Below are 244,808 nucleotides of genomic sequence, written 5' to 3'. Positions count from 1 at the left end.
TGTGCTCTGCAGAGGCAGGATCATCCCTGGTTCCTTCATAGCAAAGTTTTGTGAGAAGAGCCTCCCAGGACATTGACCTGTTTGTTCTCGGCCTGGTTTATTGAAGCATGTGGCCCACTCTGACCACTAGATCAAGCACTTTCCCTGATGCCCTGGAGTCTGCAGCTGGAGGAAGATTTGCTGGGAGATATTGATGGCGGATATATAGTGCTGAAATCCATGGGGTCACAAAGAGTCGAACGTGACTGAGCGACTGAACTGACTGATTGGTGGCAGATTTCCTATAGAACATTAGTACCAAAGGTGAGGGATGCATGCCTGTGCCAACCTTTCCTCAGTTCAGTTCAGTTCAGTCGCTCAGTCGTGTCTGACTCTTTGCGACCCCATGAATAGCAGCATGCCAGGCCTCCCTGTCCATCACCATCTCCCAGAGTTCACTCAGACTCACGTCCATCGAGTCGTTGATGCCATCCAGCCGTCTCATCCTCTGTCGTCCCCTTCTCCTCCTGCCCCCAATCCCTCCCAGCATGAGAGTCTTTTCCAATGAGTCAACTCTTCGCATGAGGTGGCCAAAGTACTGGAGTCTCAGCTTTAGCATCATTCCTTCCCAAGAACACCCAGGGCTGATCTCCTTCAGAATGAACTGGTTGGATCTCCTTGCAGTCCAAGGGACTCTCAAGAGTCTTAACTACCAATCTCCTAGAGCAGTAAAGACATTCAAGTTCCTTTAAGGTCCATCAGAGAATATGGGTGCTAGAGAAGACCTGCAAATCTTCCTCTCAGTAAAGTGTTGGGGCCACAGAACACTGAGAAAGTGGCCCAACATCACTTACTAATCTGTGAATTCACTAGTTTCTAAAATCACCTGTGTCAGGCTCCTGGGGAAGTTTCTTTCTTGCCTATGATGTTTGTTACAGGGCTTCTTGAGCTGCAGGAAGGGCTCAGTAGACAAGTAGGGACCCCTTGAGCCCTAAGTCGGGCCCAACTACCCCCTGAATGGGCATTGGTGTTTTTTGTTTTTGGCTGTGCCAGGTCTTAGTTGTTGCACATGGGATTTTCAATCTTCACTGTGGCATGTGGGATCTAGTTTCCTGATCAGGGACTGAACCCGTGCCCACTGCATTGGGAACTCGGAGCATTAGCCACCAGACCACCATGGAAGTCCCGTGGGCATTGGTCTTTGTCTAACCAGCTGAAGGATGCTTGGGAAGCCAGAGCGCTCCATTTTACCTGAGAGCTCAGACCTCTCTGAGCCTCCATTTCTTACGGTCACAGTATCTTGTAGGCACTCCTGAGAGTCAACACAAAGTCCGCTCCCAGAAAGATCTTTCCTGCCCACCTCCAGCGCCTCACTCTCACAGCTCCTCATCCTTTGCCTTTGTGCAGACACCTGAAACCATTGTCTATTAGCATCTTTCCCATTTACTGAACTTAAAAGTGCATGAATTCATGTTTTCCATTCTTCTGATAAAAAGAAAGTATTTTTTTGGACCTGTGGTCTCTGAATGAACTGTATCTGGAGGTCACCAGTTTTTAAATTTGAAAAGATTGCTCGGCAAAGTCAGTGACCTCACAGTAGGGTTCGGGTGGGATACGTGGCCAGGCTGACTACCGGAGGGTCAGTTCCCAGGCACTCCTAGAGTAGATTTCTCATTCATGGGGGAGGCAGGGAAGATGGGGTTTCTGCTGTCTGATGAGTCCAGGTTAGTCAGAGTTACAGATACATAACAGAGCTAAAAATCCTAAAAATGTATATTTACCCTCCCTGTCCAGAGGGTAGAGCTGAGGCCCTGAGAGGGCGCATGGGTAAGTGAGGCGTATGAGGACAAAAACATAACTGCAGTCTCCAAGGCCCAGCACTGCCCATGCTCCCGCCCTGTGTCTAGAAGTTTTTCCAGCCTGGAGTCACTCCTGAGGAACCAGCCCTGTGGATCATCTTCTCCATCACTTGGGATTGCCAAAACAAACCTCACTCATCGCAAATAATCAAAAGAAACACAGTTGCTTTTGATGATTCACCAATGAGACCATGTCTCGTTTACTTTAACGAGCCTAAGTAAATTACTAATTCGTCTCAGACACCGGATTGAAGACGACAGTGGTCTCAGGGCATTTGGGATCAGCCGTGACATGGCAGCTCTTTTTTGAAGATCCTCATTCATGCCATTAGTCTCCTTGACCGATTCAGTTATAACCAACTGTTGTTTTCCTGAAATGTAACACGAGTTGCTCTCATCCAGTCATTCGTTCAGGGTCTATTATATTGAGCATCTACACCGTGACTGCCTCCTCTCAGGCCCAGCCCACCGACTCAGTCTACCCGGCAAACTATCTTCAACTCCAGCCATGTGTCTCCCCTCCCAGGACCCTTGGCACCCCCTCCCACAGGGCTGTAGACACCATTTTCCAGATGGCGACAGGGCTGTTGACATCCCATCGTTGGGTGGTCTTTTTGCTGGCTCTCCCACTGGACTGTGAACTTCATGAGGGCAGCAGGCACATTTGCATGCTTGTTCCTCTTGGTGTCCCATGCTTGTTACAGCACAGAACAAACGTGTTATCCTCATCCAAACAATGCTTGTCGGTGGGGGGTTGGGGGGGGTGAGGGGTAGGGGGTGGTGGGGATAAGTCTGAAGGTATCTCATTTTGGAAACCAAAGCTCCTGTGTTCAGGTTCCATCTGTGGGAAACATAAATCGCTCCTGGCCCATCTTGCCTTCCACACACTGAGGTTGGCCTGGGGCTCACAGCTAGAGCTTCTCTTTGACTCCATCTCTCAGACTTCTCAGCTCAGAAAGCACCTCTCCTGAAGATGATGTTTCACTCATTTTGAAGGCTCAGGACGGGATGACTCTTGGGAAGAAGGGCCTTCAGTGGTCATCCTAGGGACGATTCCAGCTTCCTGCTTGGGTAACTCGAAAACCTGGGCCAGGGACTTCTGAGTGGTCCAGTGGTTAAGAATTTGCCTTCCAATGCAGAGGGTGTGGGTTCGATCCCTGGTCAGGGACCTAAGATCCCACATGGCTCACGGCCAGAAAGTCAAAACATAAAACAGAAGCAATATTGTGACAGGTTCAATAAAGACTTTAAAGATGGTCCATATTAAAAAAAAAAAGTCTTTAAAAACTCCTGGCCCCACACCGTAGCGGTGCGCAAGTGGGCCGGACGGGTGGCCGAATTTTCCGAGAAATAACTTCACCAAGATGTCCAGTGATCGGCAGAGGTCCGATGATGAGAGCCCCAGCACCAGCAGTGGTAGTTCAGATGCAGACCAGCGAGACCCAGCTGCTCCAGAGCCTGAAGAACAAGAAGAAAGAAAACCTTCTGCCACCCAGCAGAAGAAAAACACCAAACTCTCTAGCAAAACCACTGCTAAATTATCCACTAGTGCTAAAAGAACTCAGAAGGAGCTAGCTGAAATAACCCTTGATCCTCCTCCTAACTGCAGTGCTGGGCCTAAAGGAGATAACGTTTATGGAGATCGACTATACTTGGTCCACCAGGTTCTGTATATGAAGGTGGTGTGTTTTTTCTGGATATCACATTTTCATCCGATTATCCATTTAAGCCACCAAAGGTTGCTTTCCGCACCAGAATCTATCACTGCAACGTCAATAGTCAGGGGATCATCTGCCTGGACATCCTTAAAGACAACTGGAGTCCTGCTTTGACTATTTCAAAGGTTTTGCTGTCAATTTGTTCTCTTTTGACAGACTGCAACCCTGCGGATCCTCTGGTTGGAAGCATAGCCACTCAGTATTTGACCAACAGAGCAGAACATGACAGGATAGCCAGACAGTGGACCAGGCGATACGCCACATAATTCACATAATTTGTATGCAGTGTGAAGGAGCAGAAGGCGTCTTCCCACTGTGCTGCAGATCTTTATAGCCTTTACAATACGGACTTCTGTGTATATGTTATACTGATTCTACTCTCTGCTTTTATCCTTTGGAGACTGGGAGACTCCCCAAAAAAGGTAAATGCTATCAAGAGCAGAACTTTGTAGCTGTAGATTAGTTCTGTTTAAAACGCCTACTTGCAAGTCTTGCTTCTTTGGGATATCAAAATGTATTTTGTGATGTACTAAGGATACTGGTCCTGAAGTCTACCAAAGATTATAGTGCATTTTAGCCTAATTCATTATCTGTATGAAGTTATAAAAGTAGCCGTAGATGATTAGGAATTATGTCTTTTATATTAAACCCATATCTATTTCTGAGTATGTGGTTCATGCTGTTGTGAAAAATGTTTTACCTTTTACCTTTTGTCAGTTTGTAATGAGAGGATTTCCTTTTACCCTTTGTAGCTCAGCGAGCACCTGATTATCATCTCAAACACAATAAACATGCTCCTGAAGGCATAAAAAAATAAAATAAAAACTCCTGGACCAGTGGTAAAGAACCTGCTGGCCAATGCAGGAGACGTAAGAGATGAGGATTCCATCCCTGGGTCAGGAAGATCCCCTGAAGAAGGAAAGGCAACCTATTCCAGCATTCTTGCCTGGAAAATCCCATGGACAGAGGAGCCTGGCGGGCTACAGTTCACAGGGTCACAAAGAGTCAGACACGACTGAAGCAACTTATCGCACAATCTAGCTTGAGCAGATGTGTGCATGTTGGGGGGCTGAAGGGGATCTTGGGTACTCATCCAGCAGAGGGCAACTTCTTAATGCCTGTTCGCACTGGAAGAGGAGCATCCAGGACCAAAGCTGGAGCAGGCATGCCTTTCTGAAGGAGCCTGGAGCCAAGTCCTGCCATCCCAGGCTACCTGAGTGTTCCCGTTTAACAGGATTTTAATTCTCCCACTCCTTTCTTTTTTCTTTTAACGTCTTTATTGAATTTGTTACAATATTGCTTCTGTTTTTTGGCAGCAAGGCTTGTGGGAATCTTGGCTCCCCAGCCAGGGATCAAACCCACATCTCTGCTGCTGGAAGGTAAAACCTTAACCATTGGACCACTAGGCAAGTTGCCCCACTTCATTAATTTAAGAAGACTAAGCCAGGTGCAGACCAGCCTAGCCTGCAGTCCTGGAGAGAGTGCTCATCTTTGGGGAGCCTATGCCTTTTCCCAGGAGCCTCTAGACCTTTGGGAAAAGATGCTCCACCCTGCTCCTGCCTAGGAAAGCCCAACCTCCACAGCCATCCCAGTCTAGCCATCAGGTCCCAGTGTGGGGCAGCTGTTCACGTCGCCTGGAAAAGGGACTTCCTGGTTACTGCTCCCAGTTGGCTGTTTCACATCTGTCTTGGACATCCTGACAGCCAACCCTCTGTGGGGAACACATTTCTACAAAGCTGGCAGGTCTGGGCCTCGGAATCCATGAGTAGACACTCTAGGGGGCTCAGGAAGTTTAAAGACTGCCATTCCCCTACACACAACGCTCTACCATGCTGAGCAGCCAGAGGTGATGTGTCTAAAGAAGGAAGGATAGAGAAGTTATCAGGAAAGTCAGGAAGATTTTGCACAGGAACAATCTGAGAACAAAAAAATCACTCCTGGGGATTAGAAAAATTATCTCAAAATTTAAAAAAATTAATTAGAGGTAGCAAAAACCCAGAGGGGTTTCCCAGGTAGCACAGTGGTAAAGAATCTGCCAGTCAATGCAGGAGACTCTAGAGACTTGAGTTTAATCCCTGGGTCAGGAAGGTCCTCTGGAAAAGGAAATGGCAACCGACTCCAGCATTCTTGCTTGGAGAATCCCGTGGACAGAGGAGCCTGGCGGTTTACAGTCCACGGGGTGCAGAGTCGGACGGGACTGAGCTACTGAGCAACAACAACAACAAACAGAAAAGACACTGATCTAGAACTCGGTCGGCACGCTTTTCTGCAAGGGCCAGATAGTAAATGTTTTTGGCTTTTTTGCAGACCATTTGGTTTTTGTCATAGCTATTTCTCTCGGCCATCACAGCCTGAAGGCAGCCGTCAAGAATCCCTGGCCCAATGGATGTGACTGTGTTCCAATAAACCTGAAACTGATTGGTGTCATCTGGGGGGAGCTCCAAAGAGGTTGGTACTGTTAGGTGAGTAGAACAGGGAAAAGGAGTCCAAAACGGCAGCGGCTACAGACAGGGAAGGGAAAAGCCCTCGAAAATGAAACAAAAGAAGGTTCGAGGACCGGAGTGAGGACCTCAGGTAAAACAAACAACACTCCTGGCTGGCCCAATTTACACAGGACAGGCCCAGGGAGAGATACACATATAAATAGAGGAGCCAGAGCCAGCTCTCTCTCTCTCCCGCACGCTGGGGCGCTCTTCTCCTCGTGTCTTTAGATCGACCTACCCTCACGCCTCAAAGATGGATTTTCCTGCTATTTTCTAAATAAAATAGAGCTGTAACACTGAGCTGTAACACTGATTTGTCTAAGAGCTATAACACGGTCTATCCAAGACCCGAGAGCTGTGACTCGCCGAGGGGGCTTTAATGTCCGTCACTCCAAATCTTTGTTGTGACGAGACAAAGAATCAAGGCACATACACTCGCGTGACAGTACCATGGTCCTTTATGTCTCAGTGAAGAAAAGAATTCAGGGAAAGCAAAGTAATAGATAAGAAGTGATTTATTAGAATAGGATGCTTGTGAGGCTTACAAGTGTGGGTGTGGGAGGGGGATTGCACCCTGAGAACTTAAGTGAGAAATGGAGTATTCCTGCCATATCAGTAAACAAAGATATTGGTGAAAATGTTATTCACTTAATTGTGTCTTACTCTTTGTGACCCCATGGACTGGAGCCCACCAGGCTCCTCTGTCCAAGGGATTCTCCAGGCAAGAATACTGGGGTGGGTAGCCGTTTCCTTCTCCAGGGGATCCTGCTAACCCAGGGATTGAACATGGGTCTCCTGCATTGCAGGCAGATTCTTTGCCATCTGAGCCACCATTTCTTCCAAGGATGTCAGGGTAATCAGCAAGTTTGACCCTCCAAAGGTGAATTTCTGGGGCCTGAGGGTACCCAGGAAGGAGAACAATACCTGTAATCTTGCAGCCTCTGGGCTACAGCCACTCCTTAAAGTGAGCACTGAGGAACTCAGGATGTGAAAAAACACAGGATACTGGCTGCAGGTAGCTAAGATACATATGAAAGGAATGATTTCAGTGAGCCCGCCCAAACTCTTGCAACTTCCCATACATAGAAAAATGCTAAATTTCTTAACTTAGGTTTTTTGTGGCTCAGTTGCTGAGTCATGTCTGACTCTTCAACCCCATGGGCTGCAGCAGGCCAGGTTTCCCTGTCCTACACTATGTCCCAGAGTTTGCTCAAACTGATGTCCATTGAGTGAGTGATGCCATCCTTCTTGCATGCTAAGTTGCTTACTCAGGTCCAACTCTTTGTGGCCCCAAGGGCTGTAGCCCGCCAGACTCCTCTGTCCGTGGGATTCTCCAGGCAAGAATATGGGAGTGGGTTGCCAAGTCCTTCTCCAGGCTATCTTCCCAAACCAGGGATTGAACCAGCATCTCTTAGGTCTCCTGCACTGGCCGGCAGGAGCTGGCCACTAGCGCTACCTGGGAAGCCCTGCTATCCGTTTGGTTTGCTTTAATTCACAAAATTACTTTTGAGGTTCAGACTACCTTCCCTTTGTTGCAAAACATCTATATAACCTGGCTCCTCCCCTTGCCTCCTCAGAGCAATTCTCTTGGGGTTACTTGAGATGCTGTCTTCCGGTCTTGAAGTCCTAAAAATTCCCACCAAATAAAACTGTCAACTTTTAGGTTGTGCTTTTTTTTTTTAGTCGACACTGGGCTACAGTTTTATAATCAAAGGAAAAGTGGGGAGGGGGAGAATGTCTTTGTCTCTCTTGAGTAGGGGTCATGCTTCTGTCATCGGCTTCTCCCCCAGGGTGGGCAAGGGAGTTTTCCTGTCCCTATGTGGTCAGAGAATGTCCTAGTGGTCATTGACTTACTGGGCAGGACGCGGAACTCATTCCACCATTGTTTTATTGTTTGGGGGCACATCTCATGTTTCTGTTACATGGTTTTGTTGCTAAGCAAGCCAGCTTGGTTTTGTGGTTAAGCAAACCTGCTTTCTTGAGTGATCGTTAACTTACAGGATCTTCCTTTTTTTTTTTTTTCTATTTACAACCTCCTAGTGGGATTAACTGTTTATGCACCTACTTTATCCCTTTACTCTGTCACTATCAATATGTTACAAAAAACAGGTGGTAGGCAGGAGTGGCAGGAGGGATTGGGCCTGAAACCCAAGGACCTAAAAGACCAGATGAAAAAATTACTTGGAGAAGCAGAGTAAAAAATAGTAAGAAATAGAAATGATCATCAACAAGATAAAACACAAAAATGATGGATTCAAGAGATCTAAATTCTGAAAAAATAGGAGTTCCAAATGGGATAGAAGGAGGAGAAGCCATAATTGAGGACAAAATTGAGTTTTTAAGTTAAAAGAGCTAGTCAGAAGACTGGAGACTTTCCCCTAAGATCAAACAAGGCCAAGTTATTGACTTTCACTGCTGCTTTTCAAGATTGTACTGGAGGTAATTAAGCAAGAACTAAAAGGCATTCGATTGGAAAGAAAGAAGTAAAACGATCTCTATTTGCAGATGACATAATCCCATGTTTAAGAAATCCTAAGTAATCCACTGGAAAACTGTTAAAACTAATACATGAGCTCACTACAGTTCCAGGATGTTATTGCTGTTTAGTCGCTAAGTCATGTCTCACTCTTTTGTGACCCCCTGGACTGAAGCCCACCAGGATCCCCTGTCCATGGGATTTCCCAGGCAAGAATATGGGAGTGGGCTGCCATTGCCCTCTCTGGGGATCTTCCTGACCTTGGGATGGATTCGCATCTCCTGTATTGGCGGGCAGATTCTTTACCACTGAGCCATTAGCGAAGCTCCCGGTTACAGGATACAAGTGCATTATTCAAAACATCAATTGTATTTCTATAAACTTGCTATGAACAATGTGAAAATGAAATTAAGAAAAGTTCTTTTTACAATAACATGAAAAAGAATAAAATACGACTTAGGAATGAATTTGACAAAAGAAGTGTTAGGAATACACTGAAAACTGAAAATATCACTGGAAGAAATTGAAAAAGACTCAAATAAATGGGAAAACACTGATTCACAGGCTAGAAGACTTGATATTGTGACAGAGGCAAGAGTCTGCAGACTGATTGCAAAGTTGATGCAATCCCTGTCAAAATCTCTTCTTTCAGAAATTAGCTAGCTGATCTTAAAATTCACTTGGAAATGCAAAGGACCCAGAACAGCCAAAACAATCTTGAAAAAGAACAAAGCTGGAGGACACGTATTTCCTGACTTCAAAATTTATTTAAAAGTTTTGGTAATTGAAACGATGTGATACTGGCATGGATATATATACCTATGGAACTGAATTGAGAATCCAGACATAAACCCTTGTACTTATGTTCGACTGATTGTTCTCAAGGGCTCCAAGATGACTCAGTGAAGGAAAAAACAGTCTTCAATAAATGGTGCTGGAACAACTAGACATCCACACACGAATGAATGAAGTTTGGACTCTTTACATCACACACAGAAATACCTTAAAACGAATCACAGTCCTAAACATAGGGACTAAAACTATAAAACCCTTAGAAGAAACATGTGTGAATCTTCACTACTTCTGGTTATCAGGTAAGAGATAGACAGGCTCCAGGTTGGACATTTACAATCAGCCGCTATTCTGTTTGCACTTCCTGAGACAAGAGATGGGGGGCTTCAGTTGAGGAATTTATAGTCAGCATCCTGTTTGCTCTAGGAAATGGAAGTAACAACAGAAACAGGGTAAATAGCCAGTCTGTCTCTTGTATACATCTCAAATAAATAACCACGGTAGGGCAAAGAAGGGTACTGTCTGAGTAAAGGCTTAAGGGATCTCCACTTCCCCCTTTTTAGGATAAGGGAGACACTGCACATGTCCAGAAAGGCTCTTTCATGTCAAAAGTCAGAGGATAATTCCAGGCCATAATGAGTCTTGCTCCTCCCAGAAGCCTCCACTTCAAGACCCATTTGGCTAAGGGGTGTGTGCACACCTCAAAGGAGCGTCCTGATACAAATTAACTGGGGGTGAGGGGTGGGTACAAAGCAAGATGATTGGTCTGAAGGAAGACAAAGACGCGGAAAGCTGCCCGCTTATAAAGGATTTAAACTTCTCAAAGGCTCAACGCTCTCTTGGAGCTCGCCCATGCGCCGTTCCGCATGTAATTTTCTTTTCAATAAACTTGTTAGTCTACTCTTTGCCTTCTGCCTTGTCGCCTGAATTCATTCTTGACGAGGCTGGCAAGGACTAGGGACTCCAGCGCAAACTGCTGGCCCCTGTGGTCCAGTGGTTAGGACTCCTGGTCTGAGAAACGAAGACCTTGCTTCTAGCTGCCACTCGCCGTTACTTGCTGCAAGCCGCCCTTAACTTCTACACACGTCAGAAATCAGTTAGGCAAAGGTTCCCTAGACATGATCCCAAAGGCACAAACAACCGAAGGAAAAAATAGGTAAATTTAACTTCATCGACATTAAAAATTTTTGTTGCAAGTAATACCATTAGAGTGAAAAAACACCGCACAGAATGGAGAAAAATATTTGCTAACATATGTGTGAAAAGAGCCTTGTATCCAGAATATACCACGAACTCTTACAACTCAATAATAAAAATATAAATAAGCCAATTAAAAAGTGGGCAGTGGATCTGAAAATCTATTTCTCCATAGAAGATACAGAAATGGCCAAAAAGAAGATGAAAAGATGGTCAACCTCATTAGCTATCGGAGAAATGCAAATCAAAACTGCAATGAGACACCACTTTATATCCACTAGGGTGGCTATAAATTTAAAATTTTAATTAAAAATGCAAATAAGTTATGTTAAAGAGGCAGAGAAATTGGAACTCTGATAATTTGGATGGAATTATAAAATGCTGCAGTGAAAGTGAAAGGTGCTCAATTGTGCCCAACTTTTTGTGACCCCATGGTCTATACAGTCCATGGAATTCTCTAGGCCAGAATACTGGAGTGGGTAGCCATTCCCTTCTCCAGGGGATCTTCCCAACCTAGGAATCGAACCCAGGTCTCCCATATTGCAGGCGGATTCTTTATCAGCTGAGCCACAAACACTTTGGAAAACAGATTGGCAGTTCTTCAAACTGTTCAAAAGAGTTATAACATAATCCAGTAATATATATGCCCAAGTGAAATGAAAATGTATGTCCACGCAGAAACGTGTACCCAAATGTTAATAGAAGTATTATTCATAATAACCTCAAAGTGGAAACAACACAAATTTTCACCACTTGATGAGTGGACATACAAAATAAGGTCTATCTATACAACGGAATATTAGTTGCCAAAAAAAAGGAATGCAGTAATGATGCTTCTCAGATGGTGCTAGAGGTGAGGAATCACAGGTTTGATCCCTGGGTCAGGAAGATCCCCTGGAGGAGGTAATGCCAACCCACTCCAGTATTCTTGCCTGAAAACTCCCATGGACAGAGGAGCCTGGAAGGCTACAGTCTATGGTGTTGCAAAGAGTTGGTCATGACTGAGTGACTGAACACACACACCATGACACACGCCACCACTCTGATGAAACTTGAAAAAGGCTGAGTGAAAGAAACGAGTCACAGCGACCACCGCGTATTGTATGATTCCCTTTAACGGAAATGTCTGGAAAAGGTAAACCCAGAGACCTGAAGTAGTTTAAGTGGTTGCCAATAACAGGGAAGAAACAGGGAATAACTATCTGTTATGAACTGAACTGTATTCCCTCAAAATTCATGTGCTGAAACCATTTGCCTGGTAGATACCCCAGAATGTATTTAGGGATAGGACTTTTAAAGAGGTATAATTAAGTTAAAATTGTTAGAGCAGGCAGGTAGCTAGGTCTGAGCAGAAATGGGGCCAGGGGCCAGGTAGCAGGAAATCACGCATCTTGTTAACAGTAGGGGTCCACGGGCAGACAAAGCAAAGCAGGAACCTCCAGCCTGACAGTAAACCGCAAGTTTTGGGTGATAAGGGTCTGGGTAGCAGACAAAGAAAAGTGGGGAAAGGCGGGAATCCTCTGCTTACGCATGTAACCTTTTGCTCATTATGTTCTCATTATAATACAAAATTAGCCATACAGGTAAGAAACACTCATCGCGCATCAACACCATGACACTTGGAATCTAAGCTAAATAAGGACAAAAATCCCTTCTCCCCTCAGGAAACTGGAGCGGGGAATACAATCCCTAAAGCCCTCCTCCCCCAGAGAATACTCCAACCCTTCATCTGTATGTCCCTCATAACAGGCTTCCCAGAGACCCAGGGCAGCAGCTCCTCACCTGTCTACCTGCTTTCCCTCTGAGACCGTATCTTTACTTAAATAAACTCTCACTATACTTTCTTAATCTCCTTGCTTCATCTCCCAGTTCTTTTCGACAAAGCAAGAACCTTAAATTCACTGGTGAAAAAAATGAGGCCATTAGTATGGGCCATAATCTAATCTGAGCTTCTCAGATGGCTCAGTGGTAAAGAGACATGCAGGAGATGAAGGTTCCATCCCTGGGTTGGGAAGAACCCCTGGAGGAGGACATGGTAACTCACTCCGGGATTCTTGCCTGGACAATCCCATGGACAGAGGAGCCTGGCGGGCCACAGTCCACAGTGTCGCGGAGAGTCAGACACGTGAGTGTGCATGCGTGTTGCCTGATGTGGTAATCTAATCTGACTGGTGTCCTTCTAAAAAGAAGAGACAGCCGGAATGGAAGAGAGACTCTTTGAGGACACCTTGAGAAGGCAGCCATCTGCAAGCTCCAGGAAGAAGCCTCAGAAGAAAACAAACCGGCTGGCACCTGATTCTTGGACTTCCAGCCCCCAGAACAGTGAGGAAATAAATGTGTGTGGTTTAAGCCACCTGTCTGTGATATCTTGTTATGGCAGTCCTAGTAAACGAATGCACTGCCAATGGGCATGGGGTTTCTTGTGGTATGAAGAAAATGTTGTGAAATTATATACCGATGGTTGCACAACTCTGAATATACTAAAAGCCATTGACAGGCATTCCTTCAATGGGTGGATGCTAAGGAATGTGAGTGATATCTCAGTAAAACTGTTTGAAAAGAAGAGAGCTCACAAATCATGTCTTATGGACTTATGGAGAAAGACAGCCACCCAGTTACAAGCTGGGAGTAATGGCCTTTTTTCCTCTCCCACATGGATCATATCCTTGGACAGGATGGGGGCTTAGGCCTGCACTTCTCTTTTTTCAGAGAGCTGTAAACTTCTAGTTTCTTTCATTTCTTTTTACATTTTTATTTACTTGGCTGCACCAGGTCTTAGTTCCAGCCTTGGGGATCCAGTTCCCTGACCAGGGATCTGTCAACTACAAATTGGGACTTTCCAAGAGCATTTGCTGCGAAAATGCAGCACTCAATATGCCAGCAAATTTGGAAAGCTCAGCAGTGGCCACAGGACTGGAAAAGGTCAGTTTTCATTCCACTCACTAAGAAAGGCAATGCCAAAGAATGCTCAAACTACCACACAATGGGACTCATCTCACATGCTAGCAAAGTAACGCTCAAAATTCTCCAAGCTAGTCTTCAACAGTACGTGAACCATAAACTTCCAGATGTTCAAGCTGGATTTAGAAAAGGCAGAGGAACCAGAGATCAAATTGCCAACATCTATTGTATCATCGAAAAAGCAAGAGAGTTCCAGAAAAACATCTACTTCTGCTTTATTGACTATGCCAAAGCCTTTGGCTGTGTAGATCACAACTGTAGAAAACTATTAAAGAGGTGGAAATACCAGACCACCTGATCTGCCTCCTGAGAAATCTGTATGGAGGTCAAGAAGCAACAGTTAGAACTGGACGTGGAACAACACACTGGTTCCAAATAGGGAAAGGAGTACATCAGGGCTGTATATTGTCACCCTACTTATTTAACTTATATGCAGAGTACATCATGAGAAACGCTGGGCTGGATGAAGCTCAAGCTGGAATCAACATTGCTGGGAGAAATATCAATAACCTCAGATATGCAGATGACACCACCCTTATGGCAGAAAGTGAAGAACTAAAGAGCCTCTTGATGAAAATGAAAGAGGAGAGTGAAAAAGTTGGCTTAAAACTCAACATTCAGAAAACGAAGATCATGGCATCTGGTCCCATCACTTCATAACAAATAGATGGGGAAACAGTGGAAACAGTGACAGTCTTTACTTTGGGGGGCTCCAAAATCACTGCAGATGGTGACTGCAGCCATGAAATTAAAAGACGCTTACTCCTTGGAAGAAAAGTTATGACCAACCTAGATAGCATATTCAAAAGCAGAGACATTACTTTGCCGACTAAGGTCTGTCTAGTCAAGGCTATGGTTTTCCAGTAGTCATATATGGATGTGAGAGTTGGACTATAAAGAAAGCTGAGCGCCGAAGAATTGATGCTTTTGAACTGTGGTGTTGGAGAAGACTCTTGAGAGTCCCTTGGACTGCAAGAAGATCCAACCAGTCCATCCTTAAGGAGATCAGTCCTGGGTGTTCATTGGAATGACTGATGCTGAGGCTGAAACTCCAATAGTTTGGCCACCTCATGCGAAGTGTTGACTCGTTGGAAAAGACCCTGATGATGGGAAAGATTGAAGGCGGGAGAAGGGGACGACAGAGGTTGAGATGGTTGGATGGCATCGCTGATTGAATGGACATGAGTTTGAGTAAACTCCGGGAGTTGGTGGTGGACAGGGAAGCCTGATGTGCTGCAGTCCATGGGATCACAAAGAGTTGGACACGACTGAGCCGACTGAATTGAACTGAACTGAACAACACCAACAAGGGCGTTTGCCACCTGCCTCTGCAGAGGCTGAACCCTGTGCTGCTGCAGCTGCTGACCCTCAACACCCCCGAGGGAAATTCAAGGTGGAGAATGAGGCACTGTGTGCTCCAGGGAAACTGGTGGAACAGGTCTGTAGACAATGAGACATTTTCAGAAACTGGTTTCATGATCCCCAATCCCTTCATCTCTTCATATCTAGGAAATCACTAAAATTCCTTCATGGTGACATCAGCTCTTCGTGACTAGCAGGAAACCTTTCGTAAAGTAAGCATTTGATCACACTGAATTCCTCCTCTTCTGAAATCTTATATATTGACCTTCCTCCCACTACCTCTTTGGAGCAGTCTCTCAGAGCTATCTGAGGTGCTGTCTCCTGGGCTGTGGTCTTCATTTTGCCCCAAACAAAACTCAACTCGCAGCTCTCACATTGTGCATCTTTTCAATCAGTGGATCGAACCAGAGCCCCCCTGCACTGGGAGCTTGGAGTCTTAGCCATTGGACCACCAGGGAAGTCTCTGTAAACTTCTAATTTCAAACTCAGGTGAGAAGATAAGTAACCTGTTTAATTCTTTCATTAACACAGTACACTAGTTTCCTATTGCTGCCATGCAAATTACCCCAGATTTGCTGGCTTAAAGCAATGTTTGTGTGTTCTCTTCCTGTTCTGGAGGTCAGAAGTCTCGCACGGCCTCCCTGGGATAAAATCACACAGGGCTCCTCCCAGACGTTCCAGGAGAGTCTGCCCTTGTCTTTTCCAGCTTCCGTGGGACACCCACACTCTTTGGGTCGTGTTACCTTAGGAAGGGCCAAGTAACCAAGGGCAGGTCTTCCTCACAGGGCATCACGCTGGCCTTGCTCCGCAGTCACCTCCCTCGCCTCCTTTCCCTCCTTCCCTCTCTCATAATTAGCGGCCTTTGTGAATATATTGGGCCCCTAATTGCATGAATAAACCACGAAACTCACCCTATTTCAAGGTCAGCTGATCAGCAATCGTAATCCTACCTGCAGCCTTCATTTCCCTTTGCCTTAGAACCTACATATTCGTGGGTTCCTGGGATCAGGACTGGACATTTTAGGGTGGGGTGGAGGGTGTGTTCTGCACAGAAGAAATCTGCCTTTCCTCCCAGGAAGCTGAAAGACTCCTGGAATTATCCTTGTGTTCCTTGGAGTTGAGAAATTTCACCAGAGTACAATGAAAGCCTAAATGACCATTAAAAATATGAGAAAAATTTAGCTTGGAAATGTAAAGATATTCTTCTGGATAACTTTTAGCTGAAAGAAGAGATTAGTATTAAAACTACAAATTAATAAGAAATTAATGAAAATGAGAAAACATCTTAGAAACACTTATGAGCTACAACAATAGCAAACCTTAAATTTTTTTATCATTTAACAAGAAAAATGTATAAATGATGAAGTATTCAACTTAAAACACAAGAAAATAAATTTTAAAAATTATAAGAAGGGACTCATTTAGGGTAAAAGCTGAAAAGAATGAATTAGAAAACAAAAACCACTGAAAAAGTAAAATCTGCTTCCAGAAGAAAGAAAAGGGAAAACCCATAAAACCCCAGAAATTAAAGAGGAGAAAATAAAAGTATACTAAGAATGAGAAAGGACTTATAATCATACCTGGTAAATGGGAATAAAATAATTATATGAAGATACTATTGCAATTTGAATTCAATAAATTTGGAGAGCTATGTGAAGTGGATGTTGTTTATTTATTTATTTTTTAGAAAACACAACCCAATAGAAAGGCTGCTACTAAGAGAACTTCAATTGGACCGAACCCTAAAATCAAATTGATAGCAGGGGTGCCTGGATGGTGAGCACTGGGGGAGGCCAGCCACCTGCAGGATGGAGAAGTGTCAGACCCCATGCCTGTGAGTGGCTGACTGGCTCCTGGCCAGACAGCAGATGGACAGTCAGCCCCAGACAGGGCTGCCACTACTTACCACGTCTGGCCCTGGGCAGGCCCCTGCCCTCACTGGGCCTGGGTGTCCTCCAGAGGTGGATCCTGGAGTATAGACTTAGAAGACCCACGTGGAGGTGGGAGGGTGGGGGGCTGTTTTGGGGAGTGGGGAGGTGGAAGACGGAATGGACTCAGGATTAAAGGGTTTGTGGTCACCTCCACCCCTCTGACTGCACCATTCACAGCAGCTGCATTCTCAGCCTTATTACAGGGCGGATTTTCCTGTAAGGTTTTATCTGCAGGAAGCTGTTGCCGACACAATCGTTGGACATCAGATGATTCCCCAACCCCCAAAGCGCTGTCAGCTCTGATCTTTCCCTAGCACTCACCTGCCAAAGTTCATGGGTTTGCTTTGAAAACTTTCCGGTCTCTTAGACTTTTAAAGATGTTTGTAAGTCCCCCCATGGTGATGGGGGCTTCTCTGGTGGCTCACGGGTAAAGAATCTGCCTGTCAATGCAGGAGATACGGGTTTGATCCCTGAGTCAGGAAAATCCCCTGGAGAAGGGAATGGCAACCCATTCCAGTATTCTTGCCTGGGAAACCCCATGGACAGCGAGGAGCATGGTGGGCTACAGTCCATGAGGTTGCAAAAGTCATCAGACAGGATTCAGCAACTAAACAACAACAGCAACAAATGGAGATGGTTGTATGTTCTTTCTTTCACAGAACTGCTGCTTAATTTGGAACATGATTTAAATTTGCTTTCCTCAAATGACCTAGAACTAGGTAGGCTAGCATGCGGAGCTGATGGGCTGGTAAGGCGGGTACACTGTCTCCATCCATGCCCGCCTGCCTTTCTCCTCTGAGAAGGACGAGCTTCAGAGCCTTTTGGTAAAAATAGTTTTGTGTGGCTTCCGCCAGGAAGACGCTTGGAAAAGAAGAGAAGATTCATTTGCTAAAAAAGAAAAAGCCTCCCAGATTGTTACTGTCATTTTGGAATTCATCTTTGCAAAACCTACCAGGGGACATAAAGATGTTCCTGCCCTCTAATTCAACAATTCCACTTTCTGGACATTTGCCTTGAAGTAAATCTAAAAGGAAAACCCAGCAGATGAGGCTGTTCTCTGCAGTGTGGTTTGTGACAGTGACACCCTGGAAGCAGGAATAGATTCAGGGTTAAGGGCAAAGGTTTAGGAATTGAATACAAGTCCAAATGCTCACCTGCCCATTCATTCGGGTATTCCCCCTAACACTTTCTGATACTCTGTCCACACACAGGACTGTGCTAAGTGCTGGAGAAGGAAGAATGCGTGGATGCACAGTGCTTATGTCTCAGGCTGAAGGGCTACAGGCAGGTAGATTAAGGAAACCTACACTTACAGTGCAACATGATAAGGGAAGTACAATGTGGGGAAGAACACACGAGAGAGACTAGACGTCAGACTAGGCACTCAGGGAAGGCTTCCTGGAGGAGGTGGCTTTTTGGCTGAGTTATGAAAGTCATGGTGGTTGGCCAGGAAAAGTGGGAGGAAGAGTGTGGGGACAGACACCACCTTTAAAAACTAGTGAAACCTGGGTGGTGACAGGGAGAACGCTGGGGTGTGGGGACAGGGAGCGAAAGCAGTTAGAGGTGGTGTTGGAGAGGAGCCCAGAACCCCCTGAGTAGGTTCTGCGAAGAACACGAAGGAGAGCTGCTGAAGGGGTTCAAGCAAGAGAGTTAGGTATTCAGAAAGCTCACTCTGACTACCGTGTGGAGAAAGGCCAGTGTGGCTGCAGCTGGGCCAGCACAGAGGCAGCACGGATGAGAGCCTGCAGGGCTGCAGCTGATGGCTCCTTCCGCCCTGGAGACTCAGAATGGCTGAGTGTGGACTCTGAAGCTTTGTGGTTCAGATCGCAAACTATGCACTGTTCAGCTCTGGAAAGTTAACTAACCCCTCTGAGTTTTATTTTCCTCCTTGTAAAACGGGGCTTCCCTGGTGGCTCAGCTGGTAAAGAATCCGCCTGCAATGCGGGAGATCTGGGTTCGATCCCTGGGTTGGGAAGATCCCCTGGAGAAGGGAAAGGCTACCCACTCCAGTGTTCTGGCCTGGAGAATTCCATGGACAGTATAGTCTATGGGGTCGCAAAGAGTTGGACACAACTGAGCAACATTCACTTTCACTTTCGTTGTAAAAGGAGGACTGTCATGTAAAGAAGTCCCCTCCTCGGGTGGTGAGAGAGTTGAAGGAGTGGAGACATGGGTAAGTGCTCTCTAAGGGAAGCTGTTGGAGTTGTGACTATTATCGGCGGCTTGTTGATGCAGGCAGTGAGTCTAAAAGAGGGGTGGAGAGATTTCCCTGGTGGTCCAGTGGTTAAGACTTCACCTTCCAATGCAGGGTGTATGGGTTCGACCTCTGGTCAGGAACTGAGATCCCACATGCCTCCTAGCCAAGAAACAGAAACAGGGTTGTAACAAATCCCACAATGTCTTTAAAAATGGTCCACATCAAAAAGCCTTTAAAAAGAAAACCCAGAAGAGGGGTGGAAGTGGATGCCCACTGCTGGCTTGGGCAGCTGGGAGGATGCAGCACTGGGTTTGGGGAGAGAAGAGGATGAACTGATGTGGGACAAGCAATCGAGGTGCTGGTAGGCTCGATGGACATCCAGGTATGAGACTAAGGAAGCTGACTCGAGGATGGTTACTCGGAGGGCTTATTGGAGCCAAAGAGGTGACTGAGACCGCAGGAGCCGAGGAGACAGCCAGGGTAGGGGGAGCGGGAAGTGAAGAGGGCAGAGCACCCAGAGTTGAGGAACAGACCAGGTAGGTGGTCCTCCAATGGGAAAGGCTGAAGCCTGCTTCACTGCTGATGGAAGGAGCCTTCAGCAACATTGTGGACAGATGCCCTCTGTGAATGTGGTCTTCGTTATTTTTTTCTTATCATCATCATTGCGATCGTTGGGGTGAGAGTGGGAAGGACAGAGAAAAGGGACAAAGTAGGTGATCCAACGGTTAATCCCACTTGGGGATCGCAAGTAGAAAAAATATGGGAGAATCTGAAAGTTAATGATTGCTTAAGGAAGCAGATTTGCTTAACCACAAAACCAAGCAGGCCTGCTTAGTAACAAAACCAGGCAGCAGAAGCGTGGGATGTGCCCCCAACAGTAAAACAAGGGAGGCTTGAGACCCGCATCCTGCCCAGTGAGCTCAGTAAGTTAATGACCCCTAGGCAGTGCTCTCTGCACACATAAAAAGCAATAGTTTATGGAAAGTAAAGACCCTCGGTGTACTGAGACCTAAAATAATATTTCGATGGTCATGACACTACATGCTTGACAATGTGGGGACAAGGAAACTCCTCTGCCCAGCCTGGAGGAGGAGCTCATGATGGACGCTTGATTGCCACCCAAGAACGAGGAAAAAAGCGGTCTTTTTCCCCGCCCCACTTTTCCTTCGATTAATGAAACAGTAGCCCAGTAATTTCCCAGGGTGTGGCACTCTTGCCCACCTGCTTGTAAGCTTCACCTGTGTCTGATTCTAATGAACCATTTCTTATCTTTGACCTTGCCTCTCTCTGAGTTCTTTCTGCACTGAGACATAAGGGACTATGGTACCAGAGCTCTTTGGAGCAACCAAAATGACACCTAGTGGTTTCAAGAGGATTTGAACTAAGAGTGACATCAATCATCAGTTCAGTTCAGTTCAGTTCAGTCGCTCAGTCATGTCCAACTCTTTGCGACCCCATGAATTGCAGCACGCCAGGCCTCCCTGTCCATCACCAACTCCTGGAGTTCACTCAAACTCACATCCATTGAGTCAGTGATGCCATCCAGCCATCTCATCCTCTGTCATCCCCTTCTCCTCCTGTCCGCAATCCCTCCCAACATCAGAGTCTTTTCCAATGAGTCAACTCTTCACATGAGGTGGCCAAAGTACTGGAGTTTCAGCTTTAGCATCATTCCTTCCAAAGAACACCCAGGACCGATCTCCTTCAGAATGGACTGGTTGGATCTCCTTGCAGTCCAAGGGACTCTCAAGAGTCCTCTCCAACACCACAGTTCAAAAGCGTCAATTCTGAAGCCTGTTTATATGCAGCAGATCAGAGTTATTTATAATGAAGTTATAATGACAGGAGCTAATGCTTATAAAGTTACATGTAAAAAGCAATATAAAGCATTGTCTATGCAATATGCTAACTACAGAAGCACATCCCAAAATGTACTCCTAAGGAAAAAAAAATGCAGGAAGGAAATGCACTGAGAAATAACAGTGCTATTTCTGGGTGGGAGGGATGTGGCAGGGCTTCCTTCTGAGTTTGCTATGAAGAGTATGTATTAGTTTCATCATGACAAAGTACAATCAACTTTACTCTATAAAAAGAAGCAAACTAAGGTGGCTTCATGTCGGAGGTGGGGTGCTATTCCTGCCAGGTGACCTTGGGCAGATCCCTGTTCCCCCAGAGCTCTGGTCTCTACATCTACAGCAAGACAGGGCTGAACAAAATAGCACCCTCCCCATCGTTTGCCCTGGAGACCGCCTTGAAGACTCATCCCAGGAAGGAAAGGCAGTGACTGTGGTCAGATAGCCCTGGGGGACTTTGTGCACTCAGAGGGATCTCCCCAACATGGCCTCGAGCCTCAGGTTCTCATTCTGCCGCTCTACTCTCCTCTCAAAGGCCACCTTCCTGAGCGCCCTGGCTCCATCTCTGTGGACCTGTCCTGACTGTGGCCAGCTGTCTGGCTCCACAAGACCAAGAACTGTGCTATTCTCTCTTTTTTTATGATTATATGATCATATTTGTTTGTGAAATCCAAACACAAAATAAACTAAAAAAAAAAAAATCATGCATCATGCTTGTGGTTACCAAAGGCAGAGAACTGGCAGGAGGAAACACAGGGTTCGGGTTAGCGAAAAGTACAAATGTCCAGTTATAAGATGGGCATGCTCAGTTGCTAAGATGTGTCTGATTCTTTGTGACGCCATAGACTGTAGCCTACCAGGCTCCTCTGTCCATGGAATTCTCCAGGCAAAAATACTGGAGTGGGTAGCTATTCCCTTCTCCAGGGACGATCTGTGGTATCCTTTGGCATCTGTGGTCCTACTATAGTGCCTGGCTCACAGAGGGGATGGTACTTACTGTGTGGTTGGATGAATGGATGGATAAACGGATACAATAGTCCCTCCAGACTGCACATCAATGTATTAATATTAAAACTCTCAGAAGACCCACACTAAAAGCCTCCTCAAACCTGTTAAATTCATTGACTCCCAAGCCCAGGGTTCATTAAAACCCTGTAAATCTATGTTCCATGGAACACGCTTGGGGAAATACTCCCCCAAAGTGCCCCCTCCCGAGCTTCCCTGCAGCCCAACTGTTCAAATAAACAGCCCTGCCGTTGCGGTTGGCAGGAGTACCTCGGGGGAGGTAAGGGTGCCGCAGCTTTGTGGATTCCCCCACGCTGGACTCCAGAGCCCCCCTCAGCTGTCCTGAGCCTGCCAGGTCCTCCCCTCCTCTGCTTCCAGCCGACGTCTGAGCCCGCGAGCTGCCTCAGCCTGGAAAGGAGACGCACAGGAGTGAACAGGCCAGAACAAGGAAAAAGCCTTCCCCTCAGCGTCTGAGTTTCTGAAGGTGGTTTCACACCGGTCCAGTGCCAAGGATGACTGAAGGTGAGGATGGTGCAACCTCAGGCGCTCCGGAGGCAAGAAACACAGGGACGCTGTCTGGTTTCTGCCACAGTTAGTTTCAAATCCAGACGATGAGCTGATGCTGTGGTTTTAAACCTCCGTCACTTCTGACGCCTGCCACTTCTGTGTGAATCAGAGTAAAACAGACCACAGGAGAAGAGAGCTCCATGCAGTGTGCTGGGTGTGGACGGGGGGTGGGCAGCGCGCTGACTTTGACTGTCATAGCCTCTTCTCCTTGTTGGTCGTCGTGGCTCTAAGGATCCCGGGGTTACCTAAGGGATATAGAAGCCCATTTGGGGAAGTGGATCTCAGAAATGCCACAGGCTGTGTCACAGCAGGGAGCCAAGCAATTCCCTAGCTCAGGCCTGGTAAGGAGGGAGAAATTACCCCTCAAAGTTATAAGCCGAAATATTCTAACCAAATTCGTTTCCAGTGTCTGCTATTTTGCCCCTCGCATCGCTATGGCAACTTGACTATTAAAAGGCTTGTTCTTGTCCAAAGGCTTGTTCCATTGCACCCTAGCGTCTCTAGTTACCGATTCTGTGCGTCAGCGAGGCTGGCTGCTGTAGATGGAAGCAGGACAGAGTCTAAAGGAAGCGGCTGGGAACACGTGAAAGCAGAAAAGCCCTTGTGTGCTTTGTCCCTGCCAGTCAGCATATGGCCTTGAAGCCCTTCCTAGCAGAAACGGGGATGGAGAACCATGTGGCCTCTGAGTCCCCCCCTCCTTTTTTTTGCCTGTGCCGGGTCTTCATTGCTGCGCACAGGCTTTCTCTAGGTGGGGTGTGTGGGGCTCTCCTTGCGCTGGCTTCTCTTGTTGCGGCGCGTGGACTCTCGGACATGCAGACTCTAGTAGTTCAAGCTTTAGCAGTTGTGGCTTATGGGCTTAGCTGCTCACGGCATGTGGGATCTTCCTGGATCAGAGACTGAACCTGTGTCCATTGCATCCGCAGGTAGATTATTGCATTCAGCAGGATCTCTCATTGCGGCTCATGGACTCTTGTTGTGGCACAAGGCTTAGCTGCTCCACAGCATGTGGGATATTTTCTTTTTTTGGCCACGTCATGGGGCATGTGGAACTTCCCTGACCGGGGATTGAACCCAAGTCTCCTGCATTGGAAGCACAATGTCTTAACCACTGGACCACCAAGGAAGTCCCAGGTGGATTCTTCACCTCTGCACCACCAGAGAAGTCTGGAGTTTCCTTTTTTCTTGGCTACTTTAAGCTCCTGGGTGATGAACCTTCTCCCACAGCATTTCCCCAGATGGAATATTCATGGCCAATAATCAGCGTATTGGGAGTACAGGTACCTAACGCTCACATTTGGGAACTGCTGATGTAAACAGGTTTGATATGAGTTTCCTGATGCCTCCTGTCCCCATAGACCACACACTGTACTTAGCACATGGTGTTTCCCAACTTATCCGGAAACCCTCTCTTGCTACTCCTTTAACGGTGCTCTGCGGAGCGCAGGCCTGAGAACTGGGAGTTCAGTCTTGGCTCTGCCACCAGCTCACAGAGTGCCGTGGGCATCACCTCTAACTTTCTGGCCCTTGGGCTCTTCCTTTTGGAAGATGGGCAAGGTTGTGCCCAGAGGAAGTGGAATGATGGGAACTCGGCTGCCCTGCTGGTACGGCCACCAAGGAGTGAGGCTGGGCGAGATCCAGTGAAGCTGAGCAGGTGTGAGCCTGCATGTGTGCACCTGTACACGTGTGTCTGGGTGCCTGCTTGCCAGCGGAGTCCTGGGGGAGGAGCCGAGACCCCGTGGACCTGCGTTCTCAAGGAGCTGCTGGGCCAGGGGCAGAGTTTACAAAGGAGGTCCCCGAGAGACCTCTCAGCCTCCCATACCCACGTGAAGGGTGTGCAAGAGTCAGAAATTCCAATTCTTATAAAGGATTTGTAAGGAGAATTTCTTTGGGGGAAGGTTGAGCTGTTGATTCCAACCTCCTTTCTCCCAAGAGGGAAGGGTAGGCGTGGTTTCTATTGAGAGCCCAGTGTGCTCCCTGGAGTTTGCAGGCTTAGTGGCTGAAAAATTGAAAGGCGACAGGGTGGCACTCGGCAGACGCCAGAGGCAGCCGTGCGGCGAGGGCATAGCTGCCATCTGTAGGCGTCAGGGTGTCAGGAGCGGGACCATAGTGAGACAGGGCTGGGTCATCTCAGGTCCTGTCCACAGGGCTGTCTGCAGGGCAGTGGACTTCCACAGAGAGAGGACATGAGGTGGGCTTCCCTGCGCTCAGGGCTACGGGAGACAGCAGCTACCAACAGAACGCCTTTCCCCAGGTCAAGGGGCCCATACTAGGGGTGAGAGGACATGGCAGTGAAGGACTCCCCAAGAACCTCTGAAAGCTCCCTGGGAAGGGTCAGCGAAACACCTGCCCACAGAGTGAGAACCAGCACTGTAGGATAAGAATTTCCTTTCTTGTGGAAGGATATCCCATGTTCTTAGATTGGAAGAATTAATATTGCCAAAATTAATATTGCCATACTATCAAAAGCCATCTACAGATTTAATGTCAGTTCAGTTCAGTCGCTCAGCGTCTGACCTTTTGTGACTCCATGGATTGCAGCATGTCAGGCTGCCCTGCCCATCACCAACCCCCAGAGCCTACGCAAACTCACGACCATCACATCGGTGATGCCATCCAACCATCTCATACTCTGTCGTCCCCTTCTCCTCTCCCCTTCAGTCTTTTCCAGCATCAGGGTCTTTGCCAATGAGTTGGTACTTCGCATCAGTTGGCCAAAGTATTGGAGTTTCAGCTTCAGCCTCAGTCCTTCCAATGAATGTTCAGGACTGATCTCCTTTAGGATGGACTGGTTGGATCTCCTTGCAGTCCAAGGGACTCTCAAGAGTCTTCTCCAACACCACAGTTCAAAAGCATCAGTTCTTTGGCGCTCAGCTTTCTTTGTAGTCCAACTCTCACATCCATACATGACCACTGGAAAAACCATAGCCTTGACTAGACGGGCCTTTCACAGATTTAATGTGATTCCTATCAAATCGTGCATGAATTTTCACAGAACTGAACTAATAATCCTAAAATTTACATGGAGACACAAAGGCCCCATAATTGCCAAAGCAATCTAAAGACAAAAGAACAAAGCTGTGGCATAACCCTCTCAGACTTCAGACAGTACTAGAAAGCTATGGTAATCAAAACAGGGCTTCTCTGGTGGTCCAATGGTTAGGAATCTGCTTTGCAATGCAGGGGACACCAGTTCAACCCCTGGTCCAGGAAGATCCTGCATGCTGGGGGGTAGCTGAGTCTGAGAGCCACAACTACTGAGCCTGCCCTCCCTAGAGCCTGGGATCGGCGACAGAGTTGGTGGGGGGGCTGTTGCAGTGAGAAGAGAGTGGCCCCCGCTCACTGAAATTGGGGAGAGTCCACGCTGAGCAGTGAAGACCCAGCACAGTGAAAAAAAATTTTTAATAGTAAAAAAAAAAAAATACTGTGGTATTGAGAGGGTAACAGGCAGGAAGTCCAGGGGTCTCCAAACAGAGGAAATAGCCTGCAAGTGTCAGACATTCTTATCTCTCTTAAGCGGCAGGAGGAAACAAACTAGTGATATTTTTTCCTTCTCTATACAAATTTGAAAGGAGGTTTCTCTTAAAATACTGTGTTGCCATAATGACACCTGCTTTCACCTGAAGTTAACTATTCTCAAACCTAGAGATAACCAATGCCTTTTTCTTATGGAAATGTTTGTCTTAAGCTATGCTAATGTCTATGCATTTACCCCAAACTCTGTCTTCAAGTTGGTTCCACCTCTTAGCTCAGAACCTGCTTGACAAACCAGTATGTTATACTCAGATATTGTTCCCCTAATCTATGTAAATGAAACTATCTGTATGGTGATCTGCCCTTCTTCAAGATTCAAGTTAACCATTTCACAGCCCAGGATGAACCATTTGGTGCCAAGAATCCCAGGGACGGGGGAGCCTGGTGGGCTACTGTCTTTGGGGTCGCACAGAGTTGGACACGACTAAAGCGACTTAGCAGCAGCAGCAGCAGTGACTATATAACATCCAGCTGAAGACTAGCAAGGGGGTACTCTTTCTGCCCCCTTCTGATGTCTATGTCAGAAGCTTTCTCTATCTCCTTTATACTTTAATAAAACTTTATTACACAAAAGCTCTGAGCGATCAAGCCTCGTCTCTGGCCCCGGATTGAATTCTTCTCCTTCGGGGCCAAGAATCCTGGCGTCGTGATTCAACAACAACCTTTCAGTATGAGTGCAAAAACGGACATAAAAGTCAATGGAATGGAATAGAGAGACTAGAGATAAACCCACATACTTATGGTCAATTAATCTTCAACAAAGGAGGCAAGAATATACAATGGAGAAAAGAATCTTTTCAGCAATGAAGTTAAAACACTTCCTTATATCACGCACACAAAATAAGCTCAAAATGGCTTAAATACTTAAATATAACACACGACCATAAAACTCCTAGAAGAGAACATAGGCAGAACATTCTTTGACATAAATCATCCCAATGTTTTCTTAGGTCAGTCTACCAAAGTAAAAGAAATAAAAGGAAAAATAAACAAATGGGACCTAATCAAACTCATAAGCTTTTGCACATCAAAGGAAACCATTAACAAAATGAAAAGATGGGAGAAAATATTTGCAAATGATGCAACTGACCAGGGCTTAATTTCCAAGATATATAAACAGTTCATATGACTCCATGTTTTAAAGACAAACAACACAATCAAAAAATGAGCAGAACACCTAAATAGACATTTCTCCAAAAAAGACATACAGATGGCCGACAGACATATGAAAAGATGCTCAACATTGCTAATTATTAGAGAAATGCAAATCAAGATTACAATGAGGTATCTATCTTACACTGGTCAGAATGGCCATCATCAAAAAAAAAAATCTATAAACAATAAATGCTGGACAGGGTGTGGAGGAACAGGAACCCTCACTCCAGTATTCTTGAAGAAGGTATTCATAGGGCCTGGACTCCACCTTAGGCCTGTTCATGCTGATCATGCTCAGCCACCTTTCCAACGGACTCTGAACTCTGTGTTCAGTGCCTATGAAAACAACAACAGAAGGATAAGGCCCCCTCCAGACAGGGGAACCTTGAAGGTCGTATCTAGGTTACTCATCGCCTAAGAGAAAACTAATCACCCCTTCCTCCAGACAGGCCAAAAATTTTTCTGTATCAATCGTAGTATAACCTCGGGTTTATTGATTATTGGCTAATTGTTTGACTGTTTGAGCGCATGAGCACATAGCACGTGAATTATGGGGTTACTGGGATTGTATTTTCCTTGGTTTATGTAAGTCTCAAGGAATTTGGAGTGGTGGGTTCAGACACGTACACACTGGGTATAAAAGATTTTCACAAATGCTAGTCGGGGTCCTTGGCTAAGAGGAGACTCTGCCTTGGGCCCGCCGGTGTAATAAACGGCACTCCACTATCTGCATTGTCCTTCTGAGTGAGTTTGTCTCCCAGAACGCGTGGCTACAACATTCTTGCCTGAAGAATCCCATGGACAGAGGAGCCTGGTGGGCTACAGTCCATGGGGTCTCGAGAGTTGGACACGACTGAGCGACTAAACCACCACCACCACCTACACTGTTGGTGGGAGTGTAAACTGGCGCAACCACTATGGTGAACAGTATGGATGCTCCTTAGAAAACTAAAAATATAGTTACTATATGATTCAGCAATCTCATTCCTGTGCATATATCTAGAAAAGATGAAAATTCTAATTGGAAAAGACATATGTACCCCAGTGTTCATAGTGGCACTATTTATAATAGCTAAGAGCTTCCCTGGTGGCTCAGAGGATAAAGCGTCTGCCTGCAATGCAGGAGACCCCGGTTCAATTCCTGGGTTGGGAAGATCCCCACTCCAGATTCTTGCCTGGAGAATTCCATGGACAGAGGAGCCTGATGGGCTACAGTCCACAGGGTCGCAAAGAGTTGGACATGACTGAGCTACTTTACTTACTTACCTAAGACTAGACAACAACAGCAAGACATAGAAGCAGCCTCAGTGTCCGTCAGCAGACAAATGGAGAAGTAAGGTGTGGTGTAAACACAGTGGAGTATCGTGGCGTGCACATGCTCAGTCGTGTCTGACTCTCTGACTCCGTGGACTGAAGCCTGCTAGGCTCCTCTGTCCATGGAATTTTCCAGGCAAGAAATACTAGAGTATTGCCATTCCCTTCTCCAGGGGATATTCCTGACCCAGGGATGGAACCTGTGTCTCCTTTTTCTGTTTTTGAATCTGCATCTCTTGCGTCTCCTGCTTTGGCAGGAGGATTCTTTACCACTTGCACCACCTGGGAAGTCAACGGAATATTACCCAGCCATAAAAAGAATGAAGTAATGCCGTTTGCAACAACATGGATGGATCTAGGCATTATCATATTAAGCGCAGTGGGTCAGACAGAAGAAAGACATACATGATTTAACTCATTTGTGGAATCTAAAAAAAAAAAAGGATACAAATGAACTCACAAAACAGAAACAGACTCACAGACATAGAAAATAATCCTATGTTTACCACAAGGGAAGGAGGAGCGGGGAAGGGATAAATTAGGAGTTTGGGATTAGCAGATACGAACTGCTGCATATAAAACAGATAGACAACAAGGTTCTGCTGTACAGCATGGGAACTATATTCAATATCGTGAAATAACTTGTAATGGAACAGAATCTGCATATATATATATATATAACTGAATCATTTTTCTATATACCTGAAACTAACACAACTAACACAACAGTGTAAATAAACAGTACTTAAAAAAAAAAAAAGAATTTCCTTTCTCTTTCCCCATACTCCTAGCCTAAGGAGGTCAGACAGGAACTGGTGAGCTGGGGAAGACAAAGGTGAGCTCTGCTTTCTGCCACCAAGTGGCGTATCTCTAGCCGGTGGGGTAGGGCTGGGAGGGTTTACACTTAAATCTCTTTTCAAGTTTTTTTTTTAAGTTTTGTTGGTTGCCTTTTCAGGGAGAAATGGTGGCTCAGACAGTAAAGGGTCTGTCTGCAGTGCGGGAGACCTGGGTTCGATCCCTGGGTTGGGAAGATCCCCTGGAAAAGGAAATGGTTACCTTTTCAGTCTTCATCTTATGGGTGTTATGCACCTACTTTGGTTCGAAGCGGAAATAACCAAATTTGTTGTTTACTTCCCCATAACTTTGTGCTCAGGCAAAATCCCTGTCCATGAGCTCACCCCTCCCTTAGGCTTCCCCAGAACAGAGTGCCCATCTGATCGAAGGTAGGCAGCAGAAAGTCTGTATGCCGCCCCCCTCTTCCCCATCCCCACGGCCTGGCCCCAGCGTGGTCTGAGCTCAAGTCCCATTTTTATTGAAATGTGTAGAGGAGCATGGAGGAGACACATTGAAACGGCTGGGACCCCGGGGTGGGCAGGGTGGGGGGCGGTGGATTGAACCTCTGCCAGGAAGGCTCACCTTGAGCAGGGCTGGTTTCTCAGTCTCCTCGTTGGTTCTGGTCCTGACTGCCAGCCAAGGAGGGCAAGATCCAGACTGGGTGACCCAGGAGGGAAGCATCCTGAGGGGGTCTGGGACAGGGAGAGAGGAGGGGACAGCTGAGCATTCCTCCCAGGGGTGGATGGAGTGGGAGGGGAGGAGGGGCAAAGGTGCTGACAGTCTCAGGGTCAGAGAAGGGTCAGGAACTAAGCATATGTGCAGGCTTGAGTCCCTACCCACACTTTCAGGGGAGGGGGCATGCAAGGTCCCTGTATGCCCCGGGCATACATATGGCTCTCTTGCATCCCCAGTGCTTGGCATTGAGACCTGGGGCTGGTCTGACACCTGGAGAAATCTGCATATGGACCGGGTGTTAGACACTGGGGAGGCGTCGCTATCAAGCCTGTCCTCTGTGATGAGGTCTTGGTGGTTACACAGAGTGTCCTCATCAGAAAAGCAACCTGAAGGATTTCTGGGTGAAACGACACAGTGGCTTGGACTTACTTCCGTTCATTTATTTTTGGCTGCACTGGGTCTTGGCTGCTGCAGGCAGGCTTTCTCTAATTGCGGGCAGCAGAAGCTCCTCTCTAGTTGTGGTGCCCGGGCTCCTCCTTGCAGTGGCTTCTGTTGTTGCAGGCCATGGTCTCCAGAGCGCGGGCTTAGTAGTTGGGAGGCACAGGCTAAGTTGTCCTGCTACGTATGGGATCTTCCCCCACCAGGGATCGAACGTGTGTTCCCTGCATCGCAAGGAGGACTCTTAAACCACGGGAGCACAAAGGAAGCCCCTTGGATTTATTTTTAATGTGCTCCAGTCCCCCCTCCCCATCCACAATCAGGGCAGATAGTAGAAATGAGGGTTTCAGGATATCAATTATTTTTGAAGCTGGGTGAGAGGTTCTCTTTACTTCTGTGCATGTTTGACATTTTCTATTTAAAAAGTTGAAAACTAGTATGAAGACCCATTGGGAAAGACCCTGATCCTGGGACAGATCGCAGGCAAGAGGAGAAGGGGGCCAACAGAGGATGAGATGATGGTTGGATGGCATCATTGACTCAATGGACAGGAGTCTGAGCAAACTCAGGGAGGTAGTTAAAGGACAGGAAAGCCTGGAATGCTGCGGGTCATGGATTTGCAAAGAGTCGGACATGACTTGGCAACTGAATAACTATGAAGAGTAGCCTGGAGTCAGTTTCTCCTTTGTAAGAGGCACACACTTTTCTGCTCACTTTCACCAAAAAGCTGCCTCCCAGATTCTGCACTGGACGGACTCCCTCTGAAGAAGCCAGGGGGTCTCCACAAATTATTTCTTCTGTGCGCTCTTCTGCGTCAAAGACCAGATGATGGTGTGTTAGTCAGCCAGTCGTGTCCAGCTCTTTGCAACTCCATGGACTGTAGCTCGCCAGCCTTCTCTGTCCATGGAATTTTCCAGGCAAGAAAATACTGGAGTTGGTTGTCATTTCCTTCTCCAGGGGATTTTCTCAACCCAAGGACTGAACTCCTGCATTGCAGGCAGATTCTTTACTATCTCAGCCACCAGGGTAGTCCGTTTCCAAATTACAGAAAAAATGACCAATAGGGCAAAACGCTCAACGTCTGGAAGTGCAAGTAAAATGCAAAAAGGGGTGGTGGGGGGAGGCGTGAGAAGATTCCTAAGGGGGCTTTCCAGTGAACCACAGACCGCCCCTCCCGCCCTGCTGTTAGGGTGTACTCGCCCAGTGGAAACCACAGATGTAAGCTCATGGATGCCGGGATCTGCTGAACTTCCCCACCACTGGCTCCAGCTGGCCCTGGAGGCCCCCGAGCCCACACTTTCACCCCTGACCTCGTGCCCTCTCTCATCCATCTGCCGATGCTCTCCTCGCATGTTTTGATGTGTTTTGATCCCCTGCCCAGCAGCACTCTGCACACAGATGCTGGAAAGCTGTTTGCTTAACAAGTAAAGAGCCCACAGTGGCTCCAGAGCAAGCACCGAGAGTCAAGCCACCCAGCCACTGAACCATCCTTAGCCCTCAGTGCCGATCTGGTTTCTGCTGCACCCGAGCCCTCTGCTGGCTTTTCTCCTTCCTCTCTGATCACTCGTGTTTTACCCGCCCTCAAAGTCATCCGAGCCCCGCTGGCTGGGTTGAAGGACCACCCCCAACCCCTACTCCTTGCCCTGGTTTCCCAGCATCTGCAGATTCAGCCACACCCAGATTCAGCCACTGCTGGCCTCCCGCGGAGAGTGTCACTCACAGTGCGCTCTCCATCCAGACTTGCGTCCTGCACCTGCTGGCCGGACGCCTGCCCCCACTACACCTGGATGTCTCGGAGGGCTCCTGACTTCACCCAACCGCCCCAGGACCCTCATCATCCTCTTTCAAGCTCGCAGTGTTCCCCATCTTAGTTGACGGCACTGACATCTGCCCAGAGGACAGTCAGGGGCCTGGGCCTCACCCACCACCCCCACCCCGTCCATCACCAGGCCCCCTGCTGACGTCACCCCAGAAACCTCTCTTGACAATCCATTTGCCTCCCCCCTGTTCACTGCCTGCACCCTAGTCCACGCCACCGTCACTTCACTAAGTTAGAGTCTCAGCCCCTCACCTGTCAGTCTCTGCAGTCAGACTGAGAGCTGATGTGGCCACAGGCCACTGGGAGGAACGCATCTGGCTGTGCTCCTGGGGCCTCCTGTTCCAGCAGAACCCTGGGGTCCTAGGCCTGTCTGCCTGAGAGGTGGTGAGCGGTGGCACACGACTACTGCTCAATACATTAATGAATACCTGCAAGGCTAATACTGGGCATTATACTGGGCATTTTGTTTAAAATGCAGGCAAGTATGAAGGTGGCAGTAACAGTCCAGATACATGACTTTTCCATTACTGAGCTTCGAAAACAGTGGCCATATGTAGAAATACAAGGAGATCTTAGAACTTCTAAGTCAATAATGGGCTCCTTTCCCTTCTCTGATCTGGCTATTCCTCAATTATTAATTTAAAAATCATTATTTTTGCCAGTATATACATAACCAAGTGAACTAACAACTGGATGTGACAATTAAGCTGAACTCTTTCCATTTTTTATTTTTGGCTGCACTGGGTCTTTGTTGCTGTGAGCGTGCTTTCTCTGGTTGCGGCGAGTGGAGGGCTATTCTTCATTGCGGTGCTAGGACTTCTCACCTCGGTGGCTTCTCTTGTTGCAGAGCAAGGGCTCTAGAGCATGCTGGATCAGCAGTCATGGTGCACAGGCTTAGTCACCCTGAGGCGTGTGGGATCTCCCCAGACCAGGGATCGAACACGTGCCCCCTGCGTGGGCAGGCGGATTCTTAACCACTGGACTACTAGGGAAAGTCCTAAACTGAGTTCTTGAGAGTTATCTAATCTGATGAAAGCTGACACACCATATGCAAACTATAGTTTTATTTGCAAGTGACCCAGGTGAGAAAAAAAAAATCTGGATATGACATAATATAGTGTGAATCATATCTAATTTTAAATATTTTAATTTATATACTTTCACGATTATAGGTTCAATAAGAAATTCACTTTTCAGGTTTTATTTCATTATAGAATATATTTGATAAGGATACATACAAACAGAATCATCTTTAATACATATTGTTTACTGGTGCCTGGCACTTCCGCAGCAGGCTGGAGATGTAATAAAAAATGCTTCCCAATGTTCAGCTTCACCAGCCACTCTAAACAACCAGTGCTATAGAGTCGACGGTTCAATTTGTGTACTTGCCTAGAACAAGTAAAAATCTTAATAGTCGCCTTTAAGTCTGTTTATTACTCTTCTATTTTAAAATCTGAGATACATTCCCCAATGTAAACAATAGATTTCAATCTGTCACACAATCGAAATGGATAAGGCCTTCTTGACAACGTAAGCCACCTATTGCGTTACCCATCGGAGCGCAGTCTTAGTTCATAGTGTAACAGGCTGTCCACGCACAGAAGACAGGAAGAGAAGCTGCCTTCAGAACCTGGTGGAGCCTTCCAGACTTCTCCCGGCCACGGGTGTATGGTACGCTAGAGAGAGACCTTTGTGACTTGGTCTACTTGGTCTTAAAATACAAATATACAATGTCCATAAGCATTAAAATAGTAAAGCCTAGCCTGACGTATTTATTATGAATTGCTAAAGTCCTATACAATACCATATCATGCCAATTAATATACAGAGGAAGGTGGCCAACTGTCTCCACCACTCACCCGGGCCTGTGAATGGGGGACAGAGGGGATGAGACTGGTGTAGCGTTAAGCGGCTGACTGCATGTGGTTAGGCAGACAGTCCAGGGACTCCGAAAGGCCTGGCTGGGTACCCTGCTGCAATAGTTAAGTTAATCTGAGGCAGAATTTGCTTGACACGAGAAGAACCCGACCCCTTTTCTCACCAGTCTCCCAGAGGGACGACTGAAAGAAACCTTAGAAAATGTCAACCAAATAAAGTCTTATTTGCATTTCCTGATTCAGTTGCGCAGATCAGTTATCCATTCTCTTCTCCATCGATTTATCCTTTTAGGACCAATTAATCAACAGTGATCACGATTCAGTACCTCGTTATCATAAATATGTGACTTAGCAAGCTCGATGGCGAGACACTAAAGCCTATATACAATCTTTGAAGAAGGCATTCTGTGACTGTTTTTGAAGAGTTCATAGAAAAGTTACGAAGGATACGCCAGTCACTTCTCAATGTCACTGTAATGTAAACCGTGGCATCTTTTTTATATTAAATGTTTCATATATTGTACAACGAAAGAGAGACCTGAACGGCTGACCCGCTGTGACGCTCACCGATCCGCTAAGCTAAGGTAACCGGGAAAGGGCGTGGTTTTCCTGAGGTTTGTGAGGACGTTGCAAACAAAGCAGAAATCACAGTGACCGAGCGAGAGGCGAGTCTGTGCCCCCGGCCGTTCTGTGTCCCCCGGTGCTTGCCGGGGCTACACGACCCGCCACTGCATGATGCTCGTGTCTTTGCCGCCGGTGGAGATGAGGTGGCTGTCGTCGCAGAGGAAATCGACGTTGGTGACGTGACTGCTGTGCCCACTGTACACGTGGCTGGGAGCCTGGGAGGAAAGACATGGAGGGCAGTGAATGCTAAGCCCGGGAGGAGGGTCAGAATACATCGAGAGGCCGGTCTTGGGGGGCGGGGACGGACGTGGGCAAGGAGAAGTTCAGCCCCAGAGGCTGCTGCGCCAGGCACCCCAGAGGAGCGGGGACTGGTTGCCGGGGTGGAGGGTGGAGGGGAGGGGTCTCCCGGAAGGAGAGGTCAGGTCTGGGGAGGACGAGGAGGAGCGGTCGAGGCACTGGCTCAGCTCAGCAGGGTCAGAGTAGAGGGAGCCGTGGTGGAGGGCAGAGGGGTGAGGCCCAGGAAGTGCAGAGAGGGAGGAGCCAGAACCGCGCTGGGGACAGGCTTCTTTGCGGAGGGCAGTTGGCTGATGTCACCGCTGCCTGGTTTGTGCCTGGTGCTGTCACCCGCGATGCCATTCTGTTCAACTACCAGCTGCCCGGTGTAGGGGAGTGCACCCTGTCGGGGCGATCAGAGAGGGAGACTCTACCCGGAACTGTGAGCAGGGGTAGGAGAACAGGTGCACTTTGCCAAAGTCATCGCCGGTCGACAGGAGTTTTTTCTCGTGGGCCCGAGAGGCGGCGTTGATGTCGGTTCCATCCGAGCCTTCTGGCCACACTCCTAAAAGAAAGACCCCAGACAGCACTGGAAACACGAGGGCCACACTGAGTGGGGACTGGCCACCGGACTCCCATGAGGACAGAAACGTCCCGGATTTAGAAACCAGGTCCAAGGGACACTTTGTCTTGGCTCCCAGCCTCGGTGATCATTTCCCTGCAGGCCACCCCTGGAAATCCCCATGGCAAAGCCTGTTCTGCTGAACGAGAGCTGCAGTAATAGTCCTCCTGGGCTTCCACCTCTCTGGGGCCCCTTCTTGATGCCACAGCAGAAAGTGGGGCAGAATCCCTGGTTCTGGACGCAGTGCCTTTCCTTTATCCCCAAAGCCTCTGATGGGAAGCTGACTAGTCCTTAGCCTGCAGTCTCATAACTTTTCTTTTGGGGGCAACTCTTTACATATGAGAGTCTCTCCAAACAACTTTTAACTTCTGAGACTGCCTGTGCCTTTCAGGTGTTCCATGGTGTCAGCCCTTCACGGCTGCTGCCTGCCTGGTGGCACTGGGCAGGTGGGGGGTCGTCTGGGGTCTCCCGATCATGGCTCCAGAAAACCCTATTAGTCCCAATAACTTTGGATATGAGAGAGTAGCACACACATGGCTTTCTCAACAGGAAGTCTGGAGTAAACCCAGGGCATTCTAACATTTAACACCAAAAGATGGTGAAACGCCAGCTATAAGGGAACTTGTGGAATTCTGACCGACTTACTGACTTATGGTCCTACATTTTTCTTTTTAATTCTACTAAACGGTGGCAATTTGTTTTAGATCATTTATGAATATACTCCTAATTTAAACTTTGGAGGAGGTAAAAAAATCAGTTTAAGGGTCAAAAAAACACAATCACTCTAACAACTGACAAATAAACTGATTGGGTGCCATCTGGTTCATTGGGCTTCCCAGGTGGGGCTGGTGGTAAAGAGCCCACCTGCCAGTGCAGGAGACATAAGAACTGTAGGCTGGATCCCTGGCTTGGGAAGATCCTCTGGAGAAGGGCATGGTAACCCACTCTAGTATTCTTTCCTGGAGAATCCCCACGGACAGAAGAGTCTGGCGGGCTACAGTCCACGGGGTCATAGAGAGTCAGACATGACTGAACGGACTGAGCACCCAGGTACATCTGGCTCATTGATCTCAGAAGTCTGATACAGCCGCGTATATGAGGATTCTACAGAATTCTCTCAGGACCCATTGTGTGCAAGAGAAAAGGGCTCTGGTTCTTCTTGCCTGGCCATAGCTGGACAAGCCTGGCCCTTCCCCAGGGCGGCAGGGAGCGTGTCCTGAGTCCCGTGGGGTCCACGCAGCAGCAGAGCAGTGTGAAGCCAACCAAGAAATTCCTTCACTATTGGAAAGTCATTCGCAAAGTAGACACATTTTACGTTGGGACAGAATGAAAGGTGCAGAAACCTTACCGAAGACGTGGAACCCCAGCGTGCAGGTGTACGTGGCCCACTCGATGTCTCTCGTGGTCTCCACACTCACGACTTGCTTACAGGCAGAAGGAACCCCTGGAAGGGCAGACGCAGGTCTGGTGACATCTGGGCCAAAGTCCCCCTCCTCCCCGGGCAAGGCTGGGCCCCCAGAGCCAGGCCCCATCGGCTACAGAGCCCTCTGGGAGAGGGACACCGTCCACCTCCCAGTCCCCTGGGGACCGTGCTCACAGCCTAAGCCCCAAGGCCTCGGAGGGGACCCATCTTTCATTTCTTCCATTTCTGCTCGTCTCCTTCTCTGGGTCTGTTCCCCTGTCTGGCTTCTTTTCTTTGATCACCTCTGGTTCTGAGACCTCTGTCTGCTCACTGTCCCCCTGGACACAACTCTGCCCCCTTCTGTCAGGCTCCCCAGCCTTCTCCCAACACAGGCTTGGGGACAGGCATACGCCTGTGCACACACATGCACAAACACACACATGCGTGCAACCACACACACAATCCTTTCAGCTCCAAGTTATGAAAGCTGATGGAAACCGGTCATAACAAGTACCTGAGACCTCACAGGTGATTCGTGTGTTCCGCAGCTAAACCCTCGCTGGAGGAGTTGATCAGTGAGACCATGCTCATACTATGACCAACTCTCATAGACCATGTCTGAGAAGATTCTAGACCCACAGCCCGTCCCTGGAAACCATACCCCACTTCTGCCCTGCATCGGGCAGGGCCACCTGCCCCCCCAAGGGAGACCCCTTTCCTCCTCTCTCTCAACAGGGGGGTGCCCACCTCCCCACCCACTGGCTCTTGATGTCTGTGCCCTGGTATCAGAGCCGACATGTCCTTGTCTCCGGAACAGGAAGAGCTGGAACATGCTGTGGGCCACCTGGGACCCCCGTGCTCAGCACATGGCAGGTGCCTGGTGGATGGCAGGGGCACCAGTGCACGGCATACAGCCTGCACCGCCCATCACTCGCACGTGGCCTGGGCCTGCCCAGGCTCTGACTTGGCCGGGAGAGGCGGGGGGAGAAGGAGCAGGGGCCCCGGGGGCTGCTGTCCACTCAGCAGGGCAGACCTCATGGTGTCAGCTGGGAAGGGTGATGCCTTCACAGGGCTCTCGCCCTCTCACTGGCACAGCTCTGACCCCTCTTTCTGCCTCTCCCTGCAGGGCCGGGCCTTCCCTCTTTGGGGCCTGACCCCCAAGTATCTCAGTGCCAAGCAGGGGGTTGTCCAGCCTGTCTCCTCTGCTGAGCAGAGGAGGAATTGAGGCCGAGAAACGTGGGCAGGTGGTGGGTTTCTGCAGGAGGCCCCATTTGGAATCAGAGTGGAGCTCCAGGAGGTGTGCACCCAGGCCAGGCCTGGGGAGCCACTCACAGTAGAGGATTTCGTAATCTCCGGAATTCGACACGAGGAACTGTGAGTTGACAGACCAGTCCAGGTGGGTGATGAAGCTGGAATGACCCTGGGAGAGGGAAAACGGTGAGCCTCACTCGCCTCACAGATTCCCACCCACGCCGACCGGACGTGTCGAATGACCACAGAGACCCCCGAGGAGTGACCCGCGTGCTCACCGAGCACTTGCCGACACGAGTGTACTTCCTCCCGTTGTCACTGACTCCATATATGTAGATGCAGTTGTCGTGGGAGCCTATGGCTAAGAAATTCCCATCTGCAAGGAAAGGCAAGGTTACGCTTCATTCGTTAAGAATAACCGTTTTAGCAGTGGCAAAGGATAATGCTAATGGCCATCACAGATGTAGAAAAAATAGCCACGAATTATTTCAAAGAGACAACATTGCTTTTGAATGAACCCGATACCCCTGGTGATGGTAATTCAGTCTTAGCCAAGTATTTCCCAGGACTGAAATCACTTTTTCCGAGAGTGTCCACAGAGCTGAATGTCCTGCGGATTACAGAGCAAGAGTGCTTCCTGAAGCACAGGCATAAGTGTTGAGGCTTAGAAACAACGTCCTACCTGGTTGGTTAGTCACTCAGTTGTGTCCGACTCTTTGCGACCCCATGGACTGTAGCCTGCCAGGCCTCTCTGTCCATGAGATTTCTCAGGCACGAACTCTGGAGTGGGTTGCCATTTCCTTCTCCAGGAGATCTTCATGGACCAGGGATCAAACCCGCATCTCCTGCATTGCAGGCAAATTCTTTATCACTGAGCCACCTGGGAAGCCGCTTACGGCACCCATTCGCCATGAGCATTTCCAGCACACATGTTGTCAGAAAGACTCAGGAACCAACCTGAAGTGGCCAATAATGGATAAATTGTTTCACCTATCATAACCATCACAGATTGAAACATACCAAAAACACTTAATAACACTTATGTTACACACTTAATAACACTTCGGTTCATAATGACACTGAAGCTACCGCCACTAACAACAACTGATCATTGTTAAAGCGAACAGAGAACAAACTCATTATCCTGAAACTGCTAAATAAAGTGAAAGAAACCAAGTGTCTTTCTTGACTTCCTATGTGAACTCTGCCATATATCTCGGTCATGCTAACAAAACAGTATACTGTTTAGGTAACAAAGAGGTATTAATATTACGGATGAAGAGAAGTCACTCTTCACAGACGTATTATATCTGACAAATGAAGAAAGGCTAAAATAGGAAAAGCAATCATCAGCCTCTGTTTAGGGATCAAGTGTTGTGCAGCGATGGCCCTAAAAGCACAGAAAGCGAGATGAGCAGGCTCCTGAGTCTCGGGTAGGAGGAAAAGACCGGATGCACTGAGCCGGAAGAGGGTCTGGATTCCAACTGACTTTACAGGAAATATGGGGACAGATGGACGTGTGGGGACGGGGGACGTGTGAGGCCAGACAGAGGTGTGAGGACAGAGGGCTGTGTGAAGCACAGAGATGCACTCAGCAAAACCCAGGGTGCGGAAATGGCTCCGGGAAAAATGAGCTTCTTCAACACATAAACCACAAGCGAGGATGGCGTGTGTGTCAGAGAGAGAGACAGAGAGACAGAGAGACAGAGAGAGAGTCACAGAGAGGAGGAGGGAGGCAGCACGTATGGATTAAAAAGACTTATAAGTACAAAAGGGACTTCCCCGGTGGCTCAGACAGTAAAGAATCCACCTGAAATGCAGGAGACCTGGGTTTGATCCCTGGGCCGGGAAGATCCCCTGGAGGAGGGCATAGCAACCCACTCCAGTGTTCTTGCCTGGAGAATCCCATGGACAGAGGAGCCTGGTGGGCTACAGTCCATAGGGCTGCAAAGAGTCGGATGCAACTGAGCGACTAACACGAGTACAAATTGGACATATGATGACTTCCCCGAGGTCCAGTGGCTGGGACTCTGTGCTTTCACTGCCAAGGACCTGGGTTCATTATCCGGCCAGGGAGCTAAGACCCCATGAGCTGCTTGGCACAGCCAAAAAAAAAAAGCCCTGCCACAATTGACATATGATCAATGTTCTCAGCATTACTGATAACAGCCAGAACACAGAAACAATTCCATTGTTCTCTGTTAAATGGACAAAGCAAACACGCTACACGCTAAAACGGGATACTATCTATACGTCAAAAGGGGATAAACTACTGATACATATACAGTAACATGAATAATCTCACAAACGATTCTAAGTAAAAGAAGCCAGATGCAATGGGCTACGTGCTGTAGGACTCCACTGATAGGAAATGCCCAGAAAAGGCAATTTATAGACACAGAACAGCAAATCCATGGTTGCCTAGAGCTGGGACTGGGAGTGGAGATGAGTTACTAATGGGCAGGAAAGGACCTTTTGGGGGTGATGGAAAGGTTCTAAAACTAGATGGTGGTGATGGCTACACTGCTCTACAGATTTACTAAGAATCACCGATTGTACATTCATAAATGGTAAACTATTGTATGTAAATTATACCTTAAAGCTGTTAAAAGTTCTCATCTTTTTTGATTTCTCTCTCTCCATATATATACAGTTCTCTCTCTCCATATAAAGATATATATATATTTGACTCCACCATGCGTCTTGTGGAATCTCACTCCTCTGACCAGGCACAGGGAGCACAGGGTCCTGACCACTTCCCCACCAGGGAAGTCCCCAGATCCCTCTATATGTTAACAGGAACAGAGGAAAGGATAAGACCTCTGGGACCGGGCTTCAAACAACATGGGAGGGGCCAGTGGGTGGAGCTATGGGTGAATAAAGGGCTAAACGCTGAAGATGGGGAATAGGTATATGGAACTCACTACGCTCTTCTAGTTTTGTCAATGCTTGAAAATTTTCCACAACAGAGTTAAAACCAAAAAACAAAACACCCAGGCAACCTGCTCCAAAAGCATCTGTCAAGAAGGCCTGAGTGGGGATGTCCCTGGCGGTCCAGTGGTTGCCAGTCTGCCTGCCAATGTGGGGACCTGGGTTCGATCCCTGGTCAGGGAACTAAGATCCCACACACCACGGGGGTAACTAAGCCTGTGCGCTCTCACTAGAGAGAAGTCTGTGTGCCTCAGTGAAAGATCCTGATTACCGCAGCTGGACCTGATGCAGACAAATAAATAAATACTAAAAAAACCACGGGTGCACGAGAAGCTGTTATAAATGTTAACACAGGTTCTTCTTGACATGCAGAAACAGATAAAACCACACAAGCACAGTGCTCCAAAGAAGGGAGGGGGAGAGGCCCCAGGTGTCACAATTACATACAGGTGCGCTGTAAATTTCACTCTGGAGGGGGCTTGTGAATGTTTTTCTTTAGAGACATCTATGCAGGGCTTTATCTCTTGGAGTTTTACAGTGAACGGTCCGTATTCTAACCTGGTGAGTAACGCATCACGGAGAGCTGTTCATTTCCATCCGTGTGGACGGTGACCAGGTCTTTCGTTTCTGTGTCAAACACAAACCACCTGCGTAAACATGAGGAAAAGTACAAATCAGTTGCTTAGTGAGAATGTGAAGTCAGACTCTGACAGTCACAGCCAGGCTATTAAAAACGATTAAGAGCTTAAAAATGCTCTGTATTTGCTTAACAAGAATGCTTATTCCCAGCTTCCGTGTAAAGAAAATTTCCTGCATGTGAACATTTCCGAAAGAAAGAAGCAGCTGACTGGCTATCATGGGAAAGAATCTAGCTACTGACGTCATGGCAGGGCTCCTCAATGTTAGAGTTTTTTCATTTACATATGAAAGCAGAGAAAACCCTGGGCAGGGAAGATGGACCAGCATCTAACCCCGGGCCTGTGGCCAGAGCAAGCGGCAAGGGGGCCACTGTATGAGCTTACCGAGAGATCTGGCCCGGGGCAGGCAGAAAGGGTCCAGCAGGCTGGGGCCAGGACAACCTCAGGGCTGACGCAAGCAGAGCTGGGTCAGCCTCTGACCTGCGAAGCTGGTGTGCAACCAGCAGGTGAAAGAAATGACTCAGAGGATGGCAGAAGGGTGAGTAGAGGACTGGTCTTTGAATTAAGTTTCTCTGGGCTCAGTTTCCTCAACTGTAAGGTAAGGGCCCAGAATGGCTTTGCAGGCTCAGGATCCAACCAGTCAAATTATAACTGGACTTGGAAGTGCTCCGAATCCTCTAATTAGGACACGGTGCTTGGTCAGGATGTGAAACGGTGCAGACTGAACTCTCCTGCCCATACGTTCTCAGGTGGCGGCAGGAGTGTTTTCAGGGGTGAAAAGGAACAAGGACACCCTGCTGCTGCCGTTGCAAACTTTGATGCCATCCATTCATCAGCGTGCCCACCGAGCCAGTGTCGCTATCCACTCCGGGCTCTAATCAGTACCACTCAATGGGGCTGGGAGGCCCCTGACACCTGGATTTGGCTTCTCAGCTTTGCTTCTTTGCGCCTTTCTGTGTTAGTGCTAGTTGCTCAGTCGTGCTCGACTCTGCAACACCATTAACTGTAGCCCTACAGGCTCCTGTCTGTGGGATTTTCCAGGCAAGAATACGGGAGTGGGTTGCTATTTTCTTCTCCACATGTATCTTTAATGTGCTATTTAACCTGAACACAGGTCAGAATATAAGCAGCAGAGAGACTGTAGGGACTAGCTACGCCTCTAAACACCATGTTAAGCTTCCCCATTGAGAGCCAAGCGCAGGACCAGGACTAGAGGTGGGGGAAGCATGAACGGAGGGGAGGGATGCGGAGATGTGCGTCCATCTCTCTTTCACCCACAGGACGCTGTCTGTGATTTTGACCGTCTGGCCTCGTTCCATGCTCTGTCCTGCCACAGAGTCAGCATGCAGCTGATGACGATAACTGGCTGGCGGCCATTCATCAGAGCTTGCTTGAGTCAGAAGCTTCAGTGGTCTCTGAAGAGAGGTCAGAGGAGTGTGCGTGTGCGTGTGTGTGCATGTATGTGTGTGTGTGCATGTATGTGTGTGTGTGCATGTATGTGGGCATGCACGCGTGTGTGGCTTTGCAGAATTCATGAAGGATTCTGTTGGATAGGTGCTCAACTCTCAAAATGTTGCCACCTATGACTTATGAGTGGCAACTCTTTCTTTATACACATGCTACAGTCCTAACAACATAATCTAAGTGGTATGCTCGCTTCTGAAGCAGGTACAATGTACGCTGTACAATATTATGTAAGTTACAAGTACACAATATAGTGATTCACAATTTGTAAAGCTTATACCCCATTTATCATTATTATAAGATATCGACTATGCTCCCCGTGCTGTATAACACATCCCTGTAGCGACTTTATACTGAACAGTTCCTACTCTTACTCCCCAGGCCCTGGGTGCCCCCTGCCCACTTTCCTGTCCACAAGCGGCACACTCTTTGGAGAGCAGGAAGCACTAATAGTACGTGAATCAAGCTACAGTAAGTGTAGACAGCATCACAGACAATATAGAAGCACAATCAAACCTTACAGAACAATGACAATGATAACCACCAAAGCTGCCTGCCAGGCAACCCCAGGAGGCGCTTCATATTCTATCTCCCTTAATCATACGTGTTTGGCAAGGCACATATACTGCCACCATTCACAGAGGAAGAAACAAACATAGAGGTCACGTAACTGGCTCAAAGACACACTGCAGTAGGTGGTGAAGCTGGGATTCAGGCACAGATCTGCCGCCCGGCCTATCGGAGGCATTCGGCAAGTGAGGGTTAGCTGAGTCAAACACGAGGCTCAGGGACTGGGCAGTTTTTAAAATTTTGAAAGGTAGCAGGAAAAAGCATCATAAAACCCTCAATGTTTTGACACCAAGGAGCCCCACAACCGTCTGCTCATGGGGGTGGGGCCTCCTCCAGGAGATGGGACCACAGCCAACTTTAGGTTTTCCCAAGGTCCGAAAAGGGAAGGACCACTGTCTCAGGTTTCACTTCCGAGTTCTGACGTTAATTCCTAGGCAGTCATTAGATGTTGAGTGAGGCAGCCAAGGGCTACCCTGACCAGTCGTTGGGGAAACACAGACAACAAGCCTCTTTCCCGTGAACTCTGAAAGCACACGCCACATCGACATGCACTTACCTCCCAGTCAGTGTTCCGACTGCAACCACAGACCCTGAAGGATGAAAACCAGAAGACTGAGCTGGATCCTAAAATGTTGTAAAGGAAGTATAAATTGATGGCCAGACACAGCGTGATTACATAAATACACACACAAGCACAGCTCTAATCCCTAGGGCCACGTGGCCCCATTAAAAAAAACACCTCTTTTTTTCTTTTTCTTCAGAGAGGAAAATGCTTCCCTACTTTAATGGAGGTCATGTCTCAAAAATAATACAATTTTATCTTTTTATAATTTTTCTTTCTGTCTTAAGTTTTTTTAAAAAAATTTTTGACTGCATCTCGTGCCAAGAGGTATCTCAGTTCCCTGACCAGGGATTGAACCCATGTCCTTTGCAGTGGAAGCGTGGAGTTCCACGCACTGGACTACTAGGAAAGTCTCTCTCATTCTATCTTCAAAGTAGAAAGTGAAAGTCGCTCAGTCATGTCTGACTCTTTGCGACTCCATGGACTATACAGTCCATAAAATTCTCCAGGCCAGAATACTGGAGTGGGTAGCCTTTCCCCTCTTCAGGGGATCTTCCCAACCTGGGGATTGAACCCAGGTCTCCTGCACTGCAGATGAATTCTTTACCAGCTAAGCCACCAGGGAAGCCCAAGAACACTGGAGTGGGTAGTCTATCCCTTCTCCGGTGGACCTTCCCGACCCGAACTAGGGAATCGAACTGGGGTCTCCTGCAGGACAGGCGGTTTCTTTACCAACTGAGCTGTGAGGGAAGTCCGTTCTATCTCATATCCTTTCATATCTACAGTAATCAGATGACAGACCAAAAACACAGGCTCTTCCTCAAGTCTTGGAAGTCCCTTTGGTTGAGCCCCCATGCTGAATGGGAAGCTTTGCTCCATCTGTCTGGAAATATGACCCCTGCACCCAAGGCCAGCACCGGATGAGCGCCTCCCAGTGGGTGCAGGGCACCTGGCAACCCTCGAGGGCTCTCGAGATGAGCGAGGCACATGCCAGACGTGGCGCCAGGACACGCGCGGGTTCATTACTAACAAGGTGGAGCAAGGCTGATGGGAAAGATAAAGCACAACGGAGAGGGAGCACTAGGTGACGCCAGACGGGGAGCTGGGCTGCAGCGTCCTGGCGCTGTGGGCCCTTGACTCGGGCCTTCTGATACAGGAAGAAGTGCCGCTGGTGGAGGCGGACGTGGACACACCAGTATTTATTTGGATGGGGTCTTAGGGGACAAGAATACGATCAAGGACATAGAAGCAACACAGTTTGGAGCAGAGTGCTAGAGAAGACTTGAGAGCCCCTTCGACTGCAAGGAGATCAAACCAGTCAATCTTAAAGGAAATTAGTGCTGAGTAGTCATTGGAAGGACTGATGGTAAAGCTGAGGCTCCAATCCTTTGGCCACCTGATGGGAAGAGCCGACTCATTGGTAAAGACCCTGATGCTGCGTAAGATTGAGGGCAGAAGGAGAAGGGGGTGACAGAGGATGAGATAATTGGATGGCACCACCGACTCTATGGACATGAATTTGAGCAAACTCCGGGAGATAGTGAAGGACAGGGAAGCCTAGCAAGGTGCAGTACGTGGGGTCGCAGAGACCTGGACGTGACTTCGAAACTGAACAACAACAATAAGAGAGAGTCACTGGTGTCTCAATGCAGGACCTACAGGGTAGGGAATGGGAAACGATATGGACGATGCTAGTAAAGTGGGCTGCATGGCCAGGTCAAGCTCTGTGATCACCAGGAAAGACACCGTGGGACAGACTCTTTCCTTTCACTGGAAAGAGTGATGTGATTGAATCTGTGTTTTAGGTGACTTGGTAGGAGTACTCAGGATGAACTGAAAAAAGAGATTAATCACGGGAAGACCAAGAAAGCAGTAACCCTGGACGTGGAAATGGAGGCACTGAGATGCCACCGGATAAACTGGAAGAAAAAGAGAAAGAGAGACAGGAAGGAAACTGCAGGGACTGATTATATTGTGTGCTAAGTCACTTCAGTCACGTCCAACTTCTTGTGACCCCCATGGACTACAGCCGCCCAGGCTCCTCTGGCTATGGGATTCTCCAGGCAAGAATACTCCAGTGGACTGCCAATCCCTTCTCCAGGGGATCTTCCTGACCCAGGGATCGAACCCACATCTCTTATATCTCCTGCACTGCAGGTGGGGTTCTTTACCACTAGCACCACCTGGGAAGCTGGATTACATTCCTGCCATGCTTTTCCGAAGTGGGAGCGGTGATGAAGCTTGGGGCCTCCACAGACAGAAATCACGTGCACTGGAGGCTTTACTGTGCAGCTCATTTGAGGCTCGTGACGTTTTGAGAGGAAGATACTTGAGTGCGTCTGCCCAGTCACACGGCCAGTGAGCGATGGAGCTAGGGCTTAAGATCTTCTTGGTGTTCGGTTTAGCACCCATGCTGTGATGCCAGGCTGGGTGGGTTGACAGTCTGGTGCTGGAGTAGCTGGCAAGGCTCTCAGCCGGGCTGCCATGTGGACCGAGGCTGCAGGGAAGGTCGCTCTCCCAGACCACTGTTGCGGATTCCTGGTTGCCAGCTGTGCACCAACCCCTCTGGTGCCAGAGTCACCTCCCCACGGCCCATCATCCCAGTGTTCAACATCCCCAGTGACCAGTCACCTGCATTCACTTGCAGATTTCCTCCAAAACCGAAGGGCTGAAACATGGACCCAGCACACAAAGTGCCGGCGACTCCAAGGGTGTCGAGAGGACTCGTGGCGGGGTCTGCAGAGGGGCTGCCCCTCACCCAGGCTGTCATGTGTCATGAATGGTGCAAGCAACACGGGAGGTGCTTTGAATCACTACAGATGCAGCAGAAGACCCTGGCGTCAGGTGTGAACCGAGCAGGGTATAAACACTGATCTTGCCAAGCCATCTGACTTCTCTGAGCGCCAATCTCCTAATCACCAAAATCAAGGTTAAAAACTTCACTTTGCAAGGCTGCTGTCAGGATGAGCAGTAACACATTGCAAGGCTCAGTATGCAAACAGTGCTCAATAAATGCTGACACTGCTGCCTGGCATGTAGGGAGAGGATCCTTCAGCACTCTGATGTACGATCGGAGTTCCTTTTGCAAACTCAGTTACGTGCTGACTTTAAACTTGACCTGTACCATCAAACTCAAAGTGCAGAGATAAACTGGATGCTGTTAGAACAGCCAATCCATTCCCATCAAAGAGGTGTTCTGTAAATAGAATACAGGCTCCTAACAAGGGTTCCTCAGCTTTTCAGCCAGAAGAGACTACACTCAGGAATCCCAACAACCAATCACAAAGGCATACGTGCTGTCTGAAAAAGCACTGGTAAACTTCAGAAATACATGAATGAGACCCCTTGAGGTGGTGTTTAAAGCAATGTGATTTGAAGGCGATAAATTAAGTGACACTTTCTTTGGGACAAATTTATATCACCATTAATCTCATGCAAAAAAAAAATAATAAACCAATGTGTTGCAGATGAATTTTTATAAGAAAGATGGACTAGGACATGCAGGCCTACCTCTATAACTTTGTCCCAGATGGGCCGGTGGTCAACAGCGTCCCACAGGGTGGCATGCCTGTCGTGCCCACAGGTCAAGAACTGAGGTTTGGAGGCATGGATGGCCAGGCCCCAGAGCTCATCAGTGTGACCCTGCAAAGAACCAAGACAGACGGACGCCCCTGAAACATCACCACCAGCACGCGGGGGCCCCACAGAGCACCACGGCTCACCACAGGCTCTGAAACTGTTCCCATCCACTTCTCTTCCTCCCACTGAACCTGAGGAAGGGGATGTTAATATAAAACACAGGAAGAATCTCCTCTTTGTAATGCCGTCTTATGAAAGTGAAGGTGTTAGTTGCTCAGTCGTATCCGACTCTCTGTGACCCCGTGAACTGTATAGCCTGCCAGGCTCCTCTGTCCATGGGATTCTCCAGGTAAGAATACTGGAGTGGGTTACCATTCCCTTCCCCAAGGGATCCTCCCAACCCAGGGATTGAACCTGGGTCTCCTGTACTGCAGGCAGATTCTTGGCCATCTGAGCCACCAGGGAGGCCCTGACTTATATTCTACAACATGAAGATGCTTGATGCCTACCTGAGTGATGGGTGTGAAGTCCCCCGACAGCGTCCCCTGCAGAACAAAGTTTCTGGTCGTGCCTATCAATATCACATCGCCTTTTCCTTCGGCCACTGTCCGTATGGGGCCAAACTGTTCTGGAATCTGCATGGAAAAGATTTCAGGTGTCAGTTAATTACTAGTTCAAGACATGTGTTTACTTATCATGATAACAGCTCCTATCATAATGACACACACACACACACACACACACGTAACAAGGAGACAAAGTACTTGAGTGAATGATCCAAACCCCAAATCTTATGTTTAAACTCCAAACATTTTATATACCTTAAAAGAATGAGCAAGAGTAAGGTTATTAAAAAAAAAAAAAAAAGGAACAGCTGGGTGTTCTGTGGTGACTTAGATGGGTGGGATGGGGATGGAGGGGTGGCAGGGAGGTCCAAGAGGAGGCGGCCGTATGTATAGGTGAAGCTGAGTCACTTTGTTATACAGCAGAAAATAACACAATGCTGTAAAGAATTATACTCCAACTGGAAAAAAAAAAAAAACCCTACAATGAGGCACTTTTTTTCTGGACAAAATAAAAAAATAAAAAAGACTACTGGGTACTTTACTCTTTACTTGTTATGACTTCTGATAGCAGAAACAGGTAAAATTTAAGGAGTAAGGAATATGTAACACGCTGTAATAAGAGTTCTTAAAAATTTATTGTAACTTGCAACGGTAAATCCTTTGGCAATTTTATTTGGTTTTGAAATCCACTGCTCATGCTGGTATACATGTGATTAAGTGTTAATAAAAATGATTTCAAAATACATCATTCAAGGACAATTTGCTATGATAAAATAAGCAGAGTTTCTTGTACTTTTTCAAAGGAACAAAAATCACAGCCTGGGTCGACTCCAGGCACTGTGGTTCTGGGATGGTAAAGAGTGGCCTGTTCTCATACAAACTTTTTACAAGTAGGTTAGCATAGATCTGAGAAAAGATGATAACAATCCATGCTGATAAAGAATTATAAATACTTAAAAATGGTGAGTATCTTCCATAATACTAGATGAGGCTTTGGATTATTTCTTAGGATTCCAATGCTACTTAGGTTCAAAAAAATGCTGGTCAAATATTATTATAAAAAATGCTACCACAATTAAAGTCTCCATGAAAAGAAAGTGATTTCCAAAACTCACTTCCTTCTTTATGAAGAGCAGTAATCAGCAAAACAAAATTCTCACACTGTCAGAGCAAGTGTGATGATGTCATTTTGCTGTGGGCATCTGAATTAGAAAGCTGTGGTTTTTCCAGTAGTCATGTGCGGATGTGAGAGTTGGACCATGAGAAAGGCTGAGAGCCGAAGAAATGATGCTTTTGAACTGTGGTGCTGGAGGAGACTCTTGAGAGTCCCTTGGACTGCGAGGAGATCCAACCAGTCCATCCTACAGGAAGTCAACCCTGGATATCCACTGAAGGACTGATGCTGAAGCTCCAATACTTTGGCCACCTGATACCAAGAGCTGACTCACTAGAAAAGACTCTGATGCTGGAAAGATTGAGGGCAGGAGGAGAAGCGTGTGATGGAGGATAACACGGTTGGATGGCATCATCAACTCAGTGGATATGAATTTGAGCAAACTCCGGGAGATCGTGAAGGACAGAGGAGCCTGCATGCTGCAGTCCATGGGGTTGCAAAGAGCTTAGCAATTAAGCAACAATAAACTTCTACAAGGTGACCACACTGTGCTAGAGGGGAAGGCCCTCAACCTTCAGACTGACGCCAACCTCGATTTCTGTCTGCTCATAATTTCCCAGGGCCTGGGAAGGAATTTCCCAGCGTGTAGAAGGAATATTGAATTTCTTGCCTCCGCCTCCTATTAGAGTCCAGGGTTGCTAATTAGGTAATAAGGAGGTGAAAGAAATGCCAAAAGAAGTCAGAGCTCTAGAGACAGTGTTGGTGTTCAGTCACATTCAAAGCAGATACTCAGAAAATTAGTTCCAAGTGATGATGTCTCCAAAGCAACATGCTGGCAATTACAGGGAAAAGACAATAAATATTTTAAGGATTAATCAAAACGTGGACGACACTCCCTTATAAGATTGGTTCTATGATAATACTCTAGACGTGGAATGTGACCACCTCACGTTTTATAAATCGAATTCCATTTTAGTAAACTGCCTTCATGATTTTATATAAGATGTTACCCCATTTAGTAAAATTTTATCAGAACAGTTTTCAAAATGGTAAGCAAAAGATTTCGAACTCATAAGGAAACTGGTTGACATCACAGTTTAAGGTTTAAAACGAGTGTCGGCAGTGTGACGTGCTGTCTCACCTCAGTTTTATGAAGCTTCTGGTAATTTCCATCCCAAGAAATGAGCTTGCGGTCCTTCCCTCCTCCTGACACAAGCGTGCCATCCCTTAACATACAAAGTGCGAAAATACCGCCCTCGTGGGCTCCTTGAACCGCGTAGCTTATTCGATTCGTACCTAAACACAACGAGAAAACCACACTTAGTTGTCCAAGGGCTCACCTCTGCCCATCTCATTTTTTTGTTTTGAAATGAGATATTATCAGTTAGAACATCAATGCAGTGTGACTCTATAAAGGATTCAATTTCTACATGTTCTCAGAGCACTAGACAAACATGAGACAAACGTGGAGAGAGGAATTGCTACCCACTCCAGTGTTCCTGCCTGGAGAATTCCACGGACAGAGGAGCCTGGTGGGCTACAGTCCACGGGGCTGCAAAGAGTCGGACACGACTAAGCGGCTAACACAGACAGACATGACTGGGTTACTTTCTAATCAAAGAACTCAGGGCGAGGTGGAGGGGAGGATGAACTGGGAGCCTGGAGTCAGCAGATGTAAACGATCACATATTGGATGGATACAGTTCTACTGTAGAGGGGCAGGGAACTGTATTCAATATCCGCTGACAAACCATGACGGAAAAGAATATGAAAAAGAATACACAGGGCTTCCCTGGTGGCTCAGTGGTAAAGAATTCGATAAAGAATTCGCCTGTCAATGCAGGGGACACGGGTTTGATCCCTGGTCCTGGAAGATCCCACGTGCCTCAGAGCAACGAAGCCTGTGCACCCACAACCACTGAAGCCTGGGTGCCTAGACCCTGTGCTCCGCAACAAGAGAAGCGACCGCAGCACAGGAACAGTAGCTCCCGCTCACCCCAGCTAGAGAATGAAGACTCAGCACGGCCAGAAAAATAATAAAAAGAGGACATATATATATATACACATACATATGTACAACTGAATCTCCTTGCTATATGGCAGAAATTAACAGCATTGTAAACCAACCATACTTCATTAAAATAAATTAAGAAATAATAAAGGAAAACATGCCAAGATGAAGCATATAGTGTGCTGGGTGTCCCTGGACAAGTGGCCTGATTGCTCTGCCTCAGTTTCCTCCTTTGTGTCATGGGGCTGCTGCTTTTCCACGGCACCGCTTTCAGGGTGCAATGAACCCGTGTGTGTACAGAGCCCGTGGCGTTCAGAGTAGCAGCGGTACTACCAAGGTCACCGTGTTAACCCGACATTACCCCGGGTGCTCTGCTTCTGCCTTCACCCCACAACCTAAACACTGAGACCCTGGAGTACAGAGATGGTGCATTTGCTCTATTTTCCTGGCATGTGGTAACACTCATAACTCGACTCAACGTGTTTTTGAGTAAGGAGTCCTTCCTATCACACTGTTTGCCCACTGATGCCCACCTGACTCATCTGTATGCCCAGTGCCCGGCACACGGCTTCGGGCTCACAGTCAACACTCAGTCAACGTCTGCCAAGTGCCGTGTGGACCAGAGGAGTTAAATGCTGTAGAGCTAAATAGTCTTTGATGATTTCATCATTACGAGCTGTTATCAGAGCTCCCCATAAAGTGATTAATTCCATTACAACGTCTTGGGCTTAAAGAACCTTTTGAAACAACAGAAGCCAGCAGCTTACTAGTCTCACTTTTCTCTGTCCTAGTTTTTTTGATTCCAAGTCACACACACACACGTATGTAGGTACCTATGTCCCTTGGAATCAAATAGTAAACTTGGAAATGATATTAACAGACAATGCTTATGGGATTTGGCTTCTTAGAACATTTCCCACAAGAGTCTGCTTGAGGGGCATTGCTTGTTACCTTTTCCCCATACCAGGATGTTGCCACTTGAATCTCCGGTGATGGTGTCACCGTTCTCAGAAAAAGTCACGCAGAGGACGAACTTTGGCTTTTCTTGCTTCTGCAGGATGTTTAAAAAAGAATATATATATATATATATATATACGTAAAATCAAGATATCCTTCTGTTTGTTTTAATAACATTGAGACTCACAGGCACCCCAAGCTGGATGGTGTCAGCTGTCGCTACCACACTGCGTGCCCTTACTTTTCATCCACCATGATGTAAGTTACGCCCTGAGATTATCTGGTCTAAAATATCTGGTACTTACACGGCTGCAGGCAGTTAGAGGAGGGGAGGCTGCTGGAGTGGCTAAGGGGCTGTGTTGCCATGATTACAGTCTGGCCCCGGGATAAAGCAGTCCTCCAACTCAGCCTCTGGGCCCGTAGGGCATCAGGTGCCATGTCGGTGCTCTCATGAGGCCTCAGATGCTGGGCTAAACAGCACCAAGGTTGCCATCACCCTCGGCAGACTTGCACTGCAGTCTCCTGGTCAGCTTCTTCGTTGCTCTTTACAATCAGCAGACCACAGTGAGGGCCATAGCCCTTGGGCACCCTTTCCTGGCTCTTCTCCCTGTATTGGTCCTTCCTTATCAGCATCACCAATGTTATCCATGAGGGGCTCCCCAACTCTATCAGGGATCTCCAGGAATAGTCTTTATCATGACACCCCCACTTTGCCAATTAAATTCTAAGGCTGTGACGCCTCAGAGCTTCCTTAAATGCCAGGGGATCACAAGCACCACTGGTGAAAAATAAAATGAGATGCAATTTCACCTTACCTCAAATAATCCTTGCTTCTTAATAAGGGAGCTTCCTTCTAGCGTCCAGAAGTAGAGGTGGGACTTTCCACAGGTTACGATTATATTGGTGTCGGTGGGGTGGAAATCCGCGGCAAATACAGCTTCGTTCGAACACTTTGCACAAAACAGGAGAATCAGATGTCTCAGATCTCTTGAGACACTTAAGGAAATAAATAAAATCTGAACCACAAATAAGTGACTCATCAGGGTGAACACCAGGCCTCTTGATACTCTCCCCCCCTGAATTCACCTTCTCTAGACACCCCTCCCTGTCTGTTTCCCCCACTGAGCCCTGCGGACAGGACCACTGAGCCTCCTTCTGCACGGGGACTCTCGGGACCTGCATGGAGTGGGCACACAGCCGTGCTCTGGCTGAAGGAGAGGCTGGGACTTAAGAAGTGCAAGCCTCATCCTCATCGAGTGATGGGAAGGGCCCTGGAACCTGGGTCACATTCAGCTCCCCCACTCTGGGCCCGCTTTGGCTGCCATTTGCCTGGTTCTGATCCCCAGGACTCTGCTGGTGGCTTGGTGACCGAGCCTGGCGTCCAGAAGGGGAGCTGGTTCTTTGGCTATCACTTCGCCACCTTCATCCTGCTATCGGTTTTCACGACTTGCACCCTGTTCCCATGAATCTGACCCTGACTGCTCCTTCTCCTTGATAATCCAGTTACACATTCCTAAACCGAGACTGTAACTTGCTCTGATCACTTCCAACCTAAAGACACAGCAAGAACAGAAATACTTGAGCAAAACATAGAAGGCACAGCTATAGCATAAAAACAGGTATGCTCATGCCTTGCTAGAATACCGTCTGCATCCCACACATACAAGAGAGAGAGCTATGTCAGCCAGTAATCCACTGGAGCTCGTAATGTCAGGTAGCTCAGGCGACCCAATGGTAGTTCTATGGTTAGGTCAGTAAGGTGTTCTAAGGCTAATGGATGCCAGGGTGAGAAATCTGAAGTCATTTCTATAAAAATAGACCCAATCATGGTTTTAACAGGAGGAAAGCATGAGAGAGTTTAAGGAAACTTCACTGACATGTTGGGAAGTTCAATGGGCCCCTCTGCAGGAAAAGCCCCACTGGGAGGACCAAGATCTCGCTCCCCCTTCCTGAGTCCACTCAGCTCTGGACAAGCTTCCCTGATCCCCAGGTCCGTGCCTGGCCCTCCGCCTGGGCAGCGGGCACATCTCACTTGTCACCACCCCACCAGTACTTCCTTAACACGTGCGTGAAAGGGGACCTCGGTATTTGTGGATGATGGAAAGAACAGAGCAAGTAAGTGAGGGAGAAAGTGACCACCGGAGTGATGGAGCGAATTAGAAGGGTGGTGGCTGTAAAGGGCGGTGGACGCGAAATCCTTACAGACGCTGTGAAGAAGCAGGAAGCCCACCAGGCCTTGGGAATAAGGGGAAAGGGGCGGGGCCCAAGGGCTTCTAGAGAAGGGGTCCTGCAGGGGGCTGCGGCGGCGACAGAGCCCACGGATCAGGGGAGACAGTTCCACGCGGGAAGCGGACACGGTGGCCCCGCAGCAGGCGTGCTCACAGACCTTGACGTCCGCCAGCCTCTCTTCCTTCTGCCAGTCCCACACGGACAGCACGTGGTCGTTGGAATCGTCCACCGCACAGAGGTTGCTGCCTCCATTCTAGGAAAAAAGGAGGTATTCACAGGAAGACCACACTTGAGAATAAACCAGACTGAGCGTGGTTATAAAGGAACGTAGTTTTACTTTTAATCACGAGTCTGCTACATCTTTATTAAAGTGTATTTACCCATCACTGTGGAGACATGCTTAGGACTTGGGCAGACAGATGGTGGGGACAGGGGAATGTGGGGGTTAACAGGCACAGGAGCAGGAGGGAGCAGTCTGGGGGGACTTCAGTACCGCTTCCGTTAGACCTAGCCTCCCAGGGGCTGCAGAGCTCTTGCACTGGAGGAGACAAGTGTCTGCAGCTCCGGGGCACAGGGCACAGGGCTGGTTATCGTAAGGTTGTATGAGGGCACAGGTGCTGGGGGTGAGGCGCAAGGCATACTGATGTGAACACGTACGTGTTTCTGACTGGCTGAACTAGTGCTTCAAAGGGCGGTTCATCCTGGGAAAGCCTGGGGACCACGAGGCCCCTCCATCCCCTGCTTATGGCCAGGCACTGGGTGGGGATGGCACAGACAGGCAGGGGAAATTCAAGGTCAGGGGAAGCAAGACTGCTCTGTGAGCCTGAGACAGTGCGGCCGCAGGGCCTCTTCTCATCACCATGGAAACGTCTGACTGGGAGCGTGTGGGACCAAGCATGTGCTCCCTCTGACTGAGGGGGCCTGGCAAGCAGGAGGTTTCAGAGTTCAGATCTGGACACACACCTGGGCAGGTACGGGCATGTTAACCTCTCCCTCTTCAACCTTGAGCTGAGTCTCTCCCCCCTGTGTGGACAAAGTTGCAAGACCCACAGGGTTCACACTTACAGATTTTGAGAATGCGATACAGGTGACGGCCCGGTCGAAAAACCCGATTCCAATGACATGCAGCGTATTCAACGTCACGGAATCCCAGATGCGCACATGTGGGGGTAACTGCTGCTTCGGAAGAAAATGCTGGGTCACTCATCGTGCTGGGTCTACAAATTTACCTTTGTATTGACGCTACTTCTACTTTGCCAAAAGTCTTTTTTTTTAATGCTATTTCCCCCCAGGTCTCTGTTTTATCCTTTTATTTTGTAAGGCTTTATTTCAAATCAGTTTGACATTTACATGCAAATTATTAAAGTAATTTTTTTTTTTTTTTTTGGCTATACCACACGGCCTGTGGGATCTTAGTTCCCTGACCAGGGATTGAACCCATGCTCCCTGCATTGGAGGTACAGTCTTAACCATGGGGCCACCAAGGAAGTCCCAAAAGTGTTTTTTTTTTAAATGCACTTAAGACTCTGTGTTTTTACAATACATAAAATGTTCCCAATATCTCACAATAAACTGGAAAATTCTGAAAGAGATGGGAATACCAGACCACCTGACCTGCCTCTTGAGAAGTCTGTATGCAGGTCAGGAAGCAACAGTTAGAACTGGACATGGAACAACACACTGGTTCCAAAATAGGGAAAGGAGTATGTCGGGGCTGTATATTGTCACCCTGCTTATTTAACTTCTATGCAGAGTAAACCATGAGAAATGCTGGGCTGGATGAAGCACAAGCTGGAATCAAGATTGCCAGGAGAAATATCAATAACCTCAAATATGCAGATGACACCACCCTTATGGCAGAAAGTGAAGAACTAAAGAGCCTCTTGATGAAAGTGAAAGTGGAGAGTGAAAAAGTTGGCTTAGAGATCAACATTCAGAAAACGAAGATCATGGCATCCGGTCCCATCACTTCATGGCAAATAGATGGGGAAACAGTGAAAACAGTGGCTGACTTTATTTTTCTGAGCTCCAAAATCACTGCAGATGGTGATTGCAGCCATGAAATTAAGAGACGCTTACTCCTTGGAAGGAAAGTTATGACCAACCTAGATAGCGTATTAAAAAGCAGACTTTACTTTGTCAATAAAGGTCTGTCTAGTCAAGACTATAGTTTTTCCAGTAGTCATGTATGGATGTAAGAGTTGGACTATAAAGAAAGCTGAGTGCCAAATAATTGATGCTTTTGAACTGTGGTGTTGGAGAAGACTCTTGAGAGTCCCTTGGACTGCAAAGAGATCCAACCAGTCCATCCTAAAGGAAAATCAGTCCTGGGTGTTCATCGGAAGGACCGATGTTGAAGCCGAAACTCCAATATTTTGGCTACCTGATGCGAAGAGCTGACTCATTTGAAAAGACCCTGATGTTGGGAAAGATTGAGGGCAGGAGGAGAAGGGGATGACAGAGGATGAGATGGTTAGATGGTATCACCGACTCAATGGACATGAGTTTGGGTAAGCTCTGGGAGTTGGTGATGGACAGGGAGGCCTGGCGCGCTGAGGTTCATGGGGTCATAAACAGTCGGACACAACTGAGCGACTGACCTGAACTGAACTGAATATCTTCAGGAGGTCATGGCTCCTGTGGCCAATTTAACTGTAGGGGAGGTCTACCAAGTTTTAGGGGCTTCTCTGGTGGCTCAGATGGTAAAGAATCTGCCTGCAATGCAGGAGACCCAGGTTGGATACTTGGGTGGGGAAGATCCCCTGGAGAAGGGAATGGCAACCCACTCCAGTATTCTTGCCTGGAGAATTCCATGGACAGAGGAGGCTGGCAGGCTACAGTCCATGGGGCCACAGAGTCAGACACAAATGAACAACTAATACCAAGTTTCAAACTTCCAACAGTCGATTCTTGATAACTGTCCCACAGGAACTGATATTCCCATTTATATATCTAAAGCATCTGAATTTTAAAACTGAAAAATGACAAAGAAAATGGAGTCTCATGTAAGGGTTATTCTTTTAACGTTTGTATTGCCACTAAGGGGTAAGCATGTTTAAATTCATCATGATGACTACCACCAGTGGTATTAAGAACCTCACATTCTTGGGCCCCACAGGAAATTGATAATACACAAATACAAACTTAGAATGGTTATGATTAGTTCAAAACTTTCTCAGCTATGATAATTTTCCTCTTCCTTAATAGAAGAAAGCATCACAGAATCACCAGCAGATTTATCAAGAAAAGGACTAGCTTTGTACAACGGACAGCGGAACTGGGTTCTAGTCTGGATTTGTCTCTAAGCAGCTGGATGTTCGCAGACAGTCACTTGGCCTCTCTGGACTTCACTTGTAAATGGACAGGAATAGCTCAGCTATTCAGAGGGCTCTAAGGTTCCATCTAGTCAAGGCTATGGTTTTTCCAGTAGTCATGTATGGATGTGAGAGTTGGACTGTGAAGAAGGCTGAGCGCCAAAGAATTGATGCTTTTGAACTGTGGTATTGGAGAAGACTCCTGAGAGTCCCTTGGACTGCAAGGAGATCCAACCAGTCCATTCTGAAGGAGATCAGCCCTGGGTGTTCTTGGGAAGGAATGATGCTAAAGCTGAAACTCCAGTACTTCGGCCACCTCATGCGAAGAGTTGACTCATTGGAAAAGACTCTGATGCTGGGAGGGATTGGGGGCAGGAGAAGAAGGGGACGACAGAGGATGAGATGGCTGGATGGCATCATTGACTCGATGGACGCGAGTCTGAGTGAACTCCGGGAGTTGGTGATGGACAAGGAGGCCTGGCGTGCTGCGATTCATGGGGTCACAAAGAGTCGGACATGACTGAGCGACTGAACTGAACTGAACTGAAGGTTCTGATTCCATTTCAAGGCCAGAAACTGAAATACACAGTTCATCCACTAGAGGGAGGAACAAAGGATTTACTACTGATCTCGAATAACTTTTAAAGGTCATTTAGCATTAAAAAAAAAAAAGAAGACGACTCTTCCCTGTGTGCTTACAGAATAGCAGTCTGATTTCCATTGTTCCTGTTACCTCCTTTCAAGTGTAGGATTTTAATGGAAAATAGCATAAATATTTAAATTTTGATGTTATTAAAATACTTTCTGGAAAATGGTAGCACTCATGATAAAAATGGAAATACTTAACGTAATTAGTTTCAGATTATACATTGTGCATTGATAGACTATACAGAAACAGACATCAGAAAAGTTACTAGATGTTTTGGATAAAACATAACAATGACCACAGATTGCGGTAAATAAGTGGAAGCCAGTTTTGAATTGCTGTATTTGCCAAATTATACTAGCTCCTTCTCTGATTCCTTAAAATAAAAACTGAAGTCTTTGCTCATACAATTTTGCAAAAATCCTTCCAGCAGCCCTTGTGGATGACATATAGACACAAACTCCATGTATTAAAGTCATGATAACAAGGGACTCATTCACTGAAGAGGCAAAATGCCCCACAGTCAAATGATTATTTTTCAGGATTCTAACTTAACATGTTAATGTTTATCACATGAGTAAATAAGTATCGGAAGAATTAATGAATTCTTAGGCAAGAACAATGCTATTTAAAAATTAGCTGAACTGAACATGAGCTCAAGGGTTTTTTAATTTTAAGGTCAGTGTAAGAATTTTCATTTGCAATAAAAATTCAAATTGAGGGATTCAATTCAAATTTGAGCTTCCCAGGTGGTGGTGCTAGTGGTAAAGAGCCCACCTGGCAATGCAGGAGATGTAGGAGACATGGGTTCGATCTCTGGGTGGGGAAGATCTCCTGGAGGAGGGAATGGCCACCCACTCCAGTATTCCTGCCTGGAGAATCCCACGGACAGAGGATCCTGGTGGGCTACAGTCCGTGGGGTTGCAGAGTTGGACACGACTGAAGCAACTGGGCATGCACAATCACAGACATTATATCTAAGCAGGCTTATTCATCAGCAAAATATTTGCAAAACAATCATTTTGTGTTACCAGTCCATTACAAAAACATGAAAAGACCACTCACTTTTCCATCCTTGGATGTGCCTGCAACTTGTCCTGTGGCTATTGTGACCCTATCGGGGTGAACTGCAAGGCTAAAAAGAGATCTTCATAAAACATCTGTTCTTAGATAAGTCCCAACTCAAGTTTTCATAGTTTCATTTACCTATATTAATAATGTGTCTATGTTGATTAAACGTTCAGACTGTGAAAAAAAAAACCAAAACCCAAACAAACCAAACAAAGAAAACACAAAACATCTACTCTTTTAAAGGTAAGCTTCACTTTTCCCTTGCTCAAATATACTCTGGTCAAAAATTTAAATGTGAGAAATATACAGTGTCCGACTTCTTACACACTCTTGATAAATTCTCTGAGCTTCCAAAGACCTTAGACAATTGGTACATATTTCATTTCATCTTCATTTCTTTATCTATAGGGAACTACCAAACTCAAGGGAAAAGCATTGTGATTGGGAAATACCACTTCAATCTCAGAACTGCTTAATTAGTGTACGGTCATTATTAAGAAGTCATTTTGAGTCCATCAAACAGCAAAGACATCACCTTTTTTTCAACAGGATTTTTATAACTGATCAGGGACTTAGGACAAATAGAAATAACATAAACCCATCTACTCATCCACCCATCTTTCCAAGATATAAAATCACTACCAAAGGTATAAATGAATTATAGGAATAGCAGACCCAGCCAGAAACAAGAGGCAAAACATTTTTATTAAAAACTGCACACCCGAATTAGAAGCCATTAGCACGAGAAGACCTCCAGATAGGGGAGCTATTTGTTTACGTAACACGGCTGTTTAAGACAATGTGTCACGAGAATAGAAAACCAAAGAATGGGTCTTAGGGCACCAGGGAGCCAGAAGACAGGCCAGAGCACAAACAAGAGCTGTTCTCAAAGAACCCGTTTTCTCAGCTCTCTCTGCTTCTCTGTAGTTCTATCCATCATGGAACCCTTTCTGCCAATACCCTTCGCACAAGCACAGGCATTGGTTTGGAGGACTCACCACTTCACGTCGTCATTATGGCCCGCGTAATGCCTCTGAAGCTGCTCCTCCACGTTGTACAGCACAACCACCGACGCGATGAAATAGACAGTCTCGCCCGTCGGGAGCAAGTACAGGTTATTACGGCAGTCTCGACCCCTGTACCCGTAGCTTCGTGTACGTCAAGATAAAACTTGCCTTCTTTTAGGAGCTAACAAAACATCAGCTTTCTTCAGCTGGCACAGGGACTACATTTCTATGTGACTGTTACCATAAATTTCACTAATTTAAAGAAGACTAAATTTGAAATAATCTGTGCCAAATATTCAATACATTGGACCCCCTCAATAGGCAGGCAATAAAGTTGCAAATGGTAATTGATGTAGTGGTAATTGCTGATATTTTTTTTAACAATACAAAGGTGTGGGTTTTTTGAAAGTATGTATTATAATATGACCTGGTAGCTCAGCTGGTAAAGAATTTGCCTGCAATGAGGGAGACCCCAGTTTGATTTCTGGGTCAGGAAGATCCGCTGGAGAAGGGATAAGCCACCCATTACAGTATTCTTGGGCTTCCCTGGTGGCTCAGCTGGTAAAGAATCTGCCTGCGATGCGGGGGACCTGGGTTCGACTCAGCTTGATGAAACATGGTGATTTGCTGTTCTCCTGCTAACAGGAAGTGGATCAGACGCTTGTGTAATAACTAGGAAGTGAACTCCTCAATCTGGCGTATCAGTCACGGATCCAGGAAATCCGTGGCCAGGGCCTACACTGCTTTGCTGAGCTGCTGAAATCTTACATGGATGCGTTTTCCTCACACCTAGGTGGGGTTTAAGTTTTTCCCAAGCTGGTCTCCTGAAAGGCCGGTGAGCATAACATTCTGTTAGAGGTACTATCCTGACTGTAGAATCAAAGACACCTGAAGGGTGACTAGACACTAATTCCCCAAGAATGCTGGGCTACTCTGCTCATGTTTTTCTCTTTCCTTTCTGCTGCCTCTCTTGCGTACCATTTATTCTAGTCACCCTACTACTTGCTGAGACCTGCTGGACCATGACCACAGTCTAGAATGCGTCCACTTGCCGTCTTGAATCTAACTTTTAAAGCCAAGGGCTTGCTTCTGGAACTAGAATTGAAAGGAAGAACAGGGCCACTGAGTCTTGTCACCTTCGAACTCTCCACGTTATCATCATCCTGAGGCACACACCTGCTACAGGGGACCTGAAACTGCCGTCACGCTGGAGCGGAAGGAGAGAGGCTCAGCCTGGTTCTAGAATCATGGCTGGGAGATTACTTGAATCCTATTATGGTCAGTGGCTTCTGTAGCTTGTTTGGAAAACGAAACATATCTGACGGTGTCATGTGCGTGCAGGCGTTCCCAGTTGTGTCCGACTCTTTGCAACCACGTGGACTGCAGCCCACCAGGCTCCTCTGCCTGTGGGATTTTCCAGGCAACAATACTGGAGAGGGTTGCCATTTCCTACTCCAGTGGATCATCCTGACCCAGAGATCAAACCCAACTCTCTGGCGTCTCCTGCATTGGCAGGTGGATTCTTAAGCACTCAGTTCAGTTCAGTTCAGTCGCTCACTTCTGTTTGACTCCTTGCGACTAGCAGGAGCTCACCCAAACTCATGTGCATTGAGTTGGTGATGCCATCCAGCCATCTCATCCTCTGTTGTCCCCTCCTCCTCCTGCCCCCAATCCCTCCCAGCATCAAGGTCTTTTCCAATGAGTCAGACACTCTTCGCATGAGGTGGCCAAAGTATTAGAGTTTCAGCTTCAGCATCAGTCCTTCCAATGAACATCCAGGACTGATCTCCTTTAGGATGGACTGGTTGGATCTCCTTGCAGTCCAAGGGACTCTCAAGAGTCTTCTCCAACACCACAGTTCAAAAGCATCAATTCTTCGGTGCTCAGCTTTCTTCACAGTCCAACTCTCACATCCATACATGACCACAGGAAAAAACATAGCCTTGACTAGACAGACCTTAGTCGGCAAAGTAATGTCTCTGCTTTTTAATTTGCTATCTAGGTTGGTCATAACTCTCCTTCCAAGGAGTAAGCGTCTTTTAATTTCATGGCTGCAGTCACCATCTGCAGTGATTTTGGAGCCCCCAAAAATAAAGTCTGACACTGTTTCCACTCTTTCCCCATCTATTCCCCATGGAGTGATGGGACCAGATGACATGATCTTCGTTTTCTGAATGTTGAGCTTTAAGCCAACTTTTTCACTCTCCTCTTTCACTTTCATCGTGAGGCTTTTAGTTCTTCTTCACTTTCTGCCATAAGGGTGGTGTCATCTGCATATCTGAGGTTACTGATATTTCTCCCGGAAATCTTGATTCCAGCTTGTGTTTCTTCCAGTCCAGCATTTCTCATGATGTACTCCGCATAGAAGTTAAATAAGCAGGGTGACAATATACAGCCTTGATGTACTCCTTTTCCTATTTGGAACCAGTGTGCTGTTCCATGTCCAGTTCTAACTGTTGCTTCCTAACCTGCATACAGGTTTCTCAAGAGGCAGGTCAGGTGGTCTGGTATTCCCATCTCTTTCAGAATCTTCCACAGTTTATTGTGATCCACATAGTCAAAGGCTTTAGCATAGTCAATAAAACAGAAATAGGTGTTTTTCTGGATCTCTCTTGCTTTTTTGATGATCCAGCGGATGTTGGCAACTTGATCTCTGGTTCCTCTGCCTTTTCTAAAAACCAGCTTGAACATCTGGAAGTTCATGGTTCATGTATTGCTGAAGCCCGGCTTGGAGAATTTTGAGCATTACTTTACTAGCATGTGAGATGAGTGCAACTGTGTGGTAGTTTGAGCATTCTTTCGCATTGCCTTTCTTTGGGATGGGAATGAAAACGGACCTTTTCCAGTCCTGTGGCCACTGCTGAGTTTTCCAAATTTGCTGGCATATTGAGTGCAGCACTTTCACAGCATCACCTTTTAGGATTCAAAATAGCTCAACTGGAATTTCATCACCTCCACTAGCTTTGTTCGTAATGATGCTTTCTAAGGCCCACTTGACTTCACATTCCAGGATGTTTGGCTCTAGATGAGTGATCACACCATCGTGATTATCTGGGTCGTGAAAATCTTTTTTGTACAGTTCTTCTGTGTATTCTTGCCACCTCTTCTTAATATCTTCTGCTTCTGTTAGGTCATTACCATTTCAGTCCTTTATTGAGCCCATCTTTGCATGAAATGTTCCCTTGGTATCTAATTTTCTTTGTATCTAATTTTCTGTTCTTGGTATCTAATTTTCTGTTGTTTTCCTCTATTTCTTTGCATTGCTTGCTGAGGAAGGCTTTCTTTTCTCTCCCTGCTATTCTTTGGAACTCTGCATTCAGATGCTTATATCTTTCCTTTTTGCTTCTCTTCTTTTCACAGCTATTTGTAAGGCCTCCTCAGATAGCCATTTTGCTTTTTTGCATTTCTTTTCCATGGGAATGGTCTTTACCACTAGCACCACCTGGAAAACCCTCTGACTATGTTAAGTGGCTATATTGTTTCAAATACTAAGCAGTATGAGGTTATAAATCCTATTCTAAGAGAAAAAAGTTGAGTTTTGACATTCTTTATATTTTAAAGTATTTAAAAAGAAAATCTGCAGATACTGGTAAATGACTTTCATGTCTAAGTTATAAACCAATTCTGAGTTTACTGCTTATTGTAAACTGGCAGCTATGTATTTCACTTAAAACATTTTTTTTTACATTATAAAAAATACCTGTAAAAGGTGTGAACAGTATACATGTATATATGAAGTTACCTGGTTGTCTAGTGGTTAGGTCTCTGGGCTCTCACTGCCATGGCAAGTGAAAGTATTAGTCGTCACTTGTGTCTGACTGCGACCCCATGGACTGCAGCCTTCCAGGCTCCTCTGTCCATAAAATTCTCTGGCAAAGAATATTGGAGTGAGTTGCCATTCCCCTCTCCAGGGGATCTTCCCGACTCAGGGATGGAACCCAGGTCTTCTGCATTGCCGGCAGAATCTTTACCATCTGACCCACCAGGGAAGCTCATGTATCTATATATCAATCAATATAAGGTAATAAATTTAGGTCCTCCTTGTTCTAACCATCCACAGCTTCTCAGGGATAATAACCTGTTAAGACTTTAGCATATATGCTTCCAACGCTTGAAAACTATTTCCGAGCGAAACACCACGTGAACTTGGACGTGAAAACTCACCATTTATCTGCTGCAAATCCCACTGGTTCCCACCTTTTAAAATATGAGTTGGGAGCAGGTTGAACAACTGTGTCTTGAATACTGTTTCAGATTTGATTTAACCAATTCAAACAATCAGTGACCTAAAGAAGAATGGGGTCCCTTTTCATGTGCCAATACAGATGGCAAAATGGGTGCAGGTAGGTGAACACTTGGCGGCATCTGAATCCGAAAAAAAAAAAAAATTGTTTTGAGAAATTTAGGTACAGAAATAATTGCAAGAAATTTCCAAGGAATATGACTTTATAACTTCAAACAGTAATTCTTCTAACTGAAATAACAATAGCTTCAGTTTAAACCAACTTCATGTCATTTGTTGCGAGGGTTTGGCATTAAACTGGTATTCAATAATAGCTGTTTGAAGGTGAAGAAAGGATTCTTGTTCTTTGTCTTAAAGTCTTCATGGACTGGATGGTGGCCTCTGTGGGTTTCTAAAGTAAAACAAAATAGTAAAAAACCAAACCAAAACAAAACAAAACACTTCACCTTCTTTCACAGGCTCTATTTCTTGATTTCTTGTCCTTCTTTTATTCCCTCCTTGGTACTCCATTCACTTTCCCAAGCCTCATATTATGAAGATTCTAGCAGCTTTATTTCAAGAACGCTAGTCATGTGGCTGACTCAGGTTTCTGTGGCCTGGATTTTGTGAGAGCGTTTTCCTTTTTCCCAGTGGTATTATGTTGATGCTACGTGTCCATTTAACTGAAGCCATACATTGTATTGTATTCCTTTCATTTAGTACTGAGTCCATACTCATGTTCAATTAGTCACTGTTTCTTTCTTTTTTTTTTTTTTTTGCCTTTTTAAATTGATGTATAGTTGATAGTGTTCTTGCCTGGAGAATCCCAGGGATGGTGGAGCCTGGTGGGCTGCCGTCTATGGGGTCGCACAGAGTCGGACACGACTGAAGCGACTTAGCAGCAGCATAGTTGATTTACAATGTTAAGATCCCACCCTGTGGCACGTGGGATCTTAGTTCCTCAGTCACAGATTGAACCCATACCCCCTGCATTGGAAGGCAAAGTCTTAACCCCTGGACTACCAGCAAAGTCCCTAGTCACTGTTAGCTTGAAGTTAAGATTCCCAAGGTTGGCCAAAGCCCTGCTTGGTTGAGGTGGAATGCTAGTCCTTCCTTCCAGGGAGTCCCTCTTTCTTTCTTTGGGTTTAAAAACTTTTTGCTGTCATGGTTTAGTTTTATGGGTTTCTACAACTTAATTTCAATAAACGCACTCATCAACTGATGACTTCAGGTCAGACTTAATGAATAAAGGATACACCCATTCCAGCTTCAGTCTCTTGGTTGGCAGTTCTACTTTTGCTTCCAAATTGTAAGAATCCACTTGATCTTTGGGCATGTACATGGTAACAGGGCGTCCACGAAGAAACATTTTTACATATCCTTCTTCTACGAAGAGAACAAACACGTCAGTAAGACACCTTGGTGCCTAGGGTACCTGAAAAAAAGTTATATTTTCTCCATCCTTTCAATGCAAAAGTAGAAACGTTGCCCTTTGTGTCATTTCTGGTTAAAATCCTAGGGAAAACTAACTAAAACACAAACAGTTTGAAACAAAAATGTTCACCTTGTTTGCCTTTGACATTCTGCTTACTTAAATAATGTGAGAAATTATAATAGGCAGAAAATAATTAGATTCCAATAATTATTTTCCATGAGAGATTTTAGTGCCTATAGGTTCTTTATTATCAGGAGGGGGAAAATGCCACCCCAAAAAATTACAACTAACACAAGAAATCCACTTAAATTTTTTTTTTTATTGAGTTCAATGGATATACAATTGCAGTATCAAAATTCATAAAATATCTTTCAGTATTTAAATTGGTTTGTTATAGTGCAATGTAAAAATGTGTCTTTATGTATCTTTCACACTGGATAATTCAAGTGTAAAGGGCACGAAACCGGCAGAAGTACATGCTGGGATGCATGCAAAAAGGAAAATGCTCAAAGAAAAGCTAGAAATAGAAAAAAAAAAGAACAAAAGACCCATTAGAGAGAGAAGCTGGGGAATAAACCTCTCTAGAACAAACATTTTTATAACAAAATCACTTCTGAATCTTTAATAAATTATAGGGATGAAAGTAAAATCCACTAATACATCAACAAGGGGCCACTCCTGAACTTTAAACAAAAACAAACAATATAGGATTTTCTGGCTACAGTTTTCAAGATATAATAAGGCCAAAGAAAATGTCTTGTGAGCTCTTGATGAATTCTGTTTGGATTCAGAACTCACTGCATTCTGATGCTTCACTGCAGATCAAAGGACTGGGCCCCTTAGTGGCGTTTAAATTGGGCAGTTGGGGCTGTACCATAACTCAACAGAAAAATTATGCCCAGAGAGGAAACCGCTAAGGAAGTCATAAAATAATTATAATGTTGTAAGTACCACATTCACGAATTAGTTTTGTAAGCCTTATTCCTGAGGATTTTCAGATAAAGCCACATGCGATATTGCCTAAAAACTGAGAGGCCACTGCACTTTTACGGTGTGCGTGCAATTCAGGTCTTAGATGCATGCATGTGACACGCTCTCCACTCTGCATATTAAATCTGACTTTTAAGTAAAAATCAACATGTGTTCACTCTTGCACAGTGTGCCAGCTGCCGTGTTCTGTGATGCTCCTGTGACAGTGCTCCTCACTAGGCTCCATCCTCCCCAGTTCCACTGGGAGGAGCCCATCTGAGGCCCCCAGGGCTGCAGGCTTTTGTACGGACCCCCCCCTACTCTGGTCATCGTAGCTACCAAACCCATGAAGGCCCACACTGGATTCAGGATCCTTCTGCTCACCTACCTGCTGGACCCAGCGCTCTAAATGCCCTGCCCCCTCTTCCCGTATATGACATCACTGGCCACAACTGCCCCCCACCCGGGGGTCCTTCTCTGTCTCTGCCACCTACACACCCACCCGCTCTGTGCACCTACCCATGCTCGCCTCACCCGGCCCCTTCCCTTCCTTCATCCCTCAACCAAATCTCAGCTCTTCAGACGGTGTGGCCATCACAGCTGAAGACCCTAAAAACACTCAGTAGATCAATGGAAGAGGGACAAAGAGGGGCGGGTGTGATGGCTTAAATGACAAGTGATTCCATGAATTCTCTTTGTAAGAGGGGAATCACGGAGTGCAGATTCAGAATAAAGGGAATATAATGTCACCCTGCAGCACATATCAAAAGCCTTGTACAGGTGTATGCAATTCATATAGATGGAATATCTACTTGAGTATATCATTACGTGCTGGAGAAGTCCTTATGACAGATTTACTTAATGGGCAAATCTACGTCACTGGACCGAGAAGAAAAGCTCTGGAGTTAGCCTTGGCACTGTTCTGGACAGCTAAGTCAGACCTCCTACATCTTAAAAAAAAAAACAAAAAACCAACAAAACGCAGCGAGGGAAAGCAATCTTTGCTTGCTTGTTCTTTTTTTCAGGCATGTTAGGATAACAGCACACAACCCCCAAACCCAGAGGTGCCAGAGGGAGCGGCCAGCAGCAGTGCAGGTTCCAGAAACGGGGCATCCAGGGCTCGCCCTATAGCTCTCTTGACATTCATACAGATTTTAAAAAGAGTTCTTGTCATCAGCCAATCATCACCGGAGGTCTAGTTTTTAGCTCCTCAGTCAGACCCGCCCAAGTAAATGCTCAGGACTGCTTTGAACGTCCAATAACCCCATGTGGTTTGCATCACAAAGCATTTTCATACAAGGAGGGTAGCTGGTGGCCTGTATGAAAAGAGTTTCTGCAGCCTGGGGCGCAGCTTTGCTCAGAGAGCTATGAGGTTTCAGAAATGCCGCCTACCTTTGCAGTGTGTCACCCGGCGTTTCCCTTGGGATTTCGGAGACAGAGACAGAAGTGCTGGGTAAAGAGATGAGGGGGCACTGCAAGAGTGACTGGCCTGCCTGCAGGGGGCGCTCTTGAGCCCCACAGGCCCAGAGGTTCCCCCACCCCCACCGCTAGAAAAACCTGGACACATTTCAGGGGTTCTGACAAGTGCACACCAGACCTACTCTGCAGGCTGAGGGCGATTACATTTTCAGTGAGTAATTTCATGCTTCCTGAAAATGAAATGAATATTGAAGCACATGCGCATAAATAGGAAAGTCTGACTTTCATGTTTCGATGCTGAACTTAAGGGGGGGAAAAAACTTGGAAAATTAAATGAGTTCATTTAGCTCATGGCACAAAATCTTGTCAAAGATTTTGCATTTTAAGTATGCTTTCAAATAAGCTTACTATTCTAAAAATAGCAGTTCCCTTATTATAACACGTGTTAGAAAAGATACATGGAAAGATATATATGGACTATTAGTTGGCAGTTTAGGAAATCACAGGCAGAAAAAGAAGTCGATTTTAGATAAAGTCGTAACTGGATACATCAGAGACTTTCCCTTTCAAGAGAAACGCAAATGCTGGTGATGGGAGAGCCCCCATTAGTAAGGAAGGGGCGAGGAAGGCAACAGGATGTTTTAACCGAGAAATTTCATGTAACGGCATGTCACTCTTTCTCCTCATGGATGTCTCTTGAATCCGTTTTAAATGTGGGCAAATGAAGGGTTTAGTCTTTATGACCCTTTTTCTGGGTGGTCTCTGAGTGATGTGAGTCACCAGACCCCCATGTACAGGCTGATAGTGAGCACTCAGCCCCCAGCCCCCTGACACAGACCCCGGTGTTCCGCCCATCCCAGCTGCCCCTGAACAACCGCTTCTTACTGCCCCTCAAGTATCACAGAGAGTAAGGGGCGCCCGCGCTGACATTCAGCCAGCCTTACCTGCGCTGAAGACCGGCTCCTTGGGTTTGCTGTGGAGACAAAACCAAAATAGGTTTTATTTCTTTCTAAATTTATGTTTAATTGGAGGAAAACTGCTTTTATAGCATTGTGTCGGTTTCTGCCATACAACAATGCAAATCAGCTTCCGATATGGACCATTTTTAAAGCCTTTATTGAATCTGCTACAATATTGCTTCTGTTTTATGCTTTGGTTTCCCCGCCCGGAGGCATGTGGGATTTGAGCTCTCTGACCAGGGGTAGAACCCACATTCCCTGTACTGGAAGACGAAGTCTAAACCATCAGACCACCAGGGAAGTCCCCCAAAACAGCTCTGAAAGGGAAGCATGGGCTGGTGGTTAGTCACAGAAGACCCCTCACCCACTAGCCGCACTAGTTCGTCACACAGATGCTGAATGAAGAACATATGTTACAAAGAAACACAAAGCCGTGTAACTGCGAAGAGGAACAGTGTAAACAAACATGCTTAAAACCAAGCGCCAGGGATGACAATCCCAACTTTATCACCAAAGCTGTGCTTTTTATGAGAGCAAAGAAAGGTTTGGAGAAGGAAAACACGTGGTTGATCAAGATGGAAACAGCCCTGCCTAAGTGCATAGAAAGTTTCTCTTCCCCACGTGTTTCTGGCAGATTATTTGAAGACCTGACTTAAAACTAGCAAACTCCTGTCTCAGGGGCTTTGGCGAGAGAACTTTAGTACCAGGCTCCCGAAAGGGGAGGAACTAAAGAACCTCTTGATGAGGGTGAAGGAAGAGAGTGAAAGAGCTGGCTTAAAACTAAATGTTAAAAAACTAAGATCATGCCATCAGGCCCCATTACTTTATGGCAAACAGAAAGAAAAGGTGGAACTAGGGACAAATTTCCTCTTCTTGGGCCCAAAAATCACTGCGGATGGTGGCTGCGGCAGTGAAATCAGAGGACAACTGCTTCTTGGCAGGAAAGCTATGACAAACCTAGACTGTGCTGAAAAGCAGAGACACTGCTCTGCCGCCAAAAGTCTGCACAGTCAAGGCTGTGGTCTTCCCAGTGGTCACGTATGGTTGTGAGAGCTGGACTATAAAGAAGGCAGAACGCCAAAGAATTGATGCCTTCGAACTGTGGTGCTGGCAAAGACTCCTGAAAGACCCTTGGACAGTGCGGAGATCAAACCAGTCACTCTTAAGGGAGATCAACCCTGAATACTCGCTGGGAGAACTGATGCTGAATCTGAAGCTCCAGTATTTTGGTCATCTGATGCAAACAGCCGACTCACTGGAAAAGTCCCTGATGCTGGCAAAGATTGAGGGCAGAAGGAGAAGAGGGCATCAGAGGATGAGATGGCTGGATGGCACCACCGATGCAATGGACATGGACTTGGGCAAACTCTGGGAGATGGTGAGGGACAGGGAGGCCTGGCGTGCTGCACTCCATGAGGTCACAGAGTTGGACATGACTGGGTGCCTGAACAACTCCCAGGAGGATGGCTCCTGGGGGGAAGACGAGGGGGCGGGGGAAAGGAGGGAAGAGCAAGGACTGCTGGGGTATGGCCACATCCTGGGACATGGGGGGACCCCACTGTCTCAACCAGGCTGGGACCCCATGACTACACCTGGGAAACCAGATGCCCGCCCTGTTCAAGGGCACACTACGGATGGGCTGAGGTCACCCCTAGGGGCGAGCTTCCCACAAGACGGCCTGCCCCGGGGGTCCCCTCACCAAGTGCAGGAGGGCACGGTCCTCCCCGTGACAACCGGACAGCTGCCCGTGGGAAGACTGCCGCCTCGTGCCAGACAGGGGAGGGGACCCCCAAGGACGGCAGGAAGTGAATCCCGTTCAAACACAGAGCCAGCCCTTGAACCCAAGTCTGCAAGACTCCAATGTCCACGCCGTCTTCCATGGTACCTACCGCCCTTTCCTGCCCCCGGCTTCCCAGAATGCCTCCCACTTTAACATACAGAACAAGACACAGTAAATAAATGAAATCCACCCCAAAGACTTTGGGATTCCCTTGTAGCTCAGTTGGTAAAGAGTCTGCCTGCAATGCAGGAGACTAAGGTTTGAGTCCTGGGTTGGGAAGATCCCCTGGAGGAGGAAATGGCAACCCACTCCAGTATTCTTACCTGGGAAATCAAATGGACAGAGGAACCTGGTGGGCTATAGTCCATGGGATCGCAAAGAGTAAGACATGACTGAAGCGACCAAAACCACACCCACCCAGGGTGGGCTGGGAGGACCACGACCCTGCAGAGGCACCTACATTTTCCGAGTCCGCAAAATGAAAAATGCAAACCAGAGCAGATATTATCCCCATGTCACTTTTCTCCTTCACTTTGAACTTGGGATACGCTGAGAAACACTGCCAGTGAAAACTGCCCTTAATCCCATGATGTAACAGATGGTAGTATTTATTAATGGCCTTGATTTTCAGTTGATATTATGCCGTATATATGGGAAACTCTTTGCTGATGCTTTGAAAGGGGTTCGATGTGTTTCAAGGAGGTGGATCTGCTATGGGGCAAGATTTCTGAACAACAGCCACTGGTCACTGAAACAGTACTCTGTGGGTCCAGCACACCTTTAACACAAAGCCTGCCTTCCACGGGCCCTGAAGGCCCTAAACAACCTCTATGGACCCCGACGTTTTTCCGATCCCATCTCTCTCTCCCCTCAGTCATGGAGTTCCAGACGCTCTGTTCTCGCTGTCCTGTGACTGGGTCAGCACCTCCTGAGCCAGGCGTGGACCCCAGCTTCCTGCCCCCTGGACGCTGCTCCCTCCCCCCTAGGGACAGTACACGGCGTGTGCTCAGATTCGTGTGCTCAGATTCACCCTGTCCTGTTCCTCACACCCTGCCCACGCGTGCCTGCTAAGTCGCTTCAGTCATGTCTTGACTTTGTGACCCCATGGACTGTAGCCTGTCAGGCTCCTCTGTCCACAGGATTCTTCAGGCAAGAATACTGGGGTGGGTTGCCACTTCCTCCTTCAGGGGATCTTCTCGACCCAGGGGTCAAACCCGGGTCTCTTCCGTCTCCTGCGCTGGCAGGCGGGTCCTTTACCACGACTACCACCTGGGAAGCCCAGATATATCTTCATTATTGTGTCTCTCCCCATCAGGAGGGAAGCCCAGAAGGGCAGGGATCGCTGTCCACAGCTGTGACCCAGGGCCTGTAACAGCCTTCAGCTGCTGACTGGGAGCTGGTAGGGTCTGGAGCCCTCCCTGCCTCTGACTTGGCTGGCCCTGTGGATCTGCGTCTGGCCGGGTGGGCTGGGGGCGGGGGTGTCTCAGCGGCCCTGGCCCCCGCTGCCCCCCACTCACTGAAGTAGCTGGTGCTGTCCCGTGCATCATGCTTCCCGCCATCCTCCCAGCTGGTGCTCAGCCTTCACCCCGCCCCGCCCCGCCAGGGCCCCTCTCAGGGTCCTTGTCCCTCCTTCAGGGCCGCTGAACAGCACGGGGTTCCCATGAAAGGCAGAGTGTGGAGCATCCTTCAGCAACTACCGTGCCTGGGCTCTGAGAGGGGGGCTTCGGGACTCTGTCCTACTCCCTGGCTGTGTGGGAAGAACGTGTGTACCTGTGTGTGTGCGCGTGTGTGAGCACGCGTGCATGAAGGTTCACCTTGAGCTTGGGGCTCCCGAGAGTCCACCCATGCCGGTCCACACCCGGCCTCGCAGGATTCTAGAAGCTTTCAGCTCCTTTCCTCCTCTTCCTCCCATTCCTCCTCTTCCTGCAGCTCTGCAAAGATTTCAGCAGTGGTCACAGTCCCTCCTAAGAGGGGCCTGTCACTTTTGGGGTCGGAGTTCACTGCATCACTTAGTGGCCGTGGCTCTATGGTGGGCTTACCTGGCTTGTTCTTGTTATCGGAGGCAGTGACACTCTTGTGATTTTTTTTTTTTTAAGTGGAAGAACAAGTCTTAACTCCAAATTTTATATCTCATTAGATTCAAGGCAGGGCAAGGACACAAGAGGAAAAGCTAAAACAGATCACTACAAAGCACATCCGCTAGTGAGGGAAGCTAGGCAGGGAATTAGGAGACAGGAAAGCTGTTTTTTTTTCCATCATGACTTTGATCACAGAAGTATAAAGATGCCGAGTCTGTGAGACAGATATAAGCAACCCAGAACCTTCCAAAGAGATAGGAAAGAGCAATTACGGATTATGTTTCTCTTAGAGAACATTCATAGGGGAATGTGAACTCCAAATGTAGGGAGGCTAGTGGAATTCTGATGCTGAAGCACCATAAGATGGATAAAAGATCTCTGTTAAAAGATCAGAAAAAGGCAGCCTGAGTGTTATCAGCTGAAGGTCACTGAGAAGTATCAGGTACTGAACTGCTCTTAGTTCTTCAAATCCTGCTCTAAACGATGGGCTACCCTTTGGGTACCAGGCTTCCCTGGTGGCTCAGATGGTAAAGAATCTGCCTGCAATGCAAGAGACCCTGCTTGGATCCCTAGGAAGATCTCCTGGAGGAGGAAATAGCAACCCCCTCCAGTATTCTTGCCTGGAGAATTCCATGGACAGAGGAGCCTGGCAGGGTACAGTTCATAGAATCACAAAGAGTCGGACACGACTGAGTGACTGATACAAAGTGTATTTAGGAAACATACTATTGCCATGTTTCATTATTTTAGAAAGTTAAATTTCTATAGAAAAATATATTATTACTATATTTACTTTAGAATCCATGATCCCTACCAACACACCCCACTCCTGAAAGACAAGAGGCCAGGGAAAGGGCCTATTCCAATCACGAGTGCTTGTCTTATGAATACAAAGCTATAAAAGGACAATGAATCTTCCCAACCGCAGACAGAAGGGAAAACCCACAGAACAGATGATGACAGTGATCCGAAGTTAAAGACACTGTTGCCCCAGTCAATATCAGCTCACGGGAGCCTGAACTCAGCATCAGTAAAGCTGAGAGTGAGCTCCTCAGTAGAGCTTCAGACCCAGCACGCTGGAAACACGCCTGGGCTGTGAACCCACCTGGACCAAGAGACGATCGCCTCTCAAGATGTTGTGTGGTCTGTCTCCAGTCACCCACTCCTCAGTGGGAGCTCCAGGGAAAACTGAAGTGGGTGACTTCACACAGGGCCTGGTCCCCAGCGGTGGCGTGGGGAGGGGGAGGGGAGCAGAGTGGTGCTCCCTGCATGCCCATGCAAGTCCGGAGTCAGCACTGATGGAGGTGCAGGACGGAAGTGCGCCCACGGGAGCGGAAGGATCTCCTTCCCGGCAGGCAGACCCTCACCTCTAGGCTGGTCCGGCATTCGGCGGCCGGGGCCAGTGTCTCCTAAACGAACAGTGCTGCCATCCGATGCGGCTGTTTTTTTTGGGCAGGAAGGCGATCTGCTGAAAAAGCTTGGCTTGGCTGTACTCTCCCTAGGGCGGGACAGTTCAGGAGAATTCTCTGAAGGACTCCTCCTCGTATAAGCAGTACCGAGGGGTCAGGGAGGGTAGTGAGGTCGCCTGGAGCCTTCCCCAGACCAGTAGCTGGATCTGGAGGCGGCGAGAGGAAGCCAGGCAGTGGACACAAAGAAAAGCTCCCACTGGAAGCTGCGAGTTCACACCCATGAAGCGGCTATAACCGCCCAGGGCCAAGTCAGGTGGCACCAAATCCCCAGAAATGTTCCGTGTGGACTCTGGGCGCCAAGGCTGTCACAAGCGGCCATTTCCCCCTTCATCTGCTATAATTCAGATGCTGCACTGCGGGCTGGGTGTGTGTCAGGGGAGGAGAGTCCTGCCAAGAATCCCTTCAGACTCGGATGCAATGAATATCCCCCAAACGCTTGCCCTGTGGTGGGATCTGCACTTAGCATGTTTGTGAAAGTGAAAGTGTTAGTCGCTCAGTTCTCTCCGACTCTTTGCGACCCCACCAGGCTCCTCTGCCCATGGGATTCTCCAGGCAAGTATACTGGAGTGGGCTGCCATTTCCTTCTCCAGGGGATCTTCCCCACTCAGGGACTGAAGCCAGGTCTCCTGCATTGGCAAGCGAATTCTTTTCCATCGGAGCCACCAGGGAAACCCCAGCACCTTCGTACCTGTTACTAATTTACCCCGAAGTCCTGAGAGCAGGTCTCTGCCCCACGGGTGGCCTGTGTAACAGCGCGCTCTGGGAGACGGGGATTCGGGAGACCCGAAACAGGCCAGACGCTTCTGAGAAGACACGCTTGCTGCAGAAAATGATTAAGAAGGCCTGATCAAGGAGGACACTGTTCCGAAGTCAAGCTTTTTTTTTCCCCTGAAACTTACTCATCTATAAAAATGGTACCTCCCAGCACACGATACCATGACTGCTGAAAACGATTTCACTTGATGGAATATAATCCTTGTTGGAAGTCAAAATACTCTACTATGTAAATGATAATTCTTTTATAAACTGCCCTAAGTAAGCAGCTTTTAATACAAGTAGGATCATTCAGGAACGATAGATTTAAAATATTTAGAAGTCACTACTGGGGTCAAAAACTACTGCTTCACAGACATCTCCAACCAATACTTCAGTTTAACACGGCAGAAGGGGCAGAGATTTTGAAGTCAGCTGGATTCGTGTTTTATTTGGGCAAATCACTTCACCTCTACAAACTTTAGATTCTTTCATCTATAAAACAGAACCAAAACCACTGTGAGGCACAGGGTATCGCAGGATCAAATATAATATGTAACAAAATACCTAACATGTGGTTATTAATTAATATCTTCCCTCTTCCTCCTAGTTTCACTGACAATAACCTACATGTATTTTTGAGCTCCTCACCTAACAGCCTCAAAACTGAAACGAAATAAAGAATATCAGTGCTTATATATTTTAACATTTGTTAAAAAGTAAATGACCCCTTGGCTTAAAGACTGAAACAATCTTTTCATTAAAAAAAAAATTTCATTTAAGTCACCTCATTTCCAGTATAAACCTTTTAGAATCCAAATGTAGTGTTAAAATCATCCACCAATAGGTGGTGCTATTTGCATAGTTCTTAAATGATCATAGTTTTAACAATTAAGTATATGGGTAACATTTTTTCATTCATTCAGTGAATGTTTGTTGAGCACTTACAGTGTGCCAGACCTGTGCAAAGTGCTAGGAATACAAAGAAGAAAAAAAAAATGACCCAGCTCTTTAATGCCCTCCTGAAGCTTCAAGGTATAGCGAGGGGGAGGGTGTAGGTGATATCCCTGGCAGGTGGGGAGGGAGTTACAAAGTTAATGTGTGTGTTAGTTGCTGAGTTTCGTCTAACTCTTTGCCACCCCAAGGACTGTGGCCCACCAGGTTCCTGCATCCATGGGATTTCCCAGGCAAGAATACTGGAGTGAGTTGCCATTTCCTTCGCCAGGGGATCTTCCTCACCCAGGTATCGAACCCACATCTCCCGCACTGTAGGTGGATTCTTTACCATGTGAGGCACCAGGGAAGCCCATAAAGTTAATGGGCAGGAACAAGGCAATCTGGAGGGCGGCTAACTCAGACCGGAGCTCTCAGGCAGGCTTCCCAGGGAAGGGCACGCGGAGTCGGGTCTTGCAGGATTGGCTGCAGCTCTCCTCTCCCTGACACACAGGCGCCACTTCGGACGAGGGGAGCCTCCGGGCAGTCAGCAATAGAAGCTGTCACTCATCGAGCTGTGCATTTGTTTGGTTTGGGGCTTTTTGATTTTATAATAATAAGATTTTTCTACACATGCCGTCTTCTTACTTAGATTTGCATTACTTTAATGAAGACGGAGTTTGAACATCTTTTCCTTAATTAATTGGCTATGTGTACTTCTTTCTCAGCGAACTGCCTCTGCTCATACCTTTTACCTACTTTGCTATTGAGTTGACTGTCCTTTGCCTCCCCGGTGTGGGTAGCGACCTTTGGAAATGGAGGACATTGACCCTTTTCAGCTGCGGGTATCAATTGTGTCTGTTGAGTCTTCACGGGCTGCTCCCTTCCACTTCCTGCCATGCCTCATGCTGTGTCCCGCATACAGCAGGGGCTCAGTGAGTCAAGCGGTGCTGGGAAAGTGACTGAATAAGGTAGCAGAATTTCTGTGAGGTCTCTTAATGGAAGTTGGAGAATTCCGGAATGTCCTGAAGAAGAGAGGCACTCAGGATTGAGGACTGGGGTGAGCAAAGCTGTGCAAACATCAGCCCAAACGCCAGAACGGAGAAGTGGTGGCTATCAGCTACGGAGTCCCAGTGTTGGCGAGCCCCATGCCAAGGATGCTACTGACATGCACCATCCTGTTTACCTCTTGCAGCAGCCCTGGGGCGTAGGTAGGGGCTAGTTTGCACTGGTGCTGAGAGGAACCTCAGTGAGATTAAGTTAATTAGTTCACAGTCCCAGAGCAAAAGTGGCAGAGCTGGGATTAAAACTTGGATATGGCCATGACGTTCCTTAAGCCTAAATTCTTCCTGTTATATTGGCTGGGGTAAAAAAAGATACATTCACCAAATACTTATTGGGTACCTACTAGGGCTTCTCAGTGGCATTAGTGGTAAAGACCCCTCCCGCCAGCGAAGAAGACGTTAAGTGATGTGGGCTTGATCCCTGGGTAGAGAAGATCCCCTGGAGAAGGAAATGGTACTCCACACCAGTATTCATGCCTGGAAAATTCCATGGGCAGAGGAGCCTGGTGAGCTACAGTCCATGGAGCCACAAAGAGTCAGACACAACTAAGCGATCGAGCACCTACTGTGTGCCGGGCATTGTTCCAGATGTCGGGCTGGTCTGACTGGACTAGAAAAGTCTTCCTGATTCCCAAATGTCCAATTAAAGTGCGTTCATCTAGGTAAATGATGGTCCTCATCCGAGAAAATATTGTAAGAGTATATTTCCTGACACAAAGGCATGCTTACACGGCAAATGAGAAAGAGGGTTACAAAATGTATGTAGAAGAATATAATTTATGTAAAAATTATACACTACACAACACCCTAGAAATAAAGTCTGGATGGAAACACAATGAAATGGTAGCTACGAGTCCTCTGACTGCCATGATTATAGAGGGTTTTCCTTTCCTCTTTTTTTGTATATTTGGATATCCCAAAACACAGGTTACCTTGTGTAATAATAAATTGCTTCACAAAGGAAAATAAATCCTGCTGGGGAAGCGGGAGTCAGCGTTGGCAGATGTGGATATCAGGGCACAAGAGAGGGTGAGCAGCCAGTGGATGAAGGACTTGAACCCAGGCCGAAGATTAAGATTTAGATCCCACCATCAGTGATGCTCAAGGAAAACCAAAGCAAGGCTGAGCCTTAAGGACCTCTGATAGACTTCATTTTCTTGGGCTCCAAAATCAGTGCAGACAGTGACTGCAGCCATGAAATTAAAAGATGCTTGTTCACTGGAAGAAAAGCTATGACAAACCTGGACAGTGAATTAAAAAGCAGAGACGTCACTTTGCTGACAAACATCCATCTAGTCAAAGCTATAGCTTTTCCAGTAGTCATGTATGGATGTGATAGTTGGACCATAAAGAAAGTTGAATGCCGAGGAACTGATGCTTTAGAATCGTGGTGTAGGAGAAGACTCTTGAGAGTCCCTTGAACAGGAAGATCAAAACAGTCAATCCTAAAGGAAATCAATCCTGAATATTCATTGGAAGGACTGATGCTGAAGTTGAAGCTCCAATACTTTGGCCACCTGATGCAAAGAGCCAACTCGTTGGAGGACACAATGATGCTAGGAAAGACTGAGGGCAGGGAGAGAAGGGGTGCCAGAGGATGAGATGGTTGGATGGCATCACCGACTCGATGGACATGAGTTTGAGCAAGCTCTGGAAGACGGTGAAGGACAGGGAAGCCTGGCGTGCTGCAATCCATGGGGTCACACAGAGTTGGACACGACTGAGTGATTGAACAACAACAAGGACCTCCAGGTGTCATCCAAAAAGACTGTCTCCGCTAGTATGGAGAAAAGGGGACCCTCCTACACTGTCAGTGGGAATGTGAACTGTGAGCCACTACGGAGAACAGCATGGAGGTTCCTTAAAGAACTAAAGGAGAGCTATTATATGACCCAGCAGTCCCCTCCTGGGCATATATTTGGACAGAAGTGTAATTCAAAAGGATAACGTACCCCCATATTCACAGCAGCACTATTCACAACAGCCAAGACATGGAAGCAACCTAAATGTCCATCAGCAGATGAATGGCCAAAGAAGGCGTGCCCGTGCATGTGTGCACACGATGGAATACTACTCGGTCATGAAAAAGAAAGAAATCACGCCATGTGCAGCAGTATGGATGGACCTAGAGATGATCACACTAAGTGAAGGAAGGCAGACAAAGACAAATGATGTCACTTATATGTGGAAGCTAAAATATGATACAAATTGAACTTATCCATGAAAGAGAAACAGACTCACAGACATACAGAACAGACTTGTGGCTGCCAAGGGGCAGAGGGCAGGGGAGGGATAGACTGGGAGTTTGCAATCAGCAGATACAAACTATTAAACATAGAGTGGATAACCAACAAGGACCTACTGTATAGCATGGGGATTATATTCAAAAGTAATGAATCCTGTAATAAACCATAATGGAAAAGAATAGATGCATTATTACACTTATGTATTTGTTGCTGTTGTTCCTTCACTAAGTCATGTCTGCCCCTTTGTGACCCCATGGACTGCAGCATGCCAGGCTCCCCTGTCCTCCACTATCTCCAGGAGTTTGCTCAAGTTAATGTCCATTGAGTCAGTGATGCTCTCTCTCTCATCTTCTGCCACCCCCTTGTTCTTTTGTCTTCAGTCTTTCCCAGCACCAGGGTCTTTTCCACTGAGTTGGCTCTTCCCATCAGGTGGCCAAAGCAATGGAGCTTTGGCTTCACCAACAGTCCTTCCAAAGGATATTCAGAGTTGATTTCCCTTAGGATTGACTGGTTTGACTTCCTTGCTGGCCAAGGGACGCGCAAGAGTCTTCTCCAGGACCACAGTTTGCAAGCATCAATTCTTCAGCAGCCAGCTTTCTTTATGGTCCAACTCTCACATCCATGCATTACTACTGGAAAAACCATAAAGCTTTGACTATACGGATGTTTGGCGGCAAAGTGATGTCTCCGCTTTTTAAAACACTAGCTTTCCTTCCAAGGAACAAGGGCCTTTTAATTTCGTGGCTGCAGTCACTGCGCACAGTGAGTTTGGAGCCCAAGAAAATAACATCTGTCACTGTTTCCACTTTTTTTATTTGCCATGAAGTGATGGAACTGGATGCCATGATCTTACTCTTTTTTTTAAATGTTGAATTTCAAGCCAGATTTTTCACTTTCCTCTTTCACGCTCATCTAGAGGCTCTTTAGTTCGTCTTCATTTTCTGCCATTAGAGTGGGCATCGTCTACATATATGTATAACTGAATTGGTTTGCTGTGCAGTGGAAACTAACACAACATCGTAAATCAACTATACTTCAGTAAAAAGAAAAGGAGCCTTCCTCATTGGAGGCTGAAGTTTCAAGAAGGATGGAGCTGAGTGTCCCGCTCACAGTTCTGGACCTCGCAGCCTGGACAAAGCAGCCAGCTGCGCAACACTAAAGGGCGTCCAAAGGCAAGTCTTCATGTGGTGGGCATCTTCACAGTTTTGAAGCTTTTTTCATATTTGTTGACTCCAAAGATGGGCAGTTTTGTGTGTTACAACAAGGTTCCCAGCAGATGGCTGTCACATTTCTTACTTGAACAAAATCAGCTCACACTGCAACAACTTTTTGATACAAACCAAGCGTTTTGCTTACAAAGTTGATATATCTTATTCCCTTCAAAATGACAATGGGGGAACTAGTTGGATAACTGAAACATTTTATCAATCTGGCAACATCAACTGTACATTCTAAATGGTAGCTGTTTTTCTGATATGAAACACTTAATCAAAACCCCTTTCTTGGATTAGGCTACTGGCTACATTAGATAGTACAGGTTGTTTATCAGAATGTTACTACCAAGTCCCTATTTAAATTTAATAAGTACCTCATGATGACACAAATCACTATATAGATAATTCTTAATATTCACAATTTACCATCAATAATACATGAGGTAAATATTACATTGCTGTATATTGCTCTTGTTCTTATGAAAATTATGTCAGTGCAAAGTTTAATAAGTGCTGTTAAAATTCTGTGGCTCATTGCAAGGAAAATATTTTAAAATGTTAACTATTCTAAGATAAAAGTCTCAAGTGTCACAAGAGAGACTGTTGACTCCCGTGACCGTTTCCAGAGAAAATGAGATACATGAGCAAGAGGACTGACACTACGAGGAAGAACAGTTGCTTTGAACATAAAACATGATGATTATTCAATAAATTAATGTATCTTAGAAAATGTAAATGTTTAGGACCTCAAAACACTATTACTTTATGTTTGACAGTAAGATCTATACAATTGATAGGAAATGGCTTTATATTTGTTGTGATTGTTATTACAGAGACACAAAAACGCGGAAAGGGGCCTCTTTCGCATTTTCGCGAAAGTGCCAGATGTGCTAAGGCAGCGTTGCATTTGGTGTGTAGCAGTTGTGAGCTTTACAGCAAAAGGTTTGGGGCTGATACAAGTCCAAGCACTGCCTGGTGTGAATGACTTGCTTCTTCAATGAGTCAGGACAGACCCGAAGTCACAGCTGCAAGGTCACCCTCACTCACTCATGTTCTGACAAGCTTTCCTGGGGGTCTCAGTGCCTGAACACCAGTTCGTTCTGATGGGACATTAACAACCGTGAGAATATATGGTCAGTCCTCTGTATCTGCATCCAAGGAATCGAACACAAGCATGAGAGTCCGTGGTCGGCTGAATCTGTGGATGCAGAGCCACCAGCTGGAGGACTTGAGCATCCACGGAGTCTGGGATGGGAGTGGGGGTGGGGTCCCGGAACCAACAGCCCTTGGACACCCTGGGGCGACTGTATAATACTTTGTGTCTCCCCAGCCAATTAGAATCTGCCAAAATCCAGGTTGTACTCATAAGAGTGTCCAGTGGATCTAAGTTAGTATGTGTTAGACCGAATAAAGGCTAACGACTTCAGACGTCATCCACCACCTTCATCTTACAATTGAGGAAACTCAAGGTCAGAATTTTGGAAAGCCTCATGAACTATATTTTCTCCTAACAGGTCTTGATTTATAACAGCTGCCATTACTGAGTGCCAAGTGCTATGCTGGGTGTTTTCTTACCAGTTAGCTCTCTGACAAGATTCAAGGGCATTAAGATATAAAATCCTTCATTCACAGAGGGGGAAAAGCTGAGGCTCAGAGAAGTGAAGTGGCCAAGTTTGTTTATAAACCCACATCTTTCTTCTACTCCAGAACCTGTGTCCTTTCCATTACATCTTGCTATGTATAGTAACCTCACATAGACAATGGGTTAAAAGGTAAGACTGTGGACAAATATTTGTGTGTGATGTGGAAGAGGTCGTGCTGTCTTAGACTACTGAGGACCATAACGTTTAAAAGTGGAATTGCACCTTTCCATCCCTTTCTTTGGCTGCTTTAAGCCCTGGAGACTGGGCATTGATCCATTAGACTCCAGCTCTGGTTTGGTACAAGCTGCAGGCAACTCAAGAGAGGGGCTCTTGATGGGGAATGGAACGGAAGGATGAAGGGAAGTGGGCAGGCAGTGACGGATGCACCGGCTTGACCTTCACCTCTATTGCTTCTAGCTGCTTCTTCCTTCTGAGTTACCGCTACCATCATTTCCATGGGTCCCTAAAGGCGTCTGCCAGTACCAGCAATGACCCACAGAAGGCAGGAACTTTCTCTCTGAAACTCCTTAGGTGCAACTCAACCAGTTCAGCACTACACATGGTGTTGCTGTTGTTGAGTTGCTAAGTTGTGTCTGACTCTTTTATAGCACACCTGTCCTTCACTGTCTCCCAGAGTTTGCTCAGATTCATGTCCATTCAGCCAGTGAGGCTCTCTAACCATCTCATCCTCTGCTGTCCCCTTCTCCTCCTGCCCTCAATCTTTCCCAGCATCAGGGTCTTTTCCAATGAGTCGGCCCTTTGAATCAGCTGGCCAGTGTATTGGAGCTTCAGCTTGAACATCAGTCCTTCCAGTGAATATTTAGGGTTGATTTCCTTTACGACTCACTGGTTGGATCTCCTTTGCAGTCCAAGTGACTTTCAAGAGTCCAGCACTACATGGGTCTCAACTATTCTTGGGATCTAACAAGACAAAGAACTTATGTTTAAATGGCCATGTTCAGTTGCCTGAATTATTTTTAGAAAATGATTAGTAAATTTTCCCAGTCCTTCATTTCCAAATCAAAATTTCCTGGCATTAAAAAAAAAAAAAAAACAACAAACACCCTTTGTAAATATCTTTCATGGAAATATTTACCCAGCACACTGAGCAAAGACATAGGACTTAAAAGATACAACAGATCTGGAGTTTGCACAATGCAGACTCTTTCTGGAAATTCTTAATACAAATCAGATGTGCAGAGAAGGAGCCAAGTTTTTAAGAACTGCCTAGATCTCGACATCTCAGGTCAACTTCCAGGCTTACCCTAAATTCAGAGACGCCTAAAGGCCACCCTGCATCTCCCATGTACCCATGCTCTGCTGCTGTTGTAACCACTTGGCCTTATTTCCAAGGTATTATCACCCAATTAGCATAAGCTTCTGATAAGAAGTCCTAATAGTCTAAACTAGACAACAGCCCCATGTCAGTGGTTTTGAGACTGTTAACTGGCTGTGGATTTGACCTGCGAGAGACGTGAGAGGTGCTTGCGATCTCTGTATACAAAGCGTATCTTTTAGGAATAAAACCAAAAGAGAGCTTAAGCCTCTTTTACAAGACTGAATCAGAGTGGACTTACAAACCTGGAACTTTTACAGCCCGTGGGTTGGAGTCCACCACTTTATGACTAAGCCCTCTCCTTACATGAACATTTGGAAAAAAGACAACAAAACATGGTTAGCCTGTGAAGCTGAAATTCCTTCCTAAGCTTTGCTCAACAGAGAATAAAATTTAAAGCCCGATGTTTAAAAAGAGAGAATAAAGTATGTTGAGTAGATATTTACAGAGAAACTGTCCTCATATACACAATATATTCTTAGACGTAAAACAAGCTGTTAAAATGCCCCAAATTAGCTCTCACTAATAAAATGTTACTATTAATTTAACAGGGAGTTATCATAATCCATTATAAAACAACCTCAAAGAAAAAGACTGATGAAACCAGAAAGAAAGTGGTTCCTATTCCTGGTGTTAGCTCGATATTAAAATAATTTCTGACAAATCATGAGATTACAACTTTTTACCCAGTATTTAGAAAATACTGTTGACAAACTTAAGCCACTGAAGTTAACTTTAAAATGGCAGCTGAGAGGGACTTTCCTGGTGGTCCAGTGGGTAAGAATCTACTTTCCAATGCAGGGGACATGGGTTCGATCCCTGGTTCAATGCAGGGGACACAAGTTTAATGCCACTAGGCAGCTAAGCCTGCATGCTGCGACGGCTGAGCCCTTGTGCCCTAGAGACTGTGTTCCACAACTAGAGAAAGCCCGTGCACAGCAATGAAGACCCAGTGCAGCCAAAAAAAAGGAAAAAACAAGGCAGCTGAGAGTATTAGAAATATAAAGTGTCCCACACTTTATCAACTCAGAAGCTTCCCAAATTCCATGGAGCTGGTACTAAGCAAGTTCTCAAGAAGGCCTTCTGCATGCATAGGGAGTCGAAGTCACAGTTTTCCACCTGGCTGGTAACGGGGGTGAGCTGTGACCAGGAGCTATCAGCCGAGCCCACAGTGAGCCCGGAGAAGGCGCAGGCGCCACGAGGGCTCCTCGCTTATATGCACGCCAGGGGCCTTCGGATGCGCTGCTGGGGAAGGGAGCTCACACGACATCAGAAGGGCAGGAACCGGCGGGAAGACGCCCCTTACCTTTCACTGTTCTTTTTGCCACTCGAAGAACTGCTGGTGGATCCCGTGCGGTTCCGGTTTCCTTTGGAATCCCCATAGCTTTCCCTTCGACCGCCAGGAGACACCCGTTCGGAAGAGCTGGTCCTCTTGATGGTACTGAAAGTGTGAAGGAAATGACAGTGAGGAGACAGAGAAATCCTTCCCGGAGTGGTTTTGTCCTGCTGCTGAATACAGAAACATATACACAGAACATCCTATTTCCATGTGGATATTTAAAAGATAGCCTGGTTCTAAATTCCTTACTACAGAGATCAAAAATTTTTTCAGAATGTCACTTGAGATCTATGCTTCTACTCGTTGCCTTCGTAACAGTGAAGTTCCAGGTCACTGGGGAAGTTGAAAGTGCCAACTCCAATAATACCATGAGTATTAGCACCATGAATATCCATGGTACCCATGAATACGACGGCCTTAGTGGGAGGTGACCCCGCCCTTATGTAGGCTTCAGTCTAGACCAGTGGTGCTCAACCAGGGGTGACTCTGCCCCCCAGGGACACTTTGGCTTGTCACAGCTGGGGGAGCAGGGAGAGCTGCTCCATCTAATGGGTGAACGCCAGGGATCTAATGGGTGTACCAGCAGCCACTGCTACAGCTAAGTCACTTCAGTCGTGTCTGACTCTGAGACCCCGTGGACTGCAGCCTGCCAGGCTCCTCTGTCTATGGGATTCTCCAGGCAAGAATACTAACCCACTTAGAGAGAGTTGCCGTGCCCTCCTCCAGCGGATCTTCCCGACCCAGGGACTGAACGCATGTCCCTTGCGTTGGCAGGTGGGCTACCTCTAGTGCCACCTGGGAAGCCCCAAATACCCTTCTACAGCCCAGGAGAGCACTATGACAAAGATGGTCCAGACCCAAAGGTCAGCAGCGCTGCTACTGCAGAACTCTGGTCTAAAGGCACACGCGGAACAAACACAATCCACTCTCTGTGGGGTTGCCTCGTTTAGAGGGGGTCCCACGCAAGTGCTTACTTCCTTCTGTGTAACCAGAGGGCCTAGAGTAGTTGGAAGACTGCTGCGGGATGTCTAGGGAAGACTTCCTGAAGACTGTGAATTTCTGGGAGAGAGAAAATCAGTGCCTTGGATATGCTGCAGTTATGTAATAGGCAGGAGCCTGTCCTGGGAAAAGGGACACCCCCTGCACAGGAACCCACAGGGGTGAGGGGCCAGTTAGCCAGGGCCGGGGCTGTAGCTTGATGGTCTGCTCTTGGAGCCTGGTTGTGTGCTACAGACAACTTGTAAAGTTTTTTTTTAATCTTCATCATTAGGTCATGTGTTTCCTGAGGTCTCATCTCATTTATCATTCTTGTATTCTTTGCAGAGTCTAGTAGAGAAGCTTGATAAATGTTTATTACATGAAAGGATGAAATAAATGAAACAATACATGGGAGTGTCACACGGACAAAGGGTCACAGGGAGATGCCATCATTTAGCACCTGCTCCATGAGAAAAAAGGAGAAGGGTGAATGGAGGTGCTGCTCCCTGGCAGGACTGCGTGTGGGGGGGTCTGGTGTGGATGTAGACAGTCAAGGTGTGGTGGGCGAGAACCTAAGTCTGCAGCCCAGGAGGGGGCTCAGGACGCCAATGTCAGCGCGGGTTACTGAACCACGGACGCAGAGGGGATCTGCATGCCGGGGAGGAGAGGGGATGAAAATGAGAACCTTTGCCTCCTGGGAAAGAGAAACGAGGTGGATGAGGTGGGCTGAAGAACTGCCTTGGGAATCTCAGGAGGCAGAGAAACCTGGAGATACCAGAGAAGCAAGAACCCAGGGAGGATGCTAAGGAGCTGGGGCTGCGGGTAGAGGAGGGAAGCTCGATGGTGGAGCCTCAGAGGCTCCGGTGAGCACACAGTCAGGAGAGGGTGCACAGGACCGAAGTTCCATCAGGAGGAGGCAGGAGCCCAGGAGCCCGAGACAGTGAGGCTGCTGCCGCTGGGCTGGACGTGCCCTCCTTTCTCACAGGGAAATAGCACAGGACGTGCAAGAGCTTTGCACACGGGATGCCCCTGCTGTCTTCCCTTCATTCCCTTTTCCTTCTCATCTCTGCCCTCCTTCCAGCCAATTTCAGTCCTTCTTTCTCTGTCATGTCCAACCAGTCAGTAAAGAAGCTCTTAGCATGTTTTTTTAAAAACCGAAGGGTGTATTGGTTTTTTTAAAAAAAATCTCGTTCTCTGAGTGAGCGACATAAATGAGATGAGCACAATCGCAAAGACTGGAAGACACTTTCTGCGTAGGCTCTTCGGTCACCGAGGGAACTCTGAATTGACAGCACCGGGATCTCACGGCTGGGATCCTCACGGCTGGGATCCACACGGCTGTGCCTTAAGAGCAAAATGTGAATTTTTGGAACACTCAACTTGAGGACAAGGAAATTACAGCTCTTGGGAGAGCATTACACTTCTGAAATTTAGGACTGAAGTCTAAAAATTACAGAAGGCTTTGTGCTAAAGTTCAAGATCTTCCAGTGACGATAAACCCCAAGCTCAGTTCACGTCTCGAGAGTGTTCTCTGCTGAGCATCTGACATGAGGCTCTCAGGCACCGTGCCTTGGCAGCTGGCAGCCTCCAGCGTCACCTCTGAGGCGTCCTTGTGGGAGTTCAGGGCAAGTTCATGGCTATTTGAAAGCTTGTATAAAGCACCCTTAAAGAGCTGAAACACCGTGACTGTTAATCAATGATAGCAAATGTTAGCCGATTTGCTAATAATTAGCACTCAACCTAGCTCCTGGAAGAGTTAAGAGGGGAGATCAATGATGAAACCGTGGGCAGCAACAGTTCACATCTATGAAGAGTTTTGCATTTCATACGCATCATTGAATTTAAACCTCAAACCCCCAGTGACTGTGTCATCACTCCTATTCTACAGACTTTATTTTCCTGGGCTCCAAGATCACTGCAGACAGTGACTGCAGCCATGAAATTAAAAAATGCTTGCTCCTTGGAAGAAAAGCTACGACACACCTAGACAGCATATTAAAAAGCAGAGACATCGCTTTGCCACCAAACATCCGTATAGTCAAAGCTATGGTTTTTTCAGTTGTCATGTATGGACGTGAGAGCTGGACCATAAGGAAGGGTGAATGCCGAAGAATTGATGCTTTGAACTGTGGCGTTGGAGAAGACTCTTGAGAATCCCTCGGACTACAAAGAGATCAGATGAGTCAATCCTAAAGGAAATCAAACCTGAATATTCATCGGAAGGACTGATGCTGAAGTTGAAGCTCCAATATTTTGGCCATCTGATGCTAAGAGCTGACTTACTGGAAAGACCCTGATGCTGGGAAAGACTGAGGGCAGGAAGAGAAGAGGGCAACAGAGGATGAGATGGTTGGATGGCATCATTGACTCAATGAATATGAGTTTGAGCAGACTCTGGGAGCCAGAGAAGGACAGGGAAGCCTGGTGTGCTGCAGTTCTTGGAGGTGCAAAGAGTCAGGTGTGACCGAGCTGGTGAACAACAGCAACAACAGATGGGGGGATAGCTTCAGGGTATAAAGTCAAACGGCTGAGGTCACTTGACCCCTAGCTCTCTACTGAATCTCTTAGTTAACAACACCTAGGCAACTCTCTGATGATCCAGCAGTTAGGGCCCGGAGTTTTCACTGCCAACGGCCCAGGTTCAATCTCTGTGCAGAGAATTAAGATCCTATAAGCCACATGGCGAGGCCAAAAATAAACAGGGACCAGCTGCACGTTATAAAACACTGAACACATGAGTTTTGAGGACCTGTTGAACAGGGGTGCTGAGTGTCTAAAAATCCAATAAAGGTTGGCAGGGAGTAGATGCATGTATACGTATGGCTGAGTTCCTTTGCTGTCCACTCGAAACTACTACAGCACCGTTCACTGGCTGTATTACAATATAAAATAACAAGTTTAAAAAAATCCACCAAAGGTCAGTAAGTAATAACAGCCACGTGATTTGAGACTTGAGCAATGGCAGGCATCAGGTAAGACCCTGCCACACTAGAAGGCAGGTGAAACTAGCAAGCGGCATCAGCGAGGGCTACATTGGGAATCTAAGTGCCCCTCACCTGGCCGTTGGTCTGTTCAGTGTGTAAGCATTGAGAAGGCTCACAGGCCTGTTTAATCTGTGTATGAGAGGCATGGGAACAAAGCAGAACAAGCATGAGCGTGGCGATAAAAGCATGGAAAATTATTTCGGTAAACGCCAATAAATTACAGAGTACGCTGCGCATTGAAACAGGAAGAACATTTCGGTCTGCATATATGGACTTGGGTATAATCCATCACAACCCTTTCAAGATATTTGTTATTTGCACATTTGCATTAACATGTTAATCTTTTTTTTTTTTTAAATCTACTATTGTTGTATACTCAAGAACAAGAAATTTCCTTTTGAGAGCCAAGGGCTCTTATGAATTAAAGAGGACTTACTAGGATTCAAAGCCAAGGACAGAAAATAGAGCTTGAAGACAAGACGCTTGCAGGAACAAGGGCGGTCAGAAGGAGTTAATACTGTATACATTCTGTGAGGAGCCTCCTGCAATCACCAGTGGGGAGTAACCAAAGAAGTTATGTTCCCTCAGGACAGCAAGGGAAAAACCATGCTCTTTATTTTCAAAGTGGTAGAAGTTCTAGCTTGGGAGACAATGTATAATCACACATTTTTTAGTGCTTAAGGCAAGTATGTCTGGTGTAGAAATGCACTAATAATACCATCATTTCTTCTTTTCCCTCCTGCTCTCGACCCCCACTCCCAAACTCCACACTTTCTAAGTTCTGAAAACGTAATCGTGCTTCACACTACACTGCAGTTGCATTCAATGGCTTTTGCTGACTTAAACTAAATTTCAGATGTAAAACTGAATCTCTGCAAATGGAGAGCGGAGGAAAGTGGCCATCTTTTTTCTCAAGGTTAGACAGTAAGTAACTCTGAGTGTAATAAGCTACCATGACTGCTGTCTTTCTTTCATTATGTGATCTGGAACCAAGAATTGGCTTTCCAAAATCTTGGGGAAAAGACCCCAAACTTTTACAATTGAGAAAAAAAAATACGAATCTTAAGGGGAAGCTTGTACGCGTGACCAGAGATTTTCTAATGAGGTCATCTGTCATGACAGCTGGAGTGATTAACACTAGATTAGAAGAATTATCTACTTGACAATTGCAGGCAGGAAATGGCAACCACTCCAGTACTCTTGTCTGGAGAATCCCTCTGACAGAGGAGCCTGGTGGGCTTCAGTCCATGGGGTCACAGAGAGCTGGACACGACTGAGCACACGCTCGACAAACACTTGGAATCAGCTTATACTGGGAGCTGTGCTGAGCACTGGCGAGTCAACAGGGACCAGAACTAACCTGGCTTTTGTCCTGCAAGGGTGAGGTAACTGCGACAGACTGAGGTCACACATTTCAATAATTAAGCAAGGCTTAATTGTAACAACAACAAAAAGGTATTTTCTAAGAAGGCTGGTGGTCTTAGATAATTTGACACATGAAAATAAGTTTTTTTTTTTCTTTTCTATCACATGAAGTCAACTATCTGAGGCTAGGGGGCTTCCCTGGAGGCTCAGATGGTAAAGGATCCACCTGCAATGCAGGAGACCTGAGTTTGATCCCTGGGTTGGGAAGATCCCCTGGAGAAGGGAATGGTTACCCGCTCCAGTATTCTTGTCTGTAAAATTCCATGGACAGAGGAAGCCAGAGGGCTACAGTCCATAGGGTCTCAAAGAGTCAGACAAGACTGGGCGACTAACATTTCACAACCTGAGCCCAGAGTGGGGAACCGCACCCTTTCTGATAAGAGGGTAGGTGCCAATTCATCTTCCTCTGTTTAACAGCAAAATACTCCCATCTCTAATCTTGTTGCAGAGATCAGACTCAGAATATGAATTAACATATACATCTCAGCGGATCTCAACGATAAATATATTAGAAAAACGAAACAACAACCCGAAGCAGATTTAAATCCTTAGGCACCTGGCGCTGACTTCGGGGCTTTCACAAACACTGTATTGCTAATGAGTGCAGCTATTTTTCCAAAGGACTGTCAGCTGTTTGTTTGGAAACCATGGATATTTACCATACTATCTTCCAATTGGAGCGGAGCATTTTAAAAATAATGCTCTCTTTTTGCGCCAGTTTTGTTCTTTTGATCTCTCTTCTCACAGCTCTGCCCTATTGTAAAGCTCTACTTAGGGGTGGAAAGAATGAGTGATTGTCTCCGTTTTGAGCCAGTGGGAATGTTATTCTATTGTCAGCTTCAGCATCCCCACTGAGCAAGGTATGACCTACAACGTCTTCCCGGATTCTCTGCCTTTTCTTCTTTGACTAATGGAAACAAAGCTTTTCCCAAGGATTCCAAATCAAGCCCCCAATCGAAGTCTTAATTGGCAACACAAAGCACAACCCCTAGGTGCTGGACAATTTCCAAAGGGGATTTTGTTCTTTCGGTACTAGGCTGAAAAAAACCCGAAAAAAGGAAACAAACATATACCCATCCAGACGCCACAGATGCCCCAGTTCCTTTAATTTAGAACTCTGATTACAGAAAAATTCTAACACAATTGTACATATATTTTAAATGGCTTGGAGGTTGTTTTACTCCTAACAGTCAGAATGCCCAGCTTGCTTCTATTTTCAAAACTCTCTCTCCTCAGGAGAGATCTATAGGAACTTTATCACAGAGTAACTGTTAACACGCCACTGTTTGGATTTCCAACTTCCAGATGGATGAGAATTCACATCCACGGAAGCCCATATAAGGCAAAGAAACAAAATAACTGAATCACTACACCCTATGCTGAAAACCAAGAGTCTCAGACAATCTAGAAAACTGCGTATTTCTAGTTGACTGCTAACAGCTTATCAAATGACTATGACTGATCATTTTGTAAACTGAAAAGTCTACAGAGGACTAAGAATATTTGTAGGAGGAAGGTCATTGTCTAAATGCTGATATACAGGGATTTCCCAGTGGTCCAGTGGTTAAGACTTCACCTTCCAGCGCAGGAGTGCAGGTTCAGTCCCCGGTCTGGGAACTACGATCCCACATGTCTCATGGCCAAAAAGCCAGGACACAAACAACACAAGCAATGTTGTAACAAGTTCAATACAGACTTAAAACTGGCTGATTAAAAAAAAAATCTTTCCAAAGTGCTAATACGCACACATATATAAAGCATGCATGCTTAGTTGCTCAGTTGTGGCTCAGTGATCCTTTGGACAGTAGCCCATCAGGCTCCTCTGTCCATGGGATTTCCCAGGTAAGAATACTGGAGCAAGTAGTCATTTCCTTCTCCAGGGGATCTTCCTGATCCAGGAATCGAACCTGAGTCTCCTGTGTCTCCTGCATTGCTGGTAGATTCTTTACCCGCTGAGCCACTGGGGCAGCCCGTATCAAATATGATGGTTACTAATTATCCTCCCTTCCTTCCTTCCTTCCAAGACAATATTGCTGAGGATGAGCTCTGTCCCTGAGCGCCTTCATACCTGGACGAGCAGAGGACCCAGGCCTCTCTCACAGCACAGGCCTGGGTCCTGACCTGGGGGTTCAGGGCCTGCAGCCCCTTATCCATGGGCAGGTCTGTCTCTCAGAGATCAAGCTGCCGGCATCTCTGCTCAGCCACCCTCACCCCTGCCTGCTGCTCCTGTCAGCACTCCTGGGGCTTCTCAGAACATCACCGTTTCTAACGAGCATCATCCACACAAGGGCACACAAGAGGGATGGTTTCCAAAGAATAATTATACGGAGCACTTTTTTTTACAAGGAGATGCAAGCGCTGACCTGGAAATCTTTGCAAGAACCAGCCTATCACAGTGAAAAGAGCGTGAGCTCTGGCGCCAGACAGACCTGGGTTTGAGCCCATGTTCTCTCCACTCACTTGATCCCAGACAAGTTACTTCACTTCTCTGAGCCTCAGTTTACCCATTGGCAAAACAGGGATATTAATATGTCCCTTGGAAGGCTGTTTTGAGGATTAGTGATAATGGCATTAAAAGCTTGGTGCTTTGTAGGCTTTTATTATACTATTGTCAAAAATGATTTCTGCCATCATCACTGATTTAAAGAGGGGCTGGAACTACACTGTGGCTCTTTGTCTCCGTGGAAACGTAGACAGCATATTAAAAAGGAGAGACATCACTTTGCTGACTTTGACCACAGTCAAAGCTATGGCTTTTCTAGTAGTCATGTATGGATGTGAGAGGTGGATCATAGAGAAAGTGAGCAAAGAACTGATGCTTTCAAACTGTGATGCTGGAGAAGACTCTTGAGCATCCCTTGGACTGCAAGGGGATCGCACCAGTCAATCCTAAAGGAAATCAACTCTGAATATTTATTGGAAGGACTGATCCTGAAGCTGAAGCTCTAATACTTTGGCCAGCTGATGCGAAGAGCCAACTCACTGAAAAATACCCTGATGCTGGGAAAGATTAAGGGCAAGAGAAGAAGGGGATGACAGAGGATGAGATGGTGGGGTGGTATTACTGACTCAATGGACATGGGTTTGAGCAAATTCCGGAAGATAGTGGAAGACAGAGAAGCCTGATGTGCTGCAGTCCATGGGGTTGCAAAGAGTTGGACATGACTGAGTGACTGAACAAAAACAAATCAATTAGATTCTGCAGCAGAGCACTAGTTACTCTGGATCAAACGTGGAGGCTTCTACAAAAACAAAGTGCAGGAATACTTGACATAAGCTCTCAGGAAATGAACTGAAAGCTAGAAATTCTATCTGCATTTCAAATTTTACTTTTATCATGTTTTGCTCCAAAAAAATTTTTTATCTTACTTAAACTTCAAATACATAAAGAGATATCAATTATAAAAGTGAATTTTCAAGAATAAAGACAAAGAAGCTCATTTTTCATTAACTATTAGCTACCTTAAAAAGTCAACCTTGAAATTAAACAACCCACTCTTAAACAGCCAATGGGTTAAAGAAGAAATTACAAGAGAATTTACAAAATATCTGGAGACAAATGAAAACAAACAAAAAAGATTCCAAAACGCTGGGATGCAGAGAGCAGTACTAACAGAGAAATTTATAGCTATGAAAACACAGAAAGATCTCAAATCAACAAATTAACTTTATTTCTACTTCTCAAAGAAGTAGGAAAAAACAACAATAAATAAAACCAAAAGTTAGCAGAGGGAAAGTAAAAATAAAGATTGTAGCAGAGAGAAACAAAATAGAGAAAAGAAAAATAGAAAAAAATCAAGGAACCAAGAGTTGATTTTTTGAAAGACCAATAAAAGTGCTAACTCCTCCATTAAACTAGAAAAAAAAAGAGAAGACTGAAATAACTAAAATTAGAAACAAAAGAGAATATTACAACTGATGTCACAGAAATGAAAAGGATTATGAGATTACTATAAATAAGCAATGCCTTCAAACCGTGGTGCTGGAGAAGACTCTTGAGAGTCCCTTGGACGGCAAGGAGATCAAACTAGTCAATCCTAAAGGAAATCAACCCTGAATATTCATTAGAAGGACTGATGCTGAAGCTGAAGCTCTAATACCTTGGCCAATACTTTTTTCTGATGTGAAGAGCTGACTCATTGGAAAAGACCCTGATGCTGGGAAAGACTGAAAGCAGGAGAGGAAGGCGGCAGAAAATGAGATGGTGGGATGGTATTACCAGTGCAACGGACATGAGTTTGAGCAAACTCCAAGAGACAGCAAAGGACAGGGAATCCTGGCGTGCTGCAGTTCAGGGGGTGGAAAGAGTAGGACCCGAATAAGCAAGCGAGCAACAACTACCAAACTGAATTTATCAGCACATTCAAAGGATTACACACCATGAGCAGGTGGGTATTCCACCTGGAATGCAAGGACCATTCAATATAAGAAAACTAATACAATACACCCCATTAACAGAAGGAGACAAAAATCACACCATCATCTCAACTGATGCAGAAAAAGCACTTGACAAAACTGAACGCCCTTCATAATAAAAACACTCAGCCAAACAGGAAGAGAAGAAAACTACCTCAACACAGCAAAAGTCGACAAGTGGAAACGAGGAGCCACAGTGAGTGTCATACTCAACGGTGAAAGACTGAAGGTGTTTCCTCTAATGCCAGGAATAGGCAAGGACACTCCCTCTCGCCACTACTACTGAACACAGTCCTGGAAGTTCAAGCCAGAGCAATTAGACATGAAGAAGAAGTAAAAGGCATCCAAAGCTGGAGAAAAGAAAGTGAAATTATCTCTGTTTGCAGATGACATGGTTTTCCATGTAGAAAACCCTAAAGATTCCACAAAAAACTGTTACAACTGATAAACAACTTCACTAAAGTTACTGAATACAAAAAACAAAACACAAAAATCACTTCCATTTCTATCCACTAACAATGACCAATCCAAAAAGGAAATTAACAGCCCCATTTATGATAGCATCAAAAAGGACAAAGTACTTGGGAATAAACTTAACCAAGAAGTTGAAATACTTATAGACAGAAAACTATTAAACATCGCTGAAAAAAATCGAAGAAGATACAAAGAAATGGTAAGTCATCCTCTGTGAGATTAGAAGACTTAATATGTTAAAATGTCCATGGGTGGTGGTGAAGTCACTCAGTCATGTCCGACTCTTTGCGACCCTATAGACTGTAGCCTACCAGGCTCCTCTGTCCATGGGATTTTCCAGGCAATAGTATTGGAGTGGACTGCCATTTCCTTCTCCAGGGGATCTTCCCAACCCAGGGCTCAAACCCAGGTCTCCCACATTGTAGACAGACGCTTTACCGTCTGAGCCACCAGGGAAGTCAAAATGTCCATACTACCCCAAATGATTTATAGATTCAATGCAATCCCTGTCAAAACACCAATGGCATTGTCTGTAGAAAAAAATTCTAAAATTCATACGAAATCCCAAGGGATCCAAATAGCCAAAAGAATCTTGAAAAAGGAGAACAAAACTGGAGGACCCACATTTCCTGATTTCAAAACATACTACAAAGTAACAGTAATCAAGACAGCCCAGTACTGGAATAAAGAGAGATGTTGTCATCGTTTTAGTTGCTAAATCATGTCAGACATTTGTGACCCCAGTGGATTGTAGACCGCCAAGCTCCTCAAATGTAAAATGGTGCAATCATTAAGGAAAACATTATGACGTTTCCCAAAAAGTTAAAAACTGAATTATTAAGTTGGTGCAAACAATTGCAGTCTCAGACTATGAATTTTATATCATTACAACTAGGCTCAATCACGTCTTTATTAAACAAAATAGGAACCAGTGCAATCAACGCATTTTTGCCAATGAGAAATAAGTTTGTTTATTCCTGCCGTGTAAAAATCCATGCTTTGGGATTTGAGGAACTCTTGGAAAGCATTTTCTGCCTCCTGCTGGTTGTGGAAGTGTTTTCCCTGCAAAAAGTTGTTGAAATGCTTGAAGAACTGGTAGTCAGTTGGTGAGAGGTCAGGTGAATACGGCAGGTGAGGCAAAACTTTGTAGACCATTTTGTTCAACTTCTGAGGCACTGGTTGTGTAATGTGCGGTTGGGCATTGTCGTGGGAAAGAACTGGGCCCATTCTTTGGACCGATGCCGGCAGCAGCCACGGCAGTTTTCGGTGCGTCTCACGGATGTGCTGAGCATAGTTCTCAGATGCAATGGTTTCACCAGGACTCAGAACGTTGTAGTGGATCAGACGGGCAGCAGACCACCAAACAGTGACTGTGACGTTGTTTTGGTGCAGGTCTGGTTTTGGGAAGTGTTTGGAGTTTCTTCTCGGTTCAGCCACCGAGTTGGTCATTGCCCGTTATATAAAATCTACTTTTCATTGCATGCCACAATCTGAGAAATGGTCCACTGTTGTGGAGAAGACAAGACAACATTTCAAAATGATGATTTTTTTGACTTTTGGACAGCTCGTGAGGCACTCACTTATAGAGCTTTTTCACCTTTCCAATTTGCCAAATGACTGGGGAATGGTCGACTTTGAGTTCTTGGGCAACTTCTCATGTAGTTTTGAAAGGATCAGCCTAGACGATCCTCCCAGCTGGTTATTGTCAGCTTCTGACGGCCAGTCACTGTACCCCTCATCTTCAAGGCTCTCGTCTCCTTTGTGAAACTTCTTGAACCACCACTGCACTGTACATTTGTTAGCAGTTCCCGGGCCAAATGCAGTGTTGATGTTGTGAGTTGTCTCCACTACTTTGTGACCCATTTTGAACTCGAATAAGAAAACGGCTGGAATTTGCTTTTTATCTAATATCATTTCCCTAGTCTAAAATAAAATAAACATCAAGAACTAAGTCATTAGCAAAAAACATAAAGCAAGAAATGCTCATTAAAATAATATACAACACAACCACATTTATTTAAGAATGTATTTCCATATCAAACGGCCAAGTTCAGCAATGCAAAACTGCAATTACTTTTGTACCAACCTAACACCAAATGAGTTAACAATCCACTTTGGGGTATATACCCCCAAAATTTCAAAGCAGGATCTCAAAGAGATATCTGTATACCTACATTCACTGCAGCATTATCCCAACAGCCAAGAGGTGGAAGCAACCCAAATGTCCACCAACATGAATGGATGAAGAAAAGGCGGTATATATATGCACAACAGAATGTTATGCAGCCTTAAAAAAGAAGGAAATCCTGTCACAAGCTGCAATGTGAATGAACTTTGAGGATATTATGTTAAGTGAAATAAGTCAGCCACAAGAGGATGGATACTGTGTGATCCCACTCATACGGAACATCCGATGTTGTCAAAATCATAGAAACGGAAAGGAAAAGCATGATCACCAAGGGTTCTGGGGGAGGACTTACTCTTTAAGAGGTACAGTTTCAGTCTGGCAACATGAAAAAGTTCTGGAGATCTGCAGTGAAACAACGAGAATATCCTTGACGCTACTGAACTGAACACTAAAAATAGCTAAGGTGGTAAATTTAATGTGATGAGCTTGTTGTTGTTTTCCACAATGAAAAAAAAAAAAAAGGAAGAAATGGTAACAGATGGCAACCTGAAACTTAAAAAAAAAGAATAGTCAGCCTTACAACATCTAGATGAATAAAACACAGTCTATATCTGTTGCTGCCGGTTAGGATCCAGAAGGTCATTTCATGTTGACTGTAAATAAATGATTCAAGTAAGTAATAAAAAGGTATGAAAGGAGGCCAAGAATTTCTTTTTAAAAAGCCCTGCAAAATCAATTTTCTCAGAATTCACAAACAATAAGTACACAGAGCTCTATCTGATGAAGCACCGTGCAAATTTGCTCAATGAAGAGTCTCTGTAGAAGCACTATGTATCTAAAAGATACGAAGGGACTGCTACATTTTCATTCTGAGTCACAATGCGGCCTCAAATCTACTCTCATCGACCCACAGGGTACCCCAGCGCATGGCAGGGCACACTCACTCGGAATCCCCAGCACGCATGAAGCAGGCAGCATTCTAATGAACGCTACAAGTTCTCAGAACAAGCTCATGAGGTAGCATTGCACAAGAATTTCTTTAAGACTTTCTGTGCCATATGACCAACAGGTGTTTTGTTTTTTAGGGCATAAAAATTTGGAAAAGTAGACTGGCAATATAAAATCTACATTTTTAATACAACAATTGTGAAACTGTAAAAAAGTTAAGAGCGACCTATGCGCTATCTGACAAACATCAACAGCTGAGACTCCACTGTTAACTGCCGTCCAAATTTTACCGACAAAAATTTAAGCTCAGTACAGCAATCTGAATTTTGCTATATTCCAAGCCCTTGCACCTGCAAAGAGCATATTCATTTTTTATATAGGTTATACTCCCACTTTTTTTTTTAAATTAAAAGTGTAGTTTAAGCAATAACACAAAATGGTACACTGTGGCTTTAGTGAATGAGATTTCAGACTCTGTGATTATATCTTTAAAAAAAAGGCAGAATAATAAATCAACATGGTTTCTGTTTTGGCAACACACCAAATATTGTGCTTTCACAAGCTTTAACTCAAAGGAGAAATATTCAAGTGTCATACAAAAGACTAATGCTTATTTCAGCATCTGAGTTGCCACAGCTTTCATCAAAGGCGCCTCTTGCCTACCTTTTGGCTGTGGCAGGCACAGCGGTTTCTCTCCTGGCCCCCGGGGGTGCTGGCAGGGAGCCACTGGGTTTCTTTGGTACCACAGTGCCATTGTTGACGGTGGTTCTTAAAGGCAAGGTCTGCACCAGTGGTCTTGCTGGAAGACAAGCAGAAAAGGCAATTAGAACCTTTCCCTTTTCAAGGGAACTTTACGGGACTTAAGGTAATGTAGAAAGAGAAAGGGCATCCGTTTCAAAATGCTAGCAGAGTCGATAAAGGTACAAATACAACTCTGAAAAAACAAACCCAGCCACTCAGAAGGGACCACTCAGGAGGGACCTACGTGCAACCTGTAAAACTGCAAAACTTCTAGATGAAAACACAGGAGAAAAATCTCTGTGACTTTGAGTTTGCTGATGAGTTTTTAGATATAACACCAAAAGCACATCCATGAGAGAAGAAAAATTAACAGCTTAGCCCTCATTAAAATGAAAAAAAAAAAAAAAAGTTTTTGCTCTATGAAAGACATCATTAAGAGGATGAAAAGACAATTCCTAGACTGGGGAAAATATTTGCAAGTCACATATCTGATGATATTGTATACAGAATAGGAAAAGAACTCTTAAAATTCAACAGAAAGAAAATGAATAGCCCAATTAGAAAAAATGGGCAAAAGATCTGAACAGACACCTCACCAAAGAATATATACAGATGGCAAATAAGCATATGAAAAGATGCTCAACATCTTTTGTCATTAGGGAAATGCAAATGAAGACAATAATGAGATATGTCTATTCCACCTATCAGGAGGGCCGAAGTCCAGGACACAGACAACGTATCAACTGCTGGCCAGGAGGCAGAGCAATGGGAGCTCTTCTTCAGAGCGGGTGGGGATGCAAAACGGGGCAGCCCACTTGGGAAGACAGTCTGGCAGTTTCTCACCAAGCTAAGGCTTATAAACTTTACCACTGCGGTTGTTGCTTAGTTGCTAAGTCGTGTCTGACTCTTTTGCCACCCCATGGGCTGCAGCCCACCTGGCTCCTCTGTCCATGAGACTTCCCAGGCAAGAATACTGGACTGGGTTTGCCACTTCCTTCTCCAGGGGATCTTCCTGATCCAGGGATCAAACCCATGTCTCCTGTATTGCCAGGTGGATTCTTTGCCACTGAGCCACCTGGGAAGCCCCAAATTTTACCATAGGATCCAATAATTGTTCTGGACACTAAGCATTTACCCAACTGATTTGAAAACTTATGCCTACACAAAACCTGCCTTTAATATTTGTTGCTGTTCAATTGATAAGTTGTATTCAACTCTTTGCGATCCCATGGACTGCAGCATGCCAGGCTTCCCTGTCCTTCACTATCTCCTGGAGTTTGCTCAAACTCATGTCCATTGAGTCGCTGATGCCATAAAGCTGTCAAAACTGGAAGCAACCAAGAAGCCCTTCAGTGGGTGAGGGGTAAACAAACTGTGGTCAATGCAGGCAACGGAACAGGATTCAGTGAGAACAGGAATGAACCAATCCACGCAACCGTGGATGAATCTTAAATCCAAATTGCCATGTGAAAGGAGCCAGTCTGAGAGGCTATACACTTTATAAAAAGTTAAACTATAGGGACAGAAAGCGGATCAGAGGTTGCCAGAGACTGGAGATGCTATGACAAGGTGAAGCACAGAGGTTCTTCGGGGTGGCAAGGCTCTTCTGTATGATATTGTCATGGTGGACGTATGACACTACACAGCTGTCAAAACCCACAGATCCTTTTATTATTTTATTAAGAGTGAGCCCTAATATGTGCAAGTAACGTTCAATTAGGAGATGGGGGAACCCCATGATGGAATGCAGCTTGTGACAAAAGAATCTACCCAACCGCGTTAGAAACACGGAGCACAACCTCATGGAAGCGGGTGGAGAGGAAAGGGGCCAACAGAGGGATTTTGGAAATGAGTAGAGACTGGAAGACTACAAAAGGAGCTGCACGTAAGTACTGTATTCTAAGAACAGCTGGCAAACTTGTTTCCCAGGGGGCCATGGTTAACAGTTCTGAAACCACAATGTGTGAACACGAGAACTGGACAATTGGTAGCTGCCCCAGAGGATGGCGGGAACCAGCTTCTGGCTGTTGGAGAGGAAGACGACAGACCAGCAAGGGGGAGGGCTAGAATGAACCAGGAGGGATGGCGCGGAGGAGGAGGCAGCAGTGTGAACTCACGTCTAGCTTAACAAAGACAGAGACACACAGGTCCGTGATAACAGGTAAGCCTGCACAGACATCTGTTTCCTAGCCTTGCCTGCTGAGAGACCCAGGGCCCACGCCTTGGTTTCTGATCCCACTCTACAACAAAAGGAATCAGGGACCCTTGGGGAAAAGCCCGAAACTAGGGCTGGGACAGGGAATATCCCGTATGAGCCTGGAGCATCTTATTGTACCAGAAAGTAAGGAAGTGCTCACAAAACCCACACTGATTGGGGGGGGGGGGGGGGGGGCGGGCCGCGGGGGCGTGGCAAAGGGACACAGGAACCAATGGGAAGAGCCAAAGTTGGAACACTCCGCGCCACAGAATAAACAATGCAGTACTGGGTTATACCCCAAACTATCAGATACATATCCACAGGTTCACACTGATACAAACACATGATGGAATAAACACACGAGGAGGACACGCCCCCGGGCAGAATAGTTCCGAATAATTTATGTGGATACTTTGTCCTTCAGGGAGTGGGGCATATTCTCTGCCCCTTAAGTGCGGCCTGTGCACACTGGCTTCCTCCTAAGCCATGCAGTGCGGAGGTGTGACAAGGAGGAGAACCCTGAGAATCGCATCTCAGCCAGGCAATCGAGGTGAACGCCGTTCAACAGCGGCAGGTCACGCAGACGGGCTGCGCCCCCGGCAGATGCGATGAGAGCACCGCTGTGTCTCTGCGGTCCTTCTCCCTAAACCCGCCCCGAGTCTAACGGGGGAAAAGGCATGAGAGAAACCCAAACTGAAGGACAGTACTCTGCACAACTGTCAAGGCTAAACAAGAGCGAGGAAAATCTGAGAAAGTGTCAGCCCAGGGGAGCCTAAGAAGGCGCTATGACTAAATATAATCCCAGATGGGATCTCGAGACCAAACCAGGACACAAGGGATAAACCAAGGAAATCTGGGTGCGGCATGCCCTTGATTGATAAAAATGTATCACTACCGTTCCATCAGTTGTGACAAACATCCTAACGTAAAATATTAACAATAGGTGAAACTGAGTGCAGGGGATACAGGAACTCTGGTCTGTTTGCAACTTTTCTGTAAATCTGAAACTGTTCTAAAATTAAAAGTTTATTTTAAGGTACTAGCAGAATTTATTTTGTTCATCCCCAAGTTAAATCTGCCTCGGAGTAGCCCTTAAAAATACTACCAATGACAAAACTGCCTAGAATGCCAAAATTTCAATACACTGAAACTTTTCAGTCCCAAAAGCTGAGGGCCGGCTCCCCCCCCCCCCCCCCTTTTTTTTTAAATTGTGAAAGAGCACTTAAAGAGCATAGTCAGACCCCTCCGGCCACAGCAGGACACCCTTCTCCACCCCCTCCAAGCTCTCTCTCTCCCCTCATTCTCTGAGTACCTGCTCCAGCCAGGGGCCCTAGCCCAGTGCTTGGAGCGAATATTCCTCAAGGAAAACACCACAGCTCCAGAACAGAGATGCTAAACCTTCCCTCACACACACAGTCGGCTCCCATGCTGATGTCCACTCTCTGCCAGGACAGAACCTTCTCCAGAAGAAACCCCATCCATGCCTCATCTCCACCTCCTCTCTCTACTTCACCTACCATTTCAGTCTCCATTCTGTTGGTCTTTTTTAACAATATATGTACTACTGCTGGTGGTGTCTTCCCTGAGATTCACGTTCACCCAGAACCTCAGGATGTGACCTTATTAGGAAATAGGATCTTTGAGGCCCTGCTGCTGCTGCTGCTTATCTCTCAGTTCTTTCTGATTCTTTTGTGACCTCCTGGACTGTAGCCCGCCAGGCTCCTCTGTCCATGGGATTCTCCGGCAAGAATACTGGAGCGGGTTGGCATTTCCTATTCCAGGGGATCTTCCCGACCCAGGGATCGAACCCACATCTCCTGCACTACACACAGATTCTTTACCGCTCGTGCCGCCTGGGAAACCCCAGTATAATTGGTTAAGGTGAGGTCACACTGGATTTGGGTGGGCCCTAAATCCAATGACTCATGTCCTTGTAAGAAGCCCGTGTGTATATATGTCCATTCAATGGAGTATTACTCAGCCATAAAGAAGACTGAAGTCATGCTGTCTGCAGCACCGTGGACGGACCTGGAGATGCTCATACTAAGTGAAGTAAGTCAGACAGAGAAAGACAAGTGTCATGTGACGCCACTTAGATGAGGAATCTAGAACATGAGACAAACGAGCTTATCTTCAAAACAGAGACAGGCCTACAGACATTGAGAACAGCCTTGTGGTTGCCAAAGGGTGGGGAGAGGGATGCCATGGGAGCTTGGGGTGAGCAGATGCGAACCATTAGGTATAGAATGGATAAGCAGCTACTGCGTAGCACAGGAGACTCTATTCAATATCCTGTGACAAGCCATAATGACAAAAATATCTAGATATGAAAAAGAAAGCATACATAGAGAACTGAATCACTCTGCTGCCAGCAGAGATTTAGACAACACTGTAAATCAGCTATCGTTCAATAAGATCAGTCGGGGGGAAACAAAGAAGCTGATGTGAAGGTGCATAAGGAAGGGGCTCGCAGCGTGAGACGGAGGCAGAGACTGGAGTGACGCACCCTCTAGCCGAGGACGGCAGCAGCCACGGAAGGCGGAAGCCACGCATGGACCAGGCTCCCCCTCGGAGGTTTCAGGAGGAGCAACTCTGCCAGCACCTGAGGTCAGCACAGTGCTACTCACTGCAGACATCCGGTCTCCAGAACTGTCAGGGAATCCATTTCTGTTTGTAGCCATTCGCTACAGAGGCCCGAGGGAGTGACCACAGCACACGCAGCAGCCTGCTGGGCGTCTGACTTTGATTCCGCTGTCACCATCTCTCCGCAGAGGCTCCCCCAGTGCAACCCCTAAAGCCGAGGGCTGGTCTCCGACTGCATTCGGCAGCTCTGTCCCGGCAAATCTCCTTTAAAAACCCTTGTCCTAATCCTAACATCCCTCACGGATGGTCTCTAACGGCTCCTCACAGCCCGCTGCACCACGTGACAGGTCATCAGAACCAACCAAAATGCAAAAGCTGAAACCCTGATGGGCGCTCCGAGTGCCGGACATCAGACAGAGTAGCAACAACTTAAAACGTGTTATCTCATCCAGTGGGGATGACACGTGTGGTCCGGCTCCACTGCACACACAGGCCTGGAGGAGGGAGGAGAGGACACTGTCCCCTGACCCCCAGGCCCATGCGCCTCCGGGTCGCTCTCCATCATTTTACTCTTTTATAATCTCAAGGATCAGCGCTCACTCTTCACCAGATTTTTTTTTTCTCTCTTTCTTTTTTAAATTATGAAAGTATGACCATACATTTACAGGAGACTTGGGATACAGAACAAAGTTACATACAGTTTCATTACGAACGTGAAAGTCGCTCACTTGTGTTCAACTCTTTGCGACCGCACGGACTATACAGTCCATGGAATTCTCCAGGCCAGAAAACTGGAGTGGGTAGCCTTTCCCTTCTCCAGGGGATCTTCTCAACCCAGGAATCGAACTGGGGTCTCGTGCATTGCAGGCGAATTCTTTGCCAACTGCGCTATTAGGGAAGCCCACAGCTCTGCTATATATTACAATTATTTTTTTAAGTAATTACAATTACTTAATTGTACTTAATTGTACAATTATAATTATAATTATTTTTTTAAAGGCACTGAAATCACACAGTCTGTTCTCTTCTCGCTGTCCCTACCCCACCTTCTTTCTCCCACCAGGTGCCCAGGCTCGCCACTATCTGGGGCCCCTCCCTCTACCCACAACACGCAAACCCACCTTACTCCCACCACCTAGCTTGTTTCTGTGAAGCAGATATGTCAAAATTCTTAGCTGGGGTTTCAGTATCAAATTCTCAAAAATCAATAGGATGAATACACAGAAAAGTAGAAGGGTTTAGTAGGCGTGATGTGTGAACTGGACCATAAAGAAGGCTGAGCACTGAAGAGCTGATGTCTCCAAACTGTGGTGCTGGAGAAGACTCTTGAGAGCCCCTTGGACAGCAGGGAGATCAAACCACTCAAGCCTAAAGGAAATCCACCCTGAATATTCATTGGAAGGACTGAAGCTGAAACTCCACTTGATGTGAAGAGCTGACTCACTGGAAAAGACCCCTGTGCTGGGAAGATTGAGGGCAGGAGGAGAAGGGGGCGACTGAGGATGAAATGGCTGGATGGCATCACTGACTCAATGAACATGAGTTTGCGCAAACTCCAGGAGATGGTGAAGCTCAGGGAAGCCTGGCGTGCTGCGTGCGGTCCATGGGGTCACAGAGAGTCTGACATGACTGAGCCACTGAACATCAGCAGGTGACATGAAAATCACCATGAACCAATTCAACATAACTAAGATTTACACAATTTTCACACAACAGTAAAATACAAATTCTATTCAAGTTCCCACAGACTATAAACTAGGAGACCCTGGAACATATCCAGGGACATAAAACACGGTGTGAAAACCTCTTGGTCTAAAGGCACTGAAATCACACCGTCTGTTCTCTTCTCGCTGTCCCTACCCCACCTTCTTTCTCCCACCAGGTGCCCAGGCTCGCCACTATCTGGGGCCCCTCCCTCTACCCACAACACGCAAACCCACCTCACTCCCACCACCTAGCTTGTTTCTGTGAAGCAGAATCCCATGGAGTGAAAATGCAGCTCGCTGGGCCCCACTCAAGGCCTGCAGTGGGGCCTGTGACCCTGCATTTCTAACCAGTCTCCAGGCTGCTGCTGCTGCCGCTGCTCTGGGGACCGCACTCTGAGCATCACTGGTCTATGCCAACCTCCGGCTGGGCAGGGCCTCTCCTCGCCAGCCCGGCCTTCCCTGGTGGCCTCGGCTCTATGCACACCAGTCTCTCTCTCGTAATTCAGTGCTTGATTACGGGCTGCTGTTTCAAGCGGGCTAGTCTCATTTACACCCGGTTAGAGAGGGTGAATCCCATGGACGGAGGAGTCTGGTGGGCTGTAGTCCATGGGGTTGCGAAGAGTCGGACACGACTGAGCAACTTCTCTTTCAGTTTTCACTTTCCTGCATTGGAGAAGGAAATGGCAACCTACTCCAGTGTTCTTGCCTGGAGAATCCCAGGGACGGGGGAGCCTGGTGGGCTGCTGTCTGTGGGGTTGCACAGAGTCGGACGTGACTGAAGTGACTTAGCAGCAGCAGAGAGGGTGAGACATTCGTGCTGGGAGGGGGCGCCACCTAGATCCCGCTCTCTGTGCTTGGGAAGTGGGCTGGACTCCACACCGAGCCCCAGCCCCATCACGTGCCCATGGGGCCACAGGCTGGCAGGTAACTGGACCCTAAGAGCAGAGATGGTGCTGGGGGAGAAGCAGCTACAACCAGGGGGCGGGGCCACAGCCCAACTGGGGACCTGGCTGGAAGGAGTCAGGGGTACAGCCTCTGACCTCACTCTCCCTCCCTGCAGACCCCACTGGGGATACTGCTGCTCAAACCTCACTGGAGCCGAGAGCGAGAGGCTAAAAGGTATGGTCCGTACAGCCCCACCCCTGGGGGCAGAGAGCTGGCTGGAGGAGGGTAAAGGACGTGGCGGGGCTGATGGACGATGGCTGGCCCCCTGCTCCTCTCCAGCATCTAAGCCAAGACCTGCCTCCCACATGCTTACAAGCCAGGCTGGGTGCCCCCGGGGCCGCCACGGCCCCTGCTTTGTGCCACCTTCATGCATCTAGTCCCATCCACCCCATCACCCACAGGCTCCACAAAGGAGCCTAAATTTCAAGAACAAAGATCCTGCTTCCAAGAAAAGGACCTGTGTGGCCCTTTCGGACTCTTTTTTTGGCTGCGACACAAGGCATGTGGGATCCCTAGTTCCCTGACCAGGGATTGAACTTACACCCCCTGCAGTGGAAGGGCAGCATTTCAACCACTAGACTGCCAAGGAGATCCCCTCTGAGTCACTGTTTTTAATTTTTCCTTGAGTCATAATTTCAAAATTCAGTCTCATAATAATTGAGTACTGTTCTCCCCCAAAAGGAGATGGGATTTTTAAAAGCCCATAAAAAGAACATCAATTGCATGCAGCAGGCCTTCTCAGAGGGCATAATAAACCTCACACATTAAACTATAATAGGGTAGCATCAAAAGCAAACAGAATTGTTAAAGCTGTAATGAGAAATCATAAAAGAAAAACAGCGGCTATGGAGAGGAAAGGGGCTTCCCTGGTGGCTCAGATGGCAAAGAATCTGCCTGCAATGCAGGAGACTGGGTTTGATCCCTGGGTCGGAAAGATCCCCTGGAGAAGGAAATGGCATCCCACTCTGGTACTCTGGCCAGGAGAATTTCATGGACAGAGGTCCCTGATGGGCTACAGTCCAAAGGGTCATAAAGAGTCAGACATGACTAAGCGACTTATGTTTTTTAGGGTGCATGTGTGTGTAGAGGAGGGGGAAAGAAGGAAGGAGAAGAAATGGTGGTCACTGCTGGAGTGACAAGAGGTTGCAAAGAGTCCCACTTTGACAAGATCCAATCACTGCTACATCCCTGTCGACACTGTGCTCGGCCTGTGTCACCACTGACTTCTTGAACAGCATCACAACTACACCAATATGTTTGCTAAATACCTACTTTGCACAGAACATCGCAGGAGATTTCTTTCATGTCTTCATATGTAAACATGATTAGCCACTCAAGGAAAAAATGTCACTGCCATAAAGAAAAGTTTTGAAGAAAAGCGTATTTCCCAGTGTCCAATCTGAACAGGCACCAGCCTGGAGGATGAGAACGGCAAGACACAAGAACAGCTATACTGAGTCATTTTCAGACAATCGATCTTAAAAACTGCAGGAGAGAAATACCACCAGGGAAGGAAGATTCAAACACAATTTCCAGCTCATTGGGTGTTAAGATAAATGGATCGCTGGCTTCGACAGGACACTGAGATATGAGACATTCTTCTGGTTCAAGAAAGCTTTTTTAAAAAATAATTATTTCCAGGTGATGCAGTGGTAAGGCATCCACCTGCCAATGCAGGAGACGCAAGAGACCTAGGTTCGATCTCTGGGTTGGAAAGATCCCCTGGAGTAGGAAATGAAAACGCACTCCAGTATTCCGGCCTGGGAAATCCCATGGACAGAGGAGCCTGGTGGGCTACAGTCCCTGGGACTGCAAAGAGTCAGACGTGGTTGAGCATGTACACACACATACATTTAATTGCTTTTAGGGGCAAAACATAGACAAACAGTCCCTTCGCTGCACTCAGATGATGAAACGCTCTAGTTTGGATATCAAGGTGCAGCCTAGTAATCTGAAAGCTGTGTGAGAAGAACTGAATGCAGGATTTCAGTTACGATCAAAGCTGCCCGAGGCGGACGAAGGTCCAGTGAAGGTCCTTTCTGTATCCTGCACACACAGGCAGGGGCCGAGGAAGACCCCAGACGGTTCTTGTCGCCCAAACAGTCACTCTTTTACTGGTGCCCAGGTTGAGTGGAGGGAGGAGAGGACAGAGGGCGATCAGGTCTGGGAGACGGGGGCCTGGGCGTGAGGTCCAGAGTGTCCCAAACTGGCAGTGTGACCGCAGGCAAGACCCCCTGGGACCTGCTTCCCTAGTCCTTACGGTAAAGACTTCATAAAATGCTGGAAGGGTAGCTCTTCCTGCTCTGAAATCTAGGACCCTGATTCCTACATTAGAGTGAGAAGAGTGTTCAGGAAAGAAACACCCGGGTTTCTATGTGACTTTGCCACGCTGTGTGAGTTCTCGTAGACCCACTAACCCACCGGAAGTGAAGGAGAGGAGCCAGCAGGCTGAAGTGGACAGGTCCTGCAGGGAGCAGAGGCAGCCACATACAGAGTGTTTATGACCTGTCTGCGTGCGTACTATTTCATATAAACTCCCACAAACTACCCTTGAGTGAACTTCCCTACAAAATGACTCCAGACTGTGGGAACTGAAAATCTCTAACAAAGGTATTCAGAATCTCGGGTCTAAGGCATTCACAAGTATGCTTGAGACGAAAAAGTCTTCATCATTCGAAATGGGAGGATTGGAATACCCAGACTTTCACGAAATACTATTTTTGACAATGTATCTTCAAAACTATAGCTGATGTAAACACATTCAAGTATAGGTAGTCAAATCTACTAATGTTTGTTATTATGATATTGTTATAATTTTATGATCAAGATACCCTTTTAACTCTTGTTATTAAGTCGTGTCCAACTCTTTGCGACCTCATGGACTGCAGCACGCCAGGCTCCTCTGCCCTCCACTATCTCCCAGCGTTTGCTCAAATTCACATCCACTGAATAGGTGATGCTAACCATCTCATCCGCTGTTGCCCTCGTCTCTTCCTGCTCTCAGTTGTGCCTAGTATCAGCGTCTTTTCCAATGAGTCAGTTCTTCACATCAGGTGACCAAAGTGTTGGAATTTCAGCTTCAGCATCAGTCCTCCCAATGAATATTCAGGACTGACTTCCTTTAGGATGGACTAGTTGGATCTCCTTGCAAGGGACTGTCAAGAGTCTTCTCCAACACCACAGTTCAAAAGCATCCATTCTTCGGTGCTCAGCTTTCTTTATGGTCCAACTCTCACATCTATACGTGACTACTGGAAAAACCATAGCTTTGACTATATGGATCTTTGTCAGCAAAGAGATGTCTCTGCTTTTTAATATGCTATCTAGGTTGATCATAGCTTTCCTTCTAAGGAGCAAGCAACTTTTAATTTCATGGCTGCAGTCACCATCCACAGAGATTTTGGAGTCCCCCCAAAATGAAATCTGTTACCCTTTTAATTTACATCACATTAACAACTCAATAAAAAACAATAACAACTTATCTAATGTGCAACATTTGATAAGCATAGGTTTCAAAATAAATTTAATTATGAAAAGCATGACTATGTATGTGATTATATGTAGAAATTCAAAGTTTAACAAAACTGACCATTATGAACCCAGAATTCCTAACTATCTACGTCAAAATTGAAAAGATGTCTATATTTGGAATCAGAAAAGGTGACATGCTTTCGATAAATTGAAAGACAAAGTAGATAATTACTCATGTGCTAGGTAAAAGCCTTATCACTAATTCCAAGCAATATTACAGATGCATTTATCCTTCGATCCAGCAATCCCACTTCCAGGAACCTATCCTAAAGATACACTGGAGAAATAAAAATGCCGTATGCACAAGGCGTGTTTGCGAAACAGGGATGGCACATGCCTATTTCTTTCTACTTTTATATGCATTTGAACGTATTCATAATACAAAGTTTAAAAACAATCTTTCTCAGTCTCTGAAATATATCTACTGAATATATCTACCAAGTGTTCAGTCGCTCAGCCGTGTCCAACTCTTTGCAGTCCCATGGACTGTAGCCCATCAGGCTCCTATGTCTATGGGATTCTTCAGGTAAGACTACTGGAGTGGGCTGCCATTTCCTCCTCCATATCTATCAAGTCTTTTCTACAAATCACTAACGAACGTCTATTTAAACTGGCAAAGGCAATTACAGAGGAAAATGGAAGAAACTATGGCATGTTCTGTCTAAAAGAAAGCACAAGTTATTTTCTGTAATTAACTAATTTGTAAGGAGAAAGATAAGGAGAAAGCGCAGTAGATGTGAGAGAAGGAAAAATTGCTAATTTTGGCTAACCAGGATAAAGAACTAAGTTAAATATGCATCGATTTCATTCACTGAAAAGAACTTAAAATTTTTTAATTTGTTAGTTACACCTCTCTAATAAAATTTATAGACTATAAAAGACTATAATACAATATTTTACATAATTATATGCTGAATATGATTTATTGTATTTAGGATACTTTGCAAATTAAATTAAACCTTGAAAAAAAGAACTCTCATTTCAAGTCACATAGTATTCATTTCTTAAATATTCGGTTTGATTTGAATAATGCTAATTTAAATAATACTGCTAAGAGGCGTGTACATCCAAGCAACACAGATGACTGAGAAACAGAAGCGAAGCCAGGCCTACAGGGGTCAAGTTCCAGATTTCCCCAAACCAGATGGACAATTTGTGTGGGGCAAATTATCCAGTCTCCTAGAGGCTGCCTTCTCATCTGTAAAATGGGAACACTAATACCCACCTCAAAGGGCTATGGAGAAGTGACATGAATTAATATATCCAAAATACCTACTGCAAAGGCCAACACCTATCCAATTAATAAATGGTAGTCTCAGGTATTATAGTGAATATCAGTGTTAAGTGTTAATATAGCAGAAGCTCCTTAAGGATGACTTGCAGTTTGCTTTCCACAGTACTCGCAAAGACTAAATTCTGAGATGAGGTTTTGATGTTCCAGATTAACAGAACTGTCTTGCTTGTCAGTGCCTCCAGCAGATGGTTTCTGCTTATAGTGATTTACTCTCTGATCTATTGATTAATGGGACTATTAATATAAAGAACAGGAAAGTCCGAAGAAGGTATATTCAGGTTTTTAAAAAGTTAAGCTGTCAAACGACAGTCTGAACTGCCAAGCAAAATTTAAAATGAGAAATAAGAACTCTTGTTGGTTAATGTATAAAAAAGCAAACAATCCTCTCATACAAGGGACAACTAGATTTCAACCTACATTTTACATTAAAATCCCATAACACTTCCCTAGAACTGAAGTGGAAATTAGTCGTGCATGTCAACAATGGATCTATTATGAATTTAACTCCAAAGCACGTTCCTTGTCTTCTCGAGAATACACGTGAGCAAGCTGCAGCCTCCAGACATTTGTTCTGAGCCCTGTTGCTGACCTTGTGCAGTGAAGATCACCTTTGGTGGTAAGAAAGGAGTCATTTTTAAAGCATAAATTCCTTCTGCTTATTAAGAAATGCACACCAAAGAACATTTAGTATAAAAGTATAAAAAGGAAAAAAAATCATCACCCCATCACTCAGGGAAAAAAAAAGATAACTCAACTCTTGGTACATTTCACTCTTCATTGCATAGATTTTTGTCTGTCTAGTTGGAAAATACAACATATCCAGTATGATATCCTGATTCTGCCTTTTAATATAATACACAAACATCTCCCATGCTGTTATCTAAAACAGAAGCATCTTTGAAGATTACAAAGCTTTCCCTCATATGAGGTGCCACAGTTTTCTGGTTATGTCCCTAGTGGTTACTTTTGCTTTTGTATTTTCTATACAATTTTTCTCCAATACCTGTAATTCTGTAAGGAATTCCCTTATTCCCATGCATTTTTCTGTATCTACACTCAGAATAGCAATATAATGGTGTCTTTTCACTGCATTCTGTCCCCCTAGTCCAACCACAATATTGAAAAAATTTTCATATTAGCAAGAATTTTAAGAATATCGGCCTCCAGATATTATTCGATTCTCTTCTCCCCAATTTATGATAACCCAAGCGCAGCATAATTAAAACATCCCAAATCTTCCTAGTCCCTTGGACAGCAAGGAGATCAAACCCATCAATCCTAAAGGAAATCAGTCCTGAACGTTCATCAGAAGGACTGATGTTGAAGCTGAAGCTCCAATACTTTGGTCACCTGACGCAAAGAGCCGATCACTGGAAAAGACCCTGATGCTGGGAAAGATTGAAGGCAGGAGGAGAAGGGAGCGACAGAAGATGAGATGGTTAGATGGCATCACCGACTCACTGGACATGAGTTTGAACAAGCTCTGGGAGATAGTGAAGGACACACTATCATGAAAAGGATGAGTTATCATCCATGGTCTCCCTGGCAGTACTGAGGCCAGTGAGTGGACACTACAGTCTGACATTTTAGAATGGCTGATGGACGGTCATGGCGCTCACCATGCCCTTCTTTTGAGCTGAGCTACACCAGCGGCTCCCTGTCTGACCAGGTGGCCTATTTCTCTGAGGCCCAGTCATCCCTGTCACTGGGAAAACAGCTCAACGCTATGCACCAGAAGCTCAAGACTCTTAGACCTAAGCTTCTGGCAACTCACCCTGGAGGGAAAGTCGTTTAATATTTAAAAAATCTGAACACCACATGCCCAGTCTGTACGAGGGCGGCAAACCCAAAGAACAGCATGTGGCAGTAATACTGTGGCCTTCAAAGACCCAGAGAAGGTTTGTCTCAAAGCTGTCTTGCCTAAGTATCCCCCAACTAAGCCACAGCTCTGGAGTGCCAGCTCCAGGTAAGGGGCACATGGCATGCCAACATGGCAAGCTCTGAAAGAGAAGCAGTGACTCGGAGCTTCCCATGGGATCACTTCCGCTTCTCCCCTCCTCTCCCACCATCTTCTAAGTGCATATGAAAGCGGGAACACCACAGCCCCCTGCATTCAGGCCATGCCACTCACCAGTTCTCTTACGACCTTTTTTCTATTTCTTGGTGTGACTTTATCGTGCTTTGGTTTATTTTCATTTTCGAAAAGAATGCTATAAAGAAACATCCAGTCTAAGTATGAAGAAAAAAAAGTTAGAAGTTTCCAAAACTCAAATTTTACTCTTAATCAAGAAAAGAAAACTCCTAGGCAGGCCCCTTTATTCCACGCCGCCCCCCCCTTTTTTAAAAATAGAAGTTTAGAAGCCTGAAGTTGTATATAAAGCAACGACTTCAAATGCACCCTTTAAGATACAGTAGTCATCAGATTTATTTTTGGAAAGCTGCGTAGGTCAAGAATACCTAGAATAACCTGGTTTCTATTTAAAATACCCTAATCGCTTTGTAACTTAAGAGAAAAAGATTATTTAAAGGGATTATTCACAATGTAGGCATCTCCCAATATGTATATCTCACATGGAGCTGGTGATAATTACCCTGAAGGACAGGGAAAAGAGATTGCTTTCCACAGACATGTGAAAATGTATCCAGGCTGGAGAAGAAACGAACAGATGCAACATCAAGATAGTACCCTCTCCCGACTCCAAGGAAAAGATGGTAACTGTGAAATGATTTGCTAAATCCCAACAAAATAAGAAAGGTAATTTTAAAGGGACATTTACATGCTACAGACTTAAAACGGCTTAACCAAAGGAATTTGACAGCCAAGATGAATTCCGTTTTCAAAAGTTAGCCATGAGGAAAAGCAGTTCTGGCCAAAGATGAGTAATGCATATTGGCTGAAATCAGCTGCCAGGGTTCTAACTAGCAGGAGAGAAGCTTTTACGAGGCATTTTATTTCTACAACTGTAAGAAGAGGGTCACTACAGAGTTACTTAACACACAAATATTGCTTTCTATTTTGTTCCTAGGCACCACTGGGGAATGAAATGGTGATTTAAATGTGCCAGAAATCCACTATTTATAGGTATAGAATTCTGTTATAGGCAATGTTCTACTAGAAAAAAGAAAAAGCGATTAAAAAAAAAAAAAAAAAACCAGGAGGTTTTGCCTTACCAGGAGCTTATGAGCAAAGAAGGAGGGGAAGTTAGTAATAAGCTTCAGGTTCTAAGCACGTCAGGGAGGGGCCTGCCCCCTCTCAGCCCCTGATCAAGAGTGTTTGCTGCGCTGGACTGGACGCCATTATAAACTGAGGGCAGAGAGAGAGATGAGAGACACTGAAAGTATCCAGGTGGCACAGCCTCCACAGGGGCCAAGGAATAGTGTGTGGTTTTGGTTTTGGTTTGACAAGCTCTCTCTATCTCAGAGTCTTAGCAAACTGTTTTCCAGTCCACTGTGGACATTTCTTCCTGGATTCAACTGGCATTTACTGATCACCTACAACTGTGCACGCCTGGGCTACAATTCACCAACGTCGGCTACAACTCACCAACATTGGCTACAAGTCACCAACGTCAGCGACAAGTCACCAATGCCAGCTACTCGTCACCAATGTCTACTGCAATTCACCAAGGTCGGCTATAACTCACCAAGGTCGGCTATAACTCACCAAGGTCGGCTACAACTCACCAATGTCGGCTACAACTCACCAATGTTGGCTGCAACGTTGGCTACAACTCACTAATGTCGGCTACAACTCACCAATGTCCAGGCAAAAGATACTGTCACACTTTGTGGGATGATTTCAACAATCCTACGATTGCTTCAGTGTTGTTTGAAGCTTGGGTTCTCTGCCAAGATTAAGAGAGCAATGTATCTCCTGGAGCAAGAATCTGCCATGAACGACCATGTGATCCTACAATCCCACTCCTGGGCATATGTCCAGAGAAAACCATAATTCAAAAAGACACATGCACCCCAGGGTCCAGATCAGCACCGTCCACAACAGCCAAGACAGTGAAGCAGCCGAGATGTCCATCGACAGAGGCGTGCGTAAAGAAGGTGCGGCACGTTGTATGCAGGGGCGCATTAGTCGGCCACACAAAAGGACCACATCATGCCACTTGCAGCAACGTGGATGAACCCAGGGATGATCAAAGCAAGTGAAGTCAGTCAGACGGAGAAACACCACAGGCTATCACTTACATGTGGCATCCAAAAACAAATACGAATGAACTTATTTACAAAGCAGAAATAGACGCACAGACATAGAAAACAAACTTACGATTCCTAAAGGGGAACGGAGGGAGAGGGATAAATTAGGCGGTTGGGATTAACATATACAACTTATTGTGGTCGTTCGGTCGCTAGGTCGTGTCCAACTCTCTGCAACCCCACGGACTGCAGCACACCAGGCTCCTCTGTCCTCCACTATCTCCTGCAGTTTGCTCAAATTCATTTCCGTTGAGCTGCTGATGCTATCTAACCATCTCATCTGTATATAAAACAGATAACCAACAAGGGCCTACTGTACATAGTCAGAGAACTATACTCAGTATTTTGTGACATCCTATAAGGGCTTCCCAGGAGGCACCCGTGAAGAATCTGCCTGCCAAGGCAGGAGACCCAGGTTCTAGCCCTGGTTCGGGAAGATCAGCTGGAGAAGGAAGTAATAGCAACCTGCTCCAGTATCTGTGCCTGGAGAATCCCACAGACAGAGGAGCCTGGCAGGCTACAGTTCACGGGATCGCAAAGAGTCCGACACAAGCGCACACTCACATAAGAGAGACGAATCTGAAAAAGAATAGATACATGTATGCGTATGTTCTTCCCAGGTGGTGCTGGTGGCAAAGAACCCGCCTGCCAATGCAGGGGACAGGGATTTGATCCCTGGGTCGGGAAGATCGCTGCAGAAGGAAACGATGATCCACTCTAGTAATCTTCCCTGGAGAATCCCACAGACAGAGGAGCCTGGCGGGCTACAGTCTATGGGGCTGCAGAGAGTCAGGCACAACTGAAGCAATTTAGCATGCACGCCTGTATATATATGACTGAAGCACTTTGCTGTACGCCTGGGACTAACACAACATTGTAAATTAACTGTACTTCGACTTTTTAGAAAAGAATACTTAAAATGAGAAATAACCAAAAGGCACCAATGCCAAGCCCACTGCCGTTCCTGTGTATCTCCAATGCCCACCTTTGGTAGGTCCTTTCCTGTTGAGCACGGCCTGCTGCTCCTCGGTGATGTTCAGCCTCCGAACCACATCGGCCAGAGCCGACTTGAGCAGCTGGATGTCATCCTCCTGCATCTGGACTCGCTGCTCCAGGGAGGCGATGCGGTCTGTCACCTCCATGCTGCTGGCAGCAGAAGCGCTGTCATCTAGACCGGGGAAGAAAGGAGCAACTGAGTCTCAACTGCTGCCCAGAGAAGTCAGACCCAGAGGCACACACCAGCACGCGGCCATCACACAGTGGTATCTAAAAACTAGAGACCACGGCTTCCCTGCTGGCTCAGTCGGTAAAGAATCTGCCCGCAGTGCAGGAGACCCACCTGAGTGCAGGAGACCCGGGTTCAACCCCTGGGTCAGGAAGATCCCCTGGAGGAGGAAATGGCAACCCGCTCCAGGATTCTTGCCTGGGACATCCCATGGACAGAGGAGCCTGGTGGGCTATAGTCCACGGGGTCACAAAGAGTCGGATACAACTGAGCAACCAAACCACACCACCAGAGACCACGGCAGACTTGTATGAAGCCTTTTATTACAAGGAACTACAGTGCTTCATTCTGCTACTGTCTTTTTATTCTCCAGATTTGTGCTTTTCGTTTTTTTAAACTGTGGTTTTAATTGCCATGATATTTTTCTAGAGCCGGGCCATTTTCTTTGCATGATATTAGAGAACCCTAGAAGTAGAGTGGATCTTAGCATATGTCTAGTACAACTTCCCACAGATGGTGGAAATCTGCTGCCCAGCCTCTGGCTTTTGTTCCAGCGATGCTACTGACAGGTCCGTGCAATGACTACCCACCAGTCAAGACTTTAAAGGATTGGCTAATCTGACAAACAGGCTTCCCAGGTGACTCAGTGGTAAGGAATCTGCCTGCCAGGAGATGCAGGTTTGAACCCTGGGTTGGGAAGATCCCCTGGAGAGGGAAATGAAAACTCACTCCAGTATTCTTGCCTGGGAAATCCCATGGACAGAGGAGCCTGGCAGGCTGCAGTCCATGGGGTCACAAAAAGTCGGACAACACAATTTAGCAACTAAACAACAACAAACCTGACAAAGCAATCAGTTCAGTTCATTTGCTCAGTCACGCCTGACTGTGACCTCGTGGACTGCAACACGCCAGGCTTCCCTATCCATCACCAACTTCTGGAGCTTGCTCAAACTCATGTCCATGGAGTTGGTGATGCCATCCAACCATCTCATCCTCTGTCGCCCCCTTCTCCTCCTGCCTTCAATCTTTCCCAGCATCAGGGTCTTTTCCAATGATCAGCTCTTCGCATCAGGTGGTTAAAGTATTGGAGCTTCAGCTTCAGCATTAGTCCTTCCAAAGAATATTCAGGATTGATTTCCTTCACAATGGACTGGTTGGATCTCCTTGCACTCCAAAGGACTCTCAAGAGTCTTCTCCAACACCACAGTTCAAAAGCATCAATTCTTCAGCGCTCAGCTTTCTTTACGGTCCAACTCTCACATCCATACACGACTACTGGAAAAACCATAGCTTTGACTAGATGGACCTTTGTCAGCAAAGTAATGTCTCTGCTTTTTAACATGCTGTCTAGATTGGTCATAGCTTTTCTTCCAAGGAGCAAGCAACTTTTAATTTCATGGCTGCAGTCACCATCTGCAGTGATTTTGGAGCCTAAGAAAATAAAGTCTGTCAGTGTTTCCACTGTTTCCCCATCTATTTGTCATGAAGTGATGGGACTGGATGCCATGATCTTAATTTTTTGATTTTTGAGTTTTAAGCCAGCTTTTTCACTCTCCTCTTTCATTTTCATCAAGAGGCTCTTTGCTTTCTGCCATAAGGGTGGTGTCATCTGCATATCTAAGGTTACTGATATTTCTCCCACCAATCTTGATTCCAGCTTGTGCTTCATTCAGCCCAGCATTTTGCATGATATACTCTGCATATAAATTAAATGAGCAGGGTGACAATATACAGCCTTGACAACTCATCACAGTTCTGTCTAGAACAGCCAACTCATAATTTCTTAGCAAGGTCCATCAGGGCCCTCCATGGTCCTCTTGGCCTCTCCAACTCATCTTACACCCTTCTTCTCTTCTCCTTCTGAGTTCCTGTCACACTACCCTTTCTCTCTTACTTTAAGGATTTGTGTCTGCTGTTGCCTTTGCCTGAAGCATTTCCATGACCAAGTTCTATTCTTTCAGTCTCAATTCAAATGGGAGTTTTTCAGAGAATCTGGCTAATAATCTTTCCTAAAGTTGTTCTTTTCAGTCATATTCACCTTGTTTCTTTTCTTCTCTTTTCTGCCCGTGCCATGCCCTGGTGACTCAGCTGGTAAAGAATCCAAGACCTGGGTTCGATCCCTGGGTTGGGAAGATCCGCTGGAGAAAGGAAAGTCTACCCACTCCAGTGTCCTGGCCTGGAGAATTCCATGGATGGTACAGTCCAAGGGGCTTGCAAAGAGTCAGACACGACTGATCGACTTTCACTTTCACTTTATGTACAGAGGAGCCCGGTGAGCTTCAGTCCATAGGGTCACAAAGAATGGGATTCGAATGAAATGACTCAGCACACATGCATGCAGTTTGCAGATGGCAGTCCCCTGAGCAGGGATCAAACCTGCAGCGGAAGCATGCAGTCTTTATCACTGGACCGCCAAGGAAGTCACATCCATCTTATTTCTTTCTTTCATAGCATCACCATGGACTATAATCACCTTGCTTGTTTGCTCACTGTTCATGTCTCCTAACGAACATGTAAGCATCATAAATCTCTTCTGCTGCTGGGTACGATGACTTCTCTTGCATAGCACTCCCTGCAGAAAGGCATTGTGAAGCCTGCAAATCATATAAACAACAGAAGCAGCACTGGAGCATGGACACAAGCATACAGACTCCAGCGGGAGTTTGCACTCGCTTGGTGGAGGGACGATGGGGCACTAGAAAAACACCCCAGACTCCCTGTTTCATGATTTTTATGATTTCATGTTTCATGATTTCCCTGAGCTAAGCAGTAAACACACAGGTCGGTGAGGACACATGTGGAAAAACCTGCAGTCTTTTTGTCCTTAAAAAGTCAAAAAACGAAGTCTGAAAACTGTAAACATTGGCTTGAGTGGGGAAATCCCTAGACGAAAAAAGCTAGAGGTGGGGGGGATCCCCAAACTCTGTCTCTTCATTTCTGACTGAATATCATGATATAAAATAGCGCTGAAAAATTCATTAGACATGAGCGTTTGATTAATAACGTGTTTTCTAAGCCATAAAATAATCTGTTTATGGAAAGTGAAAGTGAAATTTGCTCAGTCGTGTCCAACTCTTTGCGACCCCATGGACAGTCCATGGAAAGAATTCTCCAGGCCAGAATATTAGAGTGGGTAGCCTTTCCCTTGTCCAGGGGATCTTCCCAACCCAGGGACTGAACCCAGGTCTCCCACATTGCAGACGGATTCTTAACCAGCTGAACCACAAGGGAAGCCCAAGAATACTGAAGTGGGGGTGGCCCATCCCTTCTCCAGGGGATCTTCATGACCCAGGAGTCGAACTGGGGCCTCCTGCATTGCAGGCAGATTCTTTACCAACTGAGCTATCAGGGAAGCTACCAATCTGCTTATAGAATCATATTTTTTGAGTTGTCCGAGTGGACGGCAGCTTTGAGCAGGGCGCCACATCCATTGGTGGGACCCGAACACACAGAATGTGCTGGCCAGCACAGCCCTGGACGGGAATCAGTCAGCTTCTGTTGTTCAACCTTGTGTCTTATAATCATTATCACATAATCCAGCATGTAAGACAGGCAGCTATATATCTGCTGCTCTATATTGTCAACATTTATGATGCAAAACAGCATTCCAGTGGCCTGTTTGTGCATGTATGCGTTCTAAGTCGCTTTAGTCGTGTCCAACTCTGTGTGACCCTATGGACTTCAGCCCGCCAGGCTCCTCTGTCCACGGAATTCTGCAGGCCAGAATACTGGAGCGGGTAGATGTTCCCTTCTCCGGGTGATCCTCCCAACCTGGGGATCGAACTCCGGTCTCCTGCACTGCAGGTGGATTCTTTACCACCTGAGCCACCAGGGAAGCCCAAGAACCTCCGTATCTGCCTTCAAATACAAGTGATTAAAAACTTAAAGGTCTGATCTGCTAAGAGGACCTCCATTTGTGAGACTGGCTGAAGTTCTCCCCAGGCCACATAATCCCAGTGCTTATCAGATCCTGCCAGCACCGCAGCCTTCACCACTGTGGAATGTCTTCTGCTGCTGTGGGCAGTGACCCTCGAGATCAGACTCAGGCTTCTTGGCAGCAGTGGCAGCTGCCTGGAGTTCTTAACCTTGTGCACAGAAAAGGCCAGTGTTGTTCGAACGACTTACCATGCCAATTCAGCTGGGGCCAAGCTGATTAGCATAATGAGCAACAAAACCCCAAGCTCGGTTTAACCAACACAAACCATTTCCAACCTCTGCGCATGGCACGGCACAGGATGGGCGAATGCATCTGAATTCCGTCAAAGAAAACCTCATGAGACTGGGAATCCAGCCCACGTGAAACCTTCACAGGTTATTTACTTAAGTAATTTTCATTCTAAGGCCTCTAAAGTTCGTCTACAGAGGTCGTTAAGATGGTGTTAACAAGAGGGCAGCTTGATCGGTTTTCAAAGTTTTCGCATTCTTTCAAGCATCACTGCACTCTGGGGTGTGTTAGGGGAAGCTTGGGAAAAGATGATATTCTCTGTATTTTTACCTCTTGAGTTTTTACCCAGAACTGGCTGTGGCGCTGCTCATTTCCTCAGCAAGTCCGGGGGATCTATTTACACAGGGCGGGCAGGGTGTCCCTTTATCTCAGTGTGGGTAACCATCCCTCAGATGGCGGTAATGCTGTGTGCGAGGGGGTGGATAGGATTTAATGTGAGGCGGGACCGGCCCCACAGTGGGGCGAGGACCTCAGGGCAGATGTCTCAGCGGGCCAGCTGTTCTAGAAGACACTCTGCCAGCCACAGACCTTCCTGGGGCTGCAAGTCCAGCCTCCTGGCATTCTGTCAAGGTCTGAACACAGTTCAGAAGGCTGGTTCTTGGAAAAGATCATGATCAGGGTTACCTGCACTGGACTGTCTGGGTCCTGGGGCTTCCGAGAGGACACTGACCTGGGATTCAAACTCAGCAGGGCTCAGCTCCTGGGTCTGGCACTGATGAACTGTGTGAGCTTGGCCAACGGGACTTGACCCCTCTAGGAATAACACCATAACCTGTCTTCTGAAGTTCTTGTGAGGTCAGAGGTTAATGTATACGAAACATCAAACAGGATGATGGCAAATGGGTGCTCAACACAAATGGTAGTTTAGTATTTTTTCACTTGTTCATATTGCTTTATGGTTTTTAACTTTTTATTTTGTGTCGGGGTATAGCCGATTAACAATGTTGCGACAGTTTCAGGTAACAGGGAAGGAACTCAATCATGCATATGCATGTATCCATCCTCTCCCAAACTCCCCTCCCATCCAGGCTGCCGCATAACATTGAGCAGAGTTCCATGCACTACCCAGTAGGTCCTTGATGGCTATCCATTTAAAATACAGCAGTATGTACATGTCCATCCCAAATTCCCTAGGTAGTCTAGGATTTCTATAGTTCACTGCTGCTAATATTGTTTATCACAGCAAAGAGCAAACACTGAAAACAGTGAAATCAACTTTACTAAGTTATTGAACACATCCTGCAAGTATGCGCAGTGCTTGCCCCATGAGACCGGCTGAGATGAAAGTAAAAAGTACCATTTCTGGCTCTGCAGCACCTTGATCACGTTGAGGAAATGTGACACAAGCTGAAATGAAGAACAGCTTCACGAAAGTCCTCTGCCATGACAGCAGGGCTTCCCTGGTGGTTCAGACGGTGAAGAATCCGCCTGCAACGCGGGAGACCCAGGCTCGATCCCTGGGCTGGGAACATCCCCCGGAGAAGGGAATGACAACCCACTTCGGTATTCTTGCCTGGAGAATTCCATGGACAGAGGAGACTGGCGGGCTACTGTCCGTGGTGTTGCAAAGAGTCGGACACAGTGAAGCGACTTAGCACGCTTGCAGGTGCTGTCATGGGAAAGTGTTAGTCACTCAGTCGTGTCTGACTCTTTGCAACCCTATGGACTGTAGCCCACCAGGCTCCTCCGTCCATGGGCTTCTCCAGGCAAGGATACTGGAGTGGGTTGCCATGCCCTACTCCATGGGATCTTCCCGACCCGGGGATCGAACCTGCGTCTCTCACATCTCCTGCACTGGCAAGCAGGTTCTTTACCATCAGAGCCAATAGGGAACCCTTGACAGCACCTGGCTGGTGGCCAAAACACGCACCGAGCATTCCATCCAGGCCTCTGTCTTGACTCGCTTCTCATAAGAACCTAGCCAAACGCCAGCTTCTTTCTGAGTCTCAGGTGATGTCACTAGGCCTGGTAGGTCCTATCGCACGCCTGGTTCCGTGGGTAAAAAGGTGACCTTGAGCTGTGCCCTTTACCTGGTCTTCATGCTGCTATTTGTGGCTATGACTTTCAAGCTTAATTACTGTTTACAGTGAGAAGTGGCACAAAAAGATCTTCAGGCAACTTATCTGTTTTATTCTATTAAAAAGGCAAGGGAAGTACACTTTTTTCTTCATTCATATGATTATCTCATTACCTAGAGATAAAAACAGACTCTTGACTCTAAATCTCCTGGTGATATGAAGGTCCTGCTGTTATCTGAATGATGTTCCAGGAGGTCGACGTGGGGCTATTCTTTAAAAGGTTAACTGAGAATCTGTCCCCTTTATTTTGAGGTGGCCTCTCTTTTCCTTAATTATTTAAAACATTAAGGATAGCACCAAACAGTAATAGCTACGTTTACTACCCCCCCACTATGCGTCAAACCCTGGGTCTTATGGGGCATTATCTCCAACCCATACGACGTCTTCTTTTCCTTTTTTTTTTTTTGGCCAGGCCCTGCTGCATGTGGAATCAGTTCCCATACTAGGGATGGAACTCATGTCCCCTGCATTAGAAGACTGGAGTCTTAACCACTAGACCACCAGGGAAGTGCTCATACAACTGGCTCCATCTGGGTGTCACGCCTGTTTCAGAGATGAGATTGAAGAAGTTAGGCTTCTCACGCACCTCATCTAAGTCATGCCGTGAATGCAGCAAGGCAAGGGCGAGCCTTTACACGGGACCCTGGAGTCCCTCCAGTTGACAAGTACTCATTCCAGTAGGACGTGTGTGGTACTAAGCACAACATAAACGTATAATTTTTGCATCATTTTACCTTTTCCAAAATATTAGACAAACGCCATTTAGAAAAAGTCTAATAGGGTTCTAGTATTTTAGGAACCAGTCGTGAGAGCAATAAGGATGAACAACGACTCAATAATCTGTAGGCAGACATCTCACGCAAAAGCTGGCTTCCCGTATCATGCACTGTTTGCAGAAAAATATCACTACAGCATTCACTCGCAAAAGAAGTACGGAAACAGGCAGCGCGGACACGCAGCATGTGCTCTGTTATTCTCAGGTCTGGATTTCAGCTCTGCTGTGAGATTTGCAGCCCTGGACGCCACCCCTGGCTGGAGGGTTCCAGCTCTGTTTCACTTCTAAGACTCTGGCTTCTCCTTTGATCATCTGGGTAGGTCAGGAACTGAGTCTTGCTCATCCCAGGGCTGGACCTGCCGCTTGAGCTCTGGCTCTGAAATTAATCGCTTCATAGAAAATGACAAGAGCTGACCCTATCCCATTAGTAACCCTGTTTCAAATGACATGGAGCTCATGTTTGTATACTTGACTATAGCCCCTGACTGATATTAAAAAAAATATATATATATATATATCAGTCGCTGCCACTGTGACTGATTAAAGGAGCTTCAGCAGAGTCTCTTGAATCTGGAAGGAAATTGTACCAAGACCTTTTATGAGTCTTGGGTTGTGAAACAGTGGCGCTGGACACCTGAAAAAACACATACGATCACCCTAAGACATGATATGTGACTCATTTGAATTTAGATGACACAGAGTTTAAAGCTAACAAACCTTCCATTAAATTCAACAAGATGTTACTAAGCATCTTCTGGGCCAGACACTGTGACCTTCCTAGCCTTAGGGCTCCCTACCTAGCAGAACAGAGACTGGTCAACAAATAACTACCCCAGGAAAACGGACACAGACCAGAGCGCAATTAAACTGTCCCCACCCCACCTCCATCACGCACTGGGCAAAAAGCCGGTGGGAGATGTAATAGAGGACTAGACACACCTAGAGCAAAACACAGGTGGAGCGCAAAAAGCAGGGTTCCGGGGGAGCTGCTGGGTTTCAATGAATGAGTGACAGATGAAACAAAAGAGAAAGGCTAAGAACAGTAGCTCATGGAAAGACCAGCCTTGAAATTCTCTGGTTGTGTGTTTAGGAAATGTGTTGATTACTTTATCTTGAAATATGCTCTAATTTCATTTTGCCTAACGATAGTTACCAAGCCAGCAAAGACTTCCCACAGAGCCCTGAGATTTCTTGAAATCCTTAGAATGCTTACTTAACACTTAACACTTTAATATTCATTTCTAATACTATACACACTTCCACACACACACACACACACACACACACGTGTAGACACACGCCTGCATGCACACACACCCTTAACTTTGCAGAAGAAATTCTGTCTTGTTTCTGTTAGAAATTTAAAGACCTAGATATTGTAAAATGCTTAATACCTTTTCCATCCATTTTATGTTTTTTTTAACCCTGAATTTTCCAGATTTATTTAATAAATATCTTTGACAGCCTTGTACATATCAAGTATACATCAAGCCTATTTTTCACGTCAGAGAACATGACTTTAATGAGCACAGTTCATGTAAAAGCAACACAAACCTGCAGGGGGTGAATTCTGCAAGCGGGGAAAGTATTTACAAGACATCCTTTGAGCAAACATCTTGAAGTCTCCTAGGACTATGGACCAGGATTACTAAACCTCAGTGTCCCCAAGAGCATAAGCAAGCAATGCCATTAAAATCAAGAAATTAATACAGTAATTCTAAGATCTCTGACATCTAGTGTGGTCATAAAGGAATTCTCATCACAGGGGGAAAAGTGAGGTTTCCGGTAAGAGAAATCCCCACTGTACAGTTTTTAAACAAACAAGAGATGCTCCCAGCAATGTGTGAAGTGATCGGCCCTAAAACTTGAGCTTTGCTCTGAAGTTCAGAAGCACCACACTAAGGCAGGAATGGCATGTCCAGTCTTTGGGATGGCTGGGATGAGGGAGTGGGGGAAGGGGAGGAGGGGGAAGAGAGGGGAGGAGGGAGGAGACAGGGGAGGAGGGGGAAGAGAGGGGAGGGGAGGGGGGAATGGGAGAGGAGGGGAGGGGAGGAGAGAGAAGCCGAGAGGAGGGAGAAGAAAAAAGACGGAAAGCTTTGTAACAAAGCTCCTAGCAAGTCATGCAGGATCCCCAAATCCTTACCATAAAAGGCAAGATTAAAATTTTGGAGGTGGGGAAGGGGAGAGCAGACAGAATAAAGAGCACAGGAGTGGGACTTGATAGAGCTCTAAGTCCAGAGCCGAGGTTTCTATTTCACGTGGAGGCTAGTGCAGCACGCGCTCACTGTGTTTGTTGGACACCACTCCATAAGAGGGCCTCACTTCATTAGCAGACTTAACAAAAAATACCTAAAAAGGTACCTTTAACAAGTCTTTATTTGATACAATGGATTTAAAACCTTTCAGTAAAAGAAATAAAATGAAAGCTATTCTCGTTATTTTTTCTATTAATTTCCATTAGTATAAAAATGTTTTGATTTAAAGTTCTCTACAGTTACATTACCCATAACACTGACTGTCTTCTAAAGTGAACTGTTTTGATTAGTTTTAGATAACATTCCCCTGCACGAAAGCCTGTGCTTTTAATAATTGATATGAAGGTCAGAAAAGCACAATTTAAATGGCCTGAAATACACCACTGGGGCTAAAGCCAGGCCACTGGTTCTTCAAGATACAACTTTCTAAAACATACTGAAAACCAGTCCTCTGTCTTCAGGATAATACGGCAGACATGACTGGTTCATGGATGACCTTACAAGGGAAAGTACCTAGGTTCTCATTGTACAGATTATCTTTTAGGTTCCTATCAAAAAAGTGGAGCTACAACACTCTAAGGTTAGACTCTAAAAGGATGTTTGAACTCTAACCTCTCTCACCCACGTTCTTTTCATGATTATCATTACCGTAGAATTTTTTATTTGTTCTTTTTTATTGACATTGTGTAACTATTTATTTTTTTCAAGGTGTCTTCAACTTCTGCTTCGAGCCGAGATGGAGCAACAGGGACTGGACTTGCCATCCCTCCTAAGACAGCTGAAAAGAACAGATGAGATCCACCACACCGTGGTTTATCAAGACACTGGACATCAGACAGTGAGGGCAGTGACTGCTCAGAGAGGACATGCAAAGAGGTGAGCCTATGACTGCCCCAGGCACAGCCTGAAGCGTTCCCAGGAAGCAATACAGAGGGGAGCCAGGTGGAGCCTGGGGGGTCTCCTTTGGTGGGGAGACAGTGCTGGAAGTCCAGAAAAGCCAAGATGATGAGAGTTCAGAGGGCAGAATACCAAAGCGGAGGGACCCGCAGAGCGCGGACACTCCAGGGATGTGCAGAGGATGCCTGCAAGTCTTCGGCTTCAGCCGTCAGCACTAATGTGTGAGGAGATTACCCGGGTCTTGGACAGGAGCCACCCAATAAGAATAAAGACAGCCATTCCAGAGCGCACACAGGGCTGCAAACAGTTCCTGTCAGGCTGAGCTAGGGTGGAAAACCACAATCCACAGGGTCCTGGGTAGAGAACACAGAGCATTTTACCCCAGACTAAATGTTACTCTGCTTCCCCCTAATGAAGCCGAAGAGCAAGACTTGAAAAAATCAAACTGTTTCCAAGTAACTTAACCACATCCCAGAACAAAGCTCAAAAAATTTATGGGAATATAAAATATCCATCTCTCAACAAGGTAAAATTCATGTCTGGCATCAAATAAAAAACCACCAGGCATTCAAAGAAGCAGGAAAGTATGACCCATAAGAAGGAAAAGAACCAGCTGGCAAAACTCACCCAGAAATGACAGAATTACGAGGCAAGGAAATTAAAGCTATCGTAACTGTATTGCCTATGTTCCAGAAGCTAAAAGAAAGAAAGGAATGTGTTAGGAAGATGCCTGGAAGATACATATTAAGATATAAAATAAGGAAAACTTCTAGAGATGAAAACTATAACACACTAGCTGAGAGTAACTGAAAACATGAGTGAACATGAAGAAACAGCAGTAGAAATTACCCAAAATGAAATTCAGAGAAAAAAAAAAAAAAGACTCAGAAGAAGGAGGAAGAGAGAGAGAAGATGAATGAGAATGAAGCATCAGAAGGGCTGTAAGGGAACTTCAGGTGTCCTAATGTCCACGTAGCTCAAGTCCCTCAGGAGATGAAACCAGTCAATCCTAAAGGAAAACAACCCTGGAAGGGACTGGAAGGACTGTGGCTGAGGCTGAAGCTCCAATACTCTGGCCACCTGATGCAAAGAGTTGACTCACTGGGAAAGACCCTGAAGACGGGAAAGACTGAAGACAAAGCTCACTTCTGCTGCTTGATCCAACCATTCCACTCTTAGGTTTTCACCCAAGAGAAAATGAAAACATAGGCGCATACAAAGGCTGGAAACAGCCCAAATGCCCATCAACAAGTGAGTACGTAAACAAACCGTGGTATGTCCACACAACGGGTATACCAGTCGGGAATAAAAGTATACCTACAACGAACAAGCAGCAGCACGGAGGAATGTCGAAATAATTATGCTGAGTGAGAGAAGCCAGAAAATAGAGTACGTGCGGTACGATCCCCTTTACATAAAATCACACAAGGTGCGAACCAATCTACAATGACAGAGTATCAGGGGCTGAAGAGGTGGGCGAGGCAGAACGATGATGGAGGGGCACAAAGAACCTCCAGGACTTGACGGTCACCTTCCTTATCTTGATTGCGGTTATGGTTTCCTGGATACACGCATGTGTCAAAACTTATCAAATTGCTCATTTAAGTATGTTCAGGTTACTGTATGCCAATGATACTTCCAGAAAGCTTTTTTTTTTTTTTTTAAAGGGGAGAAAAGCAGTAGCAGGAAAAACCAGAAAGAAAAAAAAAGTATGTACATTTTAATGATTCCAGAAAATCCAGTGTTACAAGGTACCAAAAATCCTTTGTGGAATGAGGCAAAATACAAAAGATTAGAAAATATTTGGCTTGGATAAAGAAACGAAAAGGATAAATTGAATGGTTTCTGGACCTAAAGCTTAGAACAGACTTTTTCTTAATGGACTTAAAAAAAAAGAAAAGTAGTTTTGATCAAGGTCAGTGCTATATATTCAGCAGTCACAGCAAAACGACATTTCCCCCATCTCCCATCCCCCAATTTAACTCAGAACAGCTTTTAAAATTCTCCTGAAGTTCCTCATTCCAAATTCCATAAAAGAGACAGATTCCCTGGCTCACAGCTGCTGGTTGCCCAAAGCGAGCGGTGCCTCGGAGCCCAGGGCTCAGGTCCAAGGCCCTGAAGACGCATTTCCATGGGACCTGTCCCTGAGGGTTGCAGTCTCCCCTCGACCTGGTTCTCTTTCCACTGAGATTTCAGAGAGTGAGACTGAGATTAAACAACCAACAGAACCATTCGGCTAAAACATTCAGATCTGTCCACAAAGACATTTCACCTCTGCACATTCAAAACCCTGTTCCCAGCCCCCACCAAAACACATTGGCAAATACTGCCTGGAGTACATATCGATAACATTGTCACTGTCAAAGGGCATTCAAATAACACAAATGGACAATCTAGTTCTCTAATCTTTTTAACATATTTGGAAAGGATATTGGTGCATTTGAGTTGTGGCAGCTTCCCAGAGTGAAATTCTGCAGCCTGATTCTTTATTCAAGTACCGTGTGACGTTTAATCTGAAAGATGAACGCTAGGAAAAATGAGGGAGTGGTGAGCCAAGAGAGTGGGAGGGGGAAGAGATGACTGAAATAACCTTGTCAGTCTAGAACCCCTGGAGAATAACATTCCTAGAAAGCTGAGTATTAGAAGGGGTCATCCTTTTAAGGAGCACATTTTTTTTTTTAAAGTTTCAACCATTTTGTGCAATAACAGAAAGATAAAAATGGTCAAAGGACTTGAGCAGACATTTGTCCAAAGAAAATACACAGATGGCCACTAAGCACATGAAGAAATGTTCGACACTGTCAGTCATTAGGGAATTATAAGTCAAAACCACAGTGAGCCAGCCCTTCATCTCATACACCAGGAGGGGTAAAATCAACAAAATTGAAAATGACAAGTGTTGGCAAGGACGTGGAGAAACTCAACCTTGTACACTGCTGGTGGGAAAGTATTAATAAAGTGGCACAGCCTCTGCGGCACAGTATGGCCGTTTCTCAAGAAGGTGAACACAGAATTATCAGTTACCACCCCACCCCTAACGTGGTGGTTGGTGTTCGGTCGCTAAGTCATGTCTGACTCTTTGTGACCCCAGAGACTGCAGTGCTCCAGGCTCCCTCGTTCTTCACCATCTCCCAGAGTTTGCTCTGACTCATGTCCATTGATTCATGATGCCATCCAACCATCTCATCCTCTGTCACCCCCTTCTCCTCAATCTCCAGGGTATACACCCCAGGTATCTGAAGACAAGGGGTGTCTAAAGGGTATCTGTACACTCACGTCACAGTAGCCTTAGTCACAAAAGCCCAAAGTTAAGAGACGATGAATGAAGAAACAAAACGCGGTCTTTCCACAAATGGAATATTACTCAGGTGAAAAAGAAATGAAGTTTTGATACATGCCACAACGTGGATGGAACTTGAAAACACTATGCCAAGTGAAATCAGCCAATTATAAAAAGCCAAATATTGTATGATCCCACTTATGCGAAGGGCTTTCCTGGTGGCTCAGACGGTAAAGAATTCACCCGCAATGCAGGAGACTCAGGCTTGATCCTCGGGTTGGGAAGATTCTCTGGAGGAGGAAATGGCAACCCACTCCAGTATTCTTCCCTGAATAATCCCCTGGACAGAAGAGGACGGAATGTCTAGAATAAGCAAGTTCATAGAGGCAGAAAGCAGATTAGAGATCACCAGGACATGGGGTTGGGGTGGGGGGAGAATGGGGAGTTATTGGCTAAAGGGGACTGTTGTGTCCGGTGTGATGAAAGCAGTTTGGAAACAGATGCTGGTGACGGTTGCACAACAATGTGACTCTAATTAATGTCACTGAATTTGTACACTTAAAAATGGGTAAAATTTCAAATTTCGTTATATGTATTTTACCACAATAAAAAATGGACCCCCCAACTTCAACCATTTTGAATGACTAGCAGTGACCCGTCCATCCTTTAGTTCATCTGCTCACCCTGCAGCGGAGGCTGCAGGCTAGACAAGAGCACGGGTGACGTGCAGTGGGAGAGAAAAAGCATGGACAGGGGCCCTCAGACCACCCCAGAGGTGACAGTGGTGGCTGAGTTTTAACGGAGTGAAGGAGCCAACAGAGAAAAAGGCAGCCCAGGAGGCGCTGCCCTGCATAAGAACAGCTAAGGGAGTGTTCCAAACAAGGGCGGACACACACGCTCCTGGTATTTTAAAATAAAGAAAACCAAGGGTGTGAAGAAAAAGGAACCTTTGCACACAGTTGGCGGGAATGTAAATGGTACGGCTGCTATGGAAAACAGTACGGATGGTCCTCAAGACACGAAAGACAGAACCACCATATGACCCTGCAATTCCGCTCCTGAAAATGTGTCTGGAAAACACGAAAACACTGATTTGAAAAGACACAGGCGCCCCCATGTTCGGAGCGGCACTATCTACAACGGCCGGGACGTGGAAGCGACCTAAGTGCCCATCAGCATGTGGCTGGGTAAAGGTGGGGTGGTTCACACACACACACAGTGGAACACCACTCAGCCACAGAAAGAACGGAGCTCTGCCAGTTGCAGCCGACACGGACGGACTTGGAGGGCATTACGCTCTCCAAGTGAAATATGTCAGACAGAGAGACAAATGCTGCATGATATCACTTATCTGTGGAATCCAAAAAAATACAACAAACTAGTGAATCAAACAGAAAAAGGAGACGCAGAGAACAAACCAGAGGTTACCAGCGGGGAGAGGGGAGAGGTGAAGGGGGCTTACGTAACGAAACCTGCTCCCTTACAATCCTGGAGGCTGGAAGCCCAAGATGGAGGCGTCGCAGGGTCGGGTTCTCCTGAGGCCTCACTCTCCGGCTTGCAGACGACTGTCTTCTCGGTGCGCCCCCACGAACATCTGTGTCCTCCTCTCCTCTTCTTATACGGACACCAGGCAGGTTGCATCAGGGTCCACCCCGGTGACTTTCAGGGCTTCCTGAGTAGGACCAGTGTAAAGAGCCCTCCTGCCACTGCAGGGGACACAAGAGACATGGGCCTGACCCCTGGGAGGGGAAGATCCCCTGGAGAAGGAAATGGCAACCTGCTCCAGTATTCTTGCCTGGGAAATCACACGGACAGAGGAGCTTGGCGGGCTACAGTCTATGGGACCGCAAAGATGCGATTGAGCACACACACACGACCTCATCTTAACCTCATTCACTCTATCAAGACCCTCTCTCCAAATAAGATCCCATTCTGAGGTTCTAGGGGGTAAGGGCTTCAGCATGTGAATCTGGGCATAGACACGATTCAGCCTGTAACAGTGTTTGCAGCACCCATGCCTCCTAGGGCCACATACACTACAAGGATGCTGACACAGTGCTAGGACCTGCCAGGTACGGCTGCTCCGCCAGGGATCTGCTGGCCGCTAACTGGCTCTCTGCGGAGCAGGACTGTGACCGCCTTCATCACTGTGGTGTTTATTCCGCACCTAGTGTGTGCACAATGCCTGGCTCTGAATGAATGAGAAAATAAATGGATGAATTTACTGACACTCTAGCTCGCTGAAATCCGTATCTGGAACCACCTTGAATAGTCTTCTCTGCTGTTCTGACCCACAATCGGGTTCTGTCCCCCATCAATACTAAAGTCTTTGTTTGTAGAACATTCCTGGTCACGACAAAGTTCTAAACACACTCTGTTCCTGACTCATTTTCTCTCTTTGGCTTTGACGAGACTTCAGCTTTCTTCCTCTAAAATGGAATCACATCTGTAATGCTCGGAGTATCATGTCAGCTTTGCCCTAAGACGTTTTCCAAGAAGCAGGGTAATACTAAAATCAGCCACCGCTACTGTCTTATATAGTGATACTGTTAGTGAGCAGAGCAGAGCACCATTCATGGTGGGAAATAAACCAGGGTTCATTTTCACAAGACTGATGGGAGCCGCGGAGGGCTGTGGCACGTGGCTCAGAGTAACGATGCTCCGGATGGCAGTCCCCTGGTGGAGGGAGTGGTCAGGACTGGAATGCGAGCCCCTCCTTGACAGGCGCTCAGCTCGTCCACAGAACTTTGTTTTTAGTACTTATTTATCAATGTATTTATTTATTAGGCTGCGCAGGGTCTTAGCCATGGCACATGGAGTCTTCTTTGCAAGAAGCTGGATCCTTTTTGTTGTTGTTGTGGCGGACACTCTCTAGTGGTGGCATACAGGCTCTGGAACACACTGGCTCAGTGGTTGTGGTGTGTGGGCTTAGCTGCTCTGTGGGGTGTGGGATCTCAGTTCCCTGCACTGCAACATGGACTCCCAACCACTGGACCACCAGGGAAGTCTCCATCCACAGAATTTAACTGCATCCCTTTCCTGTTCAAAGTCAGTGCATGGAAACTTACTTGAAAGGCTACCAAGTTTCCAGCTGCAAATGGTCACCCCTGGCGAGAATGGACACTCAGGATAAGCCAATTGCTATATGTACTCTTGGGCACTAAGGCTTTTCTGCTGCCGTAGGTAGGGGTCTACACTTGCTTAGGGTAAAGCTGAGAAGTGAAAGTGTCAGCCGCTCAGTCATGTCTGATTCTTTGCGACCCCATGGACTGTAGCCTGCCAGGCTCCTCTGTCCGTGGGATTTTCCAGGCAAGAATACTGGAATGAGTTGCTGTTTCCTCCTCTTGGGGGGGAATCTTCCTGACCCAGGGATCAAACCCAGATCTCCTGTACTGCAGGCAGAGTCTATACCGTCTGAGCCCCCAGGGACCCCCAAAGTTGAGATGTGGGACTCAAGACTTTGTGTCTGTGAATCAAGGTGGCTAACATCTAAAACAATTGTTTTTTAACATGAAAGAACCTTCCTTTCCCCTATTTTCTCTCCACACATATCCAACTTGACCGTTCGCTTAGTCTATAGAGTAGAATTCTGGGAACTGGTAAGGGGAAATCCATGGCATCCACATACATGGCCAGGGGCTGTCACTGCTGGAGCTGGTGATGGATTCAGTGAACTCGGGAAAAGCTCCCAGGATTCTCCAGGCACTGCTCTGGTGCTCAGGCGACAGTCCCATCCCTTGGGAGCACAGAGGCTCACCTGGAAAACCTCAGAGCCCGCAGGCTACGGTGAGTGTTGGCTCAGCTAGGACCATGCGGTCCTGAGAGAACAGGGAGGATGGGAGCTGTGGTGGGCAGGGCAGAGACTGCAGTCGGACATTCAGTTCTGCCTGCTTCCAGCTCGGAGATACTGGGCAACTCTCGACCTCTCTGAGCCCGGGTCTCCTTATTATAAAGTATTATACATACTCTAAGTGTCAGACAGGAGACTGAAATTGGAAATGAGGCACAGGGAAGTCCTTGGCTGCTAACCACATTACTCAGCTATGCTGTTTCAGTTGAGCAACCAGGCAGAACTTCCTGGAGGAAATGGTACTTGACCTGGAGCGATACTAAGCGATACTTGGACAACTCATTCCACGTCATCTCGGTCACTGGTCCATTTACTTCAGAGGACTTATACACTGTAGGAAATGACCCTGTTCACCCTTGCTTGCTTGCTCACTGTCCCTCTCCCACTAGGATGGAAGGGCCTCCTGGGGTTTGCTTTCTTCCTTGCTCTTTTCCCAGAGCCTAGAAGTGGGCTTGGCAAGCTGGAGGCACGCAATAAAAACATGTTGGAAGATTATGTAAACCAACCCTCCTCCAGTGCTTGTGTCCAAGGCCTTTCCACACACGCTGTTTCATCTGTCTCCACAACGAACAGGCCATTGGGATTGATGTTATTTGGACACTTAGCCCGATTTTGTTTTAAAGATTTATTTTTGTTTTATTCTTTGGCTGTACCGGGTCTTTGTTGCTGTGCATGGGCTTTCTCTGGTTGCGGTGGGCTGGGGGCCCCTCTCTGGGTGCAGTGTGAGGGCTTCTCGGGGTGGCGGCTTCTCTTTTGTGGAGAACCAGCTCCAGGCACCTGGACTTCAGTAGCTGTGACTCCCAGGCTCTAGATCATGAGCTCAATAGCCGTGGCGCACGGACTCAGATGCCCTGTGGCAAGTGGGATCTTCCTGGACCAGGTATCAAACCAGTGTCCCTTGCATTTCAAGGTGGATTCTTAACCACTGACTACCAGGGAAATCTCTAATCCAGTTTTCCAGATGATAGAAATTCAGCCTCAGAGAGGATGGACCACCTGTGGGCCCAAGGTCTCCTGCGGCTCTCATGAAGCCAGGCCCTGGCACCCTCTGCCATGCCAGCTCCATCAGAAGGGGCCCCAGGTCTGACCGGGACACGGCTCTGCCAGGCAAGAGCATCACCCAGGGCAGATGACAAGGCCCACGTACAGGGCAATGCTGCTGGAGCTGGGAGCCAGCACCAGCCTAAGAAAGGAAGCTATTCTGCCAGCAGTGGGGTCTCCGAAGTGGCAATTTTGTACAAAGAAATGGAGTCAGTGTAAAAAGATGCTGGTTATATATCTTAAGGCAGTCTCCCTACCAGCCCCTGGAGCTGACGGGCACAGCAGGACAGTGAGTCTTGGGGATGGGGGATGTGTGTGTATGTGTGTGCGGTGGTGGGATGGGGGGGGCTTGGTCCTCTTCCCGGAGACGGCTGCTGGAGGGCCGGCCGTCGGCGTGCGGGGACCCAGCTTGTCGAGGCCCTGGCGCGTGTGTGAATCCAGAAAACACAGATGGGTTGGACTGGTGACAGCCAGCATGTCTGGTGGGGCACAGCAGGCCAAAAGAGAGGGAGTGCTAAAATATGAAAAGGCTCGAGAGAGGTTCCAGCAGCCTGAAACAGGGACGGAAGGAGCAGAAATGAAGACACAATTGGAAAGAGGAGATGGGCGAGGTGTGGACCAGCAGGCCCACTTCAAGGGGGCGTCCTCAACCATTGACCCGTGCGGGCAAATGCAAGGGCCTTTCTTGTGGGACGCGTGACAACAGATGCCATTAATTAATGGCATCTTAAAACAAAGATGTTCGCCACAATCACCTGGGTCTGGGAGATGAGGTCCAAGAGGCTGAGAGAGGACCTGGGGTGGGGGATGGGGTGGGAAAATGGTATCCATGTGCATAAAGGAAAGTGAAGGGAGAGAGGGAAAGGATGGGGGGCGGGTCTCTGCTTCCCCCACCCCTCACTGGGGGGTCCACCCCCTCAGAGCAGGGGTGGGAACAGTGATGATCTGTAACCCTGAGTATCATTCCAGTGATATCTGGGAGAGAGCTGTGGAAATGTTAATGTACCTTATAAATATAAGGGATTATCACTAGTGTTATTCAAACAATTGAATTGTTGTTAAATGATTATTCATCAGCCACCATGGTTCCCTACACGCACGCACACACACACACACACACACACACACACTCACTCACATATATTCTCATATATATAGCTCCTGCATTTGATATTCAAAAACACCATTCATGACAGTGCCATGGTCTATAAAGGTAGAATTTTTTTTTTCAAAAGCTCCTTAGAATGACAAGTAGTCCTAACCATATTGGAAATAGACATCGTCTGCCCTCTGGTTAGACCCGGAGCTTCTATTTGCAATCATGTGCAACCACCTCCCAGGCTGCAAAATGCCTTTGTTCAGAAAAGAGCAACCCCATCTCTCGTTTCTGCACGCCAGGCTGTCTGTCTGCTCCTATCACTCAGTGTTCCACGGCGCCGCGCGCTCGCTGGGGCCGTGCTCCCACCTGCCTCCCTGATTTACTGCCTCCTAACAGGCAGTACACATCCTAGTTTTCTGACCACAGACACACTTGCTGCTAATGGCCTGCGGTTAGCCACAGAGATACTTTACAGAGCCGACACGCGAGCAGACAAACGCAACTGTAGATCCTGAGCTGAATGCTTGTTAGACCTGCTCCTATTCCACGCATCACTAGCTGCCACATGGTGCAGAACCCCTGGAATAAGAGATGAGTGCCCCCTTCCTAGGGGCAGAGGGCGGCCAGGGTAACAAACAGAGCCCTCTAAGGAGCCAGGATAGGGGTGTGTTACATCACACAAGCCCTTTAACTCTCCCTTCACTTCCCTCATCTGTACCATAGGGGTCATGATCTGATTTCACAAGGTCACCACGCTGAGAGGCTTGGATTTAAAGAGCTCCATATGCAAGCAGGAATAATTTTAAAGTTAGTGTGAGGATCTGTTCTTGGGAGTAGGAAATGGCAATCCACTCCAGTATTCTTGCCTGGAAAATCCCATGGACAGAGGCGCTTGACGGACTGTAGTCCATGGGGGTCACAAAGAGTCGGACAGGACTGAGCATAAGAATCTCTTCTACAATAACCATGTAAATTACCAGCCTCTGCTTTCACCTGCAAATGAAGTCAGAGGAGACTACCTTTTTGTTTTTTGGTCACCAGGCATGTTGGATTTTCCCTAATCAAGGATCGAACCTGCACTAGAGCCTTAACCTCTGGACCACCAGGGAAGTCCGAGAGCAGGCTACTGTCTAAAGCAGGGGATTCCTAGGTCAGGAAGTGTATAGGCTTTTTAAAAATCTCAGCCAATATTTGCTGCTGGGCCTCTGCAGGCCTTCCCCCCATGTGGCTGCCTCTCCCCAGGCCTTTCCTCATTTCCTTGCAATCGCTGCACTCCGGCTCACTTTAGAGCAACGACTTAGATGTCACACTTGAACACAACTGTTAATGGAGCTGAACTAAAGTAAATCCAGCTTTGGTTCTGAACCTGCTCCTGGATCCTTACTTGAGGTCAGGACATGGCAGGAACTGGCTTGCTCACAGGAAATGCAGTGGGTTAAGGGAAAAATAATGCCTCTATGTCCTCGGTCTGATGTTTTCTCTATTGTCTGAATTAGATATAGGACTTTTCTAAGAACTTGCTTCATACCAAGGGCTTCCTGGGTAGCTCAGTGGTAAAGAATCCACCTACCAAAGCGGGAAACTCGGGTTAAATTCCTGGGCCAAGATGATCTCCCTGGAGTAGGAAATGGCCACTCCAGGCCTCTTGCCTGGAAAATTCCATGAACAGGAGAGCCTGGTGGGCTACTGTCCACAAGGTTGCAAAGAGTCGGACACAACTGAGCACACACGTGTGGCGTGCGGCTTCACACCCAAACTCTGATGCAGAAAGCAGACAGGGGAGGGGCCGGGATGGCAAGACTCTCCCTCTTCATCCTCGATGAGCCTCTCCCTACGAGCTGCCACGTGCTGGGCCTCAGACAGCTGACAGCGAGAGCTGAGGTGCCAAGTTGCCTCCTGAAGGTCTCCTCCACGCCCGGCCATGTGGTCCAGCCTGGGTTTCTCAGGACCCATCAATACTCATTACCAGCAAGAGCAACACATCATACGATCCATTTTCAGCAAACACAAAACTAAAAATATATAGGGAAAAAAAATACCACCCCTCAGCCAAAAAAAAGCACACTTTCATAGATGGTTGTTGTTTAGTTGCTAAGGCATATCTGACTCTTCAGCAACCCCATGGACTACAGTCCATCAGGCTCCTCTGTCTATGGGGCTCCCCAGACAAGAATACAGGAGCACGTTGCCATTTCCTCCTCCAGGGGATCCTCCCAACCCAGGGATCGAACCCGAATCTCCTGCATTTGCAGGTGGCTTCTTCACCACTGAGAAACCTGGGAAGCCCCACAGTGAATATATACTAGGGCTAAAAAGCTTTAAATACAAACATTTAAAGATAGATCAACGTTCACAATCACCTAGCCAGTTGACAAAACTCTAAAACCCTTTCTGGCAAGCTGCCTCCTTATGAGGTGGTACCGTCTTCCACGTGGATGCCCAGTCTTTCCACCCTAACCCCTCCTGGATCCTGAGTGATGTGGGAGTCCCTTTCACAGACAGTCTAGGGCATAAGCAAATTGTCTGAGTGCCCCAAGTTTAGAATTAGAAGACATTTTCACTGGTTATTCTTTATTTGATCTTGACTTTTAAAGTGCAGAAACATATTAGAAAAGATGGTAAAATGTAAAGAGAAAGAAATCATCAGCACCTCGCACCCGAAGCGAGGTCGGTCACCCCAGGGCCAAGCCAGGATTCGGGACCCACCTGGGTGTTACCAGGGATGCTGATGGAGGGGAAGCCTAAGCTGTCGGTCCACACTCTCCTATCTTCCCACCCATGTCTGCTTCACACCTGCTCCACGGTGGAAACCACGAGGAAAAGTGCCTGACACTATTCAGTTCTGAAATGAGAATGAAATTCCCTGCTTCCCTCTTCCTGCCACGGCAGTGCCAAAGCCCACCGTGCGTCCAAACCTCATGTGACAGATGGCACTTCCGGCGTTACTGTTCCCATCTCTGGCCATCCGACAGACTGGAAATCGTACCTTCTAAAAATCACCACATACCTTATTAGCCATAAGGGAAGAAGAGTAAAATTTCTGCAAACTGTAAAAACCATGGATGGGAGGAAAAGGCACTCTTTTTTTTTTTTTAATTTGTATTTATTTATGGCTGGGCCAGGTCTTCAGCGCTGCTCACAGGCTTTCTCTAGTTGTAGTGGGCAGGAGCTACTCTTAGCTGCGGTGCGTGAAGTCACCCTATTTAAAAAAAAAATTGAGTGGGTGGATAAGGAATATAAACCGTAATTGGTATTTTCACCCTTCTTTACAGATTTCCAGTCTGGTTAAGTTCAGGAACAAAAATACGTGTTGCAGCGGCTGTACTGCTCATAAAGCGTTCGTGTTTAGTGTGAAACATTTAAAAGCATGCTCAGATCGTAACTAAACTAATTGAAGAGTTATGACTTCAAATCTTTACTTCTTCTGCACGTGGCAGGGACCAGGAAGAGCCGGCTCCGGCTGTCAAGCCTGCTGACCTGCTGTGGCTTCTCTCCTGACTCGGGCCTCCTGGGTGACCTCACCAGCTCTCCCGGCTGCAGCCCTGACCTCCACTGTCAGCTCCTCAACCAACATCTCTGACCAAAGCTGCCGCGAGCTCCTGATCTAACTATATCTGCCCTCCGACATCTTCACCTGAAGACGTGGGCATGTGCAGATGTGTAAACAGACACGTGCGTGCACAGGAACGTGACTCACGAAGCTAGACTGGCCGTCTGGCCTGGAACCCGTCCCCGGCTCCCTCACCTCTATGGACGCAGCGCCGTGCAGCCTCTTGTTGATCCACAAATCTCGGGGTTTCCTAGCCTGCTTCCATATTTCTTACCCTCAACATCAAATCAGTCCTCAAACTCTGCTGACTCTGAAGTACTCAAATATTCAGAACATTAAACAGTCTCAGTGTCTACAGATCTTGTCTCCGAGGTGTGAAGGTACCATCCTCCATGTGTATGCCCAGTCCTTCCATCATAACCCCTCCTGGATCCTGAGTGATGGGGGAGTCTCTTTCATAGACATAAGCAAATTGTCTATCACGCCCTGGTCCAGCCCTGATCACATGCTCTCTGGACTCCAGGCCATCCGCCATGGGCTCACCTGTTCCCTTCCCACTCCTCTTAATACTGCAGAGTGACCTAAAATACAAACTGGGCCATATCTCTGCTTAAATCCTCTGTCTTTGGGACAAAACACTCAGCACCTGGGATCTGCCCTCTGTAACACCTTCAGCCCACGTGACGCCCCAACTCCTGTGCTTCAGCTTGAGCTGGACTACTGTTGCTGTTTACTCACCAAGTCGTGTCTGATTCTCTGTGACCCCGTGGACTGTAGCCCGCCAGGCTCCTCTGTCTGTGGGATTTCCCAGGCAAGAATACTGGAGTGGGTTGCCATTTCCTTCTCCAGGGGATCTTCCCAACCCAGGGAACCCACGTCTCCTGCATTGGCAGGCAGCTTTTTTTTTTTTTTTTTTTTTTACCACTGAGCCACTGGGGAAAGTCAGCTGGGCTCTTTGGGGCTTCTCAAATATTTCAAACTCTCTCCTGCTTCCACGCCTTTTCCCAAGCCACTCAGTCTTCATGGGACTCGCCCCCTTGTCTTCTAACCTGGCTTACTTCTGCTTCTCTCAAAGCTCATCAGCTCAGGGCTATTTCCTCCAAGACACACCTCTCACCAGCACCGCTAGGAGAGCAAGCTGGGCTGGGTGACCCTCCCACCTATTTCCCGAGCTTCCGCTTGCCTGACCATTATCACTGCACTTACGAGGATGTTTTGAAGCCATCTGTTCGCCTGACCCCCTTCTCCACTGACTGTGAGCTTCTTGAAAATAGGGACGGGCCCTTCACACAGGGCATCTCCAGCCCCCAGAACAATACTAGGCACAAAGCTGGTCCCCCAGGAAGGCACCCAATGGAGAGCTGTTTCTTACACGGATGGCAGCCATTCTAAAAGTACAGAAAGATCCCTGAGAGTCCCTGAGAGCCGCTCAGGGACTCCATGAGGTCAAGACTATCCTCACAGTAATTCCCAGATGTTACCTGCCTTTGTCACGGCCGGGCATGTGTACTGAGCGTGCATAAGGGAGGTGGGCAAGAATGCTGTGCCTTAGCCCAAACCCTTGCTGCCACTGAGTGTGGAGAGCTGGGCTCGCGGAAGAATGTCTTGAATGAAGCTGCACAATCAGTCCAGTTCAGTTGCTTAGCTGTGTCCAACTCTTTGTGACCCCATGGTCTGCAGCACGCCAGCCCTCCCTGTCCATCACCAACTCCCGGAGTTTACTCAGACTCATGTCCACTGAGTCGGTGATGCCATCCAACAATCTTATCCTCTGTTGTCCCCTTTTCTCCTCCCACCTTCAATCTTTCCCAGCATCAGGGTCTTTTCCAATGAGCCAGTTCTTTGCATCAGGTGGCCAAAGTATTGGAGTTTCAGCTTCAGCATCAGTCCTTTCAGTGAATATTTAGGACTGATTTCCTTTAGGATGGACTGGTTGGATCTCCAATATCCTAACATTATTGTTAAGGCACACCCTGGAGAACACACCTCTTTCCTCTGTGTGAGGAGTAGAAAGCATAGGGGGGCGGGGGGCTCTCTGCTGCCCAAGGCTGTCTTAGGGCTGAGCATGGGCAGTCCTGTCAGCTCTGACTCTGGGAGCATCGTTTTCACCTGTGTGGCAGACTGCATTATTCAGACGGGATGCTCTGGAACCATCCTCTCAAAAGTGAATGAAGTGAGCCTGTCCCATCAAGAAAAACAATTGACAGTGTTTGCTGCCAATGATACAAATCTGAGCTCTTAAAGAAAAAAAGCCAGAACATTGGAAAACTTTTATCAGCCACTGTGAGCTGGAAAGCCTCCTAATAGTTTTCCGCTACTTGGTGGCGATATTAACCCACGTGATTCTTCTAAATTGTATAATGAAATGTGTCAACATTTAGAAGATCTATGTAACAAGAGTCAATATTTTTTGAGTGACCAAAGCGTGACATCAGAAAATCACGCGGGGTCCAAAGAGATGTTCAAAGACCAGATGGACCAAAATGTTTGAGACCTTCTAACCTCCAGACTCAAACTGAAGGACTCAGAGGAGAGAGACACAAAGGCCCACACGTCTCCATTGAATCTCCATCTCCTCCCGTCCCAGGAATCGGCCGTGTGCCCTAGCAGTTAGAGATAACTCCCTGTACTTGCATCCAACAATGGGACTGTTGCAGCTTGAGCTTTTCTCATTTCAAAGGAAATGTGCACCTTTCAAAAGCGGGGAAAACTGAGACGTGATGTGCATCAGAAGGAGGCCCGTGGACCAGGAGCCGCAAGAACTGTGCTCCAGCTGTCAACCAGAAGCCCGGGGTGCCACCGGGTGAGCTAAGCAAAGCATCCAGCCTCCAAGATGGCAGTGACGTTACCTGCTGCCAGAGGAGCCCTTGTGTGCCTGCAGGACCTCTGCATCGAGGGGAGACCTGCAGCTGAGCTCCTGGACCACAGGTGTCCCCAGGCAGGCGTCAGGTGTCACCCGACAGCATCTGGTATCAGTACTAATCCTCCAAAAGGCAAGGGTGTCGCAAGTCAAGAGTTACAGTCGGGCAAGGGAAGGGGCAGGGGCACCACAGGGCGGGACCATGGCCCCCAACATTTTTGGCACCAGGGACCGGTTCTGTGGAAGATGTTTCCATGGATGGCGGTGGGGGGAGGTTCAGGGTGATTCAAGCACGTTACATTTCTTGTGCACTTTACTGCTATTATTATTGCATCAGCTCCATCCAGGCATTAGATCCTGGAGGTTGGGGACCGCTGCGGTAGGGGATTAAAAGGTACAAATTATCAAGTATAAAATAAGCTACAAGGATATATGGTATAGGGGAACATAGCCAATTTTTTTTACAATAACTATAAATGGAATATAACCTTTAGAAATTGTGACTCACTATATGGTACACCTGTAACTTATATACTATTGTACAGTAACTATACTTCAATTAAAAATTTTTCTTAAAGTCAGTGGGGTGACATGGTATTGAGAAATGAAGTGGAAAAGGCCGGAACGAGGGAAAAGTTAAAAGAGCGCTTAAACATCTGTGCTCTGAAGTCAGCAGGCGTCTCTGGAAGGACCAGCCACACAGGAATCCCCACATTCTTCATCCTGCCCGATTCCTATCTCCTACAAGCCACCTTTCACCTCTAAGCAAATACAAGCGTCTCCACCACAGAAGCCTCGCCAGAGTCACTAACATGGTTTACCTTTTAAATCACAAAGAAGGGACTTCCCTGGCCGGCTCTATCCATGCTCTGGGAAAATTCCACCTGCTGCAGGGCAACTGGGGCTTTGGGCGGCACCAGCGGTAGAGCACCCGCCTGCTGATGCAGGAGATTTAAGAGACGAGGGTTCAGTCCCTGGGTGGGAGAGACCCCCTGGAGGAGGCAAAGCAACCCAGTCCAGCATTCTAACCTGAAGAATCCCACGGACAGAGGAGCCAGCCTGGTGGGTTACAGTCCATGGGGGCGCAAAGAGTTGGACACGACTGAAGCAACTTTGCACGCGTGCACACATGTGCCACAACTACAGGGTCCGAGCTCTAAAGCCCAGGAGCTGCAGCTGCTGAGCCCACAGGCTACAACTACCAAAACCCTGGTGCCTAGAGCCTGAGGTCTACAATGGAAGAGCCACCAGGAGAAGCCCGCATACCAGAGAGAGTGGTCCCTACTCACTGCAACTAGAGGAGCACTCCACCTGCCCCCCAGGCAGCCAGAAAAGACAGGAAGAGCCATCAGAAACACCCCGGAGATCCTCCTCGTGCAAACCCAACAAAAAGCCCCTCCAGGCCACTCTCCCAGCTGCGGTTCTGCTGCCCCATCAAATCCTCCTCCCCACCACCGAGTGCATTCACAGAGCTGCTGCTGCCTGGCTATCAAAATTAAACATCTATTCTCCCCCATTTAAAGACAAACAAGAAGAAGCCACTGTTTGTAGAGGAAAAAAAAATCCACATCATTTCAGATCTCACCTAAAATAAGTCAAAGCTGAATGTCTCTGTCTGGTTTTGGTACCGGGTAAATGGTGGCCTCATACAAGGAGTTTGGAAGTTTTCCTTCCTCTGCAATTTTTTGGAACCGTTTCAGAAGGATAGGTGTTAACTCTTCTCTAAATGCTTGATAAAATTCACCTGTGAAGCCCGCAGGTCCTGGACTTTCGTTTGTTGGAAGGTTTTTAATCACAGTTTCAATTTCAATGCTTGGGATTGGTTTGTTCACATAAAATAAATTGGCGTTACTTGTGAGACAAGAAGGGGGGTATATCATTCCTTATTAGAAGGTGTGTTTTTCAAACAAAGTCTCACCGACCTCAGTTTAAGCAGCACAGGAAATGCAAGCTCACAGGTATCAAAGTGACAGGCAATGCTCGAACCATGAAACATGGGTTGTACAGGAATCAAACAGAACAGAGTTTGAATATTGGTTCTGCCCCTCCTGAGCTGTGCGATCTCAAGCGAGTGATTGCCTCTCTGAGGCTCAGCTATGTCACCTCTAAACATCCCAAGCCACCCCCATGACAAGTGAACACCCCTCTGCTGTATGGGGTCACCCGACCTGCCCACCACCAGACAGCTCTGAAGAGCAAGGAGCATATAGGCCTGGCATAGGGTGTGGCACAAAGCCACTCACTCAGCGGTGTTCCCCAGGCGGCCCAGTGGAAAAGAATCTATTCGCCAAAGAAGGAGACTTGGGTTCAATCCCTGTGTTGGGAAGATCCCCTGGAGAAGGAAATGGCAACCTACTCCAGTATTGCTGCCTGGAGAATCCCATGGACAGAGAAACCTGGTGGGCTACAGTCCAGGAGGTGGCAAAGAGTGGAACCCAACTACGTGACTTAGCACGCACAGACGCACTCACTCAGGAACTGTCTTTGCTAGAATGATGACCACCAAGACCCCTGCACGACTGCTGCCTTGCACCAGACATGCAGCTGTGGCCTGGGAAAGCGGGGAAGGACCGGCAGCTTCTTGGCTCCGAGATAACTGGTCCATCGGGTTTGGATTCACTGAGGGTGGGGTGGGGGAGGGACGGTGGATGGGAGGCTCTGAATTCTGTAAAAGAGAGTTAACACTGTTAACACGATCCCTTATATAATCTATTATTCTTTTTTTTTTTAAGATTTTTTTGATGTGGACCATTTTAAAGTCTTTATTGAATTTGTTACAATGTTGCTTCTGCTTTGCGTTTTGGCCACAAGGCACGTGTGAGCTTAGTTCCCCGACCAGGATCAAACCCATATTCTTGAAGGTGAAATGCAAACCACTGGCCCACCAAGGAAGTCCCAACCTATTCTTTCTTTTATAGTTTTATGACCTATTAATTTAAAAAGATACTTGAAAATAAAATTGGCTCATTTGACCTTTTTTTCTGAATTCTTTTTTTTTTTTTAAGATGAACTTTCACCCCCAATCCTTTTAGGTCTTTTCCAGTCTCCAGGTTTCCATGACAACAACAGCTCAACACCATCAGTGTTTGGGGGAAAAAACAGCATCAACTCTTAGAAGTGGTGATAACAGAAAAATAATCTACCAGATTATTCTCTCTACAAGCAACAACAAAATGGTATAAATGTATAAGCTAGGGTATTTGAATTTCTGCCTCCAAGTTTAGAAGAAAAACAAAAGGTAAGCTTCCGTTCAATTTGTTTCCCCTTAAATCAAAAGCCAGTATTTCTCTTGCAGGAGACTGACATTTGCTGTCCCTGGTTGAGAAACACAAAATTGACATGGTTAGAACTGCAAAGCATACAAAACGGGTTTGCTCAGCATAATAAGATTAATCATCTTCCCTTCAGAAAGGTAACTAACGAAGATTCCTGGGCCAAAATGCGGTACATTTTTTTTTCCCCAAGGCCGGCAACTAATTTATTCAGCCTTAAGGGGCAAGATGGGGAGCTGACAGAGTGTGGAAAGGAGTTTTTGGCAGAGCAAATTAGAGATCCTTTGGCTTATGGCCCCTCTGCCTCCTCTACTTGTTAGCCATGGATCAGAAGAGAGAATTATCACACTTAGAGACACTTTGTCCCCTTCACTTGCTGTAAAAACCATATAAGAATGTTTAGCTTAAAGAAAAGCAAATTGTAACAAAGCAGTTGGTAACTGAGATGCTAGTCACTGGGGAATGCCAAACAAACTATTCAGGAGGCTCTATTCAAAGGTTTATATTATTTTCTTGACCCCTGAAACATTCCGCAACCCCGCTGAGAGGCCTGTGTCCTCCTCCCACCCCCTCCCACTGCAAACCAGCCCTAAATCTTGACTCGGGAGTCTCGCTGGTATGGAGGAAACCTCTGCGCCAGACACATTATAGTGGCCATTGTAAACAGCGGGAGCAGAGTGCAGAGAGGAAAGGTCACCCAGAGGTGCCGGGCAAGGCAGATGTTCCCACGGGCACCTGAGTGCTGGAGGGTTCCTGCAAAGGCCGGGTGAGCCTCACAGTTAGTGCTTCCAGTTCCAGCAAAGAAGTAGTAAAGAAGAATCCTCATCCGGATGTCACCTGAAATCTGCACTATTCAATTCAGCTTGGAAAGGACTCCTTGACTGACTTCTTTCTCAGTTCATACCCAGCAGTTTTGGTGTCGTGAGGACAAAGTCCCGTGAAAGCCCCCAGGCACACCTGACTGAGGAGGCCAGCCTGCCACAGCTGCCAAGGTGTCACGGTCAATGTCAGCCATCCCAAGCCACCCCCACGACAAGCGTACACCCCTCTGCTGTACCACTCCTGCTGTTTAGTTGCGTCTGAATCTTTGTGCCCCCATGGACTGCGGCCCACCAGGCTCTTCTGCCCACAGGACTCTCCAGGGAAGAATACCGGAGTGGGTTGCCACTTTCCTTCTCCAGGGGGTCTTCCCGACCATGGGATCGAACCTGCGTCTCCTGCCCTGCAGCTGGACTCCACCACTGAGCCACTAGGGAACAACTATTTATGGTTCACTCGTGAGCAGGGGAACACACACCCTCAAAGACAACAGGGGCTCTGCCCTTGCGGATGTCAGGAAGCAGAGTGTGGAAAGGAGAGGAGGTGAGCCCCAGAAAGCCTGGGAGGGAGCTCCATGGGGGGAGACAGACACCTCTGGATGCAGGGATGGAGAAGAATTAGGAAATACTGTACCACGTGGTGGGGCACTCTGAAGTTCACAAGGCGCAGTCTGCTAGGGTGTTTGACTTGCCAGGATCAGGAAGCCCACTTTAGGGCAGGGAAAACTGAGGTTAAATGACTGGTCCCAGGAATCCGAAAAGGAGCACCCACTCCACCCAGCTTGGGTTTTGAGGCGCTGAGTCCTAGAAGGGAGGAATGTGTTTGAATCAACACATGATTTGAGGGCGGCAGAGAAGGAAACGCCCGGGGCCCGGCTCTGCAGACTGACAGCTGTGAGTCCTGGGCGGGGGACTTAACCCCCAGCTCCTCAGCTGTGAAAGAGGCCAAGCCCGGCCATGCCGGGGGAACCGCTGGTGCAGGGATGGGCTGAGAACGACAACACGTGGTAAGCTGCAGATACTCAGCAGATGTGGAATAGCCCTGTCCGGCTTCACAGGCCAAGAGCCAGGCCTTGTTACTGGGAAACACAGATTCCTGTGGAAGGAAGGGAAGGAGGCAGGGAGGTGAGTGGATCTAGACGCGTCAGTAGACCCGCCCTGAGCTCTGCTTTCGCAGGACAAAACTTGGCACATCTGGCTGCCTGGCACTGCGGGCGGCTGTGACCAACGACTGTGCCACGGGGCCCTCCTGGCACCCCCAGGGCACCACCCGCCTACCAGCCAGGCTCTCCCATGAACGGGAGTCCAGCGCCAGGCCAGCATCCACAGAAATGGTCCTCAGCAGGCCCTGCCCTGGGCAAGCACCAGACTGTCATTGGGTCCGACTGGTCCACGGACCCTTTCCCAGTCCCCTGGGCCCTGATGGGCTTCTCATCCAGGTTCTGACTCAGAACAAAAGCTGGCGGTGTATTACCCACTGTACTATCCAATACCCCAGAAGGGTCCAGGGCAGCAACAGTAATCATGCTTGAAAATGGCTCTACAGAAGAGAAGAACTTTCATACGAAAAGAGAGGGCTAGAAACCCTTAAAAGCCACATGTTTCAATACAGGGGAGGTTTTCCTGTGCCGCCACCCCCACAACCCTTCACCAAATGATGTCCAATCAGGTCAAGTCTAAGCAAAAATTGAGTTACCAAAAGACATATGGTGCTCAGAGCCTTCTGGGTTTTGAAATCACAGATACAGGATTACGGGCTGATTCAGAAGCTAGTTCTCCCTCGGGCCACTGGATCTTAAGGCATCTGAGATAAACACACAGGAGGGAAACCAGGCAGACTCAGCAGAGCCCAGATAGGTATCCTGTCAGAACCTGGATACGACTTCTGGGCACATCTCTGCCCACGTTTTCAGCCAGAATGGAAAACCCACACAAGTGAGAGGCACTGCTGCGAAGCCAGCGGTGTCCCCACTCTCTACGATGACTGGGGGAGAGAACAGGAACTAGAAATTTTACAAAAGCAAGGCGCTTTACCCAAGATGTGGCCTCCAAAAGAGCAAGATCAACATTTGGCAAAGATGATAAGCAGATAAGGAAATCTACAGGTTTAAGACGAGGCTATGGAATCCAGTAAAGACTCTTGTAACGGCTTATGCTGCAACCAGAAGGCTGGGTGTCAGGTTTTTCTAAAAGCGAGGGGTATCTATACATAATTTTTCCAAGGTCCAGGAAAACCACCACCACCACCACAACAAACTGTACAGAATAGAAGGTACAATGATCTATATCATATTTTTAAAAATAAATCCTCTTATCAAGGTTGATTACCAACCAGATCAATGCAGATACTAACACATAGTAGGGGACGCGCACCGTTCAAAGGACCCTGGGATTTGTCAGGAGGCTGGGTTTGGGGTCTGTCACTTTCTGAACCGAGTGGTCTTGAGGAAGTAACTTAACACCCATCAGTCACCTGATGGAGCTCATCATCTAAAGTCAATGTGACCGCTGAGTATTTATCTAACTCACCTCCGAGTTTGGTTGTGAGAAATAGATCCAAAGGTACTGTAAAAACTATAAAATACTAGAGTGGGAGGGTTTTAGGCAGCTTTATGCTAAGTTACGTTTTATGGTCAGTAAATGAGATGAAATAGCATGTATCAAAATTACTCTTGAAAAAAATCCCTTCTTGAGAAGTCCATAGTGTTCCACACTATGGTTCTGCATAAACTATAGCGTCTCTCAATGAATCCTTTCAATATTGGAACAAATTACAGCAGCTGGCCTGTGTTTAGAGGCCATGTCAACCCCCAAAAGGTAAATAAACAGAATAAAATTGTGTGTATATACATACGTATACATTTTTTTTAACCAAGTGTGCACACAAATATGTATAAATCCACGAACGCTGAAAGCTCAGACACTGACTCCACTCTATGATAACGAAGAGGCTTTGCTACGTGCAACTGTGAGTTACTTCACTTTTGTAAACAATAACAGCGTGTTTCTGGGAATACTGAAGAGCTTTTCAGTGTCAGGAAGTTCTCCCTCTGCCTTTCGTGATAATTTAAAGATAGCCAGGCCCCTTGTCTAATTTTAGTATTCGGTTTTTTCACTCAACAAGCATTTACTAGACACACATATGACCCAGGCTCTGTGCAGAGCCACCGGAAGGAAGCAAAAAGACAATACAGGTCCCCACCCTCAAGGAACGTGCCAGCCGGTGGGTGGAAACAAAGGCTGCACAGATAACCAGAAGGTGGACTGGAAGGAACCAGACAGCATTTGGAGGCGTATGTGTTGGAATTTGGAAACGCAGAAGTGACCCTGGATAGATCACAGAAGGTTTCAACCAGGAGACAGTGTGTATCCTGGGTGCCCAGGATAAACTACTTCAATATGGAAACACAAGGGGATAAGGACTGATAAAGCAAGACTACAGAGCCATGGAGACTCCTGGTATGCCGGGAAAGGAACACACACAGTGGACAGATGGATGGCGCTAGCACTGACGGGTGCCCACGTGGCATCGGGAACTAGGCTAGACCAACGCAGCTGCAACCATCAGGACCACACACAGGTAACACAGTCACAAATCTCTACATCTCAATTCTAGACAACACTGCTGGACCTCTTGCGACTGCCCTCTGACCCCTCCCTGTCCTCTGTGCTGGGAGGCTAACCCTGGCAGGGGTGGGGGATGCAACACAGCCCCCTGATCCCCTCTGGGTTTGCCCAGTGGGACAGACAGCAGCAGATGGGCGGAAGGGAGGAAAGTGAGGTAAGGGTGTTTATTTTTCATCACTGACAGAATCGAGATTCAAACCCAAACCTGTCTGTCTCCAGAGCCCATGTTGAGCCTCGGGGATGTAACCTGGTGACAGGCTACAGGAGGCCTTGAGAGAAACACACAGCATCTTTTGTGCTAATTCTCAAGAGTCAGTGACTCATTTCGGATACATGTAGCCTACGCTTGCTCATCTTTTTAAACAGTCTTGCGAGCACGATGCTCCAATCAGACATTCACGTCAGTAGATGGTGCCAAATGTGCAACAGCCATCTTTAAAAAAAAAAAAAAAAAGGCACAAAAACTCAGAGATATTCCAAGACTCTGGGCCAGACCCTTTCCTAGACCCGGGGTCTCACACCTGCTGTTTCCTTTCTTAGGTTCTTAGCTAGCTGAGAGAGAATGCATGCTATTGGTGATCAGATGGCGTATGTCATGGAATTTCTCTAGCAAACATATGCCCTTCTAGCAAACATCTTTCTAAACTGCCCTAAAATTTTTTCCACCACCACCTCCCCCATTCCTAGGAGAGCTTAGACACTTGTCACCATTCCCTGCTTGTCAGAGGGGCCTTTGTCACTGGTGGGTCGTGTACAGGACAGTGTGAAGTCTGAGCCCTGTTTCAGAGGACTCCACACCACCATTCTGGAGCCTGGTCTCGCCCTGACATCAGGGTGGGGAGGGGAAGAGCACACATTTTATTAGAGGGATTCCAGAGACAAGATGTTTAGACTTTACCCGGGACAGGCTGAACAGAGCTGCTGGCAACGCACGTGGGTGCGATCCAGTGACGCCCAGCAGGGGCTCTGACCGCCTTGAACTCCGAGGTAATTACCCCTCTCCCCTCGCACCCAGCTTTGAACCCTTAGTCAGACATTGTCCGGTTTGGGATTCTGTAACTCGTGAAACTGGAGTTTTACAAAAGGTTCTGCAAGGGGAATAAGCCAGTTACAAAAGGACAAATACTGTAGGATTCCACTTATATGAGGTCCCTAGAGTAATCAAATTCTTAGAGACAGAAAGTGAATGGAGGGTGCCAGGGCCCCAGGGAGGGAAGAATGGGATTCATTGTTGAATGGGGACAAAGTTTCAGTTTTGCAAGATGAAAAGAGTTCTGTGGACTGATGCTCATGATGGCTGCACACCATGAGCATGTACACTCGAAAATGGCTAACACGGGTCAGTTTCATGTTAAGTGCAAGAGTCAGACCTGACTTAGCAACTAAACCACCAGCACTACCACAACTAAAAACTGAAACAGGGTTCTAAAAAGGGCAAGAGAATAATGAATGGGATGAGACTGCTGCAGAAAAAAACACAGAAAGAACTAGGGCTGCTGACATAGTGAACAGTTTCAAGAGGGAGGGGATACAGCCATACCTACGCTGGTTCATGTTGAGGCTTGCCAGAAAGCAACAAAATTTCGTAAAGCAATTATCCTTCAATTAAAAAATAGATTTTTAAAAAAAGGAGTGAACAGTTTCATTAACACTTTACTATAGGAGAGGGGACAACGCACAGAGCATGCCAAACCTCTGTAAGTGAGCAATTACCAGACCGAAATGATCGCTTCCTATTTCTACTCTGGGATGACTCACTCTTCAGTCCAGGGACTGAGGGCCCTGATGGGTCCCTCTGGGATCTGCCGGTCTGGAGGGAAATCAGGGTTCGCAGGGCACGGGGACACAGGCGCCCAGCTTGGGGCCCCAAGAAAGCCTCGCCCAGATTCATTGTTGTTTAAGACTTTGTGCAATTTGTTACAGTACTGCTCCAGTTTTGTGTTTTGGGTTTTCCTGGCCATGAGGCATGTGGGATCTTAGCTTCCCAACCAGGGATCAAACCTGCACCTCCTGCATTGGAAGGTGAGGTCCTTTTTTTTTTTTTTCCAAACTGGAGCAAAATTGCTTTACAATGCTGTGTTGGCTTCTGCTGTACAACAGCACGAATCAGCCATAAGTGTACATATATCCCCTCCTCGCAGGCCGCCCTCCCCTTTCCTTCCCACCCCTCTAGGTCATCACCGAGCGCCAGGCTGGGTTCCCTATGCTATATATCATATAACAACTTCTCACCCGCTATCTGTCCACACAGGGCAGCATATGTAAGTCAATGCTACTTTCTCCACTTGTCCCACTGGCTGCTTCCCCCACTGTCCACGAGTCCTTTCTTTACATCTATATCTCCATTCCTTCCCTGCAAATAGGTTCATCAAGACCCTTTTTCTAGATTCCATATATATGCATTAATATACGAGATTTGTTTTTCTCTTCCTTCAGTTTGGTTCAGTTGCTCAGTCATGTCCGACTCTTTGTGACTCCATGAATCGCAGCACTCAGCCATAAAAAAGAACGAATTTCAGTCAGTTCTAGTGAGATGGATGAAACTAGAGCCTGTCATAGAGAGAGAAGGTGAAGTCCTCACCACTGGGCCACCAGGGAGGTCCCACTGCCGAAATTCAGGACACGAGAAGGAGGTGGGGAGGTGTGGGGCAGGGTTCCTGCGGGGAAGCCAGGGGCACAGCCTGTGCGAACAGTGTCAACCAGCGGGCTCCTTCAGACACCACCCAGGGGGTGGCATCTTAGGGCACCTGGGAGGGGAGGCCGCCTCAGGTCGGGAGAGCAGGCTGGAGGCCGTTCGCAGACTTGACCCCGCATCCTTGGGGCAAGGGGCAGCTCCCTGGGGACTTTGGGTAACTCAGAGATAAATGAGACTCCTGCTCTACAAAGGGTGGCAGGTGTGCGATTTGAAGGGAAACGTGGGTGAAGACAAGGAAATGTGTCCGGAGACCTCCTTGGCAAGCTAGTGAAAGGACCTCAGATCCAACTAGTAACAAGTGCGTGGCTTCTTCCAGAAGCAAGGGGCTGACGAAAACAGTCTACACCCTTTCGTGTCTGTGACCAGTCCCGTCTTTGGATCCATCGCTCACTCATCAAACATAACTGAGCACTTCATAGGCTATGGACCGGGGAGACAGATGCCTGGGTTCAAATCCCAGCTCTGAACAGGACAAGCCAGGCAGCCTTGAGCAGGTTTCTCAAATTTGGGGGCCTCTGTTTCCTCACCGGTCACAGTGGAGATGAGCATGGAAGCCACCTCAAAGGGCTGGTTGCTAATGTTCAGTCATGTCTGACTCTGCGACCCCATGGACTGCAGCATGCCAGGCTTGCCTGTCCTTCACCATCTCCTGGAGTTTGCTCAAACTCATGTCTATTGAGTCAGTGATGCTATCCAACCACCTCATTCAGTGAAGGTTAAACAAGGGGACAACGGTACGTGCTCAGACCATGTGACATCTGATGTTGCCTGGTGAGCCCTCCAGCACGATCTGTCTACACACACACACACACACACACGCACACACACACACACACACACACACACACACACAGTGCCCGGCCCTGGGCAGGGAAAGATGGATGGGACACAGGCCCTACCTTGGAGAAGCACAAGCTCTGGCTGGGAAATAACATCTCTGTGTTGTCAGAGCTGTAATTAAGTACAAGACGCAGTCTGAACACACATTTGTACATAATTAAATTATATCAACTCAATACAAGGCCGTTTTCTCGGCAGGCAAAGAAATGACACGCAGAGCCAGATTTCAGTCTTTGAGAGCAGTGGAGTGCGGGCAAGGCTGGTTAATTACTTTCTAAAGGATAAATTGGGTGAAGCCATGCTCACTGGTCATTATCTTTATTATATGGCCCGTGCATTCCCGGGGGAGTAGTCTCTATGTTTCACACACAGGATGGTTCAGCATGACAAGGGACTTCACGCTACATGAAGTATCATCACTCAGTTCTGTTCCTAAGGATTTTGAACTGTTGGTGACACTATAACCGGGGCTACTGTGCCCAGGCATGCTATAGATGACAGTCCCAATTTTACCAGCACTTCCCTGCTGGCTCAGTGGTTAAAAACCCGCCTGCCAGCGCAGGAGACTCAGGTTCAATCCCTGGAGTGCCAAGATCCCCTGGAGAAGGAAATGGCAACCCACCCCAGTATTCTTGCCTGGAGAATCCCACGGACAGAAGAGCCTGGTGGGCTACAGGCCACAGGGTCGCACAGAGTCAGACAGGACTTAGCGACTAAACAGTAACAACAACTCTAAGCAACTGCTCGACCGGAACATATGTGTCTAAGAATGGTAAAAATTCTTGTTACACAAAATAATTTGGGGGGGGGGTGCTGATTTAACAGTTCAATCCTTTTTTATGGCTAAAAATGTTGATTTTTCCAAGAACTTCTTCACTGGGTCAATTCCTCTGGCTGAATATAATTTGTGTTAAGCCTACGAAACCGCCTCATGTTGTTGTTTAGCCACTGAGTCGTGTCTGACTCTTTTGCGACTCCATGGACTGTAGCCCACCAGGCTACTCTGTCCGTGAGATTTTCCAGGCAAGAACACTGGAATGGGTTGCCATGCCCTCCTCATTTAAAAAAAAAAAAAAATATATATATATATATATATATATACACACACACACACATATACACATTGTTTCAAGGATATGTAGAAGTGGCGCCTATTTAACCTCGATTTAGCATACACAGTACAGGTGAGGTGTTTTGACCCCTGCGTGTATATTTCACACGCCCACAACAGCCATCAGGATACCCACCAGGCGCAGGCTCTGCTGAGGAGCAAAAAAATACAAACACGACCACCGGGAGCCTCTGCCTGGAAAAGGGTGACAGTCTAACAGGTGATCTGAAAATAAATCACCGTGACAGGCCTCTGGGATCGTGGTGATGACAGAGGTTTAGTGGCCACCAAGAAAGGACCCCCTCACCAGACTCAGGAGCCGGGGGTGGTGGCTGGGGAAGCAGCTGGGAGTTGAGACAGGCAGCCGCCTCTTGGGGCTTAGGTGCCAGAAAGGTGGGGGGACCCTGAAGACTTTCCAACAGGAGGGGGTTTCCTGGCTCAGATCGGTCTTTCAGAAGGAGCATTCTAACTCCACCTTAAGTGAGCTCACCTTCGCAATGCATTCCGGTGCCATCCATTTATAAACTGCAAGTGTGAAATGTCAAAGTGGTACCCGCTCAGTCGTGTCCGACTCTGCACAACACCATGGACGGGTAGCCCGCCAGGCTCCTCCATCCATGGGATTCTCCAGGCAAGAATACTGGAGTGGGTTGCCATTTCCTTCTCCAAGGGATCTTCCCGACCCATGGATTGAACCCACGTCTCCTGCGTCACAAAGGTTCTTTACTACCTGAGCCACCAGGGAAGCCCCAATCTACATACTGATGGCTCTCAAACATCTCCTCTCCAGGACAGACATCTTTCTGGCTCCGGTTTCTGCCTCCCACGAGCCAGTCAGGCCCTCGGCTTTAGGTCCCACAAGCCCTAACTGAACCGTTGTCTGCCTGTCCGCCCTCCCAGCTCCTAGCTCGGCCTGCGGCACTCACTTGGGTGGACACGTCGGGGACCCGGGAGGCATCCTCAGTTACTCCTCCTCCTGCCCGTAAAGGCCAAAGCCCAGATGAGGCCAGCCCTCAAGCAGCCCTCTGGTGGGAATCACCACCATTCTCCCTGGGTTCACACGACAGCCCTCCTCTCTCCCTCAGCAGCCCCCCCAGCCCCTCCTCTGCACTGAGGGGAGAGGCCTTTTCTAAAACTCCCTAAAAATCTGACCATGTCACTCTATCACCTCAAAATTCTCCATCACATTCTCTCCGCTCCCCAGAAATAAGACCAAACTCCTAACGTGGCCCAAAGGCCCCACAGGACACTCTCTGCCTCATTTCAGCTCTGTCCCGTTTTTCTTTCTTTCGGGGGAAGACTTTCAGTTTCCGAAAAGGTCCTTCCCCAGCCAGGCCTTCGCACCCAGTCTAGAATGTTCTTTCCTGCCCTCTCCCCACCCCTGTGGGTGAGTAGCTTCCACTCCCCAGGGAAAAGCTCACGCAGCCCTTTCCAGGTCCCATGCCCGGCCCCTCTCCTGAGCCTGCTTCTCAGCACCGTCTATACCCAGGGTCGTTAAACAACTGACCGAGAACATGATGGTGAGCGTCCAGCTCCTGAAGGGCAACGCACGCTTCCTTTTGAAAGCCAGGGCCACGTGGACTCCGCCTGTGGCTGGAACCTTTAGACCTGCGTAGCGAGGAGCTCGGTGGGTACTCAAGCAAGTGTTGAGTAAGAAAAAGGAGCTGAGACTGGAGGCAGAAAGGCTAGTTTGGGGCCACTGCCCTTACAACACACCCCAGATGAGCACTGACCGGGGTCTGAGTAAAGCAGGGGCAGGAATGATGAGATCCGTGGGAGAGGAGGACTCTCCCGTGGAGACGGGAGGCCAGGGGGAAAGACGCATGCAGGACACTGATGAGGGGAAACCAATGCTTCTAGGGAGGACATGTTTTAAACATTTTTCATTGTCCTGGGCACATTGTAGGGACGCACTCGAAATTGGCTCCATCTGCCAAGTGAACTTAAAGGCCTCTCTCTCCATGAATACTCGCCTGATCGTCTCTGTCCTCATTATCCTTAACTGTGAGCTGTCCATTGTCCGCGAAAGGTTCTTTGTGGGGATAATTTGCAGTCCAGGACAATGATGCCTTCCCCTCCAGAGGGCACAGAATGAAGGATACAGCCAGTGCTGGACCCCACCGCAAGGACGCACCATGACTGCGACACCATCCAGAGAGGCTGGCACCTCTGTCCTCCCCCTCTGCCAGTAGCCAAGGTCTCCTGTGGAACTCCCCACCTGGGGCAGGCTCTGGGCTCGGCGATCCCACCCTCTTGCATCATCCAAGGCTAATGGTCAAATCTGTCCCTTCACAGAGAGGATAGTTTATCAAAGACAGCGAGTTTCAATCTTTTCCAGAAAGCTGGCAGGATAAATACGCTACTGCATTTTAAGACACAACTAAGTACCCTTGTAAAAATGTAGCTTTCCCCACAAATAGTATTTTCCAATAAAGATATGTCTTCAGAGGAAACAAAATTGAAAGTATGTCTACCTAATTCTTGATTGGAAAATAAATACTTTAAAGAATGAAAATCTTCTAAAGAGCTATTTCTTTAAAGGAAACCAAAGAGGATACATACTTGCTCCGGGTGGCATATAAGACAGCCCCCGTCCCACACTGACATTGAAACAAACATGCTGCTTTCAGCAGAATATTAAACTTACGTGTCGAACATCTAGTGAGAAAAACATGACGCTTTGGTGGGGAGGGCATGTTGATAATACTTACATGCCATTTACAATTTGCAGCAAACTTTTAAAAAAGTTTTCCATGTGTCTGGTGGCATTTAAAACGTTTTGCTAATCCTAGAAATCCTCAATTAATAAGCTAGGATTTTAAAGATGAATAATTATAGTTTTCCTGAAAGAGACTTTTGTAAGTGGCACAAAATACCATTGGTTTTAAGTCCTTAGAGAAGCTGTTTTTGCCACTAAAAGCAAAGCTTTAATGTTCAATTTTCAATGCTATCATAATTAAGTTTTTCACGCTTCTAGTTTTATAGCTTGAACAGACTTTGACAGTAGAAACAAAGATGTTATTTCTTTTTTATCTACTCTCCACTCAACTAAAATGTTTATTTTTTAAGAGACTATATGAAAAAGCTTATATTATCTCAGAAATTAACAAGAACAGACTAATAGTTACTTTTAAGCCTGGTTTGGGGAACTTTCCATCAGAATGCTTGGGTTTGTTTATAATGTCATAAATGCTTGTGGTTTGGCTATAAAATATATTCCCTACCAGAATATCAAGTATACCAATTAAAAATTCTCACTTAGTATGGGTGCTCACTTGGCATTTTCTTGTAAAAACTATTTTCTTTGGATTTTGCTAACAGAGAAAATCTAACTCAGTCCTCAGCCACCACAGAAGAATACATGAGGTTTGAAAAGACTTCATATTGCTGAGTTCAGAGTGATTTCTTCACACGAGTTCCTTGACCTTGTTTCAAACCCAACATGAAAATTTGCCAACATGAAAATTCTAACAGAATCAGAGTTAACAGAATCACAGATGCCAAAATATGTCTAAGATTTTAAATAAAGCATTCTTATATCCCTCAATATAAAAGCTTAGAAATAAAAACAAGTTTCCATTTATTTAGAAAAAATAAATGGCAGTAGCTGCGGCCGTGAAATTAAAAAACGCTTTCTCCTTGGAAGAAAAGCTATGATCAACCTAGACAGCATATTAAAATGCAGAGATATCACTTTGCCAACAAAGGTCCGCAGAGCCAAAGCTATGGCTTTTCCAGCAGTCATGTATGGATGTGAGTGCTGGACCATAAAGAATGCTGAGCACTGAAGAATTGATGCTTTTGAATTGTGGTGTTGGAGAAGACTGTTGAGAGTGCCCTGGACTACAAGGAGATCAAACCAGTTAATCCTAAGGGAAATCAGTCCTGAATATTCATTGGAAGGACTGATGCTGAAGCTGAAGCTCCAACACTTTGGCCACATGTTGCAAAGAGCTGACTCACTGGAAAAAAAACTCTGATGCTAAGAAAGACTGAGAGCAGAAGAAAGGGATGACAGAAGATGAGATGGTTGGATGGCATCACTGACTCAATGGACGTGAACCTGAGCAAACTCTGGGAGATTGTGAAGGACAGGGAAACCTGGTGTGCTGCAGTCCCTGGGGTCACAAAGAGTCGGACTCAACTTAGCAAGTGAACAACGACAACACAGTTCAAAAGATTGCTGTAGTGGCTTCAGAATGTCATTGGGAGCAGGAGGTAGCAGGGACTTGACAGGCTATGGTTATTAACAAGTAGCACCTGCAGGGCAAGTCCAGTTTCATCAGAAGTGGTAGCTGAGCCATGTATAGGCTGTAGAAAGGAACATGGGAAGATCTCTCACAGCACCTTTCCAGGCAAGACAGAAAAAAAAGCTATCAGCCAGGATCATAACCTTTAAGGCAATGACCAACTTCCATGTTATTACAACACTGAAATATTTTATATGTGTTGGGAGTATTTACAGCATTATGGTACAGATTACAATTATGCTGTATTACAGGAAATTACCCCTAAAATAAAAAAGGAAATTCCTCCTTAAAAAGAAAAGGGAAAAGTATGGGAAAAAAGTGGGTTAGCCACAATACATGTAAAACAGACAAGAATTTTAGGTGAAAACCGATAAAAGGTCACAATGTGAAGTGGCAAGCAAAAGAACTCATATGGTCTTGGGCTACATTACTAGAAGTATAGACTTTAGAACAAGGGAGGTGAAGCATCCAGCTCTACTCAGCTCTATTTAAAAACCACGCTTGGAATATGCAGACGTTCAGCTGTGTTAAATTTAAAGAGGCATATAAGTGAGTGAGTGAAAGTTGCTCAGTTGTGTCTGACTCTTTGCAACCCCTGGACTATACAGTCCATGGAATTCTCCGAGCCAGAATACTGGAGTGGGTGGAGCCTTTCCCTTCTCCAGGGGATCTTCCCAACCCAGGGATCGATCCCAGGTCTCCAGCACTGCAGGCGGATTCTTTACCAGCTGAGCCACAAGGGAAGCCCAAAGAGGCATACAGACAAAAGAAAAGAAGTACAGACTGGGCAAACCAGGATGATGAAGGGCCTAAAACTGTCTTGTGAGGATTTCTGTTTTTAAAGGTAATGTTTAGCTGGAATCAGACCTGAGAAGGACTGTCTTCAAACATGGGATGACCTGTACATGGAGAAGAGATTAAACCTACTTCCTATGGACCCAAGGGGCAGAACTTGGGCCAAATTTTGACTGCATTTAGCAACTGACGGTCTGAATCACACAAAGAGGGAATGGACTGCATGCAGAGATAGTGAGTTTTCAGTTCTTTGGAACTGCTCTAACATGGGTTGAATAACCTCTGGAACAGAGATCTCAAGCCCTGGAGGGCTGGGTGGATGGAATCAGGGGATGACAGGACAGGCAAGGAGGATCAGAGACACTGCCCTCTCTCTGAGTTCAGCGGGGGATGCTCCCTGGGATTTATCTGCCTGACATTTGCATTCCTGGGTGAGCTGTACTTTGACGAAACATTCAGAGGCTTAAGAAAGAAAATTATGAGATGAGATCACCCCCTCAAATTCAGGTCCCCTCAAACTCTGAAATTCTTGTAACCTACGGCAACTAAGCCAACGTGTGCGTTGACTTGTTTTGAAGAACTGTGATTGATGGAAGAATCCAAAGTGACTCACAGAAATGAAATAGCAACAGTTACGTTCTTCCTACCTACTTCTTTCCATCTTTCATCCAGTTTCTTGACTCCCCAGTCTCATACCAACAAGGCATAATAAAAAGAGCTTAATGTTTCAGTTCAGTTCAGTCGCTCAATCCTTGTCCAACTCTTTGCGACCCCAAGGACTGCACAGGCCTCCCTGTCCATCACCAACTCCTGGAGCTTGCTCAAACTCATGTCCATTGAGTCGGTGATGCCATCCAACCATCTCATCCTCTGTTGTCCCCTTCTCCTCCCACCTTCAATCTTTCCCAGCATCAGAGTCTTTTCCAAGGAGTCAGTTCTTCGCATCAGGTGGCCAAAGTATTGGAGTTTCAGCTTCAACATCAGTCCTTCCAATGAATATCCAGGACTGATTTCCTTTAGGATGGACTGCTTGATGTTTAGACTTCAAAAAATTCAGACTAGTTCCTCAAAAATGTTAAACCCACAGCTACCATATGCCTCAGCAATTCTATTCCTAGGTAAGTGTGAAAGTGCATCAGTCACTCAGTCACGTGCAACTCTTTTCGACCCCATGGACTGGAGCCTGCCAGGCTCCTCTGTTGGTGGAATTCTCCAGGGAAGAAGACTCGAATTGGTTGTCATTCCCTTTTCCAGGGAATCTTCCCGACCCAGGGACTGAACCTGGGTCTCACGCACTGAAGGCAGATTCTTCACCATCTGAGCCAACAGGGAAGCCCTACTTTTAGGTACCAACCAAACAGAAATGAAAACATAAGTTTACACGAAACCTGGATATGAATGTTCCTGACAGGATTATTTATGGCAGTCAAAAAGCGGAAACAACCCAAATGCCTGTCTACTGGTGAACAGAGAAATAAAGCAGGGTCTACCCGTGTAACAGAATATTATTTGGCCATAAAAGGAATGGCGTTCTGGCACATGCGACAGCGTGGATGACCTTCAATCATTACGCTAAGTGAAAACAGCCAGATGAAAGGCCACACGCACGATGCCACTTATACTGAATACTCAGAATCCATAGTGACAGAGAGACAGGTTGGTATGGCCAAAGGGCCAGGGCAATGGGGAATACAACCTAGTGGGTGCTGGGGTTTCTTGGGTGGTGATGAAAATGTTCTAAAATTAGATACTGTTGACACATGCACAGTTCTGTGAATATACTAACAGCCACTTAACTGTATACTTTAAAAAGGGAGAATTTTTATAGAAAGTGAATTATCTCTCTCAATAGCTGTTATTAAAACAAACCAAAAAAATTCATACTGGTATCCAAGCCTTACTAGTTGTGTGGCCTTATAAAGTTAGAAAAATCTCTTTGAGACTCAGTTTCCTCCTACGCAAAAGGAAGGGTTTGAAGAAAGAAATGGAGTGAAAGATGGCAAGTATTTCCCAAACAGGAAATTGGCTTATAAATGACAGCTTTAGTCTACTTTGCAACTGTTGTAGTTTTTTCTTAGGCGGACAGAAGTTTGTGATTTCTAGCTCACTTTACAGAGTCCTAAACAGTTTGGAGAAAAAAACACTGCACACATTTCCTAGTGAAATAAGACAGCCAGTATCTAAAAGGAGCATGGATAGTCTTTTCATGAGGCTAGATACTGCCTATGCTGACATTTAATATCCACTACAAATTAAGTACGAGAGACAGTAAGGGGAAAAATACAGTGGAAACTAGAGATTTCACTCATTAGGACAACGTTTTCTCTTCCTTCCTGTTCACATTTACGACTAACTTCTATCTTGATCACACTAGGAAGACGTTAACTGCGGCAGTCATCCAAATAACAAGTATGGGATGCATTTTCTGAAGCTAATAAACAACTATGACTTTTTGGTTCCTGTCACCATCGAAAGCATGGAGTGTGCTCAACGTATGAACGTGGATGGGTTCATCTACTGAGTGGCGTAGTCCTGCCATTGTCATGGAAATCTCTAATTCAAAAAGAATTTTTTGTCACTGTTGCCAATAAAATACCCAAATGTTTAATGTAATGCTTGGTGAAATGGTGTTCCTGTGATCCACTGCTTTCATTGAATCATCATAGTCATTAATTGGGTTGTACTCATTTATATTTTCACTTAGCAAAGGCCTCTTAAAATGAGCAATTTCTCATCCAAACATCTGCTGCCTAAAACATCACCAGGGTGACACTCACTTCTACCTCAGAGACCATTCTCACTTTAAACTTTATTCATAAGCTAACCAAAAAAAAAAAAAAAAAAAGCACAGAGCTAAGAGCTTTGTAAAGAAAAGTAATTCAACTGTTACGATTCAGTTGTACTTTGAATTGATCTTATTGCTTGTTTCTAAGCTATTTTAAAGTCATTTTTTTCCTACGGGGACATGGGTAGGGAATGGATGGATTGCAAGTTTGGGATTAGCAGATGTAACCTATTATATATAGGGTGGATAAGCAACAAAAGTTCTACTGTGTAGCTCAGGTGCACTTCAGAAAAACCATAAAGGAAGAGAATATAAAAAAAGAATAGATATACATGTATAACTGGGCCATTTTGCTGTACAGCAGAATTTAACACATTGTAAATCAACTATGCTTAAATAATAAAGTCATTTTTCTTTAAACTGTTAGCCATACAATATAAAACCTGGTTTTTACTTTCTTCTAGACACTTACCAGTAAAATTCCTTACCAATATCTCTAACACACATTTAAAAGAAAAGGCAGAAATCCAGAATGTTCATGAATAGATACACAACTTTATGACTGAACTGCTATTTAGAAGCAATATGACCAGCCCCTAAACAACTGCTCAAATATCTACTTAATGTTGTGGAGGATAAAACCGTTTCCATGACTCTCAACTACATATAAGAAATTCCAGTGGCCAGAAGGGCACCAAATACATTCTATCCTCCTTCAGCTCTGAAACTCTTGGTAAAGTTGGAGAGCAACAACTTTCATCCTTTCTGCTGCAGAGGCCATTACAAGGTAATGAAGGCTCACATGTGATTAACATAAAAGTTACAAGCTGCCAAAACTATAAGACTATATACTCTCCCATGAAAAAGATGATAAATTTCGCCAGAGGTTAAAATATCATTATAGATCAACCCGGTGATCTTAACTGCCAAGGCTAATACCTGCTATTTGCAAACAGGTGTCGAATAACTAGAGATATTCGCCTAAATCACAAATACAACTGCAAAAGAAATTGCTCAAGTCGTCAAAGCGTCTAGAATTCCAAATGATTCCACCTGTACTAGAGGCACATTCTAGAAAATACACGATTTTTTTTCTTTAACAAGTTTCTGGGACCCTCTAAAAAAGCAATAAATCCAACATATAAAAAATTGCATGGGTAACTTTTGTGCGTGAATGTTCTGATAAACCATGCAGTCTGCTGTGACAATCTTCAACCCTACTAGTGAAACTAACATCTTTGAAACGTAAGATTTTATATAATTTTTAAAGATGCCATATTGATAGCTATTAATATTTCCTCCCTGTAACCAAACAAACAAACAAAACCCAAAAGTATCACCCCGTAAACAGTCGAAACACTTTGAAGCCCGGTTCCCTCTGCCTGTCCATTTAAACAGCTCTAGATTGCATGAAAGTGTTGATGGTTTCATCAAAGTAGAACGGAATGGATCTGAGTCCATGCGCAGCAAACACTGCGCACATCCTCGAAGGAGCGTTTTGTTATTAAGCGATGTGTTTTCCGAGTTCTTCATCCAGACATTTCCAAACAGATGTGAGTTTGGAAGCAGAAAGCAACACGTCCCCGCGGAGCCCCGGGGCGCCCGGGCCTCCTCACGCGCTGCCCGGCCGGTGCGCCCGCGCGGATCTCCCCGGGACCGGCCGCTCCCCGCGCGCACTGGCCGGAGCCCGGAGCGGGAGCCGGGAGCCGGGAGCCGCGAGCCGCGCCGGGGCGGGGGCGGGGGCGGGGGCGGGGGCGCGGCGAGGCGCGGGCGGCCCGGGGGCTCGGCAGCCCAGCACAATGCGCCCGCGGCGGCGGGAACCGCGCGCCCCTCCGCAGCAACTTTGCGCGGCCTCCCCGGCCGCCCCGGCCTCGCCCCTCGGCCCGCTCCGCGCCGCGGCCCCCCGGCCCGCCCCGGCCGCCGCCCCTCCTCACCGTTGCAGAACTGGAGCAGCGAGGACGTGTCGTACAGGCTGCTGTAGCTCGAGAAGCCGTCCTCCATGCTGAGGCCGCCGGGCAGTGCCCGCTCCCCCGGCCCGGCCGCGCCGCCGCCCGCTCACCCCCACACTGAGCCGCGCCGAGCCGCGGCCGGCGCTGGCGCTGGGGCCGGCCCTGCCGTGGCGGCGGCCGCCGCCGGTTACCATGGCAACCCCGGGCCCGCCGCCGCGGCCGCGCGAGCCGGGCGCCCGCTCCGCCCGCCAGGGGGCGGCCTCGGCGGGGGGACGTGGCCGGGCGGGGCCGGGGCGGGGCTGGGGCGCCGGGGAGCCGAGGGCGGCGCGCGGCCGGGGCGGGGGGGTGCCGCGGCCGGGCCCCGCCTCCCCGCGCGGCCGCCGGCTCCGGGGTTGCGGGGGGACGCGCTGGGACAAAGGCGAAGCGGCGGCGGCGGCGCGGGAGGGGCCGCGCGGGGAGCGGGGGAGTCGCACCCGCACCCCACCCCCGGCCCCGGCCGGGGCAGCCCCTCCCGCGGCCGCCGGCGCCCGCGCTCCCCCGGGGGCGTTGTCCCTGCGCGCCCCGCGGGCGGCTCCAGGACCAAACATGGACAACTCGCGGGCCCATCTCGGCCGGGTGTCCACGTCGGAGCAGCTCCACTTCTGGCCACGTCCTGCCAGGCGCGCCCCTCTCTCCGCGCGTTCTTCCGCCGCGGCCAGGCCCTGCCTCGAGTGAGAATCGGCGCCGGGCTGGTGACTCGGCTCGAACCGATGCGGCTTCCCACGTCCAGAAGGGGCCCTCCAGATGTCAGGCTGGAAAGGCCGGGGTCTTTAAGGGGAGCTAAAACATCTGCCGGGGTCCCTCCCACCCCTGATCAGCCCCTGGGGTGGCGGGGAGATTTGTCACATAAGACACTTGTTAACTTGCTACAGGACCCACGGAAATCTCTACGTACTCTATCTCAGAGAGACAGGGAGGCGGGACAAAGTACCACAGAAAGAAGGAAGCGCGCAAATCCACGGGGTTGTCATGTGGATAACCCTAACCCTAACCCTGAGCATAGTGCCAGGCACTGACCTGGACTGAAGTGAAGATGCTCGCACGTGACAAGTGAGAGAGAGTGCGAGTTTGACGATCCTCTGACTTAGTCCAGGAGTTGGCCTTAGTCCGGGAGGCCTGGTGCGCTGCCATTCATGGGGTCGCAGAGAGTCGGACTCGACTGAGCGACTGAACTGGATTGAACTGAACTGGCTTTTTCCAGAATAGACGGTGTAACATTTTTGCTCCTGGTTACACAGTAGTTACAATTCACTTACATGTTCAATTCTGACTGGTTTCCAGTTGTAGGCATTAGCTCCTGTGCTCTGTGCTGTGCTTGGTCGCTCAATCGTGTCCGAGTCTTTGCGACCCCAGGACTGTAGGCCGCCAGGCTCTTCTGTCCATGGGCTTCTCCAGGCAAGAATACTGGAGTGGGCTGTCATGCCCTCCTCCAGGGGAATCTTCCCAACCCAGGGATCGAACCCAGCTCTTGCGCATTGCAGGCGGATTCTTTACTCTCTGAGACTCCAGGGAAGCTCAGGGTTGAACACAAGTAGGTGAAATGAGAACTGAGTAGAAAGTTACTATTAGGAAAACCTGGGGGGCCTTGCTGGGGTTCAGAGGTGGATGGGGACCTCTCTTTGCAAAAGCAGAGGGCAGGGTCACGGATGGGACCCTGCAGCTCTGTGCCTGGCACATGGGTTAGCAGGACTGGCATTAGATGCTGTGGATAGACGGGAAAGGTTGAAGCCCCGTCCTGGTCAAGAAGACCAAGAACAGAAGACCGCACGGATTGCTAAGAGGAAAAGTACACTGGGATGGGTGTGGAATGGGGTGGGGTGGTGGCCTGACCGTCAAGGGCCACAGGTGCTGTGGGTTTAACTGTGACCTGGGGTTGGAAGGACAGGGTTAATGACTGTGGAGGAAGCAAGCAGCAGGGGCTGCTGACAGGCCCTTGGGCTGACCTGCTGTGAGCGGACAGTCTGTATTCAGACAGTGGGGAAATGAGAGTGGCCTGAGCTAAGAGAGAGCCAGCAGGGCAGCCTGAGCCAGACCCGGCAGGAGACAGAGGGAGGCAGGAGGCTTGCATGCCAGCAGGTGGCTGACACCAGCAGTGTTGGAGATGAGCCTGATGCTGAAGCTGCAACTCCAATACTTTGGCCACCTGATGTGAAGAGCTGACTCATTGGAAAAGACCCTGATGCTGGGAGGGATTGGGGGCAGGAAGAGAAGGGGACGACAGAGGATGAGATGGCTGGATGGCATCACTGACTCGATGGACATGAGTGTGAGCAAACTCCAGGAGTTGGTGATGGACAGGGAAGCCTGGCCCGCTGCAGTCCGTGGGGTCGCAAAGAGTCGGACACAACTGAGCGATTGAACTGAACTGAGTGTGAATCAGACCACAGGGGCCAGGGCCTGGAGCTAGAGCACCCCAGGGTGTCTGCAGCTCTCTGGAAAGGAGCACTCAGAGCCCAGACAGTGAGAGGGAAGAAAGAAGCTGAGAGATGGGCCGGAGGGAACCTGCTCTAGGACGATACCGCTGGAGAGGCAGGAAGGCCAAGCACCAGAAGACAGCAGACCTCCCACTAGAAATGCCCTGTAGCAACTGGGGATGCAGACCAGCTGGACAGGGAAAGAATGAGAGGTGGGAATTGTCTGCAAAGAAGCTGTAGCAGGAACACTCTAAAGGAGAGGATGGAGGGTGGGAAGGGAGCTGGACAGAGCCTTGGAAAGGGAGGAGAGAAGGAAATTCCGAAGGAGCTGAGAGGCCGGACATCAGCCTAGTGGGCTGTCTCATTAAGCAAAGAGCACAGAAAGGTGCACAGAGGTGGGCCTTTCCCGAGGTTCTCTGCGGGACAAGTCAAGGGGGATGAGCCTGGGCAAAGGGCTTCGATCTGGTGGTAGAGGGCCCCCGGGTGACTTGGAGCACCTTGGTGAAGCAGTGGGGACCAGAGCCAAGCTGCTAGACATCACAAGGAGAGCACATAGAGACTTCCCTGGTGGCTCAGTGGCTGAGACTCCACGTATCCACTGCAGGGGGCATGGGTTTGATTCCTGGCTGGGAACCAAGATCCTGCAAGGTACACAGTACAGTCAAAAAAAAAAAGGGCTAAAATTTCAAGAGAGAGAAAAAATGATCAATGTTGCCTTTAATTTTCCACTTCAGACGATGCAAAATATGTAAATTCTTTTGATCAGTGTAAATTGTTCAGTTCAGTTCAGTTGCTCAGTCATGTCCGACTCTTTGCGACCCCATGAATTGCAGCACGCCAGGCCTCCCTGTCCATCACCAACTCCCGGAGTTCACTCAGACTCACGTCCATTGAGTCAGTGATGCCATCCAGCCATCTCATCCTGGGTCATCCCGTTCTCCTCCTGCCCCCAATCCCTCCCAGCATCAGGGTCTTTTCCAATGAGTCAACTCTTCGCATGAGGTGGCCAAAGTACTGGAGCTTCAGCTTCAGCATCAGTCCTTCCAATGAACACCCAGGACTGACCTCCTTTAGGATGGACCGCTCAAAAAAAGAACAAGAGAATGCTTATAGATGCACGTTTCAGAACTTGGACAGAGAAAAGAAATAGAGGCCAAATATAGAGGGCAGAGGTGGCAGAAGAGTGACATGAAGCCCCTACCCCAACCCAGTATGGGCGGACCCTATGCATCCCAAAGGCAGGTGTTGAGGCTTTTTTGAATTTATTTTTTAGTTGGAGGAAAGTTGCTTGACAGTTGTGTTGGCTTCTCCCATACAGCAATGCAAATCAGTCGTAACTTTATACATCCCCTCCCTCTTAAGCCTCCCAGAGAGGGGCTTCTGAAGGCTGGGACTTAACACAGGTGCACATTTGAACTTGGCGCTTCTCTGTTTTCTCTTTTCCCATCTTTCTCCCCTTCCAGTCTGACCTTTATACTGTTGCCACTCCACTTTGAGATTTTATACATTAGGATACTTTGGATAATTAGTGTTTAGAAACTAATGTGTGGCATTCTCTGGAAAGGGAGTGATAATCATGAATAAATTATTAAAAGATGATTCTCTTTAAGATGGTTAGCATTCCTGATATATAATCTGAAAGATATGATATCTGGTGGCCCCAAAGCAGAAAGGTTGGGGAGTAAAGAAAATTCAGAAGTGGGACAGGAGAAAAATTGAGCTGGAGATTTTCTTAGAGGATTTTACTTCCAATGGAACAAAATGACAAATAACAAGAACACAGCCCACTGCTCTGAGATGATAAAGGTCATTATCACCCTCTTAACCTAGAGTATTCAACTGCTGTGTTTTTCCCCACAATGGTAAAAGCTTACTCTAACAAAAGCAAATTTTAGTATAATCACAAGGACATGCATGTTCAATCAACTAAGTATAATCTACACAGCATTTTAAAAAGATCTGTGGAGGAAAAAAAAAAGAGAAAGTTCAAGAAAAAAAGTCTCTGAAAACTTAATTAATAATGTGAGATTTTGCCCCCAAACATTTTAACAGACTGTTATTCCACGTCATTTTGAGATAATTTATGGCTCGAGTCCAAAACATATTGTTGTTGTAATAAATGATGCATGCTCTCTAGGACAATATAACCATAGCATTCCATGACATTAATAGCAGCATTTGTACAACATGTGAAGAAAGAAAGAAAAATGGGAGCTCTGTAGCCTTTATTCATGGAAAAGTAATAAAGAAAAATTACCCAAAAATGGAGAGCCTTGTGCACCTATAGTTTAATTCAACATTCCTCTGAAAATAGTTCTACGGTTCTAGACACCATGCTTGGCGTTGGGGATACAGCGAAAAAAAAAAAAAAACAAACCAAAACCACAGTGCACTCTAAACTGAAAGTGTTACAAAGTTAATTTAAAGTCACATCAGCACTTTGAAACAGAATCAACTACAATTAAAAAAAAAAAAAAGAAAGAAAAGAGAAGCAGAAAATTCCATTCTGAGTGTATACCCAAAGAAACTGAAAGCAGAGTCTCAAATAGATGTCTGTACACCCGTGTTTACAGAAGCATCATTCACAGCGGGCAAAATGGGGAAGCAACCCATTGTCCACGGATCAATGGAGAGATAAAATGTGGTCTATCCATACAATGGAATATGATGTACTCTTGAAAGAAAGGAAACTCTGACACGTGCTACCACACAGATGAATCTCAAGGACATTATGCTGAGTCAAATAAGCCAGTCACAAAAAGCCAGTCACAAATGCGGGATGATTCCACTTACATGAGGTCCCTGCTTGTGTGAGTGCTAAGTCGCTTCAGTGGCGTCCGACTCTTTGTGACCCTATGGCCTGCAGCCTGCCAGGCTCCTCTGTGCATGGGATTCTCCAGGCAAGAGTCCTGGAGTGGGTTGCCATGCGGCCCTCCAGGGGACCTTGCCGACCCAGGGATCAACCCACATCTCCTGTGTCTACTGCGTTGGCGGGCAGGTTCTTTACCACTAACACCATCTGGAAAGTCCTATATGAGGTCCCCAGAGGAGTCAAATTCATAGAGCCCAAAAGTATCAATAGAATGGTGGGTGTGGGGACTGAGCGGGGGGGGGGGGGGGGGGGGGGGGGGGGGGGGGGGGTGGTATTTAATGGAAACAGAGTTTCATTTGGGATAATGACAAAGTTCCGGAGATGGCTGGTGGTGATGGTTGTCCAATAGGGCGAGTGTACTGAATGCCACCAGACTGTGGACTTCAAAATGCTTAAAATGGCAAATTTTATGTTGTGTATATTTTACTATGAGAAAAAAAGTAAACAAAATCGGAAATATCAGGGTGCTCTGAACATAGTAAGAACAAGCGTTTCCCCCTCAAGCGCTGATCTTTACCTGAACTGTCTGTCTGTGTGCTGAGCTGGGATAAAGGGTATCTCTCCCTGTAGGTGACATAGAATACTCATACAAATAAATACATCAGTGCAAACTGTGGTGAGTGTGATGAAGCAAAACCAGAAGGAGGGGTTTCAGATGACTCTGGAGGGTTCGAACTGGACTGAGGAGTGAACGGAGACGCAGCAACAGTGGGCAGAGAGCCAGTGGGCGCTGCTTCAGGCAAGTAAGGCTCCTCTGGGGAGCTGGGTGGGAGTCAAGGCTGCTTGTACACACGGGACTTCGGGTTTTATTTTAAGAGCAAAGAGAAGTTGCCTTTCAGTTAGTGGTTTGGGTTGAATTGTGCCCTTCCTCCCCCTTCTGAGCCAAGTCCCTGGTGGCTCAGATGGTAAAGTGTCTGCCTGCAATGTGGGAGACCCGGGTTCAGTCCCTAGGTTGGGAAGATCCCCTGGAAAAGGAAATGACAACCCAGTCCAGTACCCTTACCTGGAAAATCCCATGGTCAGAGGAGCCTGGTAGGCTACAGTCCATGGGTTACAAAGAGTCGGACACGACTGAACGACTTCACTTTCACTTTCCCCTTTCATATGTTGAAATACTAACTGCTGGTGCTCCAGAACGTGACCTTTTTTGGAGACATGGTCCTTACAGAGGTAATCGAGTTAAAATGAGGTCATTAGGGTGGGCCCTAATCCAATAGGACTGATGTCCTTGTAAGAAGAGGAAGTTAGGACACAGACGCACACCCAGGAAAGACGGTGTGAAACAGACGCAGGGAGGAGACGGCTGTCTCCAAGCTAAGGAGAGAGGCCTAGAGTCCATCCTGCCTTCCCAGCCCTGCCCACACCTTGACTTCGGTCTTCTAGCCTCCGGAAGTGTGAAACCATGAATTTCTTAAGCCTCCTGGTAAGTGGCGCTTCATTACAGCATCCCTGATGAACTGATGCAGCTCGTATAGCAGCTCAAGGTCTCAAGCGGCGCTAGTGGTCAAGAACCTGCTTGCTGATGCAGGAGACTTAAGAGGCACGGATTTGATCCCTAGGTCATAAAGATCCCCTGGAGGAGGAACTGGCAACCCACTCCTGTATTCTTGCCTGGAGAATCCTATGGACAGAGGAGCCTGGTGGGCTACAGTCCAAAGAGTTGCAGAGAATCAGATATGACTGAAGCGACTTAGCACGCATGCACGCATAGAATCTCAAAATTAAGAACTGGGTATTCCAAAGATTCAGAACGCCATTCACCACTGATACTAAATTATAACAGATAAATATACTTTCTCATAATAAGACTTACTCCATAAAATGAGAGCTAATCGCAGATTCCTAACATCGATAAAGAATATTAAACTCCGTGGTCCCCAACCTGCCTGCTGACTCCGCAGTACTTTTCTGCAACATCCCTGCAAGTGGCCACTCGGCCCATTTCAGAGTCGAAGAGCTTGAATTATTAAAAAGATGGTTGGTTATTTTTATTCCAAACCGCCTTTTCCAAAGTGTCCTTCATCGATCCCACTTCTGCCTGGTCCATTTCATCTCCCCCTGTCCTGAGGCTTCTGTCTGTGCTAACACCATGTGGCAGGTTTCCTCACCTCTGCTTACTCCAGGGTTAACTTGCCCAAAGAGGGGTTAGCGATGTCATTTCATTCTCTGACGCCTGCCCCATGAAGTGCACACGTCCCTGCGTGGACTCTAGTCTGTCGGTGCCCCTGCCGTAAATGCTATCTTTGGCATCTGACACGCTGCTGCTACACGATGCACTGGGCAACCTCTACCCCTGACTCTCATTCGTGCCCTGCACTTGAGTGCTCTGGACCTCTGCCCACGCTGTTCCCTAGTCCCTGCCTGCCTGCCGGCAGAGAAGCTGCCCCATCTGGGAGGCCATCGTGGGCCTGCTACACCCCCACCACGTCTACTGGAACCTGATTGCATCCCTGAAGTCAATCCACCTTGTCTTCGAGGAACTTGGGAGTGTGTGTGTGTGTTTGTGTGTGCACGTTCACGTCTCCCAGGAGATTACATGCCTCTGATGTCCATCATGCTTGACACAACATGGAACGTACTCGGCAGTCGTAAATGCTGAGCGAATGAAGGAATCAGTGAACCCTCGAGACAAAATCAGTTGTCTATTACACACGCTGGACTTGCACCTGCTTTGAAGGGAACGCTCATCTACTCCAGGGCCAAGTTCTTCATTTCTTCTCTGTCCACCAGTTTCTAGACCCCTCACGCGTGCAGACATCCACACCACCTAACTGGACTCCCTTCTCCTGAATCCTTGTACCCAGACCTGGATATGCCTCAGAGGACTGACCTGAGTGGCCTTTCCCTTATACAACTTGGATATTATGATTCTATTGATACAACTGAAGTTTGTATTGATGTGTATTATTATTATTATTTTTTAGCCAGGCTATATACTGTTGGTTCATATTGAACTTCTGTTCAATATAAACCTATCAGTCTTCATCAAATGGAATTACTGTTGGGTCTTCTCCAACCTTTACTGAGTTCATTGACGTTTTTAAATCTAAAGATGAGATTTCTCTTTACCCCTGTAAAATGTCATTTTATTGGTTTCAAGCCATCCTTTTAACCAACCAAAATCTTTTAAATCTGGCATTTAACACATCAGCATTGGGACAGCAGTGAACCTGCCATGGTAAACACATCAAAGTCTTCTTCATCTTTATCACTGATAAACGCGTTAGCAGGGCAGGGCAGGGGCAGGGCTGGCAGGAGTGAAGCTCTTATGTCAGCCGCATCTCACCAGGTGTATCTCCACTGATCTGTTTATTATAAATATTCTGAATGTGTTTGTCCAATCAAATATCGTCCCCTAAATATTTGTTCGCCCAGCCTATTTTCCCCCATGTCATCCATGGGATTCATGAAGGTTCTTTGCCGATGCTTTGCACATCCAGCCTGGTAACCCTGTGAAAAGAGGGAATGGGTTTGGTTTGCCTCTTCGCAATAACATTTGCTTCCAAGTGAGTTCACACCAGCTCTTCAAAAATCTGTTAAAATTATTGCTCAGAACCCATATTAATATCAAATTTATCCTCTCTGTTTTCAAGAACCCAATTTTTTCTGCTTTGGGGAAAATCATGACATTTTTCCCTTCCCAGTTTTCTGCGACTCCCATCTGGCCAAATCTGAGACCTTTTGTGGCGACCTGTAGAAGGGATTCGCAGTCACTAAGCTGCCCCACTCTCTATCTCTCACCTCTCTTGGACCCTTGACAATTTCTCCTAAGGAACTTTAAAAAAAAAAAAAAAAAAAAAAACCTCTTCCCAGTTTTCAAATTACTCTCCTTATCCGAGAAAAAGAAACCGGCAAAGTCCAAGATGTGCAGACTGGATTTTAGAGTCCTTCACGGCCCCCATTCTTCTGCCCCAGTCAATTCATTCTTTAAAAATATATAGAAAAGAAAAAAGGGAAAGTCGTTTAGTCGTGTCTGACTCTTTGTGACCCCATGGACTATACAGTCCTTGGAATTCTCCAGGCCAGAATACTGGAGTGGGTAGCCTTTCCCTTCTCCAGGGGATCTTCCCAGCATAGGGATCAAACCTGGGTCTCCTGCATTGCAGGCAGATTCTTTACCAGCTGAGCCACAAGGGACGCCCAAGAATAATGTGTATTTATTTTGGCCACACTTTGCTGCCTGTGAGATATTAGTTCCCTGACCAGGGATCAAACGCAGGCCTTCAGCAGTGGAAGCGTGGAGTCCTAACCACTGGGCGACCAGGGAAGTCCTTCATTCTGCTTTTCATTCCCCAAACACCATGCAGGCGTCGGCCCTTGGGCTTCACTTGCGTGGCCTCCTGGAAATGTCCTTCCGCTCAGCCTCTGAGCTCAGCCCGTACACTGCCCCCCACCCCTCTGTCCAGCCAGACTCCCTGCCTCCTCTATTGCTAACGGCTGTCAGGACCTTTCATCTGGGCTAAACCAGCCTCCTTTTTGAAGTTCTGTAGAAACTGGGCACCCTGGGGACAGGGCTACGGCTCTTCGCTCTGCGTTTATGCCTCCTCCTCCAGCAACAGTGGCAGCCCACTCCAGTCCTCTTGCCTGGAAAATCCTGTGGGAGGAGCCTGGTGGGCTGCAGTCCATGGGGTCTTGACTGACTGAGCGACTTCACTTTCACTTTTTACTTTCAGGCATTGGAAAAGGACATGGCAACCCACTCCAGTGTTCTTGCCTGGAGAATCCCAGGGACGGGGGAGCCTGGTGGGCTGCTGTCTATGGGGTCGCACAGAGTCGGACACGACTGAAGCGACTTAGCGGCGGCAGCAGCAGCCTCCAGCAACCAACACGAGTTTTCCTAGTTCTCTCCCCGGCTTCAGCCCTGGCTGGAAGCCTTACAAAGGCCCAATATCCTAGCCCGTGAACCCAGCTCCCTGACCACCTGTGCACAGGCTGTCCCGGACAGGCTGGCGAGTGAGTGGTGCCCAACAGACCACACTGTGTAAAAACACACAGGCGCGTTAGCGTTGTCATCCTGTCACAGAAATGTCGCCATGAGCCATGAACTTCTGAGCCTTTCACAGGTAATGGCTCACCGTCCAGATGGATATGAAAACTCCTTGTTATCTCAGAAACCTAGGGGTTTTTTTTCCCTCGGTAGATTATTCACTCCAAAATGTTCTTAACGATTTACATTGATCAGAAGAATTTACGTATTTTGAAGTCTCTGCAGTGGAAAATGAAAAGCAATGTTGGTTAGTTTTTCTCTTTTAAAAATTGTAGCCCTTTTATTTTTTTAATTATTTTTTTATTGGAGTACAGTTGCTTTACTGTATTGTATAAGTTTCTGTTGCAGCATGAGGTGAATTAGCTATATGTATATAAATATCCCCTCCCTCTTGGACCTCCTTCCCACCCCCTGCCTTTTATTTTTTGGCCTAGCCACACGGTATGCAGTATCTTATTAGTTCCCTACCCGGGGATTGAACGCAGGCGCCTGGCAGTGAAAGCACAGAGTCCCATCCACTGGATCCCCAAGGATGTTCTGGTTTTCTCTTTTTTTTTTTTTAAATGACATTCCACTTGGGAAACTCAGTGTTCAAATCATCTCTTATCTATACAGTAATGCAAGTACTGCTGTGGATGGCAAACGAAATTTCCTTTGAGGCATCTCCACTGAACAATGTAATTTTCAGGAATTTTTTAATTTGCTCCATCATGTTGCCTGTGAGGTTTCATGGCAGTTCTTGGCATAGAGCTGATCAACCGCACAGTAAATATTCTAATGTTGGAATATTAGAATCACTCATTTCAGGGTGTTGGGGCAGCCAGGTTCATGCTTACATCCTGGGTCTTCGTCAATAGTCAGTCCCCCTTTGACTCTGAATTATTTTAGTTGGGATGGCGGATTATATTATCATCCTAGCTAACACAGAAAGATGTAGACTCTATCCATTTAATGCAGTGAAAAAAATTATGGAGGTTCATACAGTTATATTTACTATGCTGTCCTAAGCTGCCACACAGCATCAAAACTGCAAGAATTAAACAGAACTTGCTGGAAATCTGAATTATTTATTAGGAAAGCCAAGTAAAAGGCCCACTTCTGAGGTTTGCCCAGTCTCTTCTCATCACCCCCATTATGGCCTTTTTCATCCTGGTGGCTGAAATACATAATGCTTATTTGCAATTAACAAAGGGTCCTGGAATCCTTGCTAATTTGTTTGCCTATGGTCTGCAGACTCTAATTATCCCACTGATTAAGGCAATGGTTTAAAGGGTCTTCCAAGCAGAGATCACTGGTAAGATGTTGTTCTATCACCCCCAGTTATGGGCTTGCTCATTGCCCTCATTTTTTTAGAAAAGAATGAAGTGTAAGTTGACTTACAATGTTGTGCTTCTGGTGTAGAGCAAAGTGGCTCAGAATACATGTGTGTGTCTGTGTGTATTTATCGTTTAGCTGTTAAGTTGTGTCCGACTCTTGTGATCCCATAGACTATAGCCCGCCAGGTTCCTCTGTCCATGGAATTGTCCAGGCAAGAATACTGGAGTGGGTAGCCACTCCCTTCTCCAGGGAATCTTCCCGAGCCAGGAATCAAACTCACATCTCCTGCCTTGGCAGGCATGTGTTCTTTAGCATCAAGCCACCTGTGAAGCCCTGTGGTTTATTACAAGATATTTAATATCATCCCGTGTGTTCTGATCACAGCTATTTGCCTGGTGCAGACTCTTGGCTTACTCATTTGCACACACGGAGTGCCTGCTCTGTGCCAGGAACAGGGGGCCCAAAGGAGACTAGAGCAATTCCTTTCTCCTGAGGGCCTCGTGGTCCAGGAGGGGAGGAAACACACAGGAACACGCAGGCGGGGACCAGGCACCCAGGAGCCCGCCTATCCTGGACTCCTGAGAGAGCCAGTGCTATCCGTGCATCAGTGACTGTCCACGCCACAGGCCTGTGGGGAGGTCGCAGTGCCTCAGTGTTATCTGCAGGGGAATCCCGCGCGAGCAGATGGGTAGGTGAGAGAGCCAGGCTTTGAATCTGGCCTTGTCACGCCCTAAACCTTACTCTGCAGCTCTGAACTTCCACCTCTGCAGCTGAGGATGGGATAAGAGAGCCTGGGGGAAGGAGGGAAGATTTACCTAAGAATAAAAACTGATGACCTGGTTGGGGACAGGAAGGGAGAAACACCTCCAGATAGGATGGGGACATGGACCTCCTCCTGTGGGGAGCAGTCCCTGGATGCATGTACCAACAGGACATATTCAGAAAGTATTTGCTGCTTGGGCTGAGGATGAGGGAAGGCACAAGGGTTACCGAACCCCTCCTTGCCCCGTGGGCCAGGACATGTGGAGAAGGAATCCCAGGTTGAGGCTTGCGGATGGGATCAGAGCTCTAGCTTTGACGGATCTGAGAGCTGAAATAATTGGAGAGGGAGACGGCAAGTCATCCAGGTTAAGGGGCTGGAAATGCACACCCAGTGTGTCTGAGAAGTGGTGAGCCATCCAGCTCTGTTCAAGTCAAGGATGGGACGAGGAGGTCGGGCAGGAGGGGTCAGGCATTGTGGAGAGTTTGGGACCCCCTGCTAACTGGATGGACTTGGCCCATGGACAATGGCGAGTCCTTTGGAAGCCTCACAATGAGGCTGTGCTTCAGGACGATGGACAGAGAAGTGCACGTGAACAGAATCAGAAATCGCAAGGACAGACTAGCGGCTGCGGGCATAGCTCCAGGGGAGGCAGTGAGAGTCTGGGTACGGCCAGCAGCCGCCTCCCAGGCGGGTGGGGAATTGGCTGGTTGGACCAGGTTACCGACACAGAAGGCATCCAGGTAGGGTCTCAGTCTGAGGGGACGGAGTGGAGGGAGGAGTGGGATGTTGAGAAGAGGGGTGAGTGCCCACTTCCTTCTTCAGCAGATCTTCCCGTCCCAGGGATCAAATCCACGTCTCCTGCCTTGGCAGGCAGATTCTTACTGCTGAGCCACCAGGGAAGACTGCGCGTACTACTGGGTTATGGGCACAGAAGACACAAGGGAGGGTCTCACTCTGAGAGGATGGAGTGGAGGACGGAGTGGGATGTCCAGAAGAGGGCTGAGTGCAGGGAGAAGACCGTGACCTTGGCAACGCGGGTATGTTTGGGGATGCAGAGGCTGGACCGGTGAGCAGCGGCAAGGCCTGAGGACCAGCAGTGACCAGGAAACAGGCAGTCAGACTGGAAAAGGAGCAAAGAGCTGAAAACCCTGCCCCATGGGGCAGCATGGTCAGGAGGGGCCTTCTCAGGATGGGAGGAGCCAGTGTGGGTGACAGGAGGGGCGTGAAAGAGAAAGTCGCTCAGTCGTGTCCAGCTCTTTGCAATCCCAGGACTATACAGTCCATGGAATTCTCCAGGCCAGAATACTGTAGTGGGTAGCCTTTCCCTTCTCCAGGGGATCTTCCCTACCCAGGAATCGAACCGGGGTCTTCCTCATTGCAGGCGGATTCTTTACCAGCTGCGCCACAAGGGAAGCCCAAGAATACTGGAGTGGGTAGCCTATCTCTTGTCCAAGGTATCTTCCCACCCCAGGGATCGAACCCAGGTCTCCCACATTGCAGGCGGACTGGGGGCTTCCCTGACAGCTCAGTTGGTAAAGAATCCACCTGCAATGCAGGAGACCCTGGTTTGATTCCTGCGTCGGGAAGATCCCCTGGAGAAGGGATAGGGTACCCACTCCAGTATTCTTGGGCTTCCCTGGTGGCTCACCTGGTAAAGAGGAAGGGGAGTTGGTGACAATTCAAGGAGAAGGAAGATGGTGGCTGGAACAGACTTCCAAAGGAAACTGTGTCTATGGGGAGGAGAGGTTGCAGGGAGGGGTGGTCACCTGGGAAAGAAGGAGGGATTGCACGTCTTCTGGGAAGAGGGTCAGAGGATGACAGGGGCAAGATACTGCAGAAAATGTGAGGTTTCATTCATTCATCAACACATCTTTGTTGGCAACATGATCATCCTGGTAAGGATGTCCTAACAGTGACTTTGCGGGAAAGACAGCAGAGAGCACATGTTTTGCTGCCAACCCGCAGGCTCACGGAGCAGGGGACAGGAGAGGGCACACCCTCAGTCCAGCTTCGCAGGCTGGGAAGCAAGCAGAGCAGAGGTACGATTTCGTCTGCTCCAAACAAGCTGACACTGAAGCCAGCAGACTGGGGGCCTCCAAGGAGCACCCCACTTCCCCCAAGAGAGCCCCCAAAGATTCAGAAACCGATAGCGCCACTATGGAAGAAGTGGAAACACAGGAGAGGCTGAAATTAGAAGGGTTGACCAAAAGTCTGCAGAAGCAGCTATGAACTGAACTGTGTTCCCCTGGACTCCTGTGTGAAAGCCCCAACCTGCAAGCAACTGCGTTTGGGGTTAGGGCGTGTCTGACTTGACAACACCATGGGCTGGACTATGGCCCTCCAGGCTCCTCTGTCCCTGGAATTTTGATTCTCTCAGCAACAATACTGGAGTAGGTAGCCATTCAGATATTCTTCTCCAGGGGATCTTCCCAACCTCGGCTGAACCCCGTTCTCCTACGTTGCAAGCAAATTCTTTACCATTGAACTACCTGGGGAGTCTGTTAGGGCTTCTAGGAGATAATTAAGATTCCATCCATACTAAGTCGCTTCCGTTGTGTCCGACTCTTTGCAATCCCATGGACTGTAGCCCACCAGGCTCCTCTGTCCAAGGGATTTCCCAGGCAAACACACTGGAGTGAGTTGCCATTTCCTCCTCCAAGGGGTCTTCCTGATCCAGGGATTGAACCCACGTCTCCTATATCTCCTGCGTTGGCAAGAAGGTTCTTAACCACTGGTGCCACCTAGGAAGTGCAAAGGGGACGCTGTGGCTGCATGGGCTGGAATTAAACGAGGTCATAAGGGTGGGGGCTAATCTGATTGATAGGATTGGTGGCTTTAGAAGAAGAGGAATAAATGTCTTTCTCCCTCACCCAGGTCACAGACTTCCACTCTCCAAGACTGCAAGAGATAAATGTCTGATGTTTAAGCCCCCAGCGTGTCCTGTTTTGCTATGGCAACCTAAGGTGACTAATAACAGAAACAGTTAGATCCCTCCCCAATCTCCTTCCTTTCCCTGTAGAATACTGGAGGTTTAATCTCTGAAACAAGTGAATGAAGGGGGTTTTTCCCACAAACGGATAACCAGAAGGGAAGGTTCTAAAGATGGAGAAGAAGTGATGGCCTAAGGCTGGACGGTAAGACCTCACCCAGCTCCTTCCCACCCTCAGCTCCTGCATCCTGGCAGCCCACTGTCTGCTGTCCAGGCCAGAGTGTGGAAGACCCTTCTTTAGGGACCATGACAACCTCTTGGGGGAAGATCTGGAGGGAGGGAAGGGTCAGGAATCACAGTTGTTGACAAGTCCTCCCGTGGACAAATCTCATCTGTGGACTCAGCTTCCTGCAGCTTTCAAATGTTCGTCTCTAACGTTTGAATGGAGAGCCAAGAATCTCTAAACAGCTGCGAAAATGTAAAAGGAAGAAAGGGCAGGGGAGTAAGAGGAAAAGGACATTGCAGAGAACAGAAGGAAATAAAATAATCACCAGCGTCCTCAAAGGTTGACGTGACTGCGGCCATAAAACAAGGACAAGAGGCTACAGTTAGAGGATAAGAATGGGTATTTGGAAATTAAAAATATGGAGAAATAAAATCTCCACAGAAGAGTCTAAACCAGAATTAAGGGCTTCCCTGGTGGCTCAATGGTAAAGAATCCACCTGCCAACGCAGGGGACGCGGGTTCAGTGCCTGGTCCGGGAAGATCCCACGTGTCGTGAAGCAAAGCAGCTTGTGAGCTGCACCTACTGAAGTCCGTGTGCCCAGAGCCCACGCTCCACAGCGAGAGAAGCCAGGGCAATGGGAAGCCTGTGGACTGCAACGAAGAGCAGTCCCCACTCGGTGCAACCGGAGAAAAGCCGCGCAGCAACGAGATCCAGCTCAGTCATAAATAAATGCATTGATTAATTTAACTAAATGGAGCATGATACACGCAGGCTTCCGTGGAGGCTCAGATAGTAAAGAATCTGCCTGCAATGCAGCAGAGCCAGGTTTGATCCCTGGGTTGGGAAGATCCCCTGGAGAAGGAAATGGCACCCCACTCCAGTATCTTTGAAAAATCCCACGGACAGAGGAGCTTGGGAGGCTACAGTCCAAAGGGTCGCAAGTCAGATATGACCGGGCAACTAACATACACAAGATACACACACTACTATATACAGAGAGGGAACCAACAAGGACCTATTGTGTAGCACAGGGAACTAGACTCCATATTTTCTAACAATCTGTAAGGGATAAAAATCCGAAAAATAATGTATATATACATATACACAAATACAACCTAATCCCTGTGCTGTATACATGAAACTAACATGACATTGTAAATCACTTATATGTCAGTGAAAAGAAATAAATAACAATAAAATAGTTACATCAATCTCCCTGAAAAATAGAATAAAAAGACAAAGCAATATAGAAGATAGGAGGAAAGTTCAACAGTCATATTGGGAAGTACAGTGTCTGAATAATAGGAGTTTCAGAAAGCACCAGTGAAGAAAATGGAGGGAAATCTTCAAATAAATAACTCAAGAAAAACTCCCAGGACAAAGGGACATGAATCCCTGCACTGAAAGAGCAAGCTACGTTCTCAGCGCAATAAAGAGAGAACCAAGCAGGAAAATTTCTCTCTCTATTTTAGAACGCTGCAGATAAAGGGGACGTTCAAAAAGCTTCCAGAGAGAAACGACAGGTCTTGGACAAAGGGTTAAGAATTAGAATGAAACTGGATTTCTCAACAGCAATAAGAGGAGCTAGAAAACAGTGTGCTTAGTCACTCGGTCATGTCTGACTCTGAGACCCCATGGACTGCAGCCTGCCACCTGTCCATGGGGATTTTCCAGGCAAGAATACTGGAGTGGGGAGCCAAGCTCCTTCAGGGGATCTTCCCACCCTGGATTGAGCCCAGGGCTCCTGCATTACAGGCAGATTTTTTACAGCCTGAGCCACGAGGGAAGCCCAAGAATGCTGGAGTGGGTCACCTATCCCTTCTCCAGGAGATCTACCCGACTCAGGGATCTAACCAGGGTGTCCTGCCCTGCAGGCAGATTCTTTACCACTTGAGCTACCAGGGAAGCCCAGAAAATAATAAGGAAATACAGGAAAGTAAATTTTAGGGGGGAACTTAATTTCAACCTATAATTTCAAACCACTCAACCAAGCATGTGAGTAAAATAAAGGTATTCTCAGTCATGCAAGTTCTCAGAAACTTAGGTACCATGTGTCCCCTTTCTCAGAAAGCTACTGAAGGGTGTGCTCCACCAAAGTGAGGGAGTCACCAAGAGTGAAGGACTCATGAGCAGCAGGACACAAGGAACCCAGGAAAGAGGTGAAAGGAACCTCCGTGAAAATAGGCTGTGAGAGCCTAAGATGCCACCTGGGCAACTGACAGTAATAATTGTGCTAATGGGCAGCCAGTCAGATTGCAGCCAGGGGGACAAAGGCTCTGCAGAAAGGCTGCCAAGAAGACGAAACTGGAAGCTTCTGAAAGGAGACTCACACACAAGCCAGAGTATCTGGGATGACTTAGTGGAGAAGGCAATGGCAGCCCACTCCAGTACTCTTGCCTGGAGAGTCCCATGGACGGAGGAGCCTGGAGGGCTGCAGTCCATGGGGTCGCTGAGGGTTGGACACGACTGAGCGACTTCCCTTTCACTTTTCACTTTCATGCATTGGAGAAAGAAATGGCAACCCACTCCAGCATTCTTGCCTGGAGAATCCCAGGGACGGGGGAGCCTGGTGGGCTGCCATCTATGGGGTCGCACAGAGTCGGACACGACTGAAGTGACTTAGCAGCAGCAGCAGTGACAGGTACAAGGAAAACAGAAGACTCACTCCAGGGTAACAAAAAATTGTAGAAGAAAGCAAATTCAATCAAATGCTGTATAGCTTAACCATGAATAGTGTTCCATAGTCCTAATAATAAAAACACATAACAATTAAATTAAAAATTATGACATGGCTGTACTGGAAAGATGGAGAGGAGTCTGTATGCATGTGCGGGTGTATAGTGAGTGATGGAAAAGAGAAGTAGGTCTTCATCTTCCGTGGTGGGAAGTAAATAGATAACAAATTCCTGAAATTCCCGAATGTGGACAAATCAGGAAGCATCTGTATACCCGTGTTATTTCAAGAAAGACAAATACATTCCAAAAGGAATGGATAAAATATTTGGGAGGGACAGTTGATTCTGGAAGGTCGGAATGGCACAGAGAATAAGGGAAGGTAACTGCTACTTTTTTTTATTAAGCCTTGTAGACCTGCTTGATTTTTAAAAATCTGTGCGTCGTGACTTTAATAAATTTAAATTAAGTTTTAAATTATATGTATATCTTAATGCAAATTCTTGAGCTTCAATTTGTTTATTTGCTCTTTTTTTCTCACACAAAATAGTCTTTTTATTTTTAGTTATCTTTTATCAAGGCCTTCATTTACTCATTCAATCAAACAAATGTATATTGGGTCTTTTTTTTTTCGCTCTTCAGGAACACAATTTATTCCTTGGCTTTGGAACATTTTTGACGTTTAACCCAATAGGGTAGAACTGTCTCATGCTGATTGCTCTTTAGTTCACTTGCTCGTTGGTTTATTCATTCATTCACTCCACAGACATTTCCTGTGGGCCTTCTTCTGGAGGTCAGGTGCTGTGCCAGATAAAGACGAGGTCTCAATTTCTGCCCTTAAAGGCCCTTCTCTTTTTATCAGAAAAACTTCAAGGAGGTTAGAGATTTACGTGCCTTTTCAGTTTGTTTTGCATACAAGATGGGTTTCTGAAGAACTCTAAATTCTACATTTGTAAATCACTTGAAATCTTGGGCGAATGTATGGCTGGAGCTTGCTATTTAAATCTTTCGGGGGGGGGGTGGAAATCCTGCATAATATATGTGTAAACTCATATTTTCATATATTGGCCAGTCCGGTGGGAAATAGATGTGGCAGAAGGAAAGGTAATTTGAGAACGAATTTATGGTGATGTTATTGCCGTTTGGCAAGAGGGGAATTCATTTATGACCGATATTACTAATGACAACAAATGAGAATCCATCTCTATTCCACACACTGAGCTGCGGTCCTTAATTGCATTATTATATGCATCCTTAATGATGTCATTTAGCTATTAAAAACTAACCATACCCCATAAATGGGATGGCAACACGTTCAGCTTAACATCATTGAGATTCTGCATGGATTAAGTTCACAGGTTTTTCATTGCCTCCTCTATAACAGATATGCTTGCTGCCTTTCAGCATCGTTGATGGGAGCAGAGAGGAGCACCTCTTCTATACATTTAATAAAGGAACAGCTGTGTTACCTGCTAAGATTTTATTTTTGCCTGTAGGACATTTTATTGCACCAAATTAGAGAAGCAGTAAAACATTCTTAAAAGATAGCCATCGTTTGGAAAAACCATCTGTTTTAGTTGGAAGAGTATACACAGAAACCGTACCATGAAAATTTGCTGCTGAAAATGCTTTCTCCCAAATGTTACTTTTGTGCTATGACTATTTATAATGTTCTGGATGAATCTCCAAAATGTTTTATTCAAAGTCCCTGTTGCTCTCCCAAGACTGCCATTATGTGGGAAAGAGAAGAGGGTTAATGAGTTCCACTCGTGTGTTAGGCATGCCTTTCAAATTGGAACAAAAATCATCCCAGAGTAATGAAGACATCTTTTCCACCTGGTGGTCAGACTGCCCGCTGAAGTGCAGTTCTGATCCTGTTACTGCCCAGCTCAGAGGTCCCCTGTGACCCCCCACTGCCTGCTGAATGAAGAGCCAGGGGCCAGGCCAGCCTTCCCTGTGTGGGATCTCACACACGTGTCCAGGCCTCACATTACTAGCCTGTGAAATGGGCCTGTTCTCCAGATACACAGCTGCTGGGTCCTATCCCAGCCTCTGTGCTGTCCCTTCTCTCTGCTCCCTGCTAGGGACTGGACTGTGTCTTGCAGCATTTCTATGACGCAGCTCTAAACCCCCCTGGTGACTTATTTGGGGACAGAGCCTGTGAAGAGATAATGAAGAAGGTTCAACAGGGTCATCAGGCCCTCCTCTGATAGGGTCTGTGTCCTTCTAGAAAGAGAAGCCTTCGTGGGACTTGCCTGCTGTCCCTGGTGGTTGGGGCTTCACCTTCCAATGCAGGGGAGGCGGGTTTGATCCCTGGTCAGGGAGCTAGGAGCCCACATGGCTTGTGGCCGACAAACATAAAGCAGAAACAGTCTCCTCGGCACCTAGTACTGTCCGGGGGACCCTAGCCCCTCCAGACCTGGCCTCCTCTTCCCAGGGCGCTGTGCACTCCCGGAGGACAGACTCCCTCCCTCCGGATGCTCTGGATTTAGAAAATAGGTTTAATGTGAAAACACAGGTTCCTGTGACTTTTCAAGAAGGCTCTGGTGCTCTGCCTCCGTGTCTTGGGCCACGTGCCAGCAAACTGCGTTCCTAATTATCCAACAGTGTTAGATGCAAAGTGTGTGTCAGGATGAAGAGAAGATCCACCTCTTTTTTGGTATCTTGTAACCAGAAAACCTCTTTAGGATCACTGGACTAGTTTCCATTTTAAGCTAATTAGTAAATTGCATTTTTGGCTCTTTGGCTAGGTTAAATTTAGCTCATCTTTTCCCTTCAAGTCAAGCTGTCAGTGGGATCTTTGCAATTAAAATTTTCACTCTCAACTTTCTTTCCCATTCGGTGGGAGGAGGTTGGCAACATACCCCCCCCCCTTCCCATCCTTCTTCCCTTCAGCTTCTCCCCAACCAGGGGCGTCTCATGCACGCAGCCAGATGGCTACCTACTCCTCCGCTTGCTGGCCGCCCGTGAACAGGGCTGGCATCCCTGGGTCGTCCCCACCAGCGGGCAGGGCACGTGCCCGGGGCTGCGAACCAGCCTCGGTCATGCATCAGGCCCCAAAGCATTGTTAGAAATACCCGGCAACCGGCAGATAGTGGGAAAGCTGTCATAAAGCACAGGAAGTTCAGTTAGGTGCCCTGTGATGACCCAGAGGGCCGGCAAAGAGGGTGGCTGGGAAGGAGGTCCGAGAGAGGGGACACGTGTATACATACACCTCACGGCACAGCAGAAGCTAACACAGCATTGTAAAGCAATGACACCCCCAATAAAAGCACATGCCGCCCCCTATGACTGCGAGCAGGAGCCTGGAGGCCCCCCGGTGTGCAGGGCAGGAGCCCCTTTGCTGCTGGACGTGGGCAGCTGAGGGGTCTCAGGGGAGAAGGCTGGGGGCAGGAGGAAGGGGAGCCCTAAGCAGAGGACGAGGGCTGGGAAGACACTGCAGAAATACCGAGCGCTGCAGAAATACCTGAATCTTACAACAAATGCCAAGACCAATCCAGGGTGTGCCTGCTGACGCTGGGCCCTGCCCAGCCCCAAGGATGCCCGAGCAGGTCATGGCAAGGGGCCTGGTGAGTTCATGCAGGCGTCACAAGGCCACCCCACACGGCTGTCTCTGAGACCCCCCTTAGAATTCCACCCTCTCATCTCCAGGCCCTCAGCTCTTGGCCTGGAACTCTACTTCCCTCCCTCCCACTCTGTCGGCCCTTGAACCCCGCAGAGGGCTCTTCCACAGCCGCCCCCCACCCAGGTGCATTTTAGAAGCCCCGTGCCCCAGCGCCTCAGCAGAATGGCCTGAGAGTCGGAGTAGGGGGAGCTCTCACCCAGCCTCCGTTGGGCAGAAGACAGACACCAGGCCAGTTCCTCCCAGGCCGAGCAGCCGCTGCCCCTCCTCCAGTGAAGACAGGGAGTCACGGCCCAGCCTTATGAGCGCACATCTCACTCCTCTTGTGGTCATTAAGGAAGATGGGCTGGTGATTTCCAAGAAGAGAGGAGGAGGGCTCCATTATGTGGGCATTAATGCCTCTCGGGTCTCCTGCACTGCTCCGGAGAGCGGGCGGGGTGCGTGCGGGGGCCCCGCTGGTTCCTCTTCCCATCCACCCTCTGTTCTCTGCGCATCTGGGTGATGGCAAGTAGGGCGGAGGAAGCCCCCCCAGGGGACCGGCTGCGGTGAGTGAAATGAGCTCTGTGGCCTGGGGAGTCTATGGAGGAAAGAAGGAATCGGGGAACAAGCGCCTGCGTCTTTGCAGTCAGAGCCACTTGGCGTTTCAGCAGAGAAGTACCTATGCCAAACTGGAAAGCGATTGTTCTCTCCCAGGCGTGGGACCCTGGGCGAATGCCCATCCTCTCTTGCCGACACAGGAGGGAGGTGAGTTCCAGGATGGGCCTCCTGTGGTCCCAGCTAGATCTAGAGCTCTCAAGCACCTATCCGTGGAATGATGTGGAAGGTATGGAGTGAGGTTTCCGCAGCAGGAAGTGAATTTAATTTCAAGACTTTGCCTTATTCTGTGATTGTCCAGCTGACATTTTTCTAACCTTTAGTTTATGATGGCCAGAGTAGGTAGTCACTATTTTTAAATTTCCTTACCCAGCAAAATGGCTAGAGATGTATGAAGTCTGTGAGTCACGTTTAGCAGGAGTTCTGGGTCCTAAATGACTCACTGCAGGTTTTGGTCACGACAGCCCTGGAGGGGTGTGCAGGGGGAGGAGACACAAGTGTACCCCCTCATCTGTGGGGACAGCATCATGAGCACCCTGCCCATAGTATGTTCAGGACACAGAGCTTCTAAACCTTGGGCAAGAGACTGAGACGCTCTTGTGTTTTATTTGCTCGGTGAGCTCTTACAGTAGGAGCCTCTGCTCCTGTCTGCCAGGCTTCAGAGCAGAGCGGGTCAGATGGGATCATGATCCCCTGTGGGTCACAAGATCAATTTAGGGAAGGACTGAGAGCAGCCTTTTTTAAATGAAAGACTGTGGAGCAGAACAGAAATTATTAGAGTAAGTCATCTGCAGGAGTGTAGCAGGTAAGTATTCATGAAGCTTATGTTTCAAATATACATATTCAAATATTAAAAATACGTGTATATATATATATAAAAATATATATATATATATATATTCTCCTTCTGTGTGGAGGAGTAAATTGCGCACAAACCAACCGTCCTACAGACAACACGTACAAATCCACAAAGTATGGACAATATAACAAAAACAACAGAGCCCTGGAGGGTAAACATAAGCAGAAATGTCCTGGGGCAGTGTCAAAACTTAGACGAACCAACCCACAAGAGGCAAGCTTCCCATTTCTGTGGCTTTGCCCTGAGGGCGTCCGCCACATTTGCGGTGGGCGCACAAGGTGACTAAATTCCAGTGGGAGGCCTACTGTCCACGTGGACAGGGGAACCGGGAGAAGGAGGCTTAGCCAGCCCAAGTCCCTGGAGAGTTGGCAGGAGCCCCATGACGCAGAGAGCCGGAGAAGAAGGAACCCAGAGTTTGTGTGTAGACCCCTGCCCGAGTCTCTGGCAGAGCCCCAGGCCACACGTGCACATGGCAGGTTAAAAGCACTCTCAACTGAGAACTGAGCACCCCCCCACCCCCCACCCCCCGCCACTACAAGCGTCATAGAGTGCAGAGTTTGAGCCTGGCCAAATTAATTCCCTACTGACAGAAAAAGATCGGCTTTCTTCAAAACAATATCACAGAATCCAGTTTCCACAACACAACACTCACAATGTTCACAACACAATTCAAAATTGCTCTTCATATGAAGGCTCATTTTTAAGAAAAAAAAAATCAGTCAATAGATGCCGACCCTGAAATGAGCCAGATACTATAATTGTTAGACAAGAACTTCAAGCAGCTATGATAATAGTGAGGTAAAATACGTCTTAATAAAAAATATTTGACATCCAAACCCTAACCCTATCACCTTCTCTCAGTCAAGACGTATAATATGTAAAAATGAACCACTTGGTAGCATTATTCATGATAGCCAAAAGGAGAAAATATCCAGATGTCTATCAGCTGGTGAGTAAACAAAATGTGGTCCAACCAAACAGTGGAACATCATTCAGCCATGAAAAGGAACAAAGTACTGATACATGCTACTACAGGGATGAACCTTGAAAATACCAAGTGAAAGAAGTCACTTATCTAGACCATACTGCATGACTCCAGTAGCAGGAAATTTCCAGAACAGGAAACCCTAGAAAGACAGAAATTAGATTAGATAGTGCCAGGAGCTGAGAAGGGGAAATGGGGACTGAATGCTAATGAGCGTTGGATTTACCTGGGAGTAAAACCATGATTTTGGAATTATATGCTAGTGATGATCGCACAGCTTTGTGAATGGACAAAAACTCACTGAATTATATATGCTCAAAATCCTTCAAGTGAGGCTTCAACAGTACATGAACCAAGAACTTCCAGAGGTACAAGCTGGATTTAGAAAAGGCAGAGGAACCAGAGATCAAACTGCCAACATTCACTGGATCATAGAAAAAGCAAAGGAATTCCAGAAAAACATCTACTACTGCTTCAGGAACTACGCTAAAGCTTTTGACTGTGTGGATCACAACAAACTGGAAAATTCTTAAAGAGATGGGAATACCAGACCATCTTGCCTGTTTCCTAAGAAACCTGTATGCAGGTCAAGAGATAATAGTTAGAACCAGACATGGAACAAAGGACTGCTTCCAAAGTGGGAAACATGTACATCAAGGCTGTATATTGTCACCCTGCTTGTTTAACTTATATGCAAAGTCCCCGGCTGGATGAAGCCCAAGCTGGAATCAAGATTACCGGGAGAAATTTCAATAACCTCAGATATGCAGATGATACCACCCTTATGACAGAAAGCAAAGAAGAACTAAAGAGGCTCTTGATGAAGGTAAAAGAGGAGAGTGAAAAAGCTGGCTTAAAACTCAACATTCAAAAAATGAAGATCATGGCATCCAGTCCCATCACTTCATGGCAAATGGATGGGCAAACAATGGAAACAGTGACAGACTTTATTTTTGGGGCTCCAAAATCACTGTAGACTGTGACCACAGACTTGAAATTAAAAGACGCTTGCTTCTTGGAAGAAAAGCTATGACAAACTTAGTGTTTAAAAAGCAGAGACATCACTGTGCTGACTAAGGCCTATAAAATCAAAGCCACGGTTTATCCAGTAGTCAGGTACAGATGTGAGAGTGGCACCGTAAAGAAAGCTGAGCACCAAAGAGTTGATGCTTTTGAACTGTGGGGCTGGAGAACTCTTGGGAATCCCTTGGAGAGCAAAGATATCAAACCAGTCAGTCCTCAAGGAAATCAACCCTGAATTTTCACTGGAAGGACTGACGCTGAAGCTGAAGCTCCAATACTTTGACCATCTGATGTGAAGAGCTGACTCATTGGAAAAGACCCGGATGCTGGGAAGGATTGAGGGCAGAAGGAGAAGGAGGTGACAGAAGATGAGATGGTTGGATGGCATCTTTGACTCAATGGACATGAGTTTGAGCAAACTGGGAGACAGTGACGGACGGGGAAGCCTGGTGTGCTGCAGTCCCTGGGGTCGCAGAGTCGGACACGACTTACTGATTGAACAACAACTGTTTGGCGCATACACAGTTATTATTGTCTGAATCATAGACCCTTAAAATTCAACATCTAGTAGATGAAACATACACAGATCATGATAATAACAATGGACGTTGCTATGAGGAAGACTAGGAAAGGGAGAGAATTAATGTTTGCTGACTATCCACAGTGTGCCAGGCCCTGTGCTCAGCATACTACTCAGTTACACAATTCTTGCTACTTGGCCAGGTTTATCATCACCCCATTTTACAGGTGGGGAAACTGAGGCCCAGGGAGGTAAAATTCCGGGGTTAGTGTCAGAACTGGAATTTGAACCAGCCCTGATTCCTACAAAACTACCATAGGAGGGCAAGAGTGTACAGGGAAGTTTAGGTGCCATTGGAACAGGCAGGACAAGAGAGGTGAGGAGGAGGGGAAGCTTATATGTGATATTGATGGATATCAGGTGCCTGAAACTTGGAGGAGACAAGAAGGACTGGTGGGAAATGGGGCTGGAGGCAGCTACAGGGGCTACATCAAACTAAGCCCCCATTTCCATCCCCGAGTAAAGGGAGAAAGGGAGGCAGAAACAAAATAAAGAGGACTTGGGGATCTCACTCATCTCCTCCTCCTTGGCTGGCTGCACGTAGGAGGCGCAGCCCAGGAGGAAGCTTCCCCACACTTAAACTGAGGGTCCCCAACGTAACACCCTGAGAAAAGCTGAGCTCTAAGAGCAGAGGCGTCTAGAGGAAACCAGACACTCGTCCAAATGCCGATGCACATGTTCCCTGGTCCAGACTGACGTCTTAAAGGGTGGGGATGTGAACACGCAAACGGTTAGCCTCCCCTACAGTATCTGGGAAGCCCCCAAGATGAGTGAAATCAGATGGACCACGTAAACTAACGGAGCTGGGACTGTCGGCATGAGATGTATGTTCAGGGGAGAAAGGGACTCCCCCAGATGAGAAGGCACTTGGGTCCTTGCCCACTGCCAGGGAGGCCAAGGTTACTGAAGTTCAAGGCCAGCACTGCCTACTGAGGGTGACTCGGTGGAAGTCCTGGCTCTGACTTCCACAGGGGCTGCCTCCTGCCGGTGCCCACCGCAGGAACCCTGGGGCCTGGGCCATGCCCTTTGGGTCAGTGCTTTTCTTGGTATCTCAAGGATGAACTCTGCCTGCAGGAAGACCTCAGCCTGGGTCAAGTGTCCCCCGAGGTGACCAGGATGCCATCTGCAGAGCAGGCGTTGCTGCCTGCGTGCTGACACCCTCCGGCCCCAAAGTGCCCAGCAAAATCCCTGCTGGCCTGACTCGCCAGAAGAGATGATTAATGCTGCTCGCTTTCCTGCTTCTCAGGCAAGTATTAACAGCTGGCAAACGGAGGTCCAGAGGCTGGCTGAGAAAGGAGGACCAAAGGGTCCCTTTCCAGTTGATCCTAAAGGAAATTAACCCTGAATATTCATTGGAAGGACTGATGCTGAAGCTGAAACTCCGATACTTTTGGCCACCTGATGCGAAGAGCTGACTCATTGGAAAAGACTCTGATGCTGGGAAAGACTGAAGGTGGGAGAAGGGGACAACAGAGGATGAGATGGTTGGATGGCATTACCGACTCAATGGACATGAGTTTGAGCGAGCTTCAGGAGACAGCGAAGGACAGGGAAGCCTGGCGTGCGGCAGTCCATGGGGTCCCAAAGAGTCAGACACAACTCAGTGACTGACTGAACAACATCAGCAAAGTGATTTCCCCTTGTCGCCGGAGGGCTCTGCGGTTCCTGGCTCCTGGCTGTCTTGAATCCACACCAGAACCACTAACCAAGGCCGATTCGGGTCACCCTGGAACCCCGAACTGATGACAAAAAAGACACACCTACACTGAGGGTTCCCCCCAGTGGATTTCTAAGTCTTCCCTCCTTGCCCAGCAGTTCTCTCGCGTCTGAGCAGGGCTCCTCTTTGTGCCCACGAACTGAGTGCTACAGCGTATGTGGTCATTCCTGGCGTGGGGCCCGTCCGCCCTCTCCCCACCTCCTCCCTTTTCTATGCTCCAGCCATGTGGAGAGTTCCTGAGGCTGCATCAGGCTCTTCTCTGCCTCTGTGCCTTTGCCCATGACCTTCCAGGTTTCTTCTGAAATCTCTTCTTCCGGGGCAGCTCAGTCAGCTCCGTAGCCCTTCACCCTCCCAGCTCAGACTCAACACCCCCGGCTCACACGGCTGCTCTGTGAGACGCTCTGAGCCCCCACCTCACCACGCAAAGCAAATCCTTGCTTTCTCTGGGTCCCTTCTGCCAACAGTACATCCTCCTGAGAAGTTCACATCACACGTGCCGTTGTAACGGGCGTAATCCCTCAACTCTAAGACACATTTTTTTTTCTGTTTCTGAAATGACTGACTCTTACATCCAATGCGCACCTTCTCCCCTTTCCCCATCCCTGAAGAAGGTGCTGTGAAATCACAGGCTGTTCTGAGAATCAGGGTGACTCAGCGCCCTGCCCCCTGAATCACCTCTGCGCTCCCACAGCCTGGTGCAGTGAACTTGGCAATCATTTGCTGGATCCGAAATTGAATTCAACTCAAGCATTTCTTGAGGCCTACACTAAGTGAAGTTATGTATGCTGCAAAGTACAGAGTCCAGGATAAAAGTTTCCTCCCTCTAGAAGGTCATAGGTGTGTGTATGTGTCTGCATGTATGTGTGTGTGTGTGAGAGAGAGAGAGAGTGGATGGGGGGGTGGTTGGGGAGACTGTACAAAACGTCACCCACATTAACACAAGATACAGCCACCTGCCAAGGCGCCTTGATGCGGCCTAAACTTGAGGTTTGTATTTGTTTTCGGTTCATGTCTGTTTTGAAGCGACTTAGCGGCAGCAGCAGCGTGTTGGTTTGTTTTTTGGATAAGGTTTCTACAATTGGTGTCCTTATGATAAAATCACTTCGGTCATGTCAGACTCTTTGCTACCCTATGGACTGCAGCCGGCCAGGCTCCTCTGTCCGTGGGATTCTCCAGGCAGGAGCACTGGAGTGGGTTGCCATGCCCTCCTCCAGGGGATCTTTCCTACCCAGGGATGGAACTCAGGTCTCCTGCATTGCAGGCAGCTTCTTTACCACTAGTGCCACTTGGGAAGCTCCATTAATGTCTTGAATTTTGTCAATTAGTTCTTCTGACAATCTTAATTCCTCCTCAACGTTTCATTTTGCAGGGAGATGAACCAAGTGAAGAGTGCTGCCCAAGGTCAATGGCCAGAAAGTGCCAGAACCAAGGCCAGAGACCCAGCTGTCCTCATTCCCTGATTCCCGCTTTCTCTTGCCTAAACTGCCTCATGGGACCTCTAACTCTTGTCTTTAAAATATAAACGTGAAGCCCACTCTCCAGCAGAAGTCTGATCTCTGTTCTGTGACATTAGAAGTCCTGAGGTTTCTCTTTATGCCTTCTTCTCACACAGTCGCCATGGTGATGGGAAAATATTATTCGGTGAAGGAATTATGGGAATATGAATCAGCAGAACCAGCAAAAGGGCCTTTGGAAAACTGTGGCTCCCAGTGGACAGGCCGTATTTTCAAAGTAAACACTCCAGAATGATGGATTGCACGTCGCTTCCTATAGAAACTCGAAGGCCAGCCTCACTCCATTACTGATAGGCCTGCTGTCTCCAGGCAAACACTGGTCCCCTCTCCTTTTTATAAGAAGAGCCCTGGCCATTTGTTAGCATGTTTGCTGCCTGGCAACACGGGTTTGTGGATATCTGCTGGCTTCATTAAATTTTAAACATTTTTCCTTGCCAAGTGGAACAAATTATTGATGTTGATTTGGGTGGATATTGAACACTGTCCAATAGAATTTCAATGGTGAAGAGGTCAAGCCTGGTTTTTAAGTCTAAAATGATGGACAAACTTTAAATATTTTTGAACGTAATGACTGGCTTATCCTGCTCTTGACAAGCTTCCCTAAAATCTGTAGTAAATCTATGTGTGATTAAAAAAAAAACACATCGATTGAATGCCTCAAAAAAATTAAACAGAATGACTATATGACCAGCAATTCCACTTGTGGCTATAAACTCAAAACAAGTGAAAGCAAGTACTTGAACAGATAGATACTGTACAACCGTGTTCATAGCAGCTCTATTCACAATGACCAAAGGGTGGAAACAAGCCCGGTGTTTGTTGACAGATGAGCAGATAAACAAAACACGGTACCGCATGAAATGGAATATTATTCAGCCTTAAAAAAAGGAAGGAAATTCTGATACATGCTACAACACAGATGAAACTTACCATTATGCTAAGTAACAGGCACAAAAAGACAAACACTATGGGATTCCACCCACAGGAAGATCTTAGAGGAATCGAATTCACAGACCCAGGAATCCCTGTACTGGGCATACACCCTGAGAAATCCATAACTGAAAAAGACACATGTGCCCCAAGGTTCATAAAGGGATTGTTAGAGTATCGCTCTTTACTCTCCTTTCTCCACACCTTAGTGGGTATGACGGTTCAATTTCTGTGTCAGCTTGATGGGACTAAGCGTGCCCAGATCACTGGCAAAACATTATTTCTGAGTGTGTCCGTGAGGGTATTTCCAGAACAGCATTTGAGTAAAGAAGCTGGCCTTGGGAGGGATAGGTTAGGAGTTCGGGGTGGACAGATACACACTGCTGTATGTGGAACATAAACACAAGGACCGGGACCTTCCTGGTGGACCGGTGGCTAAGACTTCGCTCCCAATGCAGGAGGCCCCAGCTAGACCCCTGGTCAGGGAACTAGATCCCACATGTTGCAACTAAAGACCCTGAAAGCCGAAAGGAAAATCTCTGGTAGTACGACTAAGATAAAATAAAAAATATAAAAAACAAAACAAGGACCTACCTCTAGCACAGGGAACTATAATAAATATCTTGTAATAACCCATAATGAAAAAGAATCTCAAAAAGATTAGACACACTTATATATGTGTGTGTAACTGAACTACTTTCCTGTACAGCTGAGACGAACACAACAGTATAAATCAACAATATTTCAATAAAATAATAAAAGTTGGCCTTCCCTAGTGCAGATGGGCACCTCCCAGTTCACGGAGGGCCTGAATAGAACAAAAAGTGGAGGAGGGACCATTCATTCTCTCCTCTTGACCTGGGACATCTAGCTTCTCTGTCTGTGGACATCAGAGCTCTTGACTCGGGCTGGGACCACGCCTCTGGGACTGACTGGTCTCAGGCCTTTAGGCCGGGACTGAATGACGGGCCCGACTCTCCTGGTTCTGAAGCTCACAGATGGCAGATCGCGGGACTCCTTGACTCCGTAACCAGCTGAGCTCATCCCTGTAAGAAATCTCCTGTGTCCCTCTCTATAACACTATCGATTTCTCTAGACAACCCTGACTAACCCCTGGGCTCTCCTCACCCAGCTGCGGGCCATTTCCTCTTGGAGGAAGCGTCTAAGGCCCTCGGTTGACCCGTGATGTTGGCACAATGTACAGGGAAGCCCTGCTCTCCAGGGAGAGCCTCCAGGGTCAGCAGCCTCCCGGAGCCAAAGGCAGATTTGTGTGAAGGGCAGGCAGCGATGTCTTGGGTCCTCGATGTCCCCCACTGCTCTAAGCGGCCCTCACATCACTCTCCACACTCATGTGTGCCGTACAGCTGTGCTGAAGCCCCCAGGGGCTAAGCAGTGTGAACGCGAGCATGCATGCTAATGTGTCCAGCTCTGCAACTCCATGGACTGTAGCCCACCAGGCTCCTCTGGGACCCTACAGGCAAGAATACTGCAGTGGGTTGCCATGCCCTCCTCCAGGGGATCTTCCCCAGGACCGAACCCACATCTGCTTCCTCTCCTGGATTGATAGGTGGGCTCTTTGCCACTAGCGCCACCTGGGAAGCCCAAGGAATGTGAACGAAAGTGAAAGTTGCTCAGTTGTGTCCAACTCTTTGTGACCCCACGGACTATATAGTCCATAGAATTCTCCAGGCCAGAATACTGGAGTGAGTAGCCTTTCCCTTGTTCAGGGGGGTCTTCCCAACCCAGGGATAGAACCCAGGTCTCTCTCATTGCAGGTGGATTCTTTACCAGCTAAGACACAAGGGAAGCCCAAGAATACTGGAGTGGGTCACCTATCCCTTCTCCAGGGGATCTTCCAGACCCAGGGATCGAACCAGGGTCTCTTGCACTGCAGGTGGATTCTTGACCAACTGAGCTATCAGGGAAGCCCTGCTGCTGCTGCTGCTAAGTCGCTTCAGTCATGTCTGACTCTAGTAAAAGCTAAAATCAGCTGAAACGTCTGTGCAGCTTAGTGGAGAATCAGGAGAAACCCCAGCCTGAGGGTTGTGTGGAGGACACCCGCTCTGCCCCCTGGGCCCTTGGTGGCCACAGGAGCTGCTCCCAGCACGTCCCCGAGGTGGGGGGTGGGGCGTGGCCTTGGTGCTTTCCCAGGACAACATGGGGGACCCGGCTGTGGGTGTGCCTGGGGTCTGCCTCCTTCAGCCTCTGAGACCCACCGGTGTCCACCTTTCTTTCCTTTTTATGGCTGAAGAGCGGTCTGCTGCAGGAAAGCACTGACTGTGGGTCAGTTTTATTGCGGATGGACATCTGGGCAGCTTCCAATTTGAAGTCATCATAAAAGTGCTGCTGGGACATCCCTCGTGGCCCAGTGGTTAAGAATCTGCCTTCCAGGGCAGGGGACTCAGATTCAGTTTCCGGTGAGGGAACTGAGATCCTGAAGGCTGCGGAGCAGCTTAGGCCATGCGCCGCTGCTGTTGTGTGCTGGAGCCTCTGCTCTGCAATTAACGAAGACCCCCGAGCCCTGCAAGGAGACCCAGTGCAGTCAAAAGTAAGGAAAAACTTAAAAAGAGAATAAAAAATAAAAAAAATAAGGGTGCTGCTGTGAACATTCTTGTCTTACAGTGAATACGTGTATTTATGTCTACACACACACACACACACACACACACACACACACACACCTACTTATATACATGTACACACATCAGGCATGCAGACCCAGAAGTGAATTCAGCTTGAGCAGATAATCTCAATCCTTCAAAATGCCTCCAACAGGCTACACTCCGTCAGCACCAGGCCTGAGTTCCAGCGGCTCCAGAGCTTTGCCAGTATTTGCATTTCCACTCAATGTCTAAAACAAGCAAAGCTCATCTAGAGTGAGAAGTCTGACTGTGTTTGCCTCTGAGGGGTATTGACTGGAGGTGGGGGCAGGGGTATTCAGGGGCTGTAATGCTCTGTCTCATGATCGGGAATCAGGTACTGGTTACATGGGTGTGTTTTCACTGTGTTAAGCTGTGTTTCCACAATCTGTGCACTTTTCTGTATGCAGTGATCAATGTCAATTAAAAAGTTCATTGTTGTTCCGGCGTTCAGTTGCATCTGACCCTTTGCGAACCCATGGACTATAGCCCTCCAGGCTTCCCTGTTCTTCACCATCTCCCGGAGCTTGCTCTAACTCATGACCATTGAGTCAGTGATGCCATCCAACCATCCAACCATCCTCTGTCGTCCCCTTCTCCTCCTGCCCTCAATCTTTCCCAGCATCAGGGTCTTTTCTAATGAATCGGTTCTTCCCATGAGGTGGCCGAAATATTGGAGCTTCAGCTTCAGTAACAGTCCTTCCAGTGAATATTCAGGATTAATTTCCTTTGGAATTGATTGGTTTGATCTCCTTGCAGTGCAAGGGATTCTCAAGAGATTCTCCAACACCACAGTTCAAAAAAAAGCATCAGTTCTTTCGTGCTCAACCTTCTTTATGGTTCAATTCTCATATCCATATGTGACTACTGGCAAAACCATAGCTTTGACTATACAGAGCATTGTTGGCAAAGTAATGTCTCTGCTTTTTAATATGCTGTCCAGGTTGGTCATCGCTTTTCTTCCAAGGAGCAAGCATCTTTTAATTTCATGGCTGCAGTCACCATCTGCAGTGATTCTGGAGCCCAAGAAAATAGTCTCTCACTGTTTCCACTGTTTCCCCATCTATTTGCCATGAAGTGATGGGACCAGATGCCGTGATCTTCATTGTTGAATGTTGAGTTTTAAGCCAGTTTTTTCACTCTCCTCTTTCACCTTCATCAAGAGGCTCTTTAGTTCCTCTTCGCTTTCTTCCAGAAGGGTGGTATCATTTGCGTATCTGAGGTTATTGATATTTCTCCTGGCAATCTTGATTCCAGCTTGTGCTTCATCCAGCCCAGCATTTCACATGGTGTACTCTGCGTGTAAGTTAAATACACAGAGTGAGAATATACAGCCTTGATGTACTCCTTTCCCAATTTGGAACCAGTCCATTGTTCCATGTCCGGTTCTAACTGTTGCTTCTTGACCTGCATACAGGTTTCTCAGGAGGCAGGTCAGGTGGTCTAATATTCCCATCTCTTGAATAATTTTCCACAGTTTGTTGTGATCCACACAGTCAAGGCTTTAGAGTATTCAGTGAAGCAGAAGTACATGTTTTTCTGGAATTCTCTAGCTTTTTCTATGATCTGACAGATGCTGGCAATTTGACCTCTGGTTCCTCTGCCTTTTCTAAATCCAGCTTGAACATCTGGAGGTTCTTGATTCACATACTGTTGAAGCCTGGCTTGGAGAATTTTGAGCATTACTTTACTAGTGTGTGAGATGAGTGCAATTGTGCGGTAATTTGAGCATTCTTTAGCATTGCCCTTCTTTGGGATTGGAATGAAAACTGAGCTTTCCCAGTCTGTGGCCACTGTTGAGTTCTTCAAATTTGCTGACATATTGAGTGCAGCACTTTAACAGCACCATCTTTTAGCATTTGAAATAGCTCAGCTGGAACTCCATCACCACCACTAGCTTTGTTCATAGTGATGCTTCCTAAGGCCCGCCTGACTTCACACTCCAGGATGTCTGGCCCTAGGTGAGTGATCACAGCATCATGGTTATCTGACCCATTAAGATGTTTTTGTTTAGTTCTTGTATTCTCGCCACCTCTTCTTAATACCTTCTGCTTCTGTGAGATCCATTCTGTTTCTTTCCTTTATTGTTCCTATCTTTGCATAAAATGTTCCCTTGGAATCTCTGATTTTCTTGAAGAGATCTCTAGACTTTCCCATCCTATTGTTCTCCTCTATTTCTTTGCATTGTTCACTTAGTAAGGCTTTCTTATCTCTCCTTGCTATTCTTTGGAACTCTGCATTCATATAGGTATATCTTTCCTTTTTTCCTTTGCCTGTTGCTTCTCTTATTTCTCAGCTATTTGTAAGACCTCCTCAACCAGTTTGCTTCTTGCGTTTCTTTTTTGCAGGGATGGTTTTGATCACCACCTTCTTTACAATGTTATGAACCTCTGTCCATAGTTCTTCAGGCACTCTGTCTATCAGATCTGATCCCTTGAATCTATTTGTCACTTCCACTGTGTAATTGTTAGGGACTTGATTTCAGTTATACCTGAATGGCCTCGTGGTTTTCCCTACTTTCTTCAGTGTAAGTCTGAATTTTGCAATAAGGATTTTGCAATCTGCCATCTTGATTACATACATAATAATAAAAAGTTTATGGAAAAAAGTTAGCTTAAAAATTATCTGGGGCACAGGGGTCATTATTGTCCCCTTTTAGAGACAAAGATGCTGAAGATCAAGGTCATGACTCGGTGCTGAGTTCACCGTCAGTCAATTTACGTGAAGCCTCTGTCCTGACCCATCCCTACATCTGCTCAGTCGGTGCCTCATTTCTACCTCCAGTGCTTCTCTAGTTGGTTACCAGCTTCCGTTCATGCTACTCTTCAGGGTGGATTTTGTCAACCTCACATTTCATGGTGAGCCTGCCCTCAATTCTAACCCAGGTGTGAATACTCATTCTGTGATCTCCCAGGCCGCCTCCCGGCCCTAGGCTCAGTATTGTCCACAGATTTGATACGCTTGCCTTCCATGTGTCCTTCCAGACCTTCTTACAAATGCTAGGGATCTTACTCTATCTGGGGAGGGGTGCCAGGTCCCACACATCCAGCAAGAACTCTGGTCAGATTGCCGTGGGCTCAGCGTCCCATGCCGGCCAGTGTCTGACACCCACCCCGTGTCTCTGCCAGCCTGCTTTCTCCCGAATTATCCGCCAGGTTACTATCTAGTAAGCAGTCCTCCACTGACAAATATTGACCCAGCACCTCCTTTAGGAAGGCCCTGTGCAGGCGATGGTAGGGATAGAGAGCTGGACTGAATTTGGCTTCTAGGGAACTCACAGGAGCAAAGTGATTGACTTTGAACTCTGGAGCCAGACACGGTGTTAGTGCTTCAGTCGTGTCCTGCGTTGCAGGCAGATTCTTTACCATCTGAGCCACCAAGGAAGCCCCCAGCCCGCGCTCAAATCCTGCCCCTCAAAAGTTGGGTGACTCTGCCTAAATTACGCAGCCTCTCTGAACCTCAGTTTCCTCATCTGTTAGTAACAGTGCCTTCAAGGGGTGTGATGAGGATTAAGTGGGTTAGCGATTGCAGAGCTCTTCCAGGAGAAAAAGTCCTCATAAGCGTTGGCTGGCATTGCTTGTGAGTCCTCGTGTCTCCTTTTTCTGCTCGCCCCAGGGTCAAGCCTTGGTCGTTTCTGTGGCTCTCAGGCAGCGACGAGTGAGACTCACACCCAAGGCCCCTGGGTTAGATGTGTTTGAATCCCAGCTCTGTACTTACTGGCTGAGCAAGACACTGTCTGCACAGCCTGCTCCACATGGGGACCAATGGCCCAGGATTGGTGCTTGCTCGGTGAGGCCAAGGCCCACGGCTGTCAGCGTGTGCTCGGGAGCTGAATGGGTGTGGATCCCGTCTTCAAGGTCTTTACTGGGGGGCTGGGGAGAGAAGCCCTCTTCGTGTTGCAGGGGGCTGGCGGGAGTGAAGGAGAGACAGTGGACAGATGGTGATCCACTAGCAACACAACGTACGGAGTAAATTAACAAAAGGCTCAAAGTAATTTCCTCTGAACAGTGACGTTTAAAATCCTGCACAGTAATGCCCGACATAATGGACTGATTTCACACGTAACATCCCGCAGTCATTAGAAGCAGTGATCGTGGACACAACACAGAGAAGTGAGACGCTCAGCACGGTGCTGAAGGGAAGGGCCGGGAGGTGCCATTCCGGCGGCTGCTTGCCTGGCAGGCCTGCTCAGAGTGGGAGGGCCGAGTGGCCGGCAGCGCTGGGCTGCCAAATAAAGGGACTAGAGGGGATTTCATTTTCTTTTTTTTCTTCATTTAATGAATCTTCTCTGTAGAGGCTTTTCTTTTCTTTTTTTTTTTTAGTTTATTTTTAATTAGAGGATAATTGTTTCACAATGCTGTGCTGGTTTCTGCCATACAACAGGGTGAATCAGCTAAAAGTCTACATATATCCCCTCCTTCCTGAACCTTCCCACCCCCACCACCACCCTATCCCACCCCTCTAGGTTGTCACGGAGCACCGGCTAGAGCTCCCTGTGTTAGACACAGCTTCCCATCGGCTCTCTATTTTGCACATGATAACGTATGTTTCAGGGCCGCTCTCTCAGCCCATCCCACCCTCTCCTTCCCCACTGTGCCCACGAGCTGATTCTCCATGTCTGTGTCCTATTCCTGCTCTGCGCATAGGTTCATCGGTACTTGATTTCATTTCTTATACTCATTTGGAAGGTGACTTTTTGAAAATCTGGAGTGGTTTAAGCCCAGCCCCTTAGCTCCTGATCCATGAACGATGATCGTGCTTTTGAGGGGTTGGCCCTGGCCCTGCAGCTCGTGAAGACGGCTGAGGCTCAGCTGGGCTGGAAGCAGTGACCGAGTGTGGGCAGGCGTTCTCCAGACCTGCAGTGCCCACTCCCAGCTGCGGCCCAGGACAGGCCCTTCCCTCTCTGTCTGAGGCCTGGACTGTACAATGTGCTCCAGGTTCCCGCCCAGGCCGCTGGGAGGCTCAAATGAATGGAAGGTGAAGTGGTCACACGTGGTGGCCGTGCTGCAGGATAGGGGCTGGCAGTCACAGAATGATCGCTCAGAAGAGAAACCTCCTGGCCCAGACATGCAAGGCCAGCAGAGCTGTGGTTGGCGAGGAGCTGCTGAACCATCTGAGAACCATGCGCTCAGTGAGGGCAGGAAGTGGGCATGTCTGGCAGCAGCTGGGCAGGAGGAGGGAGGGTCCCCCAGGGAGAAGCGACCCCCAGCCAAGCAGGCCCTGCGGAGCGCACCTCAAACCCCAACCCTGACGGTGTGTGTGCCCATCGTGTGCACCACATTGTCTTGGGAGGCCTGAGATGGCCTCTGAGCGTGACAGCCTGCACTGGGGGAAGCAGAGCTCCTTTCCCCCTTCCTGCTGGGAAAACCTGGGCCCACCCTGAGTCCTGGCCCAGTGCTTGTTGCGTGAAGCTGGTTCCACCTGCCCTGAGCTCGCTCAGACCTGGAGGAGCCTGAGCACTTTAAACTACAAGTAAATTGCACATCCGGGCATCAGCTTCTCAGCTGCTGGGGCCCCGGAAAAGTCCAAGTTCAAAATCCAAGATGGATGGGCCTGAAGCAATCTCCCAGGCGAGTGCAGGCCTGCTCTGACCCCGATGGCCCCTCTAGACCTGCCAACCTTGCCGTCAGAGAAGCAACAGGCATGACTCTAGACTCTGTGAAAATCAAGGAGTTGTATTTTAATGGAGCTAGAGAGGCGTTCTGCAAGTTCACTGTGATGGGGAGGGAGGGAGGTGGAATCTGTGCTTTATAAGTCCTCAGGAGTAAGACAGGACTGAGCCAGTCCCAGCCTCCTCAGCCTCCCTAGGAAACCTCCGTATCAAATGCATAATTCATGAGGACAAGCCTATGCATATTCATGAGCTCGCTGCCTTCCAAGGCCAGTGGCTGTCTGTGAAAAATCCTCCCGTAATGAATTATTGCATGAAAGAGCTGTGGAAGCTGAGGGCAGGCCCCCAGTCCTCAAAATTACTACAATCACTAAAGCTTGCTTTGAAGAAAATGCTTCCAACTGTGCCTGCCTTTGGTCAAATGAGGGGAGGAGGGAGTCCCAAGAGGCGCTGGTGGTAAAGAACCCTCTTGCCAATGCAGGAGATGTAAGAGACGCCGGTTTGATCTCTGGGTTGGGAAGATCCCTGGAGGAGGGTAAGGCAACACACTTCAGTATTCTTGCCTGGAGAATCCCACGGACAGAAGAGTCTGGCGGGCTGGAATCCATAGGGTGACATAGAGTTGGACCCGACTGAAGAGACTTAGCTTGCACGCATGACCTTAATGAATTGCCCCTTCTGTGCCGCAGTTCAGGAAGGACAAACAAGAAGTTTGCAACCACATGCTCTCTGTCCCTCTGCAGCAGAGAACATCCACAGCCTAAACCAAGGCAAAAACAAAGGGGGTGGGGTGCAGAGAAGGGAGGCTCCGCCACAGGGAACGCCTAAGCCCCCAGGCTGCATACAGCAGGGTCACCAGCAGCATTTTGGGGAAACTGAGGCAGGTCTCCATTCCCCAGAGCAGCCCTGCATACCCAGCAGGTGGGACCCGAGACCAAGCCCTCCCAAGCCTCTGATCACAGACTAGCAAGAGCCTGAAATGTCCTCTGGCCAGTTACCGTCCTTTCCAGGCCTCCGTCCTTCCCATCTGTTGACTGTGGAGGTTAATCCTTCCTTCCCTGGACTCTGAAACACACTTTTCCCATGTAAGCACCTTGGAGAAAGAAGCATGCCCTGCCATCAATGTCTTGACTGGGGTCAGCGTTTGAATGGCAGTGTTTCCTCTTTCTTAGTGGTCTGGAAGATAAAGTGTGTGTTATCATCAGTAGCGCTAGTAGTAAAGAACGCACCTGCCAATGCAGGAGACGCAAGAGATGCGGGTTCAATCCCCAGGTTGCAATGATCCCCTGGAGAAGGAAATGACAATCCACTCCAGTAGTCTTGCCTGCAGAATCCCACGGACAGAGGAACCTGGAGAGCTACAGTCTACAGGGCCGAAAAGAGGCAGACCGACTGAAGCGACTTAGCATGCACACGATTAGTGCATCCTAGGCGCTGACGGTGCTGATTTCCATCCTAAAGGAAATCAGTCCTGAGTGTTGATTGGAGGGACTGATGTTGAAGCTGAAACTCCAATCCTTTGGTCACCTGATGCGAAGAACTGACTCATTTGAAAAGACCCTGATGCTGGGAAAGATTGAAGGCAGGAGGAGAAGGGGACGACAGAGGACGAGATGGTTGGATGGCATCACCAACTCAATGGACATGAGTTTGAGTAGACTCCGGAAGTTGGTGATGGACAGGGAGGCCTGGTGTGCTGCAGTCTGTGGGGTCGCAAAGAGATGGACATGACTGAGCAGCTGAACTGAACTGAACTGAGGCGCTGATGAAATACAGCAGCAAGCTACCATTTACTAAGCACCTACTGTATGCCAAGCACCAGGCCCATCACTGAGCACAGGGGCTGGCACATAGTAGGTGCTCAATAAACATGAGTTTCCACCCCTTCTCAGTCCTAGGAAGACAGGGCAGCCCTGCTCATCGCAGTTTGTCTGGCTGAAAATCTGTTCATGAAACTCCTGTAAGTTCACATTGTATTCAGGGAGCTTCGTGGCCTTTGAAACTTTAATTAGGCACCAGTTGAATTTAGATTTGGGGTGGGAGAGTTGAAACATTTTCCCAAACTAGTCACAACCCAATTAGAATGTTACTCACGAACCCCAAGACAGTGATTCATTTCGTATTCCGGCTGGCATTTCTTGCTTACAAGCAACTCACATGTGACTCAACTTTAATTTTGCTATTAAACATTAACCAGCACACTTCCTCATCCCAATAAAAGTCATTTTGGAAGCCTCCCTGCACCTGAGCATGTGTGTCCATGAGTGTATATTCGTCTGTGCCCTGGGGTGAGTTCACCCCGGAGGGCCCCAGCATGTACCACATAGAGCCTGCCGGGCTGGCTTTGTTGGCACGTGCCCTATGCTGTCACCCAGGGCCCTGTGCTTGCTTTAGTCTTCTGCTTGAAATTCTTAATAATGCTTGAACAGGGACACATGCGTTCATTCTGCACCAGGCCTGGCGAACTGGGTAACCAGCCTGGGTGTCCATGTGCGTGTCTGCGTGTCTGTGTGGGCGTGAGTCCACACAGATGGGGTGCAGGCCTGTGTGAGGACGTGTGCAGTTGGGGGCCTGGGAAGGTGGACGCAAGGGGGCCACCACATGCCAGAGGGGGCCGGACACGGCCCATGGGGAAGCTTCAAATGCAGATTCTAGGGCCCTGAGTGTGGCTCAGGAATGCAGGACTTCAGCGAGGCCCTCCTTCGAGGTGACTACAGTTTGAGAACCACTGGCCGTAGGTTTGAGGCACTGAGAGTCAAGGCCCTGAATTTAAGGATGTGTTCAGAACCTCCTGCAGCTCAAAACCATCTCACCGTCCACTTCGTCATCTGAGTTCAGGTTCCCAAAGGACCAGCAGCCCACCAGGAATGCCAAGGAGCCCGGAGGCTGCTCACCGTGGGGAACTCCGCCCAGAGCCTCCCTCAGCGTCCTGGGCTCCGAGCCAGGCGGTGACTCACGCCCGAGCAGGACAGAGTGGCCTTGACCACCAGCCCTCCCCGCCCACACCCCTGCGTCGGAAGGGTGGGGCCACGGCTGCCCCTGCTGTGACTTGGATTTATCAGCGTGGGTCCTGGCATGGGCCCTGTTCGTCGATGCCTGTCCTTGCCCATGTTCCTAGCCTGACCCCTCCACACACTGAGACTCACCCTGAAGCACAGGTGATTGGCATTGGTCAATGGAAGGTCCTTGTTGTACCCGCCTGGTGCCCAGCTGGCACCTGGTGACCCTACCAGAATAACTCCATGCCCAGGCTCCAACTCACTGAAAACCATCCCGGGTCAAGATGCTGCCCGCTTGCTGAGCTCATCATGGCTGGGAGAGGGGCTGCGGGGTAGCAGGCTGCTGCTGCCCCCAGACACCCCTGTGAGTTCGCCAAGCTGCAGTTCCATCCCCTGTGAAACAGCACATCCCTAGGCCAGCCTGGACCCGGGGCCAGGCTCCTGCCCCACCTCCCTCAGGCCACACCTCCTCTAGGCAGCCCCTGCACCTCTCAGAAACCCAGAAGCATCTTAGTTTCGCATCCCTGCCCCGTGGGGGTGAGGGATGGAGTTCCCCAGTGCAGGTCCTCAAGCTTTGGGGCGTGGCCAGGAGGGGCCCCCCGTTTCCCAGGAGGGAAGTGGCCCCAGGATGGGGAGGAGGCTGACCCTGCACCACACCCCCAGCCTGAAGCCGTGACAGAACATTTTCTGCTGCCCCCGTCCCATTAAATGCTTTCTTCCATAGCTGCCACTGCCAAACACCTACGGTGTACCAGGCACTCTGCAGGCTTGCTTCTGGAGCCTCTGAGATGATCATAAGAGGTAGACAGGGATATCATAGACAAGGCAATGAGGACTCAGAGAGGTTAGGCATCTTGCCCAAGGACACACAGCTTGTAAGACCCGAGATTGAAAACCCGGGCTTCGCAGTGACACCTGGCCTCTCTAAAGCAGCATCAGCTCAGCCCCGAGCTCACCTGGGCCTCTGGGGCTCCCACACCACCCCAGGCTGCGTAGCTCCCATGGGTCCTCCCTCGGCTCCCTGACACAGCCCAGGTGGCGGGGAGCCCAGGCCAGCTCTTCTATTATTCACGCCTCGCTCTGTTTGCCAGCAGGGACCTGGCCCAGAGGTCCCCGCTTTGCCAGGAAAGATAAGGCGTGGACATCTGACTCGTCATTCTCTGCGCTCCGTCTCGATTTCCCCGAAGAACACGATGGCCTGTTGTTCCTGGCTGAGCGCAGGAGGCAAGACCTCCCTCTCCTGAAAGGCAGACCAGCCGTCAGCAGGATTACAGGGCTAGAGTTACGGCTTTTCCTGGGGGCCACCTGTTCTTTCTTGTAACCCTGCATGGGCACACGGGGAGGGTGCCTGCACACCGCGGGGGCTCGGGCAGGGCTGCCTTGCCTGCCAGGAACCCGGCTTCATGCGAAGCCTGTGAAGCCCATGGCGCTCTTTTCAAGGTCGGTGCTTCGAGGCCCCTATTAGAGGAGAAGAACCCGAGTCTCGCTCAGACCACACAGCTGGTGGATGGCTTTGCTGGGGCTCCCTGCCCCATGCTGGGTGCCAGGCTGACTCATTTTGTCCTCCAAACAAGAATCGGAAGAAATGAACTCATGTATGAGTGAGCCTTGTCCACCCACGCCTCTGGGTCTAACTTGATTCTTGCATCAAGCAGAAATTGGCAAGAGAATAAAAATTCCAGGCCACCAATGGGAGCCCTGGAGGGTCAGCCTGGAGCTGGCCTGGGAGTGAATCACAGCCCCGGCCAGGGGTCTGCTGGAGCTCCTGGCTCAATGGATGCCCGCAGCCCCTAAGTGTCTTGAGTGTCACCAGCGGGGGAGCGGAAGTGGAGAGGTGGCCTTCCGGGCTAGGAGATGGGTCCCTCCCAGCTCCGACAGACCCCACTAAATTGATGACACTGCTACCCACGCCGAATCAAGGTGATGTCACAAGAAGTCGCTGCGTACTGGGACAAATTATTATCTTCAGGAGATCGACAGGCACTCCAGGGACACCTGGACCCGAGCAGAACATGGCAATGTCTTGTGTCCCCCAGCCCAACTGGTGAGACTCTTTAATATCACCCACTGTAGCTCCACCTGTTTTACACATCAGAAAACTGAGGACCAGAGAGGGGAAGGGATTTATCCATGAGCTCTCAGGACTGAGGAGGGTCTCAAAGGAGGGTGGTATTGGTTGGAAAGCTCTCTGGCTATGCATCCCAGCAGCCCTGAAGTTGAACCCTCACGCCTCCCTGGACTAGCCATGTGACGATCCACACCCTCTGAGCCTCAGTTTTCTTGTCCATAAAATGGAAGTGATAATAACATCTAGCTAACAGAAGGAATAGGGGACGACAGAGGATGAGATGGCTGGATGGCATCCCCGACTCAATGGACATGAGTTTGAGTGAACTCCGGGAGTTGGTGATGTACAGGGAGGCCTAGCGTGCTGCAATTCATGAGGTCGCAAAGAGTCGGACATGACTGAGCGACTGAACTGAACTGAACTGAATAGGATTGTAAGGCTGGCTTAATAGCTCAGTGGTAAAGAACCCATCTGCCAATGCAGGAGTCTCATGGGTTCAGTCCCTGGGTCAGGAAGATCCCCTGGTAAAGGAAATGGCAACCCACTCCAGTATTCTTGCCTGGAGAATCCCAAGGACAGAGGAACCTGGCGGGCTACAGTCCCTGGGGTCGCAAGAGTCGGACATGACTTAGCAACTACACAACCACCACCACAGCGTTGCAGAGAAAAGATGACAGGGTTGAAGGCCTCGCAGATAGCTGTCAGCCCTAAATGCTTCATAAGGGCTGTTGGAGGAACAAGGTGTGTCAGCAGCATCAGAGAAATGACAGGACAGTTTATTGGCAGAAAACAACAAAATTCTGTAAGGCAACATCCTTCCGTTAGAAAAAAAGGAAAGAGTTTGTTGAGCACCTGCTCTGTGCCAGGTGCTGGGCATAAAGAGGACTCACACGTAACCGCTGCCCTCAAGATGAAAAGCACTGAGCGATGGAGGCACCCAGGGGAGGCCCCTCCTGCTGGAGAAGGAGCCGGTGGGAGGGAAGAAGGGCGTGCCTGGGAATGATAAGGCATTCCAGGAAGAGGGACAAGCGCAGGTCAGGACCTGGAGGAGAGAAAGGGCGTGGCATGTGCAGCGAGTTCCATCTGCTTGGCGGCACTTGGGATGCAAGGGGGTGGGGGCTGGCAGTCCTGGGCTGGGAGCCCCAGTGGGACCGGCAGCGTCAGGCCACCAGCGAGGGTCAGTGTGTGCCTGGCCAAAGGGCTCAGCCTCAACTCCAACGGGGAATTCTCTCTGCAGGGGCTCACTTGCTGATGGGGCCCCAGCCCCCTGGGATGAGACAACAGGTGGCCGCTTGGAAAGGGCAGGGAGGGGTGGGGCAATAGCACTGGGGTCAAGGACTCACCAGGCAGGAGCCCCCCACCCCCCGCCCACCGGTGCAGGTGGGGCTCACTGCGCCGCCTTCCTGGCCTCTTCTTCAGTCATCCCAAGATGAGCCCCGAGTTACAGATGGGGAAGCTGAGGCTCAGCCAGGGTCGGCACTGGGCAGGGAGTCACAGCGGGGCTACCTCCCACCCAGGGAGTGCTCTTCCCCACAATGCTGCCTTTCAGCTTCCTGGAGTATTTTGTCCATTATCCATACTGAACTGTATGGGTTTATTTCCTAACTCAAGCTTCACTACTTAAAAAAAAAAAAACTGCTGTTTCAAAATGTGCATTTTTTTTAGTCAACGATCTCTCTTAGTAAATGTCACATTGCTCTTGAAAACATGTGGGTTATTTTCAAATATCTTTTGATATTCATTTCTAACATAATTCGGCAGCGATACAAGAACAGACTCTGTGACTTCCGTGCCTTTAGACCATGGATTTCTCTGCACCTCGTTGTATCTCCCTGGATATGTTCCAGTGTCTCCTGGCTTTACAGTCAATGGGAACTTGAATAGAATTTGCATCCTACTGTTGTGTGAAGATCACATAAATCTCCGTTACGTTGAGTTGGTTCTTGGTGCTTTTCCATCTGCTATATCCTTCTACTGTTCTGTATATTCATTCTACTAATTTTTGAGCGGTTGATATTGAAACCCCAACTAAACATCTTAATTTATCTATTTTAAAAAAGAGCTGTAATATATAGTTGGGCTATATGTAACTTTGTTTTGTATTTTGCAAGTCTCCTGTAAATGTGTTACCACACTTTTAAAAAATAAAAGAGAAAAGTGTGCATTTTTAATACAAATTTTAAAAGGTAGCAGCTGATTCTTCCTGGAGTCAGCCCCCCTGCGCATCGCCTCCCACCAGCCCCATTTTCGCAGAGTCATAAATCACTTTCTTAAAGGGGGCAACAAGACCAAGGGGGGTAATTGCTCTTGACAAGCTGCGGTTCATCAGCCAAGAGGATCTGGGCTCTGGAGGCCCAGAGAGGCAGCAAGGAATCGCTAGACCCTGAAGCAGGCGCTGCTTCCCTGGGACAATGCCCCCCTCCCAGCCCTGTGTCTGCGCATGGGACCCTCTCTGCTGTTGCAAGCCTGACCTTTGAGACCCTCACCCTTACCCTCTCAGGCTCCAACCACAGGGCTCAGGGATGTTCTGGGGGTGAAAGTCCAGACCAGCTGGGTCCTCAGTCCTGTGAGCCTGGGAGGTGCAGGGTGGTCATCACGGGAGATATTCCTGGGGGGTACTCTGGTTGTTGATAAGGAGCCCTACTGGGGTTCTGTGTGTGTGTGTGTGTGTGTTAGTCATGTCTGACTCTTTACTACCCTATGGACTGTAGCCCACCAGGCTCCTCTGTCCATGGAATTCTCCAGGCGAGAATACTGGAGTGGGTTGCCATTCCCTTCTCTAGGGAGGGATCTTCCCAACCCAGGGATCAAACCTGGGTCTCCTGCACTGCAGGCAGATTCTTTACCATCTGAGCCACCTGGGAAGCCCCTAGGTGGACTTGAAGAATTACCCGCTGTTGATCTAAAATTCACATTGAAGGGGACACATGAGTTCTATCCGGTAGCCCCGGTGTTGGTCACAGGGAGGGCCTGCGCGTGTATGCACTATGCGCGTGTCCCTGGGGAGTCCAGGGACAAGGACTTGGAACTTGGAGTGTCTTTCTGGGCACAGAAGCAGAAATGTGTCTCCTGGGGCTTGCTGCCTGTGCTGTCTCTAGGCAGAGGGCTCAATGCTCCCAGAGCGTTTGCGCTAAGAGCCGGCCGATGGCCTTTTAAACCTCAGCCCCTTACGGGTTCCATCAGGAGTGCCTCAGGGGCAGCTCCGTCTGGGACACGGTGATTAACGACTCCAGCCGAGGCTGGCAGAAGGCCTTGGCTTTGACACCTCTTATCTTCTGCTGCTCGGAATCACTGGAAATTAGCATCTCCACCTGCTGCCGCTTGCTTGTAAAACCCGGGTGAGGTCCCGCCATTCCTCTGCTCTCAACGCTTTCACGGCTCCCATCTCACTGAAGGTCAAAGCCAAGGACCCCCCTTGGGCTGCAGAAAGGTCCTCCACCATCTTCCTGTCCCACCCCCCGGGGCCCATCTCCCCCCATGTCCTTTCCACTCTGCCCGAAGCACCCTCGCTGGTGTTCTTTAAAATCAGGCAACCCCAGCCCAGGGCCTTTGCCCCTGCGGTTTCTTCTGCCAGGAACTCCCTTCCTTCAGATATTTCTAGGTTCACCCTTCAAGGCCCCCAGGCTCTTCTCAGTTGTCACCTTCTTAGAAAGACCTTCCTGACCTCTCTCTCTGCAGTGAGAGAGTGCTCTCTGCCCTGAGTCACTGCCCTCCAGCTGTATCACTCTGGTCACCACTGTACATCCTCTGGCTGTTTATTTTGTTCATTTTCTGTACACGGCAGTGTCAGTCCTGGGAGGGCAGGGACCACACGTGCTTTATAGCTGATCAACTAATGTTTGTCAAATGACTGATTGACCAAATGCTGCTGCCGCCTCTGCTTCTGTGCCAGGTCACCCAGGACCTTCCATACAGCAGGCCTTGATTCAAGGACTCACTTTGTAATAGGAAGACCCATATATGAGGTTATCTCCAGCACCCTAGGGCCTCAACCCCAAGCCTGGATGGTCATGCTTTCTTGACCCCCTGATCTGGAGGACACTGCCCTCTCTTACCACCTCCCACTAGTCCCTCAAGACCCAGCTCAGAGTCACCTCCCCCAGGAAGTCTTCCCTGACTATCCCTCATAACTTGGAGTCACAGCAGGTGGCTCTCTGGGCTCTCAGAGTCCTTCTTCTCTGTTGTCTCCCTGCCCAGCTGTGACAGAGAGCCCTCTGTGTCCCAGGACCCAACAGTGGCCTGGCTGAGAGCTGGTGCCCAGGACACGACTGGCAGCTAAGTAAACAATGGCCTACATAATTTCTTTTTCTTTTCTTTTAAAATTCTTAATAGATCCTGGTGTTTCACTGGAAGTTCTTTAGAGACACTGGCTCCAGATTGGTTCATTTCACAGGCAGGGAAACTGAGGCCCGGAAGACGGAAGGCATGGGAACCAATTCCTGTCCAGCACATTCTCTGAACCAATCACCAGTGGCTGAGCAGGGTGTCTCCTCCCCTGCCCCCTGCCCCAGCTGCTATGGGACTTTCAGTGGCCGTGGCTTTGGGCCTCATGGCCTGCACTGAGGCCAGAGTTTGCGGGAATGCTCAGCCCAGACTGAGTCTGTCTGGAGAGAAAAGACTTGGAGCTTTCATAGAAAGATTAAGAGTGTCTAAGTCCTGAAACTTCCCTCTCCATAAAAGAGAAAAGCCTGAAGCACACAGAGAGGGGAGGGCAGGGAGTAGAGGGGAACAGGAGGGAGGGACACAGGCAGGGAGGTTACAGGCGAGGAGGATGCCGGCTGGCGCTACAAGCTTCTCTGAGGAATCCGATGCTGGTGCTTGTAGTGGGCTGAAGATGAAGTGGACCTTAAAGATACCAGGCCCCAATCCCTGGACCTTTTGAATACTCTATATGAAAAGGGCTTCCCAGGTGGCTCAGACGGGAAAGCATCTCCCTGCAATGCAGGAGACCCGGGTTTGATCCCTGGGTCGGGAAGATTCCCTGGAGAAGGGAATGGCAATGCACTCCAGTATCCTTGCCTGGGAAATCCCATAGATAGAGGCGCCTGGCAGGCTACAGTCCATGGAGTCACAGAGAGTCAGATACAACGACTCATGTGTGTGTGAGCAACTAACACACACACGCACACACATATGGAAAAAGGGTCTTCGCAGTTGTGATTAAATGAAGGATCTCAAGACGGGGAGGTTATACTGGATCACAGCGGGGCCCTAACGCCACCGTAGGCGTACTTATAAGAGGGAAGCAGACAGCACTTTGATGCACAAAGCGGGCAACGTGGCTGCAGAGGCAGAGATGGAAATGATGGAGCCACGAGTCTAGGCTGGGTGGGTTCACGTCCCAACCTGAGTTACCTGGTTTCAACCTGACTCACTGGGGCTGGGGTGCAAAAGCCAGGCCCTCTTGTCTCAGACTTCATGGTGCAGCGTGTACCCCAGAGCTTTCACAGGACCAGGCTACGTGGAAGGTCCTGGGTGACCCGACACAGAAGGAGAGGCAGCAGCAACATTTGATCAGTCAGTCATTCAACAAACATTTACTGATCAGGCACAGAGAAGGCGTGGTCGCAGCCTGCACTGGAGTGGCAGACAACAAATGAAAGAAAGCCAGATGTGGTTCTCTCCAAAGTCCGCCCGTGGAGTTGACAGTTTGTATTAATTATTACTGTTTATTAAACTGTTACTTTAAAAAAGAAGGCTAGACATCACCTGATACCCTACCCCCTTTCCCTCCCTCCTTACTGCCTTCCCCTAAGCTCCTCTCCCAATAAGCCACGTGCATAGGCTAGAAGCTCTGCTTCTGTCTGATAGAATTCCCCCACTCTGCCCTTGACCACGTGTACTGTTTCATTCACACTTAGCAGCCATCCTATAAGGCAACGGTCCCCAACCTTTTGGGCACCAGGGATCAGATTGGTGGAAGACAATTTTTCCACAAACCAAGGAGATCAACCTAGTCAACCCTAAAGGTAATCAACCCTGAATATTCATTGGAAGGATTGATACTGAAGCTGAAGCTCCAATACTTTGGCCACCTGATGCGAACAGCTGACTCATTGGAAAAGACCCTGATGCAGAGAAAGATTGAAGGCAGGAGGAGAAGTGGGAGACAGAGGATGAAATGGTTGGATGGCATCACTGACTCAATGGACATGATTTTGAGCAAACTCCGGGAGACGGTGAAGGACAGGGAAGCCTGGTGTGCTGCTGTCCACGGGGTTGCAAAGAGCTGGACACAACCTAGCAACTGAACAACAATAAAGTGGGGTGGGGATGGTTTGGGGATGATTTAAGCACATTACATTTATTGTGCATTTTATTTCTATTATTCTTACATCAGCTCCACCTCAGATCATCAGGCATTAGATCCCAGAGGTCGGGGACTTCTGCTATAATGTATCATCAGCCTTGTTTTGCACATGAGGAGACAAAGGTCCGGGGAGATTGTATGACTTTTAAAGACCGCACAGCACCAGGTGGCAGAGCTCACGTGCCAGGGCCAGCCTGATTCCCTGTCCCTGCCTCCCACCTGTGCCCCACGTGACTGTGGACCCAGTGGCAGGACCAGGAAACACCTGGAACCCCTGCCGGCTGCAGCATCCACCCCAGCCCCAGGGCCTGGGGTCCCCTTGGGATATGACCCGCCCTTCCCAGACAGTCGACTCAATTGAACATTCCAGGGTGGGCTCCAGAAGAGAACTTGATTGTTCCCTCTGGGGCGGCCTAATGAGCTTGCTGTCCGGAAGTGCATTTGTTTTCCACCCGTGAGGATCTGACTGCCTTCCCTCACCTCCCGCCCGGCTCCTGGCTCAGGTTTCCACTACACAATCGGCCTGACCATCGGCACCTCCGCCAGGCCCCAGGCTCCCGCCCAACCTCGTGGGAGGACACTCCTGGCCCAGCTCCAGAGTTCTCTATTGACAGACGCAAGCGTGCAAGTCCAGGAAGGGCAACATCACACCCCCAGTGAGCAGCCAAGGGGAGGACGCCAAATAACTCATGATAAGAAAAACCACAGGTGCCCCCCCCTCCCCAGAAACCCGAATGACAGGCCCGGCTTGTCTTCACTGTGCATGTGGTCTGGACACCTGCCTCGTCTGGATTTCACCAGGCTGCATAGACGTGGCCGGGTTGCTTGGGCTGCCCAGCTGAGCAGAGCTTCAAAGCTGGTCAGGAAATCATCCAGGGCTGGGGCAGGGCCAGTCAGCACCTTCTCTGATGATGTTTGTCCCTTTCCTTTGGAGCTTGCAGAAGCTTCCAGATTTCCACCTTTCTCCCAGTCCCTCCTCCACACCAGCCCTCAGAGGAAGGACTCGGAGCCCAGTCTGCAGCTTCAAGCAATGTTTGCTGGCAGCTTCTCTGCACCAGGACCCTGGAATTATCTCACTGAATCCTCACCACAGCCTGGGAGGCAGGTCCTTCTGTCATTATGCCCATTTTACAGATGAGGAAACTGAGGCATAATATCTCAGAGCCGAGTGGTGACGGCCAAGAAGCATGGGAAAAGATGCTCAACACCATTAGTCACCAGGGAAAAGCAAACCAAAACCACCATGAGGGACTTCCCTGGTGGTCCACTGGTTAAGAATCTGCCTACAAGGCAGGGGAAGCAGGTTCGAACCGTGGTCGGGGAACTAAGCTCCTACCTGCCGCAGGGCAACTGAGCCTGTGTGCTGCAAGTGAAACCTGACCCAGACAAATATAAATAAATAAAATAAAATATTTAAAAAATCCATAGTGAGGCACCATTTCACACCCACGGGGATGGCTGGAATCAGAAAGATCGTAACAGGGCTTCCCTGGTGGCTCAGTGGTAAAGAAGCCACCTGCCAATGCAGGAGATGTGGGTCTGATCCAGGAAGATCCCACACGCCCCAGGGCAACAAAGCCCACGTGCACAGCTACCGCGTCTGTGCTGTAGAGCCCAGGAGCTGTGACGCCGCGTGCCCCAGAGTCTGTGCTCTGCAACGAGAGAACCCCGTGCAGCTACAGAGCAGCCGCTGCTCGCCACGGTGAGAGCCCGCTCAGCAGCGAAGACCCAGCACGGCCGACAGGAAACAAAAACAACCGTTAGAAAAATGATAAACGGAGCAGGAGTGGTGAAATCTCTTTAAAAAGATCCTAACAAGTTCCAGAAGGATGTGGGGCGATCGGGACCCTCATACACTGCAGGTGGGGGTATATACAGTGCCACCTCTTTGCAGTCAAATGCTCCACCACCGATGCACCCCTGGAGCAGTCTCTTTGGAAAATATTCTGGTCTTTTTTTTTTTTTTTTTTCAAAAAGTCAAATGTGGTTCCAGGAATTCCACTTCCACGTGTGTAACAACCCAGGAGAGACAAAGACCTATGTCCACATAGAAACTCGTGCACAACCATTCACAGCAGAATTATCTGTAATAGCCAAAAAGTAGAGACAAGATGAATAGAGCGAGGTCTAGACCTGCACAGTGGAATATTTGTCCACAAAAGGGAATAGGACACTGACACGCGTCCAGACATGAACGAACCCAAAAGCGTGATGCTGAGCGAGCAGCTGATCACAGAAGGACAAATATCGTATGATCCCCCTTACGTGAAATGTCCAGAATCGGCAAATCGATAGAACCGGAAGGTAGAGTAGTGGTTGCCAGGGGCTGGGGGTTGCCTGCTAATGGGTTAGAGGTTTCTTTGATTATTAGTTAGTACTCAAGTCGTGTCTGACTCTTTTTGATCCCATGGACCATAGCCCACCTGGCTCCTCTGTCCATGGGATTTCCCAGGCAAGAATACTAGAGTGGGTTACCATTTCCTTCTCCAGGGGATCTTCCTGATCCAGGGATCAAACCCTCATCTCCTACATTGGCAGGTGGGTTCTTTATCCCTGAGCCATCAGGGAAGCCCAGGGGTTTCTTTGTCACCAGGAAGTGATAAAAATGTTCTAAAATCGATTGTGGAAATGGTTATAAAATTCAGGTCAAATGAGTGAGTTGTATGGTATGTAAATTACATCTCAATAAGGCTGTTAACAAAAAATTTTTAAAGTGATGGCCCAGGACTCTCCACAGAGCCTGCAGCTCTGAAAGTCACTGGTTTTACCCTCCGGCCATCCTGTGAGACTCAGAGGGGCCTGAGCTCAACTTCCCTGGGGGACTGACCCCCCCCAGCTGATCCCACAGGTTCAGGGCAGGCTTGGGGGCCTGGACACCCGCGTGCTCTGAGCAATGACATGCTCTCCTGCTCTTCTGGGCGAAGGCTGCCCCCAGACCCCACAAGACAGAGAAATCCGGCTATGTCCACTCCTCCCCCGGGTGTGCCCTAGTGGATGTTGGTCAAAGGTGAGTGGGGCTCCCCCCAGGCACCCAGGACTCAAACAGTCTCTTGATGGCTCAGCTACAAGTCCTGATGGAACCTATTTATAGCACTTTGCCTCCTGGGTTGGAGTCACGGCTGAGACTCCTCCTCTCTCAACAAGTTTCCAGATGGAAAGAAAAGGGAAGGAATGCCTTGGAGGCTGCGGGATGGGCGTGACGCAAAAGCCCTGTGTCTGCCCCCTGTGTGTGCCTCCCGCAGGGCTGAGTGCTGGATTTCCTCCTGGACACTGGACAGCGCTCCCAGATGTCAGGAAGGTGCATCGGCTAGGCAGGCTTCCCCGTTCCGGGTTGGAACTCAGTGGCAGTCCATCACCCAGCGGTGTCCAGGCCTGTGAGAGGGGCTCAGTGTCCCTCGCAGAGCTGCGATGGGGTAGCAAGTGCAAGTGGGAGGGAGCCACCCAGGGCAGGACACACGGCCGATGCTCAGTAAGCCGGGGCACGTGGTCTTTGGTGCTTCTCTCTGGGAGGAACTGGGGAAGGCTGGGATGGCCAAGGGGTGTGGCCACAGTCCAGGCCCTTCTCCAGCCTCAGCCACACTTCTTGGGCATGAAGGTGCCCAGAGCACCCACCAGCAGCAGTTTGGGGATGCAGTGTAGCCCTGGCCATTGAGGATGTGGCTGAGCCCAGCCTGGTCCAGGGGCAGAGCCAGGGGCCCATGCTTGGCTCACCGTCACTGAGTGAGCGGGGAACCGCTCCAGAGAGACGCTGAGCCGTTCAGGGCTCCTTGAGCATCCTAAGATTCTGCTACAGGAAAGACTATCTCATGGGACACTCCCGGGCCTAGACTCTCATGGGAAGCTCTCTAGCAAGAGCAAAGGGCTTACTGGAGGCCACTGAGCACTTTAGTGTCAGGACCGAGCTCATGTCCAGGTGTTCACTCTTCAACCCCAGTGCTCTTCCTGGCAGACCCGTGCCTTCCAAAGAGATTTAGAGGGAATCTCATCTGCTGTCTTGTCTCCTGATGAAAGCCCTTCTTCCAGGCCTGCTCCCTGATCTACTGGCCTTCTTTGGGAAGGACTGAAGGCCTCCAGGCCCCTCTCAGGCTGCAAGGCTGCTCAGTGCAAAAGAGGAGCCCCAGATGGGGCCAGCACACCTGCATCCTGGCTCCATCTCCCCCACTGTGCGCTCTGGGGCAAGTCATTCAATGTCTCTAAACCTCAGTTTGCTCATCTGTAAAATGGAGCAACAGTATTTACCACATAGAGTTATAAGGAGAATCATGCAGAATTAGGTATGTGAAAGGACCTAGGAGAAGGGGAGGCAGCATTTATGTAGTGCCTAATGTATACATTCTCCATCTTGCTCTCATAACCTGAGCCTAGTAGCACCAGGATAAAACTGAGGTGGGTTGTTGAAGGCAAGTCTGTGGGAGGAGACCCAATTCTCCACTTCCACCACAGCACCTGGCGGGACATAGGAATCGGGGTCCACTCAGACCGCGAGCTCACCCCTCCAGCGAGAAGTGGCAGGAAGGGTATTTTCAGCAAACGCACCAGTGCTTTGACATGTTTTTCCACCTGAAATAAATGAGGCAGGATTCCTAGAAAAGTGTTTAAACCTGGTAGAGAGTACTCTAAACAGTTTGGCTTAGAGATTGAAATGTGGGGCCCAGAACTGCAAGAGCGTCCGCACCTCAACATGGAGTCCAACAACCTCAAACTGCAGTTTTAAGTCTTGGATTTGGGTGATATCATCAACCTCTGGAAAAGGGCTCGGACCACCTCTAGTCTCTGCAAACATTATTTTTAAACCAGGTCTGATCTCATCATGCATAACAGCGTGTGTTGTTCCTTGCCACAGACCTCTGTTAGGCTGCATGTTTTTATTTAAATTTGCTTAGTTGTACACTATTGAAGGGCTTCTCCAGGTGGCTCAGCGGTAAAGAACCCACCTGCCAACGCAGGAGATGCATGTTCAATCCCTAGGTCAGGAAGACCCACCGGAGAAGGAAGTGGCAAAGCACTCGTCTTCTTACCTGGAGAATCCCATGGACAGAGGAGCCTGGGGGGCTACAGTCCACGGGGTCACAAAGAGTTGGACACGATTTAGTGACTAAACAGCAGCAACATACTCAAGTCTGGTGGGAAAGCTCGTAACTAAACCGACGATGCTGTGTTTATTTGGTGATGTCGCAGAATCAAGGAAACAGGGTCTGACCGAGAAGGATGAAGTACAGACTCACGATTTTTATTTTCCAATATATTTCCACAACCATTTCCTTCTAAAATCACATCCTATGTTTTTATCCGACGGTCTCAGTGATTAAGCTGGCTCATGGACTATCCATCCCAGCTCCCTCTTTCGTGCCTGAGGGAATAATAAATCAAGAGAGTTTTTGGCAACAAGTAGCTAAACATTTCTCTTGCTTCTGCTTTTCCTCGCTGATGCTGTGACCAGATCTTTCAGAAATTTATTTTTGGACTTTTGAAGGCAAGTTCAGATCTGAGGGAGAGAACATGTTTTGAGAAATCTTGCCTCTGGTTTTGAGATCTCTTTGTCGAAAAGGACTTATACATTTCAGAGGCTTATTGACCATAGTGCATAAGATATGCTCTGAGCATTTCATAATTAAAATAGGCTATTGTTTAAAAAGTCATTTGGGGGTGGTGGGAGGCAGGCTCCGGAGGGAGGGGATATATGTATACCTGTTGCTGATTCATGCGCTGTACAGCAGAAACTAACACGATATTATGAAGCAATTCTTGTTGTTGTTGTTCAGCCTCTAAGTCATGTCTGACTCTTTTGAGGTCCCCTGGAGTGTAGCCCACCAGGCTCCTCTGTCCATGGGATTCTCCTGGCAAGAATACTAGAGTGGGTTGCCATTTCCTTCTCCAGAGGATCTTCCTGACCCAGGGATCGAACCCACATCTCCTGCTTGGTAGCTAGATTCTTTTCCTACTAGGTCACCTGAACGTGTAAAGCAATTATATGCCAATTTAAAAAAACTAAATTTAAAAAGAAAGAGGGAAATTTTTTTTAAAGTCAGTTGGGAAAAAAGTTAATGGGGTACAGATATTACTAATCCATTCCCTAACAGAGCTCTGTACCTGCCCTCTTGCCCTTGGGTGTGGCCATAGGACTTGCTTAAGCCAATGAAATGCCAGTAGAGAGATCATATTGATCACTTCTAGGTGGGCGCGTTTAACTGCCAGTGTGATGCCTCCGCCCCGTGCTCTATCTGCCTTATGACGGGAAATCTGGGTCCCTGCGGAAGCATCACACCTGCCAAGCCAACACGTAGGTGACCTGCCCTGGAGAGTCACCAGACCCGCAGTAAACTTGGCATGAGTGAGGAATACATCTTTGTTGCTTTAAGCCACTGCGATTTGTGTTTTTATCATAGTATACAAGCCTGTCCGGAGTGATAGAGTCAGTACAAACCAAAAGCGGCTGTCTTGACCAATGCAAAAACTGGAAATCAATAGATACAGAAACTGGTGACTGAGATGGGCCAAAGATATCTTATTATTTGTATCTTCCTGCATGCTAAGTCGCAGAGTCAGACACGACTGAAGCGACTAAGCACGCACGAAGGTACGGATAATAACAGATATCTTCAGCCCATCTCAGCTACCAGTTTCTGTACTTTATTTTCCCTGCATAGTTTCAAAAAAAAAAAAAAAAAAAGCAGAGACCAACAGCTTTGGGTCATTTAAAAATATATATTGAAACTATTTAAAATGTATCTTGCTATCTCAAGGATGCTCATTCAGAATGGACCCAATACTTTAAAAGAACAGAAGTGGATATTTTATTTCCAGGAGGAATTCCTAACGGCTTCTAAGCTGTATTTCTTGTCATGAGTGTAAAAGCTCCCGGGGGCGCTTCAAGAGGCTGGAGTGGGGACAGGAGCCACGTCGATTTATTCATTAGCTGCTCGGAGATTCTCGGGCAGGGGTAAGGGCTGACACAGAGGTGGCAGGGCTCCTGAGCCCTGCTTGATGTCCCAACACGGGACACACATGAGAGCTGTGTACTCACCTGTAGGATTCTATGGGGATAAAGGCAGACTAAAATAACCCCTGAGACCAGAAAGGGAAGGAGGCTTGTCTAGGTCACACAGCAATGAGCTCGCAACACATCTCCCACCACCCGAGGTGCTATGAGCGGGACAGTGGTGTCCAGGTTGGCACTGGTCAAGCTGTTTCAATAAAAGGAAGAGATGGTGGGGTGGGGTGGGGCACTCCAGGGGTGCAGGGTCCCTGGGGCTTCAGATTCCAGGGAAGGGTCCTTGGAGGAGGCAGGACCCCACCAGCCTGGACGACGGGCCTGCTCCGAGCAGCAGGAGGGAAGGTGTGAAGCCTGCACACAGGTGCCAAGGGGCCTGCATTGGGGAATCGAGTCCTGGCTCATCACTCCCTAGCCAGTGACCCTGAGCCAGTCTTTCTTTCTCTTGGGCCTCAGTTTGCCCCTCCATGACATGGGGATCCATGGGTGGGAAGTGTGGACAGGGAGTGTGGTGCGAACCGTGATGCTGGGAACCGAGGGGGCAGGTAACGGGGCATCATCTGGAAGGTCCTCATTCGCCCCTGACCCCAGCCTCCTGCGCCAGATCAGATGCTCCTCGGGTTAAACCCTTCCTGCCGTTGCCAGCACAGCACCCGGACTACCAAGGGCCATGGGTTAAAGGCTCATTCCTGGGGTCGAGTGGCTGCTACCCACACCTCGCCTGGCCCCCGGTTCACAGGAGTTTGAGAGTGACATCTCATCTAACCCCTACAACACCCCCCGAGGTCACGGCATCACCTCCACTTACAGATGAGCCAACTGACGGTCAGAGAGGAGAAGGACCCGCCTGTGTCCAGGGGGCAGGTCTGCCTGACCCTGGAAATCATCCTCTAGGGACTCCAACAGGATGTACAAACTGACCTCTGGGGCTTTGCCAGGTCACCCCACCCCACTCCCAGGCTCCCGACCAGCCTAGCGGAAGAGGGAGCATCCGGCCTTAACATACCCCCTACCTTCTCCCCCATCCTTCCCCAGCACTTTCCAGATCCTCCCATTCTCCTCCCAGCGGGCCTCACCCCCTCTGCTCAGGACCTACATCTCCAGACTCGTCCTGGGCCTCCTGGCCTCCGGAGTCTTTCCTGACCCTGCACCCCTACACGGAAGCAATCCAGGTGCCTCCCCGGTTCAAGACCTTGCTGGCTCCCTGTTGTCCGTAAAAACAGAGCCCAGTGACCTGTCTGGGGGAGGAGGGCAGCCCTCACCGACAGGAGGGGAGCCAGGTAGAGAGATGCTGAGGCCTGGGGCCAAGCCCCCCTCTCCTGGAGAAGACCCTTCCTCTCCAAGAGCAGGGCCTGAATAGTAAAAGCATTTTGTTGTTTTCTCCTCGTGGAGAAGCTCGGCACAGACCCCGGCCCTGAGGCCGGTCAGTAACCACAGAGGAGAGCAAAATGCAGCCCGTAACTCGGAGGGAGGTGTGGGCTCCCTGTGCCCTGGCACGGGGCCCGCTGTGATGACCGGGAGCAGGAAGCTCGGGCAGGTTGTCTCCGGGCTCTGGGGTGCCAGGAGCTGAGTGAGAAACAGGGTGGCCACCCCAACATCAGCCACCACCTGCCCCAGAAAAACCCTTCCCACTGTGCAAACAATGTGACTGCAGCCCCCAGGGGTGGGGGCTGGGGTGGGTGGGCAGTGGGATTGATGGAAGGTTTTACAGGAAGAGGAAGAAGGTCACTTTACTGGCTGAGCGCTTCCTTGGGTTAGGAGTGTCCATCCTTGTCACAGCCTCCAGGGCAGGACAAATGTCCACCCGTCACTGAGGCTCAGAGAGGTTAACTGATTTGCCCAAAGCCACAGAGCCCGGGAACGGCAGAGCAGGGATTCAAGCCCCAGGCTCTGACGGACCTGCATTCGGGCGCTCTGCTGCGAATCCAGTGGCCTGTTCTTTGGTGCTTGGAATTAGAAAGCTGCTTTGCTGGAAACTTTCCCAAACATGGGAGGGTCGGACGGCACAGGGGCTGGACTCTCTTCCTGTGGAGCTCCAGAGCTGAGAGGTCAGAGGTACCGCAAGCTCAGAGGTAGGGAAAGCCAAGCAGCAGACCCAGGATGTGAGGAGCCCCTCTACCCAGGCCCGTGATGGTACCTACACACACCGTCTCCAGTGAGGGACGTGGCAAGGCCCCACTGTACGGATAAGGAAGCTGGACCGCAGGGTGGAAGTGACCCATCCAGCCCTCTGTGTCGCCAAGGAGCAGAGCCAAGTCTGGAAGCCAGGCAGCTTTAGGGGAAGCACCTTCACAGGACCCGGCGACAGGATGGCAGTTCTCGGTGCAGGCGAGCTCCTGCTATAAATATGATGCTGACTCCTGGTAAGCTTAGCCTCCAGGCTCCCCTGCCCAGGCTCAGGGCCATAAATCCTGGAGCGGGCCACCTGCCACTGCGCTCCTGGGCTGGGGAATCATCCTGACAACCCTAGCAGGGTACCACGATTTTTGACAGGCTCCGAATCATTGCAGGCAATGTTGGGCTAGCAGCCTCCCAGATGAGGACAGCCATTGCTCAAAGGAGAGCCGAAAAGTCCTGCAAGATGGCCAGCCTCCCCACCCCGAAGGGAACAGGGCGGGATTTCCTAGAAAAGGCATCTGACCTGAGCTCTGCACAGACAGGCCCTAAGGAAGCTGGGTTTGAAGCCCAGCTCTACCACTGACCAGCTGGGTAACTTTGGACAAGTCTGTTTTTCTCTCTGAGCTTTGGTTTCCATAGTTATACAGTGAAGTCCACGCCACTGATCTCCAGGGATTAAACAGACGGTGCGCCCACAACGGCTGGGACACAAGACACAGCAGACAGTTTGGTCCCTTTGCTTCCTTTTTTGGGTCACGGCTCATTGACTGGTTGAATAATAAAAACAACAGCTGACAACAAGCCTGGCATGATTCTCAGTGTGCTGCATGCTCTTGGTCACTTAATTCTCCCTGAAACTTCAAGCGCTGATATCCTATTATTGTTCCCATTTAACAGATGAGGAAACTGAGGTTCCACGTCCTTGAGTAATCCACCCAAGATCACACAGGTTGTGGGCACAGAGCTGAGAACTTTTCCTGCTGTCCCACACAGGCACAGAAACTGGTTACTGAGAACAGGTGGAAATATTTCACAGCAGCCTGCCTGGCCCAGTCGCTGCTGCACAGAAGGAATCTGAGAAAGACTGGAATTGCAGACGACACACCCTAGAAGATTCCACTCCCATCCCGATCCCTACTTCTGCCATAAGCAAGCATGCATCCCTGCACTCAGGAGCTGTCTTTACTCCTGCCAACCTGGAGTGATCACAACCCAGCATATCAGACAGCAAAGACGGCCACACAGTACCCTACAGGCGGGAAGCCAGGAGTCGCCGGCCCAGCCAGGGTAGGCAGGGCAAGGATGCTGCCCGCCAGCCTCCAATCCAGCGGACCTTCTCCCAACCCCGACAGGGAAGGCTGTCTGCCCCCAGGCTCCAGGCCACACACACACACATGCTCAGTACCCATTCCATCACCCTGATGGGTTAATATTGTCCTGGGCTTCCTGAAATACCCATCCCCACAGCAGGGTGGTTTTACAAGCTGCTAAAAGCAGGGCCATGTCCCCAGCGGAGGGAGAGAGCTATTCCGGGTTGGTGTCAGGTGTGGGCAGAGCCAGCCAGAAAAGGGCCTGTCTGCACCCCCTGTACCCCCCGCCCCATGCTGGCTTCTGTACAACCACCACCGGACAATTCCTGGCAGTCCGCGCCACTGGCACCCAGCAGAAGAGGGTGAGGTCCGGCCAGCTTTGTCAGTATCCCCCTCCCCAAACACACACACTCTGTTCCACGCCTGACCCGGCCAGGCCCAGGCAGGGAACCATCCGGCAGATACCGTGCAGGGTGGGGTCTCACGCTGTTGCCCCCAGCTCACTCCGAGGCCCTCTCTCCATCACAGTCTGATGAGTCCAGATTCTCCATGGTGGCGTTTGACGGGTAAGGAATCCGTGGGCCACAGTCATGGCTAAGGCAACGAGGCGCGGCCGGAGGGGCCCGGTAGGGCTGCCCAGACCCGAGGGCTTCTGGCGCCAGCCCGGGACCTCCCACTTGCTGTTCCCAAAAAGACACCGCTAAGCGCTCACCGCACACCTGCAGACACTTGCATGCAGCCTCGCTGTCAATCTTCACAACCACCTGGGGGTTCGTTTTCACCACCTCCTTCCTCACCTGGAGCCACTAAGGCTCCAGGCCATTCAGCCACTCGCCCAAGTTTGCCCAACTTGGAAGTGAAGGAACGGGAATCGGAACTTGGGCAGCCTGACTCCAGAGTCCCCGAAATGTTCCCTGAATTAAGCCGTCTCCCGCTGCTCCCCCTGCCCCGCAACCCCACCCCACCCCAGGCAGTTTCGGGGTGATGTCCACATCAGAGCTCATCTTCAGCTGGATGGAGCCAGGGCCACCAGCCAGGGACACGGGCAGCCAGCCCCCACAGTAGCCCCTCGCCTCAGGCAGGCCAGAGGGCATGTGGGCAGACCCCCGTGTCTGACCACCCCTCCACCTGCCTGGGTCCCTGGCCATTTCCAACTTAGAGGGTTTGGGCACCCCTGGGTGGAGGGGGTCTGTTCTGTGTAGGCAGACCAGAAGCTCAGAACTTCCTGGTCTCAGACCTCTGGGAGGTCTACTGGAAGCTGTGCGCTCCCCTGTCCCCCATCACCAAGTAAATGTTTATACACACACTCATTTGCACGTGGTTCCAGGAGCCGCACCCTGCGCCCACCCAGGGTCCAACGGCAGCCAGGGCCCCCGCGCCACGGGTGGGTCAGCTCCATGGCCCAGATGACCGTCAGGAAGGTCCGGGGCAGAAGCAGCTTCCTGCTCTCGCCCCACGGGGAAGCCGGGGCTGCGGCACTACTGAGCTTAGAGAGTCACGCACCTCCCGCCATACGCACAGCCACCCCCACCCCCACCCCAGGCATCGGGCTCGAGGAAGAGGGTCCAGCCCGCAGCTGCCTGCAGGCTGCCGTGGGAGGTGGGGGTGGGGGGCCACGTCCTCGGTGACCAGTGGCCTTGGCTCTGCAACCGGAGCCGCGGTGGGTAAATATAGCGCTGCCACTCACCGGCTGAGGGGCCCTCGCCGTCCGACATGGTGCGGGAGATGGGTAGGCAGCCGGCCACAGCCCACGGGGACGCTCAGGGACCTCAGCGGCTGTCGCCCACCTGGTGGGGCTCCCGGCTGCGTCCAGTTCCCAGGCGGCGTCCCGCCCCGGCAGGCCAAGCCACCACCACTGCCCCCACCCCTCCGCCCCATGCTGGGCCGGGCAGATAAGGAGCTCCAGGGCCAGGAGCCTGCGGGATTGGTGGATAAATCTGGGTACTGCCCTCCCCTGCCCCCAGCCTCTCTGGCAGACTCAGAAGGTTGCCGGAGAGACGGCTGCACTCCTGGGCACTCAGTCAGGCTGTGAGACCCCTCTCTGCAAGCCTGGGACCCCAGAGTGCCTGCAAGCTCTCTCCCGGGGACTGGTCCCACCCCCCCAGTGAGGGGCACTTAGGGTCCTTGGAGAAGGATGACAGTGAGTGATGCCACCCAGAGCTGCCACACTTGTCCCCTCTCTCGGCTCTCCCGGGCAGCCACCCCTATTGTCTCCATGTCACAGAGGGCATGAGCTATCCAAGGCCCATCAGCAGGTTAGGGGTATGACCGGAGCTGGGCTCTGGAGCCACCTGACTCCAAGGTGGCCAGAAGGTGTGTCCCTTGCCTTTGTCTGGGAGATGAGAGCCGTGGACAGCAGGGGCCCTACTGTTCTAACTGCTCCACGTGTGCTGGGGGATGGAAAAGGACCCCCAAGGGCAGCTACGTGACTCTGTCTGACACAGAGAGGGTGCTCAGGAAATATCAGATGAATGAACATACCGCAGCAAGCCCTTAGTATGCACTTGCTCTGTGCTTGCCCTAAGAGCCAACCCACTTTTGCTCCTGGGTCCCCCACAAGGACCAGAGACCAGGGCACTGAGGCAGGTGGAGGGCTCTGGGCTGAGTTCCCAGGGCTGGGCGCCTGTGGCTGCCCACCCCCACCCACCACCCAGGCCTGAGGTCAGCACAGAGGGATGCAGTGACTGAAAGGGAAGGCTGGTATCAACTCCAGTCAGAGAAATCCTGGAGGGCTTCCTGGAAGAGCTGGCATTTGAGATCCATAGTTGATGGATAAGAAAGCTTTTTTCAGGGGATGAGAAGACATTCCAGGAAGAGAGACCAGTAGGTGTGAAAGCAAGGGGCAGGAAAGCTCAACTAGAGGGTGACACGGGTCCCTGAAGGTGTAGTGACCCCAAGGAGAGAAGAAGGTTGGTCTGAGTGGAAGGGGGGCATCCAGGGCTTGGGAAGCTCGAGGAGGCTTCCTGGAGGAGGGGGCAGATTTTGGTGCCTCAGAAAATGAGGGGCAGGCAGGGAATGGCATTCCAAGGCATCCAGCAGTTCTTCCATTGGCAGTGAGACCTTTCCCAGCCTGGAGACTGGGGGTGGGGGGTGGGGTGTGAAGGCAGGAGGGGCCCCTTTCCAGAGATAGGGCTGGGGCAGGGTGCTTAGAGTCACACCAGCTGTCAGAGTGAACAGCAAAGAAATTCACTCCCTGGGAGCTGGGTCTAGGCCTCTTGGCCTGTGCCTGTGCTATCCCCTTGCTCAGGGATTCCCTGGCTTCTTCTCCAGCCTCCTCCTCTGGGAAGCCCTGTCTGATTGCCCCTAAAGGCCGGTCAGGGGCCCCTGCATTCTGCTCTGCAAACTCTGACCTAACTGTGGTCACTGCCTGGTCCTGCCTGTTTCTACCTCTTGGTTGGCTCCTGCTCCTCTGAAAGGTGATGAGCTCACTGTCACTGGAGGTATGTAAGCAGGGCTAGACAGCCACTGGCTGGGGACACAGTGGAGAGTTCAAGCATTGGGTAGACTTAGATGAAGTGTCTCTGGAGTCCCTCTAGGGTAGCTTGTCCTGGTCTCCCTGGACGTCTCCCTGTTTTAGCCCTGAAAGTCTTCATGCTTCCTGCAAAACTTCTGTCCCAGGCAAACCAGGACTGTTGGTCATCCTGGGTCCCTGCTAAACAAGACTTTTATTTAAATGAAAAAACAAAACAAAACAAAACAAGACTGTCTGTCTCTGAAGCCCTGAACTGCCCCCAACCCTGCCCCAATCTCCTCCTTCCTTCCCACCATCTAGATGTTATCCTAAGACTGGGATTCTGGAGATAAAAGTGAACACCCAGCTGCCCTGTGCCTTGGGAGGGCATGCAGGGAAGAAAGGAGGCAGGTCAGAAAGGACAGGAAGCTTCCCTGGGCCCCCTTACCTGCAGGGCCGGGGGGAGTCTCGCCTGCTGGGTCTGGAGGACTAACAAGATACTGCAGGAGTCTGTGACCCCAGGGAGGGGCTGGGACCAGCTGGGACCATGTGCCCAGGCCTCCACCCTGGTTTCCCCTGGAGCTGCAGCAGGAGGACATGGGTGGGATCAGACCAGCCTCGCTGTGTGGCCTTGGGCCAGTCGTGGTCCCTCTCTGTGCCTCCAGTGGAGCATTTACGAGCACCTCCTGTACCCAGCCCTGGGCCAGGCTTGGGGGCAGGGACCTCACAGATTCCCTGCCACCAGATATGCCCAGTCCCGGGGAGGGAGCGGTGGCTCGCACGCTGGGCTGATGCCGGCTCCTTCGTGTGTGTTCTGCAATGCGTGCTCAGGGCCCCCCAAGACTGCCAGAGGCCAGGCCAGGCGCCATGGGCTTGCCTAGAACTGGACAAACCAGCGGGTGACAGAAAGAGCCCCACCAAGGCCCCTGGCATCCTCGGCAGAGGCCTCGCCTCTCCCACTGCCACGTGGGCCGCAGCACCAGAGCTGGGGGAGCGTGATGTCAGAGGGGCCGGGCTCCCGTGCCAGCTTCCCCTGCCCTCCTTGGTGACTGGGACGAGCTGACCCCCCGCCTCGGTTTCTCACCTGGAAGCGGGAGGGGCCTTCGCTGAGGACCGGCACCAAGGCAGAGACGCCCTGGAGGACGCTCCACCTCCCACTCTGCAGCAGTCTGTCTGTCTGTCTGCTCCTGAGTCCCACCCAAACCAGCCGCCTGGGGTCCACCCGGCTGGAGCCGGCTCCCTGTGTGCACGCAGGCCACTTCCTCTTCCTGTCCCGGCCCCAAGTCCCTTCCTGTTTTCTTTAGTGTGGGAATGTGTCCTGGGGAAAAAACAACTTGATTCCTCAGCTCTGGAGGTCACTGCAGCAGCCACAGGCCCACTGCGTGCGTGTCTGTGAACACGTGCGGCAGTGGTGCGGTGCACAGCTGTGTGCATGGGAGTGCATGTGTGCGTGTGCACATTCCTGCGTGTGCAGAGGCGGGTCCGTGTGTGCATGTGTGTGTGCGGTGTGTACTCTTGCGCCTCCACCCTCTGTCTGCTGGTCATCGGTGTCCCTGTCGTCGGACAGCAACCAGGCTGGCGTGGTCTCGGCTCCTGAATGTCTGATGCCACTTCAGTCACCCAAGGGCACTCATGCTGGGGCCTGAGTGGGACGTGGGCACAGCCTCGTGGGGGGCTCATGGGCACGTGGGGGGCAGCAGGGTGAGGGCAGGGCCAGGGAGGAGCAGGCAGGCACCTAGACAGGGAGCTGACACCAGGGCAGGAAGAGGGTCAGCTTCAGGGTGGAGGTCAGCCCTGGCCCAGAGCTTGGGGCACCCCGGGAATGGACGAGGTGGGAGACAGGGCTAGGGGGCAGGCGGACTGCCCTGGGGCCTTGGCAGTTGGCTGGAGTTGAGGTACTGGAAGGGAACAGAGGGTTGAGGGGGTAGCCCTGAGCTGAGGTCCCTCCCGACCCTCCCCCACACTGTGGTTGCAGGGGGAAGCTGCGCTCCCCTTTCCAGGGGAGGGCGACCACCAGCCTCGCAGTGACCTCGCCTGGGAACCGTGAGCCCTGCACCTCCCCACACCCCCACACCTGCTCCCCCACCAGCTCCCCGAGTTCCCACTGTTCGGCCAACCTGCACTGGCGCTGGGAGCGAGGGGACCCAGGAGGGTGGGAGGGTCAGGGCTGGCCTGATCAGAGGCAGGAGGGCTTCGGAGCGTGGCAGGGTCAAGGCGGAGGTCCAGCTTTCCATGGGCCCCGGCTGGGTCTCAGGGGTCCTGGCACCTCCCTCCTGCTGGAGACCTGTCTCCCTGGGCCTTGGGGCCTCCTGTAAATAGAGGCAGGAAGGTTTCAAAGAAGGAGCCTCACCTGGGGCGTGGGTGGCCATGACTTGAAGAAGGGCAGAGGATGTGCCCATTGGGTGGATCCCCTCACCCCGTGTGCGGCCCTGGGCAGGCCACCTAACCTGTCGGGTTAGGATGGGGTGTGCGGGTATTGTAATACCCCCCAGGTCTGCCCACCACCTTAGCTTAAAACAGGTCACAGCGGACGCAGCCAGAGGCACGCAGCCTGAGACACGCAGATGTGGACGCTGAGACCCAAACACTCACCTCACCTGTGAGAGGCAGCGATGCACAGAGATGGGGAGACCCCAGACACACAGAGGTGCGTGAGAGGCATGAAGTGAAGCTGTTAGTCGCTCCGTCGTGTCTCTTTGCGATCCCATGGACTATAGCCCCCCAGGCTCCTCTGTCCAAGGAATTCTCCAGGGAAGAATACTAGCGTGGGTTGCCATTCCCTTCTCCCAGGGATTTTCCTGACCCAGAGATTGAACTCAGGTCTCTCGCATTGCAGGCAGATTTTTTACCATCTGAGCCACCAGGGAAGCCCATGAATGGACATATATGCATGCAGCTTGCTCACGTGCACGCGTGCACACACACACACATACACACACACACACACTCTAGTGTAGCCCTGGGAGCTGGTTTCCCGCACTCAAGGCCCCCTTAAGTTGATGACTGCCTGAGTGGCCTTGGGTGAGCCTCCCATCTCCAGGCTCCTGGTCAGGAAAGAAGCCTGAGGGACCCGTTAGCTGCTCTGGGGGTCCCCAGGGTGTGAGGGCGTGTGTGGGTTCCTGGGACAATCCCCTTCCCCTGGGTGGGAGCCAAGGAGCTGCCATCACTTGGTGGCGGGGGGAGCTGGTGGTGGGCTCTGGCCTCCTCCTCAGGTTGTTGGGCTCACAGCAGGGGTGAGGCCCCACAGTTGGGACCTTGTCTGTAGAAAGGGGCCCAGGGTCACAGTACAGCTGGGCCTGGGGCTGGCTAAGCAGCAGGGGCTCAATGGGTGAGCCAACCCCATCATCCCAGACTCCTCCTCAGCCAGGATCCCAGGGCTGCCCGGAGGCCCTGCTCCTGGGCTTGGGGAGGCAGGGGACTGCCCCCGATGCATAGCCACCCTTGCCCCACCCCCGCCCCCAGCAGAGCTGGGCCCAAGGACAGTGAATGGGGAGAAGAGACGGGCCTTTGCTCCTGCCCACCTCGCATTGACTCTGGGGCCCTCCACACCCCACCTGGGAGGCCAGGCTTCTGAATGAAAGGCCCTGGACCACCTCCACCCCCCACCTCCTGCCCGGCCTCTCCACCATGAGGCCCATGGAGCCTCCTCCCAGGCAGGCCTGGGACCCGGGCACTGCAGACGGGGGCTGCCTGCCCCCCGAGCCAGCCAAGAGCGGGAGGCTCAGGCCTCCGCTGGTCCTTGTCCTCCGCAGAGACCTCAGGACCCCCACCTGGGGGTGACCACTCTCCATGACTGGCTGGGTCCAGCTCCCCAGCTGAGGCTGCCTAAGCTGGGCAAGACCAGGAAGGTAACCATGGTTTCCTCCGGGGAGAAGGAAGTGAGGGAGAGCCATGCTCTGGGAGAAATGAGCGTTTTTAAAGCTCCAGACCATCCGTCCCTACGGTTTCCCTGATTCAGAGAAATGACCCTCCTGGATAAGTCTCCCGTCGCCTGCCAGAAATACCCCCAGTGTCTGCCCCTCCCCCGGCCAGACTTATTTTTGGACATCCAGCCAGAGATGTCCAGGACTGTCTGGAGCCCAGGGTAAGGTCTGGGCAGATGTGCACTTAGGGGCTTGAGACCCTCCTTGGGGTCACACACTGGTCAGGAAGCCCCCTGAAGACGCAGGATTCTCGCCTCAGAGGAGAGCAAGCATCCGTGTAGCGGGGTGCGACGCAGGACCAAACCCCGGCTTGAGACCCTCTGGCCCCTGTCCTGAGGTCACCTGCAGACGGCCAGCCCCTCTCGTGATCGCCTGCACTGTGTTTGTGGCATCCCACTGGCTGGACCTCCCTGACCCTGGACCAGGGTAGAGGATAGCAGGCCTGCTTGGCCGAGGCCACCAGGAACCCCATCCCAGTGCCTTTCTGGTGGGGCAGCTCGCTATGGGCCTCTGCCCACCACGTGGCCTGCCACCCAGGCCCCGCAGGGCAACTCCATCCAGGCCGTGGCTGGGCGGGCCACACTGGCAGACAAGGCTCCTGAGGCCACTCCCCTACCTGGCCTGGCCAGAGACACCCCGGGGGTGCCCCCCCAAGCCGCTGGACCCTTGGGGGCGGGGAGGGCACAGGGAGATGACGTCCAGGGAGTCGGGGTGTTGCAGCAACTCAGCACTGGGGAGTCAGGGGCGCTCGGGTGAGTGTGCAGGCTGGAAGCGTCCTGAGGGTGAGCGTGTAGACCCATCGCACCTTGTCCAGGGTGACAGAGAGGCTGCGAGCCGGGAAAGACCATCGCTGCCCGCCGTCCTGCGGGAAGGAATGGCAGGGCAGGGAGGGGACCAGAGCCACCTGGTGCGGCCACAGCAAACAGCCTGACCCCGGACTCCGCTTCACGTGTTTCTCTCCCCCACCTCCCCCACCCCCGGACCCTTTCTGGGTGAGTCCAGACGGCCCAGTTCGTCCCATCGCGGGCCTGCCAGCATCGCCCCCGCCAGACCCAGGCCTCCCCACCGGAGAGGGAAGAGGGAGGCACCGGCTGATTGCCGCACCCCCACGCGTGGCAGCGCCCCGGCAGCCCCACCAGCCTGACCTCCGCCCGTCTCAGTGGCCCCGGTTCTGCAATGGGGACCGCAATGCCCTCCTCCCCACCGCCAGGGTCACTGGAGGCCCCAGACCATCCGTGCCTGACCGGGGGGCGGCCAGCGTCGCACCCTCTCGCCCTGACCGCTCCTTCGGGAGGCTGGGCTTGCTGGCGTCGCCTCGAGTCCCTGGCCCTCCGGACCGCCGGACCCTCGGAGCGACGGAGAGGCTTCGTCCACACGGCCGGGGGCCGGACGCAGATCCTAGCGCTGCGCCGGGGCGCCACCATGCGTCCCTTCTGGGAACTGCACGGCCCGGCCTCCCCTCCCTGGAGGGAACAGCTATCAAGATGCCGCGGAGGTTGGGTGTGCAGCCATCGCCCACTGTGGAAGACTCTGTGCGGGGCACCATCCTCGGAGGACGCTCTTAACTCTCGCACCAACCTTAGGATGTGGGTAATATTATCTGTCCTCCCTTATGATGGGGAGACTGGGGGCCAAGCCCTAACCAGTGACAGATAGGGTAGCATTTGACCCCAGGAGGTCGGGCTGCAGAACCTTGGTCTTAATCCCGTCCATCTTGTCTGGGCTCCAGGGGCTGGTACCAGCCCTGCGCACCCTGGAGACTCCTGTGATGTGAAAGTCGCTCAGTCGTGTCCAACTCTTTGTGACCCCATGGACTATACAGTCCATGGAATTCTCCAGACCAGAATACTGGATTGGGTAGCCTTTCCCTTCTCTACGGGATCTTCCCAACCCAGGGACTGAACCAAAGTCTCCCTCATTGCAGGCGGATTATTTACCAGCTGAGCCACCAGGGAAGCTTGGATCTCCTGGTGGGAGGGGAGGCGGGCCTTAAAAAGAAAAGTTTCTGGTCCCCACCCCAAAGGCTGGTCCAGCTGGCACAGCCGTCTCAGAACCACAGAAGGTTCTGGCCTTTCCTCCGACGCCCCCTCCCTCCAAGGCAGGTAGATGGAAACCGAGGGGGTGGTGTGTAGCTTGATAAGGGCCCAGCTTAGAGCTCGGGTCTGGCAGGGGGCTGGGAGAGCATAGGACCTTCACTCAGCAAGGAATCTGCAGCCACAGCCGCACCCGGAGGTCCGACGCCCTGCCCAGAGGCGCAGGTGCAGCCGCTCTTACTGTAGGTTCCCACATCTAGCGGCTCTATCCCAGTGCCCAGCAGGTCACTGCCTCCCCTGAGCCTCAGTTTTCTCATCTGCTAAATGGGAAGATCCCTAGGAGCCATTATTCAAGACTGCAGCAAGGGTTGAGGAGCAGACGTACAGCAAACAGACGTATAGGACACCCTAAATCCACACCCTCCTGGGTATAGCGGGGGGAATCTGTCTGGGGCACGTAGCCCAGGCAGGGAGCCCGGGACAGTTTCTTTCCTTCTTTCTTTTTTTAATTAGTTAACTTATTTCTGGTGTTTTAGTTTGTGCTGGTTCTTCATTGCTGTGTGTGGGCTTTTTCTAGTTGAGGAGGGTGGGGACTACTCTCTACAGGGAACACACAGGCTTCTGACTGCGTGGCTTCCCTTGTTGCAAAGCACAGGCTCTAGACGACAGGCTCAGTAGTTGCGGCGCCCGGGCTTAGCTGCTCCGCGGCATGCGGAATCATCCCAGACCAGGGATCGAACCTGTGTCCCCTGCGCTGGCAGGCAGATTCTTATCCACTGTACCACCAGGGAAGTCCGGGGGCAGCTTATTTTTCCTAGACAAACTCCCAAATGCTGAAGGAGAAACTGGGGGTGGCCCTTTCCTTGGACAAGCCCAGAGGACACGGGGGGGGGCCAGGTTTTCCTGCCCCTTGGCCGCCCCTTGGCCCTGAGCAGGAAGGGGAAATTTCTTTACCTGTCCACTGCCATGAGGGTTGCAGTCTCACTGCCTGGGCCCCAGAGGTCGGGAGGGGCAGCCCTGTGCCAAGAGATGCAAAGGGTGCAGTGGGCATTCGTGCTCAGCGGCACCAGGCTGCCCCCAAGAGAGGTCTTGGGGGCTCTGGCCTGTCGGAGGCCCTCTGGGGTGTCCATGGCCTTGTTGGGAGTAGACTAGACCACAAAGGCCCCAGGGTCCCCGAGCCCCTCAATTCAAGCTCTCAACACTGCCCACAGTCCCAGCCTCACCCTAGGAGCACAGTCTTCCACACGAGGGAACGGGCTTCTACTAAAACAGCCTGGGAACCTGGGCGGTCTTCTCCCAATGTGGCATTATCTGGGCGTCTCCGGGGGCAGCTTCCAGAGGTATGTCGGCCCTCAGAGAGATCACTCTCAATGTGGCCCCCATTTTACAGATGAGCAAATGGAGGCCAGAGCGTCCTGGCCCAGTCTGGCCATCCATTTTTTCAATCAACACATATTTATTTATTGAGCATCGACTGTGCCAGGCCCTGGGTGGGCACAGGGGGCTCAGAGATGAATCACACGCAGGCCCTGCCCTCGAGGCACTCGGAGCCTGGCAGGGCAGTCGGTCATGTCAAAGGACACTCATGATACAGTGTGGTCAGTGTGGTGTTAGAGGTAGCACAGGTGATGGGGGTGGGGGAGCACAGAGGAGGGGCCCCTGGCCCAGCCGGGGGATGGCAGGAGGGCTTCCTGGAAGAGGTGACACCTGAACAGGGCTTTAGGGAGTGAGCAAGAGTTAGGGTGTCTGGCAGAGGGAGTGGTCTGTGCAAAGAGGCGGGGTGGGGGGGGTGGACGGGTAGGGAGAGAGAAACAGCACATCTGGGTGGCAGCTGGGGGTTAGGCAGGGACCAGTGGGAGGATGGCAGGGTTAGCGGGGAGGGGGAGCTCGGAGGGGGTGAAACAGGCAGTGGAGGGCCGAGGGCCCGCTGGGAGCCAGCGTGGAGGGTGCTCCTGGGGATGGGGGTGGGGGAGCAGGGTGCCCAGGGCCCTGGCCGAGGAGTGTGGTCCCACCCGGGCCCCTCAGCAGGGCGGGGGCGGGGGCGCCGGCTGCCAGCCCCGGGGCTGCAGCGTGCACAGCACAGGGTCCAGCGGCTTGAGTGTGGCCTGCTCCTGCAGCCCGAATCGCTGCCCGGGCACCAGCCGGAACTCCAGCCTCTGCAGCAGCTTGGCCATGACCACCTTCACCTCCATCTGTGCGCGCAGGGGGCGGGGAGGGTGAGTCAGCGGCGTGGAACAGGGAGTGAGGCACCATGGCTGCCTGGGCCCCCAGCCCCCAGCCCCCAGCCCCGGGGACCCTGGAGCAGCAGGGGGCTCTGAAGTGCTTCCTAGACCAGACGCCACCCCGTGGTCACCTCTGGGCCAAAACCCCGCGGCTGGCCTCCTACCTGAGCAAACTGCTGCCCGATGCAGGAGCGGGGTCCCAGGGAGAAGGGGAAGTAGGTGAACTTGGGCCTGCGAATGGGAGGGAGGCGTCAGGAGGTGACAGTCGTGACGGGGCCACCCCTGTGATGACGGCTTTGGGCCGGGGCTGCTTTTGACCACACTAAAGACATCACCAGCTGACTCTGCTGAGCTCTGGGTCAGTGTTTTCTCATTTCATCCTCCACTGAGCCTTCCAGAAGGAGCTGCGATTGGTCCCGTTTCACAGACGGAGGAACTGAGGCTAAGAGAGGCAAAGCCACTCCCCCAAGATCCTACTTGGTCCACTTAGGCGGTCACGTGTCCTGCTCCAGGCAGTCTGGGTCTGGACTCAGACCCCATCAGAGCTGTTGTACTTAAAAGCAGTCACTCTAGAGGGAGCTGTTGGTATTCCCATTTCTCAGATAGGGTCATCTGGGCTAGGGAAGGCTCAGCCACTTGCCCAAGTCACAGGGCTTTCCAGTATAAAGGACTGGTTACAAGCACACGCTTTAAAACCAGTCTGAGTCCTTGCTGGCTGTGCCTCCTTGGGCAAGTTACCTAACCTCTCTGAGCTGTGATTTCTTCCCTCTAAATGGGGGCAGAGTGGGGCTCCCAGCTCCCTTGCAGTCATCAGTGGTCACGGCAGCTCAGACCAGAGCCGCTGGGGCCGTCCTCCCACCAGGCCCCCACTAGCTGGCAGCTTGAAGACAGACTTACTTGGGTGCTTTGGGGCCAAAGCGATCCGGGTTGAAAGTCAGAGGGTCCTCAAAGTATGTGTCCATCCGCCCCATGACGTAGGTGCTGAACTGCCGGGCAGAGGGTCCGCTTGTCTCTGGGTCCAAGGGTAGGTCCCCTCACACCTCCCCCACCTGCTGCAGTCACCCAGTGGGGATACTCGGAGCAGAGTACCCCCTCCTCGACTCCCTACCACCTCGCCCACCTCCCCACCCGCCCATCTGGACCAGGGTGGGATTCCACTGGCCCCTGAAAAGTGTCTAAGGGGAAGAAAGAGGGCAGCCCAATGTGTCGCCCACCAGCTGGGCACGCTATATCATCCCATGCTTGGCTTTACCCTGTGTGGGGAGCCACAATTATCCCTATTTTACAGATGAGGAAACTGAGGCTCAGAGGTTCATGACATGCCTGAAGTCACCTGGCAAGTAAGTGGCCAAAACGAGATGCAAGCTCAGGTCTACGGCAAGGCCGTCCTGAGAGCTGTTATTCCAATTTGTCTTCAACATAAAGACTCGCTTCAGTGGAGTGGGGCAGGGATGCCACTGACCCCCCAGTAATCTTTCACCTGAATACCTGGTGCCTCCTGACTGGGGCTGATGCTCTGTGCCCCGGCTCCGGGCCCTGGGTGCTGGCCTCTGCACCAAGTGTCTCTCCAAATCTTCACTGCTCCTCCTCTGTGTGGGGTCCAGGGCTGCCAGGGCTGGAGTGGGAGTGTAAGACGGGGAGGGGTCTAGGGGCACCAAAAGGTGCCTACTACATGCCAGGGGGTTTTGCCAGGCAGAGGATGTACATTATCCTGTTGACTCAGGTACCAGCACCCCCATCTTGCCAGGATGGTACTGAGGCCCGGAAGTTCAGGTCTTGCCTGAGATGACTCAGCCAGCAGGGAGCAGGGCTGGGGTTGGAGCCCAGGTCTGCCCACTCAGGGTCACGGGGTTCAGGTTGGACACGGGGGTTGAGAGCCAGCCCCGGGTCCTCGCCCTTTCAGATGCAAGGGCATTCTAAAGAGACGGTCATTGCGGTAGCTGGTAGTTTCTCAAAAAGCGCAGATAAACAGGATAAAGAAGCACGCATGGCTGAAGCTTTGGTGTGTGCAGAGGAGACTGGCCGGGCCCTGGGGCAGGGGGAGCCGCTCAGCAGCTGGGACACATCATTCTTCTTTGTGAAAATAAAACTGGGTCCTATTTGGGCTGAATCTTGTGCCCCTAAAATTCATATGCTGAAGTTAACTTCAGAATGTGACTGTATTTAGAGATAAACTCTTTAAAGATGTAATTAAGTGAAAATGAGGTCACTGGGGCCCTTAATCCAATATGGTGCTTCCCAGGTAAAGAACCCGCCTGCCAATGCAGGAGACGTAAGAGACCCGGGTTCGATCCCTGGGTCAGGAAGCTCCCCTGGAGAAGGAAATGGCAACCCACTCCAGTATTCTGGCCTGGAGAATCCCATGGACAGAGGGGTCTGGCGGGCTATGGTCCATGGGGTCACAAAGGGTCAGAGACGACTGAAACGACTCAACACAGCACAGAGCAATCCAGAATGACTGATGCCTTGCTACAGGGCAGTGAAAACGGACGGCCTACAGCCGCACGTGGAAATCTACACAATCTTAACAGACATTGTGCTGAGTCAGAAAGCAAGTCCTAGAGCATATTATTGTGTGGATACACACACACACACACACAAAGGTGAGCAGGTGGCAAGCAAAGAATTCAGGAGAGTGACAGCTTCTGGGGGGAACCAGGAGAGCCGTGTATACACAGCTCGTTACATTCTAGTTTTTTGCGGGGAGGGGTAGTGAGTTTATGGAGGTCATTGTACATGAATGAAGCCTGAGTGAATGAATGAGGAAACAGCCAGAGAAACAAAATTAAGGGCGACCAGGGGGAGAAAAGCCAGCCTTAGTGGGAGAAGGAGCTGTGGACAGAAAAGGAACTGGGGCAAATTTGGGCCAGCTCAAAAACTGGGCACATCCCTGTATCTGCCCCTTGCTAGCTGTGTGACCTCAGGAAAGTAACCTAACCTCTCTGAGCCTCAGCGGCCTCAGCTGTAAATGAGGCCTCTCCGTTGTAAAAGCACCCACTGTAATCTCACGCTGGACAGTGTGGCGGGGAGAGAAAGCACATCACAGGGTTATGGTTAGACTCAAGTGAGAAGGCACAGGGTGGCCAGGGCGGAGCCCCTGACCTCAGAGGACAGCCCCGACCCAGCCACGCGGGGGTGGGCAGGCAGGGCCCCCACGCACCAGGAGCGGTGTGTTGCCAGGGACTCGGACACCGTCAATCAAGGTCTCCTCCTCCAGCAGACGGAAGGTGCCCCACGCAGGCGGGTACAGCCTCAGCGACTCTTTAAGGACCTGCAGACACCGCATGGGCAGATAATGAGAGACAGATGTCAGGAAAACCCCCATGGAAAGTGCCAGAAGCATGTCCCAGACCCTTCTCTGCTCCCATTCATGGCGCTGCATGTGTGCCCACAGCCAGACTGGGTCCCCAGCCCCTGTAAGGTTAGCCTCATCTCCATGTCCAACCCCTCATGGGACAGAAGGGGAAACTGAGGCCCGGGGAGGGGGTTGATCAAAGCCACCGCACCAGGAGCCAGGCCTCCCCTGAACCGGGGCCCCCACCATTCCGAGGACCCAGGGCAGCTGGAGGAAGGCCTCCCCTGTGCTGTGTCAGGGACTGGATGGGACTTTGCCGGCCGAGACTGGCCCCCTGGTGGAAAGTCTAAGACCTTTGGAACCCAGGCTCCTTGGGAAACCCAAACATAGCGCCTTTGACAAATGGGCTGATTTCCATGTTGGGGTCACCTGGGGAGCATCAGCCTCACCCCCAGTGGCTCAATACCCTTGGTCTGGAGCAGCCTGGACACAGGGAGGGTCTTTAATATCCCAGGGGATTCTCAGGTGCCAGGACATGGGAGAATCCCTGTCCTACAGGGTCCAGGGAGGCAGCAGGCCTGGTCAGCCAATCACCCACCTCTGCCCAGGAGCTTCTTTCCCACCCCCACACCTGAGACAGGTATTGCAGTCTCCCCAGGTCCTCGCAGTCAAGGTGCCTCTTGGACCCAATGACCTCGTCCACCTCGGCCTGCAGCCTGTCGGTCAGACAAAGACAAGTTTGTCTCCAAGGGGAGAGGTCCCCACCTGAGTGTTAAGAGGGGGCATGGCAGGAAGCGTGACGAGAGAGGCCTGGGGCCCCCTTCAGCTGCACACACTGCCCCCCGGACCCTGTTCTTGGAGGAACCGCCATGTCCAAACCCAGATGCCCAAGCCGTTGGGAACTATGTTTCTGGCCCTCAAAACATCCACCCATCACTGTGTGCTGCTTGGAATCGGCTGCAGGAGGTAAACCACCTCAGAACAGGGTCTTTGCACAAAGATGCCTATTGCATAATTGGAGATTAAATTCCATCTTTGTTTGGGAGACTTAATATTATATTGATGCCAATTCTCTCAGGATTATAAATTCTTTATAATGAGAATTATTCTCAGAACCCCTTTCTCTCAAATATATAAATTTGATACCATCCTTATAAAATGCAAGCTGAATTTTCTTTACACCTTGAAAAAAAAAAAGGCACAAAGAGGCCTGTTTTAGCTAGGCTCAAAGCAGCTGGAAAGGGCAGAATGAACGATACAGGCACCAGGCTTAGGATGCACACCGTAGAGCCTGTGATACAGAGGGAATTAGGTCAGAGGGAGAAAAACAACTATCATATGTTAGCGCATACACATGGAATCCAGAGCGATGGTACTGATGAACCTATTTGCAGGGCAGTAATAGCGATGCAGACTCAGAGAACTGACTTGTGCACACAGCAGGGGAAGGAGAGGGCGGGACTAATAGAGAGAGTAGCATTGAAACACACACGTTATCGTATGTAAAATGTACAGCCAGTGGGAATTTGCTGTACGATGCAGGGAGCTCAAAGCAATCATCCTCCAATTAAAAATAAATAAAATGTAAACAATAATATATAGCAGTGAAAATGGACCTGGACCACTTCCTACCCATGCCGGAGGCAGAAAATAACAAGGGTTGTGAGGATGTGGGGAAACCAGAACCCTTGTGCACTGCTGATGAGAATGCAAAATCGCGCAGCTGCTATGGAAAATGGTACGGAGGCTGCTCAAAAAACTAAACACAGAATTACCATGCGATGGTAATCCCACCTCTTTTGGTGCTTAACACCCAAAACAACTGAAAGTCGGGTCTCAAATAGATATTTGCACACTGACGTCTGTAGCAACACAATTCACAATAGCCCAAAGCTGGAAGCAACCCAAGTGTCCACTGATGGATGAATGGACAGACAAGAGGTGGTCCATCCATACAATGGAGTATGGTTCAGACTTCAAAGGGAAGGGCATCCCGCCGCATGCTGCCACGTGGCTGAACCTCAGGGACGCTACGCTGAGCGAAAGAAACCAAGGGAAAAGGACAAATGCTGTAGGATTCCACTTGTGGGAGGTACCTGGAGGAGTCAGATTTACAGAGACAGGAACTAGAATGGTGGTGGCCAGGGGCTGGAGGGAGGGAGGCAGGGAGTGGGGAGTTAGTCCTTAATGGGGACGGTTTCTGTTTGCGACGCTGGAATGTTCTGGGGATGGACGGTGGGGATGGCTGCCTGACTGTGGATGTACTTAGTGCCACTGGACTACACACTTGAAAATAGTTTAGATGGTAAACTTTATTATCGATGTGATATAATATATACGATACACACACACACACAATATTTAAAAAAGAATGAGGGGGGCGGGGGTTTGGGGGAGAATGGATACATGTATATGTATGACGGAACACCTTCACTGTTCACCTGAAACTCCCACATTGTTAATCAGCTATACCCCAATGCAAAATAAAAGAGTTTAAGGAAAAAAGAATGAATGGACTTGGGAAGAGGTTGCAGAAATGTGGAGCAATGTCGTGATAATACACACGGTAAAATTCAGGAATTAACCATGAACTGTCGCTGGGCGGATGGGGGCACCACGAGTAGATTTATTGTTGTTGATTTTTTTGCCCATGCCACACAGCATGTGGGATCTTAGTTCCCCAGCCAGGGCTCGACCCCACACCCCCTGCATTGGAGTGTGGAGTCTTCACCACTGGACTGCTAGGGAAGTCCTTGGATTTACTGTAATAATTAATCAAACTTTTCTGTTTATTCCAAATTTTTAATAAATACTATTATGTATTTTCATTTTATTTATTTTTATAATTATATTTGTATTCTGTATTATTAAACACCAATAAGCTACAGTTGACCCTTGCACAGCACAGGAGTTGGAGCACCGACCCTCCGCATAGTCAAAAATCTGAGTGTAAGTTTGGACAATTGGTCCTCTGTGTCCGCGGTTCCACATCTCTGGACTCAACCCACTGGGGACCGTGCGGTGTTGGGGCCAGTACTTAGTGGAAGAAATCCACGTGTAAGGGGGCCCCACAGTTCAAACCCTGTGTTTTGAACTGGGATTCAAACAGGGATTTTTCATGCTAAAATACTGGAGTGGGTTGCCATTTCCTTTTCCAGGGGCTCTTCCCGACCCAGGGGTGGAACCCGTGTTTCTTGCATCTCCTCCATTGGCAGGTGGATTCTTTGCCACTAGCGCCACCTGGGAAGCCCTATGTGTTATTTTATACTCCCAGGCAATGGTTCAGTCTGCCCTTTCTGCTGGGCATGACACTGCTGGGCATGACAACCGTTGCCCTAATGGGCCCTTCCCCACGTCCCCAGAGCTCCCAGCCCCCAGCCTGTCCTTGGCGTTTGGCTCAGCCTGTCTGGGCCCCAGTCCTTGAGGGACCCTGTTTGTATTTAAGGAAACCAACAGCCCCCGCTCAAATGCCACCTCCCCAGGGAGGCCCGCCTTTGTCTCGCCAGCGGAAGACAAGCACTCCCTCAGCACTTGGCTTGGAATTCGGTTCAGTCCTCAGTGCCAGCCCCTGGCCAGGCCCTGCACACATCTCAGGAGAGAAACAGCCAAGGCCCTGCCCTCTTGGAGCTTCCGGTTTCACGACTGAAATAGACTCAAAGCAGACGGTCCCGGGAGAAGGTGCATGTGTGAGCTGGGGGCAGGCTAGCTGGGGAAACGGAGTGGCTGCTTTTGGGGTCAGAAAGGTTTTAGGAGGGGGAAGGGAATGGGGAAGGTAGGCATGGGGAGGGGGAGAAGGGAGGAAGGAGAAAGGGAGGGGGAAGAAGGGGGAGGGAAGGAGAGATGGGGGAGGGGAGGAGAGATGGGGGAGGGGAGGAGAGATGGGGGAGGGGAGGAGAGATGGGGAGGGGAGGAGAGATGGGGGAGGGGAGGGAGATGGGGAGGGAGGAGATGGGGAGGGGAGGAGAGATGGGGGAGGGGAGGAGAGATGGGGGAGGGGAGGGGAGATGGGGGAGGGGAGGGGAGATGGGGGAGGGGAGGAGAGGGGAGGGGTAGAGGATATGGGGTGGGGAGGAGGGAGAGGGGGAGGGGAGGGGAGGGGAGGGGTAGAGGATATGGGGTGGGGAGGAGGGAGAGGGGGGGGGGGGGGGGGGGGGAGGGGGAAGGAGGGGAGGGAGGTTCTCCAGGAGAAAAGCAGGAAGAGGAGCTTCTAGAGGTAGGAACAGCTTGTGCAAAGACGCTGG

The 244,808-nt window shown here is 48.6% G+C and overlaps 3 protein-coding genes and 1 long non-coding RNA gene across 8 annotated transcripts in view; 2 read left to right on the top strand and 2 right to left on the bottom strand.

Moving 5' to 3' along the window:
- The first annotated feature begins 3,146 nt into the window (after window positions 1–3,146).
- Window positions 3,147–16,481, top strand: LOC101122817 (ubiquitin-conjugating enzyme E2 E3-like). Its single transcript, XM_060401926.1, is given in 2 exon segments — window positions 3,147–3,470; window positions 3,473–16,481. Coding segments are annotated over 2 exon segments (618 nt in total). The 5' UTR covers window positions 3,147–3,202; the 3' UTR covers window positions 3,823–16,481.
- Window positions 16,482–22,081: 5,600 nt separating this feature from the next.
- LOC132658136 (uncharacterized) lies at window positions 22,082–26,484 on the top strand. The gene is made up of 2 exons (XR_009597270.1): window positions 22,082–22,335; window positions 23,304–26,484. It is a non-coding gene; the product is annotated as an uncharacterized LOC132658136 (long non-coding RNA).
- A 6,860-nt stretch (window positions 26,485–33,344) lies between these two features.
- EML1 (EMAP like 1) lies at window positions 33,345–230,354 on the bottom strand. 5 transcript variants are annotated; one of them, XM_027957388.3, is made up of 23 exons: window positions 227,331–227,478; window positions 117,261–117,443; window positions 99,733–99,868; window positions 85,684–85,818; window positions 69,847–69,875; window positions 68,876–68,932; window positions 66,336–66,465; window positions 60,849–60,998; window positions 59,845–59,914; window positions 55,885–55,995; window positions 54,977–55,072; window positions 53,406–53,540; window positions 52,585–52,684; window positions 50,764–50,918; window positions 48,452–48,577; window positions 47,874–48,005; window positions 44,358–44,425; window positions 41,688–41,776; window positions 38,477–38,574; window positions 38,280–38,367; window positions 36,894–36,989; window positions 35,358–35,488; window positions 33,345–34,865 (listed from the first exon to the last, which is right to left on the bottom strand). In XM_027957388.3, exons 1-23 carry the CDS (start codon window positions 227,356–227,358, stop codon window positions 34,740–34,742), a joined length of 2,469 nt encoding a protein of 822 aa, XP_027813189.1. In that variant the 5' UTR covers window positions 227,359–227,478; the 3' UTR covers window positions 33,345–34,739. The 5 variants fall into 5 exon arrangements, with proteins under 5 accessions (XP_027813189.1, XP_027813188.1, XP_060257905.1 ...); XM_027957387.3 differs by lacking the exon at window positions 227,331–227,478 and adding an exon at window positions 165,538–165,671; XM_060401922.1 differs by lacking the exons at window positions 68,876–68,932; window positions 227,331–227,478 and adding an exon at window positions 230,179–230,354.
- Window positions 230,355–236,486: 6,132 nt separating this feature from the next.
- The window catches only part of LOC101117622 (cholesterol 24-hydroxylase), a 28,348-nt gene continuing 20,026 nt past the window's right edge, over window positions 236,487–244,808 (bottom strand). Inside the window, exons 11-15 of the mRNA XM_015102048.4 lie at window positions 241,199–241,283; window positions 240,433–240,543; window positions 238,170–238,258; window positions 237,437–237,503; window positions 236,487–237,242 (exon numbers count right to left, since the gene is read on the bottom strand). Coding sequence (XP_014957534.2) covers window positions 237,072–237,242; window positions 237,437–237,503; window positions 238,170–238,258; window positions 240,433–240,543; window positions 241,199–241,283 — 523 coding nt within the window. The 3' untranslated portion in view covers window positions 236,487–237,071. The remainder of the gene's footprint in view (window positions 237,243–237,436; window positions 237,504–238,169; window positions 238,259–240,432; window positions 240,544–241,198; window positions 241,284–244,808) is intronic.

The sequence above is a fragment of the Ovis aries genome, chromosome 18 (genome assembly GCF_016772045.2).
Source record: "Ovis aries strain OAR_USU_Benz2616 breed Rambouillet chromosome 18, ARS-UI_Ramb_v3.0, whole genome shotgun sequence".
NCBI classification, from domain to species: domain Eukaryota; kingdom Metazoa; phylum Chordata; class Mammalia; order Artiodactyla; family Bovidae; genus Ovis; species Ovis aries.
This window is presented reverse-complemented; position numbering and strand designations above follow the sequence as displayed.

Excerpts from the sequence above, each read along its gene's own strand:
- EML1 (XM_027957387.3), bottom strand. The coding sequence starts at position 165,604 with ATGGAGGACGGCTTCTCGAGCTACAGCAGCCTGTACGACACGTCCTCG. Across the intron at positions 52,685-53,405 it reads AGAAGCAAGGATTATTTGAG|AAGCAAGAAAAGCCAAAGTT; the intron begins GTAAGGTGAAAT and ends AACATCCTGCAG. Across the intron at positions 38,575-41,687 it reads CGTGATGCGTTACTCACCAG|ATGGGAATTTCTTAGCCATA; the intron begins GTTAGAATACGG and ends CTTTCCTTGCAG.